Below are 288,358 nucleotides of genomic sequence, written 5' to 3'. Positions count from 1 at the left end.
GCATAACCAGGTCCCTGGCTTTGAAATTACAGGAAACAAGGATTATGCCCTGCTATACCAGGGGTCGTAATATTAGGGGAGTTAATTTATCAATGTCATTAGTCTGAATAAAAACACATTCAGCATCTTTATCGGTTAATGCTTATTGATTGTGCTAGGCATGAAACAGTAGTTCAGTGGATGCTAAATTATCCATCTATGACAGCATCTATATACAAAAGAATAACTTCACAACCGACAAGGAGAAAAAACTAAATAATACTGCAACTGCAGTTTTGCAAATCCACCAAGAAAAGGGAAACAGTTCAACAGAGAATATGTGTAAGGTTCACTTAATGTACAGCATAGTCCATGGTTAATATATAATCGAATAGGTGCATAATAAATTATCCTATCAAGCAGGAGTGCTAATATGAAGTTCCAAATGGTCCACAGTTAAGTAAAAAAAATTTTTGGAAGGGGGGTGACTACCGAAATAAAACCAGAGGATCCTGGATGCAAACAGTTGATAAAAGAAGTGCACCCACCAGACTTGAAATTATCAGAAGATTTGTATTCAGCATATACCATAATACAGATCATCAATATATCGTTACTGACATAAACCTTTGTCAAGATAACACTGAGTAAAACCGTAAACCATTTATATAGCACCATCGATAAAGATAGACACACCAGCAAAATAATCAAATCACCACACTGCACACATTGGATTGTACAAATAATTATTAACCATAGACTATGCTGTACATTGAGAAACCTTATACTTATCCTCTTTTAAACTGTTTTCCCTTTTTTGGTAGATTTTCAAACCTATGAATGTTTTCTTTTTTTTCTCCTAGTCAGTGGTGTAGCTATTCTTTTTGTATATTGATACTGCCATAGGTGAATCATTTAGCATCAGTTGGACTGTTAATATTATCATTTATTTATATTTCACTGCAAGGGTTCCGCAGCACCTTACAAAGTATATGAACAAATGAGCACACAAGAAATACAGTTATTAAAAGTACAAAACAATGCAGGACAAGGATGTGGTTTATAAACATTACTGCATAACACCTAAATTAGCAGCAAGACATCAGCAACCAAGTGTTAGGTGCCATTGTGGGAAGTCAGGAATAAATGTTAGTATAAGTAAGGGAAGGAGAAGCACATGAGGGAAGAGGGTCCTGCTCATGAGAGCTTACATTCTAATGAGGAGGGGCAGACAGAGAGGGGTGACACAGATGGGGTAGATAGTGAAGAAGGAGCATGGAGGAGTGTTTTAGGATGAGAGCTGAAAAGCTTTGATGAGGAAGTGGGTCTCCAGAGCATGTTTGAAGATTAGTAGGTACTGTAGGTGGATAGTCTGATAGAGGGAGAGAGAATTCAAAAGGTGGGGAGCAGCACAGGCAGTATCTTGAAGACAGGACTGGGATGAAGTAATCAATTGGCAGGATAGGCAACATGTATTTGTGGAGTGAAGTGGATTGGATTCTGACCACTGGGATCCTGAACACCAGCATCCTGTACCCAACCCATGGGAGTCAGAGAGGCCAGAGAGTAGGAGGTTAAAGTAGTCCACTTTGGAAATGATAAGTCAGTGGATGAGGGTCTCTCTGGGTGATAGATAAGGATATGGTGTCAATAGCCTCAAGGTTACGCTTAGTGATGGTGGCCCTGGGAGGCAGGGGTGGAGAGCAGTTAGGAATAAGTTAAAAGAGAGAAGATAATGGCCAGAGAAGAAGAATGGGGAAATAAGATATATTAGAACTGTGAGTAAATACTACATCAAATTAATGTCCACTCACATGGTAGGGTGAGGAGGTCCTTTGGGAGAGACCAAAAGATGATGTGTGGGTAAGGAATTTAGAGGCAGAGGATTCTGTGCTCTCACATAACTTATAGATGTGGGAACATCTATAGGGATATTGTTGTCACCTAAGATGCGGGAGGGAAGGTCTGAAGAAAGGAAGTGAGGGAGACAGGAAGTAAAGTTCACAAGAAATTTGAAGCTAGGACCAAGGGGATGATAAATGACACTTACTCAAAGGTGAACAGGTTGGAAGAGGTGAATAGCATTAGACTCTAATGTAGAGATTGAAAGGGAGGGTACTAAGGGTATGAGTTAGTAGGAGTGACCAGAGGATAAAAGGACACCAACACCACCACCATGGTGACCCTGGGCTGGGTGTGTGAAAGAATGTGAGGCCTCCAAAGGAGACAACTGCAGGAAAAGTGGTGTCAGGGGTAAAATCCAGGATTCAGTAATGGAAATTAGATTCAGGGAGTTGAAGATGAACAGATCATGGATGAACAGATCATGGATGTCGTTCCAAAGGCACAAGAGAGAGGGACAGATTTAAGAAAAGAGATGAAAATTAGATTATTAGGTTTGCTGTAGCAAAGATGTGAGATTTATTTAGAGCAGAGGGATGAGGAGAGTGTTGGGATGGAGAAGGCATCTGAATGAGGAAGGGTGACAGCAGGTGGTGATCAAGGTGGAAGTTCAGTGTTATGTGGGTGGAAGAGAGGTGACTAGGAGAGAAAGGAGGGTGCATGTATTAGTAGTGGGGTAGCAGGACAATGGTGGAAACAAAGTAATTGATAATGGAATAATGGTGGATGCAGTAGAGAGTACTAGATTGCATGAAGAGAGACAGAGGAGGGGTGAGAGGGGGAGAAGAAGGTGGAGGAGACTATGGAGGGATGAAAGAGGTGGGAACTGGTTGTAGAAGAGAGAATTATGTAGCTGATGATTGAGGGGAAGTTGAAGAAAATAGGGACATAGGGCCTGATTAAGCAAGTATCGCTGATGAAATCACATACACAGGCAGCCAATTGTTGCATACTGCGCTTGAGTATGCATCACAGTATGCAAATGTCTCACTGCGATCGGGACTGCAATCACAGTGACTACGCAGACCCATCACAGAGTAATTGACAGGAAGTACCATTTGGGGGTGGTGATATGGGGGGTGGTCGGAGAAACGCAGGCGTGCCAGTGCATTTGAACGCTGTAATAGGGGCATGCACAATGGCGTAGGTTCATCCCAGATGCCTGGAGGCAAATTATAATTTGGTGCCCCCTTTCACAGCCGCTGACACTGTAATGTAACAATTCACATGCAGACAGGCTATAGATACTGTAGATGAAGGCAGCAGCTGATGGTCTGACATGGAGCTCTCCACTAGTGTATGGTGGCATCTCAGGTACCGGGAAGGGGTGTCATGTATTGGGTGGCCATGATGGTACACTCTGGGTACATAGTTACAGCCCTAAGTGGAGTGAATATGTTGTTGACAATGGAGGAGGTGCCCCTTCAGAGCTGGAGCCCGGTGGCAGGTGCATCCATTGACTCCCATAGTTCTGCCCCTTGGCGTGTATAAATTAGTCACTACGATGGCATACACAGCTTGAGTGCTCACTGCGTACAGGGAATTTGGCAGTTTATAAGTGAGGTCTGACCTGTTGTAAATGTGCGAGTGGCTACGATGTACTTTGATGTTACCGATGTTTTGCCTGGAGGTGTTACGGATGTGCGAGAGGGGAAGTGGGCATCTGCATGTTGTCTGTGCTAGTGCCTTGATATTGCAAATATTAGCATACTTCCGCAGCAGAATCCTTGCTATATGGTGTTAAATATGGGAATGGGGGGGGGAGAAAAATAGCAGTAACTATTGTTTAATGTTGAACACGATCAAATAACATTAACTGATGAAAACACTGAATGTGTTCTTTTTAAGACTAATGACTGATAAATTATCTATTGAAAGGGCTCTTATATCACAAAATTTTGCATTTAGAAAAAAAAGAGATGTAGATTTATTACTCTATGGTGAATTTTTATCCAATATTATTGGAATAAGCAGATTCCTTGCAGCTTGAGGTTTAAAAATGTACCCACAATTGGGAAAAATAATTATGTGTTTTGTAACAAGTTGTGTGCAGTATTTAACAAATGTTCTTTTGATTTGTCATAGCTTGTTATTTTTGAGGTGGTGACTGATCTAAAAAAAGATGATATAGTTGATATTACAAACTTTCATGCTACAACATTACATTGAAAAATGACATCTCTGACAATTGGATTGATAGATTGAAAACCCAGGTAAGTAAATACCAGATAGATTTAATAGCTTGCAAAAGTGCTAAGTTGAAAAAAGTTAATCATGACACATCTACTTATAAGTATAGAAACAATAGATACCATAATAACCAACCCTATTTTAAAAATGTGTCCTCATTCTCCTCATCTGAACACGATGCCTCAGATACTCAGCTACCTCTGTTACCTTGTGTGAATTCATGCTCACAGTCTAGTTCTCTCTCTTTAAATACAGATGGTTCCATTTATATCAGGGCAAACATAAAACCTGCAAAGAAAAATCAAAAACTCAAAGGAATTGGTAATTAATATATTTCCCACATATAGAGTGTTGCTGAAATGAGACTGAAAAGAGTGTTAAATTAAAACAGAAAAGTACCTTTACACCCCCCCCCCCTCAACTGCATTTGAGTATTAAAACCTTTTCTCATTTGTTGGATTAACTATACAGGATTCTTTTAAAAGAAACGGAAAAGATTGAGATTTAACCTGACTCATCTTGAAAGATTTGCTTCAAATAGTTTTAGAAAAAAATCCCTTATAATTATAAGATCAGCAGACAAAGGTGGAACCTTTGTCGTACAATACACTACTGAGTGTAACAAAGAGGTGAGGAGATAATTGTCTGATGTTGGCACATACCTAAGATGAGAGGTGATCCTACATTCTCATTTAAAAACAATCTTGACTATTCTCTTGGTGGCCTTAAATAACAATTAGATTGATAAACAGACACATGATTTTTTTGAGAATAGATTTTTCAAGATGCCCTATTATATATTTGTAAAAAACATATAAAAAATATGGGAAATTTCACCAAGGTACCCTTTTATAATGGCTCACAACTGCATATTTTCTCGAATAGCACAATATCTATTATCTACTGTAGATAGCTTTTTACACCCACTTGTCAAATATATCAAAAGCTACCTCAAATATACTAATTACTTTATATATTGTATTATTACTCTACCCAGATTAGATGACTTTTTCTTGGTAACAATGAATTTTACATCATTATATAAAATCATTCCTCACTCTGAAGGTATTGCCAACATCAGACAGACCCTTATGTAAACACATACAGGCAACACTCCAATAGAGATTTTGATTAAATGACCTAAACTTAATCTGACTTGTAACTACTTCAAATGTGGGGATTAATATTTTCTCCAAAATGCAGGTACTACATTGGGCAGTAACATCACCCCATCATATGCTAATTTGTTTATACACATATTTTCCCATAGTTTGGAGAAAATATTGTACATTTTAATTGCTATATCAATTTTGCATTTTCATTTGGATGTGGCCTGAAGACACCTTTCAAGACATGTAAAAATAATTGATTTCATTCAATCACTAGGTTTACAGTACTTTGACTTTGCATTCTCACCAGAAGACTTTTTTGGATATCGCAGTCTACACAACCAATGGGATTTATGGGCACAGACAGTACAGAAAACTGCCTACTTCACTAAAGCAGCATATCCCAGTATCACAATTCCTTAGGGCTCTGCATAATAACTCTAAGGCATCTACTGCAGAACTACAATTTACTGAAATTAAGTACAAATGAATTCATAGGGTCTATAGTGACAAAATTGTTTAAAAATGCCTGATTAAGGTTTGTGAAATCTAAACTTGTGAAATCTACCATCATGGTAACATTAATGGATGATGTAAAGAATCTGATGACAGTTTGTCACATATGATCACAACCTATGATATCACAGTTTCTATTGTTTGAGATGCCATTAAATACATTAGCACATTGATCAAGTAATTAGAAAGCATTTATCTAAAAAGCCTTTGATAAGTTATAAATGAGGACATGCTTATGCATCTGGGATTATGTCCTACACAAAGTGTCCCCAGCATGCTATCATTTCCGAAACCAGGATGCTATCACTGTACTAACTGTATCACCTGTAGAAGAATATCTACTGGTTATTTTTTACATCAACCTCATACGGGATGTAGGATAAATATAAACAATTTATTGACCTGTACATCTGTTTACATTGTATATATTTTGAGTTGTCCATGCTGTATATGTATGAGGGGGTCACCATCTAAAAATGCTTCTCTGTAGAGAGGAGAAATGGATTCATAAGATGGACACTATATGGTCTCGTGGTATGAATGAATCTGTAAATCTTGGAATATTTTTGGATTAATATAATTATTGGGGTGCACTACTAGTATGTTTTTTTCTTATTTGTGATTTTTATTTTTATTGATCTTTATATTTTCTTACCTTCTTGTATATGCAATCTTTATATCCTTCAGTATATTTTTTTAGTACATATATTTATTTAATAATATTCTGTACAGTCTGCCCCATATATTATTATATAATCTATTATGCTTTTATGCATTTAATATAGACTTGATGTTTTGCTTTGCATTTTTCATGATATATGTTGTCTAAAAGTATGGAATGGTGTGTACAGTTTACTTTCTACACTAATATTTGATACACATCTACTATATTACTGTATCTATATTATATTTACAATGATATTCCTGTAGCATTATGTTATTTCCTAGTTTGCATTCCACAGTGGAACACATAATTTCCGCCGGACCCCTGCCCGGCGGTTGGAATCATGACACCAGGAGGCCGGCAGAGGAGGAAATCCCAATTGTCGAAGGTAAGTATTCACTAACCTATTTCTAACCCCCTAATCCTAACCCTCCTTTAGTGTGCCTAACCCTAACCTTCCCCCCCGTGCCTAACCCTAAACCCCCTCTAAGTGCCTAAACCTAACCCCCCCTTCCCCACCACATAAACCTAAGTCCCATGGGGGGGTGCCTAACCCTAACCCTCCCTTCCCCTAGCCTGACCATAACCTCCCAGGGGGTGCCTAACCCTAAGCCCCCCCAGGAACCCTAAACCCCCCCTGCGGCAGTCCTCAGCGGCACCCGGCATCACTTCGATTGGCATGCCGGGCGCCGGTCTCCCGGCCAGGGGCAGAACTATGAGAGACAATGGAGGCACCTGCCGCCGGGCTCCAGCTCTGAAAGGGCACCTCCTCCATTGTCCACAACATATTCACTCCACTTAGGGCTGTAAATATGTACCCGCCCAATACATGGCACCCCTTCCTGGGACCTGAGAAGCCACCACACACTAGTGGAGAGCTCCATGTCAGACCATCAGCTGCTGCCTTCATCTATCTATAGCCTGTCTGCATGCGAATTGCTACATTAGAGTGTCAGGGGGGCACCAAATTATAACTTGCCTCCGGGCACCTGGGATGAACTTACGCCACTGCTCCCGGCATCGGTAAAATAACAGGTGTCTAGATTTAGACACCTGTCATTTAACCCTTGCCAGGATAAAGCAGTCGGGAAGCCAGCCGTCGGGATTATGTCCGCCGGCTTCCCGACTGCATACCGTGGAACTGTTTACACAGAAGATGCAATACATGTATGTGTTCCAATCTAGGATAATGTGCCTGGCTTCTCCAGATTCCTCTGCAAACTGCACTTGATTTCAACTACAGTGCTTATCCAGTGCTGTTTACATCTGCCTTTTTGGTATGTGTAGCTTCTTTGTGATCTGCTATTGTTATTACTCTGATTATTATTATTATTATTATTATCCTTTATTTATAATGGCACCATAAGTGTTCCGCAGTGCCTTACATAGTACACAGAACTAATAAGTAAACAAGACAAAAGTAACTTACAGTACATTACAGTGCAGGACAAGGACACGCTTTATATACATTGCTGCAATAGCGATTAAAGCACTCACAATAAGCAGCCGGGAGTTGGCAGACACGTGTTAGGTGCCCTTATGGGGAGTAAAAAGTAGAAGAAAATGTAAAGAGAAGCACATGAGGGAAGAGGTCTCTGCTCGTGAGAGCTTACATTCTAAAGGGGAGGGGCAGACAGACCGGCGTGACACAGAAGGGGAAGATAGGGAGGAAAGAGCATGAGGTGGGTTAGGATGAGTGCTGGAATATTTGTAGGGAGGCAAAGAGTCTGATAGGGAGAGGGAGAGCATTGCAAAGGTATGGAGCAGCACGGGAAAAATCTTGGATGCGGAAGTGGGAAGAAGTACTCAGTTGGCAAGAGAGGCGGCATGCATTTGTTGAGCAAAGTGGATGGGCGGGAGTGTGAAGGGAGAGAAGGTCAGAAATGTATGTGGGAGAGGATTTGGTGAGGGCTTTGTAGGCAAGTGTAAAAACCTTGAATTGGCATCTGTAGGGGAAGGAAAGCCAGTGTAGGGCTTGAAGGAGAGGGGAAGCAGATGTAGATTGTCTGGAGAGGAAGATGAGCCGAGCAGCAGCATTGAGAACCGATTGTAGTGGAGAGAAGTGAGAGACTGGGAGGCCAGCTAGGAGTAGGTTACATTAGTCCAATCTGGAGATGACCAGTGAATGGATGAGGGTTTTAGTGGTATCCTGGGTGAGGAAGGGACTAATCCTGGAGATATTTTTTAGGTGGAAATGGCAGGACTGCTAGAGGTGCTGAATGTGTGGTTTAAAGGATAGGGATGAGTCTAGGATAACTCCAAGACAGCGCACTTTGGGGCTAGAGGAGATAGTTGTGCCATCAATAGATAATTAAATTGTGGGAAGTGATGTAGTGGAAGAGGGTGGGAAGATGATCAGCTTTCTTAGATATGTTAAGTTTAAGAAAGCGCTGGGACATCCATGAAGAGACAGCAGAAAGACAGTTGGAGATATGGGTAAGGAGCAAGGGGGAGAGCTCAGGAGTGGAATTTTTGAGTTCAGGGGTGGAGGAAAAAGCAACGGTGTCAATAGCCTCAATATTACACTTAGTAATGGTAGCCTTAGGATGTAAAGGAGGGAGGGATAGGTTAAAAGAGAGAAGGTGATGGTCAGAGAGGGGGAATGGGGAATTGGAGTAAAGACCAGGTCAAGTGAGTGCCCACTCACATGGGAGGGTGATGAGGACCATTGGGCGAGACCAAATGAAGAGGTGAGGGTAAGGAGTTTAGCTGCAGAGGATTCTGTGGGAATGTCAATATGAATATTAAAATCACCTAGGATAATGGAGGGAAGATCTGAGGAGAGAAAGTGAGGGAGCCAGGAAGCAAAGTTGTCAAGGAATTTGGAGGGAGAGCCAGGGGGATGGTAAATGACAGCTACTCTGAGGTTTACTGGTTGGAAGAGGCGTAAAGAATGAACCTCAAATGTGGGGAATGTAAGGGATGGTTCAGAGGGTGTTAGCTGTTAGGAATAACTGGTGGATAGAAGGACCCCAACACCACGACCATGGTGACCCCCAGGCCAGGGGATGTGGGAGAAGGCAAGGCCCCCAGAGGATAGAGCAGCCGGAGAAGTGGTGTCAGAGGGTGAAATCCAGGTTTCAGAAATGGCTAGGAGATTCAGGGAGTTGTAGATGAAAAGGTCATGGGTGGGGAGCAGTTTATTACAGACTGACCTGGCATTCCAGGGGGCACAGGATAGAGATATAACATTTGTGGGGGAGATGTGAATAAGATTATCTGGGTTGCTATAATGTGGAGGCTTATAACTTGTTATTTGCAAATTAGATGTTAGTATGCATCCAAAATGTTTGTAAACAGGCCAATAAACATATTGTTAAAGTTTTCTCCGCCTCCTTAGGATTCAGCGGCTTCCTCAGAAGTTCTGAGGAAGCCGTTAAATCCTAAGGAGGCAGAGAAATGCATAAAGATATACTTCACTTTAAAACCAGCTGTTGTATACTACTCGATTACCTCCCAGGAGTATTGTGAGTACAGGATATTTAATAAGCCGGGATTCCAACTCATCTAAGGGAGAAATCCCACCGGCTCCAGATTTCACTAAGGAGGGATTTGAAAACTTTAACAATATGTTTATTGGCCTGTTTACAAACATCTTGGATGCATACTATCATCTAATTTGCAAATAACAAGCTATAAGCCTGGACTTATGCATGCATGCTACTAACCTCTTTGACAATATATATATGGAGTTCCTATAAAAACTTTCTTACTAACAAGTTGCTTTGGGCAGGAGCTAACATCATATCTGCATTTACAGAGTCTAAGCTGATGACTCATATATGCCTGTCTGCATATTTGTTTGCAATTCCATTGGCACAATAACCAGTGATGCTTTTGCAGTATTGACTGCCATATCCACATCAAATCTGCATCTACAGAGCCTAAGCGGATGATTCATATATGCTTGTCTGCATGTTTGTTTGTAATTCTGTTGGCACAATTATCAGTGATGTTTCTGCAGTATTGACTGCCATGTTTACTAGTGTCCATTTATAACATCATTTAGCTATATAGATTGCATACAACTTTGGTTGAATATTAGTAGCCTGCATTTTTAATGAGTACTATCACCGGCCGGTTTAACTCATTATTTTTAATCATTTGTATTTTTGTTTTTTTATATTGGTTTCATTTATGTATACTTTTATATTACATTTAATTATATACAATTAAATTCTGTCGATTAGCATTGTCTATGATTCTTGCTTTTTTCCACAAATCATAGTAAGCCTTTTGTGGTTCTCCAGACAGGAAGGGTGCCACAAAACTTGCCCACTGTTCCTTGGGCCAACTCTCCCTTTCTGCGGTTGTCTCAAAGGCCATACAATACGCTTCCACATCATCACTCTCGGTCATCTTTTGCAGAAAGTGAGTGGCCCATATGGAGCGAGTGTCATTTGGAAGTCCAGTGGAAGCATCTCTAGACCGGACTACTAGCTGTTGTACCACGTCTTTTAAGGCCTGACGGGTTTCCTCTTTGGCAACTTACTGAGTCCTGTTTGTTTCCTCCTGAGCTCTGGTAGCTTCTTGCAAGACTTTGTTAGTTTCCTGCTGAGTTTTGTTAGCTTGGAGCAAGGCCTTAACAATGTCCTCCATGTTGTCTTTAGGTGTAGGTTGGAAGTGGAATCTTGCTTCTATAAGCATTTACCAATGCCTCCTTCATAGACTATGATTCATGCTTTTCAAAACTGCATGTTTAAAATGTATGCAGCTTGAGCCAAAGGTGGCAGATCAAGTTCATTTGTCTGAGAATCAGTGTAGGGACTGGCCAGATGGGAAGTACCATGAAGCGGTGGTCAGTTTAACAAATTATTGCAATATTTTGGAACCATTCCCTATGTTCAAAGGAGTTGCAGTTTGAAAAGCATGTGAGTGCCGAGTTTGTGTATTTTATATACATATATATATATATATATATGTAAATATATATATATATATATATATATATATATATATATATATAATAAAGCTTGAGAGGTGCCTTCACAGTAACATACAATATATGCAGTACAATTGGTGTGGCAGTCGCAGCATAAATAATCAGGCTTCTGATCAATGTAAATTTCTTCAACGTTTTAGTGCAAGTTTATTGAGCACTATCATAAGGAATAAAAATTTTTTATTCCTGATGACAGTGCTCAATAAGCATGCACTGAAACATTAAAGCAATTTATATAGATTGGAAGCCTAATTTTTTATGCCGTGAGCACTACACCATTTGTACTGCGTATATATATATATATATATATATATATATATATACAGCTGGTAAAATAAGTATTAAACACATTTTTGTCAGTAAATATATTTGTAATGGGGTTATTGAAATGAAATTTTCACCAAATGTCAGCAACAACCCATGCAATTCACATGCAAATAAATCAAACCATAGTGGATTTACATAAATTTGGCGCACCTTTGGCCGCACATTACGTATCAAAGAATTCTTCCAGCATAAACCAGCAGCATTGCAAGATCCTTTTGAAGATTTCGATCCCACTACATCTAACTCTTCCTTAAAAACGTTCTCCCATATTATGGACGAATCTGTGTCCAAGTTTGAAAAAACGTCTCAGTATCATCATCACAATTTAACATGGGAACAGAAAAAAAGCTTTGCAGAATCTTGCTAAATGTGAAGATATCGTCATACGCCCCGCCGACAAGGGCGGGGCTATTGTAATCATGGATTCTATTAAATATCTCATGGAGATCGACCGACAACTTGCAGATGTGAGGACTTACAAAAGTCTAGCTCAGGAAACTTCTGTTGAATATAAAAAAGCCTTAGATAACATTCTGAACATGTCCTTACAGAGTAAATTAATAAACAAAAAATTAGTTGATGCATTAACAAATGAGTTTCCCTTGGTGCCTGTAGGATATACTATTCCCAAGGTGCACAAGGATGTCAAAGAGCTGCCGGGCGGACCCATTATATCTGCCCGTGGATCTCTGTTGCAACCTATTTCACAGTTTCTAGATTTTTTGTTGCAGCCATTAGTTATGTGTCACCCAACTTTCCTAAAGGATAGTACTCAGTTTTTGTTAAAATTAAAAGAGTTAGTTAATATACCAGCTGGCACCATTATGTGTACTCTGGACATAAAGAATTTGTACACCATAATTCCCCATGATTTGGGATTAAATTCTATGCAAAGTTTTTTACAGGTTAAATAATTTCACTAATCTGGATATAGATCTGTTCCTGGAATGGCTGGAATTCACATTGACAAAAAACATTTTCTGCACAATAACAATTTTTTTTTTAAGTGCACGGGCTGTGCGATGGAGTCCAATGTGGCCCCATCGTACGCCAATGTTTTTATGTTTGATCAAGAGTACCATTTTTTCTTTCTTGACTCTAGTATTTCCAGGCAGATAATGCTATAAACCAGATACATAGATGATCTCTTTCTTCTATGGACAGGTTCTGAGGCCAAACTCTTTGAGGTTATTGAGTCTATTAATACTCAAGATAATCCAGTAAAATTTTCATTCATGTGTAGCACATCTGAAATTAATTTTTTGGATGTAAAGGTTAAGATTAGTGAAGGCCGGATCTGTACTGAGGTTTTTCATAAACAAACAGATCGCAACACCCTTTTACATTTTAGTAGTTGTCACCCACCGTCTTGAAAGAGAGCCCTCCCAAAATCTCAGATGTATGGGCCACTAGAATTACTTCAGAAATCATAGCAGTGGCCCCTGCTTTGGACCAAGTGTCCAAACAATTTGCAGTATGAGGTTACCCGGACAGTATCCTTAGAGATGCTAAGGAACAAGTGCTTAAGATTCCTTGTGAAAATCTTTTAATGCATAAAAAAACAGGGTCTAAAATTAATAAAATTCCATTTGTGTCAGAATACACTACGGCTAGTCAGGTACCCGGGTGTTATAGATGCGCCTCCTGCATTACCTGCAGGTATTTAGAACTGGGTAGCTATTTCAAACACCCCAACACAGGCCATAAGTTTGGCATTAAATACATTTTAATGTGTCAAACGCAATATGTGGTGTACATCATAATGTGCCCTGTGGGCTCTATTATGTGGGCCAAACAATCCGTACGTTAAGGGAAAGGATGGCACTTCATTGTTCTGCCATTAGGGCGGCACTAGAGGGATGAGATAATGATCAGCCTGTTGCACGTCATTTGAAGAATGCGCAACATACATTGGCATCCCTTAGGTATAAAATAATAGACCACATTCCTAAAGATATCAGGGGAGGGGATCTTGGTAAGAAATTGAGCCAATCCAAATCACGTTGGATCCATCTATTGGATTCGATGGCGCCTAAGGGGCTTAACGAGATGTTAGCATTAAATGCATTTATTTAAGAGGAATGCTAAGTAATATTGTGGGCATGATGGGATAAGAACATGAGTTGTATTTCATGAAGAGTGATACTATGTAATACATTAGGCATGTTAGGCTTGCATCTTCGGTTGCCGTGACAACCCAAGAGATTTCTGCTGTTTTCTATGTTAATTAAGAATGTGCATAGCTTTAATTGTGGTAATGCATTAATTTTTAGCATAACGTATACGTTGTTTAGTAACATACCTTTTCTGAGATTAGATATCTAATATTTATCATTGAAGTGTAGTACAATACCAGGATATTTTTCCTACTTGTTTTTATATGTATTAGTCACTTATGTAACACTATTTTCAATGTGACTGGTTCACATGGTCTTAAATCATACACTGTTTGTATGTCTGTGTTGTCTATTCCCTCAGCGCTGTGCTGCCTGTGTGGAGAGCAGTGGCATCAGAGGTTGCTATGCAACCAGTACTGATATCACCTGCGTCACTTCCGGTTTCGGGAACATGAAGGACCCGACCCCTCTTCTGGGGACAGCGCAGCGTGGAGAAAGGACATGGCATGATGTGTGCACATATAAGGTAGGACACCTGCACTGTGATGTTTGTTTGCTGTTGATATCTTGTGTGATACATCCTGAGGAAAAAGTCTTAGGACTTTGAAATGTTGATGTTCTTATCACTGTAATACTTCAAATACAACACTTTTTCTACACTTGAATTTGGAGTGCCATCTTGTTATTAACCAGGACTTTGGACATTTGCATGATTTTTCAGGAAGGCACCCATAACGTTGTACGTATTACCCGGAGTGCCAGGCTTTTCAGGTATATATATAAGGTGACAATCTTGTCATCATAACAGACTTACTTATCAATGAACCGTTCTAGCTAATTGTAAGATAACTGCAAGATATTAATAATTAGCAACTGTCCTAGCATAGATGAATTTTATATAAAGCATGTAAACGACAAAAATTCATTCAAACCAAATGGAGCAACAGTTTTTAGTTCATGGATCCAAAATGCCTCCTTTTTTAACAGGGCTTTAGCTCGGTCACCACCACTTTCCTTAAGGATACAACCTCTTTCATCTGTAAATTACAACAATGGAGCCCTTTTAAGTCCAAAGTAATCATGTGTACCCTAGACGTAGTTAGTTTATACACTAACATACCGCACCAAATGGGCATTCAAGCGACCAGACGTCTATTAACTAACAATGCACAATACAGGGGACCAGACTTGGATTTTTTCATGGAACTGTTGGAATTAACTCTTTATAAAAACTATTTCATGATTGATGGTCATTTCTATGTCCAGAAACGGGGATGCGAGATGGGCTCATGTGTGGCTCCAAGCTACGCAAACGCATTCATGTTTGAAGTTGAAAAGGATGTCTTTTTCTCGAATCAAAGTAGAGCTGAATGTATTTATAGTTATACCAGATACATAGACGACGCCTTTCTATTATGGACAGGCAACGTGGTGGACTTTGTCAAGATGATGGACAACATTAACAAAGAAAGTCCTGTAAAATTCACTTATGCAACGAGTGAAGAAAAAATCCATTTTCTTGACGTGCAAATCTCTGTGAAAGATAATATCCTAACAACTACTCTCTACCAAAAGCCCACGGATAGGAATACGTTCCTACATGCGAAAAGCCATCATCCAGCAGCGTTAAAAAGAGGGCTGCCACTTTCACAATTTATAAGGGTCCTCCGAATCTGCAGTAATAGAATGGATGCAATAGCACATATAGATCAAATGATATTAAAATTCATTGCAAGAGGATACCATCCGAAGATTTTAAAAGAGATGAAAGAAAAAGCATTGGCAATGATTCCACAAGACATACGGAGGGGCATGGCATCGAAAAACATGGAAGACAAGATCCTTTGGGTCAATGAATACTCAGCGGCTAGCCCGAGAATAATAAAAACAGCAAGGAAATTCTGGCCCTTGATCAACTCTGATAAGGATCTACCAGGTTTAAAACACAAAGAACTATTACCATGTTACAAAAGAGGCAAAAGTATTAAGGACCTGGTAGTACACAATGATGTCACGAATCTAAAGAGAGAACATGTGCCACATTTCTTAACTAGAAAACGGGGCAATTTCAAATGTCTAGGATGTGTCACCTGCAGATATCTAGATGTGGGTGACAGATTCTGGCATCCCAGATCTGGGAAACAATATAAAATCCGGTATTCTCTTACATGTACATCTCAGTTCGTGGTTTATTATATAAAATGTCCTTGTGGTTTGCTATACGTTGGCAAAACCACAAGGATGTTTAAAGAACGTATGGCAGTTCCTCGATCAACAATACGCCTGGCGTTGGATAATAAAGCAAGTGATCAACCAGTGGCAAAACACTTCAGGGATTGTTAACACTCCCTGGCGTGTTTGAAATACAAAATGATTGACCACATTCCACCTAACATCAGGGGTGGTGACCGAGCTAAAGCCCTGTTAAAAAAGGAGGCATTTTGGATCCATGAACTAAAAACTGTTGCTCCATTTGGTTTGAATGAATTTTTGTCGTTTACATGCTTTATATAAAATTCATCTATGCTAGGACAGTTGCTAATTATTAATATCTTGCAGTTATCTTACAATTAGCTAGAACGGTTCATTGATAAGTAAGTCTGTTATGATGACAAGATCGTCACCTTTGATTATTCTTAAGTTGTGAGTTCTAAACCTCTAATGCATTTTTTCTCAGTTGTTCTATGTGTGCACGAGGTGTTGTCATGTTTCCATGGTGAAGGTAATAGCTCCAAACCACCAGGGGGCGTTCGCGACGGAGAGCAGGGTACTGGTCCCTGGATCGACGTCAGCAGCTCCCGGACAGGTCTCTGTAGCAGCGTGCACGGGTGTGGTGATGGTTATAAAGGTATGTGGATTTTATGTTACTTTTGTACTCCTGACGAAAAGATTAAAGTATCTTGAAACGTTGAAACCCACCCGGTCCCAGGGGGTTCTTTATCGTATTAAGAGTGAAGAGTGCCGTACTGGGATTATCTACCTGTATTGTGATCTATATCAGGCACCTTGCAACATTGTAGCTACTTGGAGGAGTGACAGCCGTTGTTGGTATTTTATATAAATATATATATATATATATATATGACAGGCTCAATCCACGGCACTCAACCATCTGGGGTGCCCTTGGTATATGACCACACCATCTACATAAAAAATATCATACAAACTCGGCACTCACATGCTTTTCAAACTGCAACTCCTTTGAACATAGGGAATGTTGGTTCCAAAATATTGCAATAATTTGTTAAACTGGCCACCGCTTCACGGTCATTCCCATCTAGCCAGTCCCTACACTGATTCTCAGATAAATGAACTTGATCTGCCATCTTGGGCTCAAGCTTGCATACATTTTAAACATGAAACTGGATCCTGCCTTAAAGAGACAGGGCAACACCCAGGGCTATCAGTTAATAAGCACGTGGAAAAAGAAATCACGTTGGATCCATCTATTGGATTCGACGGCGCCTAGGGGGCTTAACGAGATGTTAGCATTAAATGCATTTCTTTAAGAGGAATGCTAAGTAATATTGTGGGTGTGATGGGATAAGAACATGAGTTGTATTTCATGAAGAGTGATACTATGTGATACATTAGGCATGTTAGGCTTGCATCTTCGGTTGCCATGACAACCCAAGAGATTCTGCTGTTTTGTATGTTAATTAAGAATGTGCATAGCTTTAATTGTGGTAATGCATTAATTTTTAGCATAACGTATACGTTGTTTATTAACATATCTTTTCTGAGATTAGATATCTAATATTTATCATTGAAGTGTAGTACAATACCAAGATATTTTTCCTACTTGTTTTTATATGTATTAGTCACTTATGTAACACTATTTTCAATGTGACTGGTTCACATGGTCTTAAATCATACACTGTTTTTATGTCTGTGTTGTCTATTCCCTCAGCGCTGTGCTGCCTGTGTGGAGAGCAGTGGCATCAGAGGTTGCTATGCAACCAGTACTGATATCACCTGCGTCACTTCCGGTTTTGGGAACATGAAGGACCCGACCCCTCTTATGGGGACAGCGCAGCATGGAGAGAGGACATGGCACGATGTGTGCACATATAAGGTAGGACACCTGCACTGTGATGTTTGTTTGCTGTTGATATCTTGTATGATACATCCTGAGGAAAAAGTCTTAGGACTTTGAAATGTTGATGTTCTTATCACTGTAATACTTCAAATACAACACTTTTTCTACACTTGAATTTGGAGTGCCGTCTTGTTATTAACCATGACTATGGACATTTGCATGATTTTTCAGGCATATATATATATATATATATATATATATATATATATATATATATTATATATATATATATATATATATATATACATAAAACAAGAGAGTGCACTCACCAGAGCTTTTAGTAGACAGATAAGGATTTATTACAATAATCACATCATATCCAGACAGCAACACAACAGTTCTGTCTGCTCGGAAACCTTCTTCAGGATGAGATAACCAGCCAAGTAACTGTGTACAGTTATATATATATATATATATATATATATATATATATATATATTGTTTAAGGTTTCACTTGAGGTTCCACTAGAAATGGACAGGTTTGGTTTTCAGGAAACCGCTGAACCAATCCGAACTTACCCAATCCGAGTGGATCCGAGCTGGGGCTTGGATCTCCTTGCCAATTTTGGATTCCTAAGTCTGGCAAAAAATCATCTTCCTGGTGACAGAGCTTGCATGTTTTGGATCCAAAATAAGTCCCACCCATGGTGACATGGTTGCCATATGACACAGGACCACCGGAGGTGTTTAATTATAGGAGAACCCTTTTGAGGCTTTCTATTTGATGGGCAGTGGCACCCACATGTCCCTTAGTATAATACTGGCAGTTAGAAAAACATTGTGTTTTTATTTTTATAGTGCAGTCACATATACAGTATATTACTTGTTTTGTTTAATTGCATTTTCTGCTAAGTGTGTCACACTGGTGCTGTAAGTAACTTAACTAAGCAGCTTTAACCCTTGGTGCATAACTGCACACTGGTGTTGTTTTTTTGTCATTGCCCACAATGCAGCATTAACCCTTTATTGGTGCCTGCAACAAGTTTTTGGTGGGTGCCTCCATTACTGTAATATTAGTGCAGTGACTCACAGCAGTGTGGACAAATATAAAGATACAAAAAAACACTATTGTGTTATTCAGAAGAGAACACTAATGGTCACAAGGTCAAGGCCACTGCCTTAATATCTGCACAGTATGTCACAGTTGGTGGGCAGTTGTTTGTTGTTAAATTTAAAAAAAAAATTGTCTGCAAAAAACTTCAGGCCATGATGCTTTGTTTCATAAGAACACTAACAGTCAGTAGGTCAAGGGCCGCCGCCTTAATATCTGTGCAGTGCATTGCAGTTAGTGGGCAGTTGTTTGATGTTTTATAAAAATAAAAAAATTTTGTGTTCAAATAATTTCAGGCTGTGATACTGTGTTTCAAAAAAAAGCTAAAGTTAGTAGTTCAAGGGCTACAACCTTAATATCTATGAAGTGTGTCGCAATTGGTGTGCAGTTGTTTGTTGTTTTATAAAAATAAAATATTTTTGTGTGCTCAAAATACTTCAGGCCATGATATTGTGTTTTATAAGAACACTAATGGTCAGTAGGTCAGTAGGTCAATGGCCACCTCCTTAATATTTTTGCAGTGCATCACAGTTGGTGGGAAATTGTTGGTAAAATTTTTCATGTGCTCTAAATACTTCATGATACTGTGTTTGATAAGAATACTAATTGTCTGTAGGTCAAGCGCCATCATGTTAATACTACCAGTGCTGTGAGTCCTTGAGGAGAGTCTAAGGCTGTCAACAAGTGCTATGTGTGAACCTGACCTTTCTGATAGAGGGCATGTAGAGAAGCCTCCTTTCACCACTTTACCCTCTGCAAATGTGGGTATAAGTAGCACAAGTAAAGATGCTGACATAGAAATTAAGGATGCTAGTGTGAAAGTGAAACAGGATGAGGGGATATTTGTTAAGCTGAGGCTGTTAATGAGTATGTTGATGATAATGATGTCATTTGTGTGAAGCAGGAGTCGAAGCAGTTCTTTTCTGTGATAAGAAGGCCATTGTTATGCCTGGGCAAAAGACAAAAAAAATCTCTCTTATGTGTGGAATTATTTGTACCCAAGTCTTGACAACAGTTGTCAGGCCATCTGTAATGTTTATAAAACCAGTGTAAGTAGAGATAAGGATAATAACCATCTAGGAACCTCCTCTCTGATACATGTTCATTAAAGGTTTTTGGCAAAATCTGAAAATTCTGTTGAAGTAAAAAAAAAGAAGCAGTCCAGTATCAACAAGCTCCCATCTATCAGCTAGATCCCAGAACCTACAATTTCCACCACCAATACCCCTATCATCAATCTCCTCCTTAATGATCGGAGGTAGTTCTGCATTCAATTTGCTAAAGCTAACTGAGTCCTCCACTTTCCAAGATTCCTCAGAAGAATTCTAAATGTTGGACCTGCTGATGCTGCTGCTGTTTGGGGTGGATATTCATTCCTGAAGAGGAAAAAGAAGACTAATAGTTTAAAAAAACAATTGACTGGTAAACCTTACTTTGAAAGAGGAAGCAAGTATGATAGCTCTCACCCAGTTGCACAGTGGATCACTGAAGCCATGACAGCTATGCTAGTATTAGTTCTGCATTCAATATGTGCCATTTAAGCATCTGGTTTTAGAAAGCAAATTGAGGTCCTGTGTCCTTGATATCAAATTTTATCTCTGTTCTAGTACATAAAAAAGCTACTTCTTGGCCTACAAAATGACATTTTACCCACTGTCCAGCTAACCACAGATATGTGGAGAAGCAGTACAGGGCAAACAAATTATTACATGACTGTGACAGACCACTATGCAGCTTCTTTAGTAGATAACACAAAATGCCAGCTCATACCCAGGCATGCTACTGTCTGTATCACTGGCTTCACTAAGAGTCATACCAGGGTCAACCTGTTAGCAAAATTAAATGCTATCATTACAAAATGGCTTACCTCTGCTTGGACTCTTTTCAGGGTTTGTCATTTCTGATAGCAAAACAAATACTGTGAGAGCATTAAAACTGGATGAATCTGAACACATCCTATGTTATGCTTACACAATCAACTTGGTGGTGCAGATTTTTTTTTTAATTGACAGGTGCATGCAAGTGATGCTGTATGTGGCAAGAAAAAATTTCAGGACTTTTTCTCCATTGAGCAACTTCATGTAAAAGATTGGAGTGGCTGCAAGAAAAGTTAAATTTCCCGTACAAACAACTGAAGCAAGGGATATTAACAAGGTGGAATTCCACCTTTTATATGCATCAGTGAATGGAGGAACAGTAACAAGCCATCTAAGCCTACACAACAAGACATTACATAGGAAGAGGAGGGAGAATGTACCTTAGTTCAGTGCAGTGAAGAATACATTCCATGTTGTGCAAGGTGCTGAAATCATTCGACATATTCAACAGTGAAGAGAGTTCAGGCTCTGCCAGTTTCAGTCAGGTGATTCCCCTTATTAGACTTTTGTAAAAGCAGCTTGATAATCTGAATGAGGAGATGAAACAATGTAGATCAAGTCCTTAAAATTGGATCTCTACCTTTTGTTAATCATAAATCATGTCTTTCTTTTCAACTGACACAGATCTTAAGAGATGCAAAGAGCTCCTGGTGAGCAAGTTGTCAGCTCAAGTGGCACATGACATGAGAATGTCTCCTCCTTCAGTTCTTTGGAAACTGCAGCTGCCAGGAAAAAGCTGAGCTTTTCCATGAGACCCACTGGTGATGCGGATGAGTCAACTCAATATTTTTATATATGGTTAGGTCTAAAAGAATAGCCCAAAATTAATGACACATCTACCATAATACAATCTGATATGGTCACCATCCAAAGAATAGTCGAGGATTAGTTTATGGAATGTGTACAAATAGACATGTCAGAAAGTCCCTTTGACTACTGGGAGGAAAAAGGCAATTTGGAGCCCTTGTACAAACTAAATTTGCTTATTATTTAAGCTCCACACCCTCCAGTGTGTACTTGGAAAGAATTTTCAGCACAGCCACAAACCTTGTCAGCGATCAGCATAGGAGGCTACTTTCTGAAAATCTAGAAAAGATGATGTACATCAAAATGAACTATAAATTCCACAAGGAAGACCTTTACCACCAATTACATCAAAGTCTTTTATAATAGTGGATTTCAGCAGGGATGAGTTAATATTGTGCGAAGATGATAACACTGATGAGGGTGAGGAGGAGGATGACAATGATGACATCTTGCCACTGTAGAAAAGAGATCATCAATAGCACTGATAGCTGCCTTAAACCGAGCATTAACAATATTGTTAAGCCCTTGGTAGCTTAGTTTGTGGGAGCCCAAACAAACCACTTAAGCCTCAAAAGTGGCAGTCATTGTTGCTGAAGTGATTGGTTTGTTAAACTGTGCATACACTTTTTAATATATAACAAAAGGGAAGGTGGGAGAACCCAAGGACAATTCGATTTTGCACCTCTTTTCTTTGGAATATGTTTGTGGCATTGTGGACTGTCTTTTTGCATAGACAACAAACATTATTATAGTTTATTAAACTGCCATCTTGTCTGCCACTGCTGTGTGGCAATGTTTCATAAATTTCCTATATTCTTTAAACTCTTGCACATTTGTGCTGCTGCTCTGTTTCTTAATTTAGTCAGCCAGCTCACTGCAGCCTTTGGCCTATATTGGTGAAAAGTGAAAACAATATTGTGAGCTGAAATGTGGTCAAAATTAACTGGAAATTACTGGAAATAATGTTATTGAGGTTAATAACACTGTAGGAACATTAACATGCCCAAATTATGTGATTTTAGCTGTTTCTATCATTTAAAAAATAAATAAAAAAAATACAGATCCAAAGCCAAAACGCATGAGGGCAGTTTTGGCAAAACCAAAACATAATGATGAATTAGAACCAAAACCAAAACATGGGGTCAGTGCACATGTATATTTTACTAATATACAAGTGTACACATGCATGTACTGTTGCAAAACACATTATGGGCTGTATTCAATTAGGCTGCGATAACCCTTTTTTGGCAAAACTTTTTCGCAGATGACGTCATTTTTGCAGATTCCACTTATCCCCATATTCAATTTGTCCAACTTTTTGCTGGTACGAAAAGTTTGTGCCTTGTAACCAGCGGAAAACATTCGCCAATGGATAACCGGTGGAAAAAAGTGCAGAATTGGGGTTTTGGGGTACAAATTTGTGGCAACTATCCTAAACCCTTTTACACCAACCATGATGCAACTACCCCCAAACCCACAAAGGACACCCCAAAAAGCACTTTGAAAAAGTGGGCAAAAAAGTTCAACGTGGGTGTACAAACTCAAAAACTAGCAAAATAGCCTTTGGGGGGGTCTGCAATTATGGGGGAGGTGTTTTTTGGATTGCAGGTGTTTGCTGAAGGTGTGTTTTTGGTGCTTTTTAATGCTTAACTTTAGCAACTTTAAAATATGCTTGCACCCAGTTTCATGTACCCCAAATTTGATGAGACTATTTATTTTCCCCAAAAGCGTGGCTAAATGCTATTCTTTACCACTGTCCCAAAGAAGCTAAATAGCACCTATTAAGATCATTCAAATACCCCAAATACCTTCAGCAGGACTAATCAAGGGTACCCATAGTGAACCCCCATGTCAGAGCATCTTTTGGGGGGTCTCAGGCTTATTTCCCCAAAAATGACATCACTTTTCACTCATTTCATTCTCGCTGGGTCCTGTTTTCGCCGATTTGGAATTGAATACAGGGATACGCGGGGATGTGCGCGATAGGTTTTCAACTGCAAAACCTCAGATGATGGTGAAAAGTTTGGCCTCTGACTTTTCGCTCCTAATTGAATACGGGCCTATATCTCTACAAATATTTGCATAGCTTATATACTATTCATATTTATATTGTTTTATTATTACAGTATGCTAAATGTGTACACATACACTATATTTAACACAATTTCACAAACTGCACTTGTATTTACAACCAAAACACACAACACTCATACACAAATACACACAGAAGATGACTTAATTCCACAAAATTAGCTACAGAAAAACCTCCGAAGTCCAATACTACAAGCAAGCTACCTCACCTTTCACTTGCCAATGAATTTGGCCATTTTGGGCATTTCATGTCATGTGTATTGCCAAAAGAACACATTGGTTGTGAAAACTATTTGAAAATCATAAGGAAGTGTCCATTGGTTTCCATTAATTTTGGATACTTTTTATTGCTTTATAAGCGACATTTGACAGTACCTTCCATTGGAAAAAAACTGTCAAAAGTGTTGCCAATCAGTTTGAAAACAATGCAAAACCTGCTGTTTAGTACATTTACCCCAGAGTCTTTAGCAGTTTTAAAAATGTCAAATTAACTGACAGGATCAGAGGTGGAGAATGAGTGTGCTTTAGTGTATCCTAAAGCACACTTATTATCTACCTCTTATAGAGGTAGATTTGAGAAATGCCTTTGACAGAATGTGGGAAAGTATAGGATAAGATGTTCCACCCAAGTAGTGAACCTTAAAATTTTAGAAATTGCTCTAAATACTGGTTCAGCTCTTCTGTCTAGCTGCTGGTCTGTGGATGATATGCTTATAGGTTGACTCTAAAAGTAGGTTGCAGAAAGCTTTCCACAACTGTGCAGTATACTGTACTCCCCTATTAGAAACAATGTTTACAGGAATTTTTCACAATTTTAGAACATGGAAACATTTTAGCAGTTGGAAGTCAACAAAAAAATATGAATGAGTAAATTTTCTGACAATAACCCATATAATTCTGAACTTGATGGAGACTGGTAATGCCTCAATAGAGTTCATGAACCAATGCATCTAAGGATGCTTAGAATTTCTGATGCTTCAGCAGGTCATTAGGAAGAGTTTGAATTACTTTTTATTCAGAACATAATGTAGTCATATACATTCTATCTCCATTTTAGTCATAACATTTATCTGAAAAGAACTTGACTCAAATATCTAAGACAAGTATGTTCTAAAAGTCTGTGGTCATTCAATTCAGCTAAAATGTAAAGTTAAAGCAAATCAATAACAAACAAGAGATTCTTAGATTTCTCAGATGCAACTAGATTTTGATTTTGTCTTAATGTAGTAGAATGATCAGGAGTTGCGGCTGCTAGTAAAAAAAATTAATTGCTTGGTGGGGATGTAGTTAGGATACTGGTGGGCACTATCCCACCTGCCAATATCCAGAAAGCCACATCTGGACATGGGACTAAAGATAGGCATCAAAATCCCAATGCCTATCATTAGCCCCAGTACTAAATCCCAACACCCGGCTTATCGAACGAAGGTAATCCGGGTGTCATACCGTATAGCTGCGGGGGGGATAGGGTTAGAATTAGGGACCCCCAGGGGGACTTAGGGTTAGGCAATCCGCTGGGAGGGATAGGGTAGAGAAAGGGGGGGTTAGGGCTAGGCACCCCCCCAGGAGGGTTAGGTTTAGTGTGCGGGGAGGGGGGGTTAGGATTAGTCACTAATGGGGGGAGGTTAGGGTTAGGCACTAAGTGGGATAACCAGGTTAGGCACCCCTAGGGGAGGGTTACGGTTAGTGGGAGAGAGGGGAGGGTTAGACTTCTTACCGGATGCTGTTGGGATTCCGACCCATCAGGCTGCCGCTGTTGGTATTTGATCAGGCGGCTAAACCGATTCCATCTGTTGTATTGCTGTGGCAATGAAGAAATCTGTAAATTTTTATATTCTTTATTTTTAAGCTCTGTGTGTTTTTGATGGGGGTTTCTCAATCATTCATTTGAATTAATGATTTTGATGACAATTAACACTTGGTTGTTCATATTCTGTTTCACAGCAACCTTAATGCTGGTTGTTACTGCATTGATCCATTGGGAAGTCATTGCTTGTGTATATATAATTTGTTGCGTGCATATACTGCCATACACTCTATTTCCTATAGTTGGAATAACTATGTTGTTTTATTTGATTATTTTATCCAATGTTGAGCTTGACAACATGTATGAGTAAAAATGTATGCAAATAAAACTCTGTTCACACATTATTTAAACTGAGTGCAGTATATACCTTTTTCTTGATTAACTTTAATATTGAGTCAGCTATGCTATACAGCAGCTCGCTGATTACACTAATAACCATCTAGCTCAGTGTGCAGGTGCATTTGATACTATTTCTATATTTTCTGATGACTGGAGGTAAATATGCAAGCACTTATAACAGTTAAGGCAATACAGAGACATATTAAAACACACTAACCATAAGAGTAAGACAGGAAGTCTTTGATACAGGTGATGTATTCACTGTATGGCTAGAAAGCAGATAAAGGTAATGGTAATACAGTTCACCAACTGTAGGGTGAAACCCAAGTGGCAAGGTACACAAGTCACTTGAGCAAAATGAAGTAAGACTACTTGTTGATGTTGACTGCAGTAGAGGAGTAGAAGTAACCAAAAGTTACTGAAAATTCAATGGTTTTGCCATTGCAGACAGAAGTCCAATGATTCTCTGCCATCAATGGTAAAGATGTAGCAATGATTGTTTGTTTTCCCAAATAATGCACACCATGTTTAGCCCTGCCATCTATTTTGTGTCATTTAGCTCCCCCTTCCTGATTGACTGGTTGTCTCCATGTGGCCCACAACAGTAATGCCCTACAATGGATCATACCATTGATGCTTTTGCATCCATGGTTTCCTGGCATTGATGTAATGTACTGATTGATGTTTAACCAATTAATGACTATCCCTAACTAACATAGTAAACACTATCCACCTCACTATCCCAATAAACTATCATAGAAAACATATCTCCTGTCATATAAAGTCACCAAAGTACAAGAGAAGTACAAGTGAGCATAAAAAGATAGAAACAGTAAAACACAAAGATATATCCTGCTTTCCAATACACGGAAGGTGTTGTTCAATAAATATGTGAGACGCACCACATCAAGAAAAATATAGACCAAAATATAACTATCAAGCTCTATTTCACTGGAATAGTTGTATATAATTGTGATCCTTCTTTCAAAAAAGGACTTTTACTCATCATTATGATCATCTGAAGTTAAAAAACCTGTCCTAAGGAGATGTTTCCACCTTTATGTTTCAATCAGTTCATCAATACCGTAGGAAAAACCATAAAGGAAACACAGTGTAAAACTATACACAAATTTAATTTGCACATACAGATTCACATATCACAAAGGTTAAAAATGGCTGCATATCAAATGGGGCCTTTGAAAAAGGCACATAAATCAAGCAAACAGTGAATGTATAGCCTGGGTACAAGTCACCTTACAAGTTGAAATCAGCAGTCCACCTCAAGATACTTAGTGGCAGCAGGCTTTTCCCAGTCACATTTTTTGACCTGTAGGTCTTTCTCAAAGTGTGGCTGGGTGGTTCACTAGCCAGATTTATATGTGTGTGTATATTACTCAACCCCTTTTTCTAACAATGGCGGTGGGCACTTTACACAATCAATTATAACTTCCCATTTACACAGGATGGTGTCAAATAACATGTATATAAAGATAAACAAATAATTCATAAATAAAATGAAAAAAACATTTATTCAATGAAAGGAAAAGGAAATGAGGCTTTGCGTTCCATTATATGGAAAGCATTCCTTTTTCGCCGGAAGATGAACCACTCTATTACTACTAAAGGCACCCTTTACATTGGTGGATTATCGGGAAGTTCTCATGCATTCCATTATTTGGAATGCACGCTGCTTCAATAGAACTTCCAGAGGTAATATGGTGTCTGCTTCCTTCATTGGATATGGACAAGTATTTGGCCACACCTGATAATTATTGAATTGAGGTATTTCAATCAGACCCGTTGCTACAGGTGTATAAAATCAAGCACCTAGCCATGCAGTCTCCATTTGCAAACAATTGTGATACAAAATGGGTAATTCTGAAGAGCTCAGTGACTTCAAGTCTGGTACTGTGATAGGATGCCATCTTGCAATAAGATGGTTTGTGAAATTTCATCCTTACTGGATATTTCACGGTCAACTGTAAGTGCTTTATTAGAAAGTGGAAGCATTTAGGAACAACATCAACTCACTCTCAGAATGGGGTCAACGACTGTTACGGCGCATGGTGTTGTTAAAGTCACCAATGCTCTGCTGATTCCATAGCTGAAAAGTTCCAAACTTCCACTGGCAATAATGTAAGCACAAAAACTATGCAACAGGAGCTTAATGGAATGGGTTTCCATGGCTGAGCAGCTGCATGCAAGCCTCACATCACCAAGTCCAATGCCAAGCGTCAGATGGAGTGGTGTATAGCACACCAACCCTGGGCTGTGGAGTGGAAGAAACATGTTCTGTGGAGCTACGAATCATGCTTCTCTGTTTGGCAGTCAGATGGGTGAGTCTGGGTTTGGTGGATTCTGGGAGAACATTACCTGCCTGATAGCATTGTGCCAACTGTGAAGTTTCGTGGAGGATAGATAATGGTATTGGGTTGTTTTTAACAGCTTGGGCTAGGCCCCTTATATTCAGTATGGGCAATCTTAATGATTCAGCATACCAAGATATTCTGGATAATGCTATGCTTTCATCTTTTGTGGCAACAATTTGGGGAAGGCCATTTTCTATTCCAACATGACTGTGCCTCAGTGCACAAAGCAAGGACTATAAATACATGGTTTGAGGAGTTTGGTGTGGAAGAACTTGACTGGCTTGCACAGATCCCTGACCTCAACCCATCAAGCACCTTTGGGATGAACTGGAATGGAGAGATTGCGAGCCAGGGATTTCTCATTCAACATCAGTGCCTGACCTCATAAATGATCTAGAGAATGAATGGGCACAAATTCCCACAGAAACACTGTAAAATCTTATGGAAAGCCTTCCAAGAAGATTGGAAGCTGTTATAGCTGCAAAAGGGGGACCAACTCCATATATAAATATGTATTAGTATACAATGTCATTACAGTCCCTGTTGGTGTAATGGTCAGGTGTTTCGAATACTTTTGTCCATATAGTGTAGCACAGACCTAAATATTAGTTCCCATTAGCCTAGGTAGGAGGTGGTTCAGTTCGTATTGAGTAACGGGCATAACATCTTCAGTGTATTGAAGGGTGGAATAAAAATAATGTAATGGGCACAGGGTAAAACTAAAAATCATATATCAGGTAAATATGAATACAATTCAATCTCCCGTACCCATATTGTATGGACCCACAGACCTATTACTCATATATTAATTAAACCACAATATATAGAACAATAATACTATTAGGTCCAGAATATGAAGACGTATGTAGGGGAAATATTGATCCAATGTTACAGGACTGTGAGTATAAAAACCATCAGACATATCGCTTATATATAAATAAACAGACATAAAACCACAAAAAAGTCTCAAACCATAATCCTAAATAGTATATAAAACATTAGATATAAATATAAAACCATATCATACCGGAATGCACTTATCATAACTTTTCATAAAGAACTTTTTATAAAAAAAACATTTTAGCCCAAAATCATTAATTAACTCATTGGGTTCTAAAATTTTTACTTCATAAATGAATTTAATTTCGGTTTTGGACAAAGATTTTTCAGTACCACTCGTTACGCATTGCCCTTCTACAGTACTTTCTTAATTCCCACTATTGACTTAATATTCGACAAGGAACATGGATGGAGTTCCTTAATTGTTAAGAGATAGAGAGAGAGAGTGTGTTTGTCAAAAGCATTTTTTTTTGTTTCACCTTTGTTCTCTCTGTTTCCTTGTGGTCTTTCCAACATATTACAAACTGCACAAACAGTCAATAATTTAGACACAATTCTTGCTGTTACATGTAGTATATTCCCTTAATACAAATTCCTGTTTATTGACATTTGAAAATAATTTATCTATCTTACTCTGCTAGTTATTATATGATGTGCAGACTATACATGAACCACATGTATTAAAACCTTTGGTTTTAGTTTGTCCTTTTTTTTCAGGTATTGTGCTTTTTACCAAATGATTTCTGAGATTCTGGGCTTTTTTATAAATAAAATGTGGTATAGGGGGATCAATATCTTTCAAAATAGGGTATTTGGTTAAAATATACCAATGTTTTTGTAAAAATGTGTTCAACAGTCCGGTATCGATTATTAGAAGTATTGCTAAAGGGTAAACCAGGATGTTTCCTATATTGTGGAGTCTAAATTCTTAGAACAATATTCCTTAGTAACACATTTCTGTTTCAACTCTACAACTTGTTCTTGGAAAACTTTTTCATCTGTACAATTCCGTCTCACTCATTGGATTTGGCCTTTTGGTATCTCTCTCTCTTTTTTTAAATTACTATTTATTAAACAGGTCACAGTAAAATACAACAGACATTGGTGAAGACATCTGAATAACAAAGTTTATACATACATACAAATATCTGCTATAGACATATAATAACATACATGTAATCTAATTTTGTAAAGAAGAAAAAATAAGAATTGAGAAAAGGTTCTCCATAGCGATGGCAAAACTAGCTATCTAAGAAAAAAAAAGAAAACGGAAAGAAAAAGCAGTGAAACATAAGGAAATTGATAAGGAGAAGAGTGTAGAGTAGTTGGGGTGGACCTCAGACTATGACGTAGAACCATATCAGGGGCTGAACTACAAAACGGGAATGAAGCAATTTGAGTGGTCCACCAGGGGCCCCAGATTTTATCAAATGACTTAGATGAGTGATTTATTATTATAGACATATATTCCATTTTGTAAACATACCAAATTCATGACAGGATAGATTGCATAGGTGGTGGTGTAGGCTTTATCCAGTTGGCAGCAATTTGGGATGTTACGGCCGAGGTGATATGTCTTAACAGCATATTTTGTTACTTAGAGAGGGTGGGAAGGTTTAGAGGAAGAATTAATTAAACATTTAGGGTCAAAAGGAATGGCAACATAAAACAGGTGTGATAGAAGGGCAACTACTTCTTGCCATAGTGCAGAGATCCATAGGCAAGCCCACCATATGTGTAAGAATGTACCCTCTTCAAAGCATCCCCTTCAACACCTGTCTGAAATGTCAGGAAACATGGCCTTCAGCTGGGAAGGCACATAATACCAATGGAATAAAAGTTTATATACAATTTCCTTAATTTTAATGCAAATGAAACTAGAGATAGCATTGTCCCATATTTCTGACCACTTTTCGCGGTCTCAAATGATTCCCAGATCAGATGCCCATGCCAGCTCCTGGGTGTCTTGTGTATGAGTTCTTTCCTCACTGAGCAAATCATATATCCTGGAAATTAAGCCTCAGTTTGAGGAGTGCCTCCAGCAAATAAACTCAAAGGAGGATATAGGCCTACTACAGGGTGAGAGGTGACATTCCAGGGACGATGAGTCCTAAAGAACCATAAAAAGGAGGAGAGCATTGACAAACCTAGCTCCTCAGCTTCAACATCAACCCGGACAACCCTGCATCATTGGCACACCATTGCACACAGTGAAAGAGCTGTGCCACATAATAATATTTCAGAAAATTAGGGATTACCAAACTGCCATTCCGAGAGGAATGCTGAAGTAGCTTTAATTTAATCCGGGGGTGTTTTTGAGCCCAGATGAATTGAGAAGATTGGAATTTTAAAAAATTAAAAACATAAGGATAAATATTGATTGGTAGGGTTTGGAATAAATATAAAAGAAGAGGAAGTACTTTCATCTTTATTAGTTAATTCTGCCTATCCAAGATATAAATTGACCAGGCCACATATGGTGGTCTGATTTAATTTGGTCCAGAATGCAGTGGAAATTGGCTTGGAAAAATTGATGGTGACAGTGAGTTAAATAAAAACCCAGGTATTTATTTTTTGTTTATGCCATGTAATGGGAAACAAAGCCTCAAGATTCTGTTTTGCTAAGGCAGGGATGTAAAAATCAAGTACATCTGTTTTGTTGGTGTTGATATTACAACCCGTGTATTGGGAATAGAGATCTATCTTTTAGAGGAGAGGCTGAAGGATTGGGTGGAGTTAGAGAGGGAGACTAAAACATAATCCGCATATAACGCTCTTTTGCGTTTCGAGAGACCCATTTTCACTCCTAATATGTTTATCCTGCAACAAATCCTCGCTGCCAGGGGCTTCATAAGTAAAGCAAATATTAAAGGCAAGAGTGGGCAACCTTGTCTGGTGCTTTTAGCTAGTTAGCTATCCCAAAGGAGGTGATATTGTTAACAGAGACCCTTGCCGCGGGAGAGTGGTAAAGTGATGAAACTCCATTGTAAAATTTACGAGAGAAGCCCATTTTGTGGAGGACTTCAAAAACAAAAGGCCATGAAATGTGATTAAATTCTTTCTCTGCATCTAATGCTACAATTAGAGAAGGGGCTTCTGTATATGGATGGAGTGGATACGTTTCTGGTATTATCAGATGCCTGGCATCACGGAATGAAACCAACTTGGTCAGGGTGAATTAATTGAGGAAGAATAGGGGCCAAGAGAGAAAGCTAACATTATTCTGACACAATAACCAGGCTGTAAGTGTAAGGCCCCTGAGATAATTCCTCTATGCATATCTGTATTGAACCAGTACTTACACCAAGAGATTTTGGCCCTCATTCAGAGCCACTCACTATTTGCGGTCGTTCGTTCTAAAACAAGGGGTGGCTATTCAAATGAACCGTTCGCTGTTTGCGGTCTGTTCACGCCTCTAGGTCTGAACGAGCGAACAAAACTTGCTTTCGTTTTTTTGAAAAATACGCCCCCTGGCCGCTCGCATCCTACGTCATGTCCGCTATTTATTAGATTAATCGAGTACATCGACCAGTGTATGAACTGCTCGCTATTCTTGTGGTTGGTTTTTGCTACCACAATTTTGCGAGCAGTTCTGGCTATAAAAGAACCCAGTGACGTGGTCAATGACGCTGCTGTTTTAAATATGCACACCCATAAAACGCCCGTTTTGAAATTTAAGCACGCCTGCGATCGGATCTCCACTCCCCGTTTTCAAGCACCTTCCCCTGTTACCACCCACATATGCCTCTTTCTGTCACTCAAATTATCAGGCAATCGTTATTTTGCGAGCACATGAATTTCGGCCGCACTGAGTGGTTCGTGCATGCGTATTACTATCCGTATGCATGCGCAGTTGGGCAAACATCGCTCGGAGCGAACGAGCAGCCACTTGCGTCCGGCTCTGAATCAGGGCCTTTGTCAGACAGTGTCAACTCAAATAGTAAGGCACGTATGAAGAATCCAGATGAGGGTTTATTTCAAGCTGATATACTTGTAATTATGCATAACATAATAGGTGAAAAGATGATAGCTTACCAGAGCTCAACAGGAACAACTGCAAGCTAAAATGGCAGAAACACACTGAGCTACAGACAGGAAGAAAGGAGGGGTAATAACATCAGATCATAGCTACAGAAAACCAGGAAGGACAAATTTAACAAGATGCAAAGTCTTGCAATAGTAACATGACAGAAACTAATCAGCATATGAAACACATATAATGTGGGACATGACACTCCCCGTCTGACATATTTAGATTTCATGATAAATCAAACATTATAATAATGTCCTTAGATGAAGTCCAGAATTGATCTTGGGCCCTGTAATCTATAACAGAAAGGACATGTTAGATCAAGTTCCAAGTAATAAACCCATTTTCTGATTGGGGAAGTCACAACTTGCAAACACTTCCACCAACCCACAGTATAATCCAAATAATAACGTGTCAATGGTATATAATAGCTGGAAGTTTGTGGTAGAATACTCTAATGATGAGCTGATTCTCGTGTGGCCAAGTCCTTCTTTACGTGATATCTTCTTTTGGAAGAAGAAGCTCTAGTTCAGTGATTGGACAGAGGAAAACTCGGGCAGAGCCTCCTTTGGTCACTTTGACCTCCACCTTACGAACCTTTCCATCATCACTAGGAGCAACCTTGGTGATAAGACCCATTGGCCATTCATTGCGATGGGCCTCCTTATCCTTCAAAAGAACAAGGTCACCGATCTGGAGGTTGGGTTTTGACATCTGCCATTTGTGACGACTTTGAAGCATGTGTAAATACTCTGTCTTCCAGCGATGCCAGAAATCATTGGACAGGTGTTGAACCTGTTTCCATTGATGCCTGTATATGCCACTGTGGTCTAAGATTTCAGGAGGAATCAAAGCAGCTCCAATCTTCTGGGTAAGAAGAGTGGCTGGAGTAAGAATGGTTAGAGAATCAGGGTCTGAGGATACTGGGACCATTGGACTTGCATAGGCCCATACTTGGAATGCAAATATGTCTTGTTTGATGTCCCAGAGTAAGCCTAGGCTGCATTGTATGGGAGGAAGATCAGAACCAAGATTAAGATCCTTCAAGTTGGTGGCATGATCATCAGAGGGAAATGCTTCCATTACCCTTTGGCTGTTGGAGATAATCTTGTGGAGCCTGAGGTTTGCTACAGAAAGCATTTCTTAGTCCATAATCAACATAGAAGTTCTTTTCAACAAAATGACGAGGGTCAGATCCATAGTCCTTCTCACCCTCCTGGACTGTTCTCCTGAGTCCATAGATTGTTACCGCAGGAGATGGGCTGTTGCCAAATACATGCACCTTCATCCGATAATCTATGACTTCATTGTTGAAATTGTTGTCCTTGTGCCATAAGAACCTCAGTTAGTTCCGATTTTCTTCCCTGACTATAAATCAATGGAACATTTGCTGGATGTCTGCTACTACTGCAGCAGTTTCATGTCTAAAAGGAATTAGCACTCATATGAGGCTGTTGTTTAGGTTTGTCCCACTAAGGAGCAGGTTGTTGAGGGAGACACCTTCATACTGAGCACTGGAATAAAAAACTACTCTAATTTGGTTGGGTTTCTTGGGTGATACACTCCAAAGGATGGAATGTAGCAGCATTCTTCTTCTTGCTTTTACTGGTGGTGCAGGTTCTGGGTGATCTCTGTCAAATATGTTTTGCATAAAATCCACAAAATGTTTCTCCATTTCTGGTTTCTTCTTTAGGGTTCATTTTAAAGAGGAAAATCTAGCAACTGCTTGCTGTAGATTGTTTGATACTTTCACTCTTGGAGAGCAAAAGGGTAAAGGTGCTACCCAGCTGTTGGAATCGTCCTGGGTGAAATCTTTGTCCATTACCCTGAGAAATTCTTTATCTTCTCTTGCAGATGCTAACTTGTTGTCCTCACTCGTTGAATTGAACACTGCTGATCCAAGACTGTCATACCAAGACAGGACCATGTTCATGTTATCTTGATGGTCATGCTGCAATTTACTGCTGTCCAGCCTTTCTTTCACCCAGTATTGTTGTGAGCATGGCTGAAAATGAGTGCTGCAACCATTAGGCAAGATGTTTATCTTAAATGAGGATATCCTGGTAGGCTTCTTCATCTTGTCTATACAGACATTGCCTATGATAACCCAGCCTAGATCAAGACATTGGGCAAACAGAGCATCATTTGGTCCATTGGTCTGCTGGCATACTTTATGTACCCTGAGGATGTCTCTACCGAGCAGAAGTAAGATCTCTGCATTTTTGTCAAGGGCTTGTATTTCATTGGATACAGGCCTTAGGTGAGTGTAATGAAGAATCTCTTCTTTGTTGGATGGTATCTGGTTACACTCAACAAGTGTGGTTAAGGGTATCTCAAGATTGTCCTTGAGAGAAGCTACAACCAGTCCACTGGCTCTTCTTCCAGAGACCTCTGTATTTCCACTACAGGTACCGAAGGTGTAAGGTTAAGCATCTCCCTTTAAGTTAAACAGATCAAATAGTTCTGGTCTTGTGAGTGATTGGTTGCTCTGGTCATCCAAGATGGTGTACACCTTTAGAATCTTTTCTGGCTGTCCCTTGGGGTATACATTGACTAGACATATCTTTGCATAAGACCTGCCACAAAGATCTTCCCCACAGACTTTAGTGCATGAAGAAGATACAGTAGTAGGACTTGTTGTTTGATCTACATTCTCCCCGCCATGCTTTGGTGCAGAAGGGAAATGTACAGGCGGTGTAGGATTATATTGAGATGGGTGAAGTGCCTGCACGTGGTCCTCACAGCTGCACTCTATGCACTTAATAGTGGTTTTACAGTCCTTAGCAATATGTTCATTAGAGGCAAAACATATGAAACATACCCAAAATTTCTTAGAAGTTCCCTGCATTTCTGGAGAGGAATCTTTCTGAAACCAATGCATTTTTTGAGGGGATGAGGCTTCTTATGAATGGGACACAGGCAATTGGGGTTTTCATCCTTTCACCTTGGCTGCTCTTGTCAGGAGCTGGTGTTGGAGTGTGAAGGATTTCAGTCTTTTTTACTGACACTGGACATGGTTCTTGTAGTTAGAGCATATACTGTCATACTTGGAAGTAGGTGAACCAGGATGACTTGACTCACTGTAGGAGAAGCTTGGGTCATTCTTGGATTCTGCAATATTCCTGATAAATCTACAGAAATAGGAAAAGGGAGGAAAGGAGACTAGATTTTCCCTTTAGTATCTTGAACCAAGTGTAGTCTACTTTTCTTGAACACTGTATGGCAGCTTGGAAACTATTGGGTTTACCCCATGAGCTGTGTCTAGGTAATGTAAGTGAGTGTCCATTTTGGCCAGCTGGAGCTCAAAGAGTAGGTCACTGAGCTCTTGGAATTTCTCATTGTCCTTGCCAGATATTTTTGGAAAATCTCAAGTCATTTGAACAGAGCATTCTCTATGGCTTCAGGACTTCCAAAGCTTCATTCTAATCTTTCCCAAGTAGCAATGAGGCCTGCCTCAGGATTATCAATGTGAACACATCTGAGTCTCTTGACACGTTCTTTAGACTGTGGGCCGAGCCACATGATCAGCAGATTTAGTTCTTCAGCAGCAGTAATGCCAAGATCACTAATTACATTTCTGAAGGCACATTTCCAACCTCTGTAGTTCTCAGGCTGGTCATCAAACCTAGTGAGGCTGGTCTTAGTAAGTTCACGGTGAACCATGTATCTTGCAAAGCCTGACATGTCTGTTTTCTCCAACTTTGGGCAAGGAATTGCTGGCTGAGTAGTGCAGTTCATATTATTTGTGGTATTCTGGGTAAAAGACATAGGGAGGTACGGGGCTGCATAGGCATTCAGCCTAAGAGCTGGTTTATAGTCCATAGGTATCCCTGTATGTGGGACTGTGTAGTTGCCAGGGACCTGGTGACTTACTGGCATATTGGTTTGTGACCAGGTGTTTGTATATTGGGCTTGTTGAGGTGTTTGGCCTTGGTGCACTGTGGTGTGTGAAAATGGGTCAGGATGATGAAGTGGTTGTGCATTGTACTGACATTGGATGTGGCGTGTTGCATAGGGATCTGAGTCCCTTTGTTCTGGAAAAATGTCCGCACTGTTAGGAATGTCTGCAGCAACCAAGGGTTCACTATTTTGGCTTAGGACATAGACTCTTGTGCACTTAAGAGAATCCTCCACATCCACTTCACTTAAATTGATGCTGTCCCTTTCGCTTCCACTGGCAGCTTGTTCCAAAACCTTTAACTGTACTATTGCTGTGGTGTGCTCACATTGATTCTCTAAAGCTTCTATTTCCACTGCTCTGGCTTCCATTTCTGCCTTTTCGCGCGCTGCTCTGGCTTCCAATTCTGCCTACTTTTGTGCAAAGTCAGCTTGTATTTTGGTAGTCTCTGCATCTGCACATGCCTTCATTAGTTGCTCGCTGAGCATGGAATATTTTGAACATCGTGACTTAGATGATCGTTTTGAATGTCTGGTGGACTCAGAAATATGTGATGATGGATGCAATAATTGTGCGATTCTTGCCACTGTCCTGGACTTAACTTCACGTAATAAATCCAAATTAAGATAATTAAAGCTTTGCAATTCTTCTAAAGAATCCTGAGTATTGAGTTTCCTTAGAATGCTTACATATTCCTGGCTTTTCACTGTGTAAAGTTCATATACTGAACAAAGCTGTCCTAGGCCTCTAGTGGTGACACATCAGAAACAGGTTGAGAGATGGTGGACATATGATTTAGCAACTTTTGCCATAAGTTTAGGACATCGGAAGAAAGTTCATGCTTCCTACCTTCAAGATTCTCTTTAACCTTCCACTTATGCTTAGCAGGGTGTTTAGACTGCAAGTTGAGATCCATAACTTCTCCTTGTTCTGATTGTAGATATTGTTCATCTTGAACATGCTGCACAGTGTTCCCTTCAGCCATGATATCACACAGGTAGAATGGATCTGAATAATACTGGAGTGAGTTTGTAGCTTGCTAGAAGAATCTATGCTGTAGTGTGTAGATGCACCCACTGATGATTTCTTCTTACACTATAGGCAAGCTTGTTATTGTCTTTGTATCTGCAGAAGCTGCCACTGGCTTACTGGTGTATATAGCAGTTTTTATAAACAATCTTTTCACTATTCTGACTCAATAACCAGACTGTAAGTGTAAGGCCCTTGAGATAATTCCTCTGTGTATATCTTTATTGAACCAGTACTTACACCAAGAGACTTTGTCAGACAGTGTCACCTCAACTAGTAAGGCACGTCTGAAGAATCCAGATGAGGGTTTATTTCAAGCTGATATTCTTGTAATCATGCATAGCATTGTAGGTGAAAACATTATAGTTTACCAGTGCTCAACGGGAACAACTGCAAGCTAAAATGACAGATAAACACTGAGCTACAGACAGGAAGAAAGGAGGGGTAATGGCATCAGATCCTAGCTACAGAAAACCAGGAAGGACAAATTTAACAAGATGCAAAGCCTTGCAATAGTAACATGACAGAAACTAATCAGCATATGAAACACATATATTGTGGGACATGACAAATATTTTGGCATAAATCTTCAAATCGACTTTCAACAACGAAATCAGTCTATACTTAAGACATTGAGTTATGTTTCTTTCAGGCTTGGGAATCTTCACTATGTCATCTTAGGTTATGGCAGGAGCAAAGGACGCACCTTTTAGGATATCATTAAAAGAGATGTAAGATGTGGTGCTAACTCCTTTGCAAATATTTTGTAGTACCAGGCTGAAAATCTGTCAGGAACCAGGGCAGCAATGGATCGCATCAAATTGATGGCAGCAATTGTCTCCTCTACAGAGATATTCTCATTGAGTTTGGATAACTGGGAATCTGATACACACGGCAAGGGAGTAATAGATAGGTAAGAACTCACTTCCTCAAGCCCCAAAAGGGAAGCCGAGAAAGGGTTGGGGAGATTATAAAGTGAGCTATAAAAATGTCTAAATTCCTCAGCCATCACTTCTGGGTTAGTTTATGAGAATATAGTTTATCTATCATTCCTTTTGCCTGCTTGTGTCTCAGCTTGTTTGCCAACAGGGAATCAATTTTATCAGCTTCTTCATAGAAACATAGGTGAAGTTTCTGCAAAACAAGCAAAACACATTAAGACAGAAGATTATTTAGTTGACCTCTCAAACATTCTATTTGAGATAACAGGGAGGCACAGGGGGATACCTTGTATTGGACAGTCAGTGAGGAGATTTGCAATTGAAGAGGTAGAATATCTTGTGTGGCTTTCTTTCTGATTGCCATAATAAAACCCCATATTATGGCCTTATGGGCCTCTCAAAGAATACTTGACAAAATTTCAGGAGAGGTGTTTTCTACAAAATATTGTGACACAGCTAGTTTTATGTCTTTTAATGCTAAGGGATGTTGCAGAAGGGAGTCTTCTAAGTGCCATTTTCGTGTCCTACGAGAAGGTCTATATATGTCAAGTAAGATATGTACTCCTGCATGATCAGTCCATATAAAAGAATTAATACCAGCATCTGAGATCAGTGAAGAAATAGAGGAAGAGACATGAATGATGTTGATCCTCGAATAATGTTGATGTTGGGCCAAGAAACGGGTGTAATCCCTAGCCTGAGGGTGTTTGAGATGCTGCTTAAGAGAAGCAATGAGGATACGTGAGGATCTAGGGAAAGGTGTGTATGCAATTTGGGTTGAGGTGTTAGATCAGGGATGGGGAACCTCAGGCCCTGGGGTCATATAAGGTCCCCAGAATCATTTGGTCTAGCCCTTTGAGCTTTTTTATGCTAGCGTCATCTAGCTAGCAGGGTGCCTAGAATGGCACCCTGCAGCCAGAATCTATGCAGCAATGCAACCTGGAGCATCCTTAGGATGCTTTAGATGGTCACACAGCTCCCCTTACAGCTCCCTGGAGCATCCTCAGGATGCTCCGGGCATTGCTGTAATCACAGGCAATTGTGGCCCTGCACCAGGCTCGCAAATAATATTATATAAATCAAAATGGCCCTTAGCAGAAAAAAGGTTTCCCACCCCTTGGTTAGATCTATCCTACTGAGGATCAAGGTTAGTGATAAAATACCAACTTAGAAGAATATGTCCCTTAAACAAAATCCCAGAAATAGGCATACAATACCTGTGTCACATCAATAAGGGATGGGGGGAAATAAGGAAGGGAATGAGGGGAAAAAAGGAAGGGGGGGACAAAGGGAAATAGGCATAAGCAAAGTTTAACAAATTACAAATAAGAAGAAAATCAATGGTAAGACTTTACAGCTAATAAAGAGTAGTGATCCATTAGGCAAAAATAATAGAGAGGACATGGCCTCCTGTTTTCAACGGAGGTAGTGAGGTGACAATTGACCCCAGTAACAGATAGAAATATGAATCTATAAATCATCCACTGAAGTTCAGATGGGATCGCCATCTTCATTTCAATGATGGGTTACTCTTGACCATTCTGGCGAGGGAGGTTTGGAGCACTGGTCGAGAGAAGTGGCAGTGGATGCAGAACAGGGAGACAGAGCTGGAAAAAAATCAAAGTTAGCTAGAAGCTCTTGGCCTTGGGTCAGGTTTTTGACAATGTGGACAGAGTTATTAATGAAAATTTGGTAGCATAAAGGGGAAACCCCATCTATATCGCATTTGGAGCTGGCACAAGACTTTTGTGACCAGCAGAAGATCCTGGCATTTTTGTATTGTTGAGGGGGCTTAATCTTGGAAGATCTGCAGTTGAAATGAGATCACAGGAGAGTCTCGAGTAGGTGACAGAATATTTTCCTTTGAGCAGAAGTATCATCTCTGGATGGCTGAGAAGGAAACAGCTTGGACCTAAGTGCTCTGTGAGCTCTATCACATAGGCCAGGGGTGGCCAACCAGCCAGAGGCAAAGAGCCAAAAAATATATGTAGTCAAGATAAAAAGCCAATAGCATGTGCGCACAGAAGACGCGTGCGCAAAAATGGTGCTTGGCCTAGCTGTCACAAGGCAATGTACCATTTTTATGTGCACCCCTTTGGTATGACATTTGCAGGAGAATGACCTTGTGTCACACCCCCGTAGTATTGCTCCTTAGGCAGTAACCCCTGTAGCAGTGCCCAGTATGCAGTGCTTCCTGTAGTAGTGCCCCTTATGCAATGCCCACTGTAGCAATGCTCATTATGCAGTGCCCCTCAATTTTTTCACTAGGGTTGCCTCTTAAATGACATGATTTTATCATTCAGTTGTCTTAAAATGTATTGATTATACTTACAGGTGCCAAAAATACAAAACCCCCTCCCTTATCAGCAGGTTTTATTGTTATGTCGTTGCTCAAGTCATGCCATGCAGGCTTCTAAGTCATGGCATGAAAATAGCGTGGTGAGGTGCGATGAGGTACGGTAAGGCACAGTGAGACTTGAAAATATCCATGGCATGCAATACACAGCTTCACAACTGGGTGGCCAGTGCTCCACTAATTAAACTACAGTGGCAATTAATAGAGCAGTGGATGGTAATGGCACTACAGAATACAATAGTACAGCAAGCCCTGACAGGTGGGGCAATCACATACAATACTGCACAATGTAAACAGTGTCTTTAATACAGTTTACTGTACTGTAGTAATTTTGCATGGCAGGCTATTTTATGAAAGACTGCTCATGCGATTACGACAATTTCATCATCACTCACATTATGATGGCATGCCTTAGAAATTAGTAGTGGGGTTTTAACAGCACTGTATGAAATAATCACTGAACCACCAATCTCAGTCCAGAAAGAGGTGTCTTTGGATTACAAATTAACTGTGCATCTTCTGTAGCACACTTGCGGTAATGTAGGCACTGCTGTGCCACTAGGAGTTTGTACAACATGTTGCTAATCAGTACACATCAGTAAGTGCCGGTCACTGCGGCACTGTAGACAGTGGTGTGCAGTACTCACGCAGTGATGGCATGTCTTAGAAATTAGTAGTGGGGTCTGAGCAGCTCTTTATGAAATCATCATTGAACCACAAATTTCAGTCTGGCAAAAAGAGCTGTCTCTGGATTACAAACTGATGTTGCAACTTCTCTAGCACACTTGTGGCAATGTTGGCAATGCTGTGCCACTTGGAATTTGTACAACATGTAAATGCACATCAGTAAGTGCTGATCACTGTGGCACTGTAGACAGTGGTGTGCAACAGAAGATGGCATGCCTTAGAAATTAGTAGAGGGGTCTTAGCAGCGGTGTATGAAACCATGCCTGAACTACAAGTCCAGAAAGAGGTATCTTTGAATTACAAACTGACCGTGCATTTTAAGCAGCACACTTGCAGCAATGTAGTGTTGTTTGAGCAGTGCTTAAGGAAATCATTATTGAACCACAAATCTCAGCCCAAAATAAGTGCTGTCTCTAGATTACAAACTGAGGTTGCATCTTCTGTAGCACAATTGTAGCAATGTCGGCACTGCTGTACTGCTAGGAGTTTGTACAACATGTCGCTAATCAATACACTTTAGTAAGTGTCAGTCACTGCTGCACTGTAGACAGTGGAGTGCAGTGCTTTAATAGTGATGTCATGCCTAAGAAATGAAGAGTGGGGTTTGAAGGTCACTCAAGAAATCATCACTGAACTACAAGTCACAGCCCAGAAAGAATTGCTGAATTACAAACTGACCATACGTTTTATGCAGCAAACGTGCGGCAATGTCGGCACTGCTGTGCCACTAGGAATTTGTACAACATGACACTAATTGTTACACATCAGTAAGAGCCAGTCACTGCGGCACTGTAGAAAGTGGCGTGCAGTTCTCACACACTGATGGTATGCCTTAAAAATTAGTAGTGGGCCTTCTCCTCAAATGTGCACTGAAAATCCACGTTCATGAAATCATACCATTACCACATAAACTTGTCACCAGTTTACTCAGCCTATGCTGCTACCTTGGCCATTTCTACTTTGCTTACTCCCTGCCATCAGGTCCCCATCTACATGCTCATATCACATGACATTTCTCTGTCTGCCCTCTAAAATTGTAATTCCCCAAGACCAGGGTCCTTCTCCCTCCTGTTCTTATAGCCCTCTTCTCTAGCACTTCATTGTCAGTCTTCATCTAGTCAGTGGCCATTTTTAGTAGCCCAGAATTTCCCACACGCTTTTTCCACGCTTTTCTGATTACTTCCTCACTTAATGTACTGTACCTTGCTTTCCAGCCATATTGTGTCCTGAGAATTATGGTACTGATTGTTAATTGTGCTCTTTTTATGTTTTAGTTACTGCAATGAACACTTGTGGTGCCTTACACTGTAAATAAAGTGTTATAATAATAGTACAGTCAGGGTATATTTATATACGTACATGTTTCAAATTGTTTTGAGACACAATTATACTTTTTTGTTTTCACAGGCCCAGAACCATGCCACCACCATGAGGCGGAGGAGGCAGAGGATGGGGCAGCTGAGCCCAACAGCCCTCCCAGCTAAGTACTGTACAGTATAGTATATTGTGTTTTACTACTGTACTGTATTTTTCTTCCTTTTAGCAATGTCTCTCTTCCTCCTGTACTGTACCTCCTGACGATACTCAGATTACATTGCTGACTCCTTTAATCTATACTGTAAAATACTGACTCCTCTATACCCTGCACCATATTACTGAACCCTCTATACTTTAAACTGCTGACCTCTCTATACCCTAAATAACATTACTGACCTCTCTATACCCTAAAATACAATACTTACCCCTCTATACCCTGCACTACATCACTGATCCCTCTATACCCTACACTACATCACTGACCCCTCTATACCCTACACTTCATCTCTGACCCCTCTATGCCATACACAACATTACTGACCCCATTATGCCCTATACTACATTACTGACCCCTCTATACCCTACATTACATTCCTGACCCCTCTTTACCCTACACTACATCACTGACCCCTCTATAACCTACACTACATCACTGACCCCTCTATGCCCTACACTACATTACTTACCACTTTATACCCTACATTAATGATGCTTCTATACCCTACACTACAATACTGACTTATCTATACCCTACACTACTGTACATTACTGAAATCCCTATAAGCTACACTACTGTTATTCACTGCAGATAGACAAAGATGTAGGAACATTTTTAAGTAGATGGGTACAATGTAATGCTTGTAGCAAATGTATACTAGTGGGAAAAGAGGATATATATATATTTATATATATATGTTGGGCATGGAATCCTAGTGGTCGGGATGCCGGTGGTCAGAATACCAACAGCAGCATCCCTACAGTCAGAAGACCAATATAATTAGGTAAGTATCTTACTCCTATTGCTCCCCCTAACCCTAACCTCCCCTCCCACAGCCATACCCTCTCCCCCCACAGCCTAGACATGTATGTCTGAGAATTGTATTGGTTGGGTGGTCTAAGTTAGTGATAATGTGCAAGTGTCACAAAAACTAGAGGGACAGGTGTGAACGGATGTATGTAGACTGCAGTGTAAGAGTGGTTCAATAAAAGAGATAAAAGAAAAAGGGGGATACAGCAGGTGAGGTCAAGAGGGAAAGGAAAGGAGTGGTAGGACTTTGGGAGAGAGGGTTGAAACATCTTGACAGGAGGAGAGGGAGGATAAATGGAAAAAGGGGGGAAGGAAGAGACTACTAAAGAGGATGTAAGTAATGGGGAAGATTTCACCAAGAGCAGTTTATTGTAATGAACAAAGTGAATGGGGACATTTGTGCATGGATAGCTGTAATAAAAGTATTCAATAAGGAAAGGAGTTAAAACCCTACCTATTCCTAGCTTTTCACACTCACATACATAATGTAGGTACACATGTATCCATCCATATACAGAAAAAAACTATATATATATATGTAGTTTTATATATACAGTATGTATATATATATATATATATATATATATATATATATGTGTGTGTGTGTGTACACATATAGTCATAGACAGATACCAGATACACATTTTTACATAAATACGGACTCATATATCCATATAGAGATAAATATATACATAGGCATATAGACTACATGCACGCTATCCCTCCCGCCGATATCCCAACACTGACAACCCAACAGGGGACTAAAGATAGGCACCGAAATCCTGAAGCTTATCATTAGCCCCACTACAAAATACTGACACCCAGCATACCGATTGAAGGTAAGCCGAGTGTCTTAGTGTCTTAGGTTACTTACCAGCCCCAGTCGGGAATTAGGTCCATCGGGGTTCTGCTGTCGGTATTTGATCCGGCGACTATTCAGCTTCCAGCATTAAATACCGATTCCATACATACATACATACATACATACATTCATACATATATACATACATACAGACACTCATCCATATGTAGATACCAGATACACATATGCATAGGTACAAACATGCACTCATATCTATAGGTACTTATGTGTCTATAAACAAAATACACATACTGTAGGTACATACAGTATATACAGACACATACACTCATATACAGATACCAAACAGATATATACATAGCTACATACTTTATATGCACATACACTAATATCCATAGGTACATATATATTCATATACAGTGATACATTTGCATAACAGTACATACCACAGTCACATGCAAACTGGCAGGCCAGCAGCTGGCTCTTAGAGGAGAGCAGGAGCGCTGGGAATGGGCGCCTGCATGCTGGTATCACAGCTGAAGTCAGTGTGGCAGGCATCCTGGCACCTGTCTCCTAGAGGATGGGAGGAGAGAGGAATGGAGTAGAGCTGGGAATAGGGTGGTGCCTGTGTTGGTATCTCAGCACACTGCACAGGTGCCGCCCTGTTCCCAGCTTTTCTCCCACAGCTGAGGTCAGTGACAGGCAGCCCAGACAGCTGTCAAGATGAGCCACTGTGTGGTAGGGGTTAGTGGGCTGTGGTGGCTGATAAGACCCGCTACCGCCACCAATACTATGTGACAGGAGGAACTCTCTTTCAGAGACATTCTTCTTTTATTTTGCTATTAGGACCCAGCGGCGCCCTCCAGGGGCTGGTGCTCTGGGTGACGGCCCTGTCAGTCCACTCCTTGAACTGTCCCTGCCTGAGAATTATGGTGCCAATTGTTCATTGTGCTCAGTACATATAGTGTACTGTACACTTATTTTCTGATTGCCCTGTACTTTCCCACATTACTGTATTTTTATTTTCTTTACACAGAACATCTTAATATCATACTTATGGAGCCGGAGAGTAACTCCCCTTTAACCTCTAAAACTACTCTACTGTAGGTTACCAATTACTCATTCTGAGGGTTCACCCTGTGGTAATTAGAATGTCATATGAGCTTTATCTTTTTTCTATGTATCCTTTTTCCTTTTTATGTGTCTTCTATATTTTTGTTCTAATTTTTTTCATACATTTTAGTCCACTATTTCCTATAGTTTCTGTGAGCATTTTGTAGTTTTTATATTTTATATTTTTATTTTGTCAACAATAGAGATAATATTTTGCAGGAACATTTCTCAGACTCTTCATTTGTCTGTTTATCCAATAGTGTACAGTAGTTTGGTCACCGTAGTCGCACCTTTCAGTATTTATCGCAACAGAACGTACTGTGGAGCTGGAAAAAGTCATAGCGTGTAAAACAACTTTTTGTCCATCAGGTGTCGCTTTTTCTAAACTACACTGCGCATGCATCAGATAGCAAATGTATTTTCTGTATCACCGCCCGGTGATTGGCTGACAGAACCTGTGATTCTGTACACTATAGTACATTGTTTTTGTCATGGAATCAAAGCTGTAGAAGAATGTGTAATAAAGTTTTAAATCATTACAGTATGTGTGAGTCCTGTACTTTTTTAAAAATATATTTTCTTTATACAGTATTTGTATTTCAGTCACCAATTACTGTCTGGACATACACTACAGTACAGTATGTATTGTATGAGATTCTGAGACAGGATGGGATTTTTAGTCTCACTGAAAACAGACACTGCAGTATCGACCCCACGCAACTATAGAGTAATAAGAAGCAAGTCGGTGCCTGGTACTAACCACCCAGAGGCATTTGATCAATGTGATTTTGTAATCAATATCAATAAATATTATTTTATCTACAATAAACTACTGTATTTTTTTATGTAAGTTTTGCACTGCACTGCCATATTTAACTTGTGTAACAGCTTTAGTGTATAGTGTCCATGGTTCAGTGGTTAAGGTGTATGCTTCACATAAGGAGGATTGAGTTATTTAATTTTTTAATCAATATTATTTTATTTTCCATGCATACATTATTTATTATTTAAAGTTTAGTTTCAACCTTCATGTGTATGCAAGGTCACAGAAATTTAGCTTGCCCACTATAGACATGCTCAATACAGTAGCTTTCAATAGCGCAAGATAAATTCATGTTGACTACTAATATTGGGTTTCAGAGACGCACCCACAGCTTTCAATAAGATGAGATGAATTCCTGTATACTAATGGTGGGGTATTGTATTGAAGGCACTACATTGCTCCAAAACTCCCCCCCACGCCTTGCAATGACACACACCCATATAGTTATGGGATTTAAGCGCATGTGTCGGATTTCAGATGCACCCACAGAAATGTTGGGTTTAGGGGCTCAGACAGGGCTCAGGCACACCCACAGCTAGGTGGGATTCAAGGGCTCAGATGCACGCACAGCTAGGTGGGGTTCAGGGGCTCAGATGCACCCACAGCTAGGTAGGGTTCAGGGGCTCAGACGCATGCACAGCTTTCAATGAGACAGGATGAATTCCTGTTCACTAATGGTGGGGTACTGTGTTTACATGTACTAGTATAATATTTTGAAAACAAGACACATTTTTATTATTATCATTATTATTACAATAAAAGCAATAAATCAATTTCAATTAAACGAGAAGAATTAATGATCAGCAGCTTTTGAAAGGGATGCAAATTGTTAAACAAAACTCAGGAATACAGTGTACATAACTCTGTTCACCTTCCCCCACCCTCCGGTGCTAGGTGTCTCGGCACCCAGCGCCATTACGTGTTCCACCTCCGGCCATTCTCTCACTGCAACTTCCCCCTAAACTTAAAATAAACAGGCAGTGGATGGGTGGAGGGTGAGGATCTTCTATCCTTCATGTCTAAGAAGATGCAGAAGGATTCAGTAGTCAGAACTTACAGCTGTGAAAACTCTTGTGGCCTTGAGGTTAAGGTGTTTTTTTTATATAGCAGTGGTCCAGGGTTCAAATCCCACCACAGGTCGATGTTATTTCATAATCCTGATTATAATAGATTCATTCCAGTATATATTTTTAAAATGTTACTCTTGCAATGACACACACATACTGTAAAGTAGGGGTGTGCACCGGCCACGTTTCGTGTTTTGTGTTTTGGTTTTGGATCTGGATCTTTCTTCGTGTTTTGGATCTGGATTGGTTTTGCCAAAACCATCCTTCTGTGTTTTGGGTTCTGGGTTTTGTGTTTTGGATCAGTATTTTTTTTTTTAAAAGCATAAAAACAGCTAAAATCACAGAATTTGTGGGTTTTTATGGTCCTATTCAATTATTAACCTCAATAACCTTCATTTCCACTAATTTCCAGTCTATTCTGAACACCTCACACCTCACAATATTGTTTTTATGGCCAAAAGGTTGTGCAAATGTAGCTGGATGACTATGCTAAGCGACACGAGTGGGTGGCACAAACACGTGGCCCATCTAGGAGTGACACTGCAGTGGCAGACAGGATGTCAGTTTGAAAAACTAGACCCCAAACAGTAAATAATGCAAAGAAAAAAAAAAGGTGCAAGATGGAATTGTCCTTGGGCCCTCCGACCCACCCTTATGTTGTATAAACAGGACATGCACACTTTAACAAACCAATCATTTCAGCGCCAGGGTCTACTACATGACTGAGGCTGAAATGATTGGTTCGCTTGGGCCCCCACAAAACAAGCTGGCAATTAATCTGTCCCTGCACAAACTGGCTCTACGGAGGCAAGATGTCGTCCTCATCCTCCTCATCCACCGATTCCTCACCCTCTTCAGTGTTGTGTACATCCTCATCCTCACAGAGTATTAATTCATCCCCGCTGGAATCCACCACCACTGGTACCTCTGTACGTTCTGGAGGCTGGTCTCCCTGGAAGAGTCGATAATTCATTTTTCTGAACATCATCTTATCCACATTTTGTGGAAGCAACCCCTACGCCTTTCGCTGACAAGGTTCCCGGCTGCACTAAACACTCTTTCGGAGTACACACTGGAGTGGGGGCAACTCAGGTAAAATAGAGCCAGTTTGTACAGGGGCCTCCAAATTGCCTCTTTTTCCTGCCAGTACAGGTACGGACTGACATGCCTACTTGGATTCAGTCACTGATGTAATCCTCCACCATTCTGTCAATGGTGACAGTATCATATGCAGTGACAGTAGACATGTCAGAAATTGTTGCCAGGTCCTTCAGTCCGGACCATATGTCCACACTTGGTCCTGCCTGCCCTGCATCACCGCCAGCGGGTTGCTTAGGATACCTAAGTTGTTTCCAGGCAGCCCCAGTTGCTGGAGAAAATGAAGAAGGAGCTGTTGACGTGTCACATTCCACTTCAGCTGACAGTGTTTTTACCAGCAGGTCTTTGCACATCTGCAGCCTTGTGTCGGCCAGAAAGAGAGACACCAATAGGCTTTAAACCTAGTATCGAGCACGGTGGCCAAAATGTAGTGGTCTGATTTCTACAGATTGACCACCCTGGAACCCTGGCAAAGCGAATGAAGGGCTTCATCCACAAGTCCCACATGCTGACTTAGCTCCTCCTTCACTTTCTCCAGCTGCTTCTGCAAAAGCCTGATGAGGGGAATGATCTGACTCAAGCTGGCAGTGTCTGAACTGACTTCACGTGTGGCAAGTTTGAAAGGCTTTAGAACCTTGCACAACACGGAAATCATTCTCCACTGCACGAGTCAGGTGCATACCCCCTCCTTTGCCTATGTCATAGGTGGATGTATAGGCTTGAATGGCCTTTTGCATCTCCTCCATCCTCTGAAGCATATAGAGGGTTGAGTTCCACTGTGTCACAACCTTTTGCTTCAGGTGATGGCGGAGCAGGTTCAAGAGTGTTTGCTGGCACTCCAGTCTTCGGCACGCAGTCGCTGAATGGCGAAAGTGGCCAGAAACATTTCGAGCCACCAAAAGCATCTCCTGCATGCCCCTGTCGCTTTTCAGAAAATTCTGCACCACCAAATTTATTGTGTGAGCAAAACATGGGACATGCTGGAATTTGCCCAGATATAATGCCCGCACAATATTGGTGGTGTTGTCAGATATCACAAATCCCCAGGAGAGTCTAAGTGGGGTAAGCCACTGGGCGATGATTTCCCTCAGTTTCTCTAAGAGGTTGTCGGTGGTGTGCCTCTTACTGAAACCGGTGATACACAGCGTAGCCTGCCTTGGAATGAGCTGGCGTTTCTGAGATGCTGCTACTGGTGACGCTGCTGTTGTTGCAGCGTAAGGTGATACATATACCCAGTGGGCTGTCACAGTCATATAGTCCTTAGTCTGCCCTGTTCCACTTGTCCATATGTCCGTGGTTAAGTGGACATTGGGTACAACCGCATTTGTCAGGACACTGAGGACACTTTTTCTGACGTATCTGTACAGTCTCGGTATCGCCTGCCTAGTGAAGTGGAAACTAGATGGGATTTGGAACCGGGGACACACTACCTCCATCAATTGTCTATATCCCACTGCACTAATGGCGGATACCGGATGCATGTCTAACACCAACATAGCAGTCAAGGCCTCAGTTATACATTTTGCTTCAGGATGACTGCTGTCATACTTCATCCTCCTCGCTAAGGACTGTTGGAGGGTCCATTGTTTAGTAAAAGTAGTGGTGTTGCTACTTCCTCTCTAGGATGATGAATGACTCCCAACAGCAGCAGCGGCAGCAGTAGGCGTAGCAATACAGGATCCTCCGGATGAATCCCGGATAGGAGAGTCAGTCATGCCAGTGACATGGCCTGCAGTTCTACTTCTGATCCTGACTAAGGAGGAAATTGGCGAGGAGGGAGTTGACGGTGTGGTTTGCAGGCGCTTGGATACAACAGGACAAAGGGATTTAGGTGTCCCTGGACTGCTTACGGTCTTAGCCAAAGTTTCTGAACTTGACAGTAACTTTTTATGAATGCGCTGCAGGTGACATATAAGGGAGGATGTTCCTAGGTGGTTAACATCCCTACCCTTACTTATTTCACCTTTACATATGGTACATATGGCAAGACAGTTGTTGTCCGGATTTGGATAGAAATATTGCCAGACCAAAGAGGTGGAATGTTTGGTCATCTGCCCAGGTATGACCGTGATGGGCTTTTTCATCCCATGGACAACAACTGTCTCCCCCAGAGCCTGATTTAAACAAACCACATCACCATCAGAATCCTCCTCGCCAACTTCCTCCTCAGTGCCAGCTACACCAGTATCCTCATCCTGTTGTACTTTAACAGTGATATCTTCAATTTGCATATAAGCAAGTGGACTGTGGGTGCTCCTTTCAGCACTTGCAGGGGGCGTGCAAATGGTGGAAAGAGCCACCTCTTCCCATCCAGTGCTGGGAAGGTCAGGCATCGCAACCGCCACCACACTTGGACTCTCCTTGGGGATTTGTGATATCTTCTTAGAACACATAGAATGCACAGTTCTTCGCTGTGCTTTTGCCAGCTTAACTTGTTTGATTTTTGTAGTGGGAGGAGGGCTTCCATCATCATGTGAAGCTGCACCATACTGAAAGACCTTAGCCGTTCCTTGCCACTCCGTGTCGTAAATGGCATATTGGCAAGTTTACGTTCTCCTCAGATGATTTAAATGTTTTTTTTAAGGTCATTTTCCTGAACTTTGTCATTTGGGATTTTATATGCCCTCTACTATGACATTGGGCATCGACCTTGGCTGACGACATTGATGGCATTTTATCGTCTATGTCATTACTAGTCACAGCAACTTCAGCACTAGGAGGAAGTGGTTCTTGATCTTTCCCTATTTTATTTTTACGGGACAAAGTTTGGTCCTCCATTTATGTTATATTGATTGATATATTATATATATGTGCAGCTAAGGCGCACACAAACACAAAAAAGAAGAATTTAAAAAAATTTTTGGAGTGCACTTTGGGGGTTAAAGTACCCTTTAACGGTCAAGCCAGCCGGCCCTTGATTTATGACACAGGCGCATGCTTGGTGCTGATCCTTTGTTGATGGATGTGCGGCTACAACAGTGCACACAATTCACAACACAGAAAAGAATCATTTTACATTGTTTTTTAAGTGCACCATGGGGGTTACACCACCCTTTAACAGACTTATGGGACACAGGCGCACGCTTGGCGCTGCTCCTTTGTTGATGCACGTGCAACCACAGTGCACGCAATTCACAAACACAGAAAATTATTTTTAATTTTGTTTGGAGTGCACTTTACAGCACCCTTTAACGGTCAAGCCAGCCGGCCCTTTACTTCTGACACAGGCGCACACTTGGCGTTACTTTTTTGATGCATGTGCGGCTACTGCGCACAGAATTCACAAACAAAAAAAATATATATATATATTTTTGGAGTGCACTTTGGGGGTTACAGCACCCTATAACGGACAAGCCAGCTGGCCCTTGATTTACGACACAGGCAGACGCTTGGCGCTACTTTGTTGCTGCATGTGCAGCTGCTGCACACACAATTCACAAACACAAAAAAAAATGTTTAATTTTTTTTGGAGTGCACTTTGGGGGAGCACCCCTGATGTACAGATCACCCCCCCCGAAACAACACTACAGCACCCCTCTAGGACTACAGCCTTTATGGGACACTGCACAACACAGTCCAGCCAGCCCCTGTAGACTTTGGAGTGGACACAGGGCCTGATTCAGAGCCGGTCGATCTTCAGAATGCTCACTCTGAATCAGTGCCCGCCTATTGTATTTTTAGAGCGGCCTCCTGGCCGCTCACATAGCTGTGGGTGACCACCCACAGCTAGTGCGAGTGGCCAGGATGACCATCATGACCATCGGACTTGCAATGAGACCCTTGTTGTAGGGTCTCATTGCTGCAAGTCCCAGTGGACATCTTGCTCTTACAGAGCAAGAAGTCCACCCACTACATCACTTGTGATGTTAGTGGGGCCGGCCCTAGATGGTAGGTGTTCCCATGGGAACGCTCCATCTGGGAAGCCACGCCCCCGGCCCACCCACCAAAGGGGGCGTGCTGTCACTCAACGACAGCACGCCCCCTTTGCTATGAGACCTGGAGCGAGGGCTTGCTCGTCGGTATCCGGGTCTCGTGTTTGTGCAAGACAGAGCCGCCTCCATTGTACGCATGCGCACTGGGCCAACATCGACCTGCTTGCAAGCGCTCAGCACTCACGAACGGGTCTGAATCAGGCCCACAGCCCCTATGGACAACTGACTGCACAACACAGCCCTGCCAGCCCCTATGACAGCAGCACAGCACAGCCCAGCCAGCCCCTATTGACAACAGCAGCACAATACAGCCCAGTCAGCCCCTATGGACTGAGTGGACATAGGGCCTGATTCAGAGCCGCTCACTCTGACAGAGCACTCGCTCTGAATCACCAGCTCCGTCATGACAGAGCACTCTGACAGAGCACTCGCTCTGAATCACCAGCTCCGTCATGCGCATGCGCTGTGGGCCACCATCGACCTGGTTGCGAGCACTCAGCACTTGCGACAGGGTCTGAATCAGGCCCACAGCCCCTATGGACAACACCAGCACAACACAGCCCAGCCAGCCCTAGCTCCCACCCTCCCTCTTCACTGTCCACAGCCGGAGTGAGAAATGGCACCGACGCGAGGACCTTTTATAGAATCCAAAACCCACGAGATCCGGAAGTCGGGATGATGACGTTTTGCCTCAATTTCAGTTCCGAGTCAGGCGGGAAAACCCGAGCCGGACTCTGTTCCCGGCATGGATCGGGGGGCTCGGGGGGGTTTGGATTCCAGAAATCCGAACCCGCTCATCCCTACTATAAAGTACAGTGGTGGGGTGGGTCCAGGCGCATGTGTCGGGTTTCAGATGCACTCACAGCACAATGGGGTTCAGGGGCTCAGACGCACCCACAGCGTGGTTTTTAATATTATTTTCATTATTATTACAATAAAACCAATAAACCAATTTCAATAACAGGAGATGACTTCATGATCACCAGTCCTTCATAGCAGCTTTTGAAAGGGATGCAAATTGTTACATAAAATTTATGATTACAGTGTACGTCACTATATTCACCTTACCCCACCACTGCCATTTTAAACAATTGCCTTAACCACAAGGCCATAAAGGCTTTCACAGCTGATAGCTCTTTTTAATCCTTGTGCAAGTGCTCAGACATGAAGAGTAGAAGAAGATACCCACCCTCCACCCATCCACTGTGAAAGCCCTTATGGCCTTGTGGTTAAGGTGATTGTTTTACATAGCAATGATGGGGGAAGGTGAACAGAGTGATGTACACTGTAATCATGAATTTTATTTAATAATTTGCATCCTTTCAAAAGCTGCTATAAAGACTGGTGATCATGAAATCATCTTTTTTATTGAAATTGGTTTATTAGTTTTATTGTAATAATAATAATACAAATGTGTCTTCATTTCAATATATTATACTAGAACATGTAAACTAGGGGTGAGCGGGTTCGATACAGTACCCCACCATTAGTGAACAAGAATTCATCCCATCTCATTGAAAGCTGTGCATACACCTGAGCCCCTGATCCCCACCACGCTGTGGGTGCATCTGAGCCCCTGAACCCCACCATACTGTGGGTGTGTCTGAAACCCGACACATGCACTTGCTCCCACCCCACCACTCTATGTGTGTGTGTCATTGCAAGAGTAAAATTTAAAAATATATACTGGAATGCATCTAAAATTATCCGGATTATGAAACCACATCGGCCTGTGGTGGGATTTGAACCCTGAACCACTGCTGTGTAAAAACAATCACCTTAACCACAAGGCCATAAGGGCTTTCACAGCTGTAAGCTCTATCTACTAAAACCTTGTGCAATTGCCTAGACATGAATGGTTGGAGAAGTGCAGATGCATGAAGTTACAGCAAGTTATGTTTTCTTTTGTAAATGAGTCTGCATTTGCAGTTGTGATGCACTCATATGAACTCATTAGCTGCTAATGTATCGTTTATACTGTATACAGAATACTGTTTAACGGTTTCAAGAGCAAACTACAAGTAAATGATTAAACAGTCTCCTAATAGTGGTCATTAAGATAACAAAAGTCCCACAATAATACATGGGGGAGAAGTGGTATCAGTGTACATAACGTGTTGCCCTATCACCACAGCAGGGAAAGCATGATCCCTGCTGCAGCTACGGCTGCCGGCCTGGGGGCTGTATGCAAGATCTTGCGTTGCTTGTGAGATTCTGCGCATGCCCAGTGTGCTGGCCAGGAGGTGAGACACAGCGCATCAGTACTGGGCTGATGCGCTGTACACTCAGGCAGGGATCACCACAGGGGGGAGTTTTTACTCCCCCACTCTGGCAGTTGAGATGTTAAGACATCTCATCAGTAGTACTTCCTGCTTAACCTCGGTAAAGAGTATACACTACATGTAAATAATGTACAGTAGAGCACCAAATTGAAATATAACTAATGTACTTTTTTTAAAAACACAGAGCTAATTCCTCTCCGACACATCACCTGCCAGGACCAACAGGGCCCATGTGGCACACAAGGCAATTTTAGAGGGGGCTACACCTTAGGTAAAGTACACCAATGCTTACTACTATTGTATACAGTAGTGTACTACTTACAGTATACTACATTGTGGATGTCAAGTTTTTAGAATATACTCTACAGTACTGTATTATTAGTGTTGTAGTACTGTTCCTTTTTCTTTTTTTTTCTACAGAGGAAGTTCTTCGGGTTATACACTTTATCATTTAATAGTCCATATTTTGGTTGATCAATTTTATTTAATTTAGCAATTTTTTTTTTTTTATTTAATAAACTGTTGTGGTTGTACACCCTGTTTTGTGCTTTTAAATTTTACAGTGTACAGTAGAAAAGTTATAACTGTTAGCGTGGGTGCAAATGATGGATCTAGTACGTCTGAAAAAATAAGAACAGATGGTTGGAGTCCAGAGGCAGAGAGCTCAATGAGCATATATGGCAGGTGTTCAAGGTGTAGGTGATGGGAACAGGAAGGAGGAGGGCCTTGCTCATGGAGCTTACAGTCTAAGGGTAAGGGGGAGACAAAAAGAAGACATAAGGAATGAGTCAGTATAAGGGCAGAAAGCATTGAGAGAATTCAAGAGTGCAAAGGGGTGAGATAGACTATGTGGTGATATGGTCAAGTCGTGGACGGATATGCTTTTTCATTTAATGAAAACCACCAACTATTGTTTATTATTCATTTTATTAAAATACATATAAAGATTTATACAAACTACCTTTAATGGTAAAGAGGTAAAGTGTAGACACAATGGGTCTAATTCAGAAATGTACCTTAATGTAAATGCATCTGTAATTTTGCACGGAACGCAGCTGCTAAAATATGCTAATGTTTCCAAAGCTTACCCAAACATATGGATGCCCACTACTACCCTCTCATACAGATCATAGACATGGCAGCATTTGCCTAATCACCCCCGTTACCTCCCCCAAACCCTGACTACATGGCACTCACTTTGCAAATTAAATTGGATGAAAGTGGATCTAAGCAAGTTCACCTGAGCTGTCTACATCATCTAAAGAAGCTTCCATATTATACATTCCTGAGTTACAGTAAGAGCAGAAGCATATTGGGACCAGTGTTGCCAACTCTGAAATGAAATACAGGCCACTGATGAGTGAAAGACAAGCCCAAAACAAGCCCAAACTAATCCTATAAAGCCCCTCCCCCCAAAAAAAGCACAACTTAATGGTGCAGGGGTGGGGGTAATTTAATGAAAACCACATACTTTATTGTAAAGTACATATAAAGATTTATATGCAAAACAGGGCTTTCTTCTGCACTATTAATAAATGCCATTGTGCAAAGTAAAGTATAGGGGAGTTGGTTTAAAATCCTTGCAAGGTAGCCTTCCCCCCAACTCCACCTCCACTCCCCTGGGAGACGTGAAAACTGAAAATGGAGGTTGGTGTTTTCACAATGGTGACCATGAAATCCACCACTTTGGGGGAAGGAACTTAGGCCCTCATTCAGAGCCGTACGCTCTGAGCAGAGCGCACGCTCTGAATGAGGGCCGCCCTCCATAATTATGGAGCGTCCTCCTGGACGCTCGTATAGCTGTGGGTCACCACCCACAGCCTATACGAGCGTGCAGTTTGATGGCCGCGATGGTCTTGACCAACGCGACCATCGCCACTGCGAGCCGGAGCCTGCGGTTGAGGTTTTCAACCGCAAGGCCCGGAGTGATTTTGGCTCTATCAGAGCCAAAATCACTCCCACTGACATCACTAGTGATGTCAGTGGGCCGGCTTCTGACGGTAGGCGTTCCCTTGGGAACGCCCCCGTCAGGGAGGCACGCCCCTGACACGCCCACCAAAGGGGGCGTGCTGTCAATCAACATCGACAGCACGCCCCCTTTGATCAGACACAACGAGCAAAGGAAAGTCTTTTGCTCGTCGCGTCTGGCACATGCGCACGACGGAGCTCCCGCCGTCGTGCGCATGCGCAGTGCACAACATCGACTCACTTGCGAGTGGACAGCCGCTTGCGAGTGGGTCTGAATCAGGCCCTTAGAGGGCACACCAAGTTTGAAATTTGACCACACCGCCCACCTCTAAACCACCACCACCACCACCATTCCTCTTTAAAGGATACTATTATATATAAAAAATAATATTCTTGCTGAGACTTTTAGTTGAGTGATGATTTCATACACAGCAGTACCGACATTGCCGCAAGTGTGCTGCATAAAATGCACAGTCTGTTTGTAATCCCGAGACACCTCTTTCTGGGCTGATGGTTTTATACAGTGCCATTCAAATCCCACTGTTCATTTCTAAGGCATGTTATCACATGTGTGAGTACCACACATCACTGCAAAACAATGTGCTTAGCACAAGTTGCACGGACTGGCACTGGCTTTTCTATAATGAGGTATCATCATGGCGATATGTGTATCTAACATAATATATAGTAATAATGATGCAAAACACATTTATAAAATGTTTTCCAAAAGTGTACCCAGGACTTCCACACTGAAAGATTCACTCCTTTATTCCACACTCAATTACAGCTCTCGATCCATGACAACTATAGCATACCAAATGACAAGTTCAGTCAGCCAATCAGTACTATAGACATTGGGGTAGATGTATTATAGCTGCACTTAATGTGCCACTATAATGCTTCCTTCTTCTCCTATTTACTGAGGCAAAGCAGGAAGAACTACTGATGAGATGTATTAACATCTCATCAGCCGGAGAGGGGGAGCGATAACCCCCCCTCCGGCACTACCCGCTAGAGACCACAGCACATCAGCCTAGTGCTGATGCACTGTGTCAGTACCGGCCAGCTCCACTGAGCATGGGTGGGATCTTCCAAGTGTTACAAGATCCCTGTGTGCAGACTGGAGCAGGCAGCCACCGCAGCAGGGACAGCGCTGTCCCTACTGTGGGGATAGGGCAGCTCCAGGTTGTAGCTGTCGATAGTGACAGCTACAGTGGGCTGAACGGTGATCTGACCATTCTTACATAGCCCAGGATAATGGCACTGCTATCTTGTAGATAGCAGCACCGATAATGACAGGGGTGCCCAGCACCCCTGTCATTTACCACCAAACCCCCGATCATACAACAGAGAGAAGTGGTATCAGCACACATAACGTGCACTGATACACCTTATGAGCTTTGTACATCTCCCACATTGCATTTTATTTTTTTTACGCATGCCCAGTGCAGTTTAGGAAAAGTGACATCTGGTGGACAGAAAGTTGTATTACACTCTGTGGCTTTTCCAATGTCTCAGTACACCATGGCACAGCGTGACTAGCAGGGAACGTTGCATGGAGTATGGAGCAAAGATGTAGCAGGACACATCTGTATGTGCTTTTTAGTTTTACCCTGTGCCCATTACTTTATTTTCATTTCTCTTCCACCCATCATTACAATGAAGATGTTATACTTATTACCATGGAAATGTGCATGCGCAATATGAACTGAAGATAAAATATGTTACAGTTGTAGAGTGTATACAAGACTTCCTAATGTATCCTAACAGCTCCCTCCATCTAGGCTAATGAGGACCATCACATAGGTCTAAATTAGGTCTTATATACAAGGAAGTGCACACTTGCGAAATGAACCAGGGGCGTATGGTATTCCTGCTATGGAGTGCATACATCACTTCCAGTCCATCTGCACTAAGTTACTAACGGGAACTAATAGTCTGTGCTATGTCCAATGGAGAAGGCGCAGGGGTGGATCTAGACTTTTCTTTTAGGGAAGGCGTTTAAAAAATTAATCCTGCCTCCCCCTCCTCTCTAGTCCTGACTCCTCCCATTTCCAGTCCTGTCTCCTGTAGGCCCTGCAAACCACTACACTATGTCATGAAGCAATGGCATCACTAGGGTTAGTGTTACTCATTGAGATGCCGCTGATTTATGCATAGTAGGAATTGAGTTGTATATTTGTATTTATCTTTTACTAACTGGCTAAAAGGAATAATACATATTTATAGTTTTGTGGAATAGACAACTTGTTGATTTTTAGTAGTTATTTGTGCCATACAACTCAAATCCACTTTTCACACCCCAGTACATGCTGCTCTGTTGTAATGGTAGACAGTGCAGTGCTGGTTTATGTCACAACATATGCATGTTTAAAAGACACAATTGTATACACACACAAACAATATATATATATATATATATATATATATATATATATTAGGGATGTGCAGGCTCGGATAGGTTCGAGTTTGCACGTGGAGTTCGGATTTTTCCCTCCAAAAAAACGGAACTCAGAACGAGGCAAAACGTCATCTTACATGGACGAACATCATCATTCCTGGACAAAAGACCAGGAATGATGATGTTCGTCCATGTAAGATGACGTTTTGCCTCGTTCTGAGTTCCGTTTTTTTGGAGGGAAAAATCCGAACTCCACGTGCAAACTCAAACCTATCCGAGCCTGCACATCCCTAATATATATATATATATGTAGACACACACACAATCAAGACCTAATTTAGTGTAAGTGTTTGATTTATTCCTATTCTGGACAGCTGCTGCCCTGGAGATTAGCAGCAGGGAATGGGATGCAGGCTCATGAGTAGCTCTTCGACCAACACTCATTACATCCAGACTCTGGCAGACTTTACAATCTAAAATCCTCCCAGCAAAGCACTGCTCCTGGGGAGGAGAGAATGATCGCAGCAGAGCAGACACAGGGCGGGATGTAGGACACATCGCTCTCGCAATGTGATGCATTCCGCCAGTCATCACATTCATGCCGGCGTTGGTAATGCCGATATGCATGAAGATCCCTGCAAAGGCCCATTCTGTCAGTATGAATGGACCTTTGCGATAGAGGAACTTCTATAACCCAGAATCCCCTCCGGCGTCCTTCTGCGCATGCCGCGGGGGGTGCTGGGAGGGTTACGATTGGATCTTTCTATTAACACTCTGCGGAAATAAGCCCATAGGTTTCTATGGGTAATACCGTCAAGAAGATGCCATTACCCACCGCAACTAAGTCCCGGAGTGCATTGCACTCCGGGGCTTAGTGCATATGAGAAATGTGGTCAAACCCGCATTTTCGGGGTTTGACCGCATTTCTCTTCTTCCTGCATCTCGTCCACACTGTGATACAGGGGAAATCTCCCCAATGGCCTCCCTCTGGATTTGCCACTAAGAAGGCGGACACCGTATTACCTCTGAAAGTTTGGTTGAAGCAAATAGTGGAATGCATGAGCACTTCCCAATAATCCATCAATGTAAAGGGTGCCTCCGGTAGGAATAGAGTGGTGCATCTTCTGGCGCAAAAGGCATGTGTTCCGTAAAATGGAATGCAAAACTGTGTTTCTTCTTTTTCTTTTTAGTTGAATAAATGTCTTTTTAATTTAATCTTTTTAATTATTTGTTTATCTGTATCTAATGTTATTTGACACCATCCTGTGTAAATGGGAAGTTATAATTGATTGTGTAAAGTGCCCACCCCATTGTTTGGAAAATGGGCAGAATAATATAAACTTACAGTATTATAAAATTTAAGAAAGACCTGTGGGTTTTAAATGCCTCAGTGTGACTGGGAAAAGCCTGCTGCAACTAAAGACCTTGAGGGTGACTGCTGAAGTTCTGAGGTGATTTGTACCCGGGTTATAAAATCACCTTTATCTGCTTTATATATGTGCCTTTCATCAAAGGCCCTTTTGGTACACCGCCATTTTTAACCTTTGTGATTGTTTTTCCTGAGGTATTGATGACCTGATTGAAACATAAAGGTGGGAACATCTCCTTTGGACAGAATCAAGGAGCACATGTTTTTAAACTCCAGATGATCATATTGATGAGTAAAAGTCAATTTCTGGAAGAAGGATCACAATTATCGTGGACTTACAGTGGGCATGATGTACAAAGGAAAATGCTGTAAAAACCCTGTTTTGGGGGTTTTTACTGCATTTTCTTATGTACTAAGCCTCGGCCGCCATATTTCCAGTGTACTGGCCCTGCGAACCACTACACTATGGCGTTACCCTATAGAAGCCTATGGGCTTCTTATCGCATCATGCTCCCGACACTTCGCCACTGCCTCGCAGTCATCCAGCACTGGCCCACTCAAATCAGTCTCCTGATTGCCAGCCTGTGCTCCTCCTGGGTCCTCCGCCTCCTTCTCCTCCTAATCGTCTTTCGGGTCCAGGAAGGAGGGAGAAGGTACCCGGGACTTCCTGCACAGGTCACCAGCAGGCAGCTCGGAGGGGACAGAGAACAACGGAGAGCCCCTCACCTGGCATTGGCTGCTTTGCGATACAAATCACTTATTGTGATGACCCAAGTCCCCCCCCCAGCTTGTACTTTTCCCTGCAGCTTGGATCATCCCAAAGTAGTGTACTTTTTACAGCATGTTCCTGCTTTCCAGTGTATAAGGGCAGGAAGGACTCCGGGGCTTAGTGCATATGAGAATTGCAGCTTATTGTGTGTGTGAGTGGAACTTGGCCCATTATAATGCAGATGGAGTGTGTGTGCATCACATACTGCTGTGGACAGGACTGTGTATTGGACATTTATAGGACCTTATATAAATTAGTCTGACCATGTTGTGTTACTGTGTGTAATAGGTAAACTGTATATACAATTGTTTGTGCCTATCAGTGTATAATATCTCTAAAGCCTGATATGTTACTTATAAGATGCATATGACATATGTAATGATGTTATAATGTGTGGTAAGCATACCTCCCAACTGTCCCGCTTCCAGCGGGACAGTCCCGTTTTTCTGGGACTGTCCTGCTGTCTCGCCCACGGGCCGCAGTGTCCAGTGGTGGGGGGGAAGTTGGGGAAAGCACAAACCTCTGCCCTGCATAGCAGAGCAGTGGGTGTGCAGGAGGAGAACAGATGCCGTATGCATGCACACGGCATCTCTTATCTTGTGTACGGGCTGCCTGGGGGCTGCCCAGCATCTTGGAGAGTGCTGGGCATGCCCTCACAATGAGGAAAACGGGGGAAGCCGCGAGGCTCTGCCCTGTTTTCAATTGACCCTGCCCCCTTTCCCAGAAGCCACGCCCCTTTCCACGCCTTCGGCGCGTGCCCTGTCCCTCCTTCCTTCATTGAAATGTTGGGAGGTATGGGTAAGGATGCAGGGGGAGACAATCCCCTCTCCCACTGGAATGTACAGGCAGACAGGTATCTCTGTATGCCTGCTGAAATCCCCCACAGGAAATCATAGCCAGCTGAACGGCATGTGACATCACAAATGACTATGGGGTCCATTTATTAAGGATCACATTTTGCAATGCGATCAGGGCATGAAGTACCGCCCATGATCGCATTGCAAAATGCGTTCATACCGGCCGAATGTATGACCCGGCACATGCAGGGAGACGGGCTCCGAAAAGAGCCCGTCCCTGCGATGTGTCCGGAGCGCATTCCGGCTGCTGCGCATGTGCAGTCCCGCGGACTGCACATGAGCGGCGCCCATTGCTGGTGGAGGGATCTGGAAGATCCCTCCGCCGGCTGAAATGCGGTAAGTGCCCATAGGGGACAGCGGCTAACGCTATCTTCAGATAGCGTTAGCTGCTGGGGTCAATATCGGGAATGCTTTGCATTCCCGATATTGATACATTTGGCAGCATCGCATCCCCCATAGAAACCTATGGGGGAGGCGGCTGCCAGCAGCAATGGAGGGATCGCAGCAGGTATCGGAGATACCTGCTGCGGTCCCTCCTTCATACATTCGGGGGATACTTAGTATTTGAGGTAAACCCCCGAAAACAGGTGTTTTCGGGGAATTTACCTCAAATGCAGTTTGATAAATGGGCTCCTATGAGGGGTTAACAGTAACTAGTTTTATTGCCCTGATATGCTAAATCCCCTTGTCAATGTGATGGAGTGGTCTTTGTCCAAAGGGGTCTTGGCCAGACACATGGGCACCGGAATCCTCACCTCTGGAGTGAGGTTAGACATGACCACTAACTGTACAGAGGATTCAAATCACCCAATAGCAGGGCTCAGGGGTGTCACCTCATGGTGGGAAATAGCAAATTGAAGGTTTGGCAGGAAGTTCTGATCTGAGATCTGAGTGGATTGGAGTTCCTAGCCGGAGGGGCAGGACACAGGCAGGGCTGGGCACAGGAGTCAAGAGATCCTACCAGCCTGCCATCCATGGATCTGGCTATACAGAGGATGACTGGCGAAAGATACACAGCCAATGCATATGCTCCCAGTGGAGCAGTCTCATGGTGTGTGGCTGGTATGCTGGCTGAAGCCAGGTGACTGGATGGCACGCCCTGCTCCTGGTAGGAAGTGGACAATCAGGCCAAACACGGACAGAGAAGCCATTTCCCTGAGAAGCGTGGAGGCACGCAGTAGCCTAGCTCAGACATAGCGTTCCCCCCCCCCCAGCCCAGCAGGGTAAGCGTGGTACAGTAAATGTTCCAACTTCTAATACAGAAGGGCCTCTGCTGTATGGACGTGTGTGGGTCCCCAAAGTTTAGTAAATACTACTAGCATTTCTGTATATATTGTATAATAGTTTGCAGTTGCTGTTTTACATGTAGAATTAGTGTGTATGTAAATAATAGGTAATGTTGTACCTTTGCTATTGTGTAATTTCCTGTGCAATCCACAGGGACTCAAAAAGGAACCGGGGTACTATGCAAGGTGCTGAATGGTGATAAGGCGAAAGTAATGCACGCAAAAATCTGGTGTCCTCACACATATGTTAGTACATATCTGAATTAGTCACTTTGCGATGACGGGCGGGATGTACACCGCAAGGTTAGTACATCCTGCCCAGTATCTGTCAAAAGACTTTTGTCTAATTCACTTATATACACATCCATCCCAGTGAAGGAGCGCTTGATAGCTATATTTTGGTCTACAAAAAGATAGAATCCCAGAGAAAATATCATATGATCGCAAACAGTTGAAAAAAATTAGAGACAGAACATATGCAATTCACATACAGATTATAACACAGCATGAGAGTGGGAGTGGTTTTCCAGTTGATGATAATTATGCACATATCTATATGCTAGATTTCAGATTGCACAGGTTGGAATAGGAGTCCAATTGTAAATAGTGAGATGGACATTTTTAGTGTTCAGATGTAGGAATGACCGGCCCAATCTAGAGAAGCATTGCTGGAAAACCTGATGGCGTGCCCCTGCATAATAAATTTTAGTGTCCTGTGGTCAATTTAACAAATGATAATGTCCCTGCATATATAATTTCACCTAAGAGTGCCCACTTATTTGAAGTAACACAATACAATTTTTGCCTTGTTGGGGTATTGTTTTGTCTTACTCTTGATTGACTCTGCTAGAATTTACTGTATAGGAATATATTTAAATTATTATTTTTATTTTTTTAACCCTGCTAACCACAGTATGTAACTAATTATTGATAGAAAATACATTCTGTATAAAACATGGAATGTGTATTACATATATTACAATGGCAACAATCAGGGCCGACTACAGCCCAAATTTTTTGGTAAGCGAGTATATTTTTTGGTGCCTGCCTATGCAGTGCCCCTTTTACAGTGCCCCCCGGTAGTGGTCCCCCCTGTGCATTGCCCCTTGTGCCCTAAGTAGTAAGCCCCTTATATAGTGCCCCCAGTAGTACTCCCCCCTATGCAGTGCCCCCGGTAGTGGCACCCCCTATGCAGTGCCCCTTATATAGTGCCCCCAGTAGTAGTCCCCCCATGTAGTGCCCTTTAAACAGTGGCCCCAGTTGTAGTTCACCCCCTTTGCAGTACCCCCAATATTGCCCTTTATATAGTGCCCCCAGTAGTAGTCCCTCGATGCAGTGCCCAGTGGCAGTCCCCCCCCTTATGCAGTGCCCCAGTAGTAGCCACCCCCTTGTAGTAGTCCCCCCCTTGTTGTGCCCCAGTGGACGTTCCCCCCTAAGCAGTGCCCCAGTAGTAGCCACCCCCTTTGTAGTAGTCCCCCCCCTTGTTGTGCCCCCAGTGGAGGTTCCCCTTCCTATGCAGTGCCCCAGTAGTAGCCACCCCCTTTGTAGTAGTCCCCCCTTGTTGTGACCCCAGTGGAGGTTCCCCCTCTATGCAGTGCCCCAGTATTAGCCACCCCCTTTGTAGTAGTCCCCCCCTTGTTGTGCCCCCAGTGGAGGTCCCCCCCTATGCAGTGCCCCAGTAGTAGCCACCCCCTTTGTAATAGTCCCCCCCTTGTTGTGCCCCCAGTGGAGGTTCCCCTCCCTATGCAGTACCCCAGTAGTAGCCACCCCCTTTGTAGTAGTCCCCCCTTGTTGTGCCCCCAGTGGAGGTCCCCCCTATGCAGTGCCCCAGTAGTAAACCCCCCAGTAGACACACATGTAATAAAAATAAAACCATTTACCTGAATCCCCGCTCCAGCCGCCGCTATCCGCTCCTCAGTCCGGGCCGGGCCGCTCTGCATTATGGGAGAGACATCATTAACAACTACGGGAGCAGGAAAGCTCCGGTCTGGCTCCGGCAGTGGGTGCAGTAGCCAATGAGAGCCTGACAGACTCTCATTGACTGCTAATCAAAACAAACACACAGCTGTCGGCACCAGCAGCTGTGTGTTTGTCGTTGTGTAGTGCTGACCGAACTCCATCCGGTCAGCGCTACACCGGTGGTGCAGCTGTGTCACAGAGACACAGTCTGCCCGCGGCCCGCATGGTCTGAGCTGAGGTGCCCTCCACTATGTGGCGCCCTACTCAGCTGCGTACCATGTGTAATGGTAGAACCAGCCCTGGCAACAAACAAGGAATGCTTATTACATATATTACAATAACAAACTGGCAACAGTCTTATCCAGCTTATTAAAACAGAATAGCATCTTACATTATTATGTTTTTAACTTTATTTTTAATGGTGAATTTTATTTTACTTAGCTAATCTCATTAAAGAGCAACACCCAACCCATGCTTGTCAGATTATTGAGAAGATAATTTAGAGAAAAAATATTTAAATAGGATGGCTTTAGGGTTCTGTGAGAAATTTGACACTTTTGCTAACGTAAAATGAAGGTCAGTTTTCTAATTTGACATAGTTTTATATAGTCGGCATTCTCTAAACAAATGCCTAAGGCAGAGTGCAGTAGAGTGCAATTTGTACTATTTCTCCTATGTCAGGTGTGGCCCCAGTACTGATTGGTGAAAGGTTTTAAAGTCTCTATTTCATCTTCCTTAGACTTCAGTCCTTGATCAGTTTAGAGGAATGACAGGTGACAGGTACAACTGAAGGAAAGGTAAGGTAAATAAGATGTACTAAAACATGCCATTTTACAGAATCAAACTGATTTTATGTATAAAAAAAATATTTTATTGACATTCTTTTAATTACCAGATTAGTAACCTGTGTTATAAATGGAAACTGTGAACTGTTAAATCCACAGGTTAGATTTGTCAAAGAAAAAGGGATAAAACAATAGGGTTAATTTTATTTTTTGACACAGTGAATACAGTTTGATAACTTAGATTGTGAGCTTTTAATTCAGCTAAAAATGAAGCAATATATATTTTATTCCATTTATCTTTCAACAAATTTTACAATATGTTTTTAAGTCACCATTTCAGCAGTGAGTACAAATGTTCCTTCACGTGTAAGGATTTGTAGGCATTAGACAATAACACATTTTCAAATCCTCATTAAATACAATAAGTTATATCAGACAATAAACTCAATGGACAATGCTGGTTGTTAACAAGCACAAAGCTACAGAAACACAAATCATCCAATTAGGCATTAACTAAACTTGCAAATTACACATAGAAAGCAAATCTATTTTAGTTAGTTGGTAGAATACCCCCAAATAACCAAAAAGATATAATTACATTATACAAAATAATAATGACATTCTACTGTATACCTGTTATGAAAAGTTAATTTGGAGAGTAATTTTGTCAGTTATCTATTGGTTTATTTATCAAACTGAATATTACGTGGTCATACAGTAGTTCTAAATTATATAATAATATATATATATATAATCAAAAAGAAGCTGAGCGCTGTCAGAGAGCTGCTGGTAAATAGGGGATGTAAGCCCCTATGGTGTATAAGAGCAAGACAAATAAATAAATTACCAGCGCTATGACTGAAAATGTATACTAATAGTCAAAAGATGGATTATATCAATGGACAGCTGACATAAATTAAAACAACAATTTAATAAAGACACAAAATAAAAACATGAAACACAAATAAAAAAATATAAAAATATATATAAAATTGTCAATGATGGTTATTGCCACAAATAAATTATAAGGAACGATATGGTGATATAATCCATTCCTTAATAGGTATTCCCTCCAAAAATAACACAATCTTGTGCTGGATAAGTTAATGATAAGACTTAAATGTCCCTTAGGCGATTAAATTACGGTATCGGTCACAAGGTATTCACAGTCTTTGGCAGCATGCAGTGGCCATAGTGATAGTTTTCCCAGGGCTGTGATGTTTCCACCGGAGAAGAATGATGATACCACAGTAAACAGGGTTTAAAGTCCAAATAAAGTAGAAGTTACCAGCAATAGGAGGGAGTGTCACAGGTTCTCATAAGCTCAACGCGTTTCGCTGGTTAGAAATACATCCAGCTTCCTCAGGAGCATATGCTGTGACACTCCCTCCTATTCATGGTGACTTCTACTGTATTTGGACTTTAAACCCTGTTTACTTTGGCATCATCATTCTTCTCCGGTAGAATCATCACAGCCCTGGGAAAACTATCACTATGGCTGCTGCATGCTGCCAAGGACTGTGAATACCTTGTGACCGATACCGGTAATTTAATTGCCTAAGGGACATTTAAGTCTTATCATTAACTTATCCAGCACAAGATTGTGTTATTTTTGGAGGGAGTATCTATTAAGGAACGGATTATATCAACATATCGTTCCTTATAATTTATTTGTGGCAATAACCATCATTGACAATTTTATATATATTTTTTTATTTGTGTTTCATGTTTTTATTTTGTGTCTTTATTAAATTGTTGTTTTAATTGATATCAGCTGTCCATTGTTAGTAGTTCTAAATTACACTCCTAGGGGTCTATTTACTAAGCAGTGTTAGGAGACAGAGTGAAAAGTGATAAGGTGCCAGCCAATCAGTTCCCAACTGTCATTTTTAAAACACAGCCTTTGAGATGGCAGTTAGGAGTGGATTGGCTGGCACCTTATCACTTTTTACTCTGTCTCCTAACAATGCTTAGTAAATAGACCCCCTAGTGTTCAGACAATATTTTAATACATTTTTTACTCTGACAATATTGTGTTTATTATTTGATTTACAGAACTATACAAACCTGTTGTATATGTTGGGAAAAATACAGAACAATCCTTATTTACTTTAACAACCAATAACAAATTTGAAAGAAGCTGCAAGGCTCAAAATGTACAGTTGTTTGTCTGGCAGAGGCTGCATGGTTTGCATTTCTTACTGATAAATAGATCTGTTGCATGCTATTATACTACCAAAACAGTCATATCACATTTTAGGGAGAAGTTATTTAATGCAGGAGCCTGTATCTGAACCTGGAAAGCAATACAAAGATTATGGCCCATATTGACTCTGCTATGTTTCATAGTAGTAATTATTAGCTAACCGATCATCTAAAATTAAACTCATACAGCTTTTCCATTAGACTGCCAGGTCACACCCGGGATTATGTTCACGCGACCTGGCTGAGACCCCATATAGACAGGCAGCCCGACCCAGCACTAATGCTGGATCGATGAAAACCATCGGCATCACGTGTGGAGCCGGCACTAGGAGATGATCTCATCTACAAGTGCCAGCTCTTCCTATGCAGAGCATTGACCTGGGTCACCCATTCACACTGCTTCACAAGCAGAGTTGAACACGTGTTCACCCCTTCTCTTGACCAGGGTTGAAATCCCAGGTCACTTGACCAGGCTAATTTAAACCCTGCCCTTTTACACTGCCCAGTAACCTGAGTTGCTGCACACTCTCATGCAATAACCCATGTTATTGCTGCTAATGGAAGAAGAGTATAAGATAGATAGGTCAAATCTGCTACAGTTCAAAAAGTAGGTATAGTAGGTATTGACAACCTCACCTTATCACATGGAAATTAAAAGAGGATAAACTGCGCTGATATACCTATAAAAAATATTTTAATCTATATAGCATATCCCTCACAAACTTTGAAAAATCATCTGTCAGTTCTAATAAACTGGATTTAGATGTACAGTATCCATAGAAAAATCTCTAAATGCAACATATAAACTTTATATCAAACCTTTCAATTAACATCGATACAATTTGACTTGTTTGAGTTTTGTGTATCACAAATAATTTAACAGTATAAGGGAGAATAGAAAGTCTTTGTGTTACAAAATCAAAATATATCTATATATAATATGTAGAGACCATTCAGGTTAAGGGTTATAGGCAAAATCCCTACATGAAATCAACAGCCCATAAATGTTTCCGGGCAAAATAATGATGTTAAATAGATGATGGGTTTTATACAGTACCATATTTAGTATGTCGTTATTGACCTTGACCTTTGGATAATGTTGTAAAATGCCTGCCAGTAGATGTGATACCTGGTAGACAAAGATCCAGGTTAGCCACAATTATTTCCCACGGCTTGGTTGATCCTGTTGCTTCCCCTACGGCGGGTGCCACCACCGGCATCCAGTAGGTCTCACCCAAAGTCACTCGTACCAAAATACAGCCTCCTCACTGAGCAGTCCCTGGAGGCCACAGCAATAGGACACTTTACATTGGCCCTCACCAGATCAGTGTGCCACAGTCTGGTTCTCCATTGCTGGTTTAATGCACTTTTTATTCAATAAACAGAAATATAAACTTAGACTTAGATCTGATGACAGAGAGGCAGCTGCCATTCAATTGATTTCATTGTTACTATATGTTCCTGAATTATACTAGAACTTTCCTGCTATAATTATGACATGCAATATTATCTTGATCTTGAAAATGGCAGCAATGTTCAGATAACCTGTGACAAATGTTATCCTACTTGTATGAAGGGACCTAATGTGAGCTATGAAAGTAAAGACCACACCATTAACAAAATTACATTGAATTAATGGGCTTGTGCAGTTTTTGCCATCAGGATTATCAGATCAGTTGATTTTCTTAAACTCTTTATTTTTCATGATGATATAACAAAAACATAACAAAATACATCTCCTACAAAGATAAATACCCCCCAAAAAATATGGCTGCCCACGCAATTGCAGCTGTCATTAAAACCCCTTTCAGACATCTCGAGAATCCTGGGAATTTGGCCTGCCTCGGCCAAATTCCCGGGTACCCGAGTCTGTCTGAAAGGTGCCTACCCGGGAACATGTTCCCGGGTAACCGCCCCTGCAATCGACCAGGGTTTTTCCCGGGACTTAAGTCCCGGGAAATTACCCTGCTTCTGTCTGAATGGTGCTACCTGGGAATTTACTACTCCTGGGCAGCACCAAGCAGCTTTTACATTGACAGCGCAGAGCGTCCTATAGGACGCTCTACGCTGCTGCTCATTTCAATGAGTTGGCAGTGCAGAGCATCCTGTAGGATGCTCTGCGCTGCTGCTCATCACCCCCCGCACCGGTGGCTGTGGCGCTGACAAACTAGTCAGCGACCATGGCCGGGTCCTCACACCGGCGCTGGAGACCGCCGGTGGTTTGCAGCCACAGCGGGCTGCCCGCACTCCCGCTGGACCACCAGGGTAGATAGGAGTTATTATATTAAAGATAGAGGCTGCACTTTGATTGGAATTCTGCCTGATGCATGATGATGACATCATCAACGGCAGCCGGAGAGGGGATAGGTTAGGAAGAGCAGAGGAGAGGCAGGTAATATTTAAAACTAAAAAACATGGCTTATGTCTGAAAGGGGTCTACCTGGGAATTTTCCGGGTAGTCACTGCAGTGTGAAAGGGGGGTCTCGACCAAATACCCGGGAATTTGCACAGGAGAAATTCCCGGGTCTGAGCAGGAAATTACCCGGGTTGTATGTCTGAAAGGGGTATTAGAGAGGGACTGAACACATAGCACCATCCTTCCATATATGGAAAATGGACATTTTCTGTTGCATAGGGTAACATTGCCTGGTGATCACAATGCACAGTGCAAACACAGCTTTTGACCACCAGCAAGTGAACCAAGACTTTTTGCAAATGTTCAAGTTAGTAGACAGTCATGTAAAGAAGTTGAGTGGAGTTAGGGCATTCCATGAAGAGTATACAATATGCTGTATGGATTATTACTTTTACAGAGGTTTTATGCTGCAGAGTGAGATTTTTTAAAGAAGGTAAAGAGCTGGAGATGGCTCTGTAATTTGCACCAGGTCAGTCTCTATTGGTCTCCGTCTTGATATGGCACTTCAGCTGTGTACATTTATATAGATGCATTATAAGCAATGTAATAAAACACAGAAGAAATGGCGCATGTAATACAGACAGCATTAATGCCCTGCACTGTTATTATTAATTTAAGCCATAAATGAGACTAAACAGAGCAAAATTTAGGAGAAAGATGGAAACCTTTATTGTACTGAGGGATTGTTATAAAGGGGTAGGAGTTTGTATCTTTGGAGATTTGACCACTTCTCTGCACATCTAGGGGCACTTCCAATTTACTGAGCCATTTACAGAAAGCAGAAAATAGCTATATACTGTACAGTTAAGTGCACTGGACGATGGATACAGGTACAATTGTGGAAAAGGAATAATAATCCACACAGACGGTAACATTACTTATATATTGTGTAAGTCTTTCCTTATTCCTAATATACCTGGGTGCACCCAGGTATATTAGTAATTAGCAAAAGAAAACAGGGACAGTATTCCTATTCAGGGGCACTCACAGGACTAAACCCTTCATTAACGAATTGTGAGTTGTTTATATGTCTGGAAATCAAAAAAGAACCAAAAGGCCAAGTATAATTTAAAATATAAATTGTATTATGTCATTAAAATCACAAGCAAGTGAAATGTAAAACAAACATAAAATGTGAATAATATGTATATCACTGAATAAAGATTACATGTTGTCAATACTATTTTACTGTGTGTCCGTGTTTTTATTAGCACTTATTGTATTGGGTAATTATTGAAAGATGACCAGAATGGTTTTGTCGTATTACAGTATAATATTTATGTTTTATATCCTTTGACTCAATCACAAGACAGTGTATAAATAAATAACTCTTACATAACAGGTTGTTGAGGAAAGTGTGTACAGCTCTCTTCAATATATAATAAAATCATATTTACCCTTTATCTAAGGTGTATTCTTTTAATTAACAAAAGAGCTAGAACTATATATGTTGATTTTTAATCTGGGACAAAAGAGGTGTCTATAGATTTTTCCTGTTGTTGTGTGGCAGAAACAATATCTGCACCTTTGAGTGAAAGGTAGTAGTCCAAACAAAATTTGTTAATAATAATTCTATATGTAAAGGATTCTCTATAACCAGATGATAATCCACTGATTACTTTCTTCAGTTGTTTTCTCATGCACTTGTGCCTTCTATTTTTATTAGCACCCTCAGTTAAATAACGGAGCACAGTAACTTATAACTGAATGAAAATCAACTGGAACATTTTAACTTTAAATTATATGGTTATTATTAGCACCTAATTATTTAATGGTGCATCCTCTCCAAAACCGAATACTGGTCCAGTGTTCATTTGTTTCCATAATGTGAGTTGTCAATTCTAGATGGCACCTTGTATTAAAAATATAAATGCAGAGAGATAATTCTTGCCTTTTACTGCTTTTCTATATAATGTAGTATGTGACAATGCAACAAACCCAATATTATCCAATAACTAGAAAAATCCAGAGACATCTCGTTTGTCCCAGATTAACATCAACATATATAGTTCTAGCTATTTTGTTAATTAAAAGAATACACCTTAGACAAATGGAAAATATACTTTTATTATATATTGAAAAGAGCTGTACACACTTTCCTCAAGAACCTGCTATGTGAGAGAGATTTAATTATACACTGTCTTGTGAGTCAAAATACATAACACATATAAATATTATACTACAATAAGTCAAACCTTGAACGTGATTCAATTATCAAGACAAAAGATAGTATATTCCATTCAGGTCATCTTTAAATAATCACCCAATCAGAGGCATGACTAGGGTCCTTGGCACCCAGGGCAAGGTGAAAAATGGCACACTCCCCCAACTATGCCAAAAAGTGGGGATGGTCACATGCCACAAGGGGCATTGCTGCTGAAAAATGACAACATCGAGAGGGTGATAGCACTGGGTGACAGGGAGATGGTGACAGCAATGGGTGACAGGGAGGTGGTGATGACAGGGAGTGGGTGACAGTAGTGGGTGACAAGGAGAGGGTGGACTATATTATAGTTTTTAGCACACAAGCATTCTACTGGCTGAAAATAGAAAATAATAGCTAAATTAAATTTAATATTGTAATTTTTGTATGGATAGTGCATCATAGTAGAACACTAAAAAAGTCATTTTCTGTTGTGACATTCAAAGTTTACTTTTACATGATTGTACCAAACTTTATGGCATTATACAGAACTTTGCATGACCATATGTTATTTGAGAAAACATACAAATACATTTTCTGAATGACAGGCGGTTTATGGCATTTCTCATGCAATCATAACCATGAAAACTTTTACACAAATCTAGTACAAAATCACAAAACATAGATTTTGTTTCTCAAGCATGATAATGTAAATGAGGTGCAAGAGGTGAAGGTACAGTGGGTCACACTGTATCATGACTTGCACATCAGCTCGAGGTTAGGTGTGAGAAGCAACCAATATTTTCAATTGGGTGCTTAAAACACAAGGCACTCAAATTAAGCCTAATTGGTGCTATAGAGTAACTATATCGATATTTCAAATTGACATTGACATTGCCCAAATTATACCTGACATATCACTGTCTTCATGGTCTCTGATGGCCCCTCCAGCCTGGCAAGGACTGTAAGCAAGGCTCTGTCACTCTGGGGGAAAGAGCTGAACGGAATGGAAGAGAGAGTGCCCCATCCTCCACCTCCAGCCATGCCTGGACTGTCTATCACCAACAGTGTGATTCATTGTAATGCCGGCGGCTGTGGGGGACAACGGAGGGACTAGATGGTGAGACGGCGGTGCCAGGCCGGCACTGCGCCCAGGGCACATGCCCCACTTGAACTCCTAGTTACGCCACTGCACCCAATACAATAAGTGCTAATAAAAACATGGGAACACAGTAAAATAGTGTTGACAACATATAGGGGTCTATTTACTAAGCAATGTTAGGAGACAGAGTGAAAAGTGATAAGTCTGTAATAAGGTGCCAGCCAATCAAAAAACTGTAATTTTTCAAACAAACACAGCCTGTGAGATGGCAGGTGGGAGCTGATTGGCTGGCACCTTATCACTTCCTTATCACTTTTCACTCTGTTTCCTAACACTGCTTAGTAAATAGACCCCTAAATCTTAATTCAGTGATATACATATTATTCACATTTTATGTTTGTTTTACATTTCACTTGCTTGTGATTTTAATGGCTTAAGAAAAGTTATATTTGAAATTATACTTGGCCTTTTGGTTCTTTTTTGATTTCCAGACATACTGTATAAACAACTCACAACTAGATCATGAAAAGTTAAGTCCTGTGAGTGTCCCTGAATAGGAATAATGTTCTATATTTATTTTTTTTACATTTGTGGAAAACCAAGGCAGAAATAAGTGACATGGGGAAAGCAGGTGGTAAACTTTCAAAAGGAAAATCGAGATTATAGATGGATAAATCAATTATATATTTGTCAAAAGACATTCTTGTCACACTTCTTTCACTCATATACATAAGTTGTAAAACACATTGGGATTGATGCAGAGCAGGGCCGTACCTAGGGTAGTGCAACCTGTGCCACCGCTCCGGGCACAACAGTGCGAGGGGCGCTGTTGGGGCCTGTCAATTTTCTGTTTATTATCATTCTCACTTGTAGCTTCCTCTTCTTTTATCCCCAGCATCTCCTGGCCTCTCTTATCTCTTCCCTGGCCCTTCCCCATAAGGCCATGGCCCTTTTTCGTATGCGCATCTTATGTCCCTATTTGTAAAATAGGGGAGGGAGGGTGCCAATGCTCTCTCTGGCACAGGGCACCAAAAAGTCTAGTTACGGCTCTGATGCAGAGTGGAATGTAAGTTAATATTGTGGCTGTATCCTGCATGTAGTCACACTATGCATGCTCAGGAGCTGGAAGAATAGGCGATGCAGAACTGTATGATTCTGTTGCATGTTCACTTCCAGCTGTGATATGACATTCACATGTACAGTAGGTAAAGATCAGTGAGGGCTTTATTGGCAGAACTGTGAGTTATGAAGAATTGTGCATACGTGTAATTACACCTGTGTTAGAACAAATCTTTTTACACCAGGTGTATATTTACTAATGTGCAGGTTCTTAGAAGTGGAGTGGTTGCCCATAGCAACCAATCAGATTCTAGCTATTACCATCTAGAAGGTGCTAGATAAATGATAAGCAGAATGTGATTGGTCACTATGTGCAACAACTCCACTTCTAAAAACCTGCACTTTAGTAAATATACCCCCAGGGATGGTGCTGGTGCAAGTGCACACGGAAAATGATGACAGCTATGAAACCAAGGTGTATATTTATAAAGCCTCGGCTTTTGCAAGCTGCAGTTTCCCAGTGTGTTTGACCTCAAAACATAAAGTTCTACAAAAGTAGAACACACTATGGCCCTCATTCAGACCCACTCGCGAGCGGCTGTCCGCTCGCAAGTGGGTCGATGGTCTGCACTGCGCATGCGCACGCCAGAGGGAGCTCCGTCGTGCGCATGCGCGAGACGCGACGAGCGAAGGACTTTCCTTCGCTCGGAGTGTCTCATCAAAGGGGGCGTGCTGTCGATGTTGACTGACAGCACACCCCCTTTGGTGGGCGTGCCGGGGGCATGCCTGCCAGACAGAGGCGTTCCCAAGGGAACGCCTACCGTCTGAAGCCGGCCCCACTGACATCACTAGTGGGCTCTGAGCCAAAATCACTCCTGGCCTTGCGGTTGAAAAACTTAACCGCAGGCTTTTGCTCGCAGTTTCGATGGTCGCGATGGTCAAGACCATCGCGACCATCATCCTGCACGCTCGTATATGCTGTGGGTGGTGACCCACAGCTATACGAGCATCCAGGAGGACGCTCCATATTAATGGAGGTGGGCCCTGATTCAGAGCGAGCGCTCTGGTCAGAGCATCCGGCTCAGAATCAGGGCCTATGTGCTTTTAAACTAATATTAGTGTCACTAATTTTGACGTCAAACTCACCATTTTGTAAATACACCTATGCATATGAATATGGGTGTCCAGTTGAAGAGCTGTGTACTACTCTATATATAGGCAATCTACATTTAGTTCCATGCACACAATAAGTGATCAAGTTCGGCAACCTTGTGTACAATTTTACATCAGCCACATTGAGTTCAATGGAAGAAAATGTGCAATAGTAATTTTATGACAGACATGAACTGAAACATTTTGCACTTTGTAAATGTATTGTAATTTTATATAAGTAAATGTATCTATGGTTTACATATTTTATAACAAATGTAATCAAGTCTATCTATTAGCAGGGTGAGCAAATATCATCATGAACACAGTTAAGTTCTTCTTGGGAGCCCTGATCCTGGCTATTTGCTTCAATGCTTGTCTTTCACAAAGTAAGTATAGTACATCCTATAATATTTCACAATATTCTGTTGAACTAAAGGTTTAACCTCTATTAAACTACTAATTATTATTTTAGAAATACTTATTTTTCTGGAAAAAATATCAGTTAACCTATACCTGGAATAAACAAATCCCTCTTGTCTAACAAAAAATATACATTTGGAAAACCCTACTGTGCCATATAGGATTAGTAACTGTTTGAAAAGAAATGTACTGTACCTTTGTTCTTATAGCTACACTATGGGGCTGATTCAGCATTACATGTATGTTCAAAGATGAACACAGATTCCCAGTTAAAGGAAATCTGCGCAGGGCCCATTCTGCGAATGTGTAGAACGGGTCCTGCGGGATCGCAAGCAGCTCCTTCTATGTCTCTGCCTGATTGACAGACAGAGGCATTTAAGGGGAGGTGCGGGGATGGCCAGCGTTCCGGGAAATGCTTGTTGTGTCTGCCCTGCGTTCCGGGAGTAGCAAGGCCGGGGGCTGCGAACACGTATGCAGTTCTTTGGCCTCACAAGCCGGCCAACCTGAGTAAGCTAAGGATTACTCAGCTAGCCGTGGCCCAGTGCCTCCCACCATGGCGACTAATGATTCCAGCCTGCGTCTTCAGTCGCAGTGCTGGGATTGCAAATGCAGCATGGGTTGTCATACACCCAGGGCCGGCTCTAGGGGTGTTCGACCAGTGTGGTCGAACAGGGGCTCCACCCATAGAGGGTGCACCCCTCCACAACATCACGATTTCATCGGGACAGTAGTGTCCCATTGTTCCACCCGTGGGCCGAAGTGGCCCGCGGGTGGTCAAATCGGGAGGTTGGGGACCCCCACCTCCACAGCTGTGCGGCGGTGCTGGACCCCGGAGTCTGAATGGATGCTGCGCACATGCGCGCGGCATCCATTAAGTGATGGGAGAGGGCTGGGGGAAGCCCAACTAGTGATGCTCCCCCCAGCCTGACGTTATTTGGAGGTGTGCCATGCGGGCACGCCTCCAAATAACATCATGCAGGGGGCATGGCCTATGATAATTAGACCACCTCCCCATTCCCGGTCATGCGCGGCTTTGGACCCCTGGAGCCGGCCCTACATACACCTCCTGCTGCATTTGCATATTAGTGAGGATGGAATTGCAAAGCTACCTGCAAGCAGCTTTGCAATTCCGTCCTAAGCTAAATCAGGCCCTATAATTACTTGATGCATTTTACTAGCCTTCACCTCACCCTAACTAGAAACCTGGACTCTGCTCCATGCAGACGGTTATCCTGTGGCTTCTTTGTATTTTTTCACAGCCATATCCAAAAGCTGATTTGGTGGGTTTGAGTTTGAGGACCAAGATAAAGAGAAAAAGGTTGTTTTAAGCTGGGTACACACCTATACAATCATCATGCCATTCATCCAATATCGAGAGAATGGCCATTCGATTGTATAGGTGTGTACCCTGTCCCGATGCAGGAACTTTAGCTGATAAGCGGCTTTTATCGCCCCTGCAATGGTTGGGATCAGGAGGTAGCATCTTATGTACAGTTTAATATTCGTCGGTTCGACCTCCTGATCCCATACAGACTGTGTTATGTCTGCACAGTGTATATGCGGCTGACAGGGGGTCACACTGGGGACAGACTGCACGGCTGATCGGGACAGTTTTACCCGATCAGCCTGCAATCATAAAAGTGTGTACCGAGCTTTACTAGTAGATCAGAGCTAAACATGTCTTTGCACATGATTACATGTGTAAACAACATAAATCCAGGTTGCTTTTTATATACATATATGTATAATTTAATCAAGAGATTACAGCTTGTGCTAGGTTCTCCTCATTGCAAATCCTGCTCCACTTTAACAAGGTGAACAGATTAAACAGGTAAAATGGCATCCTCAAGGCTTGGGCTAGGGAAAAAATAATATTAGTGAATTTGTTATGTAGTTAGAAATGCAGTAATAGGAAAAATACTGTATGTTACCATGACACAAGTCTTATTATTGGCGGATATAGCTACTATTTCCTGAGATGATGTTAAATAGTAGCGAGAAGCATAACTGTCACCACTCATTAAATTGAGTTATACTGCATTAATGAAGAAGCTGGCGTCTTTGTGACTTGTCTCAGCTTCATAAATTATTGGTGATAGAAGGTTTTATGTAGAGATAAGTGGTTTGGTGTTGACTTGGGTACGTTTGCATCTGAAAAAGTCATCTTATTAGATTTCCAGCTCTCACATGTTTTGAATAGCAAATAAGATGATTTTTCAGATCCAAACGTTAACTTGTCAAAAAGAACCGAGTCAAAACCAAGCCGCTCATCTCTAGTTCTATGTATTTTTTTTCTTTCAGAAAATCCAATTGTGGTTCAGCCTCAAAATGACTGGTATACAAAGTATAAGAACTCATCTTTGACCTGTCCACCTAGTGTTCACACCTTTTGGATCTAAAACTAATACAATAAAAAAACAACACAATACTATTCTAAGACACTATGACATTGAAGATGAACTGCTTTGTGATTTTACCAATGAAGCATGCTTCATTTTTCATCCTTTCTATAAAAACAAAAATTGCAGTCAATTTAATAGAGTCTGACCAATGCGGTTTTGGTAGATTTGATAGAATGCCCCAAAACAAGAATGTTTGAAAAAAATATTACATGAGTGTCTCCAACTGGAGGATTTTTTAATTTTGTGCCTGCATTCATTCAAAATGAGTCAGTAAACTGTGTCATTCTATTTTATGCATACTGACCAAAAGTGCCCATTCAGTACATACGGTGATGATTAACCTCAGACCATATGGTGTGTGCGTAAATCCAAAGGATCTGTGCATGTATGGGCAGCTTAAGATATCAGCTATGTAAATACTGGGCACAATGTAATACTCCATGGGTTAAGGTCATTTAGCGACAAAAGTTTTTAGAGTTTACTCAATATTTTTTTTCTGTTACCTTTGAGGATTCATTTTATTAATCAAATTTTTGTTTGCTTTGTTTTTCAGACTTTACTTCATGTGAGTATACAACACACTGCTGCCTATGAAATTCTTGCATGTAAAGTATAAAAATCGAAGTTCATATAATAAAAAATAGTAACACCTATAAACACAATGAGTCCTAAATTTGAAGTTTTCTGCAAAAATGTTTGTTCAGCTCATTTGTAAAAAACAAAACATACTGTACAGAAGTCCTCACCACTAACTATAAACCTGTTGTCAAGCACACCACCTGCATTGTCCCTGTACCTTGCTGTGCTGCAGCTTGTGCAGTCATGTGCAGGTACTGTAGAATCAGACTCTCAGGCGTAAATTTATTAAAGGTTGATTTAGAGCGATTTTAAATCGATCTAAATCGATACAGATGATAAATATGTGGATTCTGCATTCAGAAAGCCTGTGGATGTTGATCGATTTTGATTGATTTAAAATCAAACTAAATCAATGTTATTCATTTATCAAAAATAAAGCAAAGGTAATAGAATTGACTCATATCTTTAAAAAGCCATATGAAATGTATTCTAAACAGCCAGAAGAGCTCCATACTATCTTATATTACTGATGTATCCAGTAAGTCTTTTGGGTATTCAATATTACAGTAGTTGTTGTTGCATTGTTACATACCACCTGAGACACGAGTAGCAGATACTAATACATGTAAATCAGGCTTTTTACTTTGTGTATTACTATTGCCCTTTAAATCCAGCCCTTAAATACGTCTAGAAACGTTGACTTTGAAAAAACTATATTTAGTACATTTAACTCCAAATACCAGCAATTAGTGACCCTGTATTGCATAACTAAATTGCTAATGTGGACATAAAATTCTTTGTTATAAAGTTACAGTACAATTTCGCAAATACAGTTCTCAGACAAAGTCTCCCTGTACAGTAGCTTACGTGGAGGATATGGAGCTCAGTCTCTTTCCTACACAGTCAGCAGCTATGTCATTAAACTTAAACTCTTCCTAAAGACATCTTTTAATTGTGAAATTATGTTTCTAAATAAAAGCAAAATTCCTGAAGCATTTCATTGCTATTCACTAATTTCCATCGATTATGTTAGGAATTCAATTGTGCATTCCATTTTTATTTTTCCTAAGTCTCCACAATGTGAGCGCCTTTTTTATATTTTATACAATTTTCTTATTGTAGTGGGAATGTTACATTGTGTAAATGGCAGTAATATAATAAGCTGCAAGTTTTCTGTTCACATCAACTCCGTTCTCACTATGTCTGATGGTATGCAGTCATAAAGTCCGCATTCAGAACTTCGCCATTCATAATGTTGACATGGTCTGAATGTCGGAATGTCAACAGTCAATTTTAGGGTTAGCATTAGATTAGGGTTAGATAAAAAGTACATGACAAATTGACAATTTACATTCACAAGGTTGACATTCTGGAAATGTCAACGTTATGTCAGTGTCAACATTTGTCATTTCGACATTATGTCCGTGTCGATATAATTCCAGCAGTACACATTGTTTTAAGCACAAATCTAAATCAGATAGTGAATATGTTGTGCATTTGCAGGAAATGTAGCCACACTCTCATGCCTTATTATTTTCCCTTGTGTTGCTAGGCACTTGTGTGGTTTAGACATTCTTATGAAGCATCAATATGGGGCCCTACAATAATAAACTCCTGCCCTTCTCTAATAAGGAGTGAGTGCAATAAGCATGGAATGACTGAGACTCCTCAGCTCTCACAGCATCTGTTACAGCAGTCAGAACACGGAGCATAGTGTCAGGTCAACTGCCTAAAATCTTGAAAGCCAATGGAGAAATGATTGAAAGTGTTCCTGTGTAACTGTATGACAGACAGCTCCAGTATATTCCTTTTTTCTGTGCTCCAACCACCCTCTATTCAACAAACTTATAGAAATAAGGTAACAAATAAAACAAGGGTACTAGATACTTCTACTTGTCTGTATTCGTGAGAGCGATATCAGCTATCACTTTCTCAGTGCCAGACAAGTAATAATTCTCAATTTTGTGGAAAAATGTAGCTCTAACCCTTTGAGCATAAGGTTGCAGTTTAAAGTATGTAATTTGAGTGTATAAATGGGAGAGCATCACGTTATGTTCAGAAGTTATAGATATGACAAGAATATCATGACGATGACTGTCATTTATCTTTAATACTTTAATAACTTTGTTGGCGAGGATTTTCCTACCTTTGTGCGTAGATTTTTTTTTTCACATTTCGCATGTCAGTCTAACACCAATATCAATCAATACCTTGTTTCATTTCAAAAAATCCATTTAGTCTTTTTATTCATTTCAACAATGTTTTTTTATTGAAATTTCAAGAAAGGGAAGCAAAAGGAAATATGATTATTTTCTATATTATAAACATGACAAAGAAATACTGTGTGGCTGTTGTTTTGCCATTAATCCACGTTACCAATATAGTAGAAGGCAGGATTTTATGTTTAGGTTATGACAAAAAAAAATCACTGTCACAAATTAAATACTACTATGTGTAGGAAGAATATTATAGGCCCACAAGGTCTACCATTATATAAAATAAAAAAACAACCACATTAAATCAGAGATCACATTTTTTATTTGATGAATGATGAGGGAGATATAGAATTAAGATCCCCCAATCTGCGGAAAATATTATTTGAGCACTGTTTCAGTTATTGTCTGGTGACACTGTGTACCACTCTCTCCTCCTTCACTCTCTCCATCTGCATGATACTACCCTCTCCTTGTTGTCCTCCTACCTCTCTGACAGTTCTCTGTTTGTCTCCTCACATGACTCCACTTCTCCCTTACTTCTTCTACCAGTAGGTGTTTCCAAAGGTTCTATTTTTGGACCTCTCCTATTCTCTTTATACTTCCTCTTTTGTTGAGCTTATCAGCTCTTATGGCCTACAATATCATCTTTCTATTGATGACACTCAGTTCTACAGTACCTTTCCTTCTCTGACCTTTTCCCCTCTCTCCTCACTCAATATCTCCAACTGTCTCTCTGCCATTGTCTCAGCGGTTTCTTACACTTAACGTGTCTAAGACTGAGTTGTTAATCTTCCCACCCTTCTGAATTACCTCAACTTTCACGATTTTACTATCTATTGATAGTACCACCATCTCCTCTAGTCCACAAGTGCGCTTTCTTGGAGTTAATCTTGACTCCTCACTCATCTTCAAACCACACATTCAGTACCTCTCACAGTCCTGCTCTTTTCATCTCAGAAATATCTCCAGGATGAAACCCTTTCTCACCCTGAAGGCAACTAAGACCCTCATCTACTCACTAGTCATCATCAGATTGGACTATTGTAACCTCCTCCTATCTGGCCTCCCTGACTCCCCCCTCTCTTGTGAGAGCTCTTCTCCCATGCGTGGGCTAAATAATTGTTCTGTAGTGCAGAGAGTTAATGTCTGGTGATAAGCATGATCACCAGACATTAGCTCCTATATGAGTGGATTTCTCATTTTCAAATGAGTATGCCCTCCTTTCTAGGTGGTGGGCTTCAGGAGTTAGAGCGATTTAAATTCCCTTATCTCACCATTTTTAATCCTTTTTTAAAAAAAAGTGGTGTGGGGTGCTACAGGCATGTGTGTATGTCTGTCTGTTTGTCCTTTATGCACAGCCAGAGTTTTGTACCTACCTCCACCAAATTTGGTATGGTGATGTAGTTTGTCCAGGATTGGGTTTTTGGCTATGTTTGATGTTTGACAGGGCCATCAAGGTCTACATGGTGCCCACCAAGTAGGTTATGGAGTCTTTAATTTAACATTTTGGTTTAAGCAAGTTCGCTCAGCATGTCTTCCATTGCCAAAAACTGCACTTATCTGAAGGTACAGGCTGATATGTATCAGTGTGTGTGGGGGGGCAGGCAGGGCTCCAACAGAAGATCAGTGAGTCAGATCAACTTGCACTGACAGTTACTTATTTCCTCCAAGCACATTTTCATATGCCATGCTCGCCAATGTTGGTTTGCAGAGATTTCTGCTCTGGCAAAATTTATGTTCTGCACTGAATTCTGTTCTGCAGTGATTTCTGAAACCACGGTGATTTTGGAAACTATAGTGATTTATGTCCTGTAAGTAACTCTACTCCTGATATACAGTACCCCTTTCTAAACAGTGATATACTCAGGGCCATCTCTTCCATTGTGCTTGTTGGGCAGTTGCCCAAGGGCCTGAAGCTTGTAGGGGCCTGCCAACCCACCCCCTGCAGCCGCGGCCAGTTGGTAAATTTGTGGTATTTTTATAAGCCGGCCACCGGTGCACTGTATTCTGATCTAACCTCCCCCACCCCATCCCCCCCCCTTGGTGACGAGTACTCACCTCAGTCCCAGTTTCACTTCATCCACCGGTTTCAGATCAGTCAAACAGAGTCTTTCTGCATGTGTGGGAGGTCTGATATGCATGCAGGAGGGTTTAATTTTGTTGACCATTTACATTTTTTTCTCGTGAATGGGTGGGGAGGAGCCCCAGTGCATTGCTTTGCCTAGGACCCACACTGTTGTTAAGACAACCCTGGATATACTCCTAAATTGCATTGTTATTCAGGTGTGAATGACTTCTGTGTTACTTGTCAAAGCTTTTCCCCCTTAGTATACCACGTTCAAACTAAGTGTAGTTCTTTTCATATCTCAGTCTTCAAATGTGTGATCCTTTTCAGGACCAATCACTGTTAAAGCATAACCAAAAACAACGTTTTAGCATAGCCATGCCACCACTAATACAGTATGATCCTGTCTGGGTTTGCAGCTCTTCAGTTGTTTGAAGAAAAGAGGAGGTACAAGCATGTTTGGTAGCTCAACAAGGGAGACAGGCATCCACTCGAGAAAGTATCACACAATGCACAATGGAAAGGAGTTATAGGCAAGGACAATGTAAAAAATGAGGGCTGCAGGTGTACTTCAAGATCCATTCTTCAAGTCAGACAATGGCGGTATCCCAGCTATTATATAATGTGCCCTATTAAATCAGTGATGTCATGTCTCATCATAACGACAGATGGCTTAATCTAATTTAATCTAATTTCCCCCTAAATACAATTTATTAGCTTTGGTGAAGATGTGTGAGAAAAACAAACTGTCACAGGTGCCCACAATGGGCCTCATTCAGAGTTGGACACTGTTTGCATCACTGATGTGTGTTTGGATGTGTGTTTGATGCAGCAGTGATGCTAACATATGATAATGTCACAGGTGGTGCCTGAGGACAAAAGACGCCCCCGACAGTATTGCAGATCCAAGGGCTGTGTCTGAAGATGCAGAATCGGATTACTATCATGTCATGGCATTGGCCATCTGAGTGAGCCTAAGGCTATTCAGATTGGCCATCGCATCTATGAAACCGAGGTCAGTAAGTCTGCAGCGGAAGATGCAGACTATGGCCTCAGCTCTCCCAGGAAATGAGGGCAACACGTCCCTGTTTTCAGGAATGCTTCCTGTTTCCGCCAATTATCTGCCCACAAACTGCAGCAGCATGACAATCATGCTGTGGCTTAAGGACATTGCGAGCATAGTTGCAGAAGGAGAACTGCACAATTGCGGTACAAATTTGCATGCAACTCTGAATCAGGCCCAATGTGTGCTTCTGAACATTCAGGGGCTGATTTTGAGTGGCTTTCAAAAGAGCACGCAGCAGTATCTATTGGAGTTTGCCCATCTGCAAGTTTATGCAAATGTTGCATCAAACTGTTTCCCTTATGTACATCCATGACACGCACACAACACTCCCATAACATGCCCACAAATTGATGATTTCTGCGACCATCACTAGCCACATTCCAGTCACCGCTCAGGAATGCCACTCACTTTTCCAAAACATTTCTGATAGCGCCTGGCCTGATCACAACAGCACTTTTGTTCATACATTCTGTGCAACATACAGTGGTGCTTGAAAGTTTGTGAACCCTTCAGAATTTTCTATATTTCTGCTGAAATTTGGCCTAAAACTACCTCAGATTTTCACACAAGTACTAAAAGTAGATAAAGAGAACCAAATCAAACAAATGAGACAAAAAATTAGACATGCTCATTTCTGTATTAAGGAAAATGATCCAATATCACACATCTGTGAGTTTCAAAAGTATGTGAACCTTTGCTTTGAGTATCTGGTATGACCCCCTTGTGCAGCAATAACTGCTTCTAAACGTTTCCGGTAATTGATGATTAGTCCTGAACATCGGCTTGGAGGAATTTTACACCATTGTACAAGACAGCTTCAACTCTGTTATGTTGGTGGGTTTCCTCCGAAGAACTACTAACTTCAGGTCCTTCCACAGTATTTTGGTTTGATTAAGGTCAGCACTTGACTTGGTCATTCCAAAACTTTAAATTTATTCTTCTTTAATCATTCTTTGGTCGAAGTTACTTGTGTGCCTTAATTTATTGTCTTGATGCATGCCCCATGTTCTCTTAAGATGCAGCTCATTGACAGATGTCCTGACATTTTCCTTTAGAATATTCTGGTATAATTCAGAATTCATTGTCCCATCAATGATGGCAAGTCATCCTGGGCCAGATGCAGCAAAACAGGCCCAAACCATGATACCACCACGACCTTGTTTCACAGATGGTATGAAGGTTTTATGCTGGAATGCAGTGTTTTCCTTTCGCCAAACATAACGCTTCTCATGTAAACCAGAACTCATCTGTCCACAAAACATTGTTCAAACAGTCTTTTGGCTTGTCCAGGTGATCTATAGCAAACTGCAGATGGGCAGCAATGTTCTTTTTGAATGCAGCAACTTACTCCTTGCAGCACTGCCATGCACACCATTGTTGTTCAGTATCCTCCTGATGGTGAACTCATGAACAATGAACATTAACATTAGATAATGTGAGAAAGGCCTTCAGTTGCTTAGAGGTTACCTTGGGTTTCTTTGTGACCTTGCGATCTTTAAGATGCCTTGGTCTTAGTGTAATCTTTGTTGTACATGTTGGTAGCTGCTCAATCACTTCAATAATATCACTCAGGTGCATGTAAGGGAGGGGATATTCTATACTAAAAACAACAAAAAGTAATCCCCCAGCACTCAGAATGAAATCATCAATAAGATTAGAAAACTACATGATGATAGATAATTCAGTGATCTCAGTTGCATATATTTGCAAAAATATGGCTAAGCCTCCATGCCACGTCATGGCGTCTCTGATACTGGAGGTCCCTATCACTTGATCTGGGTCTGGGGTGCAGAAAAAGGGAAAAAGGAGAAAACATGTTCACCAGATCCAGTAGAGCGACTGCCTGCTAATGCTTGTCCCTCGGTGCACAGTGCGCCCACAGCGATTTGACTTGCCTTGCCTTCTGATCAACCTGGACAGCCAAAGACACTTCCTGTGGAACCCTGGAGACTCTGAGACGGCAACCTAAGGACTTGAAATAATAACATGCGAGGTGCAAGCATTGGGTGCGATCTCCTTCAGCCGATCAGGATGGTGAAACAGTGGTTGCAGGCCCAGGGGCGTGGGGGGGGATTTGTGTAAGAGCGCTGCCATGCAGTGGCGGCTGTAAACACTGGTAAAACCAAGGCTGATAGTGAAATGGGCACAGGCAGGGAAAAAAAAGAAAAACCTACGGACATTATGTATTGCAGGAGAGGGGAGGTTACTGTTACACGGTTGCTGGGAAATAGGGGAATGACTGGCGTGAGAATGGGTGAGGGCTGGGAACAGGCTGCGAGCGCATTTTCAATACCACGTTGTCAGCCATTACCTGAGAGGGAGGGGGGGGGTGGTGGGACTGGCAGAAGGTGGGGGGCGGGGCTGGGTATTGAGACCCTGGTGGCGTGCTAAGAGTCCTGAGGGACCAAAAGGCCTAGCACCCTGGGGCCAAAACTATGGTGTAGTGAAGGCACTGGGGGGGCAGTGCTTAATGCGGTGGGGGATGGTGGGTGAACAGCAGAGGTCATCATGGTGCTATCTTCTGCTAGCCAGAGCCTAAACTTGCTGCTGGGATTTCGTGGGCAGGGCCCATATGAGGAGTAGAGAGTGGGGGGGCTGGGACGGGGGGGGGATGCGCGGCCTGGCGGGGTGTGCTTGGGTGACTTGTGGAACCCCTCGTGAGCTGGTGACAGTGAAGGGGCTGACAGCACCAGCGCCGGAGTTTCCCGGTGTGCGTCCTGCTGTTAGCCATGTACCGTGCCTGCCGGAAGCTGCAGCTGCAGAGTTAAGCATTCTGGCCACCTCATTGAATGGTGCAGTGGGTGGGGGGGTGGTCGGGGATGGGTCATGGTGAAGTGGAGAACACTGGGGTTGGAGGCAGGGGAGACAAGACTGCTTGCTAAAGGCACGGGGTCTAAGGACACAGGGAGACTATGATGGATATGTAAAAGGGAGCAGTAAAGGGAGAACTAATGAAATTCAGTGGGAGCAGAGCACAGCAAAATGTATTGTAAAAGGTGATATTCAGCCCAGCCTGCTTCCATAACTGGCTCCTCTTCCAGACTATTTATAATGAGTAGTAGCCCTTATTTCTGTCATAGGTTATTATTTTTGATGGACACAATCCTCCTTTAACCCCTGGTGAACTAGCAATATTCCATCACTAAACAGGGTGCTTATCTTTCCTCAAACTTATTAAAGTATTCGGAACTATAAGTTGTGAGGCTTTCTTTTCAAGAGATATATGTGTTGCTATACCAACAGGATTGCTATATTGTTTGTGTCAAGGTTAGAAATATAAAAAAAATATTTTATGTCAAGTATTACCTTGAATATATTCTCCTAAAGAGGAGAATACTACTGAAGCGATACATTTGTTTAAATCGTCTGCATGACTGTCCTATATCACAGCCAAATGTCATTCATTATCCCCATTACACTAACCTGATGCTCACCATCCACCACAATCACCAATCATGTCCCGCACTGTTACACCAGGTGGCGTCTTCTGACCACATCATTGTATCAAAAAGTCGCAAGTCCCGCGTGCAGAGAGACTGTCTCCCTGGACTGTATGACCGCTGCCGCTGGCTTATACATAGGTGAACACCTCCACATGGACTATAGAGTAGGCTGACGCTGGTAATTTATATTGTCACCCTCGTGAAGTGGATGATAGGGACCAAGATGGTGGGCATACACCAACTCACTTAAAGGCAAGACGACATATCCATAAAGGTATCTTTTATAGGCAGGTCACTTCCCCTTTATTCTCCTGATCACTTTTTCTCTCTATTCCTCATATCCTGAGGAGGGTAGAACAGTGTATGAAACGTATAGTCAGGAGAAAATCAGGAAATGATCCAACAGTTTTATTATTCCTTAAAAGGTTATAAAACACTATACATAAAATACCAGGGTGACTGATCACCAAGGCAAGATGTAACAAAAATGTATAACCTGAAGTGGGTGATAGGCCCAGAATATCCCATTTCAGATGAGAGGTCTCCAAGTCAATCAGGTGCCCTGAGCCCTTCCACCAATGCGTTTCGATGTTCAGTCTTTCTCAAGGTGAAACGCGTTGGTAAAACGGAGACGCAGCACAGGAAACTTAAATGAACACCAAAATATAAATCAATTCATATTTACAACCCCAATAATATAATTAGATTCAATAAATTTGCAACTAGGGTGCTCACACAGAGTAATATAAACAGTTCAACAAAAGAAAATAAAAAAGAAAAGAAAACTCCAATAACTGGGTCACACCTAGCTATAACAATTGTTAAAAATTTACTTTTATTACAAATATTAAAAATAATGGGGTAAAGCAACCAAATTTAAGATAGTAGTAAAAAATGTCCCTGAAAAAGAAATAGCTTAACACAATCAGTAGGTTTAATGATGATCTAGTATCTCTATATGATGATTCTAATTCAGGTTCAGTAATTATAACAGCCTCATAATGCAGTCAAAAAGAACACAATAGTGTAAACAGTCAAATAGCAGTTCAACCACTTCAAACACTATAATTAGTTGCAAGATAACCAATCAAAGCATGATGGTTAGCAACGATAAATATAAAGTGCTATGCTAATAAAATGAAGAATGATTGGTCATTAGTGCAATGTACTGTATAACAGCAGTACAATCTACAAAAAAAGCATACAATTCATTGAAAAGTCATGAGTTGAACAATAAATCTATAATATATAAAGTGACAAGTGCAAAATGAATCACTATATCATCACAAAGTGACAAGTGCAAGAAGTGAATACATAAAAAAATAGCAAAAGAAAAATTAGAAAAAATAATAAATAGCAAATAAATACATTTGATCAATATTTATGCATAATAGATCTTCACAAGAGTAAATTTAGACAAGCTGCAGTAGTAAATATATGGACCTGGTAACCAATCTGTAAAAGAGCTAACAGTCAATATAATCCTTGGTGAGTATAAAAAAATATCTCTACATGGGTTGGGTATGAAATGCAGATGGCTGGGAAGCTGTCTGACTAAATCCTGATGCCGCAAGCCTGAAAGCTGAAGATCCAGACTGGGGCTGGTAAGTACCCTAACCCTCCCTTAGTGGTACCTAACCCTAACCTCCCCCAGGGGTGCCTATTCCTAACCCCCCCTCCCTGCACTCTAACCCTCCTGGGGAGGTGCCTAATCCTAACCTCCCCCCAGGGGTGTCTTAACCTAACTCCCCCTCCCCACGCCCTAAATCTAACCCTCCAGGGGTAGTGACTAACCCTAAGTCCCCCCGGGGGTCCCTAAACCTAACCATCTCCCGGTGGCTAAGCGCTAACACTGCCCTGCTTACCTTCGCTCGGGAAGCCATCTGTCTAGAATCCAGCTGTTTTTAGTCCCGCGTCGGTATTTAGACACTGGGATTTTGTCAGACAGCTTCCTGGCTGTCGGCATTTTGATTGTATACCCTCTAGTTTAATCATCTATTGATGATAGAAATTATTTTAATGTCTCACATAATTCGATTTAATAACATATATACCACGGATCCTGTAATACAAATATATGAATGAAATGAGGCGTTCCTCATATAATCAGGAATAGTGAATCAACCCCTGGTGAACTAATAGACAGTATAGAGTATAGAACCTATGTACTTAGTAGTACAGAGATCTGCTTTTACCGGACATACCGGGTATAGAACCGGTAATGAGAGTCCCTGCAACTGCGGCACAGTGTAGAAACAAAATGCACAGTCTATAGAAGTGGCAGCTGATGAGCTGACAGTGAGGGAGATGAAGGAAGGTAACTGTCAGCACTATGGGGTATTCCTGATCAGGGTCCGTGGTGCGGGTAATCTCTGTGTGCATCGAGATGCCCATGGAGACGTGGCCCAATGCGTATTTTGGCCTGGGCCTTTTCAAGGAGGCTCACGTGTAAGTCTCAGAGCTGAAAGTGTATACCCCCAGCTGTGCATTGATTGGACGAAACCCCCAACTGACACATGCAGTATCCAATGTATACGTCAACAAGTGGGAAGGTAAACACCAATCCCTTCACTTGGCAGCATAAACAATAGGCAGGTTTGTCCAAATTAAGTGATTTGAATGAAAGAACGGAGGGAGGGCTTACTTTACTAACACTACCAGCATGATTTTTTTACTACTATCTTAAACCCAGTTATTGGAGTTTCCTCCCTCCTTAGTGCCTAACCCTAACTACCGCCAGTGGAGCCTAACCCTAGCCCTCCCCCCTAGGGGTGCCTAACCCTAACCCCCCCCTAATCTAATGCTAATATAATCGAATGCTAACCCCGCTATGCTACCTAAACCTAACCCTCCCACCACCTGCTGCTAACGCTAAGGGTGGCCCGGACTTATCTCGTTCGGGTAGCCGTTCTTTTGGATTCCAGCATTGGGATTAAGATAGGTGTCGGTATTTCGACGCCTATCTTACATCCCTTGTCGAGCTTCCCTTCATCGGGATTTAGACTGGCAGCATCGCGGCCGCCGATCTCTTAACTACATCCCATGTGCATAGATACCCCTCCTGCACAAGCTTCCATGTAAACGGCAGCTTTTGATGGGATTTGGGTTCTGTGTGCCATATCAGGGTGAATGACACAATTTCCACATCACCATACTAAAGTATGGGGACTGTGGAAATTATTGGGGGAGAATTGTAACCAGGAAATATGAGTGATAACTCTTGCGTTACAGGAATGATGCATGGCCCTGACACTTTATTTATACAAAAGTAGGTGAAAATGTTTATTTTCACCAGCTATTGTATAAAGTAAGTGATGATGAATAGATCCCTAAGTGTGAAGATAGTTATTTCTATGTAGAAGCGGCAGGAGAAGACATATTCCAAGTAAGAAAATATAAGTGAAAAAAGATAAATAAAAAGGATGAAACAGACAAAGAAAGTGAAAAGGAGAAAAAAATAGCAAGACAAAGGGGCATATTTTTTCATTATAAAGTTTTAGACAAGATAATAATAATTTTCTTATCGGCGCTTATAAAAGCAATAAAAATTATGTATTGCTGTAAAGTATTAAAAAACACATCCAGAGACAGTAGCTCCTGCATGAGGCCATCCCTGCAATGTATAAAAGTAAAGTGATCGCTAATCCAATCACTTTACTACCTGCTCTGATGGCCAGCTGTGCTATTGTGCATGTGTAACACCAGAGTGTGGTTTGTGATCTGTGGTGATATGGATCTCTCACTGTTAGTCGTTCCTTTTGTTTCCTCTGTTCCATGCCACTTCAGAGAGGTAAGTGATCCCCAATCCAAACACAGTAAATTAGACAATAAATAAAATGTCTATTTTATTTATCTGGAACCCTTCCTCAAATTCGAGTCTCCTTTAGCATATACTGTAATAAGTAACAATACTTCACATACTACAGTACAGTATCATATAATTCATTACTAGTTACCTCTGAATAACAAATAAGTTAACAATTGAAAATTAATGTCCGTGGGGGTGTGGCCTGGATGCTGCCAGGAGTGGACGTGTCCTCTGGGATCTCTGATTGCTGGCTTTGTCCTCCAGTGTGTGGGGTTTGCCCTGTTGCACTCTTTGGTGGCACTTGTTGTCAGAGCGCCCTGTGGGGCCCTGATCCTCCAGATCCCTGCTTTCCACTGCAGCCTACTCGTGGATCCTGGACTTGGAGCCGTGGCCTTGATCTAGCTGCGCAATCCGCTGCAGCTGAACTTGCCGTTACCTTGGGCCTGCTACCTCCATCTGTGACATCTGCCTGGCAGTTCCTCTCCTGCCACTGAACCCAGCGGACTCATCCACGACCAGGTGCTCCACCCGTCAGTTTTAGGCTCCAGGTGGCCGCCATCTTGCAGTAAGTCTGCCTAGATCTGTGCTGTGGCTCACTATCCCCTGGGACCCAGAGTGCACCTGAAGGCTGCATTTAGACTCCCTCCTGCCTCCTCCTCATAAGGACTCTTGGGGGTTATACCTGCTTTCCCCCTGTTTGTTACTACTGCTGGATGGTAACTCCATACCATTACAGTGATTGCATTGAAGGAAGGAGAGTTATTGCTTTCAACCTATACCTTTTGGCTTCAGTATTCACCATTCCTACTACCATACAAAATTTGAGTGTTATCTTTCTGGAATAAGTCTGAACTTTTGTGCTCTCTGGTGAATTCTCTAGCTGGTGCTTCCCCCATTGTGCCAATCTGGATATCTGCTATTTGTGTGCTCCCAGATAATGCCCTGTGAGTAATGCTCCCTCGTCCACCCATGTGACATCTTCTTTAGTGAACCCTCCTTAAGTGCTATCTGCCTCTTTTTGACCTTCGTCTTACTGATTTATGACCGTCGGACTAGTTGTTGTGGCTGAACACGGCTCCTAAGAAACAGCAGAAGTTTTCTTCCTTGACTCGTTTTCAGCCCTGAGGATCTGCAGCCACTAACATATCTCCTTCTACAGGTTCACTTCCAGCTTGTTTGCTTCTTCATGTTATGCAGCCAGGTTCGATAGATGATGATGATACTCCTCTCACAGCTTGGATGATGCAACAAATGCTCCAGTCCTTCCAGGTGGACCTCATCTCTTATATGCAATCTGCATTGCAGGATGTTAAGTGGGAGTTAATTGATCTGGGATATAGGACTGATCATCTTGAAAGAAAGTTGGAGGAGCTTATGACCTCCCATAACACTCTCCTTACTGCTCTGAGAGACAAGCTGGCGGACTTGGAAGATCGATCACGTCACAATAATATTAAAATTCGTGGAATTCCGGAATCCGTGTCAAATTCTGAGCTCCAAGAACTTGCTTTGTCTCTATTTCAGAGACTTCTGCCAGCTTCGGCTCAGTCTGGCCTCCTCATCGATCGGATATGCCATCTTCCCAGATCCCGTAATCTGCCTTCTTCTGCATCTAGAGATAATCTCCAACATATCCACTTTATCGTGTCAAGACTCTGAAATCCTTGGAAACCTACAATTGTTCCCTGACTTCTCAGCAGCCACCATTTTAAAGCACCTCAACTCTTCATGCTAACAAAATTTCATACCGCTGGGGATTCCCTGTGAAACTCCCTATACGATGAGATGGCTCAACTTTTGGGTTGTCCTTTTTGGAGGCAGGACTTAAATTACTAGAGGAGTGGAACATTCCATACCCGTCATCCTCACCCAAGTCCAAGCTTCTGATTGCCCTGAGTTGTCATCAGTTGGATAAGATTATGCAGTATCCAGATACAGTATTTGCCTTTTTCTCTGAACGCCCCTCTACTGGACTGAGGGTTTCTGAGATGGGTCTTCCAAGGCTTCTAATATTTGCTACACATTTCATTGTGTAATTTTTTTTCATCATTTGTCAGTCTCACAAAATGTTTATTTCCTTCTATTGTAGTGTTCTTGTATGTTATTTTGTGTTACAGTACATTGCTTGTTACAATATTGTCTTCTGGGTTGAGCTGCCTTTGACCTGACCCCATGTTTTTTGTTTTGCCACATTTCAGTCCCTGTGGCAAATATATATGCCCTATATAATAGGCTTGTTTGTTTTTTCCCCCCTGGAATTCTTATTCCCTTTTACGTTTTTGTTTTTTTTCTTTACTATGTTTTTTTCCAAAGTTTATTTCTGCTGTATGGGTTGTGGCCAGTGAATTACTTGCCTTGTCCTATAAGTTTTCTATATGGTCAATCTTTTTTCACTGAATGTTAAAGGGTTAAATTCCCCTAAAAAAACGACGCCTAGCTTTATGCACCTTTCATACCCATAAAGCAGATGTGGTTGCTTTACAAGAAACTAATTTCTTGGCCCTTAATCCACCCATGTTGAAAGATTGTAGATATCACTTTTTTGTTATATGGCCAATGGGCCATTTAAAAGAAATGGAGTTGCTATTTTATTTTATGCTGCCTCCCCCTTCACCCTCTCTCACAATATTGCTGACAAAAATGGGAGGTATCTCATATTAGTGGGAACTCTACTTGATACTCAGGTTACCATGGTCTCCTTATATGCTCCAAATTCCTGTCTGATCACTTTTTTGCGGGAGGTCTTTATTGAGATCCAAAGATTTAGGAAGGGTTCCCTTACGATATTTGGAGATTTTAATATTGCTCCTGACCCTCGTCTTGATAGATCTTGTTGCTTCTAGATTAGGTGTCCGCCCTGAGGATCTACTGTAGGTCCGTCAATGGCCTTTAAAAAATGACTTGCTGAATTTTATATATATGATGTACGGTGGACTGAAAACCCTGAGGTGTGAGACTACACTTTTTTTTTTTTTTTTTTAATGTTCATAACACATACTCGCATATAAACCTCATTTTAGCTAATAAGAAAAATGTTACCCATTACTTGGTCAGATCATGTGCCTTTTGTTATGGGTATGGAATCTCCCCCCAGCTGGTTCCCCAATTCGGCAGTGGAGGTTATCCGACCACCCCCTTCAGTCCCCTGAAGTAGTCATGGCACTCTTGGCCTCCCTTTCTCAATATACCGACACTAACTCTCTGGAGGATACTTCTGTTTTTAACTACTGGTGTGCCTTAAAGGCTGTGTTGCGAGGTATGGCCATTCAGCAGAAACAATACCTTACAGAGAGAATTAGAACTGCAACTCGCTACTTTGGAATCTCAAAATCAATACCATCTTATTATGTAGTTAAAAAAGCAACTGGTCTTGGTTAGATCAATCAACCTATTTCTTATTGCACCATGGATTTAAACCACAGAAAGTGCGGACATTCCATATGAGGGTGAGAAAACAGACTTGGGACTCCGCTGCTCTGTTTGCCCCTCACCTGATTACAATTATTATGGAAGCCATTATTAGAGGGTGCATGCTGCTTTAACTGAGAGTGAATACCCAGTCGCTGTATTAAGAATATTGTTGTTCCACTGCAATTTATTGCGAATACGGACCCTGCTCTCATTACTTTGTTGGAGACGATGGGCAACTGCTGGAATACGCTGGGTCTCCTGACAGATCCGCACAGTGTGTCTGGTGCATACGGATGATCTGGACGCTTCAGCTCACTCACACGTACAGTCTAATTAGTGAGGAGCTGGATCATATCCTACATTATACTAATCCAGGATTGGGAGTATATGAAATCCACTCAGGACATTCTATAAAAAGGATCTTTTAGAAGTGTGTCACTAGATCTTTAATACAGTAACATATTAACTTTACTGCAACATTGTCTGCTACATTATAGAAACATTGTGGCTACATAAATATCAACTTTCAATTATTTAAAACAACACAGGCACCTATTTGTTTAGTACCATGTGGAATCAGGATATACAGTATATGCCATCTTTTAGGCCCCTGCTGAGATTCATTTTACTGTTTGAATATTTAATATGTACACGTGAGTATTTTTTTAGGATATGTGTATTTTGCTTTTTTATTGTGATTGTGATTAAAATAGTTTATTGATACTTATTGCCTTGTGTCTGATAAGCGCCACCTCACACCATTTCTTTGTTCTGTTTTGATTGAGAGAAGATTGGCATCGCTTCTCGTGTAGGTGTGCAGCATTGTGACACTTTTTTGCAATACGCCACTGCCAGGTCCAATATTACTGTTTGTTACAGCTCAGCTCGTTGGGAATTGCATTTGCAGCGTACTTTTACCTCCTTACAATGGGAAAGTATTTATAATAACTCATTTCACATATCTCGGTGCACTAATCATATGGAGGTGCATTTTAAACAACTCCATTGACTCTATCTTAATCAAATTAAGTTGCACAAAATGTGGTCTTCCTGCACAAAATTCAATTGACGGCAATGTTCGCAGGAGGGTACTCTTTTTCATGTTTTCTGGGATTGCCCAATCCTTCCTGATTTTTGGGTTGAGGTATTTGTTTTATTATCTGAAGTTCTTAAGATGATTGTTAATCCGAATTCCAGTTCTAGCCTTGCTCAACTGGTGTCCCCGTTCTATTCTTAAAAGTGAACGTTATCTGACAGGTCAAGTTTTGCTGGCAGCTAGAGCCACATTGGCCCAATTGTGGAAATCTCCGAATCCTTCTACTATAACTCAAGTATTTTAAAAAATTCAGTACAATTTTGAAATGGAGACATATGCTGTTCCCTACTCTACATCACCTTTTCCCCCTCTGATGAAATGGATGTCATGGCATCTTTACATTACTGAGGGAGCTGGAGCTAGCGCTCTTCAACATTTTCCTGTATCTAGCCCCCCTACTCCAGATTTACCAGTTTTGACACAGCAAGATACTTGATTAGCATCTTAGGGTTTTTTTGTGTTGGTAGATTCTAATGTACTGTACTATATAACCCTATGTTTGTATTTGTTGGTAAGATATTACCCCCATGCTGTATTTGTGCTTTAATGCAGTCAGGCTGGTAATTCTTGCAGCATACGCCAAACACAGACTCTCACAATCTCAATCTGACTGCCAAACGGAGAAGCATGATTTTTCACTCCACAGAACATGTTTCCACTGCTCCACAGTCCAGTGTCACTGTGCTTTACACCTCTCCATCTGACGCTTGGCATTGTACTTGGTGATGTGAGGCTTGCATGCAGCTGCTCGGCCATGGAAACCTATTCCATTAAGCTCCCGCTGCACAGTTTTTGTGCTTACATTAATAGAGAAAAAGACTATTGCACCTGTATATAGCGCTCCCCAATGGACAAATTCACATATATAAAGCACCCTGTGAGTGAAAACACACAAGATGAACAAAAAGAAATCACCATAAAGACATAATGAGAGTTCCAGATAGAACTGATGGTCCTCCTGCAAGAGGAATATGGATAATCTTCTACTTCTTTAATGCTTGTTACATTGATCCAATGTAGAAGGAAACATGCACAAAGAGAAAAAAAATATATAGTGTAGTCATCCTTTATAAATTCAAAGGTTTAATGGTAGTATCACTTACAAACATAGAAGAAACAAAGGCATATCTGTATATCCCTCAAGGCACACAGCAGAACCGTGAGTCCAGGAAGCCAGATGGTATACAGACCAGGTGTCTGGATAACCCGTCTGATAAGGCAATAGACAAACACGTCCCTCTGGTCCTCTGGGTTAACAGGAATCAATCTTCAAATGAGCAGCTTAACGCGTTTCTGACCTAAAGGTCCTTCATCAGAAGCATAGCTCTTGGATGGTAGACAACCCTAATATATACCTAAACTAATACAAAACACCTGCTATCTAAACAAACCGCTAATCGGCAAGTCCTGCTCTATGCGCATGAGCACAACTCCTACTGATCACATGATACGTCACGTTCAGGATGCATCACGCTGTCGCTGCGTTCCAGAGCCCGGAAGTTCATCTTCACTCCAAATGCCCAAACCCGGAAGGCTAATGTATCCCCGTTCCATAGCAGGTTTCCATGGAAACAAACGGGGAGGACTGTAATATCCGCGTTCCACAGCGGGTTACCATGGGGACCTTTAGCTGCACCTCATTGATTGCGCATTCATTATTGCACTTTTTATTCTGTGCTTACATTAATGCCAGTGGAAGTTTAGAATTCTTCAGCTTTGGAATCAGCAGAGCGTTGGCGACTTTTATACACCATGCGCCTTAGCAGTCGTTGACCCCACTCTGTGATTTTATGTGGTCTTCCTCTTCATGGCTGAGTTGCTGTTTTTCCTAAATGCTTCCACTTTCTAATAATGTCACTTACAGTTGACCGTGGAATATCCAGCAGGGATTAAATTTCACAAACCATTGCAAAGGTGGCATCAATACGTTTGCAAATGAAGACTGCATGGCTAGGTGCTTGAATTTATACACCTGTGGCAGCGGGTCTGACTGAAACATCTCAATTCAATAATGGACGTGGCATATATATATATATATATATATATATATATATATATCTCCCAAATGTATAAGCGTATCTGAATTAACTGGCCAGCTAGGTCCTGCAATTCCAAGTGGCTGTCACTGCTCTGCAGAGGCTCTAACTCTCTTCTGGCTTTAATTAGTTTCCCTTTCTAACTAAAGAGAGAAAACCTACTGTTGATGTATTTAGATCTAAGCTGTCTTTTTCTATTATTTCTACTATGCTCCAGGTAATATTTTAAAGTCCATAGTCGGGACAGATGTGAGGTGGAGGGAAATGCTACAGATCTAGTAAATACTGGTGCTGCACTCATTCCCCTTTTTATTAAGTTCTCACAGTCTTCCCTTTCTTTGAGACTCTGATAGTTACCTGTAGCCACTTAATTAATTTTCAAGGAAGAAGTGGTCACCTAAGGGAATTTATTCTGCAGCTTACTATTCCCAAGTAACAATACAGGATTGGCAGCTGTAGCCTTGGATCCCCTCTCTAATAGCAGTACTGAATGGTGTCTGTGTGATCACATGCCTTCCAGGAGTTACCTTGGTTCCCTCTGGAAGATAACAATTTGCCTCATTTTTGAATCTGAGCCTGGTGGAAAAACTCAAACCGCAGCTCAGATCCACTCATATTCAGTAACTTCGGGTGGGTTTGGTTTATAGGAAACTAATCCCGCTCATATTTATTACTTAGACTTTAAAAAATTCTAAAGAAAAGTATTTCTATGTCCAGGTATCCAGGTCTCTAAGTAACATTAATTCCTTATGTCTTGCTATTGGTCTTTAACAAGTTCAAACGTTTATAATCTTTTAAATTGACCATACAGTGCATGATAATCATGCAAACCAAACAACTGGTTTAAATGTCTATCGTTCAGTGTATGGATCTGATGAAAAAGCCTGAAATATCGTCTAATCATTTGGTTACTAAACCTGTCTGATGTGTAATGTATGGAGGTTCTCTGATTATTTGGCCATTGCTCCTACCCTCATCTATTCTGGCTAGTCAGTTGCTTTATTGTGCAGTCTTTTGCTAGATTTACTTTCAGAAATAAGTTCCCACATTTTTTGTGCTGCACCCATTCTTTAAAATAGCATCCCACTCACAATAAGAATTTCCTCTAGTCTCCAAACATTTAAGCGTACCTGAAAACTCAGCTCTTCAGACAAACTTATTAAATCCCAGAACCACCCACATAACCTACCTTAGCTATTCTACCCAGAGGCAGATCTACTGTGAAACTAATGAAGCTTAAGCTTCATGGCCCCTATCCCTGGAGGAGACCTGAAGCAATTTTTTTATGAGTGAAATTTTCAAAATCAATGGAGTTTTAAGTGTGTTATTAAAATAAGGGTATTTTAGTGATAGAATCATAAGCCAATGGGTTCAAGTACTTAATATTGACCTTAGAACCACCCCGACAAGCACTAATGTAGAGCATATTCTGAGTACCCAGAACCCCCGCTGATCAGTACTGGCCAGCAGACACTCTATCTACAGCTCTGACCAGAGGATGGCTCTTATGAGCCAGGCAGATGCAGAATAGACAGCTGCTGTCAGTGTCACTGCTGAGTGCATGTCTGCCAGGTGCCACTAGATGCTCCCATCTCCATTTGTGCTGTCATATCTGCCAGAAGTAAGCCCTGCAGTGCTGCCCACAAACTGAAAGCTGAGCGGACTGCGGGATGGCATGCAGATAATAGGCGAGAGCACGCAGCATGGGGTAGAGACCTGACAGGGGGATTCCAGAGATCCCACTCAGGAGGATCAATAGCTGGGATCCTACAGAGGAAGCGAGTAAGTTTGGTTTTGTATGTGATCTATCTACAGTCTCTCATTTTCTGGGGGGTTCTATATCTATCTATCTATCTATCTATCTATCTATCTATCTATCTATCTATCTATCTATCCACATTCTCTCATTCTCTGGGGGGGGGTTCTCTATCTATATCTATCTATCTATCTATCTATCTATCTATAGTATCTAACTCTCTGGGGGGTTTCTGCATCTATCTATCTACATTCTCTACATTTGGGCATCAAGGTCCTTGCAAGGGCAGCAAGGCCCTTTGGACCTTGTTGGATGTTGCCCTTTTTACTTCATTGTCTGTTATTACTCAGGCTTCTTTTATTACTGTTGGTTCCTAATTGTAAAGCGCGAAGAAACATGCTGGTGCTATATAAGCAACTAATAGTAATGTTAATAATAATAGTAATTAAAAACATCAAATACAGTGTTTTGTTGCCTTGTAGAAAATACATCACAATTTGATTTGTAAAAATTTTTTGTTGTTGTGGCACTTGCAGTCATAATCCTGCGTGTGGAAATTCTGGTGCTTAGAATACCGGCGCCTGAATCCTGACACCTGTTAGAATCCCGGCGCCGGCATCCCGACCGCCATAATCCCGTAGGTAAGTAGCTGGGTTACCAAACCCCTTAGAACATACTGGATACAGAAATAAATACAATCTATTTAAAAAGAAAGTGTTTATTCATTCAAATATGAATTAAATGAATGTAAATTCTCCTGGGAGTATACAATATAAAATGTGTGTGTGCGTGTGTGTGTGTGTGTATATATATATATGATAATAATAGTATGAAAATAGTGCCAACCTGGCACAACTCTCCTCTACGTGGTGATTAAATAGTGTTATAAAGCAACTACACACCCTAATGTGATAGGTGTCTGCTAAAACAACTGATATGGGACAATGGGTTAATTGTCCTCTGAAAAACATGTGTAGGTGTAGTTGAATAAAGAGCCTGGTGTGTTGCATATAATTTAAGTAAAACAAAGGGTCTTAGTGAATATAACTACAAAGCGATAAAAGTGATAATAATAGACAATTTATTTACATAAAACAGACATAAAAAATGATCAAAGGGCCTGCACACAGTAATAGCAGCAATAAAAGCTCTATTGAGATATTATAAAGTGCAGTGTGCTCTACAAACATATACAATAAATATGTAATTCATAATAAAAATTTTAAATAAAAATAACTGCATAAAAACTGATCATATGTTTAAAATTCAGACATTAAATAATTTTTTAAAATATAAAAATAATTATAAAAAAAAAGGCAATGCTTATCTGGATATATGATAAAAGTGCATAAGGCAAGTAAGAGCCAGCCTCCCAACGTGTTTCGTCCTTCAGGGTCTTTATCAAGGGGTCAATTTTTATGTCTGTTTTATGTAAATAAATTGTCTATTATTATCACTTTTATCACTTTGTAGTTATATTCACTAAGACCCTTTGTTTTACTTAATTTATATGCAACACACCAGACGCTTTATTCAACTACACACACACACATATATTATATATATATATATATATATATATATATATATATATTAGGGGCGAGCGGGTTCGGATTTCTGAAATCCGAACCCCCCCGAGCCCCCCCGATCCGAGTCCGATCCGAGTCAGGCTCGACTTTTCCCGCCTGACTCGGATCTGACATCGAGGCAAAACGTCATCATCCCGCCTTCCGAGTCTCGCGGGTTTTGGATCCTATATAAGGTACCCGCGTCGGCGCCATTTTCTCACTCGGCTGTGGACAGTGAAGAGGGAGGGTGGGAGTTAGTGCTGTGTAGTGTAGTGTAGTGTAGTGCTGCTGTTGTCCACTACTTCAAAGTCCATAGGGGCTGGCTGTGTTGTGCTGTGCTGCTGTTGTTAATAGGGGCTGTGTCCACTACTTCAAAGTCCATAGGGGCTGGCTGGACTGTGTTGTGCAGTCAGTTCTCCATAGGGGCTGTGTCCACTCCAAAGTCCTGTGCAGTGTCCCAGTCCTAAAGGGGTGCTGTAGTGTTGTCCAGGGGGTGCTCTGTCCATCAGGGGTGCTCCCCCCAAGTGCTAAAAAAATAATATATTTTCTGTGTTTGTGAATTGTGTGCGCAGTAGCCGCACGTGCATCAACAAAGTAGTGCCAAGCGTGCGCCTGTGTCATAAGTAAAGGGCCGGCTGGCTTGACCGTTAAGGGTGCTGTAACCCCCGAAAGTACACTCCAGTCCAAACCAAAAAAAAAATTATTTTCTGTGTTTGTGAATTGTGTGCGCAGTAGCCGCACGTGCATCAACAAAGTAGTGCCAAGCGTGCGCCTGTGTCATAAGTAAAGGGCCGGCTGGCTTGACCGTTAAGGGTGCTGTAACCCCCGAAAGTACACTCCAGTCCAAACCAAAAAAAAAATTATTTTCTGTGTTTGTGAATTGTGTGCGCAGTAGCCGCACGTGCATCAACAAAGTAGTGCCAAGCGTGCGCCTGTGTCATAAGTAAAGGGCCGGCTGGCTTGACCGTTAAGGGTGCTGTAACCCCCGAAAGTACACTCCAGTCCAAACCTAAAAAAAAATTATTTTCTGTGTTTGTGAATTGTGTGCGCAGTAGCCGCACGTGCATCAACAAAGTAGTGCCAAGCGTGCGCCTGTGTCATAAGTAAAGGGCCGGCTGGCTTGACCGTTAAAGGGTGCTGTAACCCCCGAAAGTACACTCCAGTCCAAACCAAAAAAAAATTATTTTCTGTGTTTGTGAATTGTGTGCGCAGTAGCCGCACGTGCATCAACAAAGTAGTGCCAAGCGTGCGCCTGTGTCATAAGTAAAGGGCCGGCTGGCTTGACCGTTAAGGGTGCTGTAACCCCCGAAAGTACACTCCAGTCCAAACCTAAAAAAAAATTATTTTCTGTGTTTGTGAATTGTGTGCGCAGTAGCCGCACGTGCATCAACAAAGTAGTGCCAAGAGTGCCCCTGTGTCATAAGTAAAGGGCCGGCTGGCTTGACCGTTAAAGGGTGCTGTAACCCCCGAAAGTACACTCCAGTCCAAACCAAAAAAAAATTATTTTCTGTGTTTGTGAATTGTGTGCGCAGTAGCCGCACGTGCATCAACAAAGTAGTGCCAAGCGTGCGCCTGTGTCATAAGTAAAGGGCCGGCTGGCTTGACCGTTAAAGGGTGCTGTAACCCCCGAAAGTACACTCCAGTCCAAACCAAAAAAAAATTATTTTCTGTGTTTGTGAATTGTGTGCGCAGTAGCCGCACGTGCATCAACAAAGTAGTGCCAAGCGTGCGCCTGTGTCATAAGTAAAGGGCCAGCTGGCTTGACCGTTAAAGGGTGCTGTAACCCCCAAAGTACACTCCAGTCCAAACCAAAAAAAAAATTATTTTCTGTGTTTGTGAATTGTGTGCGCAGTAGCCGCACGTGCATCAACAAAGTAGTGCCAAGCGTGCGCCTGTGTCATAAGTAAAGGGCCGGCTGGCTTGACCGTTAAAGGGTGCTGTAACCCCCGAAAGTACACTCCAGTCCAAACCCCAAAAAAATTATTTTCTGTGTTTGTGAATTGTGTGCGCAGTAGCCGCACGTGCATCAACAAAGTAGTGCCAAGCGTGCGCCTGTGTCATAAGTAAAGGGCCGGCTGGCTTGACCGTTAAAGGGTGCTGTAACCCCCGAAAGTACACTCCAGTCCAAACCAAAAAAAAATTATTTTCTGTGTTTGTGAATTGTGTGCGCAGTAGCCGCATGTGCATCAACAAAGTAGTGCCAAGCGTGCGCCTGTGTCATAAGTAAAGGGCCAGCTGGCTTGACCGTTAAAGGGTTCTGTAACCCCCAAAGTACACTCCAAAACAAAAAAATATATATTTTCTGTGTTTGTGACTTGTGTGCACTGTGGCTGCACGTGCATCAACAAAGGAGCAGCGCCAAAGCGTGCGCCTGTGTCCCATAAGTAAAGAGACGGCTGGCTCATTTCTTAAAGGGTGGTGTAACCCACAAAGTGCACTACTCTCCAGCAAAAATAAAAAAATATTTTCTGTGTTTGTGTGCGCTTTAGCCGCACGTATATATCAATATAACATAAATGGAGGACCAAACTTTCTCCGATAAAAATAAAATAGGGAAAGATCAAGAACCACTTCCTCCTAGTGCTGTTGCTGCTGCTGGGAGTTGTTCATCATCCCAGAGAGGAAGTAGGAACATCACTACTTTTACTAAACAATTGACCCTCCAACAGTCCCTAGTGATGAGGATGAAGTACGACAGCAGTCATCCTGAAGCAAAACGTATAACTGAGGCCTTGACTGCTATGTTGGTGTTAGACGTGCGTCCGGTATCCGCCATTAGTGCAGTGGGATTTAGACAATTGATGGAGGTAGTGTGTCCTCGGTTCCAAATCCCGTCTAGATTCCACCTGCATCCTCAAAGCAGCAGCGACAGGCGTGCGTCTGTCTGTTAAAGGGTGGTGACACCCTCAAAGTGTGCTACACAAACAATTAAAATATTGTTCTTTTTTTTTCTGTCTTTGTGAAATGTGTGGGCTGTAGCCGCACCTGCATCCTTAAAGCAGCAGCGACAAGCGTGCATCTGTCTGTTAAAGGGTGGTGACACCCTCAAAGTGTGCTACACAAACAATTAAAATATTGTTCTTTTTTTTTCTGTCTTTGTGAATTGTGTGGGCTGTAGCCGCACTTGCATCCTCAAAGCAGCAGCGACAAGCGTGCGTCTGTCTGTTAAAGGGTGTTGTAACTCTCAAAGTGCTCCAAAAAAAAAAAAAAATTTTTTAATGTGTTTGTGACTTGTGTGCGATGTAGCCGCACTTGCATCCTCAAAGCAGCAGCGACAAGCGTGCGTCTGTCTGTTAAAGGGTGGTGACACCCTCAAAGTGTGCTACACAAACAATTAAAATATTGTTCTTTTTTTTTCTGTCTTTGTGAAATGTGTGGGCTGTAGCCGCACCTGCATCCTTAAAGCAGCAGCGACAAGCGTGCGTCTGTCTGTTAAAGGGTGGTGACACCCTCAAAGTGTGCTACACAAACAATTAAAATATTGTTCTTTTTTTTTCAGTCTTTGTGAAATGTGTGGGCTGTAGCCGCACCTGCATCCTTAAAGCAGCAGCGACAAGCGTGCGTCTGTCTGTTAAAGGGTGGTGTAACTCTCAAAGTGCTCCAAAAAATAAAAAACTATTTTTTTAATGTGTTTGTGACTTGTGTGCGATGTAGCCGCACTTGCATCCTCAAAGCAGCAGTGACAAGCGTGCGTCTGTCTGTTAAAGGGTGGTGACACCCTCAAAGTGTGCTACACAAACCATAAAAATATTCTTCTTTTTTCTGTCTTTGTGAATTGTGTGGGCTGTAGCCGCACCTGCATCCTTAAAGCAGCAGCGACAAGCGTGCGTCTGTCTGTTAAAGGATTACATCGGTGACAGCATCCAAGTAGGCATATCAGACAGTCCGTACCTGTACTGGCAGGAAAAAGAAGCAATTTGGAGGTCCCTGTACAAACTGGCTCTATTTTACCTGAGTTGCCCCCCCTCCAGTGTGTACTCCGAAAGAGTGTTTAGTGCAGCCGGGAACCTTGTCAGCGAAAGGCGTAGGAGGTTGCTTCCACAAAATGTGGAGAAGATGATGTTCATAAAATGAATTATCAACTGTTCCAGGGAGACCAGCCTCCTGAACATACAGAGGGACCTGTGGTTCCAGCAGGGACGAATTAATACTCTGTGAGGATGAGGATGTACACACTGAAGAGGGTGAGGAATCGGTGGATGAGGAGGATGAGGATGACATCTTGCCTCCGTAGAGCCAGTTTGTGCAGGGACAGATTAATTGCCAGCTTGTTTTGTGGGGGCCCAAACGAACCAATCATTTCAGCCACAGTTGTGTGGCAGACCCTGGCGCTGAAATGATTGGTTTGTTAAAGTGTGCATGTCCTGTTTATACAACATAAGGGTGGGTGGGAGGGCCCAAGGACAATTCCATCTTGCACCTCTTTTTTTTCTTTGCATTATGTACAGTTTGGGGCCTAGTTTTTCAAACTGCCATCCTGTCTGCCACTGCAGTTTCACGCCTAGATGGGTCACGTGTTTGTGCCACCCACTCGTGTCGCTTAGCATAGTCATCCAGCTACCTCGGTGCAACCTTTTGGACATAAAAACACTATTGTGAGGTGTGAGGTGTTCAGAATAGACTGGAAATGAGTGGAAATTAAGGTTATTGAGGTTAATAATAGCATAGGAGCAGAAAAACCTACAAATTCTGTGATTTTAGCTGTTTTTATGCTTTTTTTCAAAAAAATACAGATCCAAAACACAAAACCCAGAACCCAAAACACGGAAGGGTGGTTTTGGCAAAACCAATCCAGATCCAAAACACGAAGAAAGATCCAGATCCAAAACCAAAACACAAAACATGAAAAGTGGCCGGTGCACACCCCTAATATATATATATATAAAATCAATTATTAATAACACTACTCCAAACAAGATAAAACAACAATATCACTGCAATATAAATATAATATGAATTCATTGTATAATCATCCACATAAAAAGTATGTAACATAGCAAAGGTTACAATGTAATAAATCCTTCTGCGCTGTGATTATAGGAAATAGCAGTCAGCAATGATACTGTATATAGAAAGATTCTCCTAACTGCAGATAAAGTTAAAATATTGATAGTCAGAGAGCTAAATGAGAGCTAAAACAAACCTATATGTCTAGCAAGATAAAACTGCTGTGCTAGCAATATATTAGCACACACTGTGGTTGCTGAATTAGCACCTCATCCTTAGTGGTTTTACTCACTATACAGGATCCTCCAGTTACAGCTTTCTTTGATGTAGCAGAGAGTTCAGGTCCTCAGTAACTGTATACGGGGAATGTCCGCAGAGCTGTTCTGACAGTGAAGATCGGCTGAGCCGCTGCAGGCTTATAAACCTGCTTCTTGAAAAAGCTGTCACTCACCATGAAATGCATTGAAGTTACAGGTGTTTGCTGCTGATTTATGTTTAGGACTTCACTTCTGATATTGCATTTCGAATAGCACCACTATCTCTGCACGCAGGATTAACGCGTCCATTGGGATCTCCATTGCCGGTGATTGACTGGTTTGCTACAACCATTAAAGGGAGTTACTAATCCATGCAACAGCAGCGGCTCAGTCCATCTTTGCCGGCAGAAGACCTCTGTGGGTTTTCACTGTATACAGTTAGTGAGGACCTGAACCAGGGGTGTATTAAGAGAGGAGGGGGCCCATGTGCATTTTCCGGACTGACCACAGCAGTAGACTTGTCTGTGCTCAGAGTCTACTGCGCATGCGCAAAACGCCAGGTAAAATGGCCGTGGCAGCAGTTTTCCAGGCATTTTGTGTAGGGCTGCTACAGCCAATGCAGACGTCAGAGAGGTAAGTATAAGAAAATATGGGTGCATGGTGTGTGGTGTGGGCCACTCTGGAACCAGGGACCTGTGTTCATCGCACACCCTGCTCCCATTATCAATATGCCCCTGACCTGAATACTCTGCTAGAGCCGGAGGATCCTGTATAGTGAGTAAAACCACTAAGGATGAGGTGCTAATACATCAACCACAGTGTGTGCTCATATACAGCTAGCACAGCAGTTTTATCTTGCTGGACATGTTTCTTTTGGGATACGTTCAGTATCCCACCACAGAGGATGCCGGCGCTCAGAATACCGGTGCCTAAGGTAAGTAGCGGGGTTAGGGGGAGGATTAGGGGTATGTGCTAGACACTAGGGGGAGGGTTAGGATTAGACACTAGGGGGGGAGAATAGATGCATAGTACACCCGTGCTCCAATAAACTAGAGGTACAGCTAAAAAAATGTGACCTACACACATCATTAAACCATTCATAGACAAATAAATACACAACTGAGTGCTCCTCCTCTGAGGTAAAAAAATAGTCACTTTTCAAAAACAGTCCAGGAATCTTGGCAATACTTGTAATTTTCTTTTTGGTGAGACAATTTCTTAGTAAATATCCTTCAGAAGGCAAATGATATAACTTTTTCAACACGCTAGCAAATACCCCTTCAGTGTCACTGTCAATTTTATTTTCACATTGGCAAATAAATAATACACATTATAAAAATAGATAAACTAAGATGGCAGCATACCAAAATTAACCTTTTTAGAAAGGCACAGTGATGAGCGTTAGGGGTGATAATGCTACCCCAATGAAATTCACCTTCCCTGTTAGATGACAGGTGCCTTCCAAGGTTCCTGGTAGTTGCAGCTCCCACAGATAACCAATACATTTCAGCTAAGCAACCTTTATCAAGGTATACCTGTGCTCCTGCTAGTAACACCCCATCCTGTATTACGGGTGTGGTCCGGGATAAACATATGTATAGCTGTTTCTGTCTCTAAATTCACTATAGGTGGGTTACCCTTTGGTAATATAGTTGATCGCTAGTCAGTAACCTGTTAAAGGGACTTACCTTAAAAACTCCTGATTCCATCTCTTGGAACGCACGCCACTTCTGCCGGAAGTCCGGCCTGATTCGTAGGCATGCATTCCATATCTTGGACAGCACTTCACTGCCACCGGAGGGCCAGCCTGATTAGCGGTCGTGCGTTCCACCTCTTGGAACACGCGCCGCTTCTGTTGGGGACCAGCTCATTCCCTTTCTTTTAGCTCTCTGACCCTGCTACTAGAGTATCAATAGTCTAACTTTATCTGCAGTTAGGAGAATCTTTCCATACAGTGCATCAGGAAAGTATTCACAGCGCTTCACTTTTTCCACATTTTGTTATGTTACAGCCTTATTCCAAAATGGAATAAATTCACTTTTGTCCTCAAAATTCTACACACAATACCCCATAATGACAATGTGCAAACCGTTTTTTGAAGATTTTTGCAAATTTAATAAAAAAAAACAACTAAGAAATCACATGTACATAAGTATTCACAGCCTTTGCCATGAAGCTCAAAATTGAGCTCAGGTGCATCCTGTTTCCACTGATCATCCTTGAGATGTTCCTACAGCTTAATTGGAGTCCACCTGTGTTAAATTCAGTTGATTGGACATGATTTTGAAAGGCATACACCTGTCTATATAAGGTCCCACACTTGACAGTGCATGTCAGAGCACAAACCAAGCATGAAGTCCAAGAAATTGTCTCTAGACCTCCCAGACAGGATTGTCTTGACGCAAAGTGAAGCGCTGTAAATACTTTCTGGGTGCACTGTAATTTATTACATTGTAACCTTTGCTTAGTTACATGCTTTTTATGTGGATGATAATACATTGAATTCGTATTATATTTATATTGATATTGTTGTTTTATCTTGTTTGGAGTAGTGTTATTAATTATTGATTTATATTTATTTTATATGGCATACTCCCGGGAGAATTTACCTTTGTTTAATTCATATTTGAATGAATAAACACTTTGTTTTTAAATAGATTGTATTTATTTTTCTAAGCACCACAACAAAAATTTTGTTTTATTTCTGTTTTGTGAGGTTTGCCATACCTCTTTTGTTGTTTTTGGCTGCTGGCACATTGCATACTATTGTTATATATTAACAGGTGTTTCTGACAAGCTCTGGGTGTTTCTGATTTTGGCAATTTCATTGTGCAACTATACAAAATATAGAGTCTAAATTGTATTTTCAGTTCTATACATGAGTTTCTCTCACAGCCTATGATTTTTGTTTTCACAGATGCAAAAACATGCAGTGACTGCAACTCAACTAATGCTGATTGCTACCCGAAACAAGGCTATGTACTATGCTCCTGCAAGGCTGACTTTGTCGGCAATGGTTTAAACTGCACAAAAAAAGTATATTGTGATAGTTTTCCATGCTGCCCACCAGGGTATAAATGGGATAGTACTACTAAACAATGTTTAGATATAAATGAATGCCAAGGTTCAAATGTGTGTCTCAGTTCTTGTACGAATTTGAAAGGTATATACAGATGTGCAGACCCTGCTAACCCGCCATGTCCTGCACCTGAAAGTGCCTGTTCCTCCGTTACTGACTGCATAAAAACTCTGAGTAGTTCTCAATGTATTGATCCTTGTGTCAGTTACCAAGAACTGGATGGATCAAACCGACTTTACACAATTGACTCTACTGGAAGATTCTCCAATGACAAATATTACTTTGGTTGGTACCGCTACAAAAATGGACTAAGACTGAGGGAGGGCTGTGTTGCAAGTTTAAAATGTGGTTCCCTTGAGCCCTACAGTATAACAAGCCACCCAACTATCAGCGAAGGTGTGAAATCAGTTGCTCTTTATACTAATTCATTATCAGGCTGCGTACCTGGACCAAGTATTTCTGTGAAGGCCTGTCCCGGAGAATATTATGTGTACAAGTTTGCAGGGCTTCTGAAAGCTGAGAACTACTGTACAGGTGAGTTGAATATCTTGGTTTAACTTAGTTATGCAAACAATGTTTTTTACTATATTTTGTGCATGGGCCACAATTAAATGTACAGATATGTCCTCTTGCATTTTTGCTGCATACGCAGCAAATGTCGTCATGCATGGCTCAAGGTGTGCCGCCCACGAGCAAATAAGCACAATGCATTGGCACTCATGAATTCCATAGAGTTTGCATGGTGCAATCGCAATGCATGCCATAGCGCACCGTAGCATATGCTGCTGTGGGCAATCGCATGGTGCGATGTGTGCGCACGTTTATAGCACGATTGGCAAGGATGTAAGAGGACACATCTGTATGTGTTTAATTACTCCCTATAGTAAATTATTGAGGAGTTCCGTAAGGATATATAACACAGGACTGTAAACAAAATGCATTTATAGAGGACACACAAATCAAAAATGACTTAATATTTGTAATAATTGCAGTAGGATGTACATTATTTCTTATAATACAGGATCGGAATTCATCTATGATAGCAGACATTGGGCCTAATTAGGAGTTGGAAGAAAAAACAACAACTGGTTGTAATGTTTGAAACTGGAAAAATAAATGTGCACTATGAGGTGCAAACATATAATATACAACCTGATGTAGAGATTTGAGAGGTGTGAAACAGCTCAGTATATAGGCTTGCTTGCCTTTCCGGGGGGCTGGGAGTGGCACCCGATTTTCGAGACGCTCCCGGCCGAATCGGGAGGGTAGGTGAGTATGGTGTACTGTTCAGTATTTGCACCTCCTGCAGAATAAGATGAAATGGCCTGCAAATCTTTGCATCTTGGAAAAATGTGCATCTCACTGTAAATAATCCCTACTGTTTAAAGGATCTTATCATTATGTTTACATCATTTGCACAGTATTGGTGTTATATATACCCCTATACATTAGTCACGTGCAGTGAGGTCAATGGCTGGGAAGGCACACATGTATAAAAACAGTTTTTACATCAAAACTCTGGAGCATGACAGGGGGTATGATGCTGGAGGGAGAGTGACAGGGGAGGCTCTGCCTCCCCTGCCTACCCTGAACCGCAAGTCCCTGTTATACATTCCAACCTCTTGACATATAGGGGCATATCCAATTAGCCGCGGGACCTCTCCCGCGAGTAATTGAGGCTTGGAAGTCCCGCAGCGCGGGGTTAAGCTATTCAATAAAATAGCTTTTTCCCCACGCCGTTAAATCTGTTGTAGCGCACGGGAACACACTGTCTCCGCGAGCAATGCGCAAACAGTGTTAGTGCCAGTAGCGCGAGGCCGTTTAGGTCGGCATCACGCAGATTTTACCTCACACCTACATGAGGTGCGAGGTAAAGTCCGACAGCGGGGACTCGCGCGCGGGGTCTCGGGGATACCCGCGTGTGCATTCCCCGCTAATTGACTTCCAACAAGCGTGAAAATTATGCCCCATAGACTCCCTCTATGCTACCCTGTGTTTGCTATCTAGTATCCACAGGTATTCTGCACTTCAATGCAGATACCAGATACAGTGGTTCAAAAAAGTATTTGGACAGCCACTGATTGTGCAAGTTGTTGCACTTTAAAAGATGAAAGAGGTCTGTAATTTCCATCATAGGTAGACTTTAACTGTGAGAGACAGAATCAGAACACAAAATTCCAGAAATCACATTGTATGATTTTTAAACAATTTATTTGTATATTCTTGCGGAAAATAAATATTTGGACACCTACCAACCATCAGAATTCTGGCTTTCACAGACCTGTTACTTCTTCTTTAGGAAGCTCATCTATCCTCCACTCATTACCTGTATTAATGGCACCTGTTTGAACTGGATAACTGTAAAAAAGACACCTGTCCACAGCATTAAACAGTCAGACTGCAACCTCTCCACCATGGCCAAGAGCAGAGAACTGTCTAAGGATACCAGGGACAAAATTGTAGACCTGCACAAGGCTGGGATGAGATACTCGACAATAGGCAAGCAGCTTGGTGAGAAGATACCAACTGTTGGCGCAATTATAAAAAAAATGGAAGAAATACAAGATCACTGACAATCTCCCTCGACCAGGGGCTCCATGCAAGATCTCACCTCGTGGGGTATCAATGATCTTGAGAACGGTGAGGGATCAGCCCAGAATTACATGGGGGGGACCTGATCAATGACCTCAAGAGAGCTGGGACCACAGTCACAAAGGTTACCATTAGTAACACACTTCATGGATTCAAATCCTGCAGCGCCCGTAAGGTCCCCCTGCTTAAGCCAGCACATGTCCAGGCCCGTCTAAAGTTTGCCCGTGACCATCTGAATGATCCAGAGTAGGATTGGGAGAATGTCATGTGGTCAGATGAGACCAAAATAGAACTTTTTGGTATAAACTTCACACGCCATGTTTGGAGGGAGAAGAATGATAAGTGGCATCCCAAAAACACCATACCCACTGTGAAGCATGGGGGTGAAAACATCATGCTTTGGGGATGCTTTTCTGCAAAGGGGACAAGACGACTGATCCATATTACGGAGAGGATGAATGGGGCCATGTATTGTGACATTTTGGGGAAAAACCTCCTTCCCTCAGCATTGAAGATGCAACGTGGCTGGGTCTTCCAGCATGACAATGACCCCAAACACACTGCCCGGGCAACTAAGGAGTGGCTCCATAAGAAGCATTTCAAGGTCCTGGATTGGCCTAGCCAGTCTCCAGACCTCAACTCAATAGAAAATCTGTGGAGGGAGTTGAAAGTCCGTGTTGCCCGGCAACAGCCCCAAAACATGACACATCTAGAGAAGATCTGCATTGAAGAGTGGGCCAAAATACGTGCTGCAGTGTGTGCAAACCTGGTCAATAACTACAGGAAACATTTGACCTCTGTAATTGCCAACCGAGGTTACTTTACAAAGTATTGAGTTAAACTTTTTGATTGTCCAAATATTTTTTTTCAGAAAGAATATACAAATAAATAGTTTAAAAATCATACAATGTGATTTCCGGATTTTTTCATCCGATTCTGTCTCTCACAGTTGAAGAGTACCTATAAAGAAAATTACAGACCTCTCTCATCTTTTAAATTGGTGGCTATCCAAATACTTTTTTGCCCCACTGTGTGTGTGTGTGTGTGTATATTATATATATATATGACTCCAAAAATATGGCACTCACTAATACAGGAAAAAGGCATCTCTGTGGTCAATGTTTCAATGTTATTCACATTTTCATCAGGACAAAGGTATATGTGACAGTATTTAAGTGCTCCCCCTCACAATCCAAGTGCACCTCCTCGTGCTGGTCTGCCGGTGGGCGCGTTGTCGATGACGTCGTCCTTATGCACCCATCACTATTGGTCACAGAAAATGTGACTGAAATGTTACAATAAAGGTAGATAAAAACTAAAGCTCAGCATAGTAGGGATGGCCATCGGTGATGAAACCATCAATGGATACCAGTGATGGTAAAATAGCAAGTAACCAATGATTACAGACTATTCACTGGATGACCTTCGATGGTTTCACTAACCAATGGTCATCCCTGTCATTTGACTGACTGGCCCATAGGCCAATCAGAACAGGGAGGCACGCTTTGTGGGTGTTTAGGGGGGCGGAGCTATGCTCGGTGTCTCGTCACTTGGTAAAAGAAAAACATTTGGTTATGCTTTTACATTGATGGAGGGAAACCATCTGTTTCTCCCCCATCGATTTAAAAAACATTTGACATCGGCCATAAACCATTGATGATTTTGAATCATCGATGGTTGATTGCCATCCATATAGCATAGGCAACAAATACAATGCTACAACAAAATAATGGTGATGCGCTAATAAACATAAATAATATACTATGTATTTCCTGAAATGGCAGAAAAAAGACCCCACCTATGTAATATTAATAATTTTTATAGAAATAGACTGTCAGTACATATATTCAGATTTACACTTAAAATAATCACATTATCCAATATAAAAAAACTCAAGTGCACTCCTAAGAATTGAAATATATAAAATATATTGGCTCTAATGAAAGTAAATCATTGGATGTTTGACGCCTGGAGCCAGGGCCAGATTAAGGCTTGCAGGGGCCCCGGGGAAACTAAATTGTGGTGCCCATACCAATAAAATTTCCAAGGCCCCCCCACAGCCACTAATATGCCCTTTACCTAGGGATAGAGAAGGAAAGTGGGAGAGGAATAGAGGGAGAGAAGGGGAGAAAGAGGGAAGAGAGATATGTAGGGAGTAGGTGGGTGAGAGGAAGACAGAGAGAGAGGTGAAGAGATTGAAAGAGAGGGGGAGGGAGAGAGAAGGAGGAAATCAGAGAGGGAGGGAGACAAAGAGAGGAGGTGAGAGACATAGGGAGAGAAACAGAGGGAAAGAAGGAGGGAGACAGAGAATGAGACCGTGAGAAAACATACTACCTGTATCAGCTTCATTATGTTCCTGACAGGGGTGCCTCTACACTACAGTGGGTGGCCGGGCAATGATTGATGACATGTAAACCCCACCCCCCATGCTGATAATGCCACGATTCGCAGGTGTATGGGAAGAAGGTGGGCCCTAATGCCGTGACATGGCCACCCCTTGGTTTGTCACGGCATTAGGGCGGGGCTTAAAGATCGTCAATTATTGCCTGGCCACCCATTGTAGTGAGGGCTGGCCCGAGCCTAAATTTTTTGGTAAGCGGATATAGATTTTGGCGCCCCCTGGTGAAATAAACCCTCATATTTCGGTGTGTGAAATATCCGGAGTACATGTAATAATGTAACAATGACAAAATGGAATCTGTAGATCAAAATACCAGCTTTATATACACATGGTTATAATTTAATACTATACACATTTGCGTCACTAAGATTGGTGTAACCGAATGCAGTAACTAATGGTGTCACCCCACATGGACCTTCTCCTGCATCAGACAATACAGAATCCTTACAAATAATATGCAATGGACCCAAAAGAGGGAAAAAAAACATAGACATTAACCTCCACTGTGTGGGGCCCTACGTGATAAATAAAAAACACATACATAGGCCACAACATGAAAAAAAACATAGACTTTGCATGAAAAAAAAACACATACATAGGCATGAAAATAATAAAGCACATAGGCTCCGCATTAAAAAAATCAAAACACATTCTGCCCCCATGTAAAAATAAAATAGTTATCGCTTTTGCAGAAAAAAAACGCACACAGATCCCCATAGGAGAAAAAAACACACACATTAGCATCCACATAAAAGTAATAAAACATATAGGATTTGCATGAAAAAAAAAAACACACCCGTAGGTCCCTACATGAAATTGATTAAACACATACACATAGACCACCACATAAAAATGTATGAAGTGTTATAGGGCCCCTATACAGCAGGACCATCCTGGATGTTAAGCTACAAATACACCCTAAGATACATATTCAGGGAGAAGGAGACAGCCAGTGGGTGACAGGAAAAGGGAGACAGCCTGTGGGTGACAGAGAGAGGCTGACAGGAAGAAGGTGACAGTGAGAGGGTGACAGTGAGAGGATGATGACAGCATGAGGGTGACTGAGAGAATGACGACAGGGTGACCGTGACAGCACCAGGTGACAGAGGATGACAGGAAGAGGATGACAGGGAGAGGGTGATGACAGGGAAAGAGTGACGACAGGGAAAGAGTGACAGCACTGGGTGACAGGGAGAGGGTGACCACAGTGGGTGACGCCAGGAGACAGTGAAGTGTTCCGGCTGTGGCTGACTGCCTGGCATATGAGTCAGTGTGACACATTGTAACTCCAGCGGCTGTTAGGGACAGCGGTGGGACAGATGACGCCCTTACAACTTGGCGCCATACGCGGCTGCGTACCTGGCGTAATAGGCTGGCCGGCCCTTATTGTAGTGTAGAGGCAGAGATAAGTTGTCTCCGTCTTGAAAGACTTCAAAAGTCCACCTGGTGAGTGACAGACTGTGATGCTGCCAGGAGCCAGAACAGGGATGGTCCAGAGTGGCCCAGTTCAGGACAATGTTTGCAGAGTGTGGGAGCCCCCAATGTGTGGCAGCAAAACTACTGTGGTATACAATCACATTACCTGCCAGTGATTGTATACCACAGTAGTTTTGCTGCCACGCTACTGGAACTGGGATCTTGTGCTGTGGAAGACTAATGGACAGAGGGCCTGATTCAGCAAGGATCACAATTCTGCTTATATGCACACAATACCAGCGGTGATATGCAATGCGATCTCAGCCTAACATGAGGATGCCCATTTTCCCTTACTCATATCCCTATACTCTGGCCACATAGCAAAACAATCGGTAACATTGAGTAACATCGGACCCATACACACAGTTAAGGCAGGTCAGAGCTCACTCAGGAATTGCTAACTTCAGGCTGCATATGTTATTGCAGTGGCTAAATTATCCACCCACAAACGGCACTCCCTGTCACTCACTCTGCAATGGGTCTGCATACACACTGCAATCTTATTCCCGATCTCACCGGCTAGTTCGCGCACGCAAACTGCAATGCATACTCATGCACAGATTGCAAAAATCTTTTGAATGCATGCGTCTTAGCACTTGCGATCCTTGCTGAATCAGGCCCTGAGTCTCAAGCCGGGAGCTGGAAGCTCTATCAGCACAATTATACAAGTGACTGTGATTCAAAACAGCTCTTTATTTGGGTTTGTGCATTGGAAACTCCCTTGGCTATTAGCTGCACAGGTGAAACACCAACTGGACCCCCTACTGCTTTGCCAAGAGTGCCAACCATTAGTGTGCTTAATAGGAGGTGTGTCCTTCCAAACTCAGCAGATTGTTCATGGGACTCTGCGACTAGTTATCGATGTGGTGAGAGACTGGTGTAACAGTGTGCACATATATATCATACAGGAAGAGCTTCACATATTCATTATCCGATTTTCCATAAGTCATTAATTTGACAAGAGGTTGTTCCAGGCATCAAAAATCCAATGATATACTTTCATTAGAGGCAGTATATTTTATACATTTCAATTCTTAGGAGTGCACTTCAGTTTTTTTATATTGGGTAATGTGATTATTTATAAGTGTAAATCTAAATATTTGTACTGACATATTCTATTTCTATAAATAATATTAATATTACATAGGTGGTGTCTTGAGAATCTTTTCTTCCATTTCGGGAAATACATAGTATATTATTTATTTGTTTATTAGCACATCTCCATTGTTTTGTTGTGGTATTACTATATTAGTAGTGGGCAGACATAAGCCCATTGGGTGAATTTGCTGTTATTTATTATAACAGTTGATTCATTGATTAAGCGGCCAGTCTTTTTTGTGTCTTTTTTGTTTAAACATATACAATGCACCTGTATAAATATCTAAGGCTCTATTAGAAAAGGCACAGAGTTATGCTGTGTCTATAAATACATGATAAATTATATAATGCTCATATCAAAAGTTAAATGTTTCATAATACATGAAATATCGCCATCTAATGGTGAAAATAAAAAATGACATGCTAATATCAAATGACTAAAGTACAACTAATGCTGGCCATACACACTACAATTATCGGGACAATACGCCCGATATCGGCGGATCGCCACGATAATTGTAACGTGTGGGGGGGCGACCGAGGGTTTAATATTGCTCGGTCGGGCATGCTGGATTGTCCAGCATGCCCGTCCGATGCGATATTTACCCGGTAACTGTCGGCCGCATCGGGCAGTGTATGCCCAGCGCAGCCGACAGACAGACATTTCCTGTGTTAGTTCCTACGGAAGGAACAGGGAAATGTCTCCTCCCCCGGGGGCGGAGCGCAGATGTCGGGCTATACACTGTGAGATTTCTCTCACAGTGTATGCCGCTGACATCTGCGGCTGGCAGCCGGCCAGATAAAATGTCTGTCGGTCTGACAGACATTTTATCTGGCAGTGTATGCCTAGCATAAGTATTTATTTTTATTTATTTATTAACAGTTATAGCATAGCATATTCCATTGCGCTTTACAATTGTAAACATTAATAGAACAATACTGGGTAATAACAGACAGATATATAGGTAGGAAGGCCCTGCTCGCAAGCTTACAATCTAAAGGGAAATAGGCATTGATACACAAGGATAGGTGCTATATATTGCATTTTGGTCCAGCCAGAATGCACAGTTTCTTGGTGGGCTGAATGATCCATTCACATCGGAATGTTGGCCAAATGTCACGAAGATGTGAGAGAAAGACGTGTTGTGTAAGGTTGTGTGTGGACTGTGATGGGGATGTAATTATATATGGAAGCTATGAAGGTTATGTGGGCGGTTCTGGTATCTGATAAGCTTGCCTGAAGAGGTGAGTTTTCATGGATTGCTTGAAGGATTGGAGACTAGAGGAAAGTCGTAATGGGCGTGGTAAGGCATTCCATAGAGTGGGTGCAGCGCGAAGAAAGTCCTGTAACCTTAAGTGGGAGGAAGTAATGCGTGAGGATGAGAGACGCAGATCTTGTGCTGAGCGGAGAGAGGTCAGGTAGGGAGATATTTTGAGATGAGTGAAGAGATGTATGTTGGTGTGGTTTGGTTAATAGCCTTATGTTTAAGTAAGAGTATTTTGTAATGAATACGGTAGAAAACCGGCAACCAATGGATGGACTAACAGAGCGGGGCAGCAGACGATGAACATTTGGAAAGGAAGATAAGCCTTGCAGCTGCATTCATAATTGATTGTAATGGCGATAGCCTGTTTTTGGGAAGCCCAGTAAGGAGGCTATTGCAATAGTCAATGCGGGAAATAATAAGTACATGGCTTAGACTTTTTGCAGTGTCTTCTGTGAGATATGGTTTTATTTTGGATATTTTTTTAGATGTATGTAACATGATTTTGAGACAGATTGAATGTGGGGAGCAAAGGACACTTCAGAGTCAAGGATAACACCGAGGCAGCGAGCTTGTGGGGCAGGGTGGATTGTCGAGTTATCAACAGTGATAGAGAGATCAGGTTGGTAACTGTTATTTGCTGGTGTAAATATAGTTAATGCTGTTTTAGAAATATTAAGTTTCAAGTGGCAAGATGACATCAAAGATGAAATTGCAGAAAGACATTCAGTGACATGGACCAGTACACATGGTGATAAATCTGGGGAAGATAGGTAGATTTGAGTATCATCCACATACAGATGGTACTGAAATCCAAAAGAGCTGATTAGTTTGCCAAGAGAGGAGGTATAGATTGAGAATAACAGAGGACCTAAGACAGAGCCTTGCAATACTCCAACTGATAGAGGTAGCGAAGAGGAGGCAGTGCCATAAAAATGAACAGTAAAAGAGCGATCAGATAGGTAGGAAGAGAACCAAGAAAGAGCTGTGTCCTTAAGACCTAGGGCTTGTAGTGTTTGTATGAGAAGAGAGTGGTTGACAGTGTCAAAAGCAGCAGAGATTACAGATTTTAGTTAGGCTTGGGATAAGCACAGGAGACAAAGCTTTACTGATTTGTGAGGGTATAGGATCTAGAGGAGAGGTAATAGAGTAGGAGGATGAGAAGAGTGTAGATACTTCATCTTCGTTTGTGAGATCAAATGAAGAGAATGTGCCAGAGGATTCAGGTAGGGAATTGAGCAGGTCACTAGCTGAGGAAGAGCATACCATCATTTCATTTTGGATCTCATCAATCTTGTCCCTAAAATAGGAAGCAAAATCTTGCGCACAGATAGTAGCAGGTAGTTTGGGTGAGGGATGGGTAAGAAACAGTTTAAATGTATTAAAAAGTTGCTTGGGGTTAGAGGTTTGAGCAGAGATTAGAAATATGTTTGTTTGGCAGTGTCCAGAGCAGTATGATAAGAGTTGTAGATAGTCTTATATGCGAGGAAGTCAGTTGGAGTATGAGACTTTTGTTACTGACTTTCAACCTTACGTGAGAGTTTTTGTAGATGCCTTATTAAGTTAGAATGCCTCGGTTGACGTCTAACTTTACGTGGTGTGTGATTGGTAGCTAGAGCTACTTCATCGAGAACTTTTTCTAGAATCTGGTTTAGTTGTGTGATGCAGCAATCTCAGGAGAAGTGAATGTCGAAATTGTTGAGAGTTGTTGTTGTAGAGAGGTAGATAGTTGTTGAAAGTTAATAGCATTAATATTTCTGCGGGTTTTAGGTTTAGGTAATTTCAATGACGTTGATGTAGTGGAGGAGAGTATGCAGGTGATAAGGTTGTGATCTGAGAGAGGGAAAGGAGCATTAGTGAAATCAGAAACTGATCATAGTCGGGTGAATGCAAGATCAAGGCAGTGGCCCTCCTGATGAGTAGTGGAGTCAGTCCACTGAGAGAGGCCAAGAGAAGAGGTTAGAGAGTGTGGGCTATCAATGGGGATATTGGAATCACCCAAAAAGATGGTGGAGATGTCTGAGGATAGGAAGTGGGGGAGCCAGGCAGAAAAATGTTCCAGAAATTGTTGAGGTGGCCCAGGTGGGCGATATAGAACAGCAACTCGCAGAGAGAAAGGGGTGAAAGTCCTGATACAATGTACTTCAAAAGATGTAAATGTGAGTGAAGATACCTGTGGGAGAACTGTGAATGTGAAAGATTGGGAGAGTAATATTCCTACCCCACCTCCTTTAAAATTACCAGGCCTGGAGGTGTGTGAGAAGTCTAGGTTACCATATGAAAGTGCAGCAGGAGAGACAGTGTAAGTACCGATGGTCTGAATATGGAATGGGAAAAAGGAGACTGTACAAGAAACTATGTAACCCTAAGGATTTATTGAAGCCTTTTGGTGTAAGGGAGTCAAGGCGGAAAATCCAGCTTGCCTCCCTTTGGAGCAAAGTTTGCTGCGATCCCATCCTCTGGTTATGTGGACCACAAGTTTGTGTTTCATGGAGGTTTATTGAGTGTCCCGAAGTGGCAAAATCCCTGGCAATGGGCTGCTCTCTGTCCCCTGAGAGGATGGCTGCTCTGATCGCAGATCTATGCAAAGCCATCCTTTCTATCAATTGTCTTTTGGTTTTTCCTGCATAGATTTTCCTGCACGGACAAAATAGGCCATAAATGACAAAGCGACTGGTACAGGACAATCTATGTTGAATTTTAAAGGTACGTCCAGATAATGGATGCTTAATGGTGTCCCCTACAAGCATATAGCTAGAGGTCACACAACCTGTGCACTTATAGCACCCAATTCAGGTCTGGTAAAAAAAATGGTAACAGGACTGTTACTAAATTTACTGATGTCTGTGCGTACCACATGATCCCTAGAAATTCATTTCAGTGGGGGACGTATAGTGTCAGGGAGTAGTAACGTCTCAAGGATATTTCAGCTGGGGAGCAATGTTGTCCCTGTGTTGTAGTGGATAAGAGGTATTACATACTTAGGATTAGTATTTTTGTAGCAAAGAAATTGGTATGGTATTGCAGATTAAGCATAATGACGAGATGTGCAGGTCACTTGCATTGGACCTGTCTTTTGGATTTTTACACAGACTGCATACTTTTTCCTCCATGTGCTACTTCTTCCTCAAATGTGCATCTTAGTTCACTTATTGAAGCTCATTCAGAGCCACTCACAAGCGGCCCAATGTTTGCGCACTGCGCATGCACCATGTCCGGCGTGCGCGAGCCCCGCTGAGCGACTGAAGTTCAGTCACTACGGGGCTTGCAACAAGACTGGGTGGCTGTCAATGGTGAGTGACAGTTCACCCCGTTTTGTGGGCGGGTAGGGGCGGTGGCTGGACAAACGCAGGAGTTCCCTTAGGAATGCTTGGCGTTTGTTGGGCAGGCAAACTGACATCACTACTGATGTCAGTAGTGGACTTCCTGCTTTTTTAGAGCAGGGAGTCCACTCGGCCTTGTGGAAGCCTAGGCCCTACTGCAGGGTCTTGTCACAAGGCCGATGGTCGCGATTATTGCAATGGTCTCCTGGCTGCTCGCACAAGCTCCTGACCAGCCACAGCTTTGAGAGCACCTAGAGAAAAAAAAAAATGCCACAGACCCAGCGAGTGGTCAGCGTCTGCGAGTGGGTCTGAATCAGGGCCATAGTGTATTATGAGGTTAGGATTCATGTTTTGGCACGGCTGAGTCGCAAAGTTCTTGGTGCAATAAACGGGTTTATTTGGAGTGATTTGACGATAGGTGTATGTGGTCACATCTGTATCTTCAGTTTTGTGTATTGTGTGGTGCATCGGTCGCACCATCAAAACTTGCACCTGCCCTATGGTACATGCTGTTTCTGTCTGAGTATGGCTCCCTATGTGAGCGGTTCAGTACCTTTGTAAGCAACCACTTTCCACAACTTGCCAGTGACATACCTCCGACACTCCATATGATGTAACATCTCCATGCATCCTTTTAGCCACACCAGTTACCTCTAAGTCACCATCCAGGAAAGACCCTCATAATTCTGCTACCGTGCATCCAAATCTATACTGCAATTCTGTATGTACAAAATCTGGATGCATGTACAGGCGAAAAACATTGCTCACTGCATCAGAATATCACTGCTACCTCCGACTCCGTATCAGCCATTACAGTATAAGTTTTACGATTTGTCGACAATATAATTATGTGTTGTGTGTACTGATGTTAATCTGTGATTATTCTGTTTGGAATAATCATCTTCAATATAATTTTTGAGCATCAAAATTTGATTAAAATGCAATATATGCACTGACTATGATTTATATATGTGCGTACACAGACTGAAAACATCGGCCTATATGTCTAGCGTCCCAGTGAACGATAGGTAAAACATACTAGTTTGTTTATAGTATATATATTATATTTATATTCAGGTATACAATGCTTAGCTTATATAAAATGGACAATATTATCAATGTTCCATTTACACAGCAATGTAATATTTATAAATTCATATAGATATAGACTGCTGGAAGAGTTATGATGCAACTCAAACAAATACAATACTATTATAAATTAACAATAGTATTCAAAGCACAGTGTGGTCCGATACAGTATACACAATATATACAGAGATAAGGGGGTAGCGTTACTAAAGCTTCTAATACAGACAAGTGGTGGTATTGCCCATAGCAAACTATCAGATTATGTCTATCATTTTCCTCAAATGCAGTAGAGAAATGAGAGCTAGGTGTATATTTACTAAAGTGCGGGTTTTTTGAAGTGGAGATGTTGCCTCTAGCAACCAATTAGATTCTACTTAACATTTATTTTGCACCTTCAAGAAAATAATAGCTAGAATCTGATTGGTTGCTATAGGCAACAGATCTCCATCTCCAGATTTCAACATCTGCAGCTGGGCAGGCCGATAGGCGGGGATTCAGTCTCTCTTCCCAGCCGGTCTTCAAGCTGTGCATGCACAGCTTGAAGACAGGCAGTGAAAAGTTTCTCACCTATGAAAAACTGCTTTGCTGAAATGGCAGTTTTTCGGAAGTGATAGTTTAGGGCAGTGAGTTCAAACCATAATTATCACAAGTGATAATTATGTTTTGATGAATATACCTCTGTGTTTGATAACAGTTATGTGATATGCCCTTGACATTACCATAACACATTAATAAGACAGTACATCTGAATAGCCACCTCCTAGTCACCATCCATGAAGGGCAAATACAATTCCAATAGATTTCTGAGACCTTGCATCTCAATCACTATTGTGACTCTGCATGCACATACAGTTAGTTGGAAGCATGTGCTGTGTGATTTTTTAGTTAGATGAAAAATAATGACCATTTTGTGAATATTGGCTTTGGATGCAACTCAGAATCAGGCCCTAAGTGTGTGTAAATTGTTAATCAATATTAACTTTCTGTGGAGAGTTCAGGAATTTACCTTATAGTAAGGTGAGTAAATTTTCTAATCCAGAAATGTTTGTACAAGTAATTTCATTAGAATGTGCTGTGTAAAGCAGGATACACACTTTAATGACATACTAAAAATGACTGAGCTAAGCTATGCACACTTATCAGTCGGCTGCTCGATATGTTGGGCCAGACATCACAACTGGATGAGCATTTAAATTTACCCATCCAGTTGTGATGTCAGAGTCGACGATCCGCACAGCCAGTGTACCGATGATCGCCAGAACACATGCACACACATGCACCAATATATCTGCATGATATATCAGCATTGGCTGTGCGGCAGAGCTGACCTGATATGAATGACGTTGTTAACAGACATATTGGGTCTACACACCTGCCAATCAGCTACCAATATATTGTTTGTCGTTTAATCCAACGATATATATCTAGTAGTGTGTACCCAGCATCAGACATTACCAGAAGTCTGTTGATAAAAAATTGCAACAGTTGCTACATTATTCTCTGTATTTGTATCCTTTTGTACCTATTTGTATGTAATTCAAATAACCAAATGTTAGCAGTTATTTTCTGTAATAGTGTACTGTATGTTTATATTGCTGGTTTAGATAACACTATTGCAGTGATTTATATTCAGACTAGCGGCCTGTCCCGGCTTTGCACGGGAATAATTCTAAATTTACTGCAATAGTTTTTTTAACCAAGGTCCTATAAGTTTTCCTTTTAGACGACATTAGTAATTATTTCTCCTGATGTCATCATGAAATAATTTTGTTTTGGTGTGATATGCAAAAGAGCCTTGTAAAGTTGTCAATGAGAAAAAAAAGTCTCCACTCAGGTTAACGTCAAGCACATTAAGTGTTTGTATAGATGATGTCTACTCTTATGTATTGTTAATTAGGAATTATTAGATCATTATATTTACTGACTACTTTATATGGATGTCCTCAGACAGCTCAGTAACTGTCTTTCTAAATAGCATAGATAATGTTATCTCCATGTCATATGCTGTCATACATTTTTTCTTAAGGGACATACATACTAGACGTTTTTTATAAATGATAACGATATCATTACCATTCATGTCGTTCATAATGTCCAGTGTGTACTCAGGGCCAGTTGTAGTCATTGTGGAGCTCAGGGCGGAAGTTTGAAGTTGCGCCCACCCCCCCCCCAAAAAAAAACAAACTTTTTTTATAGATGATGTTTCCTTCCGGAAAGAAGTCGTTGCAGTTTGGGGAGGGGGCATGTCCTTGTGGAACACTCCCAAGTCATCACATTTAGGTACACAAGTATCTAGAAACAGAAACATGTGCAAGTACAACCTACGCAAATATCACAATGCATAATATATAAGTAACAAACACATAGGACCCCTGCAATATATATCATCCCATCACCTAAATAATTACATATTGTATAGGAGGACCCATTCACTATATAATAGTGAGGTGTCCTATGTGTTTGTTATTTATATAAAATATGCACAATGACATTTATGTAGGTTGCATGTGCACATGTAGTAATTGTTTAGGCCACATTAACATGTCATCTAAATAATTATTACATGTGCAAGTGCATCTTACATAAATGCATGATATTTTATATAATTAATAAACACATAGGACCCCTGCAGTATTTATAATACAACAGTATGCAGCCCACTGCCATAATAAAAAATAAGATGTGTGATAGTGACACACTTATGTGCCACTGCCAACTGCAGACCCCCCTCCTGCCCTTACCGGTTTTTCATCATCTCCCCCACTCTTTATATATTTTATACCCACCATCTCCCCCACTCTTTATATCTTTTATACTCACCATCTCCCCCACTCCTTATATCTTTTATACTCACATCTCCCCCACTCCTTATATCTTTTATACCCACCATCTCCCCCACTCCTTATTTCTTTTATACCCACCATCTCCCCCACTCCTTATTTCTTTTATACCCACCATCTCCCCCACTCCTTATTTCTTTTATACCCACCATCTACCCCACTCCTTATATCTTTTATACCCACCATCTACCCCACTCCTTACATCTTTTATACCCACCATCTCCCCCACTCCTTATATCTTTTATACCCACCATCTCCCCCACTCCTTATATCTTTTATACCCACCATCTCCCCCACTCCTTATTTCTTTTATACCCACCATCTCCCCCACTCCTTATTTCTTTTATACCCACCATCTACCCCACTCCTTATATCTTTTATATCCACCATCTACCCCACTCCTTACATCTTTTATACCCACCATCTCCCCCACTCCTTATATCTTTTATACCCACCATCTCCCCCACTCCTTATATCTTTTATACCCACCATCTCCCCCACTCCTTATATCTTTTATATCCATCATCTCCCCTATATTTATTGCTCCTTACCACCCCCCTACCCCCACTTTATATATTGTAAGTACTATTTTAACTAACTTTTCCTGTGGGGGAGACATTGTTCTTTTTTTTTATGAGGATTCAGTGGCGCCCTCCAGGGGTCTGCCCTCCGGGCGACAGCCCTGTTAGCCGTCCCCTAGAACCATCCCTGTGTGTACTCACTGAATGACCAATGATGCATGCTCCCACGGTTCATTAACCATATACCCAGTTGACTGAACATGCAGCTCAATGGTATATTGTTAACAATGCCATGCTGCTGAATGCAGCATTGCCCCGCCCCCCTACCATCATTCGTCGTGGCTGACATTGGCAAGTGTGTATACACTTACCAATGTCGGCACCCCTGCCGAATCCTGCTGCAGACGATATCTCTGCATACACACATCGTAGTGTGTATACGGCATTAGTGTGGTTTTCTCAATTTAATGATGAGGGATTCTTTTTTGCATAAGGTCACTTAATCAGTGTGGCTTAGGGTGACTCACTTCAAATGGAAGGATAATATTGCACATATTGGGCCAAATGTAATAGGGTGAGAGTTTAGAAAATGTGAGAGTTTAGAGTTTAGCAGTAAACTCTCACATTGGTTGAGTTTTATCTTCAAAATGGGAAAACATCTGAATGAGATTTTAAATCGTGAGAGTTTTTTAAGTCTAAAAAAACATGCAAGTTCACTCTGTTACTTTGTTTTTGGACACTATTACATTGACAAAGTTTAAAAAGTGTCAGAAACTCTCACTTTTCTAAACTCTCGCCCTATTACATTTGGCCCATAGTGTATGTATTAATAATTAGATGTTGTAAATAAGTCCAGTGCTGGAGCAGGCTATCACTGCACCCTGTGGCAGCTCGCCTGATACTGAACTTGGGGCCTGATTCAGACCTGCTCGCGAGCATAGGACGCTCACAAGCGGATCGATGGTGCCCTAATTTGCATGCGCACGATGGAGGGAGCTCCGTCGTGCGCATGCGTGAGACCCGGCGAGCGACCGGGATTCCGTCGCTCGGGGTCTCGCACCAAAGGGGGCATGCTGTCAATGGTGAGTGACAGCATGCCCCCTTTGGTGGGCGTGCCAGGGGCATGGCTGCCAGACGGAGGCGTTCCCATGGGAACGCCTACCGTCTGAGTCCAGCCCCACTGACATCAGTAGTGATGTCAGTGGGAGTGATTTTGGCTCTGATAGAGCCAAAATCACTCCAGGGCTTGCGGAAGCGAGATCCTACCGCAAGGGTCTCGTCGCAAGCCCGATGGTTGCGATGGTCTTGACCATCGCGACCATCATCATGGACGCTCGCTATAGCTGTGGGTGGTAACCCACAGCTATGCGAGTGTCCATCAGGCCGCTCCAAGATGAGGTAGGAGGGCCCTGATTCAGAGCGAGCGCTCTGGTCAGAGTGTCTGGCTCTGAATCAGGCCCTCGATGCCTTGAGATCACACAGAGATGGTTGTGCTGCCAGCACCGGGAATATAGCACTGCCAGAAGCATCCTTAGGACTCTCTGATCAGCTGTATAGGATGCAGGGTGCGTACATGGCAGAATTGCAACAGCACTACTTGCTTCAAAGTGCCATTCCAGGCACCCTGCAAGCCAAATGCAGGTGCCCTGGGGAAGAGACAGTGCTCAAACACCCCTAGTTACAACAATGAATGATTCCCCCTTTGGATGATCAAAGGATTTTCAGGAAGGGAGGGTGGCCCTCAGGGTCAAAAGCAGCAGAAGGGTTGAAGAGAATAAGGATAGAGTAATGGCTCTTAGATCTGGCAGCAAGGAGGTCATTGCTGAATTTCATGAGAGCAATTTTAGTGGAGTGGAGAGGAAAAAAACTGGACTGAAATGGGTCAAGCTGGGAGTGAGAGGATAGTAAGTGGGAAGGCATTTGTATACAATTTGCTCCAGGAGTTTGAATGCAAATGGGAGGTGAGATATGGGCCAGTAGTTGGAAAGAGTATTAGGATCAAGGTTTTTTTTTTAAGAATGGGTAGACTAGGGATTTCTTTTGTTATATGCAGAAGAGACAGTGCCTAATGAAAGGCATATATTTAACCAAGAGATGGGCAAGATGGGAACAGGCAACAGGAGAGAGGTAATGGAGGAGGCAGGAGGGGATGGGGTCAAGAAAAGAGGTGGAAAGGTAGATGATGGGTTGAGGGCCATGACTTCATCTCCAGATACTGGGGAGTAAGAATTCACAATGTGTAAGATGGATGGGAATTAAGTAGTCTGGTAAAGAGGGTGGGGTATGTTGAGGGTCTAGTAAGACATGATGTCCTGATGTATCTAATTTAGATGTAAAGTGGGTGGCAATGTCAAGGGCAGAGAACGAGTAGGGGAGATGAAAAAAGGGACAGATGAGGGAGTTGAAATTTGAGGACCTGGAGGAGATTAGGTTCTTGAAATACAATGGCTTAGAGAGGGAGAGAGCAGCACTGTAGGTTGACTGCATACATTTGAAATGGAGGAAGTCTGCATTGGAACACAATTTCCTCCACTGTCGCTCAATGATTCGTGTACATTTTTGCAGGTATCTGGAGCATTGGAGTGCCAGGGTTGAGGTGTGGATATGTAAGGGTGAGAAGTGATTGCCGGAGAAACAGAGTCAACAGCAGACATGAGTGAGACATTGTATAGGGAAATGGCTTGGTCAAGGCAAGAGAGAGATAATAGGGGAGAGAAGTGAGTTGAGCAGGGAAGATAAGGATACAGGTTTGACAGCCTGTTTGCATGAGGGATAAGTTAAAAGCGAGAAGGTGATGGCCAGAGAGGGGTAATGGTGAATTGGTGTAATGAGAAATATCACAACAATAATGGAAGATCAGATCAATGAGAGATATCAATTGATGATGTGAGAGAAGGGAGTTTAGAGCTATAGGATTCTGTGGGGACATTGATAGGGATATCGAAGTCCCCTAATATGAGGGTGGGAATGTCTGAGGAGAGGAAGTGGGGTAGCCAGTAAGCAAAGTTGTCAAGGAATTTGGATGTACTGTAGGGCCAGGGTGATGATAAATGACAGTTAATCAAAGGTGAACAGGTTGGAAGAGACAAATAGCATGAACCTCGAATGTAGAGAGTGGAAGGTATGGTTCTAAGGGTATCAGTTGGAAGAAGTAACTGGGGGATAGGACCCCAACACCCACCCCCATGGTGACTCCCAGGCTTGGGGGTGTGGAAGTATGTGAGTCCCCCAGAGGAGAGAATCATGGGAGAAGTGGTGTCTGAGGGGAAAATCCAGGTTCAGTGATAGCAAGGCGATTCAGGGAGTTGCTGATGAAGAGGTCATGGGTGGGGACCAGTTTGTTACAGACACATCTGCCATTCCATAGGGCACAGGAGAGAGGGACCAAGTTAGTGTAAGAGATGTGAATGAGATTATCAGGGTTACTGTAGTTTAAGATTAATTTGGAGGACAGATGAAGAGATCATAGTAATGGTACAGGCTTCTAAAGCTAGGAAGGGAGACTACAGGTGATGGGCAAGGAGGGAGTTTAGTGGAATGCAGAAGGAGGAGAGGTGACAGGGAAAGAAGGGAGGGAGCAAGGTAGTTAAACCATGGTGCAGGAGAAGTGAATGAAAATAGAGGAACAGGAGAGGTGGGGGAGGGAAGCAGAGAGGTGAAAGGTAGACAGAGTATGTAAGAGAGTGGGAAGGTGTGGAGGAGACTAGGGGGAAGAATATAGGTGGGAAAAGGATATATTATGTAGACACTGAGTGAGGGGAGGGGGAGAGATGATGTAAAGACGGATATGGTATGGATGTGGTGGGAGAAAACCAGAAGTGATTTTATTGTATGTTCAGGAACAAGTAACCCAGCTCTATTTGTGGATATATATATATATATATATATATAATATTGTGACACAGTCAGGATAGGGGTCCCTCCCCTGGGGTAGATGGACTCCCTCTTTACACACACAGCAGCCGAAGAAACAGGACACAATCTGGGGTTTTCGTACAAACTGGTCGGTGCCACTATTGTACCAAATGCATAAACAGAATAAAACATAAACAAAACCCTAGCCCAAGTGGGAGATCGAGCGCACAATATTACATAAAATAACTTAAAATAAATAACCAATGGCTGCTGTCAAAAATAGGCGTGTGCTCTGAGCCTATATAAAACAGAAACAAATATGGAAGCTCGACAGCGCTATCAGATTATTAATTTAATATGGACATTTTATTAAATAAAAATCAATACATATAAAATAACAATCGGCCGATGTTAAAAAATATATAAAAAACCCCAAAAGAGCAAAATGAACGAGGTATTATAGCTGTAGTTTGATTTCAGCATAGAAAAGTTATTAAATCAGTGTTCATTGCCTCTATAGACAACTTTATCCCTTCTGTTCCTTAGATATATAATAAGCAAAGCTCCAATTATATTGCTGTAGAATGTCAATCAAGCGGAGAGCAGAAAGGAATCATTAAGCTTGAAAAGATAATTAATATCTATAGTATGATAAGCAAGCAGTCACGTCAGGCAATAGGACAGCCGTTTTTAAATGCATGCAAACAGGGTTCCAGCGAGAGGATAAATAACTTGGATTGTCAGCTGAAGGCAAATACGGTCATAAGCTTGTTAGATGTTAATCTGTGTCCGCATGTCTGGGGTTCTCATACAAACTGGTCGGTGCCAGTTTTTATTGTACCAACTGCATAAACAACATAAAACAAACAAAACCCTAGCCCGTCTGGGCTCTAACTAGACAGTAGGTTCCCTCACTACAAAAACACTAAAAAACAAGTTCACATCCACAGTACTTACAGGTTTGTATTAACAGTGTCTCAGAGCAAGCTATCCTGTAGTCCTGCTCTCCCAGGTGTGAGACACTCAGCCACAAACAAACCCAGCTTATATTAGCCACTTCCAGGTGTAAGCCCTGATGAGCCTGTTACCAGGCTGAAAGGCCAAAACCCAGAGTGGCTTGTGGATGGAGCCCTCTCTCTCCTCACATCCACACCCCCAGGATCCAAACCAGCTTTTCCAAAAGCAGATAATCTGGTCTGCTTACATAGCAGACTTCTCCTGGGGTTTTTTAGAACACATAGGCCCAAAACCTAGGACAAATGTACCTGCCATTGACCTCTTTACCACTGCTTCTATCACATATCCCCCCCTTTGTTTCGACCTGTGGGGTGGAACAACTGCAGTCCCCAAACAATGGACACATGACAAAGCATCTGCATTGGCCAGCTGGCTTCCTGGCCTGTGTTCTATCAAAAATGTGAAGGTTTATAATGCCAAGAACCATCTCGTTACTCTCACATTACTATCCTTGTTTTCTGACATCCACTTCAGAGGGGCATGGTCAGTGATCAATCTGAACTTTCTTCCCACCAAGTAGTACCCGAGAGTCTCTAATGCCCACTTTATGGCCAATGCTTCTTTCTCGAACGTAGCATAGTTTCTTTCATGTAGATTTTATTTCTGGCTTAAGAAGAAAATCGGGTGTGCTTCATCCTCTTTGCTTTGGACAGGACCACTCCGATGCCTACATCTGATGCATCAGTTTGTACATCAAACTCTGTCAAAATCAGAGGTAATCAGAACTTGTTGGGTACATAACGCTATTTTTAACTCCTGGAATGCCTTCTCTGCTTCAGGACCCCATTCCACAATTACTTTCTGTTTGCCTTTGGTAGGGTCAGTCAATGGGACCGCAATGGTGGCAAAATTGGGTATAAACCTCCTATAATACCCAGTGATCCCTAAGAAGGCTCTCACCTGCTTCTTATTCAGGGATTGTGGCCAGTTTTAGATTTCCTCAATCTTGTTGAGCTGTGGCTTTATCAAACCTCTGCCAATGGTATACCCAAGATATTTTACTTCTTCCATCCCCAGACAACACTTTTTTGGGTTGGTTGTCAAACCTGCCTTATAGATGGAGTCCAACACTGCTTGTACTCTGGGCAAGTGAGACTGCCAATCAGGACTATGAATGACCATCCAGATAAGCAGCAGCATACTGTCTATGGGGCCTTAGAATCCTACCCATCATTCTTTGAAAGGTAGCAGGTGCCCCATGTAGCCCAAAGGGCAACCTCTTGTATTGAAACAGCCCCTCTGGTGCAGAAAAATATTTTCTTTGGCATTCTCAGTTAACGTCACTTACCAATACCCTTTGGTTAAGTCAAGAGTAGTTAAATATCTGGCTGTCCCCAGCCTTTCAATTAGTTCGTCCACCCTAGGCATAGGGTAGGCATCGAACTTTGACACATTGTTCAATTTCCGGAAGTCATTGCAGAAACGCACACTCCCGTCGGGCTTTTGAATAAGCACAATGGGGCTTGACCACTCACTATGTGACTCTTCAATTACATCCAATTCTAATTTTTTTTACATTTCATGAGATACTTACTCCCTTTGGGCTTCTGGTAACCTATATGGCTTTAAGTTAACCTTAACCCCTGGGTCAGTGATTATGTCATGTTTAATGACTGTGGTTTTCCCTGGTATGTCAGAAAATAGCACCCTATTTCTGATAAGAAATTCCTTGACTTCCTGCTGTTGAACTGCTGACAGGGTTCTTGCTACTGTCACTTTGGGAACCAAGGGCCCTGGGTTTACTGGAGTGACTCGGACAGCTGACAGAGCTGCTCTATCCTTCCAGGGTTTTATAAGATTTACATGGTATGTCTGTTCTGGCTTTCTTTTCCCTGGCTGGTGAACTTTATAATTGACCTCCTCCACTTTTTCCAAAATTTCAAAGGACCCTTGCCACTTAGCCAAAAGTTTACTTTCTACTGTGGGAACTGACACCAACACTCTGTCCCCAGGAGAAAAGTAGCGTAAGCTGTGCCTGTTGGGCCTGTTCCAAGTGCTCTCTCACTATCGGCACCACAGCAGCAATTATTTCTTGCATTTGGGAAACATGCTCAATAATGGTTTTATATGGACTGGACTGCCCCTCCCATGTCTCTTTGGCAATGTCAAGTAACCCCCTTGGGTGTCTCCTATATAACAAATCGAAAGGTGAAAACCTGGTGGATGATTGGGGAACCTCTCTTATGGCCAACAATAAATAAGGCAATAAGTAATCCCAATCTCTACCATCCTTGTCGACTACTTTTCTTAGCATATGTTTTAACGTCTTGTTAAACCTCTCCACTAACCCATTGGTTTGGGGGTGATAGACCAAAGTTCTTAACTGTTCAATTTTAAACAGGCGGCATAACTCTTTCATGATTTTTGATATAAATGGGGTACCTTGGTCAGTCAATATTTCCTTAGATATTACCAACCTGCTAAAGAGATGGACTAACTCTCTAGCGATGGTCTTTGTAAACATATTGCGCAATGGTATCACTTCCGGGTACCTGGTAGCATAATCCATTATCACCAGAATATATTGATGGCCCCAGGCAGACTTCATTAAGGGTCCAACCAGATCCATAGCTATTCTTTCAAATGGCACCTCAATAATGGGTAATGGGACTAGTGGACTTTTAAAATGTGGTCTTGGAGCATGATACTGACACCCAGGGCAGGATGCACAACAGTCATATACCTCTTTATGGACCCCGGGCCAGAAAAACCTCTGCAAAATCACTCAGTGGTTTTCTCTACCCCTAGGTGACCTGCCATTATGACCATGAGCCAGATCTAATACTGTTCTTCTATATGCTTCGGGAACTACTAATTGTTCCACAATATCTTCCCCTTTCTTATTCACCTGATACAAGAAATCCTGACATACTGCCATGTGAGGATATGACAACGGACTATCGGGGTCTATGGGTTTACCATCAATCACTTTAACATTCTCCCTGGCTTTTATCAGAGTAGGGTCATTTAACTGCACCATGGCAAAAGACCTCTCTTCTGACCTCTAAATAAGGCAGACAATCAACTGGCTCAATAACACTTCGCACCTCAGTGGGGGGGCACATAACTTGGTGAGCCACCATCACGCTCCGCATTCTCTAGTTCGCCAATCATACTAGAAAAAGGGAACATCTCTGACCCTGAAGAAGCTTCCTCTGCTACTACATCAGTAACCTTCTCAAATGGGTCAGGGTGGTATACCTCTGTAAAGAATCGGCTTTCCCACAACTTCCAGAAGTAAGCAAAATCTCAACCCAATATTGCATCATACATTAACCCATGTACCGGTACCAGACCCACAGAGACTACTGTGGAACCACATGGTGTTTCTATGTTCACTTCTACAGTAACATAATACCGGGTATCCCCATGTATGCAGGTCACACCAACAGTTTTCCCCTTATGCTTCAAGGGGTTCACCAGTTCAGCTTTAATAAGTGTAACCAGGCTACCAGAATCTAACAGAACCTCTACTCGGTTGCCTTCTACAGTGCATACACACATGTGCTTATCTGTCTCAGCCTGCCAGTCAGCAGTACAGGCTGGCTGTGCAAAGAAAGACATCCTGTGGTTGACATGAGCAGTATCACATTGCATAGGTTCAGAGGTAAGTGAACAATTATCCGCAATATGGCCGAAACTACCACATCAGAAACACTGAATCACACTATTATCTAGTCTTTTACGGGGTAGGAACCTTCCCGGCCTGGCTGGCCTGTCTCCAGGTTCCACACCCCCAGTCTTGAGTACATTTCACCGCACAGCACCCTCCTCCCCTGGAACAGTCTTACCAGTGTCAATGGGAGTTCACTGATGTGCCATCGGGGCTCGGTGGGGCACACTCATCAGCTCCTCAGCCACCATGTACCTCTCCACCAGTTCAACAGACTTAGGGTCTGCATGGCTCACCCACTTGCGCAGAGTTGCAGGCAGCGTTCGCAAATACCAGTCCATCATGACACTTTCCACGATCTGTGGTCCTGTCAGCGTCTCGGGCTGTAGCCATTTTGTGGCTAGATGGACAAGGTCATGCATCTGTGACCGTGGAGGCTTTTCCATTTGGAACTCCCAGTGGTGGACTCATTGGGTACGAACAAATGTGGTGACCCCCAAGTGAGTTAGGATCTCCAGTTTAATTTATCATTGTCTTTCGCATCCGTCAGGCACAAGTCATAGGGTGCCACAAGACTTGCCCACTGCTCTTTAGGCCACTTCTCTATTTCGGAGGTTCTTTCAAAGGCTGTAAGATACACTTCCACATCATCATTCGGGGTCATCTTTTGCAGAAAGTGAATGGCCCATATGGTGAGAGTGTTAATTAGAAGAGCAGGGTAAGCATCTCCAGACCAGACTACTAGCTGTTGTACCACCTCTCTTAAGGCCTGGTGGGTTTCCTCTATGGTGACTTGTTGTTGCCTTTGGGCGGTCTCCAAGGCCAATATTTGCACTTTGGTGGATTCCTGATAAGCTCTGGTAGCTTCCTGCTGCGCCCTGGTAGCTTCTTACTGAATTTTGTTTGTTTCCTGCTGAGCTCTGGAAGTTTCTTGCTGAGCTCTGGTAGCTTCTTGCTGAGCTGCCGTAGCTTGGAGCAAGGCTTTAACAATGTCCTCCATGTTGTCTTTAGGTGCTAGTTGAAAGCTGAATCTGGCTTCTCTAAGTATCTGCTGACCCCAACTTCATGGATTTCACAACTTCGTGTCTGTCCCTTTTAAATTTTAAAGGAAAACTTTTATTTATTTTTCCTTGCTGCAATTTCAGTGTGTGATTGCCTGCATTCTCCACCAATTGTGACACAGTCGGGATAGGGGTCCCTCTACTGGGGTAGATGGACTCCCTCTTTACACACAAAGCAGCCAGAGAAAAAGGACACAAGTTTGGGGTTCTCATACAAACTGGTCGGTGCCAGTTTTTATTGTACCAACTGCATAAACAACATAAAACAAACAAAACCCTAGCCGGTCTGGGCTCTAACTAGACAGTAGGTTCCCTCACTACCAAAACACTAAAAAACAAGTTCACATCCACAGTACTTACAGGTTTGTATTAACAGTGTCTCAGAGCAAGCTATCCTGCAGGCCTGCTCTCCCAGGTGTGAGACACTCAGCCACAAACAAACCTAGCTTATATTAGCCACTTCCAGGTGCAAGCCCTGATGAGCCTGCTACCAGGCTGAAAGGCCCAAGACCCAGAGTGGCTTGTGGATGGAGCCCTCTCTCTCCTCACATCCACACCCCCAAGACCCAAAACGGCTTTTCCGAAACCGATACTCTGGTCTGCTTACAAAACAGATTTCTCCTGGGGTTTTTTAGAACACAGGCCAAAAACGTAGGACAAATGTACCTGCCATTGACCACTACTTTACCAGTGCTTCTGTCACAATATATATATATATATATATATATGTACATATATATATGTGTGTGTGTGTGTATATATATATATATATATATATATGTATATATTATATATGTATGTATATATATATATATATACACGGTGAAGGTGCCAACCCAATAGATGTCCACTCGATACAACAAGGCTGTTAAAAATGTGTGTGGCAACCACACTTCCTTTAAAATATCAGGTGTCAGCTAGACTAACTTAAGTAGGACATTGGTTTAATTGCCCATGGATTAAATTATGTTTACATATAGTCAATCCAAGTGACTGGCGTGTTAAAAAAACAAACCATAGGTAATCTATATCAACTTGTTTAGTTATATAAAGTGCAAAAATGTGCAATATATAATTACTATATTAATCAATAAATATATACTAAAATAAAGTAAAGTACATACAATAATTAGTTTTAGCTTCCAGAAATAGCTTTAAAACAATGTATTCACATGTATAAAACAGAAGGGCCAAACATAAAATCAAAATCAATAGATCCACACAGATTGATTATAGCAGCAGCTAGTTAATCTACAATTGTGCAAACAGTGCTAAAAAGTGCTATGTGCTGTGCAAAATATATAAATAATTCTTTTGTGGTTTCTGACAGCTTTCAGATAATTACAAAGGAATGTATACTGGACCCGCACTGAGAAAAATTCTGCAAGAATATAAGCAATAATGTATCTCTTGTGTATACCTAAAACAGACTTAATATACACACACATATACGTGTTATGGTATTCCTATCATGGATCATGAGACAACAGTCTAACAGGCCATCTATAGGAAAAACTATGGTGCTCCCCAGAGTCAGTTTGATAACATGAAAACCACAAAAGAGAAGAGAAAAAAGGACTCTTTGTGGGGGCACACAATAGGTATAGAGATGTAGCTGATATCAGCAAATTTAAAAATTAACCTTTATTCAATATAATATTAAAAAGATGAGCAACTCAAAACAATACAACAAATGGAAAAACAGACAATACATATATGAATAAATCAAGGGAGATGAATTCTCTGCTAAAAAGACAGAAAAAATAATACTGTGATGCTATGAATGCTTGTACGTGCCTATAACCACAGCATAATATTGATATCGATTGGTTCAAAATTCATGCTTGATTGCCTAGATACATATATACATAATTCAAGGGAGATGCTTTCTCCACGAGGAAATTCACCCCTGGTACTAATGTCTCTCTTAATGATATTGTAAGAGATAGACAAACGTATATAGATAGATCAGGGGAGATACATGTACCACTGCGTGAACCTAGTAAGATAATACTGTGATGAAATGAATATTTAATATGTGCCTTTGGCCACAATACAAAATTTCATACCTATTAATTCACAGTTAAACCATATCAGCATATACAACAGATTATACGTATATGTATTATCCACAGATGAATTCTTATATGATATCAAGGTATCTCTTTGTGGTGTTTAACGAAGATAGGCACACAGAAAAAATTCAACAAACAAGACAAAAAAATACATGTATACATAAATCAAAGGAGATATATTCTCCTCAGGGGAGATGTATTCTCCCTGTGGATTGAAAAAAGCCGGGCGAGATAATGCTATAGTAGCATAACTATAGAATATGTGCTTATTGGCCACAATTTAATGTTGTTAACACAGTATGGGCATATGGTATCAAGAAAAAGATCACTTTAAATGATAGTGTCTCTCTCCTAATGGGATAAATTCCCATGAGTTAACATACATGCATTTGTATGTATGCCCGCATGCACTGGAGATTTAATAATAAAAAGAATAATGTGTCAATGGATCTCTCATAGATAGAATACACAAAGTGTGATTAACAGCACTAAGGACATCAGGACGGACCTCATTAATATCAATAACTAAACTGATGACTGGTGTTATTGATTAAATGTATAGCATGAGGGTATGTAGTTGATAAATGAAAAGTCAGAGTGGTCAATCACTTGTCCCTCTAGTTAGTAAGATGTAATGCTACAAGGATGGAGACCGGGGTCCAGTAAGTATGTGTGCAATGTAAAATAAGTAAAGCTGTCAGGTTGGGTGGCCGTCTGCCCTGATGCGCTAGGCAGTGCAGGGGGTATGCGCCACTTACCTGATCAGCGTGCAGTCCTGATTTGTAGTCTGTTAGTGCTGTAAACAATGCCGGTGCATGCCGCTGTGTGAAGCTGGAGAAGCCGGTGTCACGTGTGCGCATCACGTGACCCGGAAGTGTAGGTCTGACGCGCGTTTCGCCACGAATGGGCTTGCTCACAGTTCCAACCATAGGGTGGAACTGTGAGCAAGCCCATTCGCGGCGAAATGCACACATACTTACTGGACCCTGGTCTCCATCCTTGTAGCATTACATCTTACTAACTAGAGGGACAAGTGATTGACCACTCTGACTTTTCATTTATCAACTACATACCCTCATGCTATACATTTAATCAATAACACCAGTCATCAGTTTAGTTATTGATATTAATGAGGTCTGTCCTGATGTCCTTAGTGCTGTTAATCACACTTTGTGTATTCTATCTATGAGAGATCCATTGACACATTATTCTTTTTATTATTAAATCTCCAGTGCATGCGGGCATACATACAAATGCAGGTATGTTAACTCATGGGAATTTATCCCATTAGGAGAGAGACACTATCATTTAAAGTGATCTTTTTCTTGATACCATATGCCCATACTGTGTTAACAACATTAAATTGTTGCCAATAGGCACATATTCTATAGTTATGCTACTATAGCATTATCTCGCCCGGCTTTTTTCAATCCACAGGGAGAATACATCTCCCCTGAGGAGAATATATCTCCTTTGATTTATGTATACATGTATTTTTTTGTCTTGTTTGTTGAATTTTTTCTGTGTGCCTATCTTCGTTAAACACCACAAAGAGATACCTTGATATCATATAAGAATTCATCTGTGGATAATACATCTGCCTTAATTTAAACATATACATATAATCTGTTGTATATGCTGATATGGTTTAACTGTGAATTAATAGGTATGAAGTTTTGTATTGTGGCCAAAGGCACATATTAAATATTAATTTCATCACAGTATTATCTTACTAGGTTCACGCAGTGGTACATGTATCTCCCCTGATCTATCTATATACGTTTGTCTATCTCTTACAATATCATTAAGAGAGACATTAGTACCAGGGGTGAATTTCCTCGTGGAGAAAGCATCTCCCTTGAATTATGTATATATGTATCTAGGCAATCAAGCATGAATTTTGAACCAATCGATATCAATATTATGCTGTGGTTATAGGCACGTACAAGCATTCATAGCATCACAGTATTATTTTTTCTGTCTTTTTAGCAGAGAATTCATCTCCCTTGATTTATTCATATATGTATTGTCTGTTTTTCCATTTGTTGTATTGTTTTGAGTTGCTCATCTTTTTAATATTATATTGAATAAAGGTTAATTTTTAAATTCGCTGATATCAGCTACATCTCTATACCTATAGTGTGCCCCCACAAAGAGTCCTTTTTTCTCTTCTCTTTTGTGGTTTTCAAGCTTTCAGATAATGTATGTACTTTAATAAATACCATAAAAAGCTTACACAGAACTATAAGTCAGTCATAAAAATACAAAGAGGAAAAGAAATTACATATTTAAAAGTAATAAGAATTATTTAAAAAAAAAATGCTTATCTGATAAAACAGATCAAAGTTCATAAGGCAAGAGTAGGCAGCTTCCCAACATATTTCATCCACTTAGGACTTAATCAAGGAGTAATGCTGCCAAAGGGTAGCTCCTATTTATACCCCAGTGGATTAGGACTAATTGGATCATTGCTCTGGATATCTGTGACCTCACTTCCGGTGTGCAATTTTCTAAAAGTTCCCCAGGACACTAATATCAATAATAAAAAAAAAAACACAGACAAACAAACAAAAAAAAACACTCATCTGTTTTTACAGCTGCTAGGTTGTATGACCCTAGCACTTATAAGTTATAAATGAAACATCGAGTTTGTTAATAGAAAGTCTTGGTAATAATAGCGGGACCCACTTCCCGGTCCATGCGTCACTTCCACCCGTCTCCCAGTAGACACGCATGCGCGCCTAAACTCCTTGACTGGACCCACACGTCACTTCTGCCCGGCCGCCGCTTCACATCAGCCTGACTCCCGGTGACTGCACATGTGCCCGGACCTTACAATCAGAATCCTCAGATCCTTCCTCATAGTGGTGGTCACATTCTCGGCCGCCATCTTAGTGTAGTATGTGAGCACTGCTGTTCCTGTCCACCATTTTGGTGTGGTTCGTGGATCTCCTCCTAGATCACCATATAACCATATTAAGCCTCAATTGCCATCTTTGTTAGTCCATACTTGTCTATGACGGGATAGCCTGTGCTCACTTACACCCTTAGCCACACATCATCCATGCCGTGGTATATAATGAAAATACTAGCTGTTCTGTTATGCGCATCACTAAAGTAAAAGGACAATCATTAGTTAAATCATATCATAAGTAGTTTTGTTAATTTCAAGGGTAGAGAATCTCAGATATACAGTATGACTTAATATTCCCATATAGTGCATCAGTTGATATGTTATATAAACATCAATAATAATTGGAAGGGGAAAGGGGAAATGAAGGGGATAAATTAATTTCTTCTATCTAATGTATTAAGTTGGAAGTAGTTCATCATAAATCACAGTTCACAGTTCTTCTTATAGAAATTGAAGAGTTTCTATTACTATCCCTTCAGATGACAGAAATGAATGCTCAATGGTTCAAACAGGTTCTCTTAATAGTTCCAATAGCAATGTCTCATTCGTATTATTGATGTTATACCCCTTAGGTAGCCAGTAAAATAATATATTTTGTTTGTTTGTCTTTTTTTTATTGATAAAAGTGTCTTGGGGAACTTCTATACAATCGCACACCGGAAGTGAGGTCACAGATAGCCAGAGCAAGGATCCAATTAGTCCTAATCCACTAGGGTATAAATAGGAGCTTCCTCTTAGCAGTATTGTTGAAGTCCTAAGTGGATGAAACGTGTTGGGAAGCTGCCTTATGTGATCCAATGTTACCACTCTGTGATTTTCATCCAAATCGATACAGTGAAGAGTTCAGAACAGGCTCTCTGGGTCAAAGTTTTGCCTTGTGCACTCTGCCATGAGGTCCGACGGGACCCCAACCACACCATTAGGCATCTCAGACCATTTCCACTCCTCTGTGAGTACTCCAACGGGAGGACCAACCGCGACCCTAACCCCCTAAAACCTGTCCAGGATCCAACTGGACCACCTTGCCTTGGTTTCATCCCATTTAGTGCAGGGGTGTCCAAATGCATAACCAGACAGTCAAACAAACAAACAAATAGATCAATGAATTTTATATATAAGATAATACAAATAATACCGAGTAGGGAATTAAACTGTAGTAATAAATCAATTTATTTAAAATATAATTTATAGAATTGAAAAAGATATTACACAAGACATTACTAGAACAGTCCTTCCAAAAAGAGATGCTTTCAGTGTAGCTCTTCACCTTAGTAAAGTCTTTTGCCGCTAGCTTAATGCAAGAGCAAAAGACTTCACATCCTGGAAATCACTGTAAATCTACTGCACTTGCCTGTCCTTCTGAGCTTTACCTGTTGGATATGGCTCCTAATGCCTTCGGAAGATGAATTAGCTCCAGGAGTCAAGCAAAAAACAGTGTAGTTTTTGGATCTTTACCAATTTGGTTAAAATGCAACCCTCTAACGATCTATGGAGACAAAGGTATTTTACTTTAACTATAGGCCCCATATATCAGAGATGGATTGCAGCAATCGTGCAATTTGCAATTGATTGTGTATAAAAATCTGCAATGTATGGGCTTCACAGATCGCAGATTGCAACCAAAAAGTGATTGGAATTGTTTAATCAGATTGTCCAACATGTTGGATTTCACAGATGGATTGGGGCTGTAGATTACTAGTGTATGGACATGATCAGCAGATTTGCAGACCGTTTCTAGCAAAATGATGGAGCCTTTCAAGATTGCTAGATCTGTGTTTGCTGCAATCGATCTGTAAATCACTGAAAAAGATCTGTAGTGTATGGGCGCAGATTGCTCGATTGGGAAATCCTAAAATCGGGCAACAAATCTTCAAATTGTTCAATTGTGATTTTCAGATTGCTGATGTATGGGGGCCTTATGTCAACATCAGAGAATTCAAAGATGTATCTGGTATTAGGCCTTTAACCACTTATCTTTCAAAAAAAAATCAAAACAATGTACATTTTTTAATTTATCAGATTATGTAAATAATAGTTATTTAAACCCAAACCAGTTTAATTTATTAACAATTATGCAGATGTTGACTTATTTTGTCCAGATGCAGATGAAATGAGTAGGAACACTTAACTCTGTGCTGGAATAGTACTGGAGGAGGTATCTTCTAATACCAAAGTTAAGCATTCATCTTTTATTTTTATTTTTTTTATTCTTATATTGTTTTGTGTACAGTAATAACTTGCCTTGGTGTGTATATTATTTGTCGTTGTGTGCTGCATAATAAATATACAAAAATCACCGCCACATGTGGGTAAATTATTTTGATTTCATATGAGCAGAGTGAAAGTGCCCTCTGCTATTGAAGCACAGGCAACAAGATTTGAAAGATCATTAATTGGTATGCATTATTGCACATTAAGGGGGTGATTCATCCTCAGATGGAGTAGCTATCGCAGCTGCTAACATGTTAGCAGCTTCGATAGCTGTAATATGGTAATGCAGCAGAATGCGTCATGCCTTCTCCAACCATTACTGATATGAGCTGCATCCTTGGACACAGCATCAGATCATCTGTTTGTTCATTGGCCGGTTGAATAACAATGGGGTCACTTAAGCAGGCAAATGCAGATGCTCAAAAAAGGCCAGGAAATCTCTAAGGCTGCCACCCATCCTAGCTGCTCCCCAGCAACAGTCATTGAGAGAAGGGAAGCTGCAGGAAGATGTCTTCCTGCAGCCATGGGTGGGCTATCCTTTTAGGATTGCCTATTTTCTTATACATGGCTGGCAGGACGGGGCTGAGGATTTGTTGCCATGCCAACTGAGGGGCTGGCTGAGTGGGCTGAGCCATGCAGCTGCTGGAAGATTACTGCCCATGTCAGGGAAAGATTAGCATCCATGTCAAGGAAAATCCAGTATGGTGTGGTTTCATCTAATGTGAGTACACCAGACAAGTGGTTAAGAAATAATCAGATCCTAAAATGACCCTTTCTCCATTGTAAACTGCAATATTTACTGAAGAACTGACTTGTTAAATAGGCCCCTTGTTACTTTCCCCAACTTGTAACTGCCTATATTTATCTGCTCAGTAATATGCAAGAGCACCAAATAATGATCAGGCCCCAGGACCCTTTAGCTGCTTAGTTTTGTAACCCCTGTGCTGAGGCCATTTTTCGACATTAGCATTTGTCAACATCAATATCACTGATTTTCATGCGGTACCCACACAAATAATACCTTGTTTTTCTTAGAAGACTTTGTAATTCCAGAAAATACCACGTCTTTTTGCTCATTTTAACACATCAAATAAAGTCTAACCAAAGTACCCAAAAAAGTATTTTTATTGAAATTTCAGTATAGTGAACAAAAAGCAAACAGTTTTTCTATAAACACCACAAAGAAATACTTTTTGGATCATTAACCAACCATTCCTGAATAGCAGGCTTCTAGGTAGGTTTACAACAATAAATCTGCACTTGAAAATTATTATGTATTTTTATTTGTTACAGATTTTTCCCATCTCATTTAAACTCTTACTTTAGGCCTGATTCAGAGTTGTATGCTATAAGCATTGCTGCTGTGTCTTTGGACAGAACAGCAAAGCTAAAATATGCTATTGCAGCAGGAGACATCTGAGGACAAAAGACGCCTCCTGCTAGCATCACAGATCCGAGTGCTGTGTCCGAAGAAGCAACATCGAATCAACATTGCAGCCTTCAGCCATCTGAGATAGGGGGAGATGTACTAAGTTCTGGATAGTGATAAACTGGAGAGTGATAAACTACCAACCACTCAGCTCCTAACTATAATGTTACCGGCTGTGTTTGAAAAATGACAGGAGCTGATTGACTGGTAGTTTATCGCTCTCCAATGTATTACTTTCCAGAGCTTAGTACATCTGCCCCTAAGTCAGAATGACTACCTTAACTGTTCAACCGGGGCCAAGAAATCTGTGTCGGAAGACCATTGGGTGTGTATACAAGCCTGAACCAGGCCCTATATATGGGAATAAAATTGTAACACAACAAAGCCTACCATTTTTGAAAATAGACAATCTACCACATTAAATGAGGGGATCACTTTTTTTATTTGACACATAGGGGTTTATTTATGAAGTGTCGGTTCTAAAACATGTTTTTGCTCAATATTTAAAAGGTCAGTGCTTTTACTAGCTGAGCTTGCTAGTTCTTGCAAGTAAAATCACTGCCTTTTTAAATATCAGGCATAAACACTAACAGAAGTGTCTCTTCATAAATAAATCTCAAGATGGGCTTTATATCCCATCTGCGGAAAAATGTGTTTTTGTGTACTTTAGCAGTTATTGTCTGAACTATAACTGAAAAAGGAGCACATTGACTAAAAGAGGACACTCCCCTCTTTCACAGCAGAATATTCACATGTGAGGGAGATAGGACTCAATGGGGGAGATGTAAGAAGCTTAAAAGCAGTATCAGCGCATGTTATGTGCGCTGATACTGCTTCTACCCAATGTATGATCGGGGGTTTGGTGGTAAATGATATGCACCCGTCGTTATCGGCACTGCTATCTCCAAGATAGCAGCACTGATTGCCTGGGCCATGTATGAACGGTCAGATCGCCTGACCGTTCGGCACGCTGTAGCTGTCGCTATCGATGAATGTAGCTGTCACCTCTTGGATGAAGCACAGCCCTGACAGCTTGGGACTCAGCATGCAAATGGCGCCGATCACTGTGGGGAGGAACTTTTATACAATCCAAAACCTGTGAGAATCTGACAATGGGATGATGACGTTTTGCCTCGCTTTGAGATCCGAGTCAGGTGGGAAAACCCGAGCCGGACGTATCTCGCCTCGGATCTGGAAGTTCGGGTGGGTTTGGTTCTCGCTGAACCGCACCCGCTCATCTCCTTTTGTACCCATTAACCTTCTTACATGTTGACCTTTGCTGTGTCGACCTTTTGTTCCTGTCACCCTTTGTCTCAGTGTACATATTGACTGTCTAACATCTGGTGTCTATCTAGACATTATCAACATTTTTACTGTCTATCTACAGTCTGGAACCCATAAGAAAAATGGCTGCTCAAGGCTTTGCTATGCTGTGCACCTACCTGGATTATCAGTGGCATAACTAACTCTTTGGGGGCCCCATAGCAAAAGGTGCACACATGTCCCCCCAATGGTAGTGTTCAGATGACTTAGCCAGGCAAACAGCACGCTCACCTCCTGCTCCACGCGCCGGGCACTACAAGGAGGCGTCGCACCGCCCGTGACGTCAAACAAAGTCTCTCACACACATGTCTCAGACCTCCCGGGCAGCGCGTCACCAGCAGCAGCCCAGCAACAGTCATCAGCATGCGCTTGTAGGGAGTATTGACAAACAATATGTGTTACCTAGCAACGCTTAAACATATCAACCAACGTACACAATCAAACCGTTCTCAACTGCCAACGGTATATTAATGGTTAATGAAATCATTAAAAATATAAAATACATAAAGACAAATAGAAACATCCGAAAACTGTTAGCGGCATATACCTAAATCGTATCACAATAATGGTATGCAACCAGAGCATATCCACAAATGTGATAAACACCCACGATCATATTAAACCTTATTTATGATACAAGTGACACGTTTGATAGACACCTTGACATCAAGAAGTGATCACATACAGAGATTATAAGAAACACTGTAATCCTAGTGTCTCATTTAAACCCCTAGGGGAAATCGTATCTAATGTACATATCCATTTACTCTCCTTTTTCATTAAAATCCTATTCTTATTCCCACCTCTCAAAAGAGGAGGTACATGATCTATAATCATGGATCTTTTAGACGCAACCCCATGTTTATATTGAGCACAATGACGAGCAACTGGTTGCTCACTTACAACACTATCAATTGACTGATGTATTGCGGTACGATGAAGAGCCATCCACTCTTTAAATTGGCGCTGTGTCTTCCCCACATACGACAGTCCTCAAGGACACGTTAGCATGTATATCACATGTGTCGTTGAACAAGTCAACGCAAAATTAATTATATATTTTTTGCCAGTATGGGGATGACAAAAGTAGGTTCCAGATGGCAAAGACCTGCATGTCACACATCCCAGGCAACGAAAACACCCGATTCTAGTACTTAAAAAATGAGTCGATTTTTGTGAGCGACTCGAATGAAGAATTTGGTCCCTTAAATTCCTATTCCTTGAAAAGCTAGGTAATAATCTGGAATTATGTAATGCAGGCAGTTCCTTATCAGAACTCACTATGGGCCACCATTGCTTGGCACATTTAACTGTATATGCACTTTGTGTGCTAAATCGATTCACCCAGGGTACACAGTTCTTATCCAAAATTTTACACTGCTCATTTACAGGCAACAGAAGCTCATCACGTGACATGCTCAACACCTTATTTTTGATGATATTCAATTCTTGTCGTTTATAACCCCGACACACAAACTTCTCTATTATGTCTTGTAAAGCTCGTTCTACCTGATTTTCATCAGCGGTAATACGTCTCACTCTTAGTAACTGGGAGTATGGTAACCCTTTTCTTAGTGCATAAGGGTGAAAGCTGTCATTTCTTAACAAAGTATTTCTGTCCGTAGCCTTCGTATATAGGGATGTCTGAAAACATTCCCCATCATATGAAATGTGCACATCGAGAAAATTAATACTGGAGGAGCTCATCTGATACGTGAGTTTTACAAAACTATCTGAGGAAATCTGCTTGTCTAGCAACTCAATCAACTCAGAATCAGAGCCCTCCTCCCCACCGCCTAACCACATACCTCCCAACTGTCCCGCATTCAGCGGGACAGTCCCGTTTTTCTGGGGACTGTCCCGCTGTCCTGCCCATGGGCCTCAGAGTCCCACGGTGGGGGGGAAGTTGGGGGAAGCATACACCTCTGCTCTGCATAGCAGAGCAGCGGGTATGCACAGTGAGAATAGATTCTGTGCACACACCATCTATTCACTGTACTGGGGGAAGCCCGGGGGCAGCCCAGCATCTCGGAGAGGCTGGGCATGCCCCATTAGTGATGTAAATGGGGGCGTGTCATCAGACCACACGCCCTTCATGATCAGGCCACGCCCCCTCTTTGGGTGCGCGCGAGGTTCCCAACTCTGGATCACAGAATGTTGGGAGGTGTGTAACCCTAACCCTCCTCCCCAGTGCCTAACCCTAACCCTCCCCCTAGTGCCTAACCCTAACCCTCCCTCTAACCCAACCATCAGGATCCCAGTGATCGGGATTCTGACTGGTGTCGGGGATTCCATTGCTGGCATTCTGAGCACCGGCATCCCAACAGCAAATGCACAATAATTTACCCTGTAAAAATAGATACAGTATGTTAAATGGTATTGATGCCTCAATAGAAATTAATTCACCTCCATTGTGTCTTCTGAGTTATTTAAACCAAAACTGAAATGTTAATAAATGCAGCATTCCTTGACCTTATTACACATTTCATTTAAAATAAATATATGTTTTTCACCCACATCACAGGAAAAGCCACATCCCACAATTATATTGGAAATTACAAGCATAGAAGATTGCATTTTTATCACAGCACTTGAGCATGCGTCTCTATATTTAAATTGCAAATATAATAATACTGTATGAAACCATGTAGGGATGGATATAACTATATAGGGAAGGTATGTTTATGCATCCTACAAATACTGAAATAATTAACATAAATACTCAGTGACTGTGTGGAATATAAATATTGGAATACCACAATAACTGGTTAAAAGTACACACCTAATGTTTATGAATTGGAGAATAAATAACCGAAGACACTATAGAGATACTATTATCTTTTATTTATAAGGCACCCCAAAGGGGAGGTAGTCGGCATCCTGGCTTGCAGGATGCCCATAGGCAAACACAAGGGGGTTTCCAGTTGCCCAAAAACTCCCTCCAGGCCAGTAGATCAAATCAACACAATAATAGCTATATTGTATAATACGATTTTACTAGAGCTGCGCCCACAACATTCAGTATAAGGAACTGTGTGGAACTGAGCTCTCCATTAGCGCACCAGACCAGATTATATCATGTTAAGTGCTAACTATGCCCCCGAAAATAGGCTGGCAACACTCCAAAATTAAGCATATGGAAACCCCCCTAGAATCCCTGCGTTTTCCCCTGATGCCGATGGTCTGAATGCCGGTGCCGAAATCTCGACAGGTTGGGATCCCGGCACCAATATCCCGACCGCCGGCATCCCGAAGGTAAGTATTTGGGTTGTTAGGGGGAGGTTAGGGTTAGGCATTAGGGAGAGGGTTAGGGTTAGGCACTGGGGAAGGAGTGTTATCTTTAGGGTGCAGGGAGGGGGAGGTTAGGTTTAGGCACTAGGGGAGGGAGGGTTAGGGTAGGGGTTAGAAAAAATACTCACCGCTGTTCTCTATGGGTGTCGGGATTCTTGCTGTTGTGATGTCACTTTTGGTATTCTGACCAGTGGCATCCCGACAGCCAAGATTTCATACCCAACCCACCACAAAGGTTCCGTAGCACAGTATAAGGGGGATAGAATTTTTTTCTTAAATTGCATACTGATACAATTAATTAATTTACATGCATACATAATGACATTGTACAATTATATAATTATTATGTAGTATTCAAATAATCCAATCAAGGAACAATAATAGATAAAAAATATATGTATAAACCAACAGAAAAAAGAACATCTTTCATTGTAAAATGTTGATTTATAGCTAGTTATAAAAGTCCAAAATTTCTATGAGCTATAACAAATATTATATTTGTAGTAAATTATTATTTACAGTATGCCTCAGTAGTGGGTGCCATATATCTGTTGTCTTCTTCTCAGTGCTGAGAAATGCTTCTGGTGCTGGAGTACCCCTAAGAAACCCTCAAGTTCAGGCTCCAATTTCAACAGTTTCTGCTACAAATGTCCAGAACATTGTTGTCTCTGGCTTGGCAGCATTGTACATTGCAAAGAGGTAGCCCGCCACAAACTTTTCCAGAGAATGTTCAGATTGAACAAAATTGGTATGGGCTTGCAGGAAGCAACACCATTTCAGAACTGGGGTAACATCTACTCTCTGTAACTGTAACTTGTGACAGGGCAGGATACAAATTTTGCATGAAAGGAGATTCTGCACTGAACTATTTAACAAACAGTAGTGATAATTATGGAATCAACATAAGCATATTGATGGTACACAATTGGCCTGGTTTTGTATGCAGGTTGGTGGTGCTCTCAAAGGCCCAAAAGATGCTGAATTATTAGGAATTAGGAATTAGGAGAGAAGAGAAGGATTCTATTTGCTGGGGCATGCTTTAGTTATGACAATATCTACTTTTTAAAACATAGCTTTTATTAGAAAAATATATTAAAATAAATGAATATCCTGACTACACATATCGACATACAATACACATTAAAAGTATATGTGATTACAAGAATTGGTCAATACTCACTTTGAAGTTGTGAAGATATTCTGAAAATAATCTTATTATTAAACTCCTAGTTACTTACTCACAAATGTATTACCTGTATATAATATAATTATTATTATGTTCGGACAATATAATACAATTCTGCTCCTGCTAATATTGTTATTATAGAGATATCAACCACATAGAGATTAATGGTCTGCCTCAGCTTAGATGACAGGGAAGATCAATATAGATTATTATTGCCATCTGCATATGCCTCACTGCATATACTTATCCCCTGTGTGCAATCTGCAGTGAACAAGGGAGTGAGAGTACAGTGAAGCATAAATAGCTGATAGAAAGAAGTGAAAAGGTTGGATCTGCTTTTGTGGTGGCTCTGATCTCCACAATCTCTGTTTGAAAAACTGGTACATGGAGAATGGTAGATCGGCCCCACAATGAGAGTCCAACAGAATATAATGTAGAATATAGGATAGGAGGAAGTGTCTTTACAGGCTTTAACAGTTTTTATCCTTTATAGGCATATATAGAAACATAAAATTTGATGGCAGATAAGAACCACTTGGCCCGTCTAGTCTGCCTTTTTTTTACCTTTTGTTAACCTCAACCCTATGTGATCCTCAGTTATTTGTAAGGATATTCTTATGCCTATCCCAAGCATGTTTCAATTGTTCTACTGTTTTAGCCTCTACCACCTCTGATGGGAGGCTATTCCACTTATCTACTACCCTTTCTGTGAAGTAATTTTTCCTCAAATTTAATTAGAATCTGTCTCCCTCCAGTCTCAGTGCATGTCCTCGTGTTTTAGTACTTCTCTTCTTTTGAAGTATGTCTCCTTCCTGCATCTTGTTAAAACCCATGATATATTTGAAAGTTTCTATCATGTCCCCCCTTTCCCTTCTGTGTTCCAGACTATACATATTGAGATCTCTTAGTCTTTCCTGATAAGTTTTGTGATGTAGGCCATGCACCATTTTAGTTGCCCTTCTTTGTACAGTCTCCAATGTATTTATATATTTCTGGAGATGTGGCCTCCAGAACTGAATACATTATTACTTCTTTCTTCCTGCTACTGATTCCTCTCCCTATGCAATCAAGCATCTGACTTGCCTTTCTCATGGCTTTGTTACAATGCTTACCTGCCTTTAAGTCACCTGAAATAGTGACTCTTAGATCCCTTTCGTCCTCTGTAATTTCCATTAGAGTACCCTAAATATTTTATTTAACTTTTGGGTTCTACAGTTTAATTTTTTAGCATTAAACTGTAGTTGCCATGTTCTTGACCATTCCTCTAGTCTAGATAGATCCTCAATCATTTTTCTTACCCCTCCAGGTGTGTCTACCCTGTTGCATATTTTTGTGTCATCTGCAAAAAGGCATAGTTTCCCTTTAATACCATTTGCAATGTCACCAACAAATATATTAAAAAGCACTGGTCCAAGTACAGAACCTAGGGGTACACCACTTGTTACAATTCCTTCCTGAGACTGCACTGTATTTACTACAACTCTGTGTTTCCTATTCTGCAACCAAGTTTTTATCCATTTAACCATCTTAGAATCCAGTACCAAGTTTCCAAGTTTATTTATCAGTCTGCGATGTGGGACCGTGTCAAAAGCCTTACTAAAGTCTAGATAAGCTATATCTATGGCCCCTCCTTGATCTATTACTTTGGTCACCCAGTCAAAAAAATCAATAAGATTTGTTTGGCATGATCTCCCCCTATTAAACCCATGCTGTTTGGGATCCTGTAAATTGTTGGATTTGAGATGTTCCACCACTCTTTCTTTTAATAGTGATTCCATTGCTTTCCCTACTACTGATGTAAAGCTCACTAGTTGTAGTTGCTTGCCTTTTCCTTGCTTCCATTTTTGTGCAGTGGGATTACATTTGGTCTTTTCCAGTCCTCTGGAATTACTCCTGTAGCTAGAGACTGGTTGAATAAGTCAGTTAATGGTGTTACCAGCATCTCTTTAAGCTCTTTTAGTATCCCTGGATGTACCCTATCTAGCCCCATAGATTTGTCCACTTTCAGTTTTGCAGTTCTGTTAGGACCTTTTCCTCTGTAAATATACTTGTATCTACCTTTCCCTCTCCTTCTGTAGTGAATACTGAGCAGAAATAACCATTTAGATAATCTGCTATGGCCTTGTCTCCCTCCACAAGACTCTCACTGTCTGTCTTCATTCTTATTATTCCACAATTTGATTTTCTTCTTTATACACTTAAAAAAAAGTTTTAGCTCCTTACTTACTAACTTGGCCAATTTCTCTTCAGCCTGCGCACATCTGATGACCTTCTTGGTCTCCTTCCTACTGACGAGATACACCTCTTTGTTTTCATCATTCTGAGTCTGCTTATATTTCCTAAATGCCCTCTTTTTTGCTTTCACACTAGCTGATACTTACTAGCTGATACTTCTTTTGTAAACCATACTGGCTTCCTTTTCCATCTGCCTTTCCTAACCCTTTTGATACAAAGATCTGTTGCTTTCTCTATTGCACTTTTTAATTCTTCCCACCTCTCCTGCACTCCTTCCAAGTTCCTCCAATCTGCCAATGAATTGCTTACACATCTCCCCATCTCTGCAAATTCAGCCTTCCTAAAATTTATCACCTTTGTTTTTGTGTGGCATGAGTCAAATACTGTCTTTATACTAAACCATACTGCTTGATGGTCACTGGATCCTAGATTCTCACCAACACTTACATCTGATATCCTATATGATGTCTAGTATAGCATCAGTGCGAGTGGGCTCCCTCACCAATTGCTTGAGGGATGCTCCCTGCAAGGCATTTAGAAAGTCCCCACTTCTAGCGGAACTTGCAAAGGAGCCCTCCCAATTTACATCTGGTAAATTAAAGTCTCCCATGATTATTACCTCCTTTTAAAGTCATTTTAGTTATGTTTTGCAAAAGGTTCCTGTCCATTTCCTCCCCTGGCCTGGTGGTCTGTAAATCACCCCTGTGCGAATAATGTCTTTCTCCCCTGTTTCTATGGTCACCAAAAGGGCCTCAGTTTTTTCTACAATATTTTGTATTGAAGTAGTATTATGTTGTTTTTCACATAAATTGCTACCCCTCCTTCAATCTTTCCGTTTCTGTCTTTTCTAAATAAAAGTATATCCCGGTATAGCTATATCTCAGTCATGTTTTTCATTACACCATGACTCCGTAATAGCTTCAATATCCAGATCATCCCTAGTCACTATTGCTATTAGCTCTGAGATTTTATCTCCTAAGCTCCTAGCATTTGCACACAGCTCTAAAGGTGCATACACACATAACAATTTTTTTAACGATTTAACTATAATGATGTCGTTATTGTTCAATCGTTGACAAAAATCGTTCAGTTTCTGAGTTATAACGATGAACGATAATCATTCCCATTTGTAGTTTATAGTTCATTCTGACTGACCAACTGAACGATTTTCATTAAGGGAAGTTATAAAAATTGTTTGTAGTTCAAATAATTGTTCATTACACTTTAAAAAATCTGGCAGATAATCTGACAGAAAATCGTTCATAAAATCATACATAAAATTGTTGGTAACAAAATCATTGTGTGTGAATGCAGCTTTAAGGGTTTGTTTGTTCCTCTCTTAGTTCTAGGCATGTTCAGACAGTACATTTGTAATATTATGTTTTTTTTTATTTTACCTGGTTGTAGATGTTGTTCAACGATTGTTCGACTTTCTGCAAATAGGTACTAACTTGATTATAAGATGCATTAGTTTAGAAAGGTAAACAAATTTGTCTTGCAGTGGTTTTAGTACAACATTGAAGTCACCTCCAATTATTAAATTACCCTGCTTGACTCACTCAATGCGCTTAAAGGCTCTGCAAGAATGAGTCCTGATTTTGAATAAGAACATACTGCATGATCCAAAGAGCCCAAGAACTAATGGAGCAGGGGAATAGGCGGTTGGAAAGAGTAAAGCTGGCCACACATCTAAAGATTATCTGTCCATCCAGCCAACTAGTTGATTGGTTGGAATGAAAATCTGGTAAGGAATGAAAGCAAATGATAATCAGCAATTTGCTCCCAAACGCCAGAAAATGGACAAAAACTGTTTGAACAAATTGTTTAGATCAAACATTTAACAAACCTGTCTGACGACCATTTTCATCTGTTTCATGGCATTTAGGAGCAAATTGCTGATCATCAATTACTCCCATACGTTACCAGATTTTCATTCCAACCAATCAACTAGTTGGCTGGTTGGACAGATAATCTTTAGATGTGTGGCCAGCCTAAAGCTGGTGAACTGCTTGTAAGCGGATGTCGTGGCAATTCACACAACATGCTGCACCTTGAGCTAGGCTGTGTTGTAATATTGCGGACTACATGGACTGCCTGATAGCGGACGTTACTACATTGTAGATTACACGCCGCTGTTTAAGTTATGATATATTGAGAATAACAATTGATAATCATCCCTAGCTATCTAATAGTGCAGAATATGCAAACTGCTCTGGCAGCAGATATCTTAGTACTACATACTATATGCTGCACCTTGTGTCTAGTGTAAGAAATTATAAGAACTATTACCCACATTAGGTTTGTCTTTATAAACAGGACACATGTGTTACATAGTAGTTCTTAATGGATACAATGTTTCATGACTATTTCAATATCACACGGAAAGGATAACACTGAATTGACACTTTAATAGTGTTACACAAAAACTGTTCTATTTATGTTATATTCTGCAGAGTCTAAACATGGAACCCTTAGACTATATTATAACCTGGCATAGGGTGAACTCCCATGATTTATGCTATGGTATCAACCATATTGGGGTATCCAAAAGACTTATCCTAATACAGCATGACATGTATTCTGAAAGGATACTCCTGTGTCCTTTCTATTCAATATTATTGATAATTATTGCTACATAGGATAACACCTAGGTTTGATCAAGAAAAAAGAAAACAATTAAACCAAGCTCTAAAGTGTACATGTGTCCAACTCCAAAAACTAAATATAGATATATAATCACCTATATCCTGCTGCTCTCCTGTTAGTAAGCAGTAAGTAACTGATGTTAGTAGTAGCGATAGTACAGTCAGCCAGGGGGCATCTCTGTGGTTAGAGATTCTCACACTGCCTGCAGTAACGTATCACTGTGTGTCAACATGGATTAAAGCACCATACGCACTTTCCGTAATTGGGCCAATTAGGTAGTAAGTTAAAGCACTGAATGGTAGATAACAGCACAATCAGCCCAAAAAGAATCTCTAAATCCTCACACCGCCTGAATTAATGTGTGACTCTGTGTTAGCACAAATAAAGCATTATACACACTCTATGCATATCAGCCAGTCAGATGGTATAATGAAGCAATGGGTAGTAGGCAAAATTATCGGGCAAATAAATATGAATGATGGCAGCAATGCTTTTGTATTAAGGCTGCTCGTCACCTGTTGGTTGTCACGCTGTCTACCAAAATCCCGGGTAGGTACAACGGTGCTCTGTCCGTCTGATTGCCTCTTGTGCTGGGTGCTGTAACAAACCTCCAGGCCAAGCTGGATTGGGAAAGAGAGCCCTGTAAAGATGTAGAGCCCTGTAAAGATGTAAAGTTGTGCTTCTGTATGTGGCCTCAGGCAGGAGGTAGGCAATGTGTAGGGCCGTGCTGTAGCTGGCCGGATACTTCCTGTTCTGGAATCCTGGGAATAAACACCGGACGCTTTCTTGGCCAATGAGAAGGGATGTTTCTTTAGAGGTGATTTACACATCAAGATGATAAATATTTAAAAAGGCCTGTGATTGCTTAATCAGTTACACTTGAAAGCTGTCTGTTTAATGATCGATCATCATAAGAACTCTAATAGTATTTCATATATAGTTTCAAAGATACACTACTATATATAAAATATAAAAAATTATTATTAAATAGTTGGACACTTGTACTAACAGGATGCAGAAAAGAGTATTAAATACATTTTCAGTAGATTCATACAATGATAAGACATTAATTATCATTTAATTAGCAGAGATCAATCTACATAATAGATCAATCTATTTATTTTTAAATTCATAGATATATAGTAGGGATCACTCCACTTAATAGATCAATCTGTTTCTTTTTAGATTCAGAAATATACAATACAGAACAGGAAAAGAGAATTGAAGTCTAAGGGGTAAATTTACTAAGAATTGAGAGCTCGAGATGACCATCTTGGGTGATTTATTCATTTTTTTTCCTGTTTGCAAACTTACTAAAGGTAAAGTCGGGTGAGTTAGAAAGAGATTTCTCTCATCTCACTCGTAAAACTCGGGTAAGATAGCAATCTCAAATCAAATCACCATCAGGCCAAATCGGAAGTACTTTTCACTTAAAACATACATCTCTCAAATTTACCAAGAATCGGGATGACAAGCTCAGATGAGATAGGAGCAAAATCTCTGTCAAAATCACTTTTCAAACTCATTGTGATTTGTGTATGTTTATTTCTGTAAATGGTTAAAATAGGGTTAATTTTAGGAAAAAAATTATGTGAGGCCCCCCCCAAAAGACTAACCTTCCCCAGGCTTGCCAGCCAGTCCTGATTCTTAAAATTGCAGGGAAAAAAATGTGTAGGGTTCCACTGTATGTTTAAGAACCAGCACCAGGCAGCAAGGAGAGAGCTGGTTTTAAATATAGGGATAAAAAAAATTGGCGTGAGGTTACCTCTATATTTGCAACCAGCCATGGACCCTTTCTAGTGGGGGGCAGATGCCACAGCCAGGGGTGCCCTTTCACCGGGCCCCACTGCCACAGCATCAGTTCTGACCACTAGTCAACCCAGGCCAGGGATCCTTGGAGAGTTGGGAACCCCTCCAATAAAGGGGTCCTCCTCTCCAGGGCACCCCTGGCCTAGGCTGATAGCCCGAGGCTATCCCCGGCACCCTAGGGCGGTTGATAGTGTATGTGGAGTGTAAAAGAAATGGTTAAATATTGTCTTTAGTTGTGGAACAACATGTCCCAGCAAGCCTCCCCCACATGCTGGTATTTGGAGAACCACAAATACCAGCATGAGGGGCATTACGGGCCCACTGGCACTTTTAGTTCCACAACCAAAGCAATACGTAAAAAACACAACATACACTGTGACAGTAAAATTTTATTATAACATACATGCACACTCACTATCACACATACTCACCTAGTATCCGAAGTAATCCATGGGGGTACCTATAAAAAAATCCATACTCACCTCTCCTATGCGTAGTTCACATCTTCTTCTCCAAGTAGGCATCCAAAGGGTTAAAACAAAAAAACTGGTATTCCCAAATCCAAACGGACTGAGCAAAGCTATGTGTTTCCACATAGCTTTACTCCACATGAATGACCGGGGCACATATGGGCCCCGTCATTGAAGGAGCCGCCAGCCAAGCAGCTCGCTAATTGGCTGTGTGCGGTCAGCGTGTCTCCCCATAGACTTCTATGGGGAGAATTCTCCATTGAAGTCTATGCTGGGAATCGCGACATTGTATCTACTGCTGTAACCACAAGTGTGACCTCAATTAACCTTGTGGTTACAGCAGTAGATACAATGTTGCAGTTCCCAGCATAGACTTCAATGGAGAATTCTCCCCATAGAAGTCTATGGGGAGACACGCTGACCCACGTGTGCCCATGTCATTCGCGCGGAGTAAAGCTATGTGGAAACACATAGCTTTGCTCAGTCAGTTTGGATTCGGGAACACCCGTTTTTTTTTTAACCCTTTGGATGCCTACTTGGAGAAGAGTACGTGAACTACGCATAGGAGAGGGGAGTATGGATTTTTTTTATAGGTACCCCCATGGATTACTTTGGATTCTAGGTGAGTGAGTGTGAATGTATGTTATAATAAAATGTTACTGTCATGGTGTATGTTGTGTTTTCTACGTATTGCTTTGGTTGTGGAACTAAAAGTGCCAGTGGGCCCATAATGCCTCACATGATGGTATTCTTGGTTCTCCATATACCAGTATGCGTGGGAGGCTTGCTGGGACGTGTTGTTCCAAAACTAAAGACAATATTTAAACATCTCTTTTACATTACACATACATTATCAACCCGGCACCCACCGCCCTAGGGTGCCGGGGATAGCCCCAGGCTATCAGCCTAGGCCAGGGGTGCCCTGGAGAGGGGTACCCCTTTATTGGAGGGGTACGCAACTCCCCAGGGATCCCTGGGCTGACTAGAGGTCAGGGCTGATTCTGCAGCTGGGGGGCCTGGGGAAAGGGCTCCCTTGGCTGTGGCATCAGTCTCCCGCTAGAAAGGGTCCAGGGCTGGTTTTAAATATATGGGGAACCTCACACCATTTTTTTTCTCCATATATTTAAAACCAGCTCTGCCCTGCTGCCTAGTGCTGGTTCATAAATTTGCAGTGGAACCCTACACATTTTTTCCCTGTAAACTTAAGAACAAGGACAGGCTGGCAAGCCCAGGGCTGGTTAGTTTTTTGGGGGGGAACCTCACACCATTTTTTAAAAACATTTAACCCTTTTTTACAAGTCTTAACACACAAGCAGCCAACACATATGTCACTGATATGTGCAGGCTGCTAGCTTGGGAGAGCTTTGCAGAGAGAAAACACTGCAATCTCGGGTGAGTAATCTCCTGCAAAATGAGTTACTCGGGAGAGATATCTCGTTCTGCTTCACCATTGGCAAAGTCATCTAGCCTCAAATCGTCTGTTGGTAAATTTGGTAAAAAAACAAGGGATTAAATCACCTGAATTTTGTCGAGTTCCAGCGAGATGAATCTCTTTGAAAATCAGGACCATCTCGAATCTTAGTAAATTTACTCCTAAGGCTTCTTTTATATTCAAAAATTATTAAAAATACATTACTGTTCATATGCCACATCCAAAAGTGACTATAATACTGAGAAAAAAAATCTGTGCATATGTATATATGTATAGAGAAATGAAAATACACAAGTGAAATTAATCGATGATCATAGTAATATAATTAACAGTCTTTATTAAAAATTATATTAGTAATGGATGAACTCCCTATATATAGACCTCAATATAACATCAAATAAAACTACTTGGATGAAATATACACACATATTTATTATATATATATATATATATATATATATATATATATATATATGTGATACCCCCAAACCAGCAGTGTTTTCTCCAGCATGGAAGGGGTTAATGGCCAGGAGTTAGGACCCTGCTGATCCCCTGGAGATGGTTCTACCAGCCTTAAGGAGGGAAAGTAGAGAGGCTGTTGGGGGTGGAGCTAGAGAAGCCCAGTAAGTTCTGCACAAGACAGGGAGAGGAGCAGCACACTGTGACCAGAGGCTGAGTTTCTGGGCACATGTGGTGCCTGAGGAGAGCTGCAGTAGTGATAGGAGCTGCACTGCCTGTGATGATCCCCAGAGACAGATTGGTCCATGCTGAGAGCTGACAGAGGAAAGATCCTCCTGCAGAGTCTGACAATTGTAACTGTCAGCACCAGAGAGCCTGCTATTGCTGTAGAGGGACACAGTGAGTAACCAATGCAAGAACTGACCTGGAGTGACCACATAGAGAAGAGAGCTCAAGAGCTGATTGTTTCTGCAACAAGGACCAACCCAGTGCACAAAAGTGCAGGACAGAACTATTCCAGGGTGTCAGTGTACCTGCTGCATCAGTGAGAGCTGTCCAGGTACAGCAGCAAGCTATATTGTACCCATTGCAGTGAGGGAGACATAATCATACTGCTAGCACCAGTGTATCACAGTATTTGTTCTGAGTGACCACAGTTACAGGGACAGCACAGCCACTCCTGCATCACAGTATACAGTCATTACCTGCACCTCCTTTATATTTATGTGCACCGACGAGAGCCTGTACAGGCAAGATTAAGTGACAATACCTCAAGGACACACAGAGAGGGACATTGTGCTCCTTATTGGCAATTTGCAGTAAGACCTTACACCAGAACAGTTGGGTATAATTATACTCAGAGACATTGTATTGTAATGCGCTTAGTGTTACTGATAAGTTAAACTAGAATTATTAATTGCCAGTTAGTAATAGCAAATGTGAAACAGGTATTCATGTCATATTGAGCAAGGTATAGTGAGCTTTGGAAAGTGATCATTAGTGAATTCCAGTAACTGTATATATTTTTGGTACTGTAGTATCCTTGCATACTTCAACCTTTATTTAGAACAGTACAAGCGTGGTGAAGTGTCTTAGCATAATAAAATTATTGTCACTTTCCCCAAAGTGTGTTTACTCTGCTGGGTTCTGGGGGGTTTCCTGTCTCTCTGTTGTGATAGGAGGAGCCTAAAAGAGGAACTGCACTGATCCATGCCCAAGCAGGTTCCAGAAGAAAAGCAGGTACGATCCACTCACTGACATCCCACCAAAGTGGCGATGTTTTATATAAAGATAGATATAGATATGGAGATATATATATCCAAAAGTCCGGCACTCAGATAATATATAGTCATCTACCTCTATATTGTGGCAGTATCACCAGAGATGGTGCTGGTGAGCAGCAGACTCTGTGTGTGGCAGGAGAGATCCACCCACACAGAGTACAAAAGCATTGTGAGAGGATGTGTAATGGCTGCCATATCACAAGACCTCAGGTGAGGCTGCTGGTGGACACATTCATACTGTCCCCATGGTCAGGATCATACCTGCAAGGAGGCAGGCAGATCCATATACCTCTGACACTGTCCTTGTAAGAGGTGGCAGCCAACAAGCTGAGAAAGCTATACCAGGCCAGGAGGCCAGTGTCCAGTCCTGCACATGGCAGGAAGGACCACAAGTATCAGATTGTGAAAGACTTTAATGCAGATTAGCTGCTTCTAGAGAAGGGGTTCAAGAAGTGAGCTAATGCCTAAGAAAGGGTTAGGTTGTTTATTATTTTATTTCTGTTTACTGGTTTACATGCTGGAAGTAAAGCACCAATTTTGTTTATTTCACTGGAGTGCCACATGTGGACTCTAATTTTGCACCTAATCATTGCACCACTGACACCAATCTACCAGGCTAATTACCCCAAGTTGTCACAATATACATATGCATTAATATGAAAATAAAATAAATAAGAAACGAAACATATATATTTAATAATAATAGTGATGATTATAATAATAATCATGATACTAATACTTAATGATAGTATTGATATAATAATAATAATAATAATAATAATAATAATAATAATAATAATATTAGGCTGATCTACCTCCCATAGTATCGACTCAATGGGGGCCGATGGGGACCCAAAGCATTGCCACCAAGTCAAGTAAGGGACTGAGACTATCAAACCAAATACCTGAACTACGATAACTATACATTCTTAAAAATTATTCAATTCTACAGTATCATTGAGACCATAAGGAATTAGAGTGTACAGCAGAAAGATCCAGAAAGCTTCTCTTACATAACTTGCGAAAACGATCACCCCCTCTTGATGTATTGGGGATGAGTTCTAATGCAGTAACTGTAAGTCCATCTAGACTGCCTTTTTGACAATATATCATATGTCTGGATGGACTATGAGTTTTAGTGCCACTTGGTATATATTCTGCCTATGTTCGGAGAAACTAACATGTAAAGGTCGGGTCGTCCTCCCCACATACTGAAGTCCGCTCTCACATTGGAATATAATATATATATATATTAGGGGTGTGCACCGGCCACTTTTCGTGTTTTGGTTTTGGATCTGGATCTTTCTTCGTGTTTTGGATCTGGATTGGTTTTGCCAAAACCACCCTTCCGTGTTTTGGGTTCTGGGTTTTGTGTTTTGGATCTGTATTTTTTTTAAAAAAAGCATAAAAACAGCTAAAATCACAGAATTTGTTGGTTTCTCTGCTCCTATGCTATTATTAACCTCAATAACCTTAATTTCCACTCATTTCCAGTCTATTCTGAACACCTCACACCTCACAATAGTGTTTTCATGTCCAAAAGGTTGCACCGAGGTAGCTGGATGACTATGCAAAGCGACACGAGTGGGCGGCACAAACACGTGACCCATCTAGGAGTGACACTGCAGTGGCAGACAGGATGGCAGTTAGAAAAACTAGGCCCCAAACTGTACATAATGCAAAGAAAAAAAAGAAGTGCAAGATGGAATTGTCCTTGGGCCCTCCCACCCACCCTTATGTTGTATAAACAGGACATGCACACTTTAACAAATCTATCATTTCAGCGCCAGGGTCTGCCACACAACTGTGGCTGAAATGATTGGTTCGTTTGGGCCCCCACAAAACAAGCTGGCAATTAATGTGTCCCTGCACAAACTGGCTCTACGGAGGCAAGATGTCATCCTCATCCTCCTCATCCACCGATTCCTCACCCTCTTCAGTGTGTACATCCTCATCCTCACAGAGTATTAATTCGTCCCTGCTGGAACCACAGGTCCCTCTGTACGTTCTGGAGGCTGGTCTCCCTGGAAGAGTTGATAATTCATTTTATGAACATCATCTTCTCCACATTTTGTGGAAGCAACCTCCTACGCCTTTCGCTGACAAGGTTCCCGGCTGCACTAAACACTCTTTCGGAGTACACACTGGAGGGGGGGCAACTCAGGTAAAATAGAGCCAGTTTGTACAAGGACCTCCAAATTGCTTCTTTTTCCTGCCAGTACAGGTACGGACTGTCTGACATGCCTACTTGGATGCTGTCACCGATGTAATCCTTTAACAGACAGACGCACGCTTGTCGCTGCTGCTTTGAGGATGCAAGTGTGGCTACAGCCCACACAATTCACAAAGACAGAAAAAGAAGAAGAATATTTTAATTGTTTGTGTAGAACACTTTGAGGTGTCACCACCCTTTAACAGACAGACGCACGCTTGTCGCTGCTGCTTTAAGGATGCAGGTGCGGCTACAGCCCACACATTTCACAAAGACCGAAAAAAAAAAGAACAATATTTTAATTGTTTGTGTAGAACACTTTGAGGTGTCATCACCCTTTAACAGACAGACGCACGCTTGTCGCTGCTGCTTTAAGGATGCAGGTGCGGCTACAGCCCACACAATTCACATAGACAGAAAAAAAAAGAACAATATTTTAATTTTTTCTGTAGCACACTTTGAGGGTGTCACCACCCTTTAACAGACAGACGCATGCTTGTCGCTGCTGCTTTGAGGATGCAAGTGTGGCTACATCGCACACAAGTCACAAACACATTAAAAAAATAGTTTTTTATTTTTTGGAACACTTTGAGAGTTACACCACCCTTTAACAGACAGACGCACGCTTGTCGCTGCTGCTTTAAGGATGCAGGTGCGGCTACAGCCCACACATTTCACAAAGACCGAAAAAAAAAGAACAATATTTTAATTGTTTGTGTAGAACACTTTGAGGGTGTCACCACCCTTTAACAGACAGACGCACGCTTGTCGCTGCTGCTTTAAGGATGCAGGTGCGGCTACAGCCCACACATTTCACAAAGACCAAAAAAAAAAGAACAATATTTTAATTGTTTGTGTAGCACACTTTGAGGGTGTCACCACCCTTTAACAGACAGACGCACGCTTGTCGCTGCTGCTTTAAGGATGCAGGTGCGGCTACAGCCCACACAATTCACAAAGACAGAAAAAAGAACAATATTTTAATTGTTTGTGTAGCACACTTTGAGGGTGTCACCACCCTTTAACAGACAGACGCACGCTTGTCGCTGCTGCTTTAAGGATGCAGGTGCGGCTACAGCCCACACAATTCACAAAGACAGGAAAAAAAAAGAACAATATTTTAATTGTTTGTGTAGCACACTTTGAGGGTGTCACCACCCTTTAACAGACAGACGCACGCTTGTCGCTGCTGCTTTGAGGATGCAGGTGCGGCTACAGCCCACACAATTCACATAGACAGAAAAAAAAAGAACAATATTTTAATTGTTTCTGTAGCACACTTTGAGGGTGTCACCACCCTTTAACAGACAGACGCACGCTTGTCGCTGCTGCTTTGAGGATGCAAGTGTGGCTACATCGCACACAAGTCACAAACACATTAAAAAAATAGTTTTTTATTTTTTGGAACACTTTGAGAGTTACACCACCCTTTAACAGACAGACGCACGCTTGTCGCTGCTGCTTTAAGGATGCAGGTGCGGCTACAGCCCACACATTTCACAAAGACCGAAAAAAAAAGAACAATATTTTAATTGTTTGTGTAGAACACTTTGAGGGTGTCACCACCCTTTAACAGACAGACGCACGCTTGTCGCTGCTGCTTTAAGGATGCAGGTGCGGCTACAGCCCACACAATTCACAAAGACAGAAAAAAGAACAATATTTTAATTGTTTGTGTAGCACACTTTGAGGGTGTCACCACCCTTTAACAGACAGATGCACGCTTGTCGCTGCTGCTTTAAGGATGCAGGTGCGGCTACAGCCCACACAATTCACAAAGACAGAAAAAAGAACAATATTTTAATTGTTTGTGTAGCACACTTTGAGGGTGTCACCACCCTTTAACAGACAGACGCACGCTTGTCGCTGCTGCTTTAAGGATGCAGGTGTGGCTACAGCCCACACATTTCACAAAGACCAAAAAAAAAAGAACAATATTTTAATTGTTTGTGTAGCACACTTTGAGGGTGTCACCACCCTTTAACAGACAGACGCACGCTTGTCGCTGCTGCTTTGAGGATGCAAGTGTGGCTACATCGCACACAAGTCACAAACACATTAAAAAAATAGTTTTTTATTTTTTGGAACACTTTGAGAGTTACACCACCCTTTAACAGACAGACGCACGCTTGTCGCTGCTGCTTTAAGGATGCAGGTGCGGCTACAGCCCACACATTTCACAAAGACCGAAAAAAAAAGAACAATATTTTAATTGTTTGTGTAGAACACTTTGAGGGTGTCACCACCCTTTAACAGACAGACGCACGCTTGTCGCTGCTGCTTTAAGGATGCAGGTGCGGCTACAGCCCACACATTTCACAAAGACCAAAAAAAAAAGAACAATATTTTAATTGTTTGTGTAGCACACTTTGAGGGTGTCACCACCCTTTAACAGACAGACGCACGCTTGTCGCTGCTGCTTTAAGGATGCAGGTGCGGCTACAGCCCACACAATTCACAAAGACAGAAAAAAGAACAATATTTTAATTGTTTGTGTAGCACACTTTGAGGGTGTCACCACCCTTTAACAGACAGACGCACGCTTGTCGCTGCTGCTTTAAGGATGCAGGTGCGGCTACAGCCCACACAATTCACAAAGACAGAAAAAAGAACAATATTTTAATTGTTTGTGTAGCACACTTTGAGGGTGTCACCACCCTTTAACAGACAGACGCACGCTTGTCGCTGCTGCTTTAAGGATGCAGGTGCGGCTACAGCCCACACAATTCACAAAGACAGAAAAAAAAAGAACAATATTTTAATTGTTTGTGTAGCACACTTTGAGGGTGTCACCACCCTTTAACAGACAGACGCACGCTTGTCGCTGCTGCTTTGAGGATGCAGGTGGAATCTAGACGGGATTTGGAACCGAGGACACACTACCTCCATCAATTGTCTAAATCCCACTGCACTAATGTCGGATACCGGACGCACGTCTAACACCAACATAGCAGTCAAGGCCTCAGTTATACGTTTTGTTTCAGGATGACTGCTGTCGTACTTCATCCTCATCGCTAGGGACTGTTGGAGGGTCAATTGTTTAGTAAAAGTAGTGATGTTCCTACTTCCTCTCTGGGATGATGAACAACTCCCAGCAGCAGCAACAGCACTAGGAGGAAGAGGTTCTTGATCTTTCCCTATTTTATTTTTATCGGAGAAAGTTTGGTCCTCCATTTATGTTATATTGATATATATACGTGCGGCTAAAGCGCACACAAACACAGAAAATATTATTTTATTTTTGCTGGAGAGTAGTGCACTTTGTGGGTTACACCACCCTTTAAGAAATGAGCCAGCCGGCTCTTTACTTATGGGACACAGGCGCACGCTTGGCGCTGCTCCTTTGTTGATGCATGTGCAGCCACAGTGCACACAATTCACAAACACAGAAAATATTTTTTTTTTAGGTTTGGACTGGAGTGTACTTTCGGGGGTTACAGCACCCTTAACGGTCAAGCCAGCCGGCCCTTTACTTATGACACAGGCGCACGCTTGGCACTACTTTGTTGATGCACGTGCGGCTACTGCGCACACAATTCACAAACACAGAAAATATTTTTTTTTTAGGTTTGGACTGGAGTGTACTTTCGGGGGTTACAGCACCCTTAACGGTCAAGCCAGCCGGCCCTTTACTTATGACACAGGCGCACGCTTGGCACTACTTTGTTGATGCACGTGCGGCTACTGCGCACACAATTCACAAACACAGAAAATAATTTTTTTTTGGTTTGGACTGGAGTGTACTTTCGGGGGTTACAGCACCCTTTAACGGTCAAGCCAGCCGGCCCTTTACTTATGACACAGGCGCACGCTTGGCACTACTTTGTTGATGCACGTGCGGCTACTGCGCACACAATTCACAAACACAGAAAATAATTTTTTTTTAGGTTTGGACTGGAGTGTACTTTCGGGGGTTACAGCGCCCTTAACGGTCAAGCCAGCCGGCCCTTTACTTATGACACAGGCGCACGCTTGGCACTACTTTGTTGATGCACGTGCGGCTACTGCGCACACAATTCACAAACACAGAAAATAATTTTTTTTTTGGTTTGGACTGGAGTGTACTTTCGGGGGTTACAGCACCCTTAATGGTCAAGCCAGCCGGCCCTTTACTTATGACACAGGCGCACGCTTGGCACTACTTTGTTGATGCACGTGCGGCTACTGCGCACACAATTCACAAACACAGAAAATAATTTTTTTTTTGGTTTGGACTGGAGTGTACTTTCGGGGGTTACAGCACCCTTAACGGTCAAGCCAGCCGGCCCTTTACTTATGACACAGGCGCACGCTTGGCACTACTTTGTTGATGCACGTGCGGCTACTGCGCACACAATTCACAAACACAGAAAATAATTTTTTTTTTGGTTTGGACTGGAGTGTACTTTCGGGGGTTACAGCACCCTTAACGGTCAAGCCAGCCGGCCCTTTACTTATGACACAGGCGCACGCTTGGCACTACTTTGTTGATGCACGTGCGGCTACTGCGCACACAATTCACAAACACAGAAAATAATTTTTTTTTGGTTTGGACTGGAGTGTACTTTCGGGGGTTACAGCACCCTTTAACGGTCAAGCCAGCCGGCCCTTTACTTATGACACAGGCGCACGCTTGGCACTACTTTGTTGATGCACGTGCGGCTACTGCGCACACAATTCACAAACACAGAAAATATATTATTTTTTTAGCACTTGGGGGGAGCACCCCTGATGGACAGAGCACCCCCTGGACAACACTACAGCACTCCTTTAGGACTGGGACACTGCACAGGACTTTGGAGTAGACACAGCCCCTATGGAGAACTGACTGCACAACACAGTCCAGCCAGCCCCTATGGACTTTGAAGTAGTGGACACAGCCCCTATTAACAACAGCAGCACAGCACAACACAGCCAGCCCCTATGGACTTTGAAGTAGTGGACAACAGCAGCACTACACTACACTACACTACACAGCCCTAACTCCCACCCTCCCTCTTCACTGTCCACAGCCGAGTGAGAAAATGGCGCCAACGCGGGTACCTTATATAGGATCCAAAACCCGCGAGACTCGGAAGGCGGGATGATGACGTTTTGCCTCGATTTCAGATCCGAGTCAGGCGGGAAAAGTCGAGCCTGACTCGGATCGGACTCGGATCGGGGGGGCTCGGGGGGGTTCGGATTTCAGAAATCCAAACCCGCTCACCCCTAATATATATATATATATATATATATATATATATATATTCTCATAGATTTACAGTTAAGAAATTTATTAATCCTGAACTGTTTACTATTATGAAATGGGACTATGGGCCTGATTCAGAGCCGTTCGCTATTTGCGGTCGTTCGTTCAAAAACAAGGGGTGGCTATTCAAATGATCAGTTCGCAAATTGCAGTCTGTTCACACCTCTAAGTCTGAATGAGCGAGCAAAACATACGCTCGTTTATTTGTTAAAAACGCCCCCTGGCCGCACGCACCATACGTCATGTCCGCTATTTATTAGATTAATCGAGTACATCGACCAGCGTATGAACTGCTCGCTATTCTTGTGGTTGGTTTTTGCTACCACAATCTTGCGAGCAGTTCTGGCTATAAAATAACCCAGTGACGTGGTCAATGACGCTGCTGTATTAATTATGCACACCCTTAAAACGCCCATTTTGACCTTTAAGCACGCCTGCTTTCTGATCTCCACTCCCCGTTTTCAAGCACCTTCCCCTGTTACCACCCACATACGCCTCATTCTGTCACTCAAAATAGCAGGCATTCGCTATATTGCGAGCACATGAATTTCGGCCGCACTGACTGGTTCGCGCATGCGTATAACGATCCTTACGCATGCGCAGATGTGCGAACATCGCTCGGAACGAGCGTACTGCCGCTAGCGAGTGGCTCTGAATGAGGGCCTATATCTGTCGTTCTATTATTTGAGAATTTGCACGTCAGACATCTTATCCCTCCACATTTAAAGTATCCATGAGGTTTGGGGGGTAACCAAGGTAGGCCACTTACAATAGGATTCTCTGTTTGTTTGTCTTCTAAATAAACTAGGAGCCAATTGTTGTTTCAGATTAGAAGCCTTCCTAAAAACTACTTTGTGTTGTTTATCTAAAACTGAACTCTGGGCCTGATTCAGAGCCAGACGCTATTTGCGGTCGTTCGTTCTGAAAAAAGGGGTGGCTATTCAAATGAACCATTCGCTCTTTGCGGTCTGTTCACGCCTCTATGTCTGAACGAGCGAACAAAACTTGCAGTCGTTTTTTAGGAAACTACGCCCCCTGGCCGCTCGCATCCTACGTCATGTCCGCTATTTATTAGATTAATGGAGTACATCAACCAGCGTATGAACTGCTCGCTATTCTTGTGGTTGGTTTTTCCTACCACAATCATGCGATCAGTTCTGGCTATAAAATAACCCAGTGACGTGGTCAATGACGCTGCTGTATTAATTATGCACACCCTTAAAACGCCCATTTTGACCTTTAAGCACGCCTGCTTTCTGATCTCCACTCCCCGTTTTCAAGCACCTTCCCCTGTTACCACCCACATACGCCTCATTCTGTCACTCAAAATAGCACGCATTCGCTATTTAGCGAACACACGATTTTTGGCCGCACTAACTGGTTCGCGCATGCGTATTACGATCCGTACGCATGCGCAGTTAGGCAAACATCACTCGGAACGAACGAGCGGCCGCTTACGAGCGGCTCTGAATCAGGCCCTCAGAACTCTATATGATTGCAAAAGTGAAAAGTTTTTGGAAATCTTTTTTATGGCATGAGCATTATACTGAGTGATAAATGGTATCTGTTTATCAAAGTCTTTTTTATTTTTTATATTTGTAGATTCAAGGTCCCTAGATCTACTTTTTAATATTGAAGTTGATCAAGAAAAATAGCATTAATCAATAATAAAATAAGTTTTATTGAGAATTAGACACTTAGGGCCTGATTCAGATGCGCTCGCAAGCGGGTCGATGGTCGGCCAGTGTGTAATGTGCGTGCATGAGCCCCGGAGCGAGTGAGAACTTCCCGGGGTTTGCTACAAAATGGGGCGGCTGTCGATTGTTGATTGACAGCTCGCCCCATTTTGAAGGAGGGGAGGGGGGGGTGGCTGGACAAATGGAGATGTTCCCAAAGGAATGCCTGCCATTTGTGACATCATTAGTGATGTCAGTAGTGAACTTCCTGCTCTATTAGCAGGAAGTTCACTCGGGCTTGCAGGAACCGAGACCCTACCACAAGGGTCTCATCGCAAGCCCAATGGTCGCGATAATTGTGACCATCGCCAGGCTGCTCACCGCTATATGAGCGGCCTGGAGGCGGATTTCTTAAAAAAAAAATTAAAAAAAATGTGCCTTGATTCAGAGCGAGCGCTCGCAAATACCGAGCACCTCTGAATCAGGCCCTTAGTCCTATTACCTAAATACAAGAATTAATTATTGTTAGTCATTGCAGGGTTTATTGACATTAAATAGGACTTAATAAAATTACTACGAACAACTAGCTTCTACAGTCATTCATTTTATTGTCATGACCAGGGTTTCCCGGCATAGGGGACGATGGGTATTACCTGTGAGGGTGCTATGGCGTGGTCCTTCTGATGGAGGGGCTGGTGGCTGTACGAGGTGTTCCGCAGGCACTGTGTCATTCTGGTTGGGGTAAGCCTGGTGGTGTTTCCATTCCGTTCTGTATGGGCGCTGTCGTCTTGCTTCTGGTCATGTGACTTAGTTGCTCCAATCCTGGCATGTCACATGCTCTCTCCTACCATTCACGATCCTGCACTGAGTACTTAAGGGAGTTCAGAGCTCCCCATAGATGCCAGTGCAACGTGTTTCACAGTGCATGCTCCTGAGACCTGTCTGTTCCCTGCTCACCTGTGCTCTTGCTGGATCCCAGCTTCCAAGCAGTCTGCATTGTTCTGCTTGCTCCCAGTCTCCTGCTGGAACCACCCTGCACCTTCTATTAACCCTTTCCCTGCTAAAACACCTGAGGGTGTAGTTAACCCTGTCCCTACACTGCCTCCAGTTACCTAGCTCTCTGCAGCTATCCAGTTTCTACACTGAGCCATCTCAGTACTACTAATCAGTTAACCAACTGCTTCTACTATTCAACTACTCCATAAGCTCTCTGGATTTCATCTCACCAGTATCAATTTGTAAGCTGATATCCTGTCTGCAGTCTCACAGTAACCATTTGGATTACAAAGACTTTTTATTTTTTCTGGCACTACCTGGACATTACCCACTCTTGCATCACTTCAGTTTCAAGTCATCACCTCCCCATCTATATTCAGGACTTTATATTAACAGTGTACATGTCTTCAAGTTCACCCATTAAAAAACCCACTTTTCAGTTTAAGTCTTTTCAGGTGTCTGCTCCTGTTACTTCCCAGGGTCCTCAACAAACTCAGATCCTAACAATTATTACATTCAGTATCCAATTGGACAATAGTGATTCAGATTTTGATTCATTATTTGCCTTTAATAAAGAAAGTAATAAAAGTTATGTTTTAATAATTACTACCAGAATCCTGAAGATAATTGTGAAATAACCATAATTATAAATTCGACAGTGCCCTGTATAATAATACTTGTTCTCTCCTTTTTTGTTTTGGTCATATTTCAGAAGGTATAGGGAAACTACCCCATCGGAGAAGATTTACGTTTGTGTGGTTCCCTGGGTGGCAATGTTAAGCATTTAAGACTATTACACTATTTTTTTCAAATTTTTCAATTGTATCAACTAATGAAAATTTCAGTATATTATAAATGAACCAAAGTGCCATTATATCATCTTAAAAATATTTCTGTGTGTATGGTTTACAATACTGGATGTGATAAGTTTATATGGTAATATTTACTAAGTGAATCATTGGTCTACCATAGACTGTTTTTAATTTTGTTTATACTGATTTAACAAATGGCTCAAGGGGAAGAAGGAAAATCAAACTCTTGCAGCACTGATATCAATAGTGCATTCTTGAATACTTATGGAAACATTGCAGTGCTGGATGTGTTCACACAAGGGAAGTTGAGAAGGTGCTCAAATGGATATGAGAGTACAGCTGAGCAGCACATGTGTCAGAGCAGAGTCTACAAATAGCAGGCAGGAACATTCTCTTATACCCCTTTTTCACCAAAATTCCGGGTCTGACCCGGAGTTGGAACAGAGGCCCTGATTCAGAGCCGGACGCTCTGACCAGAGCACTCGCTCTGAATCAGGGCCGTTCTAGTTAAATTTGGAGCGGCCTTTTGGACGCTCGCATAGCCTATGCGAGCATCCATGATGATGGTCGCGATGGTGAAGACCATCAGGCTTGCGACGAGACCCTGCGGTAGGGTCTCGCTGCCGCAAGCCCTGGAGTGATTTTGGCTCTATCAGAGCCAAAATCACTCCCACTGACATCACTAGTGATGTCAGTGGGGCCGGACCCAGACGGTAGGCGTTCCCATGGGAATGCCTCCGTCTGGCAGCCACGCCCATGGCACGCCCACCAAAGGGGGCATGCTGTCACTCACCATCGACAGCACGCCCCCTTTGGTGCAAGACCCATATTCGGGTCTCGCGCATGCGCACGACGGAGCAGCCTCCGTCGTGCACATGTGCATTTGGGTAACAGCGTCCTGCGCTCGTGAGCGGGTCTGAATGAGACCCAGAGTTCCTATCCAGATCAGACCCGGAATTTATCTGGCGCCAACTCGGGATCTTCCCGAGTCGGAGCCACTCACACCGGAGTCGGGTCTGCATAGACCCGGCTTACCCGGCGTGAAAGTGGACGCTTGGAGATGATATCTCCAAGCGCCACTGAAGCCGGACCAATCGGCTGGCTAACAGCGCACTCCAGGTCATCGTGACCCAGAGTGCACTGTTCTCACAGCAGGGTTTCACGGGCAATGCCCGTTTTAAACCCTGCTATTTACCTGGGTTGGATTGCCAGGTCACTCGACCTTTTACACTAGGGAGCTGCCGGGTTAACCCTGCAATAACCCGGGTTTTAGATCAGGTGTAAAAGGGGTATTAGTGTACTTGACATATAAGTAAGGCTCTACAATGGGTCAGTAAGAGCAGCTTTCCCAGATTCTGAAGAGCAGAAACATGCAGGTGATCCTTGGGTCAAGCAGTGCTAGACAGCAGAGAGCACCAAGCAGAGGGAGAGAGGTAGGTGCCGTAATGTGTTACGCCAGGCCTTTTTTCTTAGTAATGGGAGAATAGAGGGCGAATGCTGAACAATTTGTGTTGGTCGCAAGGTGTGAAACTTTGTTAGGCCCACTTTGGTTTTACATGCAGTGAGGCAGGATCCAAGTCAGAAGAGCAGGTCCCAGGCTATGTACAAATGGACAGATATCATATTGTGGGACACAGAGGTAATTCAACAGAAAGCCCATGGTGAGGAGGGTTTGGCAGGATATAAGTTAGCACAAAGTGAAACCCAGAAGAGTTTCTGGAGTAGAAATTCCACCAAGTAGATGTAGAATCTCAGAGGTACGTCCACCATCTTTAGTTATCAGGTCATATGTGTCCCCCCAAAAAATAGCTTTTATTGCTCAAGAGAGCAAATAGTTGACCAAATTGCAGCCCCCCTTATAGAGGAGAGGAAGTGAATCTTTAAATTTTACAGCCCAAAACTAAAAAGAGTAGGAAACTTTTTTTCCAGTACCGGCTGTTTTAGGTGGTTGCAGGTTTTGGCTTTCACATGAATAGTGGTGAGATATCAGAAGCATGTTTTCCATTTAATCCAGATCTCTCTCAGGAAACAAGTAGCCTTTAGGCACTATGGGCCCGATTCAGGCTCGCTAGATGCGTTTGCACGCAGCCAAAGTATGCAAATCCCGCAATCGCACGGCAAGGCATTAGCACGCCCACTATGTCTTGTCGTGCAATTGCGGTGTGTATCTAGATGCCTACCAGCCTGTCTTAAGATGCAAACTTTCCCATGTCATCTCCAGGAAGTGTATGCAACATCGAGTAACATCGGACCCGTACACAGCACTTGTGGCTGACCATACCTTACCGCAAACACTGCGTATGCTTCAGCCATGTTACATGTATTATGGCACTGTGTCTTAATTATGCACACCTCTTAAACGCCATTTAGATGCTCAGACATGCCTGCGATCGCACCAGGACACACCCGTTTTAATCAACCATCCCCTGTCACCACCACGGCTTGTCCTGTCACTCATTCTAGGGACCTAGCTATGCACAGCAAGTGAATGCTTCCCGATCACATTGACTAGTTTGCGCATGTGCACTGCGTCTTATACGCATGTGCACATTGCAAACATTCGGGTCTGAATTGGGCCCTATATTCAAGAAATTCGCAGAAATTTCCTCTAAGACCAACCTGGTTAGGTATAACATTGTTATGCCACCAACAGTCACAGATTGCCAAAAACCTTATAAACTCCTCATGACTTTTGTAAGATAAAAAAGCTATAAGAATTGTTAAAAAAGAGGGTAATTTAAGAGTCCACATTTAAGTTATATAGGGGCCTATTCATCATCGGAGGCTGTATGGCCTCTGATTATCAAGTATTGTTCTCACTGTGAGGGATACTTAAGTGTCCAACTCGCAGCAGGGATAGTTTACACTGGAGCAATTTATCATTGCTCCTGTGCGGGGACTGCTTCTCCGAAAAATAGCTGTCCTCTCAGCATCGTAGCTGTGATACTTACCTCCTCCCTGTTGGCCTGGCTACGCATACGTGGTCACGCATGCTCACAGCCGCTAGGGAGTCCGCGAGAAGATGGCAGAAGGATCCGCTCGGATCCCTCTTCACAACCCCAGAACTCCTTCCCATAGCAGGGCTACAAGAGCAAGCGCCATCTGAGGATGGCGCTTGTTCACCTGAGAAAAATCTCTAAAAACTTTCAGTTTTTTGAGTTTGCTGAATATCAGGGGCTCCTATCGGACCCCTGATGATGAATGGCCCGGTAACTAAAATAAACTAGTGTTTCTGCATGGTTACCGGGCCATTTATCGATGATGAATAGGCCCCATAGTAACATTGTTCTTGTCCTAAATACAGACAAAACTCTCTGCATGAATTTCCAATTGTGATAATTTTCCCATGCCTTACAGTTCTTCTACTAGCTGTTTGGTCATTTTAGGTGTACCTGATATATTTAAAACCTTATAAAACAAAAAGATACTGACAGATTGAGATAGCAAATGAGGCACAGCAATAATCTCTATTTAAGATGATCTCTGTTAGGGGTATTGTTCCCAGTGGAAACATTGGATTAACACACATATACCAGTTAAAATAATCTGTGATTGAGAAAAAAACCATATAATCAAGTTTATAAATAGTAAAGGCAAACAGCAGTCTATTAAATACATACATACATACATACATACATACATGCGCTCCTCCGGCACTCTGTTAGCATAGGCTTGCTGCCCAACTGGCTCTGGTGCCCTCCTCGTGGGGTGACTACCCCTACTCCATCATAAACTTCACAATAACGGGCGGCACTCAGAGACTTGAAAATCCATAAACCCTCACAAGAGGGATTTATTAGTGCAAGTGCAGTTGTTGGACCGGGGGGCACGGGAAGCCGCCCCTCCACATTAGGCACCTATAGAATTACGCAAACTAGCGCAGGCACTATAACTGTATATATTATCATTGTCTGTAGGAGATCTGTGATTATCTCCATAGTGCCAGCAGCTACCATTATCCTATACCAACCAACAAGGGCAGGTTCCGCATCAACGTCTTACAGATGTAAGATTTTAGCAATGTACTGTAGCCTTGAGTTATTAAGCAGCAACTTTTGTTAAATGCGTAACCAACTTTGCTTGTAAAATATTGATGCTTTAAATCCTGCGGCTGCATCACCAAAATCTCACCACTGCCTGTAACATGCAAGCTATTATATTTTTGCCTTAGTATTGATAACTACGTTGACTTGTTTAGTTTGGTGTACACTGTGTTCTGTGTTCCTGATTTTTGTATATCTGTTGCTGTAAGTCTATTTCTGTACTCAAAGTACTATTTTTAGAACATCCCAGTCTCCAATTCTGACTCAACACTACACACTGCATTTCTGTAAAGATGTCACTGAAACATATAAAATTAGTTATTTCAATTACTTAATAGATTTCTTTCAATTATTACATTTCAGAAAAAAAGCAATTCACAGTGACTGAGTTATAATAAAAATGTTAAACTACTGCATGTTGACACTTTAACAAACATTATCTTTTGAATAAAGCATATCTTGTATAGCATAACTATTCAGTTCAATATAAGGTGCTTGTATGACTCTTTCAAGTGTTTTCTGATAGATTCCATAGAACAAATATTTGAAATACAGCACTGTGAAATGAGAAATTACACAATGTACCCATGATTTAATAAACCAAATTTATTAATAAAACATATAACAATACTCTTAATAAAAAACATCAAAAAGGCATCACAATAAATAAAGAACATAAATACAATACAAGTAAATAATTTGATATATTAAAACTGTATCAACAGTAACAGTAAGTATCCAAATCCCCACAGCTCTAATATGAATCCCAGACAAAGGTATCAATTATATCCTCACAGTTGCGTCCAGCTGAAGAGGAGTGTTTCTATAAGAAAATGGTTGTTTAATCCACACATGTGTTGTATTCACTATTAGACCATCTATTGTCAGAAATTAATATTAAGTAATTTGTTGATATTAATAACAAGTCAATGAATAATTTTCTTAATGCGTCTGCAGACGCTATGTGTGGTTTTACTTTTTCAACCCTCACAAAGGGGAACAGTAGAACTAGTAGAGCACTGTCTGCCGCACGATGTAACCCAAGTGACAGCTTGGTGATTCTCACTGCTCTGTCTCACAATTTAGGCAGTGACATGCTGCCTGGTTGGTGTGTCTCATCGTGCTGGTACTTTCTCTGTGACCTGTCACGAATGAGCTCCACACTGGAGCAATATTGCAGTGTCCACAGTTATTTGGGAGGAAGAGGAATGACACAATTAGGTGTATATATTGCTGTGGAGATAAGGTCCAATACCCTAATGCGTTTCTTCCCTTGTGGGATTTCTTCAGAGGGATATACCTACAAGGAAATCCAACCCCCTTATATACCAGATTCTAAAAGCTTCAATAAACATGCCTGTGCATCTTCATTCAGTAGTGTGTGTGTGTGTGTGTATATATATATATATATATATATATATAGTACAATAAATATGAAAAATATCATAATAATTATCAATTCTATTGTTAGTAGTAATTCAAAATAGTACTACATTTTTGATTTATTTATATTATTTGCTTGAACTAAAAAATATATAATTCTAAATTTATCTCAAATTAAATCAATATACCACTGAATTTTATGTTCATATATGTATTAAAAAAAAAAAATTGTATAAATTTATAAGTCCCATGATATATATAGATAGACCACTTAATACAGACAGGGATATCTGTATAAATTATCAATTCCTACCTATCTATACACTCTAAAATTGTCGCTGTTTAGCGTTATGATTAGCGCAAGAAATAATTGCTTTCAGACTTTGATTGTGGTTCCAAAGCACAAAAAGTTATTATTCACCATAAAAACAGATAGTTACTGCTGTGATCTAAATACAATTAGCACAAGCAAATTATACAGACACAAGGTACAGTCATTACATACGCACGTGCTCTGGATCCAGATCCCGGCATCAAAGATGAAACCTCCGTCAACAGCAAAGCAAGATGACTAGCATCTAGTTTCAAGACTAGCATCTAGTTTCAGAGAGCCTGCATATAGACTCTTACAGAGATAGGCAATACAATAGAACAGTTTGGCATGATTCCATTGGTTCTTCCTGGTTCTTCTGTTACAGTACAGTTCATAGGTCAATTCGTGTCACATTCCAGCCTCCAACAGCTTTGTGTCCATTTTCCCGCTGCATAACAAATTAGACTGGCTGCTTTACAGGATACATTTTAATGCCTAACTCTCTATGATCTATAATTTGCAGACACATGTTGCAATTTCTTCCCCGATGGAACCGGAAATTTGCAAATACACAGTGGTTTAGAATGACACCAAACATGGTCTGCTTATCATGCACTAAACCTTAGATATCAAATATCATGCATTTCACAACATTACTGATAATGAATAAAACCTTAAATATTAACCTTAATGCTAGGGAACCTTTTTATGTAAGTGTGCAGTGTGTAAGTATTAGCGTTGTATGACTATGTGTTTTGTGGAGTACACCATGGTACTTGTTTTGCAGGGTTGATCATATATGTTTTAGTAACTGTCTGTATTTATATAATGAGGACTTTTAACATCTTTCTATTGTGTGGGAATCGCACAACGCTAAATAATAGCATCGTAGTATGTACTTATGTGTGAGATTCGCTAAAATAGCGCTGGGCGGCCAGTCGCAAAATGGCGTCTTATTGCCATTCGCAAAATGGCATTGTGCAGATTTAATTTTAAACATATTCTGTCTCAGCCAATTATCCGGCTTCGACAGTATATATGTGTGTGTTTTCTTGTGGGTCTAAATACACAGTGGTTACTGAAGTGTTTTGACTTCATATCTATGGAAGCATAAGTAACTATATACACTTAAATTGCTATCAATATGCTGATATAATCTGGTGATTTGTGCGTAAATACAATGACAATATTGTAAAAGGGAGATACTGGCAAACACCGCTCTGAATTTGCTCTGCCTGGATTGAGGTTTGGAGATAGGGAGTCCGGTGGAGTTGCTGTTTTGTGACCAATTTGCAGCACATGCCGCTTCTTTATTCTTCACTCTCTGGCTGTTCCCCTTTGTGAGGGTTGAAAAGGTAAAACCACACATAGCGTCTGCAAATATTAATTACTTAATATTAATTTCTGACGATAGATGGTCTAACAGTGAATACAACACACATTTGTGGATTCAACAACCATTTTCTTATAGAGACACTCCTCTTCAGCTGGACGCAGCTGTGAGGTTATAGTTGATTCCTGTGTCTGGGATTCATATTAGAGCTGTGGGGATTTGGATACTTATTGTTACTGTTGATACAGTTTTAATATATCAAATTATTTACTTGTATTTATGTTCTTATTGTGATGCCTTTTTTTTGCTTTTTTATTAACAGTATTTTTATGTTTTAGTAATAAATTTGGTTTATTAAACTGTGGGTACATTGTGTAATTTCTCCTTTCACAGCGCTGTTTTTCAAATATTTGTTCTTTATAATTTTGGTTTGCCACCATATAAAACATCTGTGTGAGGTAATGAATTATAGTAAAAGTTTCCTTTTTAGCGCCGTTGGCCACTATTTTGGTATTTCTGATAGATTCCGTGTTTGGCAAAACTAAATAAATTGTTATGATTAAGCATAAATATATGTGCTGTATTGAGGTAAATCATAACTATGGTAAGTTTAAAAATACTAAAATAAAATTTTAGTAACAAGTCAAGCTTGTAATGAAAAAATGATGAGCAAATTGCCAATTGTGGGCAGCACAGTTAGCATAGTGGTTAGCATTACTGTCTCACATTGCTGAGGTCATGAGTTCAAATCCTTATTAAGGTTCTATGTGTGTGGAGTTTTTATGTTCCCCTGTCTTTGTGTGGGTTTTCTCTGGGTGCTCTGATTTCTTCTGACACTCCTAAAGCATACAGTAAACTGGCTTTTGATAAAAGAAAATTAACCCTATTGTGTATGTGTGTCCATGTAGTAGGGGATATGAATTGCAAACTCCACTGTGGGAGGGACTGAAGAGAGTGACTAAAATATCTGTAAAACAATGCAGCATATGTGTGTTTTACAGTATATAAATGATGATAATAATTAATAATAATAATAATAATAATAATAATAATAATTCATAATATCTGTTCAATTTGAATATATGCCCACACTGTGATATTAATATATATTAAAAGTACTTTTCACAGATCAAATGTGCAGTATTGTAACTTATTAATTACAGCATACCTAAAGTGAACTCAAGCTGGTTGCAGGTCAGAGGTGTATGAAGAGATTAGGGGGTGTCTGCAGTCTCGGTGTGGGCCCCCTCCTCTGTCATCAGTGCATACACTGAATAAACTCTTGCACTGTGCCAGAGTCTAATGTGCATGTGCTGATCTCCAGGAAAATTGTATGAATGCCATTTTCCCAGCGATTTTTCTTCTGCACATGGACTGATCTTCAAAAATATGGCATGAACATCATTTTCAATATTACTAAAATGTAAGTGGTGGGGAGAAAAGTATATGCTGTGGATGCAGTGTGTGCGGTGTGGGTCCCCCTGGCTCATAGGTACCACACACTCTGGAACACTTATAAATAGGACCATGTTACATGTAAATAATAGTCTTGATTCTTATATCTAGCATTTGGAAGCAATAAAATCATTATTAATATACCTATCATATGTTATGCAAGGATGTTAATGCACTATTTAATTTATGTTTTTCTGTTCTTGCAGAAAAATCTCCTCCATTCCCAACTACCACCACTACTACTACCACTACTACAACTACTACTACCACTCCCACCACAACTACTACAACTACTACAACTCCAACCACTACTACAACCACTCCCACTACTACAACTACTACAACTCCTACCACTACTACAACCACTCCCACTACAACTACTACTACCACTCCCACTACAACCACTACAACAACTCCTACCACCACTACAACTACTACAGCCACTCCCACTACAACTACTACAACCACTCCTACAACTACTCCTACCACTCCAACTCCTACCACTACAACCACTCCAACTCCTACAACCACTCCAACTCCTACCACTACAACCACTCCAACTCCTACAACCACTCCAACTCCTACCACTACAACCACTCCAATGCCTACCACTACTACCATTCCTACCACTCCAGGCCCAACCACTCCAATGCCTACCACTACTACCATTCCTACCACTCCAGGCCCAACCACTCCAATGCCTACCACTACTACTATTCCTACCACTCCAGGCCCAACCACTCCAATTCCTACCACTACTACCATTCCTACCACTCCAGGCCCAACCACTCCAATGCCTACCACTACTACCATTCCTACCACTCCAGGCCCAACCACTCCAATGCCTACCACTACTACCATTCCTACCACTCCAGGCCCAACCACTCCAATGCCTACCACTACTACCATTCCTACCACTCCAGGCCCAACCACTCCAATGCCTACCACTACTACCATTCCTACCACTCCAGTCCCAACCACTCCAATGCCTACCACTACTACCATTCCTACCACTCCAGGCCCAACCACTCCAATGCCTACCACTACTACCATTCCTACCACTCCAGTCCCTACCACTCCAGTCCCTACCACTCCAGGCCCTACCACTCCAGGCCCTACCACTCCAACTCCTCCTTTCATAACAACACCAACTTCTACCGGCACTACAACCACTTCCTCTAAAAGCACAACAGCACCTGTGATATCAACAACAGAAATATATCCTGAAGAGAACATAACTGTCACAACGGTGCGAAGCCAAAGCATTTTAAGTGTCCGTATCTTATCACAATTAATAGATAATACAGAGGTAAAAAGTCTAGAAATAAATGAAACCACCACTGTTAATGTTGAGATGAAGACCATCAACGCTAATGATATTTACATTAAAACCACAAATTCCATTTCCCCTATGTCAATCCTTATTCATGTTGATGGTGAAGAACCTAAATCATTTAGTAACCATACAGACACTGTGATTACCACTACTGAAACCTACCTCAAAAATGAGGAAGAGTTTAATCCTGTGGCCTACTGCAGTAAACCAGCAAAGATCAACACCGTCATAGAGACATCTGCCGATGCTGGAGACATCTGTTCCATGGTCACATCATCTTCCACCACCACAACCACTACTACCACTGAAGAAGTCATTGTGCTAGGTCCTTATGGATACTCCAAGAGCTGTGCTCACTAATAATGCTGTTACATATCAATTGCCAAACTTTTTATTGTTTTGACAACTCAAACAGATGGAATTATAGCAGACTGCCATATTATACTTTACTACTGGATAGATTAAATGATTTTAGTTTTTTATGAAAAATACTGTTGCCATATGATATATGTTAGAAGTTACTTTATTACATCTTAAAATTACATTCATTCTGTTACATTCAATGGGGCTTATGTAATAGCCTGCATTTACATATCACCAAGTTGTTGCCTTTTAAGTGAATTCCGCTTTAAAAATATGGGCTGACTGACTGGAATTTCACAAGAGCCTGCATCTCACAGGCTATTACATAAACCCCTAGGGGTGTAGAACAAAAGAAGCAAGATACAATTTTCCATTAACAAATTTTGGCAGTTTAACTGAAAATGTCAAGCACTATTACAATATAACACATACAGTAACATATCTGGTAATAGAGTACAATATTACATGTGAGCTATACACTGACATTGCTTCATGGCTTAGTGCACTATTCATAACCAAGCAATGCAAATGTACTCACTAATAGTGGACACACTGGTACAGATCTACCATGTAAAGGAGTATTTGAAACATGTCTCTTACCACCGATGGATTCTTGAATACACATATTATGATTCATATTGTGACAAAAAAAACTTCTAATATCTATAATATATAAAATAGAAGATACAATATTTCTTACTACTTTATATTTGAGTTGTAAAAACATTCCAAATAATGATGGTAGCAGTACTACAAGATTAAAACTACCCAAACATAAAATCATAATCTACAATCATTACATTATTTCTATGATTAATGTGCTCTAACTATATTATTTCCTTTGTTGCTTCTTGTAAGATATTATATGAATACAGTAGATTTCTTTATAATACTGTATATGTAGTTTAAGAGGTTTGTTGAACAGGAGAAAACATGCTTGGGAAGTTGAAGATTTGTGCCAATTGCTGTCATTGTAATAAACCATCTATCCAATGTCAATTTGTTGCATGAACATTATCTTCTGCTGTATGGTTTCTTGCAGAATATTAATAATCTTAATGGGTATAAATAAAAGGTCACTTCTTGCGCACTGTGTATGACTGACTATCCATTGGAAGAGTTATAAACATTACAACATGCTCCATTACCTTTGCATCAGATCTCTACTGTATATCCATATTACTGCTTTGAACTCCGATATCCTCTAATTCGTCAATGTCTTTACTAACTTAACAGCTTAACCAAAATATCCTCAACTAATTGCTCACAATAATACATTTTTAGTTATAGCCCTACAATCATCTTCTCTGCTTTTAGCAGCCAATCATATATCACCAAATCCAAATTATTTCTTACCCTCCCATATTTTCCATGAAGTTTAAACATGTCATCTGCCTCTTGTTTCTTTCAAGAACTTTTACTGTACATCCACCCTTTCGGAATACATGCTTTGCCTTTAGCAAATTAACTTTCCTCCTAGCCTTTTTCCTCTCAAACAACCATAACATTCTAGCAATAATCAGACTTCCCTCATCTGAAGCCCTTTCATATGTGTGGACTAAACATTATCCATACCAACATGTCTGGGAGAACCACCTCTATTACACTTAAGTTGCCATATGTTGAAGCACATTTTATCATGGTTTTCAACCCTCTTTTTTTTTTTACTGTAAAGTGAATATTTTTCAACCTAACTTAATCATTCCTTTTTCACCAAATCCCCATCATTATCTTGTATTATTTCAACATCCAGCCATTACCATTGCCCAAGACTTTGTTTCCTACTTCAAGAACAAAATTTATAAGATCCTATGAGAAATATCTTGTTCTCTCTTTAATTCTTGATGCATTTCATATCCTGGCTCTGATTCAGCAGCGGTGTCCATGTCTGTGTCTTTTGTTAGTCGCACATCCACTATAAGCTCCTCCCTGGTAAACAGTCCTGCATCTCAATGACTGAGACACCCACTTTGAGCATCTTTAGATGTTGAAATACAGCTTGGTGTGTCTTTTCCACCATCAAAACTTGTACCAGTCCCATGCTAGGTGCAGATTCTCCATCAGAGTATGGACTCTGAATGATTGTGCAATTGAATATACAACCACTACAGCACACACTTATGGCAATCCCATAACAGACCCATAAGATGAACCACCTCCATGCACCCACTTATCCACCTACCTGTCACTGGCTGGCAATGCCCAAACATTTTCTAGACATTTCAGAAACCATGTGTCTCAATCGCAACTATGACTATTTGCACAGACTCTGGACTCATTGGCAGTGCATCCGACTCATAACACTGCACAATGAAAATGTTTTCGATGTGAAAATAGTTACTTCTAATTGATTTCAGCATGCAAAGAATGAATATGACATTTAAAACTCTCAGTTAGCTCTGAGTTCCTAGATATAGCCCATTTATGACGATGTAGGGGTATTCCTAGTGAAGTGGGCACAAAGGAGAGAATCTTACCAGCAATCTGCGTTCCGCGCAGAGGGGGCAGGTACTAATGACCCAATTAAATGAATCAGTTATTTGTCCCCTCCCCTATTCAAAGATATGCGATTCACGGGATTACCCACACAAGATAACTGTGGTGCACTGAGTGACAAGCATAGTGAGCGATTCCACCAAGACATTTCAGCAATGGAACAAAGATATCAGGGTAGGTGATCACTACTGTTGGACAGTGACAAGAGATGCCCCAGAAGAGGAGTACAAGTGACAAGCAAAGAGAAAGCACCACCATGAATAGGCCACTATATTAGATAGTACTTTCATATGCTGTATGTTTGTTTTGTATGCTGTATGTTTGTTTTGTATGCTGTATGTTTGTTTTGTATGCTGTACGTTTGTTTCATTTTGTGTTCTTATTTGTGATTGATTGAATTAAAACAACTGTTATTCATTTTCTATCAAGAAAATATCAGATTATTTTAAAATAGCTTTTCACTATGACTTTATTACTAATGTACATACAGTATAGTGCAAGTAGTGTAGCTCAAATAATAGAGCTAGTAAAAACATTCTGAAATCATTTTAGTTTCTCTTGACCTGAAATTAGTAATGTATGACAATTTATAGAAAGGAAACAAATTAAAAGTATTAATTTGTTGTACAGTGATAATCAGCCTCCCTATTTTTATTTGACCACAGCAGAAAACAAGAAGAATAATCTCCTTTTTTCCTCTCACACTACAATGTTTGCTCAACATTAACCATCCATAAAACAGTTATCTGCTCTCTTGTGCTCAACACAAACTTAACAACTGTAGTCTCTCCCTCTCCACTGTTATATCTCCACTATTAATACAGCATGAAGTAGTAACTCCTATTTTGAAAAGCAAATAAAATGTTATTCAAACTCTCTCTGATTATCTTCCCTACTCTCATATTGCAGTTTCTCTAAGTGTATTGAGAGGCTTGCATAGACTCAGCTCACATGCTACCTTTCACCTGCTGTAATTTTTCTACTCAGGCTTTTGCTCCCAATATTCCACACAGACTACTGTATCTTAACAAAAAGATGGATGGGTGACTTTGGCCAGTGAAACTCTACTAGGTGTACCTATGGCTGAAATAATGATGGTCTCAGGCCTTGACAAGGGTATTCATGGGATTATGTGTACTGGAATGACATCTCACAAATGCGCTATGAGGCAATGACATACATATAGCCATATCATGATTGTCATGACCCATATAAGGCAGTATACTGTATATAGTATTAAGTTACTTTTCTTGGCTCAACCTTAACACTGGCAATACCAACAGCACCTGTCAATGCAATAGCAGGTGTGTTTGAGATAGGGGTGTGCACCGGCCACTTTTTGTGTTTTGGTTTTGGATCTGGATCTTTCTTCGTGTTTTGGATCTGGATTGGTTTTACCAAAACCACCCTTCCGTGTTTTGGGTTCTGGGGTTTGTGATTTGGTTATGTATTTTGTGGAAAAAAGCATAAAAACAGCTCAAATCACAGAATTTGTTTTTCTGCCCCTATGCTATTATTAACCTCAATAACATTAATTTCCACTCATTTCCAGTCTATTCTGAACACCTCACACCTCACAATATTGTTTTTAGGCCAAAAGGTTGCACCGAGGTAGCTGGATGACTATACTAAGCGACACAAGTGGGCGGCACAAACACGTGGCCCATCTAGGAGTGACACTGCAGTGGCAGACATGATGGCAGTTTGAAAAACTAGGCCCCAAAGAGTACAGGAGGTGCAAGATGGAATTGTCCTTGTGCCCTCCCCCCACCCTTATGTTGTATAAACAGGACATGCACACTTTAACAAACCAATCATTTCAACGCCAGGGTCTGCCACACGACTGTGGCTGAAATGAAACTAACATGTGGCCTTATCATTTCTCTGTGCACAGTCTCCAAGTATATACATGCAAACTGCTACCATCGTCTACTAAACCAGTGCAACTTCCAAAACTTTGTTTCAGTGTACTGGTACTTCAACTAAAACTTCAGCTGGCTAATTTCATCTCAGCACCTGTGCTGTATAAAGACATACAGCTTCCATTACAGATCCTACTTGCAGAGGGCACATGTAATCAGGGTTGGATTGGGATTGAAAACCAGCCCGGGAAATTTCTGGAAGCAGCCCTATTTGGCGCGGGTTCTGATGAGGGGGCGGGTACTATCGAGGGGGGAGTTATTCCTCCTCATAGGGCCTGATTCTGAGTTGGATGCAGCTATTATATATTATAAAATCAAAGCACAAGAAGGGGGTGCCACATTGTGTATCAAATCATTAAATAATTTATTGTAATCATAAAACACTTAAAAACGGCATGCGTACCAATATGCGGTTGAAACCACAACTAGTATAATAGATTCATACAGAGGGGATGTAGTTGACATCCCAGGGGTCTGGATGCCTGCGCTCATAATACCAGGCCACAATCCAGACGGTAAGTATTAGGTTTAAGATTAGGGGTTAGGCACTAGGGGGAGGGTTAGGGTTAGGCTGCGGGGGGAGGGCTAGGGTTAGGGTGCGGTACGTCACAATGCCAAGCCAGGCTTGGAGCAGTGGCGTTACTACGACATGACTGGTTTCGGGTAAATTACTGGGAAAGACGCCAGCAACAAAATTCTTTGGTCCATGCTAAGACTGATATGGTGGTTTCAACTAAAGGAGAGAGGGTCTCATTCAGACCCGGTCGCAAGCGCAGATGCGCTCGCAACCGGATCGATGGTTAGCCCTGCGCACGCGCAGCAGCCGCACTGCGTGTGCGCAAGCCCTGGAGCGAGAGAGAAACTCTCTCGCTCCGGAGCTCTCTACAAAAGTGGCGGCTGTCGATGTTGATCAATAGCTCGCCCCGTTTTGTAGGCGGGCCAGGGGGGGGTGGTTTCAAAAACGTTTTGTGGACGGCTGCACTGACATCATCAGTGATGTCAGTGGGGAGTTTCCTGCTCGATCAGAGCAGGAAGCTCCCTGGGGCTTGCGGTTGCCGAGACCCAACCTTAGGGTCTCGTCAGAAGCCCTGATGGTCTTAACCATTGTGACCATCAACCTGGTTGGTCAAGAAGCTGTGGGTGGTAACCAGGAGGCCGCACTAAAAAAAAGGAAGCGGCCGCCCTCATTCAGAGAGAGCGATCGCTTCTTGCGACCGCCTCTGAATGAGGGCCAGAGTTGTTCACACTTAAAGCAATCAGTCTGGGACCTATTCCATTTTGACATTTTGCAAGAATCTGAATTAGCGCGCTATTTGTTTGATATAGATAGATGATAGATAGATAGCATCATCACCTCTAAATAACTAATTACTATATGTGCAACCAACATAAATGTCAGTGTGCATGATATTGAAGTAATGCTGCCCATCCACTTAACGATGCGGGGGACGATGGCACGGTTACGATGCCGTCATCTCCCGTGGGCTGAACTGCATATACTGAATGTTCAGACGTTCAGTGTATGCAGATCAATCATCCCCGAACATGGCAACCTGACGGTGGTCGTCAGGTTGACCGTCATGTTCGGGCGATGATTGATATTAAAAACGACCAGTGGGCGCGCGCATCGCTGGTCGGTTTTCACCTTTTACTGCCCGATTTGCGGGCCGATTACCAAGCAATGGAGCGATAACGAGCGATAACCATCGTTATCGCTCCATCGCTAGGTTTAATCGCCTAGTGGATGGGCAGCTTTACACAAACACAATGGACACCATATATATATATATATATATATATATATGTTCATACATACATGCACAGTATATATATATATATATATATATATATATATACAGTATACACACACACACATATATATATATATATATATATATATAAACAGTGTGTGTGTGTGTCTATATATATATACACAGTATATATTTGTCATGTCATGTGGACATGTTGTGACTTACACTGTGTCACTGCCTGTCCAGTCGCTGCCGCTCTCTCCTGTCCTCTCTCCAGTCCTGGAATAGTCCTGCCACTTCTCCCCTTCCCGGCTCCTGCTGCTAAGGACTGATGGTGGCTGTTGGAGGTGGAGCCGTGAGGTGTACCTCACGTGCTCTGCAATGCCCCATGGGAGGAGGTGCTGCTGCTCGGCATGCACGGCAGCCCTCCCTCGGCCATTTCACTACTGAATGAGCTTCTGCACATGCGCAGAAGCTCATTCACGACCGCTACCCGTTTGGAGCTAAGCTCTGATCGCGGTAGCGCCCATTAGAGAGGCCGGCCTGCAGGGGGGGAGAGGGGACCGGCCCAGCGGGAACTTTCCCGCAGTCCCGTTTGCCCAATCCGCCCCTGCATGTAATAGAGTGTATCCTGTTCTTCTATACTACCATACAGTTCTTAAAATGCCACTCACCTTCAAGTGTTCTAGTTTTGGGCAGTTTTCAGCCATAGTCAGAAAGTCCACCAGTGCCTCTACCTAGGTTTAATTTTTCCTACCTTTATTCCTGTGAGTTCGATTATCAGTACAACCTGGGGGTAAATTTCCTAATGTTCGATTTGGTATTCGATTTTATGAATCAATAAAATCGACTGAAATCAAATTCAAATCAAACTGCAAAATCCCTTAACAAATTTCTCATTTACTCATATTCGCTTTTGCATTTGCTTTTCAACTCTAATTCGATTTTGGATCAGTTTATGAAATCCCTTCCAAAATCGCACCTCAAATTCCCATTAAAATCGAATGCAAAATCAAACTCAACTTCCTCATTAATTCGTATTGGGCCAAATGTATCACTTGCTCACTAATTAACAGCACTTTTAAGCACTTGTGCACACTCTAGAAAAGTGAAAGTGATTTATAATTTATTCATAAATATAATATGCTCATCTTAATATATATATATATATATATATATATATATACATTCACACACATTTATGTGGAGATTAAATATATATATATATATATATATATATACAAAATGGGTGGCACTCCCATATAAAAATAGATAGTCTCAGGTGCCTTCCAAAGATATCCAGATAAGACATCAAATATATAACTCCAGTTATGGCGGCACTCCGGTTATAAAATACACGTAGTCACAATTATCCAATATCAACGTTTTGATGCTATTTTAATGCACCATCATCAGGACATAAACAAACATTAAACACAGTACATACCTTAATACCGTCACCAACACCACGTGCAATCCTCCGGCTTCCGGAACCAGGTATGTCACGCCCACCGATGACGTCAACACCCCCTGTCCGTTGCCATGGCTACCATAAAAACATAGCAACACATGGTGTCATTGGAGACCAAAGTAATGCAATACCAATCACCAACTACCATATCAAAGCTGGCTACATTATACCTACACATAGTAACTAATATCAAAAAATATAAATACATATAAAACATCACTTATTGCAGAAAATATAATAGGTTAATCACAGTATCCCAATATATAGACTTGATCACAAGGTCCCCCAACATATACTCCAACTCCAAGATATACATTATAATTAACTATTACTATGCATGTATTAACTGTCCCTTATATAATCAATCTAAGTACATCATACGAACATGTACATTTTTTTGCAACAGAATTCTGATTTTCCCATCAACTGGTCCCATCAAACAATAAGAGATTATAAGAAATGTAAGCCTAGCCCATCATTAAGCTCCCTGGGAACAAGGGTCCCCAATCTATGGATCCATCTCGACTCACACTGTAATAGCTATCTTGAACGGTCCCCTCCCCTAATTGAGGGAGGTATATGGTCAATGATCATATATCTCAATACCGTCAGATTGTGACCAGCCTGTGCAAAATGACGTGCCACAGGCTGGTCACTCTGACCCGATAGAATAGCCGATCTAATCGCTGAGCGATGGAGTGCCATTTGCTCACGAAGCGTCCTGTCGGTCTTACCTATATAATATAGGTCACAGGGGCATTTAATCAAATACACTATATATCTAGTTGTACAGTATAATCTATGCCTGATATAATACCTCCTCATATAATACCTCACTTGTAACAACCATTCTTCGAAAGAATGGTTGTTACAAGTGCTTGAATTGCACTACGTGTTACTACCTTATTACAGGTGATAGCTTCTGCCACCCTTTTAGTGGCAGGAGGCATTATATTTTTATATTTGCTGCACTAAGTGATGTTTTATATGTATTTATATTTTTTGATATTAGTCACGATGTGCAGGTATAATGTAACCAGCTTTAATATGGTAGTTGGTGATTGGTATTGCATTACTTTGGTCTCCAATGACACCATGTGTTGCTATGTTTTTATGGTAGCCACGGCAACGGACGGGGGGGTGTTGACGTCATCGGTGGGCGCGACATACCTGGTTCCGGAAGCCGGAGGATTGCACGCGTTGTTGGTGATGGTATAAAGGTATGTACTGTGTTTAATGCTTGTTTATGTCCTGATGATGGTGCATTAAAATAGCATCGAAACGTTTATATATACCATGTGACTGCGTGTATTTTATAACGGGAGTGCCGCCATGACTGGAGTTATATGTATATATATATATATATATATATATATATTTCTATATATATATATTTATTAGGGGTGTGCACCGGCCACTTTTTGTGTTTTGGTTTTGGATCTGGATCATTCTTCGTGTTTTGGATCTGGATTGGTTTTGCCACAACCACCCTTCCGGGTATTCTGGTTTGAGTTTTGTGTTTTGGATCTGTATTTTTTTGGAAAAAAGCATAAAAACTGCTAAAATCACACCATTTTTTTTGTTCCTACGCTATTATTAACCTCAATAGCATTAATTTCCACTCATTTCCAGTCTATTCTGAACACCTCATACCTCATAATATTTTTTTTAGGTCAAAAGGTTGCACCAAGGTAGCTGGATGACTATGCTAAGCGACACAAGTGGCGGCACAAACACGTGGCCCATCTAGGAGTGGCACTGCAGTGGCAGATAGGATGGAAAAACTAGGCCCCAAAGAGTACATAATGCAAAGAAAAAAAAAGAGGTGCAAGATGGAATTGGCCTTGGGCCCACCCACCCTTATGTTAAATAAACAGGACATGCACACTTTAACAAACCAATAATTTCAGTGCCAGGGTCTGCCACATCACTGTGGCTGAAATGATTGGTTCATTTGGGCCCCCACAAAACAAGCTGGCTATTAATCTGTCCCTACACAAACTGGCTCTACAGAGGCAAGATGTCATCCTCATCCTCCTCATCCACCGATTCCTCACCCTCTTCAGTGTTGTCCTCATCCTCACAGAGTATTAATTCGTTCCCACTGGAATCCACCACTACAGGTCCCTCTGTACTTTCTGGAGGCTGGTCTTCCTGGAAGAATTGATAATTAATTTTGATGAAAAACTTCTTCTCCACATTTTGTGGAAGCAACCTCCTATGCCTTTCGCTGACAAGGTTCCCGGCTGCACTAAAAACTCTTTGGGAGTACACGCTAGAGGGGGAGCAACTTAGGTAAATTAGAGCCAGTTTGTACAGGGACCTCCAAATTGCCTCTTTTTCCTGCCAGTACAGGTACCGACTGTCTGACATGCCTACTTGGATGCTGTCACCGATATAATCCTCCACCATTCTGTCAATGGTGACAGTATCATATGCAGTGACAGTAGACATGTCAGAAATTGTTGCCAGGTCCTTCAGTCCAGACGAGATGTCCAAACTTGGTCCTGCCTGCCCTGCATCACTGCCAGCGGGTTGCTTAGGATACCTAAATTGTTTCCTGGCAGCCCCCATTGCGGCAGAAAATGAAGAAGGAGCTGATGACATGTCACGTTCTGCTTCAGCTGACAGTGTTTTTACCAGCAGATCTTTGCACCTCTGCAGGCTTGTCTGCCGGAAAGAGAGACAGCACATAGGCTTTAAACCTAGGATCGAGCACGTTGGCCAAAATGTAGTGGTCTGATTTCAACAGATTGACCACCCTCGAATCCTGGCAAAGCGAATGAAGGGCTTCATCCACAAGTCCCACATACCAAGCGGAATCGCTCCATTTTTAGATCCTCCTTCACTTTCTCCAGCTGCTTCTGCAAAAGCCTGATGAGGGGAATGACCTGACTCAAGCTGGCAGTGTCTGAACTGACTTCACGTGTGGCAAGTTTGAAGGGCTGGAAAATCTTGCACAACACGAAAATCATCCTCCACTGCACTTGAGTCAGGTGCATACCCCTTCCTTTGCCTATATCATAGGTGGATGTATAGACTTGAATGGCCTTTTGCTGCTCCTCCATCCTCTGAAGCATATAGAGGGTAGAGTTCCACCATATCACAACCTCTTGCTTGAGGTGATGGCTGGGCAGGTTCAAGAGTATTTGCTGGCACTCCAGTCTTCAGCACGCAGTTGCTCAATGGCGAAAGTGGGCAGACATTTTTCGGGATGGTATACCCAAAGTGTCTCCTGCATGCCCTTGTCATTTTTCAGAAAATTCTGCACCACCAGATTTATTGTGTGAGCAAAACATGGGACGTGCTGGAATTTGCCTGGATGTAATGCCCGCACAATATTGATGGCATTGTCAGAAATCACAAATTCCCATGAGAGTCTAAGTGGGGTAAGCCATTGGGCAATGATTTCCCTCAGTTTCTCTAAGAGGTTGTCGGTGGTGTGCCTGTTACTGAAACCGGTGATACACAGAGTAGCCTGCCTTGGAACGAGCTGGCGTTTCTAAGATGCTGCTACTGGTGATGCTGCATAAGGCGATACATCTACCCAGTGGGTTGTCACAGTCATATAGTCCATAGTCTGCCCTGTTCCACTTGTCCACTTGTCCATGTTTAAGTGGACATTTGGTACAACTGCATTTTTTTGGACACTGAGGACACTTTTTCTGACGTCTCTGTACAATCTCGGTATCGCCTGCCCAGTGAAGTGGAATGTAGATGGGATTTGGTACCGGGGACACACTACCTCCATCAATTGTCTAAATCCCACTGCACTAATGGCGGATACCAGACACACGTCTAACACCAACATAGCTGTCAAGGCCTCAGTTATCCACTTCGCAACAGGATGACTGCTGTCGTACTTCATCCTCCTCGCTAAGGACTGTTGGAGGGTCAATTGCTTAGTAAAATAACTAGTGGTGTTCCAACTTCCTCTCTAGGATGATGAATGACTCCCAGCAGCAATAGCAGCAGCGGCAGAAATAGGTGTAGCAATGCAGAATCCTCTGGAGGAATTCTGGACAGTAGAGTCAGTCATGCCAGTGACATGGCCTGCAGGACTACTTCTGATCCTGACTGAGGAGGAAATTGATGAGGAGGGAGTTGATGGTATAGTTTGCAGGTACTTGGATACAACAGGACAAAGGGATTTAGGTGTCCCTGGACTGCTTACGGTCTTAGCCACAGTTTATGAACTTGACAGTAACTTTTTATGAACGTGCTGCAGGTGACGTATAAGGGAGGATGATCCTAGGTGGTTAACATCTCTACCCCTACTTATTCCACCTTTACATATTTTACATATAGCAAGACAGTTGTCCAGATTTGGATAGAAATATTGCCAGACCAAAGAGGTGGAATGTTTGGTCTTCTGCCCATGCATGACCGTGATGGGCTTTTTCATTCAACGGACAACAGCTGTCTCCCCCGGAGCCTGATTTAACCAAACCACATCACCATCAGAAACTTCCTCGTCAACTTCCTCCTCAGCGCCAGCTGCACCAATATCCTCATCCTGTTGTACTTCAACAGTGACATCTTCAATTTGCATATCAGCTAGTGGACTGTGGGTGCTCCTTTCAGCACTTGCAGAGGGCGTGCAAATGGTGGAAAGAGCCACTTCTTCCCGTCCAGTGCTGGGAAGGTCAGGCATCGCAACCGCCACCACACTTGGACTCTCCTTGGGGATTTGTGATATCTTCTTAGAAAGCACAGTTCTTTGCTGTGCTTTTGCCAGCTTAACTAGTTTGATTTTTGTAGCAGGAGGAGGGCTTCCATCATCATGTGAAGCTGAACCACTAGTAATGAACATAGGGAAGGACCATAGCCGTTCCTTGCCACTCCGTGTCGTAAATGGCATATTGGTAATTTTACGTTTCTCCTCAGACGATTTAAATTTATTTTTAAGGTCATTTTACTGAACTTTGGCTTTTTGGATTTTATATGCCCTCTACTATGACATTGGGCATCGGCCTTGGCAGACAATTTAATTTAGTTAATGGCATTTCATCGCTTATGTCATGACTAGTGGCAGCAGCTTCAGCACTAGGAGGAACTGGTTCTTGATCTTTCCCTATTTTATCCTCCAATGTTTTGTCCTCCATTATTTTTATGGTGTTAATCACCCCTGTAAAAATATTTTTTTTTCAGGGCAGCAGCCCTCCTTGACAGACAGCAGCACAGGACCCCTGCGCAGCTATACTGATGACAGTGACAGGTGTTTTTTTAAGACAGTGACAGCGACACCAATGACAGTGACAGTGACAGCCACACCAATGACAGTGACAGCTACACCAATGACAGTGACAGCTACACCGATGACAATTACATTTGTTTTTCCTTATGACAGTGACAGCTACACCAATGACAGTGACAGTGATAGCTACACCGATGACAGTGACAGGTGTTTTTTTATGACAGTGACAGCTACACCAAAGACAGTGACAGGTGTTTTTTTTATGAAAGTGACAGCGACAGCTACACCGATGACAGTGACAGGTGTTTCTTATGACAGTGACAGCGACACCAATTACAGTGACAGGTGTTTTTTTTTTTGACAGTGACAGCTACACCGATGACAGTGACAGTGACAGCTACACTGATGACAGTGACAGGTGTTTTTTTATGACAGTGACAGCTACACTGATGACAGTGACAGGTGTTTTTTTATGACAGTGACAGCTACACTGATGACAGTGACAGGTGTTTTTTTATGAAAGTGACAGCGACAGCTACACCGATGACAGTGACAGCTACACCGATGACAGTGACAGGTGTTTTTTTATGATAGTGACAGCGATGACAGTGACAGGTGTTTATTTATGATAGTGAAAGCGACAGCTACACCGATGACAGTGACAGATGTTTTTTTTATGACAGTGATGGCGACAGCTATGTAGATGACAGTGACAGCGACAGCTATGCTGATGACACTGACAGCGATAGCTACACCGATGACAGTGATTGTGACAGCTACACCGATGACAGTGACAGATGTTTTTTTTATGACAGTGATGGCGACAGCTATGTAGATGACAGTGACAGCGATAGCTACACCGATGACAGTGATTGTGACAGCTACACCGATGACAGTGACAGGTGTTTTGTTTATGACAGTAACAGTGATAGCTACACCAATAACAGTGACAGGTGTTTTTTATGAAAGTGACAGCAACAGCTACACCGATGACAGGTACAGTGACAGCGACAACAATGACAGTGACATGTGTTTTTTTTATGATAGTGACAGTGACAGCTACACCGATGACAGTGACAGCTACATCGATGACAGTGACATCGACAGCTATGCTGATGACAGTGACAGGTGTCACTACACCGATGACAGTAACAGGAGTTATTTTTTGACAGTGACAGCGACAGCTACACCAATGACAGTGACAGGTGGTTTTTTTATGACAGCGAGAGCTAGGCCATTGACAGTGACAGCAACAGCTACGCTGATGACAGTGACAGCATACCAGACATAGGTGCTGGGCCGATGTTAAGTTTCTTAGTGGGTGCCCAGCATGTAGAGATCCGGTCAGCGTGAGAGCAAACTGCTGATGCTTTCAAGATGATCCTTGCCAATAAGGTGCAATATAGGATAAATAAAGAGTCCACAGTGTTCATAGATAGGGACAGCGACACATTTCGTCTACACTGTAGACTTTTATAAGCGAAATGTCCCTTTGTTTACCAAATTCTTTTAAATAGCATAGACAATTTTCTTATTGGCTGGCCTCAGGGAGACTAATAGTTAGTCAATGGTAATACCTATAGCTCATTATTTAATTATAGTCTAGAGATAGTCCTTAACAAACTGAGATACATATAACAAAAAACACATCATTTATACACAGCACAAATGTTATATATAAAAAAGAACATACATTTAGTATACATAATAATATCAGTAATCAGCCTCTATAAAATCTATTAAAAAATAATATTTATACACAATCCATTCATTAATTTATTCATTCAATTTATATAGAACATATCTGACCATCAGTATTTTTCTTAAAGATGCATAAGCAATTAGCCAAGCATCTGTACGCATCTCCCCATGGCAGAGCTAACCTGATTCATATAAGTATGTGTTCGACATCTATACATATGTTCAACATGTTTTATAACAACTGGTTGAGGATAATAATATATTTTTAGTAGAGATGAGAACAAAATATAGGAAAATATCACAAAGTTATGGGTATTGCAATATATTATAGTGAAGTTTTGTTTAAGAACTATCAAAAAATTATTTCACATATGATAAGGTATGCCATAAGATAAATAATGTATATTTATGACAACATAGAGTTTATATTTTATAATGTGGATTTTATTGAATTATCTTTTAGCAATATAGGTTGTCATGGGTATACAAATATATCAATATTATAACACATTTTTGCACAATTATATTCAGTATATAATGTTTTAATATATTAGGTCTTACCTAAACAGGATGGTCTCACTCATATTAATATATGCTCCTGAGATTTTTATTACATTTTTGTTTTCATCCACAAGATGGTGATATTCACTGTTGTAAAATTGTTTGCACATTTAGTTTTTTTACATATCTTGTTTATTTATTTGCTTGTGATTAGCACAGGTATTAGGTGGTTGTACTTATGAATTGTTTTAATTCGCTTTAATATATGTATGCACTTTTCTGTTTTGTTTGTAGTGTCCCCCAGGCAACCAGCCGGGTGCCGAGTGATGTCACTTCCGGGTCTCGGATGCCGCGACCGGAAGTGTGCAGTCAGAACGCTGGTGGAATTCAGGGGGTGACAACACGATGGGCACTGTGAAGTAAGGTATTTAAAGACACTGTTTATTTGTATTTGATATTATGTGTGTTCCTGAGGAAGGGGTCACAGAACCCCAAAACGTAGAATAAAGACACCTGTTTTCACCTTTGTTGGAGACTCCGGAGTGCCGCTTATGTGTTGCTGTTTACATATGTGGCTCTGTATAAAATAGCTTTATAGTCTATCGATTCAATCACCACCATAGGCTGATACAGTCATCAGTACCAACCCTGAACTGCAGCTATGGTGTCAGAGACAGAACCCCTGTCCATAACAGCACCATGATGGTAACCATAGAAACAGCCATAAATGAAAATTAAAAATAAAGGTTGAAAAAAATAAATAAGTACAAGTAAAAGTCCAAGACCAAATGTTTCCAGAGGGGGAACAGAGTCATCTGCACCTATCCCTGTCCCGTTTGGTTATTTCAACCACTTCTACCCCATTAAGGAAATTGGGATCATTATTATGGTTGTCAGTAAAGTGTCTAGAGACAGTATGATAAACATTTGCTCTATGCACATTTAGTCTGTGCTCCCAAAATATTTTTTTAAAGGAATGGGTGGTCCCACCCACGTATTGAATCCCACATGGGCAGCATAATACATAAACTACATATATAGATTCACAATTTATAAATTGTTTTATCTCATAAGAGGTACCTGTAGAGAAAGATGTAACTTTTTTTTAGTTCTATTCTTTATATATCCACATGTAAGACATTGTATGGTTACAACGATAATAGCCCAGGGGCTTATCTGGCAACCATGTCTTCTTCTGTATTGTATCTCCTTTTGTCATCCTCAAAGTACTTGGTGCAAACAAGTTTTTAAGATCTGTAATTCTTCTAAATATTATTCAGGTGTAGATTCCAAAAATTTAAAAAGATTGTATCCTGTTTTAATACAATATTATTCTTCTTAACTATTGATTTGATTTTCCTAGATCTATTGTTAAATTGGGTGACAAATGCAAGTACAATCCGTTTTTCATTTCCACATGGTGCCTTTTTGATAGAATGAACCTTAGACCCCTGGCCTAGATGTTGAGTTGTGTCTTAATTTAAGAGGATAATTTTTCTCTATGAACCTTTAATGCATCATATCAGCATGATAATCAAAATCTTCATCACTCACACAATTCCATCTTATACTTCCCATTTGACTTTTGAGGATGTTTTTAAACCCATGGAAAGTGATGCCCACTGGAAAAATTTAAATAAGAGCTATAGTCCACTGATTTAACATAAGTGGTAGAAATAATGGAAATGCCACTTATGAAGAGAGGGTAGCATCCAGTAAATTAATTCTTGTGGTGTTAAGCTGTGCAGAGAAAGTCACATTCATATTATTTGTGTTCAAATTCCTTAATATCCTAGGGGTAGAAGTGGTTGAAATTACTAAAAGGGATGGGGATAGGTTCAGCTAACTCTGTTCCTCAGAGTCTAAGTGGATATTCTGCCTTCAAACACTGTGTCCAGATTGACTCAACAAAGCTCTTGAATTTATACATTAATATTTAAACAAAAATGTTGGGAGCCATATGTGCTGCCCCTAACTGCTGCTCCAGGGGATGTACAGTACATGTACTGTCCAGACAGTGTGCCCACTGGATTCGCACTCTGTGGCAGTAGCTGCTATCCATGAATGCCTGACATATTCATCTTTTCTAATACTGTCAAATTCTTGTTCCCTCTCTGGTAAAATGTGGTCCCTTCCATCTGCATTTCCAGAGTATTTTCTTTATGACTATAATATTGAGTGACATATTTATTCAACACCCTGGATGATTATTATTATTATTATCATTTATTTATATGGCACCACAAGTGTTCCGCAGTGCCTTACAAAGTACATAAATGGTTGACCAGTGACTTATAGTACAATACAGTACAGGACATGAATAATATAAATTGCTACATTAGCGACCATAACCCCCAGAGAAGCAACAGAGCAAAGCAACCAAGTGTTAGGTGCCGTAGTGGGGAGTAAGAAGTAGATGAAAGTAGTGAATGGAGAAGCACAAGATGGTAGAGGGTCCTGCTTGCAAGAGCTAAAGGGAGGGGCAGAAAACAGGTGTGACACAGATGGAGTAGACAGGGAGGAAGGAGCATGTAGCAGCAAGCTAAAGATGAGAGCTGGAAGGCTTTGAGAAAATAGTGGGTCTTGAGAACCTGTTTGAAGGATTGTAGAGAGGTGGAGAGTTTGATGGGAAGAGGGAGAGAGTTCCAAAGGTGGGGAGCAACGTGGGAAAAATCTTGGAGGCGGGAGTGGGAGGAAGTAATCAATTGGCATGAGAGGAAGCATGCATTGTTGAACAAAGAGGGTTGACAGAAGAGATGAGGTCAGAGATGCAAGTGGGAAAGGAATGGGTGAAGGCTTTGTAAGTGAGTGTGAGAACCTTAAATTTAGTCCTAAAAGGGAAGGGGAGCCAGTGGAGAGCTTGTAGGAGAAGGGAGACAGATGCAGAGCATTTTGAGAGGAAGATGAGCTGAGCAGCAGCATTCAGGACAGACTGGAGAGGGAAGAGGAGGGAGTTGGGGAGACCAGATAGGAGGAGGTTACAGTAGTCCAATCTGGAGATGACCAATGAGTGTATGAGGGTTTTAGTAGCATCCTGGTTGAGAAAGGGTCTAATCTTGGATATATTTTTAAGATGAAACTTACAGTACTGCGAGAGATTCTGGATATGTGGTTTGAAGGAGAGGGAGGAGTCCAGGATAACTCCGAGACAGCACACTTTGGGGCTAGAATAGATAGTTGTGCCATCAATTGATAAATAAATGGTGGGAATTGTGGTTATGTTGGGGGGTGGAAAAATTATCAGCTCAGTCTTAGACATATTAAGTTTAGGAAATTGCTGGGACATCCAGGAAGAGATGGCAGAGAAACAGTTGGAGATATGAGTGAGTAGAAAGGGGGAGAGGTCAGGGGAGGAAAGGTAGATCTGAGTATGATCAGCATAGAGATGATATTGGAGATCAAAAGAGCTGATGAGCTCACCTAGTGAGGACGTATAGAGTGAGAAAAGGAGAGGTGCAAGAACAGAACCTTGGGGAACACCTACCGTAATAGTCTGTGGGAGGGGAAGAGGAGTCATGAGAGGAGACAGGGAAGGAATGGTAAGAGATGTAGGAGGATAGCCAGGAGAGGGCAGTGTCATGCAGAGAGGTCAAGGAGAATGAGTAGAGAGTAGTGGCCCTTGGATTTAGCAGCAAAGAGGCCATTGCTGACTTTTGTGAGGGCAGTTTCAGTGGAGTGGAGAGAACAGAATCCAGACTGAAAAGGGTCAAGGAGGGAGTGGGAGGAAATAAATGTGGTAAGGTGGTTGGGGGACTGGTGGGATATGATGTCCTACTTATGGAGTAAATTTTAGATGTAAAGTAGGTAGTAAAGTCAAGGGCAGAGAGCGAGGAGGGAAGTCGAGGAGGGAGTTGGTGGTGAAGAGATGCTGGGGATTTGAGGACTGAGAGGAGATGAGATTCTTGAAATATGACTGTTTAGAGAGGGAATGGGCATCTCTGTAGGATGAGAGCATACATTTGAAATGGAGAAAATCTGCCTTAGAGCGTAATCTTCTCCACTATCGAACACCAGTTCGTGAACACTTTTGCAGGTATCTGATGCATTTGGAATGCCATGGTTGAGGTGTGGATCTGTGAGGTTGAATAGTGATCGCCGGAGCAACAGAGCCCAGAGCAGAAGTAAGGGAGGTATTGTATAGGGAAGTGGCTTTGTTCAATAAGATACCCAGTTTTCTACAAATTTTTCATTTATTTGCTGTTCACTTTTGATGAAAATAACTTTGGTGATTCATAAGCAAAATGTTTTTATTTGTTTATTTAATTGAACATTAGTTCTTTTACTTTGGATGTATTGATATTTGTCATTTATGCAACTAGCGCAGCAAGGGTCATAAGGTGGTTCATTTGTGGAAACACTCTCATTACAATTATATCTTGTTGTCTGGTGGGCCTGCAAATCCCCTTAGCTTGCAGGCTGCAGGTGTGCATTGTGTTTTCTAACAGGGTTTCCAGCACAGATCTTCTTTTTTCCACAGATAGAATGGGACAATAAAATAGGGGTTGATGTACATGGTGACTGACATGCAATCCCAGCATTAGCTCTGAATTGACATCCAACCTGACCGTGCTGGATCATAATTTGCATCTATCTAGAGATTCAGAAATCTAGAAAACCAGGTATTGATTGCAGCATATGTTCTTCTGGCTGGGCAAAACCCAGGAAGTAAAAAGATTCAGAGGAAGTGCAAATCTAGTATGAAGTGCAACTCTACCAGAGATCCCATATACAAATGCTACAACCAAATCTGATTATTGGGAACCATTGTCCCAGCCCTGGCACACATGCAAAATATTGGTAGGGGCATTTTGACAAATAGAAAGTATAGTAGACAAGACAAAACAAAGTAGGTAACCAGTGCTGAAGGGGTTAAACCCTGTTGTTTCCTCACACAAGACAATGCAGGGTAGGATCTTCTTAAACTTTCTGCTCACACATGGAACAACCAAACTTACATGGTATTTCTTTCCCATATGCTCATCTAGGTATCTTTTCTAGTTGAATGCAAGGTGATAACTTGTGTGTGATAAGTATAAAGATGGAACTTACATTAGCGTTCTATCCCGCATACATATCAAGGTATCTTTCAGCAAAGGAATCTTCCACATGAGAAAAGAAACAGATCTGGTCCCAAACGGAGAGGCAAAAAGAACTCCTTTTAATAAACAAAGTTAAAAACAGGAACACTCCAACACAGGATACACGAGTCCCAGCTGTTTCCTAAGCTGCAGTCGTCGGGAGCGGGGATGGGAGCGAGTCTGCCTCAGACATCAATTGTGTCCCCATGTGGATGAGTCCAGAATGTAGGTATGAAGGTAATCACCCTGGCGGCTTCAATGCGTTTCGAGGGTCCACCCCTCTTTATTAAGAAGTGCCGTCATCTCTACAAAGGTGAGCTTAAGTGTCAGGCTTCCTCCCATCACATGTTCATTGCTGACCATTCAGAGAACAGTCCTAAAAAGCCTGGCTGCCGGACATAAATCATTTGTCTAAGACATATCCATATTTAAGAAATACATGGGGGCTATTCCCAAAAAAGTCCAAATCAGATACATTAAAATATGTTACACACTGTAACTATAAAATTGGCACCAATCCTGCCATAGTAATGCATAGGAGTCGAAATATATAATAATAATAATAATAATAATAATAATAATAATAATAACATAAATATAGGTAAACATGACTATACATCAGAATGAACACATATGGTAACAGATATATAATAAATAGATACAATTAAAAACTAGAAAATATATACACTGCTCAAAAAAATACAGGGAACACTTAAACAACACAATGTAACTCCAAGTCATTCACACTTCTGTGAAATCAAACTGTCCACTTAGGAAGCAACATTGATTGACAATCAATTTCACATGCTGTTGTGCAAATGGAATAGACATCAGGTGGAAATTATAGGCAATTAGCAAGACACCCCCAATAAAGGAGTGGTTCTGCAGGTGGTGACCACAGACCACTTCTCAGTTCCTATGCTTTTTGGCTGATGTTTTGGTCACTTTTGAATGCTGGCGGTGCTTTCACTCTAGTGGTAGCATGAGACGGAGTCTACAACCCACACAAGTGGCTCAGGTAGTGCAACTCATCCAGGATGGCACATCAATGGGAGCTGTGGCAAGAAGGTTTGCTGTGTCTGTCAGCGTAGTGTCCAGAGCATGGAGGCACTACCAAGAGATAGGCCAGTACATCAGGAGATGTGGAGGAGGCCGTAGGAGGGCAACAACCCAGCAGCAGGACCGCTACCTCCGCCTTTGTGCAAGGAGGAACAGGAGGAGCACTGCCAGAGCCCTGCAAAATGAACTCCAGCAGGCCACAAATGTGCATGTGTCTGCTCACACAGTCAGAAACAGACTCCATGAGTGTGGTATGAGGGTCCGATGTCCACAGGTGGGGGTTGTGCTTACAGCCCAACACCGTGCAGGATGTTTGGCATTTGCCAGAGAACACCAAGATTGGCAAATTCACCACTGGTGCCCTGTGCTCTTCACAGATGAAAGCAGGTTCACACTGAGCACATGTGACAGACATGACAGAGTCTGGAGACGTCAAGGAGAACGTTCTGCTGCCTGCAACATCCTCCAGCATGACCGGTTTGGCAGTGGGTCAGTAATGGTGTGGGGTGGCATTTCTTTGGGGGGCCGCACAGCCATCCATGTGCTTGCTAGAGGTAGCCTGACTGCCATTGGATACCGAGATGAGATCCTCAGACCCCTTGTGAGACCATATGCTGGTGCGGTTGGCCCTGGGTTCCTCCTAATGCAAGACAATGCTACACCTCATGTGGCTCGAGTGTGTGAGCAGTTCCTGCAAGACAAAGGCATTGATGCTATGGACTGGCCCGCCCGTTCCCCAGACCTGAATCCAATTGAGCACATCTGGGACGTCATGTCTCGCTCCATCCACCAACGCCACGTTGCACCACAGACTGTCCAGGAGTTGGCAGATGCTTTAGTCCAGGTCTGGGAGGAGATCCCTCAGGAGTCCATCCGCTACCTCATCAGGAGCATGCCCAGGCATTGTAGGGAGGTCATACAGGCACGTGGAGGCCACACACACTACTGAGCCTCAGTTTTACTTGTTTTAAGGACATTACATCAAAGTTGGAGCAGCCTGTAGTGTGTTTTTCCACTTTAATTTTGAGTGTGGCTCCAAAACCAGACCTCCATGGGTTAATAAATTTGATTTCCAATGATAATTTCTGTGTGATTTTGTTGTCAGTACATTCAACTATGTAAAGAACAAAGTATTTAATAAGAATATTTCATTCATTCAGATCTAGGATGTGTTATTTTAGTCTTCCCTTTATTGTTTTGAGCAGTGTATATATATATGTCTTAAAATCCTAAAAATCCTAAAAAATAGTGGACTCGGAGAACATCATAAGGAAGGAAGCAAAAAAGAGGGAAGAAAGAATATATAAATATATTAGTATATGGAGAGAATGAAAAACATCACATAGTAAAGACATTCATAAAAACCATTTAGTTTTTCAAAATCCATGTTTAATCCCTTGGGGGTCAGGGTTTGTAATTCATAAATGGTTCTCATCTCCAACCTAGCTAATTCTCTTCTCTAAGCTAACATCTTCTCTAACCTAACATCTCAGTCTTCTAGTTGGCTATCCAAAGGTGTAGGTTGTTTCAAATATGTCAGCACATGGTGCATTACTTGTGGGTTCATCAAACATAAAGTTAGCTCCTTTGGGTCTTCATGTTCAGCTACTGAATTCCCCATCAAGTCTTATATTAATTGCATAAGCACCTATGTAATTTATTTGCTGCAGTGTCCATGCAAGCTCAATTATATAGGGAGAACTACTAGATCGCTTAAAATCAGGTTTTTAGAACACCGCAGGAATATCCTGAATGGATACAGTTTACATAGTGTCTGTAGACATTTTGCACTTAAACATTCAAGGGACTCCAAGGGACTCACATTATTAGGCATTGAACATGTTTTTCTTACAGAAGGGGGGGAGGGGGCAGGTACCGTAGATTATGCATCCGGGAGGCATTGTGGATCCATTCACTACATACATTGGTCCCAGAGTGGCTAAATGAAATGGTGGACATTCATTTCTAAGGTCGGTCTCCCCACTAGTCTCTCTCGGGTCTTTGAGCAGATCCTCTGGTTCATGTTTTTAAGATCTGTTTAATCATGTCCATCCCATGTGGCTTGTAGATGTAGCCTGTTCATTTATGCAAGGTTTCCCCTAACTCTTGAATCTATAATGGTATATGTATATATTTTTTTTATATAAGTATTTTTTAGATTTTTTAGGTTTATTTTTGAGATTAAACTATTTTTATTGTTATTTATCAATATTTTTGATTATTAGTACCAATATTAATATCAATGTCAAACAATTGACATATCAATATTTCTCCATTCTTTTCTTTTTCAAATTGTTTTGATTGTATTATTATTCTGAGTACACAATTATAGCAATTGTTTTCGGTTTTTTTATTTGGGTTTTTTTTGATCCTCAAAGGTTGTTTATGTGATAAAATTTGTACTTCATCAGCTGCTCTTAATTATGTCAGGCTGCTAGAAATGCTTCTAATTGTTGATTGTATCCTGCTGTGTAAGGAACTATGTGATTGTCAGCTTGGGTATATTATGCCATCTGAAGGAGGTGGGATACATCTTGCCTTTTGAAAAAACCCTGCTAAAGGGAGAAACACATCAAGGACTTTTGCTGGACTACCTAAGTTCCTGAAAGAACCAGTTTCTACCACAATATCCTGCTGCCTCTGTTTGATGTGACCATCCAAGAGCACGGATCATTGAGTTCACTCTCATCACGTCCTGCTGGCTGGCTGTAGTCTCCACTCTTCAGCAGCCAGACTGCAGCCAGACCCTATGCCACCCGTAGACTTCCACACTGACATTGTGGTGGATCCATGCAGTTAAAGCTGCTGCGGCATTCCCCCCAGGCTCTCACTGAGCCTGGTCGGTTTTCCTGGGACCATTACAGGATTACTGACGCTAGGTCACCATGCTTCATAACATCATTTGGGATCTTGTTATCCATCACCAAGTTGTCTCAATTGGAGTGGTGAGTGACCCTTTCATTATTGAGGGATCACAGCAATCCCCTATTCAGAATAAAGACTCTGTGTTCATTATCATATAAGGATTATTTTTATCATCGTTTACAATATTCCTATGGGCATTTTTTTGCACTGATATATATATATATATATATATATATATATATCTTTCAGCATATACCTCTATGAGATTAACATCAGGTCCATATTGTTGCTTTTAATTTGTGCTACATTATGCATGCTATGTAACCAATTGGTATCTATTTCAGGAACTGCAGTTCTGTGTACAGGTTGAGTCTCTCATAACCAAATATTCCGAAATACAGAATATTCCGAAATACGGAATAATTTTGGCATGACTGAGATAATGAAACCTTTGATTTTTGATGGCTCAATGTACACAAACTTTGTCTAAGGCACAAATTATTAAACATATTGTATAATAATGGATGAGTGCAATGCGCTTGTGGTGTAAAAGCAGCTCAGTATTATTGATAGTATATAAAAATGAGAATGAGCGCTATATGGATAAATTAGGCATAATAAACGTGTAACATAAAATAATCATAAATGATATTGATGTTTATAGTCTTTTGACTAATGTGGGAGGAAAGTCAGGACCATCACCCGAACTTTACACGTTTATTATGCCTAATTTATCCATATAGCGCTCATTCTCATTTTTATATTGTATAAAATACCTTCAGGCTGTGTGTATAAGGTATATATGAAACATACATGAATTTCATGTATGTACACAAACTTTGTATGAGCCACAAAATTATTGAAAATATTGTATAAAATTACCTGCAAGCTGTGTGTCTAAGGTGTATATAACACATAAATGCATTCTGTGTGTATATTAGGGTTCCATTCCCAAGATATTTCATTATGATATGCAATTATTCCAAAATACGGAATATTCCATTATCCAAAATACCCCTGGTCCCAAGCATTTTGGATATGGGAGACTCAACCTGTATTTTATAAATTTTTAAACATTGTTGTTCTTAAATATTTTGAATTAAAACAGCTTATAACTGAATGTTTATAGTAATTGTATTTATTTAGTAGTCCCAGGGGCAGACACACATTTTTTATATGCAGACTGCATGCAGTTTGTACCCAGACCCTTCCGATACTGATTGTGGGTGGTGACGAGGGGTGGTCAGGTGAACGCAGGCGTGTCTGTGCATTGGGACGACGTTATAGGGGCATGCATAATTAAGGCAGTGCGGCAGCATACGCAGCCATACCGCAAGCTTTACACAAGAAGCTGCCAAAATCATGCGGCAGGTCAGGTCAACTACTATTGTGTGTATGGGTCCAATGGTTCTCGATGTTACCGATGTTTATGCTATCTTGCATACTGATCAGGCTGTAAGTAAAGGGAGATGGGCAGCTTAATATGGGACTGGGCATCTGCATCTTGTGCTGTGGTCTCCGTGCGTATGCATTGTTTAGCCTATTCTCACAGCGGCCGGGTGCATGCATCTGCTAGGATAATCAGGTCCAATGACAGCTGTTTTGAAACAATCTCCAGTTGTCAGAAATATAGTGTTCTTTGTGCAGCAACAAATAGTCCTTTGCAGGAGAAAAGTTGAAATCATTTATTTAATCAATAAAATGGAGTTAAGTCCTTCCAAAAATGCACTGTGTATCCAAATAAAAGCACAGATATCAGACTCCTGTCACCGACAATATGGTACATTTTTGTGCAGCCACCTATAGTCATTTGCAAGAGGGGGAACATTTTAGATAGATAAGAAGTGTCCGCTATAACCCTCAGCAGCATGTGTAATTAAACACCTCTTCCCATGCATTTGAGTCCGGGTACTAAGCAATGCCAACCAGACCAGGTATATCTCTCACCACTACTCCTTGATGGTCTTGTGGCTTCAATGCTGTATTCCTGTGGTGAACAGTCTGTTAACCTCACAGTAAGATGTCTTCTACGCGTTTCTCCACCTATCACTCTCTCAGTGGCTTCCTCAGGAAATAATAACCGTCATTCTTAGTGAGCTTCCTTATATTGTGCACAAATGACGTGTGTTAGATTTAACTAATTAGTATTGATAGTATCTCCTTGTACTCCACATTATGCAGCATCTTTGTATTTTTCATCAGTGTTCACCAATTGCCATTACATCTTCTACTCAAGTACATATTTTAAATTCCTTATATTACTAAAATGACCTGTAAACTTTCATAACTACAAACTTTAACATATACTGTATAATAATACATTAATATATAAAGACATTATATGAGCAACTCACCAAAGTTTTAAAATTTGAAGGAAAAAAATATGTCTGGGTTCTAATATATATATATATATATATATATATATATATACATATACACATACATATACACAATAATGCAGAACATCTGGCACTCCAAATAAAATTAAACACTTCCCCCATTGCCCTATGTGGAGTTGTGCACAGCAGCACATGGAATGCAGCAAAAGACAGTAACAGCGGCACTCGAGGAGTAAATAAGAGACGACAACTGTAGAACTTCAGCCAAGACTTGCCTGAAGTTCTCCAGTTGTCATATCTTATTTACTATATTTTGCTATATATATATATATACATATATATATATATATATATATATATATTAATATGAATATTCATAGGGAGATATAGATTATAGAGTGTTGGGAGTTTTGGTTTTCATTGTTCATATGATCTTTACCTGTATACATGTGCAAATGTATATATATTTATATATATATATATATATATGATTACATCATGTATATCTATATAAATATATTATATATTTCTCTTGTTCTTATCTGCACCCAATTTGGGTCTTCATATATAGTCAATCTCTTCTTATATTGCGATATTATTGAGACGTATATGGGAGGGATCAAAAGAGGAAAGAGGGTGGGCGCTTCAATAATGACCTGAAATCGTGGATCTAAAAGCAACTCACCAGGGAGGGGTGGCTGACCCCTGTGGAACCTGTGCAAAAGTACAAAAAGAACTGGGAGTGCTAAAAATCACCAGTAGTGTATTTAATATCTCATACAAAATATGAACATGAAAAAAATTAAGTAAATACGAATAAAACAAATTGTAGCTATACACTAAATATGTAAAAAAAAAATAAACAATATATAAAAAGAAGCACTGTGGCTACAGGAAAAAAAACAAAAACTTAACAATGTCACTATTAAAGGATACTTATATTCCCTTTAATTCCTTATACTGTTCCTTGCTTTATAAATCCTAGTCCCCACTATATAAGTCCTATCACCATGTAAAATAACATAAAACACCCAGAGGGCCTAATTCCGACCCGCTCGCGAGCGAAGGACGCTCGCAAGCGGGTCGATGGTGCCCGTCGTGAGCATGCGCAAGACCCGGCGAGCGACGAGGAATACGTCGCTCAGGGTCTCGCACCAAAGGGGGCGTGCTGTCGATAATGAGTGACAGCACGCCCCCTTTGGTAGGCGTGCTGGGGGCATGGCTGCTAGACGGAGGCGTTCCCATGGGAACACCTACCGTCTGGGTCCGGCCCCACTGACATCAGTAGTGATGTCAGTGGGAGTGATTTTGGCTCTGATAGAGCTAAAATCACTCCAGGGCTTGTGGCAGCGAGACCCTACTGCAGGGTCTCGTCGCAAGCCCGATGGTCGCGATGGTCTTGACCATCGCGACCATCATCATGGACGCTCGCATAAGCTGTGGGTGGTAACCCACAGCTATGCGAGCGGCCAAGAGGCCGCTCCATTTTTAGGGAGGAGGGCCCTGATTCAGAGCGAGCGCTCTGGTCAGAGCGTTCGTCTCTGAATCAGGCCCAGAGTTTTCTGTAAAATATTAGTTTACCAAAGTATGATTACACAGTACATATATATTCCTGTTACAATTAACTACAAAAAAATATATTCAATTACACACATAAAAACAATACAAGGTCATGATTGATACTTATGTTCTTGGAGATCACAGGCCTGGCTTAGGTGTTATTCAGCTTGCAGTCTTAACACATGTGTCCTCACAGCCTTTGTTCATCAATTATAAGAGTCTGGCTGTAACTTGACCCAGGAAACAGGGGAAGCAATCTCTATTCTTTGATAAAGTGTGTGCGTGTGATAACTGGTATTTACTGGTTCTGCAGTTGGCAGAGCAGAGAAAGGAGGGGGGAGAGATAAGTTTCAAGACAGGAGATACCTTGTGGGAAATTCCAATAACAGTCCCAATGAATAAAAAAATATTTGTTCAATGTCTCAAAGAAATCAAAAAGATGCTCTCATAGGTGTATCCTTGGATAACAAAAAATATCAATAAAAAAAAACAAGTGGTAATCTCATTGCAAATAAATGCTGAAATGCATAATAATAATAGTCTGTATTAAAAGTCACGTCAGGGGATATGTATCTAATATCCACCAGTCTGTGACTTTACACAGCCGCCATTCAAAGATAGTTTAGTGGTATCGTGATGGTGCTGGCACAGCGTGGATCTAGGAGAGGCCTCTCCTAAATCGTCCGGCAAGGAAATCCTTAATGTCTGGCGTGTGTTGATACCTGTGCCTTCACGCATGGAGTGGAGGACTGCTATGTAGATTTAAAACATGCAGGCCGCTGTGGCACAGGATGTGCCTGATTAATGAATGGCGATCCCGCCATGTGACAATAGTACCGGAGTTGGCTGAATTTTTAGTCTGGATGCAATGTGATAGTTCCGGGTGCATCAGCGTTTCTCATCTTGTAATGACCAGCTGTTTCCTCAAAGGTGAACCCCCTCTGTCTAGTCCAGGACTTAAATAGGAGATAGTAATTAAGTAATTAGAAACAGTTGTACCCCACTCAATACACGTGACCCAGCTATTAGAAAGCTTAGTGAGATATAAACATATATGAGCATCTTAAATCAAACATGATGTGACAATAGTATATATAGTTGCAAGATAGTAATTAGTAAAATGAATAGTTGCTAAAATACATAAATGGTTAAAATAAAGAAAGGAGAATATTAATATCAATTGTAAAAATATAAAAAAAAATTGACACTGAATTATTAAAATAAAAAGTCTGCAAAACATTATACTATAGACCATGTTCCAATATTAGAAGATAATGGACATAGTATTACAAATGGAACTGTTTTTATGAAACATCTGAGATGAAGCAATAAAAAATAAAAAATAGAAAATAAATTTTAAAATAAAAAATGCTGCATAATACTTGTGGAGTACAAGGAGATACTATCAATACAAATTAGTTAAATCTAACATAGCCGTCATTTGTGTACAATATAAGGAAGCTCACTGAGAATGACGGCTATTATTTCCTGAGGAAGTTGCCAATAGAGCAATAGGTGGAGAAACACACAGAATACATCTTCCTGTGAGGCTAACAGACCAGTCACCACAGCAATACGTTGCTGAAGCCACAAGACCATCAAGGAGTGGTGGTGAGAGATATACCCGGTTGGCATTGCTTAGTGCCTGGACTCGAATGCATGGGTGTTTAATTACACATGCTGCTTAGGGTTATAGCGTACACTGCTTATCTAAACTCTCCCCTTCCTGCAATGACTATAGGTGGCTGCACAAAAAGGTACCATATTGTCGGTGACCGGAGACTGTTATAAGTATGAACCAGCTGATATCTGTGCTTTTATTTGGAGAGACAATGCATTTTTGGAAGGACTTAACTCTGTGTTATTGTTTAAATAATCATTTTTTCTCCTGCAAAGGACTATTTGTTGCTGCACAAAGAACACTACATTGCTGATAACTGGAGATTGTTACAAAACAGCTGACATTGTGTCTTTTATTTGGATACACAAAGCACCTTATTGAAAGGATTAAATTAAGTTTTTCCCGATAAAACAAATCATGATACTACTGGAAATCAAAGTGCTACATATGTTCAGAAACTGGATATTAACAACAAATCATTAAAGAGCAATGCAAGCTGTCTTGTGAGGATTTAACAAATGATTTTGGATTAAGTAGCTTTTTCTGTGCATTTAAAATAGATCAATCTCTTGGTAGGAAAACTGCTTTTATTTTTTATGTGAATATATGTTTATTGTATTTTTGGTATGTTATTTTATGCAAATTAAATTACTACTATATGCTAATTAAATGTGTAATAATTGACAGCACATTGAATACTTGTTTCTCTAGTTTCCTGATGTGCCATGTTGGAAGTTGAACTGCCACAGCTGGTGCAATCTTTGACATGCGGTGGCTGAATGCCAAAAATGTCCAGAAATGTTTATGGCTACAGACAGCATCTCCTGCATGCCCCTTTCCTTTTAAAACATATTCTGAACCACCAAATTGATTTTTGTAGGCAAAACTTGGGACATATTGTTCTCCCCTCCTCCCTCATAAATTTGCTATGGAATCAAAAAATTAAATTAAATTTACTACCAATCAACCTTTCCTGTCCATGCCATCAACTACATACAAATACTCCATCTTCTTCTGACTTCTTGATTAATGAAAACATATGTTTCCTTATGTGCCATGTTGGAAGTTGAACTGCCCAGTGTTTGTGCCGCCCACTGCTGCCACTTAGCTTAGTCAGCCAGATAGCTTAGTGCAAATTTTGGGGCTAAACTGGATGAAAACAATATTGTGAGCTGTGAGGTGCTCAAAATTTACTGTATATGAGTGGAAATTAATGTTATTGAGGTTAGTAATACTGTAGGAACAACAGAAAGCCCAAATTATATGATTTTAGCTGTTTTTATGATCTAAAAAAAAATATACATATCCAAAACCAGAACATGCAAGGGCGGTTTTGGCAAAACCAAATCCAGATCCAAAACACGAGGAGATACAGATCTAAAACCAAAACACGGGGTTGGTGCACATCCCTACTTATAAATCACATTACAAGAATGAGCTGTTTCCAATCTTTCCCTATAGATTCATGTAAAGCTGTATACACACGTAAAGATTTTCTGTCCAATCATCCAACTAGTTGATTGGTTGGAATGAAAATCTGGTAAGGAATGAAAGCAAATGACAATCATCAATTTGCCCCAAAACGCCGGAAAATGTACAAAAACTGTTGTTTGAACAAATTGTTTAGATCAATCATTTAACAAACTTGTCTGACGACCATTTTCATCTGTTTTACGGCATTTAGGAGCAAATTGCTGATCATCAGTTATTGCCATACATTACCAGATTTTCATTCCAACCAATCATCTAGTTGGATGGTTGGACAGAAAATCTTTAGAATGACAATGTAATAAATCTCTACATATCTACAGTTTTTTTTTTCTTCCAAATTCTGTTTTTGGTCTGGGAAATTCTGAACTTCTAAGCACTTTCTTGGCAACAATAACTTCAGCTTGTTATCTTCCTTTTTTTAATCTTTCTTTAACTCATAACCCTGTAAGCTTTAGTTTATACTGACGCAGAGACTCTAACAGTGTCTGTTTGCACAGGTTCTACGTATTTTTATCTATCTGAGCACAAGATTCTGAATCTATAACACTATTGTAAAGGTTTAAAGACATATTCAACAATTACAGGAATAGCAGCAGCATGCATCAGCCCAATGGAATAAGTTTATCCCAGATGCCCGGAGGCAAGTTATAATTTGGTGCCCCCCCTTCACAGCCGCTGACACTGTAATGTAGCATTGCACATGCAGATACACTCGCCAGGGAGAAGTGAGACAGAGAGTTGTGAGTGAGGAGAGCACTGGAAGTGTCACACTGACAAAAGAAGCTGCTGAGGAGCAGCAACATAATGAGTAGGGACAGGCTATAAATAGACAGAGGCAGCAGCTGATGGTCTAACACAGAGCTCTCCACTAGAGCTCCACTAGGATTGGCTTCTCAGGTGCCAGGAAGAGGTGCCATGTATTGGGCGGCCGTGACTGTACACTCCGGGTACATAGTTACAGCCCTAAGTGGGGTGAATATATTTTGGGCAATGGAGGAGGTACCCCTTCAGAGCTGGAGCCCAGCGACAGGTGCCACCATTGTCTTCCATAGTTCTGCTCCTGCTTCAGCAGCATATATCTTTCCTACCAAAGTTATATTAAATGTTCCATACACTGGAAAACACATTTTCACGACCTCTTGTCATTTTACACCACTGATCAAAGAACTGCACATAATCAGGGTAAGCTGTTCTATGATATTATAAACCTTTTTTCTCTAATGAAATATTAGCACTCATCCTGATTTAGAGTCTGTATTTCTAATGGGATATGTTTATTGTGAAAAACAGACACTAACTTCACATATGCTTCACAACAAAAATAATAAAACACATAACTTCTAAATAACTTCTTCTAACCACAGCTGTGGGTGATCAGTCCACACTGCAAAATATTATAGCATCTCAATATACTAACTTAACAATATCACAGCAAATTACTTAAATGCAACAACAAACAAGGTAAAACGATCTCTGAGTTCAGAAACTCCTCAAAAACATCTTGGAGCACAGAAACATCATGTGCATAAATATATACATATTAGATCTGATACTCACTGACAGAGGTGTAACTAGGGTATTTGGAGCCCAGGGCAAATTTAAAGAAAGCCCCCCCCCCATATGCCAAAAATGGGCTTGAATTTGACTAAATACAGATTAAACACAAACAAAAGACATATAGGTAAATAGAAATAGAGAAAAAAAAGGGAAAAGTAATAGTCCAGGGAGTAATAGTTTAATAGCATAAAATAGCCAATTACACTATCAGTAAATATATATATCATTTAAACTCTTTTCGCCATTCTATTTGGGAGTGCCCCCTCTTTTTTCCTCATATATGTGGTGTTCCCATACATCACTGAAAAGGGGATTTGAGTTTTGCTTGTCTTTTAGGAGGGCAGCCCGCTATTGTTTTTTCATCCAGAGTCCCCAAACTTTTTTGCATTTATATATATATATATATATATATATATATAAAAAGCACTAATCCACTGCACTCACCATTTCTAGTTTTGGGGTGCAACATGGTATGTGACCACATTGTTTAAATAGAAATCACAGGGGCTCTGCACTCTCCATAATAACTAATAATAATAATAATAATAATAATAATAATAATAATAATAATAATAATAATAATGTCCAGCATCACTATCTACAAATGCAGAGGTATAAATCAAAGCAGAGCTGAACTTGAAACAAGCAGGAAGTTTTAGGGAGATTAGCAAATATTCAGCTTTTAGACCTAGGATAACTACACCACATTCCCAGGTCTTAAAGTTTGCTAACTTTCTGGATTTATTAGGACAATATGAAGTATAATGACCACTGAGACCACAATATAGACACAAATTCATGGCTCTTCTACTGTTTTCATCACTATAGAGACATGAGAAGCTTAACTGAATAGGTTCAATACAGATCAGTGCTTATAGTAAAATTAAAAGTTGTGTGAATGGATTTTTCCTTTTCTCATATTTAGTTTCTGTGAACACTTGCTCAAAAATAATAGTTAAGTTCATAAGAATATAAATTAGGGGTGTGCACCGGCCACTTTTCGTGTTTTGTGTTTTTTTGTTTTGGATCTGGATCTTTCTTCATGTTTTGGATCTGGATTGGTTTTGCCAAAACCATCCTTCGGTGTTTTGGGTTCTGGGTTTTGTGTTTTGGATCTGTATTTTTTTTTAAAAAAGCATAAAAACAGCTAAAATCACAGAATGTGTTGATTTTTCTGCTCCTATGCTATTATTAACCTCAAAAACCTTAATTTCCAGTCTATTCTGAACACCTCACACCTCACAATAGTGTTTTTATGTCCAAAAGGTTGCACCGAGGTAGATGGATGACTATGCTAAGCGACACGAGTGGGCGGCACAAACACGTGGCCCATCTAGGAGTGACACTGCAGTGGCAGACAGGATGGCAGTTTGAAAAACTAGGCCCCAAACAGTACATAATGCAAAGAAAAAAAAGAGGTGCAAGATGGAATTGTCCTTGGGCCCTCCCACCCACTCTTATGTTGTATAAACAGGACATGCACACTTTAACAAACCAATCATTTCAGCACCAGGGTCTGCCACACGACTGTGGCTGAAATGATTGGTTCATTTGGGCCCCCACAAAACAAGCTGGCAATTAATCTGGCCCTGCACAAACTGGCTCTACGGAGGCAAGATGTCGTCCTCATCCTCCTCATTCACCGATTCCTCACCCTCTTCAGTGTTGTGTACATCCTCATCCTCACAGAGTATTAATTCATCCCCGCTGGAATCCACCACCACAGGTCCCTCTGTACGTTCTGAAGGCTGGTCTCCCTGGAAAAGTTGATAATTCATTTTTATGAACATCATCTTCTCCACATTTTGTGGAAGCAACCTCCTACGCCTTTTGCTGACAAGGTTCCCGGCTGCACTAAACACTCTTTCGGAGTGCACACTGGAGGGGGGGCAACTCAGGTAAAATAGAGCCAGTTTGTACAGGGGCCTCCAAATTGCCTCCTTTTCCTGCCAGTACATGTACGGACTGTCTGACATGCCTACTTGGATGCTGTCACCGATGTAGTCCTTTAACAGACAGATGCACGCTTGTCGCTGCTGCTTTGAGGATGCAAGTGCGGCTACAGCCCACACAATTCACAAAGACAGAAAAAAAAAGAATTTTTTTATTGTTTGTGGAGCACACTTTGAGGGTTACACCACCCTTTTAGCAGACAGACACACGCTTGTCGCTGCTGCTTTAAGGATGCAGGTGCGGCTACAGCCCACACATTTCACAAAGACAGTAAAAAAAAGAAGAATTTTTTTATTGTTTGTGGAGCGCACTTTGAGGGTTACACCACCCTTTAACAGACAGACGCATGCTTGTCGCTGCTGCTTTGAGGATGCAGGTGGAATCTAGACGGGATTTGGAACCAGGGACACACTACCTCCATCAATTGTCTAAATCCCACTGCAGTAATGGCAGATACCGGATGCACGTCTAACACCAACATAGCAGTCAAGGCCTCAGTTATACGTTTTGCTTCAGGATGACTGCTGTCGTTCTTCATCCTCCTCGCTAAGGACTGTTGGAGGGTCAATTGTTTAGTAAAAGTAGTGGTGTTCCTACTTCCTCTCTGGGATGATGGACAACTCCCAGCAGCTGCAACAGCACTAGGAGGAAGTGGTTCTTGATCTTTCCCTATTTTATTTTTATCGGAGAAAATTTTGTCCTCCATTTATGTTATATTGATATATACGTGCGGCTAAGGCGCACACAAACACAGAAAATATGTTTTTATTTTTGCTGGAGAGTAGTGCACTTTGTGGGTTACACCACCCTTTAAGAAATGAGCCAGCCGGCTCTTTACTTATGGGACACAGGTGCACGCTTGGCGCTGCTCCTTTGTTGATGAACGTGCGGCTACAGTGCACACAATTCACAAACACAGAAAATATTTTTTTATTTTGCTTGGAGTGCCCTTTGGGGGTTACAGTACCCTTTAGCGGTCAATCCAGCCGGCCCTTTATTTATGGGACACAGGCGCACACTTGGCACTACTTTGCTGATGCACGTGCGGCTACTGCGCACACAATTCACAAACACAGAAAATATTTTTTTATTTTGTCTGGAGTGTACTTTGGGGGTTACAGCACCCTTTAACGGACAAGCCAGCCGGCCCTTTACTTATGACACAGGCGCACGCTTGGCACTACTTTGTTGATGCACGTGCGGCTACTGCGCACACAATTCACAAACACAAAAAAATATATTTTTTTATTTTGTTTGGAGTGCCCTTTGGGGGTTACAGCACCCTTTAATGGACTAGCCAGCCGGCCTTTTACTTATGGGACACAGGCGCACGCTTGGCACTACTTTGTTGATGCATGTGCGGCTACTGCGCACACAATTCACAAACACAAAAAATATATTTTTTTATTTTGTGTGGAGTGCCCTTTGGGGGTTACAGCACCCTTTAGCGGTCAATCCAGCCAGCCCTTTATTTATGGGACACAGGCGCACGCTTGGCACTACTTTGTTGATGCACGTGCGGCTACTGCGCACACAATTCACAAACACAAAAAAATATATATTTTTATTTTGTTTGGAGTGCCCTTTGGGGGTTACAGCACCCTTTAATGGACAAGCCAGCTGGCCTTTTACTTATGGGACACAGGCGCACGCTTGGCGCTGCTCCTTTGTTGATTCACGTGCAGCCACAGTGCACACAATTCACAAACACAGAATTTTTTTTTTTTTGTTTAGCACTTGGGGGGAGCACCCCTGACAGACAGAGCACCCCCTGGACAACACTACAGCACCCCTTTAGGACTGGGACACTGCACAGGACTTTGGAGTGGACACAGCCCCTATGGACAACTGACTGCACAACACAGTCCAGCCAGCCCCTATGGACTTTGAAGTAGTGGACACAGCCCCTATGGACAACAGCAGCACAGCACAGCACAACACTACACTACAACACTACACTACACTACACAGCCCAGCCAGCCCTAACTCCCACCCTCCCTCTTCACTGTCCACAGCCGAGTGAGAAAATGGCGCCGACGTGGGTACCTTATATAGGATCCAAAACCCGCGAGACCCGGAAGGCGTGATGATGATGTTTTGCCTCGATTTCAGATCTGAGTCAGGCGGGAAAAGTCGAGCCTGACTCGGATCGGCCTCGGATCGGGGGGCTCGGGGGGGTTCGGATTTCAGAAATCCGAACCCGCTCACCCCTAATATAAATAGTTACTGATGGAAGGTACTGAAGCAGAACATCTTTTATGGCATCAGATTTCCCTACATTAAACTGGTTACAAAGTGCAGGATATTCAAAAACTATCTGCTGCCCATCTATGAAACCCAGAGCAGTAAATATCAGCATGATGGTTAGTCTATGTCAAGGCTTAGAATTTGACTAAATACAGATTAAACACAAACAAAAGACATATAGGTAAATAGAAATAGAGAAAAAAAAGGGAAAAGTAATAGTCCAGGGAGTAATAGTTTAATAGCATAAAATAGCCAATTACACTATCAGTAAATATATATATCATTTAAACTCTATTCGCCATTCTATTTGGGAGTGCCCCCTCTTTTTTCCTCATATATGTGGTGTTCCCATACATCACTGAAAAGGGGATTTGAGTTTTGCTTGTCTTTTAGGAGGGCAGCCCGCTATTGTTTTTTCATCCAGAGTCCCCAAACTTTTTTGCATTTATATATATATATATATATATATATATATAAAAAGCACTAATTCACTGCACTCACCATTCCTAGTTTTGGGGTGCAACATGGTATGTGACCACATTGTTTAAATAGAAATCACAGGGGCTCTGCACTCTCCATAATAACTAATAATAATAATAATAATAATAATAATAATAATAATAATTAATAAACATAATAAACAGTGGGGTTTTGGTTCATGAATTGATCAATGCATTTAAGCTTGCAGCCCATTGTCACGGGACCCCATTTTACTGCATCCCTACTTTATTGCTCAGAATTATAACATGGACATAGCATCACATTAGTGTTAAACTCAGGGTATGCTATCAAGGTTTAAAGCTCACAGCAACTTTGCTTTTAAATGTGAGACAGTTACCAAGCACACCTGTTGCATGCACTCCTCTTAACTAGTTATCTAACTTGTGTCAGCTGTTTTTCTAGGTGCTTTGCAACATCTGTGCTTGGTAACTGTCTCACATTTAAAAGCAAAGTTGCTGTGAGCTTTAAACCTTGATATCATACCCTGAGTTTAACACTAATGTGATGGCTATGTCCATGTTATAATTCTGAGCAATAGAGTAGGGACTTGAGGTAAAGTGGGGTCCTGTGACGATGGGCTGCAAGCTTAAATGCATTGATCAATTCATGAACCAAAACCCCACTGTTTATTATGTTTATTATTATTATTCGTTATTATGGTGAGTGCAGAGCCCCTGTGATTTATATATATATACATATATATAAATTGGTATCTAAAATGCGCTATGAATAAAAATGATCGGTTCTGTATATAATGTTAGAAAAGTTTTTGATTTTGGAGAGCGCTTTTTTTTAAAAGGTTGGTTTACTAGTACAGTGAAAATATTATTTTTACCTGTACAAAATTTGTAAGATGTTGTTTTTAAGTCAATACACTTGTCTATGACTTGTATGTCAACTTGTTTAACCATTTTATAAATCAATAAATCTTCAAACTGTAATCCAAAATACATCCACTGCACATGAGTATAAATATATCCTATGTTACAATATACTGCTATAAGCAACAATGATATGTTCTTATCAATATATTTTCCTATTGGTCCTATTAAAGGAGGTGCTACCAGAGACAATATGCAAACATGTACTGTATAATAGGGAATGAGAAGTAGAAGGGAAAATAAGTCTCTAACTGGTGCACTCAGGTAATGAGGAAAATATAATGATAAAACTTAACTTTTAGTAATTTAATCCATGAAATAAAATATATTACATATCCAGCCTATTGCACATGACAAGCAAGCAAAATAAAAACAAAATAGCTTGTGTAGAAAAATAAAGATGTGGTTAAAAATAAATTCTTTGCTAGTGTGTCTTTATTCGTTTCAATAAATTCCTAGAATACCACATATATTAACTGTAACATTTTATAATTTTATATCAAAACTATATATCCACTCAAATGGAGCTTTGAATGGCAATTATAACATTTATTTTATTTATTTATTTATTATCAGTTATTTATATAGCGCACACATATTCCGCAGCGCTTTACAGAGAATAGTTGACCATTCACATCAGTCCCTGCCCCAGTGGAGCTTACAATCTATATTCCCTATCACATGCACACACACATACACACTAGGGTTAATTTTTTGTTGGGAGCCAATTAACCTACCAGTATATTTTTGGAGTATGGGAGGAAACCCACGCAAGCACAGAATATACAAACTCCGCACAGTTAGGGCCGTGGTGGGAATTGAACCCACGACCTCAGTGCTGTGAGGCAGTAATGCTAACCATTACACCGTCTGTACTGCCCACATTACTAATAGGTAGCACTATCTCCAGGAGCTATTATCAACCCAAAATTATTCTGTTCTTATGTTCAAAATATATATCCTCAACTAGGTGTACCATCGCAACACATCCCTCAGGAGGATAATTAAAAGTTGTAAGAAGTCAGGAGGATTATTTCTATGTCTCCAATACAATGTGGAATAATAGCAACATTGTCTGTGGAAATTATCTTGCAAATGTAACAAGATATGTACCAGTGCTAGGACAGTAATCAATAATATCTTAATAATAAGTTTTTCATTTGACACTGTCTACAGCATATAGTCATTAGTGTGGGTATAGAGCTGGATAATATTTTTGTACATTACACTTATTCTCTCACAGAGCTCATCAGGATAACATAGATCTCTGGCAGTTTTTGATTTATGATTGCCTTATATATAGTAGTTACACTGCTATATCGGATCTACAATGTCTCTTTGCAGAGTTGAATTATTCTATAGGAAGAGTGTTTTCTTAAAAGAGCGTCACGTTATGTAGTGTCTCCTAATATAATATGTCCCATTTATGATAACAGTGACCATATAGTCCTCATATAGTATATCCCGTTTATGATGACAGTGACCAGAGTTGTATGTAAATTCACACTCTGTCACTGATATGCCGATTAGTCAGTTCTCCTACTTATTATAGTTTCATACAATAGTAGCCCTATATCATCCCAGCAATGATTCTTTTTTAACAAAAATTGGCATCACATTTAACATGTCATCATCGGGTATATTGGTAGCAGTATGATAACAGCCACGCTCTATGTACAAGTCTGCTGGTAAATATATTTGACTGCTTTATACAGCTCCATATAATCTTGTCATTATAGAGCCTTGACATTCATACATTCTATTATATCTCAAATCCATCGGTATTCTATTTAGCATAACATCATGGGGTATATTCATAGCGGTGTGGTAACATTTTTTGATAACATATTTGAACACACATGGCACCAGCATGACTGCCCTCACACATTTCCCTACCTAGTAGCTTTCTCACAGGCCAACCCGACTACCGAAAAAATGCTTCCATTTACTCTGTATTAAGTCTCCATGCACCAATGGGCAGCTCTCTCATCAGATTCAAATGCCTGCGTCCATTTCCTGCCAATCCATAAGATCGACATTGATCTAACCTCCGGTATTCATTAAATCTTTTATTCGGTAATCTCACAGCCGTGTTCCGAATAATAACATAAATATACATTATTATTAATATATTTTAAGAAATTGAATAGTTATTTCTAATGTTTAGAAGTATACATTAATTATACTAAATATAGATAAGTCAGAAACATTCTGATCATATCAGAGATTCTTAAATTATATTCATATAAATTTTATTTACAGTTTTATTATTATTATTATTGCTCCTACCTTCATTATTTTTTATTACATACTTATTTATACCAATTATCAACATTAATAATTATTGCAAATCATACCAAAATTAACTCATGTGCCAAATCTATATAAAACCCATAACCCTTCATGCAATATTGTTGTTATTTGTTAAATATTTTTCTTTATTTTTATATATAACTATTATAGTAAACTTGTGCAACAGGGAAAACTAGAGAAGAAGAAGAATATCTTATTATACTTAATGTGTAGACTAGAAAAGTGAAATTGTGGTAATATTATTTATTAATACATGCTATTAATTATTTGTTTAAAAGTGAACACTATTCATTGAAACAATAAATGATATATAAAAAAATTGTGAACATGTAAGCAACCAACTCCAAACAAATACACATCTAACATAGTGATAAAATCAAAATTTCTGCAAAATGTGATACTTGTGACCACTGTTGTGTAAAAACTTGGTCAGAACATTCATGATTTCCTTGGATTTAGAGTACGGTATGATACATATAAGTAAATTCATGTTCTATCAATAATTATTTGTTTACATCCAAAAATAACTATCATAGTATATATATATATATATATATATATATATATATATTTATTTAATATGGGTGCAGAAAGCTCTACCATTGGATAATGAGTGAGAAACTCTCCTGTCCATCTACCTACCTACATAAATAATAATTATAATAAAACCAGATGTATGTACAATTATCTAATTTAATATCATGTAATAATTCTACCAGTAGAATTCACAACAGATTCATGTTCTAGTGTTTGTTTTTTATCAATTCCTGTAAGAGCAAAATTGTTAAATAGACATTATTGACATTCTCAGTGGATTCCACATCATAATATAATTCTTTAAAGAAATGAGAACTTTATCCTTTGAGTCTTCCTCTAGAGTATTTATCATAGGACCCATTGAACTCTAAGGTATCATATGTCCAAGAGAAAGTTATATATCTCCTTTTATTAAATAATCTTTTACACCTGGACATGTCACACTTGACATATCTGAGGATTATACAGTACTCCCATGTGTCATCCTATTATTTCCTGTTAGACACATATATATCTGTAAAATCAAACCTTCATCATATATGCATTCTTTCCTACAGTTTTCTTCAATGGATCATCCTCATATAACTAATTCTTCATAAAGGGCTCATCTGCACTTGATATTATTTTGCTTATGTTAAAATCTTGTGAAAAATTCATATGAAAGCAGAGAAGTTATTTCCTTTATTAAGGGCCTTTGGATACAGGCTATCCATTAAGAATATAATTTTTGTTTCTTTTCTTAGAAGCACTTTGTTTAGGTATCCCCCTCTTATACCAAAACGTACTTGGACCTTTGAAAAAACTTGTAGGCCTTTTGGATTGCAGTCATGATATCTTAAAAAATGTTTGGCTATAGGTCTTACATTTTTAAAATGAACTTTGTCCCATTTGGCATTTCTGATTGTACCTACATGTTCTAGTATTCTATTATTAAAGAACAAAGGAAGAGGAAATATTTGTATCCAATCTAAAGAGAACTTAAGTAGTGAAGAGAGACAAGCTCTCAAAGAAATCAGACAATGGCAGGATACTATTCAGAAACTTATAGAAAAACAGTAGTGCACCTCCAAAGAGTAGCTGGTTATCACTGACTAGGGGTATCCCTGACCCCAATTTAGACAATATGAAAAATTTGTGTAGTGATAATAGCACTAGTGTTAAAATAAATCTCAATAAAATTATAGCCAAAAGGCAAACTATATTTATTAGGCATTCGGTATGGAATGCCGGCTGCCGCATCACCGGCAGTACGAATCCCGGCTGCGGCAGCCCGACAAAACAGCAGAGCCTGGCAGCAGAAGACCAGCAGTGCTGGAAATCCCGATCATCTAAAGGTAAATATAGACTGTTCTATTCTAAACCCCTAACCCGAAGCCTCCTTAGGGGTGCCTAACCCTAACCTCCCCCCAAGTGCCTAACCCTAACCTCCCCCCTCTAAGTGCCTAACCCTAACCCCCCCTTCCCCGCTGCCTAAACCTAAATCCCAGGGGGGGTGCCTAAACCTAAGACCCAGGGGGGTGCCTAACCCTAACCCTCCCTCCCCCTAACCTAACCCTAACCCTCCTGGGGGGGTGCCTAACCCTAAGTCCCCCCCGGGTGGCCTAAACCTAACCCTCCCCCCCGTGGCTGTCCGCTTGCGGCACCCGGCATCCCTTCGATCGGGATGCCGGGCACCAGTGTGCCGGCGTCGGGAAAATGACAGGCATCTGGATTACAGATGCGTATCCCATTTATTAGTAATGTAGTAAAAAATAATAAAAGCAAATCAAAATGAGATGGTCTCCTGGGGTATTTTTCACAAGCTCTACAGTGTCCCCACCCAATTTCTTGGAAGCTGCTGGGCACAGAGTTGTCCAAACTCAGGAAATAATTTATATAGATAAAGAGTTTTGTTATGAGTGTATATAATCAAGTATGTTGTTTTTTTAGATGTACATGAAGCAAATTGTATTAAAAGGACTCACAATGCTCCTGCTGAGAAATAAATGTCCAAAGGCTGCAATAATGTTCTGTTTTTGATAATGGCTCTAAGTGGGTGAGGTAAGAGGGCTCCTTTAGGGTGCCTCTTTCCGTAGGGCACAATAGTGTGTCTACGTCTCCCTATAGCCAGGTTGGCTTCTCGTCCATAGTGTGTAGGGGACGGCCCAGAATGTTAGTCTGTTCTTATAATGGGTTTGCAGGTAACATAAGGAGACACTTTTAGGGTGTCCCTTTCCGTATAGCACTAAGGGCCTACATTTCCCTTTTACCACTGAAATGTGACAACCCAAGTTGGTCTGGTAGTGAATGTTAAACTGGTCCCCAGTGAGTGATTCTCAATAGGGGATATGTCCTGTGTCCAGTGAGTGTAGGGTGTAGGTTTACCCTTGCTGCGGGCTCACCTGCTGTTTAAGTGTTTCATACATCCCCTTGCTAAATATTACTGGCACTGTAGGTCTGTGTACAATGGGTGTGAGACAAGACAGGGACGGCGTCCTGCACTCCTGTCCTTAACATAGGTGGTAATCCATCTTCCTTGTGCAGTGCCTGTGATCACCTGACATCTCCACTCATGGCTTCTGGTAACCCCCTCTCCTCCGGAGCACCTCCTGTCAGGACCGTTCCAAGTATCCACTGGGTGGGAGCTCTGGTAATCTGTTGCTGTTGCCTGGGTGATTGTAGGCAATGCTGGGTGGCTGTGCTGTGTGAGATGCCATAGTGTCACATGCCAAACAATGAGTTTCAGCCTGTTGGCCTTTTTCAAGTTCACACATGCTTCTCTCGGTTTTGCTTGTGTATGCTTTTCTTCCAATCAGATTCTCAATGGACGTTGCCATCTGTCCATCATTATAATGGTGTCCTGGTGTGTGTTATTCTGTGCCGTCATTACAATGATGTCCTGGTGGGCGTGATTCTGTGGCTTCATGCAGGTGCTCATAATTATTCTTTGGTTGGATCATATAATGTACTGGATGTATATAAATAAGAGTAATCCAATAAATGTGCTGTTTTTTGAACATGGGGTCTTACTCTCTGGTTCATGTACTTCTTGTGTGTATAACTTTAGATTAATAAGCAAGGAGAGGGAGAAAGATATATGGTGTATATAAAGAATGTATAGGAAGCAGAGAGGGACAAGGGGGGCAAGGAAGGGGGAGGGTGGGGGGAATTAAGGGGATTATGAAAATCAGAGTACTAGAGAGGGATGTATTGCTCTAGGTGTTAAATTCCACTGGTGGACATAATATAGTATTTTTCTAGAAGTGCATGTTTTTATACAGCAAACAGCAATCAGAGATACATCCTCTGCATGCTCCCCCTATATCCATTTGAGCCATGTGAAGCCATTGGGATGTATATGGTGGTGTCCCGTGTACCCAATCCCATTCTGTGTGGTGGGTGAGCCCTCTTACCTCACCCACTTAGAGCCATTATCAACAACAGAACATTATTGCAGCCTTTGGACATTTATTTCTTGGCAGGAGCATAGTGACTTCTTCTTTATTCATTTATATATTAAACATCCATTTTTAATACAATTTGTTTCTTGTACATCTAAAAAACAACATACTTGATTATATACATTCATATGTATATAAGGTTAGCGCTGGATACAAAATTCTTTATCTATATCAACAATGATGTATATTGTAGACAACAAACTTCAGAAAACATACGGTGGTTGTATATCCAAAAGTGCATTGTGTGCAGTATCAACTATTCACTATCCACACCTGAGCCTGTGAGTTTCGTAAACTGGGTGGTGTCCAGTACCCCCATTGTTTACCCTGAGAGACACTCACCTTTAGCACATGGTATGGATGACTAACATCTACATTTAAAAAACAGAAATATCGCTATATAATTTCTATAGGCAGTGAAAGATACATCAATTCTGTGTCAAGGTCAAAAACTTCTTGCAGTATCGTCAAGTTGGGCCCAAAAGAAAGAAAATCATAAACAAAAAATAGTGAAGTAAATCAAAGTAAAATGGATGCTTCCCAAAGTAAATGAGGTACTCCTACCAGCTGCTGTGGTCTACCAAATAAGTAGACTGCAGTCGCTTATTAATACAATTCCCACAGCAGCTTCTTTTACTGTTCCATTAGGTGTCATCGGTTGTACATATAAATCAAAATAAAACTTTATAGTGTAATATAGTTTTAATAAATGGACAAACAACAAGTAACGAATGGTCTCTCACCAAATGTCAAAGTCTACATCAAGTAGATACATAGCATAAATTAATACATTGATATTAATCCCATATATATCGATATAGGTTATAGATAAGTCTCTCACCATATGGTATTGTCCACAAATGTAGATCATTGGGCATAGGTAATGAAATCCTCAGGCAACCCAAAAGTACATGACCTAAAATCCTAATGGAGAAAGAAATCCAAACAACTTGGATTCTGATGTAGCCAATGTGTTTCGATTTCCAGTTCAATCTTTATCAAGGCATGATGGGAATAGCATAAGGGGGAGTATATATACTCCCTCCCACAATCTAAATAATAAACCTATTGCCAGACATGGACTATCTAATTATCTCTAATCCTTTATAATAAAAGATGGCATCCGCTGTAAGAAGGGTCAGTACGTGATTTCTTTGTGATCACCAGGAGTTACATAGTAGACCTTCCTCCGTGGTGTTTCCACCATTTAGTGTCTGTAGCGATGTGAACCGGATGTTGTCACTAGGTCCGGAAGTGATGTCTCAGTTGCCGGAAAGATACCGTCCCTATAGTCACAGCTATCATTCCTCCATACCACCATGTGCTTGACCGAGACTGGAACTCCATCACAGCAGGTGCGTCGCCTCCTCCCCATACATTGTGTACTGGTTACCATGGTAACCTGTCTATCAGTCACAGTGTTTGCGGGTTATTCATGATATATATCTCCATTATAAAAAGGGGATGCCCTCAAAAGAAATAAAAATAAAAACATTAAAATTAGAATCAGTACGGGCTGGAAATTTACTAATACAACTGAATTTCTAGCAAAAGCAGAAATTAATTTTATTTTTAATATTTGCTATGGCATATAAAAGGCAAAAATCCTCATATTAATAAAACAAGATTATTTAACAACCATTTCATTTCAAAATCCTTATTAAGAAAATTAGGATTAAAGTTTTATAATTAAAAATAAAATTAATTTCTGCTTTTGCTAGAACTTCAGTTGTATTAGTAAATTTTCAGCCCGTACTGATTTTTTTCAGTGCATAAAATTTAATAATAAATCTACTGTCACAATTATGAACATATTTAAAGTGCTTCGATAGTGCATGGGTTTCCAAGCTTTTTTTGATGTTCCTAAGATGTTCACCCAATCTTATTTTTAATGATCTCATAGTTCTTCCTATATAGAATTTGTGCCAGGCACACTCAATTCCATAAATAATATTTTCAACATGACAAGTAATAAAATCCTTAATCACATGTTTTTTATAATTAATAATCACCTCTGTTTTCTTATTGCCAAAAGTATTTGGGATATTTTAACAGCCTATACATGCACCGCATATATAGAAACCTTTTGATATAATATGGGTCAATTGTGGTTGGGGTGGATGAAACCTTTGAACTAAAATGGTATTTCAAATTTGGTGCTTTTCGGGAAGATGCAAATGGGTTTCTCAGGTAAATCCTCTCCAATAATCAGGTCTTTTTTTAAAATACCCCAATATTTAGTTATTGTTTTTTGAACTTGATGATGTTGAAAAATTGCTGATAAAATCCCACCGTATGTCTACAATATACCTCTTTGTTGATTTGCTTTTAATATTTTTTACTACGTTACTAATAAATACAGTTTGCCTTTTGGCTATAATTTTATTGAGATTTATTTGATCACTAGCACTATTATCAATACACCATAAACTATTGTGAAACCATCTGATAAAGTTGTGAATGTAGTGCTGTGACCATTGACGATGTACACGGATGACCTGAACCGACAATTAAGTGACAGAATCTCTTACCAGCCATTAATTTTCAACCCAAGTAGCAATTTTTAAACATCTCTATAATAAGCTGATTCTGGAAGCTTTCCAAACAGATATGATTATGAAGACTGATTTAAAATTCTTGAAAGTCGAGAATCCAACAATTCCCACCATATATCTTCTTTCGAAGATACACAAGGATGAAAAAATACCCCCAGGAAGACCAACTGTCTCTGGCATTGGCAATCTGTCTAAGAGAAAGTATTTTTGTGGATCAACACCTGAGAGAGTATGTGACAACATTGCCTTCCTATGTAAAGAATACCCTGGATGTACTCACTAAACTGGAGAATCTATCAGTGAATACCAACACACTGTTAGCAACATGCGATGTGGAGAGCCTCTACACCAGTATCAATCATGATATATAATAAAACCAGATATATGTACAATTATCTAATTTAATGTCATGTAATAATTCTACCAGTAGAATTCACAACAGATTCATGTTCTAGAGTTTGGTTTTTATCAATTCCTGTAAGAACAAAAACAATAAATAGACATTATTGACATTCTCAGTGGATTCCACATCATAATATAATTATTTAAAGCAATAAGAACTTTATTCTTTGAGTCTTCATCTAGAGTATTTATCATGATACTGGCATAGTAGCAATTGAATACTTCACTGCAATGGATGCAAGGATGGATTTCAATACATTTTTGGTCTTCCTTCTTAAATTTATACTGACCAAAAACTATTTTGTTTGCCAGGAAAGATTATATCTCCCGGTAAGAGGTACTATGATGGGGACTGCATGTGCCTCCACCTATGCAAATCTCTACCTAGGATGGTGGGAGCAGGAGTGGTTATTCTGCAAATCAAATGAGATGTATACGGAGCATATTTTGTCATGGCTCCGATACACAGACAATTTTCTTATCCTGCTGAAAGGAAAAAGAGAATATCTGGAAGAGTCCATTATAAAGCTGAACTTTAATAGCTTGAATCTAAAACTCACTCTAGATACCAGCAAGACCCATATAAATTTATTAGACATCACCATCAAATAGAACAAGATGGCTCATTATCCACAGATCTATATCGATCGCAAGAGAACTGCTGTGAATAGCATACTTCATGCAACTAGCTCTCATCTACCAGCTACGATTAAAGGTGTACCAAAAGGTAAACTATTGAGAATAAAGAGGAACTGTTCGGACCCTGATGTATACAAGTAAAGACAAAAACAACTGGTTAAAAACTTGTGAAGAGGGCATATAGTAGAAGATTATTCAAAAGAACTATTAAGGAAACTGAACAATGAACAAGAATAACTCTTCTTACCCCGAAAAAACCCAAGGAGAAGGGAATGGGAAATAACTGCAGATTTATCAGAACCTTCTGTAAAGTATGGCACCATATCAAGAAGATTCTCCAAAAACATTGGGAGGTCTTACATACAGATAAAGGTCTATCTCAAATTCTGCCAAAACAGGTACATGCCAATTGGAGAAGATACTATAATCTTAAAAACAAACTTGTTCAAAGTATTCTACAAGGTACATGGGGATTTACATACAACAAACATGGCTCTTTTAAATGTGGGTCATGCAAGGCTTGTAAATACATGACACCTACAGAAAATTATTGTAATAAATTTGAAAGAGAAAGGCACATTAAAGAATTTATCAACTGCAATTTCATTGGGATTGTATACCAACTTAAATGCCCATGTAACAAAATCTACAGTACATAAGGAAAACAATAAGACCTTTGAATAAAAAAATATTTGAACACATAGGTACAATCAGAACTGCCAAACGGGACAAAGCTAATTTTAAAAATGTAACACCTACAATAAGACATTTTCTAAGATATCATGACTAAAATCCAAAAGTCCTACAAGCTTTTGGAATGGTGCAAGTATGTTTGGGTATAAAAGGGGGAGACCTAAACAAAGTGCTTTTAAGAAAAAAAACTAAAATTATATTCTTAATGGATAGCCTGTATCCAAGAGCCTTAATGAAAGAATTATCTTATCTGCTTTCCTATGAATTTTTCACAAGAGTTTTACATAAGAGAAATAATACAGTATCTAGTGCAGATGAGCCCTTTATGATGAATTAGTTATATGAGGATGATGTGTTGTGGAAAACTGTAGGAAATAATAAATATATGATGGAGGTTTGATCATACAGATATATGTGTCTATTATGAAATAACAGGATGACACATGGGAGTATAATCCTCAGATATGTCAAGTTTGACATATCCAGATGTAAAAGATTATTTAATACAAAGGAGATCTATAACCTTCTCTTGGACATATGATACCTTAATGTTCAATGGGTCCTGTGATAAATACTCTAGATGAAGACTCAAAGGATAAAGTTCTAATTTCTTTAAAGAATTATATTATGATGTGGAATCCACTAATAATGACAATAATGTCTATTTATCGTTTTTTCTCTTACAGGAATTGATAAAAAACAAACCCTAGAACATGAATCTGTTGTGAATTCTACTGGTAGAATTACTACATTAAATTATATAATTGTACATATATCTGGTTTTATTATATATTATTATTTATGTAGGTAGATGGACAGGAGAGTTTATCACTCATTATCCAATGGGAGAGCTTTCTGTATCCATATTAGATATAAACTATGATAGTTATTTTTGGAAGGAAACGGATAATTAATGATAGAACATGAATATACTTAAATGTATCATACCGTGCTCTGAATCCAAAGAAATCATGAATACTCTGACCAAGTTTTTACACAACAGTAGTCACATGTATCACATTTTGCAGAAATTTGGTTTTACCATGATGTTAGATGTCTATTTTGATTGGACTGATTGCTCACATGTTCACACATTTTTTACATATAATTTTTTTGTTTCAATGAGTAGTGTTCACTTTTGCAAGAATAATTAATATTATATATTAACTAATTAATAATATTATCACAATTTCACTTTTCTAATTTACACATTAAGGTATAAGATATTCATCTTCTTTCCAAGTATTCACTTTTGCAGGGAGTATATTTTTTTGTAATGACACATTATTATTTGCACTTATATTCTTAGTAATTTTATATTGTTGGGATGAATTTCTCACTAGTTTCAGAACTCTATTATTATTTACTTGAGAATGCCCAATAGAAACTTTCATACTGAAAGCATTAAGTGTCATTATGTATACAGTCCTACTAAAATAGTTATATTCAAAAAAATTGTCTTTGATAGTGATAATAACATGGGAATATTTCAAGTGGTTTTGTATACACAAGTTTAATATAATATTTATATATAAATAATAAAAAACTATATTTAACAAATAGCAACAATGTTGCTTGAAGGGTTATGTGTTTGAAACACTTTCAGGGACTTTTATATAGATTTGGCACATTAGTTCATTTTGGTATGATTTGCAATAATTAAAAATGTTTTGATAATTGGTATAAATAAGTATGTAATATAAAATAGTGAAGGTAGGAGCAATAACAATAATAATACAATTGTAAATAAAATTCCTATGAATATAATTTAAGGATCTCTGATATGATCAGAATGTTTCCGACTTATCTATATTTAGTATAATTAATGTATACTTCAAAACATTAGAAATAACTATTCAATTTCTTAAAATAATTGAATAATAATGTCTATTTATGTTATTATTCGGAACACGGCTGTGAGATTACCGAATAATAGATTTAATGAATACCAGAAGTTAGATCAATGTTGATCTCATGGATTAGCAGCAAATGGACGCAGGCATTTGAATCTGATGAGAGGGACGCCCATTGGTGCATGGAGACTTAATACAGAATAAAAGGTAGTACTTTTTCAGTAGTCGGGTTGCCCTGTGAGAAAGCTACTAGGTAGCAAAACACACGTCGGCAGTCATGCTGGTGCCATGTCTGTTCAAATATAAGTTATCAGAAGATTTTACCACACCACTATGAATATACCCCATGATGTTATGCTAAATAGGATACCGATGGAGCTGAAATATAATAGAATGTATGAATGTCAAGGTTCTATAATGACAAGATTATATGGAGCTATATAAAACAGTCAAACATATTTACTGGCATATTTGTTTATAGAGCATGATTGTTATCATGCCACTACCAATATACCCGATGATGACATGTTAAATGATGTGATGCCGATTATTGTTACAAAAGAATCATTGCTGGGACAAAACTGTAATAAGTAGGAGAACTGAATAATCGGCATATCTCTGACAGAGTGTGAATTTACATACAACTCTGGTCACTGTCATCATAAACGGGATATAGTATATGAAGACTATATGGTCACTGTTATCATAAATGGGATATACTATATGAAGACTATATGGTCACTGCTATCATAAAGGGGATATACTATATGAGGAGACACTATATAATGTGACGCTTTTATAAGAAAACACTCTTCCTATAGAATAATTCAACTCTGCAAAGAGACATTGTAGATCCTATATAGCAGTGTAACTACTATATATAAGGCAATCATATATCACGAACTGCCAGAGATCTATGTTTTCCTGATGAGCTCTGTGAGAGAATAAGTGTAATGTACAAACATCTTATCCAGGTCTATACCCACACTAACGACTATATGCTGTAGACAGTGTCAAATGAAAAACTTATTATTTATATATTATTGATTGCTGTCCTAGCACTGGTACATACAATATCTTGTTACATTTGCAAGATAGTTTCCACAGACAATGTTGCTATTATTCCACATTGTATTGGAGACATAGAAATAATCCTCCTGACTTCTTGCAACTTTTAATTATCCTCCTGATGGATGTGTTGCAATGGTACACATAATTGAGGATATATATTTTGAACATAAGAACAGAATAATTGTGGGTTCATAATAACTCCTGGAGATAGTGCTACCTATTAGTAATTTTATAATAGCCATTCGGAGATCCATTTGAGTGGGTATATAGTTTTGATATAAAATGATCAAACGTTACAATTAATATATGTGGTATTCCAGGAAGTCATTTACGTGAATAAAGACACACCAGCAAATAATTTATTTTTAACCACATCTTTATTTTTCTACACACCCTATTTTGTTTTTATTTCACTTGCTTCTCATGTGCTACAGGTTGGATATGTAATATATTTTATATCATGGATTTAATGATTAAAAGTTAAGTTTTAACATTATATTTACTGCATTACCTGAGTGCACCAGTTAAAGGCTTCTTTTCCCTTCTGCTCCCTCTCCCCTATTATACAGTACAAATAAACTTTTTTACTTTTTATTTAATTTTCAAATATCATACTGTATGTCTAAAGATAAGCTCAATTAGACTTTAAACAGAGTACACCCAAATCAGTTAAATAATTTATATTTTAAATGGTTAAAATGCATAAAAATAACAATTTAAAATGTAAAGCACATTTTCACAGTTGAATATCACCACTAATGTTACAGTGTTTTCTTTTTGTTAAATCCCCTTTCGGCGTACAGTTCTGAACACTATAGCAACAAATGTAATCACCCAATGTGTTTTGCCAGCCTTTAGTTTTTCAGGACTGCCTTTAAGAACAGAAAAAATGGGTGGCTTAAAAAGAGAAAAAAATGGTGTCTCATTATATCATAAATACAATTTAATTTCAACTATACTAAACATCAACACATGATTACAATTTAATTTAGCCCAGACTGTGCATCTTTACATCTATACATATGTAATATTTTCAAATATCATATAGTCATTTACTTAAAATTTGACCAAAATTCAAACATATATTAATTATATAGTTATTGCAGGTATGATATAGCAATAAACTATTGGTTTTTAGGTAATGTGGAATTTTATATCTACTAAAAATGCTTATAGTTCAGGTATGTTATGTTCACTAGTTAGTCTTGGGTGTCAGTGGCTTTGATAGATTTATGTTTACTTCAAACATACATATTTATATGGCTTTATACAGCATAGTACAATATAGTGTATATCAATTATATATTCTTTATACAGCATAGTACAATATAGTCTATTTCAATTATACATTAAAACAGTTTTTACAATATACCTATTGTCACAGTAGTTTGTATAAAACACACCATTAAATACAAGTTTTTCCATTTGAACAGCATTCTATTGGAGTATAATTTCCAGAATTAATCAATTTAGTGTTAGTTATCTGTGGGAATCCGACAATAATCTATTCAAAATACTCACTTAGTTAATAGTAGTTCTGATTCTCTACAAAATATGTAGTATTTGCTTTTAATATGATTTATATATGATAATATATGATTTATATATGATCAATCAGTGCCTGGAACACATAGCGGGCTATTAAGCCAGTTTTCACCGGCTAAGTTTTAGCTGGCCATGAATCATGAGCCAGTTAATCGCTAAATTGCCAGGGTAATAGTAATGAGCCACACATAAGAATTATATGTATGTTAAAAAAAGAAAAAAATTATAAGTGTAACTAAATGGAAACAGGAATTGATGTATCTTTGAAAGGAGGATAAATAGACAGCACTGAGCACATTACCTCTGAGGCTTCTGAGCTGCACAGACAGAAAACCATTGCTCCAAAGAAGCAATTACCTTAATGTATAACATAACTTATTATAGAACTAATATTCTATAAACTTTAATATAGCTATTATTCACAATAGATTAATTTCTTAAGTTCCATGCTAGAAACACCTTGTTTGGAAATCTCTATTTGTCAGAGCTGTTTACACTTGTAAAAGCTGTAAGTATGTTTATAACCAGACAAAAATGGTTAACTACTGTATATTGAAAAATCTAAAGAATTAATTTAGCTACTATTTCTACTAGGTTTAAAGCCTGACAATTAATCAATCAATGGAAGTCTAGCTTTTAAAGGTTTTTAGATCTATACACTTAATTTAGTAAGTATGCAAATTAGCTTAGTCCAAATGTAAATGAATTAATTATCTGCAACAACTAATAGAATATTATACATTAAGGGAGTACTAATGGTGCCTTATGAGGAATGGTCATATACAAAGCGCATACTACATATTTTGTAGAGAATCAGAACTATTAACCAAGTGAGTATTTTGAATAGAATGTTGTTGCAGTCCCATATATAACTAACACTAAATTGATCAAATCTGGAAATTATATTCTAATAATTTCAATTTGGCAAGTTTGAAATACCGTATGATTGCAGTTGGAGAAACTGATCCGTACTTCACAGGAGATCGACGCTGCCATATACCACTAGCTGGTCAAGATTGCAGAGAGGCGGTGGGGTGATTGCAGCCCAGAGAGATTATATATTGAGTGATCAGAGACGGACGCCGCCGTATACCTTCAACTGGTTACACTACAGAGAGGCGGTGGGATGATTGCGCACTGAAGGAGTAGGTAAGTGCTACTTGTGAAAAGGCACCAGATATCTGCAAAAGTGTTCAAGAACTGCCAAGCGACAGTGGAGAAGATCACACTCTAAGGCAGATTTTCTCCACTTCAAATTTATGCTCTCATCCTACAGTGTTGCCCTTTCCCTATCTAAACAGTCTTATTTCAAAAACCTTATTTCCTCCCAGTCCTCAAATCCCCAGCGTCTCTTCACCACCTTCAACTCTCTCCTCTGTCCACCCCCTCCCCACCTCCCCCCTCATTCACTGCCATTGACTTTGCTACCTACTTTACATTCAAAATCTATTCCATACATCAGGACATCACATCCCACCAGTCCCCCTGCTCTACACCTCCTTCTTTCCCTGATCACCCATCTCCATCCATCTCACCGACTCTGACAGCCTTCTCCCCTGTATCTGGAGAGGAAGTCATGGCTCTCATCCAGTCCAATCCCCTTTCTACCTCCCCCCATTTTTAAAAAACCTACCCTTGATCCCAACACTCTCTCCAACTACCGTCCCATCTCTCTCCTCCCTTTTGCCTCCAAGATCCTTGAGCGTGTTGTTTACAAATGCCTTACCACCTTTCTTTCCTCCCTCTCCCTCCTTGATCCTTTTCAGTATGGCTTCCGTTCTCTCCACTCCACTGAAACTGCCCTCAGCAATGACCTCCTTGCTGCCAAATCCAAGGGCCACTACTCTCTGCTTATTCTCCTTGACCTCTCTGCTGCCTTCAACACTGTTGACCACCCTCTCCTGCTGCAAATCCTTCACTCCCTTGGTTTACGTGACACTGCTCTCTCCTGGCTGTCATCCTACCTCTCAGACCAGTCCTTCTCTGTCTCTTCTCATGACTCCTCTTCCCAACCACAGCCTCTTACAGTAGGTGTTCCCCAAGGTTCCATTCTTGGACCTCTACTATTCTCCCTCTATACGTCCTCTCTAGGTGAACTCATCAGCTCATTTGACCTCCATTATCATCTCTATGCTGATGATACTCAGATCTACCTTTCCTCCCCTGACCTCTCCCCCTCTCTTCTCACTCGTATCTCCAACTGTCTCTCTACTATTTCTTCCTGGATGTCCCAGCGATTTCTTAAACTTAATATGTCTAAGACTGAGCTGATCATTTTTCCACCCTCCAACATAACCTCACTTCCCACAATTGATGGCACAACTACCTCTTCTAGCCCCAAAGTGTGCTGTCTTGGAGTTATCCTGTACTCCTCCCTCTTCTACAAACCACATATCCAGAGCCTCTCACAGTCCTGTCGCTTCCATCTCAAAAATATTTCCATGATTAGACCCTTTCTCACCCAGGATGCCACCAAAACCCTCATACACTCACTGGTCATATCCAGATTGGACTACTGTAACCTTCTCCTATCTGGCTTCCCCAACTCCCATCTCTCACCTCTCCAGTCTGTCCTCAATGCTGCTGCTCGACTCATCTTCCTCTCCAAATGCTCTACATCTGCCTCCCCCTTCCTACAAGCCCTCCACTGGCTCCCCTTCCCTTTTAGAACCCAATTCAAGGTTCTCACACTTGCTTACAAAGCCCTCACCCATTCCTCTCCCATTTACATCTCTGACCTCATCTCCCTTCACTCTCATGGCCGCCCCCTTCGATCAACCAATGCACACCGCCTCTCATGCCAACTGATTACTTCCTCCCACTCCCGCCTCCAAGATTTTGCCCGTGCTGCTCCCGACCTTTGGAACTCTCTCCCTCTCCCTATCAGACTCTCCTCCTCTTTACAATCCTTCAAACGGGCTCTCAAGACCCACTACTTCATAAAAGCCTTCCAGCTCCCATCCTAACTTGCTGCAACATGCTCCTTCCTCCATTTAACCCATCTGTGTCACACCTGTTTGTCTGCCCCTACCCTTTAGAATGTAAGCTCTTATGAGCTGGACCTCTACCCTCTTGTGCTTCTCCTTACTTTACTTTTGCCTACTTCTTACCCCCCTCCAGGGCACCTAACACTTGGTTGCTTACGCTCTGTTGCATATCTAGGTGTTATGGTCACTTATGTATCAATGTATATTATCCATGTCCTTGTCCTATTTTGTACTGTAAGTCAGTTGTCAAATTATTTGTTTATGTACTTTGTAAGGTGCTGCGGAACACTTGTGGTGCCATTTAAATAAAGGATAAAAATAATAATAATAATAATAATAAAAAGGAAAAAACATTCCCTGGGAGAGTGAATTATACTATTAAACCTGCAGCATCTTGTTGTTGTGTACAAGTCCGGATATTATACTCCTACAGAAGATATAATTGAACCATTTATTTTCTCCAGCTATTGGAAGTATGCATGTACAGGACTATGCTCACTTCTTTTTAAATGGATATGGACAGAGTAGAAAATGAATACTCTATATTTATACACAATTTATTGCATATACTTCTATAGAGATATACTTGAGAGGTATACTATTGATTTGTATCATATGCAAATTTGTATTTGAAACTTTTTACATTATGTATTGTTTTACATTTTATTAAATGATTTAAAGTCTATTTTTTGCACTCCTTGTTGATATAAATTACAACAACTGATTATTATTTTGTAAGTTTGACTACTTGCTACACTATAATGTACATGCATTGGTTACAATGAATATATATACAGGAACCAGCGCTGGCTATAACCATAAAATATCTCAAGGACAGATTAATCATTTAAAAATATTTTTATTTTAATCAACTAATACTGGTGGTATATATAAAAAAGGTATATAAAAAACCAAGGTGCATAAAGATAAATTAATAATTATATCACCACAAATGTTCCTATATAGCTTACTAATTAGGACCTCCTCCTCGAGTAGTAAGCAGCAAAGTTCATCACGTTGTTGTGAGTCCCCAAAAGTTCGTAAGCACTTGGTCCTGATATAGGTGCTCTAGGGGTGTTAGTGGATGATATATTCCAAATCTCCAAAGTTTATAGGCACTTGGTCCCAGTTTAAAGGTGCTCTAGATTCTAGGGGTGTTAGTGGATGATATATTCCAAATCTCCAAAGTTTATAGGCACTTGGTCCCAGTTTAAAGGTGCTCTAGAGGTGTCCACAGATAAGCCGCAATCCAAAATTGGGGGATGTATAGCAAAGATTAAAAGTCCATAATTAGGTCCAGTGTGGTGAATAGATCAGCATGTTTCCCTGGGTAACACAGTCCCAGCTTCCTCAGGAGCATGATTATTTAATTTTTCTATGATTATATATGTGTGTAGATTTGCAGTGCAGCGGTTGTATATATATATATGTGTATTTGTATACATAATGTCATCATCCTTGCATACATTGTTGCAGTTTATTACATATTGCCACTACATTTTGTAAGTTTGATTACTTGCTACACTATAATGTACATGCATTGGATACAATGTTACTTTTCATTTATAGATGTTTTAACTTGGTTGTGGTGATGGGTTTTTTACACTCTATGATTTGTGCTAGTGATGTCATTTTCATGCGACTCGGTCCGGGTGTTCAGTTCTGTTTCCGGTAGCCGTTTCACACATGGGTGAGTTTGTCCAGGATATAATGTAAGCGTTTTTTGTATATAACTTTTCCTGAAGACAGTGCCATATATATATAAAGTGTACTGAAAGGTTGAATTTATACATAGATATTATATATATTCTCTATTATTATTATTAGTATTATTATTAGCAAGTGTTCCGCAGCACCTTACAGAGTACATAAAATAATAAATGAACAAGAAACGAGTAACTTAAAGTACATTACAGTGCAGGACAAGGCCATGATTTATATACATAGCTGCAATTGTGATTTAAAAACTCACAATAAGCAGCAGGGAGTTAGCAGTGAATGTTAGATGCCCTTGTGGGGAGTAAGGAGTAGAAGAAAATGTAAAGCACATGAGGGAAAAGGTCCCTGATCGTGAGAGCTTACATTCTAAAAGGGAGGGGCAGATAGACAGGCATGACATAGAATGGGAAGATAGGGAGGAAAGAGCATGAGGTAGGTTAGTATGAGAGCTGGAAGGCATTGATGAAGTAGTGGGTCTTGAGAGCATGTTTGAAGATTTGTAGAGAGGTGGAGAGTCTTATAAAGAGAGGGAGAGAATTCCAAAGGCAGGGAGCAGTGCAAGCAAAATGTTGGATGCGGGAGTGGGAGGAAGTAATCAGTTGGCAAGAGAGGTGGCAGGCATTTGTTGAGTGAAGTGGATGGGCAGAAGTGTGAAGGGAGAGAAGGTCAGAAATGTAAGTGAGAGAGGATTTGGTGAGGGCTTTGTAGGCAAGTGTAAGGACCTCGAATTGGCATCTGAAGTGGAAGGAGAGACAGTGTAGGGCTTGAAGTAGAGGGGATGCAGATGTAGAAAAGTGAAGTGAAACTAGGAGGAGGGTACAATAATAGCGCCAGTCGTCTAACCCGGACCAATGAAATACAACAGGTAAATAAAATTTAAATTTATTGCATGTAATAAAAGAAGTTGGTTGACTTGTAATCAATTACAAGTCCTATATATGTGACATGTAAAAAGTGCATACATGCATAATCCAATATAAATACATTTTGTACATAGTATTACACAGAAAAACTCTCTTCCAAGATGACACAATAGAAAAATTGTAAAATGACTTGGATAGAACTGCAAACTAACCAGTGCAGATGATAGATGTAGAACAATGGGGACAATATACAAACATAATTCTTACATATCTATTTACTGTGATTGAGATGAACACATAGGTACAATCATAATGATTCAATATACCTAAAAGAGAAATTCCAGAGCAATATTCAGTGTCAGGGAAAGAAAGTTCAAAATAGCATGTTGCATATCAACCTGTATTGTAAATAGCAATCGGGGTGCACCCCGAGTTCTGTAGAAACTATATTGATGTTCCCCCCTAAACGATGGATAAAATGCAAAGCACTAAGGGGGTCATTCAGACCCGGTCGTTAGCGCCGATGCGCTCGGACCGGGTCGATGGCCCCCCACAGAGCATGCACGATCCAAAGGGGGCCCCGTTTGGAAGGCGAGCCGGGGGGGGTGGCAGCCCAAATGGAGGCGTTTCCATGGGAACGCCTACCATTTGGGGGAGGCCCCACTGACATCACGAGTGATGTCAGTGGAGAGCTTCCGGCTCTGACAGAGCCAGAAGCTCTCCAGGGCTTACGACAAGTGAGACCCTACACTAGGGTCTCGTCGTAAGCCCCGATGGTCGCGATGGTCTCTGACCATCGCGACCATCACCCGAGCGGTCGTTAGAGCTGTGGGTGTTAACCCACAGCCTAACGACCGCAACAGAGGCGGCCGGTCAGGATGCAAGTGGCCACCCAGTTTCTGAGCGACCGCTAGCATCCTCCGACCACCTCGGAATGAGGCCCTAAATGTAGAGAGCACTCTGGAATCTTCTATGGATAACTCATGTTAGGTATAGTGCCGAATAGATATATAGTCACAAAGGCCAGCCGATAAGTGTAGTCTTAGGGCCCATAGAGTGTGTAATGTCCACTCACCTTATAGTAATGTGACACCTGGAAAGCCTCCATAATGTTTGGGAGAGACTCCTAGTCTGGCGCCGGAGTGAAATGGTAACCCATGCTGACAGACTGAGTGGCAGCCGCTGGAAGTTGGTCTCCGTTGTCAGGCAGAGACCGGCAGCTGGTGCTTCTCCCTTCAGATCGCCAGATCTGAGGGGAGAAAATAAATAAGGCAGAACTCAAATGGATCTATATGATGAAACCCTAGCACCAAAGGGGCTCAATATTGACTTCAACATTCTATCCATCATATAACATACAAATACTGGTCCCCACACTAATACAACTTACACCCCTACAATACCCAATTACCACCTATCCCCCTCCCCTCACTATCAACACAAACATAAAACCCCAATCACCCCAACCACACCACCATGGACCATCCATTGTAACCACAGTCACTCAACCCAAATTACAACACACTCATGTGCGAACAATCGATCCTCAGTGTCCATTCCCACACAGGATCATTATTATGATTACTATATCAGTGTCCAGACAACACTTATATAGAGACCATACAACAGATTTTGCAGCCTTTCTAGCCTTAGCTGCCGATAGCCTCTCATGTGATCTAGTAACCTGTCCCAACCACACCCACAAATCCACCAGCTACGCTGCAACCTAGAATTCTGATCCACTATGATTGCAATACCTGCTAATTTCCGATTTGATCCTCCATCTCTGTTTCCCCTCTCACCAAGATATTTAGCAACAGAAATCATGATCACACACACCTACATTATCATGATTTCCCCATCCACTCAGCTGATTAGAGTTTATCATCAACACACACACTCTGGTTACTATAGCAACCTGATTACACCCCTTACCTCAGCCAATCACAGCACGAGCCATTAAGGTGCCACACCTCCACCATCCAATGATGGCAAATCAGGAAGTAATTCAGCTGATTGGAGTTTATAATCAAAACACACACACCCTGGTCACTATAGCAACCTGATTCTGGTCTGTGCTTTAGGAAGTGACTCAGCTGATCGGAGCTTATCATTAGCACACACACACACCCTGGTTACTATAGCAACCTGATTACCTCCATTGCCTCAGCCAATCACAGCACAAGCCATTAGGGCATCACACCTCCACCATCCAAAGATGACAAATTAGGAAGTGATTTAAACAGTACACACCCATGCCTGGATATCTTTGACAATGGCACGCTGTGCTGAAACGTGATAGACTTACCAGGACCAAGCTACACACAGCTACACTAGCTGTCACACATCGACGCTACCCGCCTACTCAGCATACCAATCTCCATCTGAAACCAGAGCCAACACTGTGAAACCAAACCTTCCTGCCCATGGAGCTGGAAGTTAGGGCTAAGAGGAACACTAAACATCACATTCCCAGCCTATCACCAGCACAAAGTGAGGAACACACGGACACATAGGTGTCTACATTGGCTAAGACAGCCGCAGGATTGCCCCCCAAGAAGGGTCCTGACCCACCAACAAGACATTGAAAGTTACCTTCTACGGTAACCACCACCCCGCCCACACCACTGGCAAGTTGACGCCACGCACCAGCTTGAGTGAGACGAACCACTGGTGAAACACCCACACTTGTGATCCTACCTTGAGAAGCAAGGACCACACGGGCACCACAGCACAACATTCCTGGTCCAACACCAGTGCACCCAAGCGACAAGGACACGAGGCTCCAGCTGAGACAATGTTTGGTCTAGAGCAGTGCAGGGGATGTAATGCATTTGTTTTGCAGGAAGATTTATGGAGACTCAGTTGCGTCCCAATCTGTAAACAATTTTAGCTGCTGCAGGAGGAGGTAGCAAAACAGCATGCTGAGATATGTAGGATATCTGTGTCCTTGAGGCCACCACTGCCTCAGAGGGCCCCCAGAAGACATACTGCCTAGACTACTGTGGGCTCTGAAAGGTAGAGAATTTCAGAGGGACACAGAGATCACCCGCAAGCTGTGACACTGCAAAACTCATATGCTGCTCTTTGCAGGGCTGGAAGGTACAGCTAATATAGGCATTACAGAACAGGAAGATATGGAGTCTTCCATTGACTATATAAAAAGTAATAGGGACTACACTTCTCTAGGGAGATTCCATTATTAGAGGAGTACATCTGGGAAACACTGCTGAAGTAGAGAGAAAAGTAAGGTGGTTACCTGGACCCACAGCTCCAAGGGATAAAGAGCACATGCTGAGAATTGTGAAGGCAGCAATAAAAGATGGAGAGGTGGATGTCAATGTCCACCTAGGGACGAATGACCTGGTCTGGAAAATGGAACAGGAAGCATATCCACAGCAACAGAAGATAATTAAGAACAAAACCAAATAAACATAGGCAGAGAGATGAACATACCTATTAACAGGAGAAATAAGCAAACAAATAAAACTCTAAGAGCAATGTGTGCAAATGCTAGGAGCTTAGGAAATAAAGCCCCTGAATTAATTGCAATAATGACAAGGGATGATCTGGATATTCTAGCTAATATGGAGTCATAGTGCATGGAAATCATGACTGGGACATAGCTATACCGGGATATACTTTATTTAGGAAGGACAGAATGGGAAGAATAGGAGGAGAAGGAGCAATGTAGGTCAAGAAAAGCATAAATACTATGTTAATACATGATATTGAAGAAAAAATTAGTCCCTTTGGGTGACTAGAGAAACAGGGGAGAAAGTGATTCTTTGTAATGTGATCTACAGACCACCAGGTCAGGAAAAGGAACTGGACAATAAATATTGCAGGACATCACTAAAATGGCATTAAAAGGAGAGGTTATAATCATGGGAGATTTTAATCTACCTGATATAAACTGGGAGGTGTCTGTGGCAAATTCCACTTGAAGTAGGGACATCCTGAATTCATTGCAGGGAGCCTCCTCCAGCAATTGGTGAGGGAGCCCACTCGGAAAGACACAATATTGGACTTGATACTTACAAATAGAGACAGAATATCTAATGTAAAAGTGGGTGAAAACCTGATCATCAAGCAGTATGGTTCAGAATAAAGACAGATACTGACTCGCCCCATACAAAAACAAAGGTGTTAGATTTTAAGAAGGCTGATTTTGCAGGGATGGGAAGATGTGTAAGCGAATCTTTGGCAGAGTGGAGGAACTTGAAAGGAGTGCAGGAGAGGTGGGAAAATTTAAAAAGTGCAAAATTAAAGGCAACAGACCTTTGTATCAAAAGGGTTAGGAAAACCACAAGGAAAAGGAAGCCAGTGTGTTTTGGGAAAGAGGTAGCAGGTATTGTGAAAGCAAAAAAGATGGACTTTAGGAAATACAAGCAGATGCAAAATAATGAAGACAAGAAGGTGTATCTTGTAAAACAGAAGGAGGCTAAGAAAGTAATCAGATGTGCAAAGGCAAAAGCTGAGGAGAAAATGGCACAATCAGTGTGTAAAGGGGGCACAACTTTTTTTAAGTATATAAGCAGAAGGAGAAAAACAAAAAGTGGAATAAAAAGACTAAAGACAGAAAGAGGGAGTCTTGTTGAGGGAGACAATGTAGTAGCTGATCATCTTAATAATAATTTTTGTTCAGTATTCACTACTGAGAGAGAGGGCAAGGGGCCGCAGTTAAGTTGCAGGTGTAATCAGATAAATGATGTAGGAAGAAGCACATTTACAGAGGAGAAGATCCTAACAGAACTCTCAACACTGAAAGTGGATAAATCAATGGGGCCAGATGGGATATAGCCAAGGATACTAATAGAACTTAAAGGGGTGCTGGTAACACCATTAACATAATTATTCAACCAATCACTAGCTACTGGAGTAATTCCAGAGGATTGGGAAAGAACAAATGTTGTCCAACTGCACAAAAGTGGAAGCAAGGAAGAGGCAAGCAACTACCGACCAGTGAGCCTTACATCAGTAGTAGGGAAATTGATGGAAACACTCCTAAAATAAAGAGTTGTAGATGATTTCAAATCCAGCAATTTGCAAGACCCCAAACAGCATGGATTTACTGGGGGGAGATCATATCAAACAAATCTTATTGACTTTTTGACTGGGTGACTAAGGAAATAGATAAAGGGGGGCCATAGATATAGCTTATCTAGACTTTAGTAAGGCTTTTGACATTGTTCCACATCGCAGACTGTTAAATAATATGGAAACATGGGATTGGATACAAAGAAAGTTGCATGGATAAGATCATGGCTGCAGGATAGGAACAGAAAGTTGTAGTAAACAGAGTGCAGTCTCAAGAGGGAAATATTACCAGTGGAATACCTCAGGGATTTGTATTTGTACCAGTGCATTTTAAAATCTTTATTTGTGACCTTGCAAATGGTATTGAAGGGAAACTATGCCTTTTTGCAGATGACACAAAGGTATGCAACAGGGTAGACACACCATGAGGGGTACAACAAATGATTGATGATTGAGGAAGGCAAGTCAGATGCTTGGTTGCATAGGGAGAGGAATCAGTAACATAAAGTAAGAAGTGATAATACCACTGTATAGGTCATGTGGTACGTCCTCATCTCGAATACTGTGTTCAGTTCTGGAGGCCATATCTCCAGAAGGATATTAATACATTAGAGATTGTACAAAGAAGGGCAGCTAAAATGGTGCAAGGTCTACACCACAAAACATACCAGAAAAGACTAAAATCTTAATATGTATAGTTTGGAGTAGAGAAGGGGAAGGGGGGAAATGATAGAAACATTCAAATATATAAACAGTTTTAACAAGGTAAAGGAAGGAGACATTCTTCAAAGAAAGAGAAGTATTAGAACAAGAGGACATGTTCTGAAACTAGAGGGAGGTAGGTTAAGGGGAAATTTGAGGACAAATTACTTCACAGAAAGTGTTGTGGACAAGTGGAATAGCCTCCCATCAGAGGTGGTAGAGGCTAAGACAGTAGAACAATTTAAACATGCATGGGATAGACATAAGGATATCCTTCAGAAGAAGTAGGATCAATAAGGGTTGAGGTAACAATATGTTTAAAATGTGGCAGACTAGAAGTGCCAAGTGGTTCTTATCTGCCATCAAATTTTATGTTTCTATGTCTGGGGGGGAAGAGGAGTCATGAGGGGAGACAGAGAAGGACTAACAGAGAAGGAATTATCAGAGATGTAGGAGGACAGCCAATAGAGGGCAGTGCCAAGTAGACCAAGAGGGTGAAGGATTTGCAGGAGGAAAGGGTGGTCTACAGTGTCAAATGCAGCAGAGAGGTCAAGGAGAATGAGCAGAGAGTAGTGGCCCTTGTATTTGGCAATAAGGATGTCATTGCATATTTTTGTGAGAGCAGTTTCAGTGGAATGGAGAGAACAGAAACCATATTGAAATAAGATAAGGAGGGAGTGGGAGGAAAGAAAGGTGGTAAGGTGGTTGTTAACAATACACCCAAGGAGTTTGAAAGCAAAAGGGAGGAGAGAGATGGGTCGGTAGTTGGAGAGTATGTTAGGATCAAGGGTAGGTTTTTTAAGAATGGGAGAGACAAGGGCATGTTTGAATGCAGAAGGAACAGTGCCAGATGATAGGGAAAGATTGAGATAATAGTTCTAGAAGTATATATAGATAGATGGTATGGTCACTAGCAATATAGAATAGCATGTTACAACATAGTATTAGTTAATTGGTAACCATATAAAATGTATCCAGCACAAGAGACAAAGTTAATACATAAATAGTCCCAGAGGCATGGATATCTTCCACAAATTAAGTCAAGTTCAGCAGAGATATTGTAAAATGAAGGATGCTCCAAAAGCATCATATTGTTTCAATAGACCAATAAGTAGCAGCTTACCATTCCTAGTTTTGGGCAATGGGAGCTAGCTGAAACAGGATACTGGGAGTGGGCTAATCCGGCAGTGCTAGTCAATAACACTGAGACCCAGCTGATCTTTCCCTGGTGTGTTTAGTGATTGTTCCCCAGCAGCAGCATTTGATGCAGACATATTTTTATTGTTTAATGGAACAGTGGCAGTTTTGGTAAGGACCTCAGCCCCCACCTTACAATTATCACTACTGGTGATCAATATGCCTGCACAAGGGAATATGGAGAAATACATAGCAGAAACACACTGACTATGCTGTAAGTCATAGACAGTATTGTAATTATCAGAGTATGGCAGGAGTCTGTGGCACAGGTGATGTATTCACTGTATGGCTAGTGAGCAGATAAAGGCAATGATAATACAGTTTGCAAACAGTGAGATGAAACCCAATTGGCAAGGTACACAAATTTAAAGTCATAACTAGGGTTCATGGAGCCCAGGGCAAATTAACAAATGGTGCCCCCTAAAAATAGTTCTAGAAGTATAGATAGATAGATAGATAGATAGATATGCAGAGCTCTACAAGTTTTTCTAAAATCTAGGAGCCAGCTTAAAGGTTCAGGAGCAAGACCATCATCTGCAACCAAAATGTATGAAAACTTCTATAGAACAACATACATGCACCTTCAGTAGCCTTCAGGCTTCCCTGAATGCCATCAGTCTGATCTACATATTAGTCTTAGAAACCCACTTCATAGTATGCCACACAGTAGTGACCACAATTTCAGATGTCGGGCTGCAGCGCAGTCCAAAATTCAAATAGGGGAGCCACACCATCTGCCAGTGAGTCCCGACCGGTGAAGTTTGACAGTATTTGGAAAGGCAGTTGGTGTGGCTCCCCTATTTGAATTTTGGACTGCACTGCAGCCCTACCCACTAGTGACCACTAATTTATAGTATGCCACACTGTAGTTCCCCCAATTCATAGTACAGTATACCGTAGCATAGTGTTCGCCAATTCATAGTATGCTGCAGCATAGTGCCCAATTCATAGTATACCACAGCGTAGTGCCCACAAGTTCTTTGTATGCAATGGTGTAGTGCTCTCAATCAGTGGCGTAACTAGGGGGGATTGGCTGGGGCATGTCCAGGTCAGTGGTTTCAGTGTGTGGTGTGGATTGCACTTGGCACACAATAAAACAAACACACCGTTACCGACGCCAGGTAGTACACACTGAGTGTACTACCCAGTGGAGATGAGTTTGTTTTAGCAGCCAGTGAGACTCAGAAAGACTCTCATTGGCTGCTGCACGCAGGGCCACAGCCCGACTGGAGATCATTCATGAGCTCCGCCTTCCGGCTCCTTCAGTGGATGGAGAGAGAGACATCATGATGTTTCTCCCATAGTGCCAAGTGAGAGGAGCGGTGTGCACAGGAGTGGGGATTCGGGTAAGTATTGTGTTTTGTGTTGTGTGTGTCTGTGTGTTATATATGTAAGGGGCATTACTGGGGGCACTGCATAAAGGGCACTACTGGGGGCAATGTATAAGGGACATTGTATAAGGGGAACTACTGGAGGCACTGTATAAGGGGCGCTGAATAGAAAGCACTACTGGGGCACTACACAAGTGGCACTAATGGGGCACTGTATAATGGACACTACTGGGGGCACTGTATAAGCGGCACTGCATAAGGGGCACTGCATAATGTGCACTACAACAGGGGGCATTGCATAAGGGGCACTACTACTAGAGGCACTGCATAATGTGCACTACAACAGAGGGCATTTCATAAGGGCACTACTACTGGGGACACTGCATAAGGGGCACTACTATAGGGGGCATTGCATAAGGTGCACTGCTACTGGGGACATTGCATAATGGGCACTACTACAGTGGGCATTGCATAAAGGGCACTACTACTGGGGGCATTAAGTTGCATATGGAATGGAAAGAAAAATAAAGTGTTGAGAAATGGTGGTGTGTCATGTTGACATGCCCCCATTTTCAGTGGCTGCGCAACTTGTGACATGTGGCCATGCCCAGTTTTTTGCCGCATACTTGTGAGAGGGGCCTCCATCTTACCCTGGGCTCCAAATACCCTAGTTCTGCCACTGCCCTCAATTGATAGTATGACATACCACAGTGCCCCCCAAACATAGTAAGCCACACTGCAGTTATGCCCAATTCATAGTATCACCACTGTAATGTCATAATCCCAAAAGTATACTAGCAAAGTGATCAGTGAAATTAAACATATAAAATAAATAAAAAGACAACCTAGGTGTGAATAATGAACATACAGACGTGCCCAGTTACATCTTTGCAGATTGTGTGGTAAATCACGCCATGCATGGTGCGTGTCATGTGCCCACGAACGGTTACATGCTGCATTCACACCTGCAACCCCATGAGATTGCATGGTGCAATCATAGTGCGTACCATAGCGCACCGTAGCATATGCAGCCATGGGTAGTCGCATGGCGCAATATGTGCACATGTTTGTAGCACAATCATCAACTATGTAACAGACCACATCTGTATACTATATATTGGTCAGACAACATAACAAATGTTGCAAGAAAAACATACAGATCAGATATATTACTGCAAAAATTATGTCCTATTCACTGTACATTTATAATGCAAGAATTTAAAAGATCAAAACCCTATGCTCCATGTCACAACTACTACAACCCCGATTACAACAATCACACAAAATGCTTGACACAGATGTTAAAATAAGAAACAGGAGAACCATTTTATGAAAACATCTATAGTTACTTTTCAGCTTATGAGACTTTAATATATAAGTAGGAGTCATGCTACTTACCAACTGTCTCTGGCAGTGCCCATATCAGTGAGGCCTTCAAATAATCATAGAGGTGGAGGATTATATACTTGCATTCCTGTCTATGGGTGCAGCAGGTTACCTGACCTCATGCTGTAAAGTAGCAGCTAATGAGTTCCTGCACAAGGTAAGGGGAGACACAGGGGTAAACACCACATAAGGGTAAGAGGCAGCACACAGTGTGAGGGGGAAAACATACATGGTGAAAGTAAGAAAGCATCACGGGTGAGGTGGCAGGCACACAGGTTTAGGTGGCTGGCTCACAGGGTGAGGTTGAGCGGGTAGTACATGGGTGAGGTGTCAGGGTAAGAGGGAAGCACAGGAGTGAGGTGGCAGGTATACAGGATGAGGCAAGGGAGCAGTACAGGGGTATGGTGGCAGATTCAGAGTGTGAGGGTAAGGGGGCAGCACAGGGGTGATGTAGCATGCACACTAGGTGAGGTGGCAAGCATATATGAATTAGGGGTGAGCGGGTTCGGATTTCTGAAATCCGAACCCCCCCGAGCCCCCCCGATCCGAGTCCGATCCGAGTCAGGCTCGACTTTTCCCGCCTGACTCGGATCTGACATCGAGGCAAAACGTCATCATCCCGCCTTCCGAGTCTCGCGGGTTTTGGATCCTATATAAGGTACCCGCGTCGGCGCCATTTTCTCACTCGGCTGTGGACAGTGAAGAGGGAGGGTGGGAGTTAGTGCTGTGTAGTGTAGTGTAGTGTAGTGCTGCTGTTGTCCACTACTTCAAAGTCCATAGGGGCTGGCTGTGTTGTGCTGTGCTGCTGTTGTTAATAGGGGCTGTGTCCACTACTTCAAAGTCCATAGGGGCTGGCTGGACTGTGTTGTGCAGTCAGTTCCAAAGTCCTGTGCAGTGTCCCAGTCCTAAAGGGGTGCTGTAGTGTTGTCCAGGGGGTGCTCTGTCCATCAGGGGTGCTCCCCCCAAGTGCTAAAAAAATAATATATTTTCTGTGTTTGTGAATTGTGTGCGCAGTAGCCGCACGTGCATCAACAAAGTAGTGCCAAGCGTGCGCCTGTGTCATAAGTAAAGGGCCGGCTGGCTTGACCGTTAAGGGTGCTGTAACCCCCGAAAGTACACTCCAGTCCAAACCAAAAAAAAAATTATTTTCTGTGTTTGTGAATTGTGTGCGCAGTAGCCGCACGTGCATCAACAAAGTAGTGCCAAGCGTGCGCCTGTGTCATAAGTAAAGGGCCGGCTGGCTTGACCGTTAAGGGTGCTGTAACCCCCGAAAGTACACTCCAGTCCAAACCTAAAAAAAAATTATTTTCTGTGTTTGTGAATTGTGTGCGCAGTAGCCGCACGTGCATCAACAAAGTAGTGCCAAGCGTGCGCCTGTGTCATAAGTAAAGGGCCGGCTGGCTTGACCGTTAAAGGGTGCTGTAACCCCCGAAAGTACACTCCAGTCCAAACCAAAAAAAAATTATTTTCTGTGTTTGTGAATTGTGTGCGCAGTAGCCGCACGTGCATCAACAAAGTAGTGCCAAGCGTGCGCCTGTGTCATAAGTAAAGGGCCGGCTGGCTTGACCGTTAAGGGTGCTGTAACCCCCGAAAGTACACTCCAGTCCAAACCTAAAAAAAAAATATTTTCTGTGTTTGTGAATTGTGTGCGCAGTAGCCGCACGTGCATCAACAAAGTAGTGCCAAGAGTGCCCCTGTGTCATAAGTAAAGGGCCGGCTGGCTTGACCGTTAAAGGGTGCTGTAACCCCCGAAAGTACACTCCAGTCCAAACCAAAAAAAAATTATTTTCTGTGTTTGTGAATTGTGTGCGCAGTAGCCGCACGTGCATCAACAAAGTAGTGCCAAGCGTGCGCCTGTGTCATAAGTAAAGGGCCGGCTGGCTTGACCGTTAAAGGGTGCTGTAACCCCTGAAAGTACACTCCAGTCCAAACCAAAAAAAAATTATTTTCTGTGTTTGTGAATTGTGTGCGCAGTAGCCGCACGTGCATCAACAAAGTAGTGCCAAGCGTGCGCCTGTGTCATAAGTAAAGGGCCGGCTGGCTTGACCGTTAAGGGTGCTGTAACTCCCGAAAGTACACTCCAGTCCAAACCAAAAAAAAAATTATTTTCTGTGTTTGTGAATTGTGTGCGCAGTAGCCGCACGTGCATCAACAAAGTAGTGCCAAGCGTGCGCCTGTGTCATAAGTAAAGGGCCGGCTGGCTTGACCGTTAAGGGTGCTGTAACCCCCGAAAGTACACTCCAGTCCAAACCAAAAAAAAAATTATTTTCTGTGTTTGTGAATTGTGTGCGCAGTAGCCGCACGTGCATCAACAAAGTAGTGCCAAGCGTGCGCCTGTGTCATAAGTAAAGGGCCGGCTGGCTTGACCGTTAAGGGTGCTGTAACCCCCGAAAGTACACTCCAGTCCAAACCTAAAAAAAAATTATTTTCTGTGTTTGTGAATTGTGTGCGCAGTAGCCGCACGTGCATCAACAAAGTAGTGCCAAGCGTGCGCCTGTGTCATAAGTAAAGGGCCGGCTGGCTTGACCGTTAAAGGGTGCTGTAACCCCCAAAGTACACTCCAGTCCAAACCAAAAAAAAATTATTTTCTGTGTTTGTGAATTGTGTGCGCAGTAGCCGCACGTGCATCAACAAAGTAGTGCCAAGAGTGCGCCTGTGTCATAAGTAAAGGGCCGGCTGGCTTGACCGTTAAAGGGTGCTGTAACCCACAAAGTACACTCCAGTCCGAACCAAAAAAAAATGTATTTTCTGTGTTTAGCCGCACGTATATATCAAATCGATATAACATAAATGGAGGACCAAACTTTCTCCGATAAAAATAAAATAGAGAAAGATCAAGAACCACTTCCTCCTAGTGCTGAAGCTGCTGCCACTAGTCATGACATAGACGATAACATGCCATCAACGTCGTCTGCCAAGGCCGATGCCCAATGTCATAGTAGAGGGCACATACAATCCCAAATGGCAAAGTTCAGGAAAATGACCTTGAAAAAGACATTTAAATCAGCTGAAGAGAAACGTAAACTTGCCAATATGCCATTTACGACACGGAGTGGCAAGGAACGGCTAAGGTCGATCCCTAGTATGTTCATGACTAGTGGTTCAGCTTCACATGACGATGGAAGCACTCCTCCCACTAAAAAAATCAAAAGAGTTAAGCTGGCAAAAGCACAGCGAAGAACTGTGCTTTCTAAGAAGATATCACAAATCCCCAAAGAGAGTCCAAGTGTGGTGGTGGTTGCGATGCCTGACCTTCCCAGCACTGGACGGGAAGAGGTGGCTCTTTCCACCATTTGCACGCCCCCTGCAAGTGCTGAAAGGAGCACCCACAGTCCACTTGCTGATATGCAAATTGAAGATGTCACTGTTGAAGTACAACAGGATGAGGATACTGGTGTAGCTGGCGCTGAGGAGGAAGTTGGCGAGGAGGATTCTGATGGTGATGTGGTTTGTTTAAATCAGGCTCCGGGGGAGACAGTTGTTGTCCGTGGGATGAAAAAGCCCATCACGGTCATGCCTGGGCAGAAGACCAAACATTCCACCTCTTTGGTCTGGCAATATTTCTATCCAAATCCGGACAACAACTGTCTTGCCATATGTACCATATGTAAAGGTGAAATAAGTAGGGGTAGGGACGTCAACCACCTAGGAACATCCTCCCTTATACGGCACCTGCAGCGCGTTCATAAAAAGTTACTGTCAAGTTCAGAAACTTTGGCTCAGACCGTAAGCAGTCCAGGGACACCTAAATCCCGTTGTCCTGTTGTATCCAAGCGCCTGCAAACCACACCGTCAACTCCCTCCTCGTCAATTTCCTCCTTAGTCAGGATCGGAAGTAGTCCTGCAGGCCATATCACTGGCATGACTGACTCTCCTATCCGGGATTCCTCCGGAGGATCCTGCATTGCTACGCCTACTGCTGCCGCTGCTGCTGTTGCTGCTGCTGCTGGGAGTCGTTCATCATCCCAGAGAGGAAGTAGGAACACCACTACTTTTACTAAACAATTGACCCTCCAACAGTCCTTAGCGAGGAGGATGAAGTACGACAGCAGTCATCCTGAAGCAAAACGTATAACTGAGGCCTTGACTGCTATGTTGGTGTTAGACGTGCGTCCGGTATCCGCCATTAGTGCAGTGGGATTTAGACAATTGATGGAGGTAGTGTGTCCCCGGTTCCAAATCCCGTCTAGATTCCACTTCACTAGGCAGGCGATACCGAGACTGTACAGAAACGTCAGAAAAAGTGTCCTCAGTGTCCTGAAAAATGCCGTTGTACACAATGTCCACTTAACCACGGACATGTGGACAAGTGGAACAGGGCAGACTAAGGACTATATGACTGTGACAGCCCACTGGGTAGATGTATCACCTTACGCAGCAACAGCAGCAGCGTCACCAGTAGCAGCATCTCAGAAACGCCAGCTCGTTACAAGGCAGGCTACGCTGTGTATCACCGGTTTCAGTAAGAGGCACACCGCCGACAACCTCTTAGAGAAACTGAGGGAAATCATCGCCCAGTGGCTTACCCCACTTAGACTCTCCTGGGGATTTGTGATATCTGACAACGCCACCAATATTGTGCGGGCATTACATCTGGGCAAATTCCAGCACGTCCCATGTTTTGCTCACACAATAAACTTGGTGGTGCAGAATTTTCTGAAAAGCGACAGGGGCGTGCAGGAGACGCTTTGGGTGGCCCGAAAAATTTCTGGCCACTTTCGCCATTCAGCGACTGCGTGCCGAAGACTGGAGCGCCAGCAAACACTCTTGAACCTGCCCCGCCATCACCTGAAGCAAGAGGTTGTGACGCGGTGGAACTCAACCCTCTATATGCTTCAGAGGATGGAGGAGCAGCAAAAGGCCATACAAGCCTATACATCCACCTATGACATAGGCAAAGGAGGGGGTATGCACCTGACTCAAGCGCAGTGGAGAATGATTTCCGTGTTGTGCAAGGTTCTTCAGCCCTTCGAACTTGCCACACGTGAAGTCAGTTCAGACACTGCCAGCTTGAGTCAGGTCATTCCCCTCATCAGGCTTTTGCAGAAGCAGCTGGAGAAAGTGAAGGAGGAGCTAAGACGGAGCGATTCCGCTCGGCATGTGGGACTTGTGGATGAAGCCCTTCATTCGCTTTGCCAGGATTCCAGGGTGGTCAATCTGTTGAAATCAGACCACTACATTTTGGCCACCGTGCTCGATCCTAGGTTTAAAGCCTATGTGGTGTCTCTCTTTCCGGCCGACACAAGCCTGCAGAGGTGCAAAGACCTGCTGGTGAACACACTGTCAGCTGAAGCGGAACGTGACACGTCAACGGCTCCTTCTTCATTTTCTCCCGCAACTGGGGCTGCCAGGAAAAAACTTAGGTATCCTAAGCAACCCGCTGGCGGTGATGCAGGGCAGGCAGGACCAAGTTTGGACATCTGGTCCGGACTGAAGGACCTGGCAACAATTTCTGACATGTCTACTGTCACTGCATATGATACTGTCACCATTGACAGAATGGTGGAGGATTACATCGGTGACAGCATCCAAGTAGGCATGTCAGACAGTCCATACCTGTACTGGCAGGAAAAAGAGGCAATTTGGAGGCCCCTGTACAAACTGGCTCTATTTTACCTGAGTTGCCCCCCCTCCAGTGTGTACTCCGAAAGAGTGTTTAGTGCAGCCGGGAACCTTGTCAGCGAAAGGCGTAGGAGGTTGCTTCCACAGAATGTGGAGAAGATGATGTTCATCAAAATGAATTATCAGCTCTTCCAGGGAGACCAGCCTCCAGAAGGTACAGAGGGACCTGTGGTGGTGGATTCAAGTGGGGACGAGTTAATACTTTGTGAGGATGAGGATGTACACACTGAAGAGGGTGAGGAATCGGTGGATGAGGAGGATGAGGATGACATCTTGCCTCCGTAGAGCCAGTTTGTGCAGGGACACATTAATTGCCAGCTTGTTTTGTGGGGGCCCAAACGAACCAATCATTTCAGCCACAGTTGTGTGGCAGACCCTGGCGCTGAAATGATTGATTTGTTAAAGTGTGCATGTCCTGTTTATACAACATAAGGGTGGGTGGGAGGGCCCAAGGACAATTCCATCTTGCACCTCTTTTTTTCTTTGCATTATGTACAGTTTGGGGCCTAGTTTTTCTAACTGCCATCCTGCCTGCCACTGCAGTGTCACTCCTAGATGGGTCACGTGTTTGTGCCGCCCACTCGTGTCGCTTAGCATAGTCATCCAGCTACCTCGGTGCAACCTTTTGGACATAAAAACACTATTGTGAGGTGTGAGGTGTTCAGAATAGACTGGAAATGAGTGGAAATTAAGGTTATTGAGGTTAATAATAGCATAGGAGCAGAAAAACCTACAAATTCTGTGATTTTAGCTGTTTTTATGCTTTTTTTCAAAAAAATACAGATCCAAAACACAAAACCCAGAACCCAAAACACGGAAGGGTGGTTTTGGCAAAACCAATCCAGATCCAAAACACGAAGAAAGATCCAGATCCAAAACCAAAACACAAAACACGAAAAGTGGCCGATGCACACCCCTAATATGAATGAATGTTGTGGTAGAGCAAGTCCCTCAGACAAACTAATATTGTTAATCTTTGGGTCATTTAATATCAGGTACCAGCCAGTTTGCCCAGAAAATATACTGTAGAGCCAGTTTCCATTTTTTTTATTCCTTGGGCATTTCCAACTCTCACATATCAAACTGGTATATATGAAACTATATAATTGACCTCCCACAGAAGGTATAGAATGGGTTTATCTAATTCCCCTATTTGCCCTATATGTGCCAGGGAAGAGGCCAACCTGTATCATTGTCTCTGGGAATGTCCAGTAGTACAAGGCTTCTGGAGGCAGGTAAGACAGGAGGCTGAGATCCACTTGGTCAATTTTGTGCCACTTACTCCTAAGTGGGCAGTTCTGGGGATTTTTCAGAGGGGACTTAGGGCCTGACTCAGAGCCGGATGCTCTGGCAAGAGCGCTCGCTCTGAATCAGGGCAGTCCTACCTACTATTGGAGCTGACCACCCACAGCTTATGCGAGCGGCCATAAAGATGGTCGCGATGGTCAAGACCATTGCGACCATCGGGCTTGCGATGAGACCCTTGCGGTAGGGTCTCGTCTGCCGCAAGCCCGGAGTGCTTTTGGCTCTATCAGAGCCAAAAGCACTCCCACTGACATCACTACTGATGTCAGTGGGGCCGACCCCAGAAGGTAGGCGTTCCCATGGGAACACCTCCGTCTGGGCAGCAACGCCCTCGGCACGCCCACCAAAGGGGGCGTGCTGTCAATCACCATCAACAGCACGCCCACTTTGGTGCGAGACCCATAGCGACGGCTTGGCCGTCGCTGATTCAGATGCGAGCGGGTCTGAATCAGGCCCAGAGACTTTCCCCGGGCAGTAGGAGATTATTACTTGCTATCCGTGCCGCAGCGAAAAAGAACGTTTTACAAGATTGAATACACCCAACCCCTATTATTTTTCAATTGTATAGGGAGAAACTAACTTTTATTTTTCGAATGTACTGGGTGGAGATGATGTTTGATAAAGAAAAGAAGACCTCTTCAATACAAACAGATTTATCATAGTATGGGTCTATCCCAGTGGTATGAAATTAGAATTCTTCTGGGTGATCCTCCTATTACTTTGACTGGCGTGTGAGAGCTTAACATTCTTTTCTTTCATTTTTTATTTATTTATTTTTTTTTTTTCATTTGTGTCTCTCACTTATGTTCATATTTAAGTTTATGTTTTACACAAACCTTGGGCTATTTAAATGCTTGTATGATGTAAAGGCCCATGCATGGAAATACGCTGGAATGTGTTTATTGTATATTATTTAACACTGTTTGTACTGTTTGCTTGACTTCCATATCTATGTCTTGCTAATTTTTTTATGGTGTTTTTGCTTCAATAAAGAAATTATATATATAAAAAAGCTTTGACCAGTGATTTCTCACTGACTCTGAGACCTTTATAGGAAGTGGAATGTCATCCTACATCTAAAAGAGACCCCAGCATCTATGTACTTTACACCGAGGGGCTATATAAAAGAATAATAAGCAGACATAGGGCTTGATTCAGCAAGGAATGCAGTTGCTAATATGCATGCAATCAGCTGATTGCTGCGGTCTGCACATGGGTAAGCATCGCAGTGCGCAAACTAGCTGTTGCGAATGTGACTGTTGGCCTGATTCAGACCCGCTCGCGTGTGCTGAGCGCTCGCAAGCGGGTCGATGGTGCACTAGTGCGCATGCGCACGATGGAGGAGCTCCATCGTGCGCATGTGCGAGACACGCATAGCGACGGCCAAGCCGTCGCTATGGGTCTCACACCAAAGGGGGCATGCTGTCGATGGTGAGTGACAGCACGCCCCCTTTGGTGGGCATGCCGGGGGCGTTGCTGCCCAGATGGATGCGTTCCCATGGGAATGCCTACCATCTGAGGCCGGCCCCACTGACATCACTAGTGATGTCAGTGGGAGTGCTTTTGGCTCTGATAAAGCCAAAAGCACTCCTGGGCTTGCGGCAGCGAGACCCTACCGCAGGGACTTGTCACAAGCCCGATGGTCGCGATGGTCTTGACTAATCAAATAAATCAAATAAAAACCACACAAAAAAATCTCTAAACTTGTTAATTATTTGATTACTTATCATTGTGTTCATGGATTTATAGTGAGCAGCAGTTATACCAATGGTGGCAAACCAATATACATACAAAGCAAACATAAAACTTAATAACTTCTATTGTGGTCAAATCAGTAGCACCGTGTGAAAATTAGTATAATTATATATGAATCTCAGGGCCAGCTCCAGGGTTCTCAGCACCCTGTGCCAGCTCTTGAGAGCTTGCGCGCGGCGAAGCCGCGCCTGACTGAATTTGGGAGCGTGACCTAATTACCATAGGCCACGCCCCCTGTGTGACATTGTTTGGAGGCGTGCCTGCATGGCGCACCTCCAAATAACGTCAGGCTGGGGGTAAAGCCCAGCACTCCATCACTGGCTGGGTTCCCCCCAGCCCTTTCCCGTCAGTGAATGGTTGCTGCGCATGCGGCATCCATTCACTTTCTGGGGGTCTGGCGCCACTGCACAGCTGCGGTGGTGGGGGTCCCCAGCCTCCGGATTTGACCACCCGCGGGCCACTTCGACTGAAATCGGGATTCTGGGGAGGGGTGCCGCCCACTACGGGTGGCGCCCATGTGCTATCACACTGGTCGAACACCCCTAGAGGCGGCCCTGATTAATTTAATACAAATATAGGTAAAAATAAATATATAAAAAAGTACACATATTAATACAATTTAAAAAATATATACCAAAATGAAATGAAATAATATAGTGATAATATTCACATCCAATTATATATAATATCAGCTGGTTGCTAAACATTTATAAGCATTAAAATACACAAATCTAAGATTATCTTAAACAATTAGCCGTGTCCGGCTTAATGTGTTATTTTTGTAAGGTAGTTCACCACATGCTGTTATATAGTAGCAAGTTTTAGTTGCCAGTAGCCACCTTGTTCACAATACTTGAAAAAATGTAGCGAGCAGAGATAAATGTCTCGTTCAGTATTGCTTTTGCTATTATGTCCATGTGTGCACAACACATTTAATATAGCTTTGTCCTCTCTTATGGGGATGTAATGTCACTCATCCAGTCCTGGAATGTCAAACTAGAGGAGATATGCAGGAGTGTAGATGGATTTGTGAACGCTGACAGCACTATGTTCAGGCTCATTAGCCACGAGGTCTTGTCAGCAGACGCCGCTCTCCTGTCTCCTCTGTAGTGAGCACTGGTCTCAATGTGCAGGTCCTGGTGTGTGAGGACAGTCTGTGTGAAACAAGTGGTGGCACTGGAACAAGGACCACCGGCAGTATGCAGAGCTCGCCATGTGGAAAGCTTTCTGGAAACAGTTTATCCACGGCTGTGACTGGCAATAATGTATAATCAGCTGATTTAGGATAGTATATATCTCTTTCTCTCTAACGTGTTTCTTCCTCGGCTGGGGATTTCTTCAGAGGGGTGTGTTCAGCAGGTAGTACTAGTTTGTGTTTTATGCTGGACTTGATTGTTTCATAATCAGCACCTGATTTGTTTCTGCATAGAAATACTGAGTACTTAAAGAATTACTTAGTTTGGCTCACACAGACTGCAAGATTACTAGATTATTGAGATCTATTCATTGCTTACTTTAGCATCTTACATAACATAAATATTCCGGAAATAATTTATTATAAAAAATATATATACTGTATAAATGATAAAAATACTGTATATATTTATAAAAAACATTATAAAAAAAAGTTGTGTTGTATGGCTATTGTAATGAAAATATAGAATAAATCTATAACAATTGAAACTAAAAAGGCTTATACTAATCAAATGATATTCATAAAAAATATATTAAATATATGAAATATTGTCGAAAAAATATGTATATATATTGAATTTTTAATAGTAATGATAAATATTATACAGAAATTATTAATATAAGAAATAACCAATAAACATTATTAATAAGCAATTACTCATATGAATTAATGTTTGTCATATGAATTAATGTTTGTCTTAAGAAAACTTATAGCATCATGTGACTTATATACTGATATCATTGTTAAACAATCTTAGAATCTCTATTTAACCCATACGTGCATATTTGCACATATATGTAAAATAAATAAATAAAGTGCAAAAGCAATACTGTACGAGACATTTATCACTGCTCGCTACATTTTTTCAAGTATTGTGAACAAGGTGGATACTGGCAACTAATAACTTACTATTGAGGATTGCTACTATATAATAGCATGTGGTGAACTACCTTACAAAAAAAACCCATTTAGCTGGACATGGTTAATTGGTTAAAATATTCCTATATTTGTGTATTTAATGCTTATAAATGTTTAGTAACCAGCTGATATTATATAATTGGATGTGAATATTATCACTATATTATTTCATTTCATTTTGGTATATGGTTTTTAATTTGTATTAATATGTGTACTTTTTATACATTTATTTTTACCTATAGTTGTATTAAATTCATATATAATTATACTAATTTTCACACGGTGCTGCTGATTTGACCACAATAGAGCGTGGTTATTATATTTTTTTGTTTTCCTTGGAGTGTGTAGTGCAGCCACCTCAGTGCAGCTGCCAGTACAATAAAATTGCAGGCAGTGAGAGTGAGCAGTAGCATTGCAGTCTGAATGAGGCAGTCAGCAGTTGAGGCAATGTAAGGGCATACTGGATGGGCAGAGGACAGAGGCAAATCTCCGGTTTGTCCTGAGTCTGAGACAGTCCTCACTTAGTTGCGATCCACAGGTGTCAGCCGTGCTCTGGCATTAGCCCTGCCCACCACCCACTAGAGCAGAGCAGGGATTCATGCAGGAGCAACAATCAGCCTTGCAGTCATCAGTAATCTGGCTGGCTGCTGCTGTGATATGATGCAGTCCTTCCTCCAGATAACTGGTCCCCAGCCACCCATCGATGAAGGGTTCAAGTTGCTTCACCCACTCTATCCTTACTCCTATTGACCCACCTCCTCATGAAATATGCTACCCAATGCTCCATGCCCACCCTAGATGGTTTGGGGCAGAAAAGGAGCAGTGGGTGAGATCAGATGTGGTGTGAGTGAGTGGTCCTTGAGATTTACATAAGTAAACACTCAGCAGATGTACAGCATCGGTCGTGAACAGCCAACTGCAGATGGGTAGACTGTCCTGACCAGTGGTGCCCCCTTTGCTGGGCCTGCCACGGCACCCAGGGCATGTACCCAACTTGCCGTGCTCTTGCTTTGGCTCTGCATAAGTCACTTGAGCAAGTGAAGTAAGATTACTTATTAATATTGAATGCAGCAGAGGAGTTAAAATACAAACACTAAGGCAAGCAGTCAGATCCAGAATCAACTATATCCAAAACCAGTAATCAGAGACTAAAGTATCTGGAGGGTCGATAATTCAGCAATTGACAATAGAGGTCCAATGTTACTACACCATCAATGGTAAATATGTAGAAATAATTAGACCTTCCCCCTCTGTAGTGCCACTTTGCCCACCTGCTCTTCCCTGATTGTTCAGTTGCCTTCATGAGAATCTCAGCAGTGATACCAAGCAATAGTTCATACTATTGATTTATTTGCATTCATGGTTTCTTGGCATTGATTTAAAGTACCAATGGCACCATCAATGGTGAACCATTTAATGATCCTCCCTAACTAGCATATGACACACTATCCCTGTCAATTTATTGCAGGACAGGCTTTGACTCCCAAAAAAACTAACATGGAAAACACATCTTCAGTCATGTAAAGGTAGCAAAGTACTTGAGAATTACAAGTGACCATAACAAGATAGAAACTCAGTAAAAAAATCATATGATTACAAACAGTTGAAAAAAATAAGAGAAATATGCTATCCAAATCACATACAGATTCTAACACACATGATGAGTGTGGTTTTATAGTTGATGATGATTGCACAAATCTGTATTCTAGATTGCATGGGTTTGAATATGTGTATAACTATAAATAGTGGGTTGGTCATTTTTATTATTTAATGCACACATATAGGAATGACCAGCCCAATAAAAGGAAGCATTGGGCCCCTGCTGGAATCTCTGAGAGTGTGTCTCTCTACAGTCTTTAATAAATAATAGTGTCCTGTGGAGTCTTTAATAAATAATAGTGCCCCTGTTTATGTAATTTAACTTAAAAGGACCCCGCTTATTTCAAGTAACATATAATTATTGTGCCACAAATATTGTATACTGCTGTCCTAATATTTTCTGTAGTGTAATTATTTTTAAAATTACTTACCTACTAAAATGTTCTTTTCTCTTTTTGTCATGGTGCATTGGGGGATAAAGAAAAAACATATAAAAGCAAGATATTATGTTTACCCCTATTTATACATTTCAAAACAAAAAAAAAGTTGCTTAATATATTTCTCCCTTAGATTATGGTATTTTTTAAAATGGAGGCGGTGATGACCAATACTTGAACTGTATTTAAAAGTGGTTTTGATGCCTTTCATGCAATAAATTATATCTTCAGCTATAACTATTACAGTGTATTACTGGGATTGTTGATCCAGGTAACTAATATGATTTTTACCATGTTGGGGTTTTGTTTTCCTTTACTGTGGATTGACTCTGCTAGAATGTACTGGATAGGAATATATTAAACTTATATAACTTTTTTTTAAAACTATAGCATGTAACTAATAACTGTTAGAACACACATTCTGTAAAAACAAGGAATGCCTATTACATACTGTATAATGTATTACAATATATGTGAAGTTGACAAACTGGCATCAGTCTTCCCCAGCCTGTTAAATCCTTAAACTACTACATTTTGTTGAATCAGAATTGAAAAATAAATTGAGAAGATAATGTTTAGAAAAAATATTAATAGAATGGTTTTAGGGTTCTGTGAGAAATTTGAGACTATTGCTAATGCAAAATAAAGGTTAGTTTTCTAATTTAACATAGTTTGATATAGCCCACATTCTCAGAACAAATGCCTTAGGCTAAATGCAGTAGAGTGCAATTTGTACTATTTCTCCTATGTCAGGTGTGGCCCCAATACTGATTGGTTTTAAGCCTCTATTTAATTTTCCTTAAATGTCAGTCCTTGATCAGATTTGAGAAGTGACAGGTGACAGGTACAACTGAAGGAAAGGCAAGATAAATAAGCAGGGGCACCGAGAGGGGTGGAGTAGGTACTAATTACCCAGGCCACAGGATTGCTGAAGGGGCCTGGCAGGTGCCTGGGTCCAATGCTGCCCCCCTCCCCTTCCTCCCTGTCAGCTGAGCAGCCCTGTGTGCTGCTGCTGTGTGCTGGGCTGCAAAGGGAGACTGCATGCTGCTGGAGAGCAGCAGCAGCAGTCTCTTCTGTCTGTTGGGGTAGCGATCATCCTGATCGCACCATCCCCCCTGAATATGCGCTGGGCTGAGGGGTTCACAGTGTCCCCCTCCCCAGCACTTCAACATTACTTTTTTCATTTTTTCTTAAGGGGGTGTGGTTACACCTCCCGCAATTAGGCCACGCCCCTTCACCTGGGCCCGACGCGGCTCTTGGCAGCCCTGTAAATTATATGTACCAAAATATGTTAGTTTAAAGAATGAAACTGATTTTATGTACAAAATATATTTTATTGACATTCTTTTACTTCCCATATTTGTAACCTGTGTTATACAGTACATAGAAATGATGAACTGTTAAATCCACAGGTCTGATTTGTCAAAGAGAAGGGATAAAACAATAGTTTCATTATTTAATCTTTTGTCACAGTGTATATAGTTTGATAACTTAGATTGTGAGCTTTAACTTCAGCTATTAAGAATGCATTAAACATTTTTTATTTCATTCTTCTATGTGCCTGATTCAGACCCACTCGCGAGCGCCTTTGGTGGGCCATTGTGCACACACCACGTGTGCGCGAACCCAGGAGCGAGTGAGAACTTCACTCACTCCGGGGCTACAATATAGGGTGGATGTCGATGTTGATCGACAGCTTGCCCCATTTTGTAGGCGTGTAGGGAGGGTGGCTGGACAAACAGAGGCATTCCCGAAGGAACGCCTGCCATTTGTGGGCGGCCCTACTGACACCAATCGTGATGTCAGTAGTGGACTTCCTGCTCCTTTAGAGCAGAAAGTCCACTCAGGCTTGTGAGACCTGAGACCCTACCACAAGCATCTCCTTGCAAGCCCAATGGTTGCAATAATCACGACCATCACCAGGCCGCCCGCTAAAGCTGTGGGTTGTCACCCACAGCTTAGCATGTGGCCTGGAGGCCGGGTTTTAAAAAAAAAATGCCCTGATTCAGAGCATGTGCTCACAAATAGCGTGTGCCTCTGAATCAGGGCCTATATCCACTAATTGGGTGTAATAAAGCAACTGTGCAAAACATATATGTGATAAACCAAAATATTAAATCTAGTATTTAAACAAAATAAAATAGGAGTTTATCAGATAACACAAATAAAATAATTTATTCATACATAGTTCATATAGACTAAAAACAATCCAGATAAAAACAAATTTAATGGATGTGCACAAATGTGTTTTGCAACATCTAATGGTACTAATCCCTTATTTATAAATAATTGTGTAAAAAGTGCTACAAAGTGCCACATGCTGTGCAAGATATGTAAACAGTTATTTTGGTAACTAATATAGCTTCTAAGAATTTAATGTACTTAATATAAAGTATAAAATCTCTTACAAAACCATAGCTGAGTCATAAAAATGCACAGAGGGGTAATGATGACATATTTAAAAGCAATAAGAAATTCTAAAAAATCAATGCTTATCTGAATAAGTAGTAAAAGGTTCAAAGTTCATAAGGCAAGAGGAGGCAGCTTTCCAACGCATTTCATTCACCTAGGACTACATCAAGTAGTTTCAGGGTTGGGGGGGACAGAGTGGTACAGACGGAGGAAGAAAAAGTGCCACAGATGAGAGGAAGACAAAGTGGCGTGGCTGATGGGGAAGGCAGTGGTGCAGAAGGAAACAAGAGTGGCACAGATTCCGGGGCGGTGCGGATGGGGAAAGACAGATTGGTGTGGATGAGGGTGACACAGACTAGCACAGTTAGGAGACCACACAGCAGTAGGGATTGTGAAGTTATAGCTGCATGGAGACATATAGGGGAAGAAGGTATACATGCATAGACAGAGTATGATAGTTTTAGCAATTAGGGAGCTGAATGTTTTTTTTTTAATAAGATGGATGTATGGAGTGAAAAGGATGTTTAAACCCAGTGAGATTGTTGTAGTGATTTAATAGGAAGATTGTGGGCCCTGAGTGGGACATGGGAGCCACATAACTGCTCAGACCTCAGTTGCATAGACTGCATGTGCGTATTCCAATGAGCACACAATTCTGTGAATTAGCAGCTCCACCATTTTGTGAGTGACAGCAATCTCACTCTGTGAGAGTTCTGAATCTGCAGTTAACCACAGGGTGGAATGGCATACCACACCTGTATTGCGCAATGAACACGTCCATTAAGGTGTTAGGCTTAATGATCAGAATTTTATTGTTTTTTTAAGTTTGATTGGCAGAAATTCTATAGGTTTTGTGAAATTTCAGATAATATCTAAGAAGCCTTAATGGGACATGTGAAACTGTAAGGTTATTTGTCTTTGGAATCTCATTGCTTTTTTTAAAATTTATTAGCTATTAGGGGTAAATTTACAAAGAATTGAGTCTGATCGAGGTTTTTTTTTTCAACTCGATTAGCATCGCCGAAACTTGGGTAATTTGAGGCTCCTGAAACTCACAAATTTACTAAGAAGTGAGTTTCAGAGTGAGTTGGTTGATGGTGAAGCAGATCGAGAAATCTCCCCCAAGTAGCAAGTTTTGAAGATTACTCACCCGAGATTGCAGTGTCTTCTCTCTGTCTTACTCTCCCGAACAAAGAGCCTGCACATATCAGTGAGATATGTGAAGGCTGCTTGTGTACTATACCTGTAAAAAAAGGGTTAAACATAAAAAAATTATGTATGGTCCTCCCCCAAAAGTATAACAAGCTCTGGACTGCTCAACCAGTTCTGGTTCCTAAAATTATGGGGGAAAAAATGTGTAGGGTTTTCCCATAATTCAGGAATGAGCACCTGGCTGCAGGACCAGTCCTGGTTTTAAATATATGGGGAAATGCTTAGAGGTCCCCCTAAATTTAAAACCAGCACTGGACCCAAACCGACAGAGGTTTAATGCCACAGCCAGGAGACCCTATAACCAGGTCTCCAGGGCCAAAACATTAACACTCCAAGCTCTTCAGCCCAAGCCGGGGATCACGGGGGAGGTGGGGACCACCCCAAGAAGGGGTACCCCCTCTCCTGAAACCCCAGGCTTAGGCTAAAGCCAGAGGGTCCTCTCCACACCCCTGGAGCAGTGGGTACGGGGTAGTAATGTGTGAAATAGTTCAAAACTATTGTATTACAGTGAAACTACAGGAGCCAACATGCCTGCCCTTTGGCACTTGTGGAACTACAAGTGCCAGCAGGTGGCCAGCACCTGTACCTCCACTGTACAATAAATTGTTAAAAAAGCACAGTACAGACATTGTGTGTGTACTGTGCCAGATGTTCACAACCACTTGTCTCATAGAACCCATTTGGAGTACCTAAAAATAAACAATACACACCTATAAGCTGCTGCCAGTCTCTGTAGCATCCAGGGGTCTTTGCAAAAAAAAAACACAGCGCCCGATCCAGATGCTTTACTTTAGCTGTGTATGTGTGACCACATACACTGCTATCCGGCTCTTGCCTGATCAGTGTGAATTGTCAGGAGCCGGCCGCAAATCAGTGGCCGCTAAATGTAGAACGACCACTGATTGGCTCCAGCTCCTGACTCACCGACCAGCCCAACTGAGAACTGTTAGGAGCCAGAGCCAATCAGTGGCCGCTCTACAGTTAGCAGCCGCTGATTGGATGCTGGCTCCTGACAGTTCACACTGATAAGTCAGGAGCTGGGTAGTGGTGTATGTGGTCATACACATACAACGCTAAAGTAAGTATCTGGATCAGGTTGTGTTTTTTTTTCCCAAGACCCATGGATGATACGGAGACCAGCACGAGGGTGGAGGTGAGTATAAGATCTTTTTTCTTTTTTCAGGTACTATGGGACAATTGGATGTGAACATCTGGCAGCAGGTAAGTATGTGTGAGGGAGGTAGATGTGTAATAACGTTTTACTTTAAAGGGTGTGTGTGTAATGTGTTTTTTTAACTATTTATTTTACAGTAAAGGTACAGGTGCCGGCCACATGCTGGCACTTGTAGTTCCACAAGTGCCAAAGGGCAGGCATGCTGGCACCTGTAGCTCCACTGTAAAAAATAATAGTTTTGAACTATTTTCCACATTATTACCCCCGTACCGACAGCCCAATCCTGGGAGAAGGGGGGACCTCCCCTGAGATCCCTGGCTGTGGCATTACAATCTGGTCAAGGTTGGGTCTGGTTTTAAATATAGCGGACCCCTACACATTTTTCCCACCTTATATTTAAAACCAGGACTGGCCCTGCAGCCCGGTGCTGTTCCTAAATTATGGGGTAACCCTACATGTTTTTTCCACATAATTTTAGGAACCAGGACTGGCTGAGCAGTCCGGCACTGGTTATGCTTTTGGGGGGGGACCCTACATCATTTTTACATTAACCCTTTTTAGACTATTTACAGGCAGAGACATACATGGATCACACTGATCTGTGTATGTTTCTGCCAAACTCGCAGATCACAGGCAGGTGAATTGATTTAACAATTTTTTACAGGAGTATTGTCCATTCTCATGAGAGTTTAGAAACTCTCATCTTGGTAAATTATTGAATCCTAACTTCACTAGTAAAAAGTTACTTGAGTTTGGCCAATGGTGAAGTGAAGAAAGTTTGCTAACTCTCCAGAATTTTCCAGTAGTAAATTTGTGAGTGGAAAAGAATGGCCAAACTCTTTAGAGATTGCTAACTTGACCAAACTCAAATCTTTGAAAATTTACCCCTTAGAGTTTGGAGGAGCAAACTGGACAACCTACAAGGGAGAAGGGTAACAAGATGGTACATTAGAGCAGGTGAAGGAAGGCCGGCAAACAGCTGTTGTTTTGGGGGTGCACAGGGAGAGATGGCTGCGGGGGTGGGGTGCAGGAGTGCTGGGCAACAGCAGGTGTGTGGAGAAGAGGGGTAGTGCACAGGGGCCTCAGTGGGCAAAGAGTGGCTCACTGGTGCTGGGAATGCATCTGAGAAAATAAAATAGATAAGACACAGATGCATGGATGTATCAGTGAGATCTATCTATGCATCTATGTTAAAAATTGAATATGTGTAAAATAAAAAAAGGATATGGCCCTCGCCCCCACCAAAGCACAAACAGTCCCAGGCATTTCACTGCCAGTCCTGATAGCGAAAAAACAAGTGACAAAAAAGGCATAGGGGTACCGTGATTTTAGCACAACCAGCACCAGGCTTTTCAGAGCCAGTCCTGGTTGTCAAAATATAGGGGACAAAAGTCATAGGGGTCCCCTGTATGCAGCATATTAAGCATTGGGTGTAGCCAAGCTGGTCCTGGTTTTGGAAATACAGGGGACAAAAAGCTAGGACATCCCCTGTATTATCCATAACCAGCACTGAGCACTTTCTAGCGAGGGGATAATGCCACATCCAGGGAATCCCTTCCACCAGAGCCCTGGCCAAAGCATCAACCCTGACCACTAGTCAGCTCAGGCCAGGGAGTTGGGGACCCCAATAAAGGGATTCCCTCTCTCCAGGGCACCCCAGGCCTGAACTAATAGTCCCAGGCTATCCCCGGCACCCCTGGGTGGTGGATGCCATGTTGTGTAAAGTTGCCCTCTCCCCCTAAAGCACAACCAGCCCCAGGCTCTTTACTGCTGGTCCTGGTTTTGAAAATACAGGGGAAAAATGACATAAGAGTCACCTATATTTAACACAACCAGCACCGGGCTTATCAGAACCAGTCCTGGTTGCCAAAATATAGGGGACAAATGATGTAAGGGCCCCCCATATTCTTTGCAACCAGCACTGGGCTCTGAGCAGGTCCTGGTTCTGGAAATACAGGGGGGAAAATGCATACCGTAGGGTCTCCCTCTATTGTCCAAAACCAGCACCAGACATTTCTAGCAGGGGGCTAATGCCACAGCCGGGGAACCCTTTCACTGGGCCAGCCGAAGTGCGGGGCGATGACATCACAAGCCATGATTGGCTTACGGTGGCCATCTTTGAATTTCACTGCCAAACTCAGCAGAATGGCTGGCAGGGGCTGGATCCTCTTGGATCCTGGCCCGCCGCCAACACCTGCACAGATGCCAGGTCCCGCCATTGCCACAGCCAGATCTCGCAGCCCGCACCATCACCACTGCCACAGTAGCCCGCACCGATGCCACCACCACCTGCTACACCACTGCCGCCCGCTCCACCACCACTGCTGACACCAGCTCCACCGTCGCCATGTCCCCACTTTCACCCATTGCCATTGCAGAGTCGCTCCATTGCTAACACCCACAAAAGTGTGGTAGTAGTTTAAAACTGTAGCTTTCTCAATTACCTGGACTCCAAAAGGCCCTACCCTGGAACAATAGCTACTTAATAAAACAAACTCCAAGTCTAAATTCTCCCCCTACCCTGAGTTATGCTTTCTCAAAAAAGTGGTCCAAACTGAGAATGTCAGAAAAAACTGACAGTTGGAAATTTAGATTGTTACCAAATCCTTATTTTTTTGTGCTTTGGCCTGAAATTTGGCATGCAGTACTGAGCAACAGTTCTGCCTGCCCATGCCAAATTTCAGCTCAGCATCTCCAAAATCTTTTGAAGTGTAGCCCCTCCGGAATTCTCTATGGAAATATCCATTTTTTTAGATTCAGCCTTAATATAAGTGCACGACTGTGCCCTTATAATATATATATATATATATATATATATATATTATCAGTTTATTGAATAAAAAGTGCATTGATCAAGTTGAGTAAAAATTATGCATCAGTCTTGCGATTTAAGTTGTAAAGTCTATATAGCATCTCCCTTACTAACTTCTAAAAGATCTTCTGTCAGTTCAAACAAACTAGATTTAGATGTATCCATAGAGAAATTTTTTAATGCAACATATAAACATTATATCAGACCATTCAAATAACATAGATACAATTTGACTTGTTTGTATTCTTCACATATAATCTAACAGTATAATGGATTAAAAATAGGAAGACTATGCCTATCACCCTTTACCTGAATAGCACTATAAGGACTGACTATCTGCATATACCTAGATATATTTTGGTTCTGTCACACAAAGACTCTTTCTATTTTTAATCCATTATACTGTTAGATTATCTGTGGTACACATAACTTAAACAAGTCAAATTGCATTTATGTTATTTGAATGGTTTGATATAATGTTTATATGTTGCATTTAGAAATTGTTCTATGGATACATTTAAATCCAGTTTATTAGAATTTAAAGATGTTTTTTAAAAGTTTGTGAGAGTTATTCTACAGTATATATATTTTATAACTTGAATTGCAAGGTTAATACCCAAGTTTTACTTAACTGGTTTCATGTATATATATATATATATATATATATATATATATATTATTAGTTTGAAAGATTTTTTATAGGTATATCAATGCAGCTTATTTGCATGTTTCATAGTGGTTACACATTATCTGGACCTTTACTTTGTATTTTTTGTTCCAGATCAACTAATAGATGAATAGACTTAGATCTGGTGACAGAGTGCAGCTGCCATTACATTTAAATAATTGGTATGTTCCTGAATTATACTAGACCTTTCCTGCTAGTATTATGACATGCATTATTATCTTGATCTTAAACGATGGCAGCAATGTTCTGATAACCTGTGACACATGTAATCCTACTCATATGAAAGGACCTAATATGAGCTATGAAAGTAAAGCCCACACCATTACAATGCCACCAATATCTGAATTAACAACATTAGGATGAATTCATGGGCTCATGTACTTTTTACAAGATTGTCAGAACAGTATATTTTCTTAAACTCTTTATTTTTTTATTTTTTACTATGGTATAACATAAGACGCATAACAAAATATGTCTCTAACAAAGACAAATACTAAATAAAAGAACCAGGCTGTCCATGCACACTCACAACAATGTATTTTCTATTTCTTGTTCCCACTACTCTGTATAATTGGTTGAAGGAAATAGAATTTCCATAAAATATGTAACTTAATCCCCAGTGGCGTCACAAGTGGGGTGCGGGCCGCACCCGGGTATCACCCACCGAGGGGTGACACCAAAGTGCCGACTCCACCTCAGTGAAAGGAGCCAGGTGCTGCACTGTAACATTATGTGCAGCACTCGGCTCCTGACAAAGTGAGGGAGTCAGCACTGGCTGCAGTGTGGTCCCCAGGTGCAGTCTGCAACTACGGGACCCCCCCTCCACTGGAGTTCCCCAGTTTTTACAAGGTTCAGGTCATACTTGCCTATATCTTGGCTGCCCCTTCTGGGAAGGAGGAGCCAGGTCGGCTTAGCAGGGGGCGGGGCCAGCAAAAGGGGTGTGGCAGGGACAAGACATGTCATTTAGGGTGGGGCTGGGTGTGGAGCCACTTACTTCAGCCATTTGGCTCCGCCCCCGCTACACAATGTCGAGACTTCCGGAATTAGGGGGCAGAGTCATGATGACATGATTCAGTAAGAATTGCATCATCAGCCCCCCCGCTGCGGGTGTTTGTGTAAGTGTTGCAGGGGGAATGGAGGAGCCGGGAGGCATGCCTACTTTTCCGGGGGGCCGAGAGCAGCACCCGATTTTCGGGAGGCTCCCAACCAAATTATGAGAGTAGGCATGTATGGTTTAGGTCACAAGGCCATGCCCCTTCTGGTGAGGCCACACTCCTTATGTGAGGTCATGCCCCTTCTGCGAGGTCACGACCCCTTTCTCCCAGTGCTCAGCCGAGCACACTAATGCCCTCCCCACACCAGGTGCAATAGCAGGGACGAATGCCACTGTTAACCCCTTCACTGCTGATAATTTTCTTTCCCTTGCGCTGAGGTAAATTTTTCACATTTGCACATGCCACAATGCATGCACTCTTCCAGGGCCATAGCTAGGGTAGTGTGGCCGGTGTCATCGCACAGGGCACCACAGGTCAAGGGACGCTGTTTATTATCATTCTCACTTATAACTTTCTTTTATGTCATCCCCAGCATCTCCTGGCTTCTCTATGTCTTCCCTGGCCCTTCCCCATGAAGCCATGGCCCTTTTTTGGGTGCATTATGTCCCTTTGAAAAATTAGGGGGGTGCCAATGCTCTTTCTAGCACAGGGCACCAAAAAGTCTAGTTACGGCTCTGCACACTGCATAGCATCGGCAGCAGCATGAGTATGCATCTTAGTGAATCAGGCCGCTAGTTCCTCCCGTCTGCGAAAAATGTAACTTTTTTTTTCGTGTTCTGTTTCAGTCAATGGCCCTCATTCAGAGTCTCTCGCAAGATGCGATCGGTTGCTTGCAAAAAGGGGCCGGGTATGCAAATCAAGCGACCGCTCTTTGCGCTGTACGGATGCCCTCTATTTCTTAGTGAGCGACGGCAGTTAGCGTACGCTGGACTATAAAACCTCCCACCTGTCACTCGCAGCACACGTCATCTTCGGGAAGAGTCTGATTAATAGTGAACATCGAGGGCCATTGGAGATGCTCCCAGCGTTAGGGTTGACCTAACCTACCCCAAGCACTGCGAGCAGTTCAGGCTAAAAAACAACCAAATTACGTGTGCGATGATGCTACTTTGCTATTATGCATGCCCTTTAAACACCATTTTGTGCTCTTCTCTCATCTACATAAACAATGTTTTATTTCATAGAGCTTTGTGATTTTGAAGCCTATTAATCAAAACATAATTATCGCTTGTGATAACTATGGTTTGAACTAGAGATGAGCGGATTCGGATCTCAGAATTTGGGGGATCCGGGGCAATCTGAGCAAAGCTCGGATCTCCCTGCCTGCCCCGGATCCCTCACCCAAGGCAAAACCTTGTGACCCTCGCAAGGTTTTGTATTGAGAGGGCTTAACACTGATTGGCTGAGAGAGCAGTCTGTCACGGCTCTCAGCCAATCAGCCTTAAGCCTATTCAAAATGCACACAGAAGAAAAAGAAGATGGCGCCCGCCATCCCTCGCCACACCCCCACTGGCAGCATCCCCCGCTGCTGACACCACAGCTGCCAACACTGCCGGCACCCCAGCACTGCTGTCCCAAGTACTGAGGACACTGTCAGTGACCCCCTGCACTGCTGACACTCCCACACTGAGGACACCACCAGCACTGCAGCCCCACTCTGCTGACACTGCTGTCACATTAAGTGCACTATATCCAACCCACACTATATAACACACTGTATCCATTTTGGAAATTAGGAACTGAACTGCCACATGTTAGTGCCGCCCACTGTGTCACATAGCTTAGTCTGCCAGCTAGCTGGATGCAACCTTTTGGCCTTACCTAGATGAAGCAAATAATATTGTGAGGTGGTCAAAATTGATTGGAAATTACTGGAAATAAATGTTATTGAGGTTAATTATACTATAGGAACAAAAACAGGCCTATTGTATGTTATTTTAGCTGTTTTTATGATTTTATAAGGAAAAATCCAGATCCAAAAACAAAACACAAAAACAAAACAGGGAGGTACGGTTTTGACAAAACCAATCCAGATCCAAAACCAGGGGGGATAACACAAGGGTCAGTGGACATCTCTAGTTTGAACTCACTGCAAGTTCAAACACAGTTTAGGAGACATTCATCATGCCTCCTGCCCTTAAATATCACTTCCAAAAAACTGCTGTTTCTACGGAGTCAGTTTTTCAGAAATGGCAGGCTTTTCTCCTGTTCCTCTTCAGTTTTCACTGCCTGTCTTCAAGCTGCGCATGACAGGCTGCGAAGAGAGCATAAACTGGAGCAGGAGAAGAGACACCTCCTTCCTCCTGCCTATCTACCTGCCCTATCTCTAGCCCACCAACCCTGTCGGACAGTGTCTGTCACCCTCCATCCTCATAAATCTGCAGCTGGAGACTTGCCTCCCCTTCCACCTGGTTAGATCTGCAGCCCATTGTAGGACCCACGCCGCCGCTGCTGTGTGGGGATCTACTAGGCAAATATGCTGCTGCTGCCATAGACTTAGCCCTCCTCTGCTCTCCTAATCAGACAGTGAGCAGGAAGGAAACCATCACTCTCCGGTTTCACCAGCAGCCCATTGTAGGAGCCCCGCTGGCCATTGCTGCTGTGCTCTCTTGCCCCAGCTCAGAGGAAGACTACTCTTGGAGCTGGGAGGCAGCATCAGGCAGGTAAGAGGACACAGCAGGGAGGGATTTTTTCAGATCCCTCTGCTGTATCGCATGCTGTACGCCATCTCAGGGTGGCATATAGTATGATTGTCAAGTTCCAAAAAAAGTGCTTTTTCAGAACTTGATAATTTTCATAATTTCTATACTATAGTACGGGGACTGTTGAAATTATCGATGCACAATTGTAACCAGGAAATATCTGTGAAATATCCTGCATTGCAGAAATGATGAATGGGGCTGACACTTAAATTATACAAAATTAGTTGAAAATTTTTTCACCTGCTTTTGTATAAATTTAGCGATGATGAAAGGGCCTCTGTCAGGTTGCGGCCTAGGATCAGCCATTACTCACCCCAGTGCCAACTTCCCCTGATCCCTAGAGAGGTCAGACGTCATGTGTGGTGGAGAGTGAAGCGCTGAGTATTATACCTATGAGCCACGTAGACATCCATGAGCTGTGTTGTGATTTAGTTCCTCTAGAGCTATCATGGACCATGATAGTCTGGTCACCTGACTGCCCTTTACCCAATGGTAGCCTGGTAGTTGTCTGCTGATGCTGTCCACCAATGATCTGCTACCTCAGGGTATTTAGCCAGCCTCTGGATAACAGAAAGTTGCTTGTGCAATGTCGTTGCTACCTTGTGTATACTTGCTGTTATGTTGTTCCAGGTTCCCTACGTGATTTCCTCGAGTCTCGAGTGCCAACTCCTTGTGCAGCAGTACATCTGAACAACTTGCCTGTGTACGATAAAAGTGCCAACTCCTTGTGCAACAGTGCGTCTGAACACCTTGCCTGTGTGCAATACAAGTGCCAACTCCTTGTGCAACAGTGCAGCTGAACACCTTGCCTGTGTGCGATACAAGTGCCATTCCTTGGAGCAGCAGTGCATTTTCAATACCTTGCCTTCAAACACTTACAAGTACCACCTCCTGGCACAACATTGCATCAAGTACCCCTTTCCAGTGTACAATTACAAGTGCCACTCCTTGGCACAACAGTGCATCAAAACACTTGCCTACATACCAGCACAAGAACCAATTTCCTGTGCAAAGGTACTTCTTTTAGAAGTACTGTATATCTCTTTGGCCATTGTTATATTGTTTCTATTCCCACGGTATCAGACACCTGTCCAAAGGACTGCGACCTGCCTGCTGGGTGCAGCTTAAACCCATGTCCCGCTTGGAGGGGTCACTGGTGAACATCTCCCAGCTGGTTAGACTCCGCGCATTTGGACAGGTCTTGCCAATGTTTGATATTCGTGGATGAGAAGATCATATATATACAGGACCCATGCCCCCAACTTCTCTCTCCTTCAGGGACCTCAGTTTCCATCCCCTCAGTAGGGGGTCTTTCCATACCAAACATGAAAGCCTCTTTGTGTGGTGATCACAGATGATCACTAGACAATATATACTAGAGGGCCACATAATTTTAAAGTAGGGACTCCACACTTGGTTAACACTGGCTGGTGATCACAAAGCACAGTGCAAGCACAGCTTCTGACAACTAGCTACTTCTGCTTATGCACAAGTTGGTAGAAAGTCATGTAAAGAAGTTGAGTGGAGTTAGGGCATTCCATGAAGAGTATACAATATGCTGTATGGATTATTACTTGTGCAGAGTGATATTTTTTAAAATTATGTAAAGAAGTGGATATGGCTCAGTTTTGAATGCTTTCCTAGCTTTATGACAAATGGCTATTTACACTGCAAAAAGCTCTGTAATTTGCACCAGGTCAGTCTCTGTTGTTTTCCATCTTGATGTGGCATTTCAGCTGTGTACAAATTTAGAGGTGCATTAAAAGCAATGTAATAAAATGCAGAAAAAATGACACATGTAATACAGACAGTCTCAATGCCCCTAACTGTTATTATTAATTGAAGCTGTAAATGGCACATGTAATATAAACAGTCTCAATTCCCCTCACTGTTATTATTAATTTAAGCCATAAATGAGACTAAACAGAGTAGTATTTAGGAGAAAGTTGGAAACGTTTATTGTACTAAGGGATTGTAATAGAGGTAGGAGGTTGCATCTCTGGAGATTTGACCACTTTTTTGTACACCTAGAGATCACTTCCAATTAACTGAGCCATTTACAGAAAGATAAAAATAACCATACACATTTAAGTGCACTGGGCGATAGATACAGATACAATTGTGGAAAACCAAGAGAGAAATTAGCTACATGGGAACAGCAGGTGGTACAGTTTCAAAAGGAGAATAAGGATTTTAAATGGATAACTCAACCATGTATTTGTCAAAACACATTCTGGTCACACGTCATTCACTCACATACATATACATAGATGAGACTAATTATTATCTCCCCCAAAGTGCATTAAGGTTCTGCTGATGCTGCTAAATGATTTTGGGCCTGATTCAGACCCACTCGCGAGCGGCTGTCCACTCGCAAGTGGGTCGATGTTCTGGACTGAGCATGCGCACGACGGAGGGAGCTCCGTCGTGCGCATGCGCCAGACGCGACGAGCGAAGGAAAGTCCTTCGCTCGTTGTGTCTGATCAAAGGGGGCGTGCTGTCGATGTTGATTGACAGCACGCCCCCTTTGGTAGGCTTGCCGGGGGCGTGCCTCCCTGATGGGGGCATTCCCACGGGAACGCCTCCCGTCAGAAGCCGGCCCACTGACATCACTAGTGATGTCAGTGGGAGTGATTTTGGCTCTGATAGAGCCAAAATCACTCCGGAGCTTGCGGTTGAAAACCTCAACCGCAGGCTCCGGCTCGCAGTTTCGATGGTCGCGATGGTCAAGACCATCGCGGCCATCAAACTGCACGCTCGTATAGCCTGTGGGTGGTCACCCACAGCTATACGAGCGTCCAGGAGGACGCTCCTTTTTCATGGAGGCCGGCCCTCATTCAGAGCGTGCGCTCTGCTCAGAGCGTACGCTCTGAATGAGGGCCTTTGTCTTTTTTCTGCACGGTTGGAATATTTAGCTGCATCTCCCTAGAGCCATATTTTCTGTTATATATTTTATGATTATGTTTTTCTTTATGTTTGATATAGCCAGGAAGTTTTCTTTTTTTGGCCTGAATGCCTGCAAGGGCAATTCTCCTTTGTGCTATAATGAGATATATTATTGTACACGTTTTTTTCTTTTTTTATTATGTAATTTCTCATTTCTAATATCGACCCTTGCTTTCCAGTTTCCCTCCTCTATTGGTCATCATAGTTGGATTCTGATAATAATAGCATAGCATAAAATACAAGATATTAACAGTGATCGGACTTGGTTGGCAATTTATATTCTGATTTTGTTGTATTATATGCCTAGCCTAGATACAATATATGCCTCATATTTTCATTTACTTGAAGATCTTGTATCCTCACACATTTGTATACTTCCCCTGGGTTATGATATGGCTTCATTGAAATACTGTTCCTGGAATATTGGTGGGATTAACTCCCCCATTTAGCTAAAAAAGCTACTTACATATATATGTAAATTAAATATGGATGTAGTTATTAGAGATGTGCACTGACCCCCGTGTTTTGGTTTTGGATCTGTATCTCCTCGTGTTATGGATCTGGATTGGTTTTGCTAAAACCACCCTTGTGTGTTTTGCTTTTGGGTTTTGTTTGTCCTACAGTATTATTAACCTCAATAACATTAATTTCCACTATTTACCAGTCAATTTTGACCACCTCACAGCTCACAATATTGTTTTCATTCAGTTTATCCCAAAATTTCCACCAAACTTTCTAGCTGACTAAGCTAAGTGGCAACAGTGGGCGGCACAAACACGTGACAGTTCAACTTCCAACATGGCACATCAGGAAACAAATGTTTTTATTCTGCAATTGGTGTGAGGGAGTTGGAGTATGTATGTAGTTGAAGGCAGGGATAGAAATGGTTGATTGGAATCAAATTTTTTTATTAAATTTACTACCAAAGTAAATTTATGAGGGAGAAGGGGAGGGGAAGAGGGGAGGAATTATCAAAAAATATTTTTCTCATTCACATCAGCCCCAGATTAATCCTTGAGTGCCAAGCCTGCTTCTGCTGCTGGGAGTGGATTGTCATCCCAGAAGGGGACCAGGAAGTGTGCTTTCCAAAACAATTACCTGTTAAAAATCCTTTCAAAAGATTCTTGAAAAGTATTTCCCAACCTGTACAGGGACATTAAAAAAAACTGTTAGTTAGTGGCCTTTAAACTGCTGTTGTACCCACTGTCCACTTAACCAGCACATATACTGTATGTGGACAAGCAGAACAGAGCAAATGCAATATTTAAGGTTTAAGTCTTACATTGTGTCTTTCTTGAGAATCCTTGAGAGCCATGCCTGCTGCTGCTGGGAGTGGATTTTCATCCCAGAAGGGATGAAAATGTTGTTTCTTTCTTCCCAATGGACACAGATCTGAAGAGATGTAAAGAGCTGTTGCTAAGCAAATTGTCAGCTCAAGCGGCTGTTAGGAACTGAGGTTTTTCCTGAGATAGTTAGTCCTGCCACAGCCTTGAGGGCTGGTATGCTTGGCTAGCTGTGGCCTTGGAGCAGCCTTGAAGGCTGGAAAGTCTTTGACTAGTCAGGACCTGAGGGTTGTGAGGTAAGATGCAGCCTTTGGGCTGTGCAGCAGCCTTGAGGGCTGGTAAGCCTTGGCTTGTTGTGGCTAGTGAGCCATAATAGAAGATGCGGCCTTTGAGCCATGTAGCAGCCTTGGCAGGCTGTGGCCTGTGGGCCGTAGAACAAGATTTGGCCTTTGGGTCATGTAGCAGCCTTGGCAGGCTGTGGCCTGTAGGCCGTAGAACAAGATGCAGCCTTTGGGCTGTGTAGCAGCCTCAGCAGACTGAGCCTGTGGGTTGTAAAACAAGATGCGGCCTTTAGGCTGTGTAGCAGCCTTGGCAGGCTGTGGGCCATAGAACAAGATGCATAATTTGGGCCATGTAGCATCCTTGGCAGGCTGTGGCCTGTAGAACTAGATGTGGCCTTTGGGCCGTGGAGCAGCCTTGGCAGGCTGTGGTGGTCAAAAGATGGACCTGTGCCGCCGGGTTGACACAATCGGTGGTACACTGGATTGCGTACTTTGGACGCAGTATTGCGGCCTGTGCCACCAGGTTGATGCAAGCGGTGGAGCGCTGGATTGCATACTTTGGATACTGAATTGTGGCCTGTGCCGCTGGGTTGACACAAGTGGTAGTACATTGGATTGCATACTTAGGATGCTGGAGTGCGGCCTGTGTTGCTGGGTTGATGCATGCAACTGGATGCTGAAGTGCGACCTGTGCTGCCAGGTTGATACAAGCAGCTGGATGCAGAACTGTCCACTCGGGATACTGAGTGCAGTCTGTGCCATCTTGATGACACAAGCGGCAGAGCGTGGATATGCAGACCATGCCGCCTGTTTGACACTAATGGCAGCTAACAGAAGCTACCAGGAGGACTGGGTACTCGACTGGATTATAGGAGACAACACCTAAACCGGAAACAGATTAAATGCTATCACCGGCATCGGAGCAGTATGTGCACCAAAAGAAATAGATGCAGGAGCCAATCCAGGATGATCCCAGAATGAAGGACAGGAGGTAGGAGGTGTTTCAGTGAATGCTTGCCTGGTGTTAGTCTCATCCTGCATTTGCAGTGTGGCTGCTTGTGACAGCGGCACATGATGCAGCGATGGCTTCTCCTTCAGTTTCTCCAGCAAGTGCATTAGCCGAGAAAAAACTAAACTTTAAAAACACCCACTGGTGATGCAGATGAGTCAACACAGCCAAATTTTAACTTTTGACATCTGGTCAGGTCAGAATTGCCTACAATTAATGACACCTCTACTGTGACTCCATCTGATATGGTCACCATTCAAAGAATGGTTGAGGACTATTTAAACATTTCTAATGATAGCATCCAAATAGGCATGTCAGACAGGCCATTTGACTACTGGCAGGAAAAAACTGTAATTTGGAGGCCCTTACACAAACAGGCTTTGCTTTACTTGAGCTGCCCACCCTCCAGTGTGTACTCAGAAAGAGTTTTTAGCACAGCTGGGTACCTTGTCAGTAATCGGCCTATAAGACTACTTCCCCAAAATGTGGAAGAGATGATGTCCATCAAAATGAACTACAAATTCTGCGAGAAAGACCTTTACGGTCAATTATGTGCAAAAATTATAGAGGACGTTATGATGTAGATCATTGATAATCATAATACATGATCATAATGGACATAATTGCAGATGACATAACAGGGTGGAGGTTCCTAAATGGTTAAGGTCCCTATCTCTACTAATTTTGGCTTTACAATGGTACAGATGACTTCACAGCTGTTGTCAGGATTTGGGTTAAAATAATTCCACACTCAAGATGTGGCTTTTCTGGTCTTATGCCCAGGCATCACCCCAGCCTATGACCCCAGTTTATATCATTACCCCAGCCTATACCATCACCCCAGATTATACCAGCACCCAAGCCTATATCATCATCCCATCCTGTGTTGTGTATAAATTACAGCTGTGCTCACTGTTAAATAGTGGATTAATTGTCCATTTTAGTGGATGTGAGCTCCATTTTAATCCATATCACCACACCCCCTACACATCTTCTGACCTTGGCTACAGGAGGAGCAGCTGCACTCTGGAATATGGTTGTATGGAGTTGCCCCTCTGACTTGCTGAAATTCAGGTAGAGGGGCATGGGTAGGGAGTAGGGACAGAACACAGATTTAGTGGCTTTATTCCATTTTTTAAACTATGGAGCTCATTAAGCCCCGGATGCTAAGCTGCGCTTTCTCGCATCCAAAAGGGGCCAGGTATGCAAATTCCATGATCGCACTGTCTGGTGTAAGGACACCCTCTCCATGAATCAGAGAGAGATGGCAGAGCGAATGCACGCCAGTCTAAAGAGGCCCACTTTTCTTTCTTAACACTCATCATCTCCAGGAAGTGTATGAATAATCAGAACCATCGAGAGCCATTGGAGCTGCTCGCAGCCCTTGAGGTTGATCTTACCCCACCACAACCATGTGACATGTACAATGACACCTCCATGCTACTTATGCACACCCATAAAAGGCAGTTTAGATGCCCAGACACACCTGCATTCGCAACACCACTCCCCCGTTCACAAGCACCTTCACCTGTTACCACCCACATATGGCACTATCTGTCACTCAAAATAGCGCTCTGTCTTTGTGCTACGAGCGCACAATTCCCGGATGTAATGACTGGCTTGCGCACACACATTGTGATGCATAGGCATGCGCAGATGGGCGACAATCACCCATAGCGAGCAATCACGGCTTAGCGTCTGTGTCTGAATCAGGCCCTATATCCCCTAATTTCACCTTTTGAATATATGTTTATGTGAATCTCAGCTCAGGCGTTTGTGATGTCATTATGTTTATTATATTATGCACGTTAGTTAGCACTTTGTTGTGGTCTTGTAGTCGGCATATAGACTAATAATTTATTCATGATTGAGGAAAGAAGTGAAAGGTTGCATTTTTTCATTGATAACTTTGTGTTATTAAATCGTAAAATTGTGAAGTTTCCACTTACAGTGTCACAAGATTTTTAATGAATAAAAAAAGATTAACACACTGCACTACCACTTTCAGTGTCTGAAGATTTTTTATGAATAAGAAAATAAAAACACACTGCACTACCACTAACAGTGTCACAATATTTTTTATGAATACACTGTGTCGCCACTAACAGTGTCAATATTTTTTATGAATACACTGCGTTTTCCACTTACAGTGTCACAATATTTTTTACGAATACACTGCGTTTCCACTAACAGTGTAAAATATTTTTTACGAATACACTGCGTTTTCCACTTAGTGTCACAATTTTTTTTTACGAATACACTGCATTTTCCGCTTACAGTGTCACAATATTTTATTTATGAATACACTGTGTTTTCCACTTAGTGTTACAAAATTTATTATACACTACGCTACCACTTACAGTGTCACAAATAATATGTGTATGAATATTACACTGTGGTCTCACGACTTCCGGTGGATGGGCCTCTTGAGGAGGGTGCAAGGTGAGACAGCTCCTAAGTCTGCTGAAGCACCAATAGCAGGGCTGAGCAGCATAAGACATGGAAAGAGGCTGGAGCAGAGACTGAGTGCGGGTGGACCAGGCTATAGTCTGCCGAGGCCACCTGTTACATCAACCTGGAAGTCAGACCCGTTTTACCGGGTCGAGCACCGCAGACAGTAAAATGACAGTGACCGACGTGTGGGACAGAGGACAGCAGGGCCGAGCGGTGTGACAGACTGGAAGCGGCAGGAGAAGGGACTGAGAATGGGTGGACTGGGCTGCAGCCTGCCGTGGCCCCCTGGTGTAAGAACCCGGAAGTCTGACTCGTGTTGCCAGGCTGATCACCGCAGACAGTAAGAGTGGAAGCGCCCCACGTGCAGGGTAGAGAGAGGAATGGATATGTAAATTTGACCCTCCATGGTTGTGAGCGATCGCACTTTTCTCAACTTGGCGAGTTTATAGGTGGTGTGTTATAATACTCATAAAGAAGATATAGATAAGGATATATAAATCCACTCTGCAGACAGGAAAAAAAAAGAACTTGTGCTGCAACTAGTAGAAAACCTGCTAAAGATAAACTGGATGTGTTTGGTTAATTAAGCCCTGCTTATTTGAGTCCTCTCTCAAAAATAGATAAATATATCCTATATTTGTTACTTGAAGGAATTTGCTGATTGTGGTTATAGCCAAATGACAAATGGATATACTATTGAAATTGATTGACATTGTTTAACAAGTAAAAACAAAACTTCCTCCCACAAGTACCTAGGAAATTGTTGCATTGGAAGCTATGAGTTGTGTATTTGTAGATCAAAGCTTAAATTAATATTGTCTAATATGTGTAAATAAATCATTTATTTCTGCCACCAATACTTAGCGCTTGACAAGTAAAAACAAGCTTTCTCCCATAAATATCCAAAACCGTTTTGGAAATAATACGGACTTGCATTGGAAATTGTGAGTTGCATATTTCTGGATAAAAGTTTAAAGGTTTATGCTTCAAAAGCTATCACTCACTTTGGACATTGTCTTATAAGTGAAAATACATTTATTTGTTTCTTTCATCAATGCCTAGAATACTGCCTGGAATTGTATATGTTGAACACTTTTATAGACTTGCCAACTATCATATAAATATACAAATTGACTAGACAGCAAGATGTGTACATCATTGACATGCGGATTGCTTTATAAATATATAAATTAGCTAGACAGCAATAATAAGAATCAAATAGATAAAAATTATCACAAAGTAGCTCACAGGGAAAACAATTGGGGCTAGACATGGAAACAACAAAATTGGGAGAAATAAAACAACAAATCCTAGATGGAGTGACCCCCACTCACCTAAGAATGTGCCTACATTTCCAGAAACACTGGGTAACTGGAACTGATACAGCCTCAAGCTTCATAAAAACCAAAGAGCTGGCAAGAGAAGTGTCACAGCTCCTAATGCCCCTGATTGAAAAATTATTTGTACCGATGATAGAGCAAAAATTTTATTCACTACAGGAATCTTTGGACGTAGCAATCTCAAAGTTAGAAGCTAATACAAAAAAGATTGGCTTATTAGAACAAAGAGTGAGTTATATTGAGGATACAATGATGAATCTACAAAAACAAATCTTAGAACAAACAAAAACAGTTAGAGCTCTACAAGAAAAAACAGAAGATCTAGAGAACATAAATCATCATAATAACTTAAGATTCGTGGGAATCCTGGAATCTATAAAGGGTCAGGATTTGATGAACCATTTACAAAAATAATTGCTAAAATCCCTTGTACTAGAGTATATCCAGGGAGAGATTATAATTGGGATGGAAAGACCCAGAGCAGTAATAGCAACATGTTTTAACTTTTAAGACAAATAAATGATTCTGAGAGCATATAGGAAAATACCTAATCTTATAGTGCATGAAAAAAGAGTACTCATTTTTCAAGACTTTTTGGCGCAAGTTTCTGTTTAAACATTGTGGTCTCACAGGCAGTGTCACAGTAAAAAATAATAATAATAATACAGCACAAAAAATATATATATTTTTTATTATTTAAATTATTATTAGCTTTTATTTTTTTATATACTGGGCACCCTCGGATGGACAGAGCACCCCTGGTTGGACACAGCAGCCCCTTCCCCTGGATGGACACAGCAGCCCCTGCCCTAGATGGACACATCAAACCCTAGATGGAAACTGCAGCCCCTGGATGGACACAGCAGCCCCTGCCCTAGATGGACACAACAACCTCTGGATAGGCACTGCAGCCCCTGGATGGATACAGCAAGCCCTGGATGGACACAGCAGACCAAGGATGGACACAGAAACCCTTGCCCTTAGATGGACACAGCAACTCCTGGATGGACACAGCAGCCCCTCTTGGAAGAAGCACAGGCCTGACAGCCCGGGACTCAGCAAGCAAATGGCGCCATTCACCATGTGGAGGGACTTTTATACAATCCAAAACCTGTGAGAATCCAACAGCAGGATGATGACGTTTTGCCTCGCTTTGAGATCCAAGTCAGGTGGGAAAACCCAAGTTGGACTCAGATCTCACCTTGGATATGGAATTTCGGGTGGGTCCGGTTCTCAGGGAACTGGACCCACTCAGTTCTAGTAGTTATGCTACAAGAAACTCATTTGATGCCACTAGAAATATAGAAACTCAATATCAGGGTTATCTGGTATTAGCTTCTGCTTCAACTACCTCTAAAAAAAGAGGGGTTGTTACACTGGTAAAAAAGCAGTTATCTTCCGAAGTCACAATACTTATATTGACCCTGATGGGCATTACACTATCTGTGAAGTTACTATTTTGGGTGACCATTTTACTGTTTGTAATCTATATGCCCCTAATAATTATTCCAAGCTTTTTTTCAATTGTTACTTGCTAGATTGACTCCCAGGGCAAAATTTACTAAGTGGCGGTTTTTAAACCCCAGCGGTTTGGTGGCAGTTTTGCTATCTGCAGATTTACTAAGGCCAACACTGCTGCAAAACCACAGTCAAAACACATTTTAGATTAGAATAGAACAGGGCTGTATTTTAGAAACTGCCGCAAAACCACCACCAAACCCCCAGGGTTTAGAACCCGCCATCAAACTGCTGAGGTTTATAACCTGCTGCTTAGTAAATTTTGCCCCTAGTGGTGATATTTTATGGGGTGTTCTACATTTATGGATAAGCAGAAACCTCCCACACATTCCCGTACTTCCCCTATATTGGGTATTTCATTTTTAGCATCCGAATTAAGGTTATTGGATAATTGTCAAGTGTTACAGCCAACAGACAAGGAGTTCACATGTTTTTCAGCTGCTCATGCCACTTTGTCTCACATTGATTACATCTAATAATAATAATAATAATAATAATATTTATGTAGTATTTTTCTCCTAAAGGACTCAAAGTACTTTACATTTCCCTTTACAGCACAGAATACAAAACAAGCTTAACAAGGGACATTAGTGAAATGCTTGGGTAAATAGGTGAGTCTTGAGTCTATTTTTGAAGGACTCTAGAGTGGAGGCTTCTCGAACGGTGTGGGGAACTGAGTTCCATAGAGTCAAAGCTACATAGCTGAAAGCTTGACCCCTGGATGAATTCCGGGAGATTGTAGGTACTGTTAATAGTCCATCATCAACGGATTGCAGTACTTGAGCAGGACAGTAAAGGAACAGAACCTGCTTCAAGTACCTTGGGCCTTGTTCATGTAGGGCTTTGAAAGTGAGTAAGCCAATCTTGAAAATAATTTGCCATCTGCCAGGCAGCCAGTGAAGGGAGAAGGGAATGCGTGTTATGTGGCTAGAATGGTGCTGTTTCGTTAATAGCCTGGCAGCTGCATTTTTTACCATCTGCAAGTGGTGCAATTCTTTTGCTGGGAGACCAAGTTAGATGGTGTTGCAGTAGTCTATCCATGATGATA

General features: G+C 41.3%; 1 protein-coding gene across 1 annotated transcript; it reads left to right on the top strand.

The window, feature by feature from the left end:
• The first annotated feature begins 66,750 nt into the window (after positions 1-66,750).
• Positions 66,751-184,215, top strand: LOC148511546 (uncharacterized). Its single transcript, XM_088442084.1, has 5 exons — positions 66,751-66,852; positions 77,214-77,303; positions 80,293-80,304; positions 110,905-111,600; positions 181,637-184,215. Exons 2-5 carry the CDS (start codon positions 77,234-77,236, stop codon positions 183,124-183,126), a joined length of 2,268 nt encoding a protein of 755 aa, XP_088298210.1. The 5' UTR covers positions 66,751-66,852; positions 77,214-77,233; the 3' UTR covers positions 183,127-184,215.
• Positions 184,216-288,358: the final 104,143 nt, after the last annotated feature.

This window comes from Taudactylus pleione, unplaced genomic scaffold, assembly GCF_031769625.1.
Source record: "Taudactylus pleione unplaced genomic scaffold, aTauple2 ptg000305l, whole genome shotgun sequence".
Classification (NCBI taxonomy): domain Eukaryota; kingdom Metazoa; phylum Chordata; class Amphibia; order Anura; family Myobatrachidae; genus Taudactylus; species Taudactylus pleione.
This window is presented reverse-complemented; position numbering and strand designations above follow the sequence as displayed.

Coding starts and splice junctions, on each gene's coding strand:
- LOC148511546 (XM_088442084.1), top strand. CDS start 77,234: ATGAACACAGTTAAGTTCTTCTTGGGAGCCCTGATCCTGGCTATTTGC. Junction 111,601..181,636: donor AGCTGAGAACTACTGTACAG/GTGAGTTGAATA, acceptor CTGTTCTTGCAG/AAAAATCTCCTCCATTCCCA.